At 42.3% G+C, this 250,262-nt stretch overlaps 3 protein-coding genes, 1 long non-coding RNA gene, 2 other non-coding genes and 1 pseudogene across 15 annotated transcripts; 4 read left to right on the top strand and 3 right to left on the bottom strand.

Annotated features, from left to right (window-relative positions):
• Nucleotides 1–54,168: 54,168 nt before the first annotated feature.
• On the top strand, nucleotides 54,169–76,853 carry SLC25A30 (solute carrier family 25 member 30). 3 transcript variants are annotated; one of them, XM_036456917.2, is made up of 10 exons: nucleotides 54,169–54,278; nucleotides 61,092–61,211; nucleotides 64,001–64,148; nucleotides 66,459–66,553; nucleotides 67,694–67,779; nucleotides 69,730–69,825; nucleotides 70,657–70,781; nucleotides 73,232–73,370; nucleotides 74,369–74,449; nucleotides 75,555–76,853. In XM_036456917.2, exons 2-10 carry the CDS (start codon nucleotides 61,148–61,150, stop codon nucleotides 75,594–75,596), a joined length of 876 nt encoding a protein of 291 aa, XP_036312810.1. In that variant the 5' UTR covers nucleotides 54,169–54,278; nucleotides 61,092–61,147; the 3' UTR covers nucleotides 75,597–76,853. The 3 variants fall into 3 exon arrangements, with proteins under 3 accessions (XP_036312810.1, XP_036312812.1, XP_036312813.1); XM_036456919.2 differs by lacking the exons at nucleotides 74,369–74,449; nucleotides 75,555–76,853 and adding an exon at nucleotides 74,616–74,676; XM_036456920.2 differs by lacking the exon at nucleotides 61,092–61,211 and having other exon boundaries at nucleotides 54,187–54,278.
• LOC118731023 lies at nucleotides 61,994–62,056 on the bottom strand. Its single transcript, XR_004991726.1, has one exon. It is a non-coding gene; the product is annotated as a U7 small nuclear RNA (small nuclear RNA).
• Nucleotides 64,263–64,393, top strand: LOC118731073. The gene has a single exon (XR_004991772.1). It is a non-coding gene; the product is annotated as a small nucleolar RNA SNORA38 (small nucleolar RNA).
• An 18,071-nt stretch (nucleotides 76,854–94,924) lies between the features above and the next one.
• COG3 (component of oligomeric golgi complex 3) lies at nucleotides 94,925–173,914 on the top strand. 8 transcript variants are annotated; one of them, XM_036456455.2, is made up of 23 exons: nucleotides 94,932–95,276; nucleotides 119,512–119,658; nucleotides 122,904–122,965; nucleotides 124,519–124,684; nucleotides 125,629–125,703; nucleotides 128,822–128,914; nucleotides 129,536–129,661; nucleotides 132,037–132,117; nucleotides 133,953–133,996; nucleotides 135,744–135,870; nucleotides 137,457–137,548; nucleotides 138,382–138,521; nucleotides 138,962–139,122; nucleotides 143,281–143,386; nucleotides 146,438–146,562; nucleotides 148,164–148,253; nucleotides 155,837–155,957; nucleotides 158,370–158,458; nucleotides 158,562–158,696; nucleotides 163,647–163,722; nucleotides 169,875–170,002; nucleotides 170,780–170,878; nucleotides 173,729–173,914. In XM_036456455.2, the coding sequence occupies exons 1-23, from the start codon at nucleotides 95,103–95,105 to the stop codon at nucleotides 173,756–173,758; spliced, it is 2,487 nt and encodes an 828-aa protein (XP_036312348.1). In that variant the 5' UTR covers nucleotides 94,932–95,102; the 3' UTR covers nucleotides 173,759–173,914. The 8 variants fall into 8 exon arrangements, with proteins under 8 accessions (XP_036312353.1, XP_036312350.1, XP_045444622.1 ...); XM_036456457.2 differs by lacking the exon at nucleotides 128,822–128,914 and having other exon boundaries at nucleotides 94,927–95,276; XM_045588666.1 differs by lacking the exon at nucleotides 132,037–132,117 and having other exon boundaries at nucleotides 94,928–95,276.
• LOC123653254 lies at nucleotides 95,544–99,797 on the top strand. The gene is made up of 3 exons (XR_006742944.1): nucleotides 95,544–95,554; nucleotides 95,642–95,647; nucleotides 99,666–99,797. It is a non-coding gene; the product is annotated as an uncharacterized LOC123653254 (long non-coding RNA).
• LOC118728495 lies at nucleotides 121,831–122,388 on the bottom strand (annotated as a pseudogene).
• Nucleotides 173,915–183,208: 9,294 nt separating the features above from the next.
• On the bottom strand, nucleotides 183,209–246,183 carry ERICH6B (glutamate rich 6B). Its single transcript, XM_036457788.1, has 13 exons — nucleotides 245,859–246,183; nucleotides 238,459–238,507; nucleotides 235,327–235,511; nucleotides 230,357–230,431; nucleotides 226,196–226,225; nucleotides 219,023–219,111; nucleotides 205,131–205,267; nucleotides 203,096–203,185; nucleotides 200,627–200,786; nucleotides 188,681–188,766; nucleotides 188,373–188,525; nucleotides 185,675–185,900; nucleotides 183,209–183,412 (listed from the first exon to the last, which is right to left on the bottom strand). The coding sequence occupies exons 1-13, from the start codon at nucleotides 246,181–246,183 to the stop codon at nucleotides 183,209–183,211; spliced, it is 1,809 nt and encodes a 602-aa protein (XP_036313681.1).
• Between the last annotated feature and the right edge of the window lie 4,079 nt (nucleotides 246,184–250,262).

The raw sequence follows: 250,262 nt of genomic DNA, 5'->3' as shown, positions 1-250,262 counted from the left end.
TTACTCTCCTATGTCAGGGATGTGCGTCCCTGTTCCCACATGGCCATAAGCCACTTGGGACCCCACACGTGGACTAACAGACTTTAATTAGCTTGGATGCTGAACTACACCCAGCTTCAACATGGAACGAAAGCTCTGGACACTGGCCAGCTTTTTATTCTCCTGGAACCCCAGCTGCACCTTTTTCATGACTGGCTTAAGGGGCATGGGACTTTAGAACCTGAGACAAAGAGTATTCACCAGTACCTGCTTTTGGCCCTCTTCTTGCTGCAACTTGCTACAGGGAGTCTATATCTCAATAAACTTTGCTTCTGTTAACCGTTTTTATTGGTGATTTCATTCTTCCATTTTGTGAGACAACAAACTTGGACCCAAACACAACATTTTGCTTTCAATATGACAGGAGTGGCTCAGTTGGTTTAGCATCTTCCCATGGACCAAAGGTTGCCCATTCAGTTCCAGGTTAGGGCACAAGCCAGGGCTGTGGGCTTGATCCCCATTTGGGGATGTGCAGAAAGCGACCAATTGATGTTTCTATTTCCCTCTCCTTTCCTCTCGCTAAAAAAATAAAATAAAAATAAATTAATATAAACACATTAAAGCTCAGATGATTTGGCTCAGTGGTTGAACATCCATCCACCTATGAACCAGGAGGCCAAGGTTTGATCCCCATTGGCACATTCAGGCTCCATCCCCACTAGGGGGCATGCAGTAGGCAACCGATCAATGATTTCTCATAATGTTTCTATCTCCCTCTCCCTCTCTGAAAGCAATAATAATATATCTTTATATATGTAAAAAATAGCCTCCTTCAATGTAGGCCTAATCTCGGTGTTAATAAGATCAGAGAGTTTAAGGGGAAATTCATTTAAGTGTTCCTTTTGATTTCCATTACATAAATGAAATAAAAAATAGTGTGATTTATGTTTTGTAGCAATATTGGAGTCTGTAGCTCAAGGATTATTATTTCAACAGACATGAGGTTGATACCTTTTATTTAGATTCTCTTCACTCTCCCCTCTTCTTCCTCTCTCCATTTCTTGTCAGAGTGGGCCACCTTAAATCCATACAACTCCCATCTTAGATCCATTCATTGGGAGCACACTCAGCGGTCAGCACTATGGCTATTCTTGGGTGCTGTGAGGTGGGCCAAGATGTGGGTATTGCTGAGCCACTGCCAGGCCCATCACATTGGAGATGTAGTCACCAGTCTCCCTCCTCCGGTCAAGAACAAGCAGGCTGACGAGTCAGGTCTCATGTCATTTCATGGATAATTAATGAGAGGAAAGGACTCTAATTCCAGTTCTATATGTCAGTACAAATTCTTATCATTCTAGCAGCCTAAATAAGGGTTATTTCCCTAAAGTAGAATCTGAAGAGCAGAGGGACTTTTAATTTTTTAGAAAAGGTTTTGTTGAAGTATAATATACACACTGAAAATACACATATTGTAAGTATTCAGCCCATTAATTTTTCACAAACTGAACACACTCATGCTACCAGCACTCCAGCAGCTCCTTTTTTGCTCCAGAAGGGCCTCTGAGAAGTTATTTTACACATTAACTTGTCTTCAGTTATTTATCTTTTAAAATCTCTATTGTTGCCTAAACCAGTTTGGCTCAGTGGATAGAGCATCAGTCTGCAAACTGAAAGGTCCCAGGTTCAGCCGAGACCGGTTTGGCTCAATGGATAGAGCGTCGGCTTGGGGACTGAAGGGTCCCGGGTTCGATTCTGGTCAAGGGCCTGTACCTTGGTCGTGGGCATATCCCCAGTGGGGGGGGGTGCAAGAGGCAGCTGATCGATGACTCTCTCACCGATGTTTCTAACTATCTCTCTCCCTTCTTCTCTGTACAAAATCAATAAAATATATTTAATAAAAAAAAAATGAAAGGTCCCAGGTTCAATTCCTGTCAGGGGCATGTATATTGGTTGTGGGCACATCCCCAGTAGGGGGTGTGCAGGAGGCAGCTGGTCTATATTTCTAGCTCTCTATCCCTCTCCCTTCCTCTCTGTAAAAAATCAATAAAATATTTTTTTAAAAACCTTTATTGTTGAAGACATTACATATACCCCCTTCCCCCGCCCCCTATTGACCTCTTCTAGCTTGCCTTTGCCCGCGCCCCCACCCCCACCCCAGGCCTTCACCACCCTATTGTTTATATCCATGGGTTATGCATACATGCATACAAATTCTTTGGTTGATCTCATCCCAGCCACCCCCATTCCCCTGCCTTTAAATACCATTCCCCTGCCTTTAAATACACCCGTGTCTAAACTGACCTATGTCTAAATCCACTTACAAAAATGGGCACTTTGCCTTTTAATTTAATTTATTTCTATGAATATAGAATCACAATTTTTTAAGGAAATGCATAAAGATTATATTATGTGTGCTTTTTTGTGGTAGCAGAAAACTTCTTTAACTTGTCTCTCCTCCTCCCCCTGCTTCCTGTAGTCTCACCCCTCTGCAAACACCCTTGTAATAATTTCTCAAACCTAGAAATGGAACAGGTTTGAGCAGTCCAAGACTGCCCCCGTGCCTCATCCCTATCAAGCATTTATCCTGCCTTTCCAAATAATAGATGTGGCAAACTGTCTTTTTATAAAAAGGGTTCCAATGAAGACATTTAAAAAAGATAGAGAATGTAAGGCCTGAAAGACCCCCGGTCCAAAGGATGAGCGGCGACCCCAAATCAAACGCAGAGCCCGAGTCTTGATGCAAAGAGCAGGAGGTTTATTCCAAGCGCTGCGCAGGGACCCACAAGCAGCAGTCCAGAAAAAGACTGCCGCTTGAGAGCCCTGAACAGAGGTTAGTTACAAGCTTTTATAGGCAGAAACCACACCCAGGTGGCCTGGGGAAATTGGCAAATTGGCCTGGGGAAATGCAAACATAAGGTTGAGATTGCAATCTCTTGGCCGTTTCCCGGGCAGTTAGAAACAGGCCTGACCTTACATTCCCTCCTCTTCTCAGGACTGAGTTTCAACCCTGGAACTCATATTCTGTTTCCCCTTGCCCAGTTACGATACAGGGCCCGAGGGTTAGAAGTAATCAAAGGCCCCATGAGGTGGAGATTAGGGTGGTGAGCCACGGGGAACGATTAAACCAATTTTCAAACCACCCCTGTTGAGCTTCTCTATCTCTTTGCCTCCTGTCTAGTCTCTCTCTCAGTTTGGCCATAGAGTCCTTCACCATGCCTGAATGATCTATAAAAACAACACTCCTCTTTCAAAGCTGCACACAGGCCACCGTCCTTACTACCTCAGACAGCGAGGTCAGGGATAGTGATGGATTGTTCAATGGCTCGTATTGCCACTCTGAGCCCTTCTATACTGTGGGGTTTGGATTAAAGCTGCTGTCCCAGTCCCCACCCCGGCGGTTACCCCTAGCCCCAGCAAGACAGCTAGGGTTATTGAAAGCAGCTCTTACAAAAGAAAACCTCAGCCCCTCCACACCGCCGGGCCTCACTCCTTGTTCTCCCATAAAAGGGGAACTGATTGGGCGGGGCATCATCAAGACCCGCCGCGAGTAGGAGTCAGTGGCAGCCACCATCCCCAAAGAGTGTCTATAAGCAGTCTCCACAGTCCATCCATCGTCAGGCGGTGGTGCAGGTTTGGCATGAGAGGCATGGATCCAGGAGGCGATGCCGTCTACCTTGATGGCGGTGGGTGTCCCTTCCACCGGGGTTCCAAGTTGGCTGTCCAGTGACGATGAACGTAGACAAAGTCCCCAACCTGGAACTGGTGTGGTCAGCCAAAGGGACCCACACGTCCTTTTGGACCGTCTCCAACGCCTTCAACCTAGCGAGCAGGGATTGAGGGGCGTGAGTTTCTGTCCACGGGTCAACAGTGAGTGGTGGTGGGGCCCCGAAAAGGATTTCAAAAGGGGTTACTCCCAGGGGCCCGGGCGTATTCCGGGCACGGAATAGGGCAAAGGGAAGGAGGACTGTCCAGTCTGTCACGCCAGTTTCTAAGGATAATTTAGTCATAGCCTCTTTTAACGTTCTATTCATCCTTTCTACCTGTCCTGAACTTTGGGGTCTACATGAACAATGCAATTTTCAATTAATCCCCAGCACCTTGGCAATTCCCTGACTTACCTGGGCGATGAATGCCAGCCCATTATCTGAACCAATTACCTCTGGAACTCCAAACCGGGGAAAGATGTCTTCAATCTTGGCTACTGTGGTTGCCGTTTCGCTAAAGACTACCGGGCCGGCTTGACTTCCTTCCGTAAAGTCAACTTCCCAATAGCTGCCCGGCCTATTTCCCCTTTCCCTTTCGAGGGGTGGGAATTTCATGCCTTGCAGCATGCCTTGCAGCTAGCGACAGTTCTCTCGGCTAGGGAGGTGAGCTTTCGGATTTTGGACCCAGATGGGTGAGGCGGTGTTGCCATTTCTTCAGGGACGATTATCTTCTCACCTGCCTTATCCTTTCAGACCCCGTACTTATCCTTGACGTATTTGCCAGGCTTTCTGGCCATCTCCCCCTCCTCTTCTGGGGAGTAAGAGAAGGACTTAGGAGGGTCCAAAGAGACTTTTGCTAGCGGCAGGATGTTTAGTCCCAAGGCAGCCTGTTTTGCTTCAACATCTGCCTTCCTGTTCCCTTCCGCCACCTCAGACGTCCCCTTTTGGTGCCCTGGGCAACTTCTTTGGGGGCATGTATGGCCTCTGCTGTCAGTGTAGATGTTGACTCTTCAGCCAACCTGAGGGCTTGTGTTCTGCCTTCTGTGCTGAGGTGCCTTCTGGCAGACTGCTAGACCAGATTACCTCATCCGTGCTGACTACCGCGGTTCCTGCCCTCCTCTTCCTGTCCGAGAGGTAGCTGCTGCCATATTGTGCTCCTGTGTCCACCAGAAATTCTACTGGTTTCCCCTCCACTTGGATGGTTACCCTGGGCTCAGGGAGGGGTTCCGAGCCCCGTCCCCCTCAGTCACTGTCCTCATGAAAGGCCAAAATGGTCTTGGCTTCCTTCTCCTTCCTCTGCCTTCTTGGGCATTCTCTCTTCCAGTGTCCTTTTTCTTTACAGTAGGCACATTGATCTCGGTCGAGTGGGAGGCGATCGCCCAGGTTCTACCCTTACCTCTCCCTTATCACCTACCACTGCTGCCAAGATGCGCGTGAGATTCTTCTCCTGTCTACACCTTCTCTGCCTCCTTAACTAAGTCCTGCAAAGTATAAAGCAGATTGGCCAATAAAGGCCATAGCCACCGAAGCCCGCTGCCCCTCGGTCGCAGGGTACCGCCTGAATGCTTCCATTAGTCGCTCAAGAAAGACCGAGGGAGGCTCCGTGGGTCCCTGAAGGACATCCCTTACCTTAGCCAAATTGGTGGGCCGACGCGCGGCTCCTCTGAGGCCGGCCACTAGAATCTGGAGATAGACTGTCAGTCGCTCCCTACCTTCTCATCACATGTACAACTTTTATAAAAACTTTCACTATTTTACATTAGCTCTTAAACCTTCTTCCTATGTCCTTCAAAAATCTATAACCATTATTTTAGAATATTTAGGAAAGGCAGAGGGAAGAGAGAGCAGGTCTAGCACTCTGTTCCCAATAGCCGCTTGAATTTTAAACTGCCACATTCTTCCTACAGATAAAGATCTCAGATTCTGATAAGACTGAAAAGGGGCACAGGAGAATTTTAACTGTGCCTTTAAATCCCCTAATAGAACACGGTGAAAAGTGTCCAAGCAGTTTCACATTGTTTTAACACAATTCTAAATAAATTATTGAAGTCTACTTAAATCTATAAAGTAGTCACACATGACTGAAACCAAAAATTATTCCCAAAGTTTAAACAAAATACAAGATGCAGGTACAAGCCCAAATTCAAGCTTACAATGCAATTAGAAATGATAACAATGGCATATGAGAAAAGCAAAACAAAACAAATTAATATGGCTATCACTTTTTCTACATTAAGAGAAAAATATATGACTTGGCCTACTTCTTCACAAGAGGCACACTATAAATTCCCAACAAATTTACTTAGGTCTGTATGAAACAACCTGGATAGGGCTCAAGCATCATATAGATTCCTCATCTGACAAATGAGAATAAACCAATCCTTGAGATCTTTGATCATTACTGCTTATTCTTATCACATGTAATACAATTTAGCCTGCCATATTCTAGGCATTTAGTTACTGCAATTAACTTTTCCTAATTCAATTTATACTTTGAACCTTTAAAGCTGGCAAGCAACATTACATTTCTCAATCACAATTCATACTTAAGTAGCTATATGACTCTGCTTAGCTGATACCAATGACAAAGACTAACCATTGTGGGCTGCTGGAGCAGCATTCAAATGCAAATGAACACATTCTTTACCTAAAGACTCCTGGCCATTCAGGGCCATTCACCACCATTCACATAAACTTGTTACCATTACCATCTAGTTTCCGCCTCATGGCGGGGAATTTCAAGAGCTGCTTACAATGACTTGGGAAACCAGTTTTTAATTTATCTGCTGCCTCCAGCTACTCAACTCCTGGAGGTGAATGGAGGCAGGGAGCAAACGGGTCCCAGGTGACGAAGGCGGTGCTGCCACCAGAGCACTCAGCTTTAAACAAATTAAAGGTTTCTTTCTTTCTCTCTGCTCGCCTGTGGCCGGGCGAGTAAGATGGACCTGGGAGGTCTCTTTCCCAATTTTCCTTTGTCAAGGAGACAACCACACTCCTTCAATCATTTGGGGTTATCAAAAAGAACATCAATCCAGATATCAGTGTATGGAATTTGGTCCGGATGCCCAGGGCTCCTATAGACTATCCGCCGGACTCCCGTGTAGGGCCCCATGTCTAGGGTCCCTGTTGAAGGCCAATCAACCCCAAATGTCGGCCACTCCAATTCACAGTCTCCGGAGAGTGAAGGCATCTACCGAAACACCATAGCCTTCACCTCGTTTTTTTGAAGTCCGGAAAATTTTTAACCATGCATTCAAGGGGACTTAGGTGACTCTCCTTTGAGTTTCCTTGCCCCATTTTTCTCTTTCTTCCCAATTTGTTAGGCAACAAATAATTCCAAAACAAATCCAAAAGAGTAAAAACAAAAACACTGCACTTTTACCAATTCCCACACACTCGATTGCGGCCGCACTCTCTCAACACTCACAAAACACTCACTCAGACCAGAACCAGGGAATCTCCAGACTCCAAACCCAGACAGAGCCAAGGAGTCTCCACTTGAATCTCTTCCACAAACACACGATTGGGGCAGACGGTCGCGGCTGCCTCACTGTCTCAGTAACCAAACCTATCCGATCTTCGCCGGGACTCGAACCCGACACCTGATTGCCGGGACTCGAACCCGACACCTGATTGCCGGGACTCGAACCCGACACCTGATAGGAGACCGCCAGGCGCCCCTGGCTCTCCTGCACCCTTGGGGCGTCCCCCAGGGTTGCAGCCTGTGGCCCTCCGACACGTCTACCGACCACTGTTCGGCCACTCTCACGAGTTGCCGAACGGCTGCGAACTCAGAACCAGATCAGATTACAGAAGTGCGCACACAGAACCAGATCAGATAACAGAACACAAGACAAAGACAGACAACTTCGGGGTACCCCTTCTTACCTCCAAGATCGGTTCTGGGCTTGAGGGGGGGGCCGCTCGGTCCCGGACGAGCCCCCAGAATGTAAGGCCTGAAAGACCCCCGGTCCAAAGGATGAGCGGCGACCCCAAATCAAACGCAGAGCCCGAGTCTTGATGCAAAGAGCAGGAGGTTTATTCCAAGCGCTGCGCAGGGACCCACAAGCAGCAGTCCAGAAAAAGACTGCCGCTTGAGAGCCCTGAACAGAGGTTAGTTACAAGCTTTTATAGGCAGAAACCACACCCAGGTGGCCTGGGGAAATTGGCAAATTGGCCTGGGGAAATGCAAACATAAGGTTGAGATTGCAATCTCTTGGCCGTTTCCCGGGCAGTTAGAAACAGGCCTGACCTTACAATAACAGACTTTCTCTCTGGGATGATACAAAAGCTCTGGAAATGAAAACCATATTTTTCACTTGAAGTGCTCGGTTTTTGTTTTTGGTGGTGGTGGTTGGTGGTGGCGCTGGTGGTGAGGAGGTAAAGAGGATGTGTACACCCTAGGGTGGAAAGTTCTAGGTACAGAGGATTGTAGTTTCTCACCCCTGAGTCCAGATCAGGGCTTTCCCTCATTGCTCTGTGGATAGGAGAGTTTTAGAAGGAGGCCTCGGAGGAAAGGGTGGAGAACTTAATACGTGGGTGCGGTCCGTCCTACCTGTTGAAACAGTTTTTCACCCACTCAGGCTCTAGCCCTGCATAGGTATGTTTCCCTCTTGAACTTGAGGATCCTTGCCTCTGACTCACCTATTGGGGAGGCAAAGCATCTGCTGTCTCAAGCAGCAGCAAGACAACAGTGCCCACCCTCTCCCACCTCCACTCACCATTCCAAACAGCCCCCAGCTGTTACAGAGATCCCGAACAATCAAACAATGCAGGGAGAGTTTGGAGAGACTCATTTTATTCACCTGGGTGGGCTTAGAGAAAATGAATTCAAATTATAAGCAAAGCAGAGCTTCCCTTTTTATTAAGGAGTCAGCTCTCTGTGCAATTAGTGGTTATCTCGCTGCTCTCTTGGAAAACAAACACAGCTAAATTTATGGGCATACCTAGTCTTGACCTGCTAGGTCAGACAGCTAATTTTATATCCTCATTTTACAAGCATGCTAAAGCAGGCTAGAAAGCAAACATTTTTTAAGAATAAGAGGCCATCTAAGAAAAACAAAATCCAAAACTGCAGGGGTTTTTTGTTTTTTATGTTTTTTTTTTTTTTTTTTTTTTTACAAAATAGGGGTTTTCCTTCTCGCCACCACCCCAGAGGCTCTGATAGCTTCACCTGGATCTGTTTCTTTTCTAGATTCTCTGGGTGCTGTTGGGGAGGAACCCAGGAGACCTGAATGTATGGAGGTATGAATGGGAAGCAGCATGTGCCATTTCAGCAGACAGATTCACAGTTGATTTGTGACATTCTAGTTATTTTTTGTTTATTAGCTTGCTAAAAACTATTTTTTTTAAATCCTCACCTGAGAATATTTTTTTCCATTGATTTTTAGGGAGAGTGGAAGAGAGAGGGAAAGACAGAAACATTGATGTGAGAGAAACACATTGATTGGTTGCCTCCTGCACAACCCCTGAGCCCTGATCAGGCTTTCGGGCCCTAGGAGGAGCCTGCAACCAAGATGCATGCCCTTGACTGGAATCAAACCCAGGATCCTTTGGTCCATAGGCCAACATTCTATCCACTGAGCCAAACAGGATAAAGCTAAAGTTTTGACACTCAAAATGTAGTCCATTCACCAGCAACCTCACCTGAGAGCTTGTTAAAAATACAGCATCTCCATCTACACCAAAGATTTCCTAAATTAGAAGATGCATTTCAACAAGATCCCAGATAACTGAGCTCAATTGAGAAGCCAATTCTACAGTAAAATATACTCTGGGATGTCCGCCTGGTCCACCTGCTACCACCGCAGCTGCACTCACCAGCCTTGAGCATCTGCCCCCTGGTCATAGCGCCTGGTGTTTCCACCATTTGGTTGATCTGCATATTAGTGTTTTATTATATAGGATAATTAAGAATATGATAGTTTTTTTCAATGGTAGACCTTCCCCAATGACTCATTCCTTTTTCTGGACTGTTGGGCCAGAAGCTGAAGAGCAGCTCCCTGTGTGGGTTGTGTCAGTGTAGGAGAGTTTTGGACTGGAACTCGTGGTGTTCCCTTGGGCAGAATGGCTTTTCCTGGGCTCCTTGTCTATCAAAGAATGAAGCCAGAGGCAGAAGATGATATAGTAACGGTGAAAATTTATTGAACAAGTACAGACTCTCACATAGGGAGGGAGAAAGAGTCCACCCCCCACTGGGGATGTGCCCGCAACCAACATACATGCCTCTGACCGGAATCGAACCCAGGACCTTCCAGTCCGCAGACCGACGCTCTACCACTGAGCCAAACCGGTTTGGGCTGAGTCCCTTTTTCCATGGTTTATAAAGGCTTCAGATCTGTGTGCCTTAATATCCCTGCTGATTGGTCACTACTCCCTTCTGATTTGGTCACTGTAGCAACTCCTGAGCTCAAAGGTCAAACCTCACATGGGACACTTGAGTCTCTCCTCTGTCCTTCCCTATTGTTTCCCTATTCCCTTTGGGATTTTGTCCTCCTTCCCTTTATTCTGTAAAGGTGTACCTTTTGCTACCCCAAAGCTCCCTTGTCTTATGGAAATGTACTCTTTTGTAACTCTGTAGCCCTGTGTGTTTTTCATGGACCCCTTAATTTTTAAAATTTCCTAAACCTTCCTATTTCATCCCCCAAAATTTCTATTTTACCAAAAAAAACTTCTTTCATTAGGGGTAGAAATAGAATATTGATTGGGGACTAACTATGGTTATGGGAAATATTAATCATGCTCTGTTAACCATGATGGCCTTGTGTTTGTTAAAGAAAGGACATTCTAACCTTGCTGGGTGTTATAGGCCTCTAGGACCTGGAAGTCAACCTTGAAATGTAGTCCATTCTCATTCAAGAACTGTCTATTTATCATGGAAAGATAACAACCTTGTTGCCTAAACAATGGAGTCCCACTCCACCCTGCATTGCCTACTTCTCCATTCCTATAATCCCAACTTCCCCATGTAATCTTTGTCCTACCCTATATAAACAATTGGCTTATGGGGGGCTGCAGAGCAGATTTTTGTGGATTACCTGGTGCTCTTCCATTCTGCTGGAATATTGGAATAAATGCTCATATATGATTCAACCCTATCTCTGCTCAATTGGCTCAAGAATTGACAAGCAGCCTGGACCCAATGGTTGTCTGTTTTCAGTTAGGTATTTGGATGAAGATTCATCTTTTCTTTCTCCCTGGTTTGGAGATAAAACCTCTTGAACAGCTGAAACTGGTTTGGCTCAGTGGATAGAGCGTCAGCCTGTGGACTGAAGGGTCCCGGGTTCGATTCCGGTCAAGGGCATGTACATTGGTTGCGGGCACATCCCTGGTAGGGGATGTGCAGGAGGCAGCTGGTCAATGTCTCTCTCTCATCGATGTTTCTAGCTATCTCTCTCCCTTCCTCTCTGTAAAAAATAAAAAAAATTAAATAACAAACAAACAAAAAAAACCCCTCTTGAACATTTATGGCAGTAATTCTCAAGCACCAAAAGGCATGTGAAAGAGAAAATTTAAATCACCATATCCTATATAAATCTTATATAATAAAAGCCTAATATGCAAATTGTCCCCTCAGGCAGTCATTCAACTGTGACCACTTGCTATAATGTGCACTAACCAGCAGGCGGTGACAAAGAACACAACGGGCATTGGTGACACACTGCGACCTCTTACTGGCTACCTGGGGGCAGGGGTAATGGGGATTGAGGTGTGGTGAGAATGCAGGGTGTCCACGGAGCTTGCTCTCACTCCCCCTACTACCTTCCCCCAGAATGCCAAGGCTTGCACATGCTGAGGAAGTCCCCGCACTCAGGTGCCAGGCGCCCATAGGAACTCATCCTGCACCCACATGGCATCTTCCAGGTGAGCCGGGCCACAGCCCCTGGGACTGCAGGGGCAAGTTGGGCTCCCCGTGAGTCTGTGCAGGAGCCAGTCTGTGAGGCCAGCTGGGAGAGAGTGTGCTGCCTGCCCACTTTTGAGTGGCACCACTGGGCATCCCAGAGGCCCATGCTGTGCCCTGGCCTGCAATGTCTAGCTGCACTCACCACATCTCCATTTGGGGACTTGGATGCCATGACTCAGGTGGAGGGAGACTTGTGGGGGCCAGGGGACCCAGGTACTGCCCAGGGCCCAGAGGTCAGTTGGGACCTGCCTTTCACACTAGATTCTCATGCTTTGATTGCTGGCCAGGCCTAGGGACCACACTTGTGCACAAATCCCATGCACCAGGCCTCTGGTCTATATATACATTGAGTGGCCAGATTATTATGATCTCTGAACACATAATAATCTGGCCACTCAGTGTATATCCTATATAATAAAAGGCTAATATGCAAATTGTCCCCTCGACCAGGAGTTTGACCAATAGGCAGGCCAGCCAACTGTCCATGTTCCCTCCCCCTGGCCAGGTTGGCTGGACCGCACCCGTGCACGAATTCACACACACACACACACACACACACACACACACACACACACACACAGTGGCCAGATTATTATGCGTTCAGAGATCATAATAATCTGGCCACTCTGTATAAAAGCCTAAGGGACCATTCAACCATTCAACTGTTTGACCAGTAGTTATGATACACACTGACCACCAAGGGGCAGGTTTGTGGAAACATGAAACAGACTGATGAATCTCAGAGGGAAGGGAGGAGGAGGGAGGATGGTAAGAGATTAACCAAAGATCTTACATGCATACTAGAGGCTCTGTGCACGGATTCATGTACTGATGGGGTTCCTCCGCCTGACCTTCGGGGATTGGACAGAAACGGGCTCTCTGACATCCCCCGAGGGATCCTGGATTGCAAGAGGGTACAGGCAAGGCCGAGGGATCCCACCAGTTCAAGAATCTGTGCACCAAGCCTCTAGTTAATAATAAAATTATTATCATGTGATTATGGGGACAAAGTGATTGCTAAAATCATAATGCTTTGTGGAGGAAGATAATAAAGTAGAAAGAGAAGTGGGTAAAATCAGAGGCTGTGGCAGGAAAAGATAAAAAAAAGAAAACCACCACAGGAAACAACAGCATAAAGATGACTAATAATGCCTTAGCTTCCCCTGCCCTCAGAGTAGAATTCTCTTACAGATTTGTGGACATCTGCACCGGTCCACTCCATGCATCCATGTGAGCCCAACAGGAGGCTGAGGAGTTACTGGGAGAGTGCTAAGACAGCTTTCTATTTGGGGTCTACCTACCACTTTCTACTGTGGTGTAATGGATAGACTGTTAGCAAGTGTGTGGGCTCCCTGCACACTGCCTAGACGTTGACACTGAATCTCTCTGAGTATGGGCCAATTCTTCCCCCTGTGCAATAAAATAAGAAGGAGATGTCCCTTTTGCAGAGGCTAATGAGAGCGCAGTCCTGTCATTTCTTCCTTATTGGCTCTCCTCAGGCTCTTGCTCCCTCTCCCTCCGCCTCCCCCTTCTCTTCCCAGATATCTGATTCCAAATGTAGGAGTTTCTCAGGGTTTGGTCCTCGGAACCCTTATCTCCTTAGGTAGCATTATCCATTTCTAAATAGCACCTATTATGCTTAAAACAATACATTTCCAGTTTTAGCCTAGATGTCTCCTCTGAATTTCAGAATGAGGAAATGAAGGGGTTACTTTTATACACATTGTGTTTGAGATATCTATAATTTTTCCAATAGCCTACTTGATTTTTCATTTAGATGTATCACTGGCATTTCAAACTTAATGTGTGCAAAATTAAACTCTACTTACTCTCCTAAAATTACCCCCACCTTCATCGCAGTCAATGGTACATAATCCAATTTCCAGAGCTTGGGTGCCATTTTTCTTTTTTTCTTTTTTTTTTCTTTTAATTGATTTCAGAGAGGAAGGGAGAGAGAGAGAAAGATAGAATCATCAATGATGAGAGAGAATCATTGATTGGCTGTCTCATGCATGCCTCCTACTGGGGAGGATCAAGCCTGCAATCTGGGCATGGGCCCTTGGCCAAAATTGAACTAGGACTCTTTAGTCCACAGGCTGATGCTCTATCCACTGAGCCAAACCAGCTAGGGCTTGGGTGCCATTTTTCACAATTTTCTCTCCCACATTCCGAATCTAATCTGTCACTTGTCCTGTCACTTATGTTTGAAATCCTTCCATTTCTCCCCCATTTCCACTGCTACCCCCTTGTCTAAGACACCTTCATCTCTCACCTGGACAACTGCACTTGCCTTCCATCTGTCTTTCTGCTCTTGCCTTCCTATGATCTATTACCCAGTTAGCACAATCTTGTTAAAATATAAGAGATTGCCAAGCTGGTGTGGCTCAGTGGCTAAATTAAATGTCAACCAATGAACCAGGAGATCATGGTTCAATTCCTGGTCGGGGCACATGCCCAGGTTATGGGCTCAATCCCCAGAAGGGGTGTATAGGAGCAGCTGCCAATTAATGATTCTTTCTCATCGTTGATTTTTCTCTCTCTCTCTCCCCGCCCTTTTTAAAATATATATATATATATATATATATTATTGAGTTTTTACAGAGAGGAAGAGAGAGGGATAGAGAGTTAGAAACATCGATGAGAGAGAAACATGGATCAGCTGCCTCTTGCACGCTCCCTACTGGGGATGTGCTGGCAACAAAGGTACATGCCCTTGACCAGAATTGAACCCGGGGCCTTTAAGTCTTCAGGCCAATGCTCTATCCACTGAGCCAAACCGGTTTTGGCTCTCTCTCTCCCTCCCTTTTTGATAACAATAAAAATATATTTTAAAAAAAGAAACCTGAAACAGTAAATTATATTTAGTTAAAAATATATGTGTGCTCAGTGGATGGAGCGTTGCTCTGCGGACTGAGGGATCCCAGGTTCAATTCCGGTCAAGGGCATGTACATTGGTTGCGGGCACATCCCCAGTGGGGGGTATGCAGGAGGCGGCTGGTCGGTGTTTCTCTCTCATTGATGTTTCTAGCTTTCTATCCCTCTCCCTTCCTCTCTGTAGAAAATCAAAAAAATATATATATATATATATATATATATATATATATATATATATTTTTTTTTTAAAGATGTCTTATTGCACTTAGATAAACTAAAGCTCCTTATCAATGCCTAGAAGGCAGCTTCAAGTACAGCAGTCCCCCATCCCTGTAAAATGGAGTACAATTTTATTTTCAATAGTTTCAGTTACCCCTGGTCCAGAAATATTAAAGGGGAAACTCCACCTCACTTCATCTTGTCATGTAAATATCCTATATAATAAAAGGCTAACATGCAATTGGACTGAACAGTGGAACAACCAGTTGCTATGATACACATTGAGCACCAGGGGGCAAACGCTCAATGCAGGAGCTGCCCCTGGTGGTCGGTGCATTCCTTCAGGGGGAGTGCCACTCAGCCAGAAGCAGGCTCATGTCTGGCGAGTGCAGCGGTGGTGGCAGGAGCCTCTCCTACCTTCACAGCAGCACTAAGGATGTCTGAATGACGGCTTAGGCCCGCTCTCCATAGGAGCGGGCCTAAGCCGTCAGTCAGACATCCCCCAAGGTCTCCCAAACTGTGAGAGGGTGCAGGCTGAGCTGAGGGATCACCCCTGAGTACACGGTTGTATTATATCACACCATCACAAGAAGGGTGAGTATACTACAGTAAGATGTTTGAGAAAGAGCATATTAAGACAACTTTTATTATAGTATTTATACTAATAAAAGGGTAACATGTTAATTAGGCCGGGTTGGCTGGACATCTTCCAGTTGTCGAGTCCTCCTTCCAGACAAAGCCACAGTGGCAGGGCCTGAGGCAGAGTGGTTAGAGGTGATCAGACCAGCAGGAGAGGGTAATTAGGGGTTATCATACCAGCAGGGGAAGGTGGTTAGGGGAGATCAAGCCGGCAGGGGAGAGTGGTCAGGGGTAATCAGGTCAGCTGGGGTGGGAAGTTATGGGGGATCAGGCCAGCAGGCAGAAACGGTTAGGGACAATTAGGCAGGCAGGCAGGAGAGAGGTTAGAAGCAGTGGTCCTGGATTATGAGGGATGTCCCAGATTGGAGAGGATGCAGGCTGAGGGACACCCCCTCCTATGCACTAATTTCATGCACCAGGCCTCTAGTATTGTCATAATTGTTCAATTTTATTAGTTTTTAATCTCTTACTATACCTAATTTATAACTTAAATTTCATCAAGGCACTTATTCATAGGGAAAAAACATAATGCATATAAGGTTTGGTACTCTTCATGATTTCAGGCATCCACTGGAAGTCTTGGAACATTTACCCCACTGATAGGGGGGACTGCTGTAATTGATAAGTATTGAGGCTGGGTTCTGAAGCTGGACTGCCTGTGTTTAGATCCTAGTTTTACTGCCTTACTATCTATAGAGCTTTGGGCAACATAATCTCTCTATTCCTTAATTCTCTACACAATTCAAAAGATGAGACTTCTATTTACTTCTTTTTAAAAAATATACTATATATTTTATTGATTTTTTTACAGAGAGGAAGGGAGAGGGATAGAGAGCTAGAAACATCGATGAGAGAGAAACATCGACCAGCTGCCTCCTGCACACCCCCTACCGGGGATGTGCCCGCCACCAAGGTACATGCCCTTCACCAGAATCAAACCTGGGACTTTTCAGTCCACAGGCCGATGCTCTATCCACTGGTTTTGGCTATTATTTACCTCTTAAGATTGATGGGGATAAAATGGGACAATGTGTATAAAGCAAGTGGAACAGTGCTTGTCACATAGTAGATGCTTATTGTTAACCTGACCTCTTGAATCTCATCTCAATTCACAACCCTTTTTTCAGGATGCTCCAGCCCCCTGGCTTCCTCATTAAGCCACCTGGAGCCCCCTCCCCGCTTTCCATGACTTATTCCATCTCAAATTTCAGATCTTAGCTTTAAGAGAGCTCCTGAGACAGGCCTTCTTTGACCATTCTTCCTAAAATATGGCTCTCAAAACCCATTTCCTTACCAAGCAAAATAGATACAGACTCATAGAGAGCAGACAGGCAGTTCAGGATGGGGGTAGGGGGTAGGGACGTGTTGGGGAGGTGGTGGAGGGTTGAGCAAAAAAGAAAAAAAAGGAGAACTTACAGAATGGAAAAGTGGGGTGATTGCAGGGGGGTGGGGTATGGAGGTGGAAGAGGGCATAGAGGGGATAAATGGTGATTGGAAAAAAAAAACTAAAAAAAAAAACAAACAGAACAAAACCCTAGTTCTTTCCTTCATAGCATTCATTATCATATGTAAGTATTATTTATTTAATACCTGTCTCCATCACTAGACTGTAAACACCAAGGGAGAGGTTTTTGCTGTTGTTGTTCTGCATATAAGATCGCTTGGTACTTACTAGGTATTCAATGCATACGTGTTGGGGAAAGAGGGGCGATAAGAGCCTTGCCACCGTGGCTCAGTTGGTTGAGTGTCATCTTGTGCACTGAAGGTTTGCCAGTTCGATTCCAGTCAGGGCACATACCTAGGTTTCAGAGTTTAATCCCTGATAGAAGCATGTGCAGAGGCAACTGGTGGATGCTTCTCTCTCTCCCCTTCTTCCTAAGCATGTCCATGGGTGAGGATTGAAAAAAAAAGAAGAAAAAAAAAGAAAGGAAGACTAGATGAACAAAGTCCTGGTAACTCCTAGGGAAGCAAGTCTACCCAGGTGCACCCCAAACTACTAAATAAACCATGTTGCGTTCCCCTCAACCCCCCTGTGTGTGGCTAGTACTGTTCTAAAAGCAAATTCTTAATTCATTTGCACATTAATAGAATATGATCACAATGCATTCTCTCAGTCATCCGGTATTGATAGTAGTCACCTCCACAGCACCGTGGCGTGTTTGCTGTATTACATTATATATATATATATATATATATATTTATATAATCTCACAAAGCGGCTGGGGATTGCAGCTTGATGCCCTTATACTTACAGGCTGAGGGAGCTGGTTGCAGTTAAGGCTTTACTGCATGCCCAGCAGAGTGCGCTGTTGAGACATGCTTCCCGCGGGCGCGGGCGCAGGCGCAGCCCCACGGGAGGGGAACAGGGAGAGTAGAATAACAAAAAGGAATTTGCACATTCCTAGAAACTTCCCACCTGCAAAAGTGGCTTCATAGCCCAGTGGTTTCTGAATCTGGCTGAGTATCACTAGCACTTGAAGAGCTTTGAAAAATACAGATATCTGGGTGGCCCTGGGTACTGGCTTGTCTTCAGGCTGTTCCTGCTGATTTAGATGATCAAGAGGTTTGGGATCCCTTGGTGAGAACTTGCACCCGTAAGTGGGAGAACAGAAGAGGTGAGTAGGAGACAAACCTGGTTTCCACTCCCAACCCTGTTGGTTTTTAGCTGTGTAACCTTTCTCACACCTCTCATCCCCTTATAAAATGGAGATAATAAAGATGGAACTATAATGCCTATCTTGTCCGGTTATTTTATTTTTAAAATATATTTTTTATTGATTTCAGAGAAGGAAGGAGAGGGAGAGAAAGATAGAAACATTAATGATGAGAGAGAATCATTGATCTGCCTCATACACAGCTCCTACTGGGATTGAACCCACAACCCGAGCATGTGCTCTTGACTGGAATCAAACCCAGGACCCTTCAGTCCCCAGGCCAATGCTCTGTCCACTGAGCCAAACTGGTTAGGGCTAAGGTTATGTTGAAGATGAAAGAATAGCCAGTGTAAAGCTGCCAATAGTAAGTATTCAAAGCAAAGTAGTCTGTGCTCTGCATCAAAGGCAGAGGAAGCGTTCTGAGACCTCTCCGGGGCCTCCTAATCCCAGGAAGGATACTGTTCCTCCCGTCACTGGGAACTCGCTATAATGTTTAGTTCTGGAACCTCCAGGCTGCCGCTGCCTCTGCCTACCTTCAGTTTATTTGCTTTCTTCCAGGAGGCAGTCAAGAATAGTATGAGGAGATGGGCACGTTTTATTAAAAGAAATCTTATACAGCATCTATCAGGTTCAGAGAGGTTGAGAGACTTACCCAAGATCACACAGCTAGTTATATAAAGCCATGGGCTTGTGCTGTCAGTACAACTCAGTGCTGCTCCTGGAAGTTGTGTGGCAAATCTCTTCAGGTCTTGCCTTTGTCCTCCAGAGAAGAGAAGACGGACTGTCTTGAAAAAAATCAGTGCTTCCTTCTCTCCCCAAAATAATTTCTCCTGCCTTACTCTACAGATCAGACTTGCGACATAAGAGGAATGATGGTAACAGTAATAATGATAAATGCCTTTATTAAGAGTGCCTGGCACTCTCCAAGTGTTTAAGCACATCATCTCATGTAATCCTTATTCATTTACTCATTTATTCATCAACAACTGAGTAATACTTCAAAGAGTTCCCAGCACTGGGGTTACTGCAATGAGCAAAGAAGCCCCCTGCGCTCATGCAGCCTGCATTCTGCTGAGAACTGAAACAGACTGACTAAACAATCACATTAGTAAATCAGATAGTTTCAGGCAGTGTTAAAAACGGAGGAAACGGACTGGCCTCTTCAAGGAGGTGCATCTGAGCAGAGACTTGGGCAACTAGACAGAGCCAACAAAAAAAAGTAAGTCAGCAGACCTATGAGTGAGTTTGGTGTTCAAAGATCTGGAAGGAAGCTGGTGGCAGGAACAAAATCTGAAAACGGAGATAAATCTAGAGAAAGCAGGAGGGCATATCTGAGCTTGTCCAGCCTGATATTCCAGCTCCTGCCCCAGGACTTACCTTAAAACAGGAAGCCACTTTTCCCTTCCCTTGAGAAAATGTCATTGAGGCAGAGAGGACTTTGGGTGAGGGGGAGGGTGACTTTTGGAAAAACAGTTGTATAACTTTAAGAAGTGGATATTATTTAACTCATTTTGCACATGAGGCACAAAGCCGGGGCAGGTTGAATGGTGGCTTCCATCTCATTGTCTTTCTTCCTTTCTTTCTTTCTTTCTTTCCTTCTTTCTTTCTTTCTTTCTTTCTTTTTAAATATATTTTATTGATTTTATACAGAGAGGAAGGGAGAGCGATAGAGAGTTAGAAACATCGATGAGAGTCATCGATCAGCTGCCTCTTGCACACCCCCTACTGGTGATATGCCCGCAACCAAGGTACATGCCCTTGACCGGAATCGAACCCGGGACCCTTCAGTCCCCAAGCCGACGCTCTATCCATTGAGCCAAACCGGTCCCGGCCCATCTCATTGTCTTTCAAGCCATACCTCTACTTTTCCTTTGTCCATGTCTTTATTTATACTTGAGGCTTCCCTTCCACTTAGCCCAATCCTTTCCTCCTCCCCAGGTGTGGTCCCACTTCCTTTCCCAGAAGCCTATATTGTAGTTTATGCCAAATCCCTTTCTCTTTCCTGTTTATTAAGTTACTAGAGGCCTGGTGCACGAAATTTGTGAACGGTGGTGGTGGGGTGTGTGTCCCTCAGCCTAGCCTGCACCCTCTCCAATCTGGGATGCCTCAAGGGATGTCCGACTGCCCTCTCACAATCCAAGACTGCTGGCTCCCAACTGCTCACCTGCCTGCCTTCCTGATTGCCCCTAACCACTTCTGCCTGCCAGCCTGATCACCCCCAAACCACTCCCTTGCCAGCCTGATTGATGCCTAACTGCTCCCCTGCCAGCCTGTTTGCCCCTAACTGCCCTCCCCTGCCAGCCTGGCTACCCCTAACTGCCCTCCCCTGCAAGGTTTGGTCCCTCCCAACTGCCCTTCTGTGCAGGCCTGGTTGATCCCAACTTCTCTCCTCTGCTGGCCTGGTCACCTCTAACTGCCCTCCCCTGCAGGCTTGATAGCCCACAACTACCCTTCCTTGCAGGCCTGGTTCCTCCCAACTGCCCTCCCCTGTTGGCCATCTTGTGGTGGCCATCTTGTGTCCACATGGGGGCAGCCATCTTTGACCACATGGGGCAGCCATCTTGTGTGTTGGAGTGATGGTTAATTAGCATATTACTCTTTTATTAGATAGGATAGAAGCCTGGTGCATGGGTGGGGGCCAGCTGGTTTGCCCTGAAGGGTGTCCTGGGTCAGGGTGGGGTTTCCCTTGGGGTGTAGGGTGGCCTGGGTGAGGGGCCTGTGGTGGTTTGCAGGCCAGCTATGCCCCCCAGCGACCCAAACAGAGGCCTTGGTATCTGGGATTTATTTATCCTCTATAATTGAAATTATGTAGCCTTGAGTGGAGGCCAAGGCAGGCCCGGGCTGTGGAAGCTTGGCTTCCTCCATCGCTGGAGCAACTCAAGCCTTCTGCTCTCTCTAGTTCTATGACTGCTGACATTTTTATTGGGATTTATTTATCTTCTATAATTGAAACTTTGTAGCCTTGAGTAGAGTCCAGAGCCAGCTGGGATGTGCAGGAAGCTTGGCTTCGTCTATTGCTGGGGAAACCCAAGCCTTCTGCTCTCTCCATGGCCACAGACATCTTGGTTGAATTAATTTGCATACTTGCTCCTGATTGGCTGGTGGGTGTGGCTGGTGGGTGTAGCAGAGGTATGGTCAATTTGAATATTACTCTTCTATTAGATAGGATACCATCTGGCTTCCTAGTTGGTGGGCTCATGAATCCTCTTAAAGGCTTCCTGAGGGGCTGCTGGTGGGAGGTGGTGGGCATTCTCAGCAATGTGTCTAGTGACACTAGTCAATTAGGATTACATTTCACTCTGGATATTACAAATATAATAAATGCCTTCAGCTTTAGGTTTCTAAAGGATAGAGAAGCAGACCCTCCTCCCTTTGGGATGTAGTTGTGTAGTCATGTCTCTTACAGAGCTCCCTAGACCTGTGGGAAGGGATGTGGTTAGATTTACTTCATTCAATCATACATTTATACAAGCCTCTACTGCATGTCAAGTCCCAGGGACTAGAATTCAGTCTTTGAACTTCAAGGCGTCACAGTAAAATAAAGTAATTCTATAACATGTTCCCATTTGTTATTTCATTTAATCTTCATAACTGACTTCTGAGACAGGTTGGGTGTGTGGGGTATGATGGTCTCCTAGCTTAGACAAGGTAACCGACTTGTTCAAGGTCCCACACCTGTCTTTCAGAAGAATTGGGCCTAACTCAGACCTTCCAACTCTATTTTTTTAAATATATTTTTATTGATTTCAAAGAAGAAGGAAAAGGGAGAGAGAGAGAGAAACATCCATAATGAGAGAAAAATCATAGATCGGTTGCCTCATGCAAGTCCCCCACTGGGGATCAAGCCCACAACTCAAAATGTGCCCTTGACTAGAATTGAACCTGGGACCTTTCAGTTCACAGGATGAAGCTTTATCCACTGAGCAAAACTGACTAGGGCTCAACTATATTTTTATTTCTCTAGAATCTTAATCCTTTTGACTTTAGAATGATGGATTCAGGACTGAGCTATTTTACATCACATTTATTACATCATATATACATGAGAGTAACATATTTATTATATCATATTTACCTGAGAATAACAGAAGGAATCTTTTTCTGCCTGATCACTTCTGGGATTAGGACTTTTTAGGAAGGGAAGTGATATTTTTACACAAACTGGATGAATTTCCTGGGAGGCCAGAAGGAAGTGAGGGGGAGAAAATAAGGGAGGGGATCAAATGGCTTCCTCTAAACATCCCAAACAGGGTTCATTTCTGGTAATAGCCAGATAGGTGACTTCCTATCAGATTGACCCTCTATGGACAATAGCTATAAATGCTGGGGAGTGGAAAAACTACCTGAAGGCACTGAGCTTGAACAAAAGCAGGAAGATGCTGAAAAGGAGTCAATATTCAGACAGGGACTGGCACTGGGTGGGATTCATTTTATCTTATATCCCGAGAACATGTGGCTGTCATATAGGTAATAGGAATCCCAGAAGGAGAGAAAATTGGTGAAAAATATTTGAAACAACCATGGCTGAAAATTTCCCAAATTTAGTGGAAAACATCTATAGATACCCAAAGATCAGCAAAACAGAAGATCAGTAAAAGTAAACTGTGCCTCGGCACAATATAGTCAAACTGCAATACATAAATAAATACATAGAAAATTTTTCAAATAGTTGCAGAAAAATGTCAGTTTACATAAAGGAGAACAATAATTCAAAACGTCTCTGACTTCTCATTAAAAATAATGGAGGCTAGACTATTATTAGTGGACTAACATCTTTAAGGTACTAAAAGAAGAAAAAACAACCCTGTCAACCCAGAATTCAGTATCTAGAGACACTAACATTCTCTCTGGGCACATGCCACCCTGGGCCAGTTTCCCTCCTGCGGGACATGCTCTTTCATTAAAATGATGTCCAGGTTGTTCTGAAATTCTGTTTTAATGCCCAGGAGCAGGCCTCAAACGACAGACAGCCCGGCGTATACCCCTAGGGGTAGGCTTTGCAGCACCTCCCACAGCTCTGTTCCACGCAGGACCTTTGATTGTGGTCCTGTGTGAGGCATGAACCTCAGGTCCTCTCTCCCATGCGGCTCGAGGCATCATCGGGGTGTCTCTTCCTCCAGTGCCCTCAGGTCTGCCTTCGCCCCAGGAATGTTTTTTGCCTTTATTTCTGGCTCTCCCCCGACCTCTCCATGCTCACATGTTCTTTCCCTCCCAGCACCTGTGTTTTGAGGAGTTCTAATTCTGAACAATGTTGCTCCCATCACTGTCCTAATGCTTTAGCCTCTGGTGTTCATGGGTTTGACGGGCAAGTCTGTCTGCATCGCGTGGTGGACTGTCCACCACCTCGGACCACCGCTGCATGTGGTTACTTAGGTCTGAATTAATTAAAGTGGAACAATCAGCCCTGCGGGTGTGGCTCAGTGGATAGAGTGTCGGCCTGCAGACCGAAGGGTCCCGGGTTTGATTCCAGGTCCATAGCTCCCCTCCCCCTGATTCCCCACCCCACCCCATGCCTTTACCCCCACTATTGTCTTTATCCATAGGTATGACTTTTGTCCAATATCTTCCCACACCCCTCAGACCCCCTCCCCCTGAGAACTGTCAGTCCATTCCCTTTCTATGTCCCTGATTCCATTATATTCACCAGTCAATTCTGTTCTTCAGACTTTTTATTCACTTGATTTTTAGATTCACTTGTTGGTAGGTATGTATTTGATGTCTTTGTTGTTCATAATATTTATCTTTACCTTTTTCTTCTTTCTCTTCTTAAAGAATATCCTTCAGCATTTCATGGAATGCTGGTTTGGTGGTGATGAACTCCTTTAGCTTTTTCTTGTCTGTGAAGCTTTTTATCTGATCTTCAATTCTGAATGATAACTTTGTTGGGTAGAGGAATCTTGGTTGTAGGTTCTTGCTGTTCATCACTTTGAATATTTTTTGCCACTCCCTTCTGGCCTACATAGTTTCTGTTGAGAAATCAGCTGACAGTCATATGGGTACTCCCTTGTAGGTAACTAACTGTTTTTCTCTTCCTGGTTTCAAGATTCTCTCTTTGACTTTTGCCCTTGGCATTTTAATTATGATGTGTCATAGTGTGGTCCTCTTTGTATTCTTCTTGTTTGAGGTTCTGTGCACTTCCTGAACTTGTAAGTCTATTTCTTTCACAAAGTAGGAAAAGTTTTTTGTAATTATTTCTTCTAATAGGTTTTCAATATTTTGCTCTCTCTCTTCTTCTGGCACCCCAAAAATTCAGATTTGATACACTTAAAGTTGTCCCAGAGGCTCCTTACACTATCCTCATACTTTTGGATTCTTCTTTCTTTCTGCCTCTCTGGTTGGGTGTTTTATGTTTCCTCATATTTCAGATATTTGGTTTGATTCTTGGGGTACATTGATCTACAATTGAGTTTCTGTATATTCTTTTTTTTTTAAAATATATTTTATTGATTTTTTACAGAGAGGAAGGGAGAGAAATAGAGAATTAGAAACATCGATGAGAGTCATCGATCAGCTGCCTCTTGCACGCCCCCTACTGGGGGATGTGCCCGCAACCAAGGTACATGCCCTTGACCGGAATCGAACCTGGGACCCTTTAGTCCACAGGCTGATGCTCTATCCACTGAGCCAAACCGGTTTCAGCTGTATATTCTTTATCTCAGACATTGTATTCTTAATTTCTGACTGGTCCTTTTCCATTTTTTTGGCATTCTCATTAAGGTTCTTAAAGGTCTCATCAAGTTTCTCAGCAGTTTTTAGAAGATTCTTGAGTAACTTTATAAATGTGGTCCTGGACTCCATGTCCTCCTATAGTTTGCTTTCCTCTGTTGCCCACTTTCGCGACATACCTCTGTGTCTCTGCATTTTGGCTGCTTCCCTGTGTTGATGGAGTGGCTTTGTGTGGTAGGTGACCTCCCCAATCACCCGAGGTGGACGGTCTTGGTACACCCCAAAGTTTTAGTGTAGTTAATCCTTGATTGCTATTAGTATCCTGGGAGGAATTGTCCTCCAGACCAACTGACTGTGGGGACCCACTGTGTTTATAATGGAAGAACTGCTTCACTGGAGACGCGCTTATGGTGCATGACTTGTTTCAGTGTGGCTTTGGTGCCTTTTGAGTGTGTCAATTATGGATGTAAGGGGTTGAAATCTGTGTCTCACACTGAATACTAGGTACCCTGGCTTCTGGATCTCCAATGGGGTGCAGGTCAGCTACTGTCTGAGGTCACCCTGCAGGAGCTACAGAAAGAGCTACAGTCCTCTCCTCCCTGCTTGGGATTTGTAGATTATGGAGCTGTCTGAACTGGTTTGCAAGTTAGCAGTGATAGTGAAGGCCATTCATATGCAAAAGCTGCTGCTTGGAGCTTGGATGTGTTTTAGGTTGTGCGGGGTAGAGTCTTAGGGCATCACTAGGCTAGGGCGTGGCAAACAGCAATGGCTGGCAGTGAGCCATCCCGTGCCTTCGACTGCATCCCTGCGTCTCGCACCCCAGCGCAGCAAACAATTATTTCTCTGCACAGCTCTGCAAGCCAGCCACCCAATGGCAGCCACTTTCTGACAACAGTCCAGCTTCTCCCTGTGGAGTTTGGGTCTTGCATGGCTCCCCTTAGGGTTGAAGAAAGCAACGCCTGTGGCCAGCTGGGATTCACCACTAGCCCATATCGCACGCCCCTGTACCTCAGTTTTTCAGCGTTTGTACACTGAATGCTCCCCTCTCTTTCTGTCTGGTTGTAGAACTTCCCCTCAGCCAGCCCTCCCATGGCTCTGGGTGATAGACGTTTTGTCTTTTAGTTGTAGTTTTGAAATTGTTGTGCACGGCCGCAGTTTAGATTTGTTTACCTACTCCACCATCTTGGGTTCTCCTAAAGGAAGTTCTTTAGGCTGAAGAAAAAATGATGTCAGATGGGAGCTTATATAGTCAGTATGGAATGAAGAACATCCAGGATGATGAATAATCAATAAGTAGAAAGCTCCCTGGCAGACTGCTGCAGGAAGCTTACCCAAAGGGCAGAGACTTGGGTGCCCTAATACAAACCAGCCCCTGGATGGATGTCAATTGGAAGTGGCAATTTTTAGTGTGTAGCTATGTTGTTTATATATTGACCTCTGCACCCCAAGCCCACTTTCTGGGTAGAAGTTGGAGGAGGTAGAAAATGATGTTTTATTCAAAAAGGAAAACAACAAAACTGCTTTATTATTATTATTATTATTATTTTAAGTATATTTTTATTGATTTCAGAAAGGAAGGGAGAGGGAGAAAGAGACAGAAACATCAATGATGAGAGAGAATCATTGATCGGCTGCCTCCTGCATGCCCCCTACTGGGGATCGGGCCTACAACCAGAGCATATGCTTTTGACTGGAATCAAACCTGGGACCCCTCAATCCCCAGGTCAACGCTCTATCCACTGAGCCAAACTGGCTAGGGCGAAATTGCTAAATTATTAAAGGAAAATAAAAGTTATCTGTTTGGGCTGTTTTAAAGAGGGAAGGAGAGGACTGTGTACATCTCAGTGACAACAACATGACAATAATTTTTTTACTTAAAAGAATTTTAAAACTAGAGGCCTGTTGCATGAAATTTGTGTGCTTACATTTCTTTTATCACACTCCACAACAACAGGACATGTGTAGGAACTGTGGTTGGTAATTAGTCACCATATGGTTTAGATTAGCTTTGGATCTACCTCCATTATCATGTGTTTCACTGTTTTGTGTTCTTTGTGCACTGCAGGTACATGTATGTGTGTCACTTCTGCTCAGTTGACCAAGACTGTGGGCTCCTTCTAGTAGGGTCATGTCCCCTATGTGTACATCCTCTACATGTGGCACCAGGCCTGTCTGTGCTAAGTATTCACAATATTGACCAACTAAAAGGAGAAAGAGGAGGAAACCAAAATGGCAGCATAGGTAAGCACCTGAACTGCTGCCTTGCACAACAATTTCAAAACTACAACTAAAAAACCCTTCATTCTGCAGGCCAACTCTCTATCCACTGAGCCAAACTGGCTAAGGCTGAAAGAATATATTTATTTAAAAAATACAACCACCCATAGACACAGACAGGGAGTGGTGAAGGCTGGGGGGTAGGGGAGTGGGCGAGGGCAAAAAAGGGACATATGTAATAAAAACAAAAAAAAAAATACAACTAAATAAATGCCTCGAAACTAGGCTGTCATCACCCCCCCCCCCATTCTATAACTTTATATTGGTTTAAATAAAGAATAAGATTTTATGAAATTAAAGCATTGAGGAAATGAGACCTAGATAATTGTGTAACATGCTTATTTGCATTCATTTCTTTTCTTAGTGCCTAGTGAATTTCCTGTAAGTCATAAAAGCAAATGATAAAGGAGATTAAGTGTGATATCAGTTGTGTGTATTAAGCTCCAATTTCTAATTAAAAATCTTGGAAAGTTATTGTTTCAGAATCAGTTGGCCTAGCTAGCACAAAAGGAAATAGAGATTGGGTAAAACAAACAGCCTATTCAAATAAAATCAGAGCATCTGACATAAAAAACCAGGGCTCGAATTATTTAGGTAATTGCCAAGTGTCTATTGCATATTGTGATGTCTAAAGAAAATTAAACTCTTAAGGCTTCATTTATTAAACAATGAGAGGATGGAATAGAATATCTGTTCAAGTTAACAATGAATTATGTTTTAAACATGGCCTTTCATTTTAAAATGAAATAGGGCCTGATACTGTGGTGGAAACTTACTGTTGAGAACTCTTAGAGGGGTAACTGCTTTGTCACACTTAGTATTATGTACTGTGGACAGCTGAATACTGGTCCCTCATAGATATCTAAGTCCTATTTCCTGGAACTTGTGATGTTAATTTACATAGCAAATGAGACTTTGCAGATATGATTAAGGATCCTGAAATGGGCAATATTCCTGTATTATCTAGATGGGCCCTAAATGTAATCACAAGGATTGGAAGGGACGAAAGGGAGATTTGAAGGCTATGTTGTGGAAGCAAAGATTGGAAGGACAAGTTTTTAAAAACACATATATTGTCGAAACCTGTTTGGCTCAGTGGATAGAGCATTGGCCTGTGGACTAAAAAGTCCCAGGTTCAATTCTGGTCAAGGATACGTACTTTGGTTGTGGGCACATCCCCAGTGGGAGATGTGCAAGAGGCAGCTGATCGATGTTTCTCTCTCATCAATGTTTCTAACTCTCTGTCCCTCTCCCTTCCTCTCTGTAAAAAATCAATAAAATATATTTTAAAAATTAAGTAATGAGATTTCATTTCATAAATCCCATACTCATCAGATTGACAAAATTCTTTTAAAAAATAAATAAAATACATATATTTTTATTGATTTCAAAGAGGAAGGGAGAGGAAGAGGTAGAAACATAAATGATGAGAGAGAATCATTGATTGGCTGCCTCCTGCAACCCCCACACTGGGGATCAATCCTGCAACCTGGGCGTGTGCCTTGATTGGGAATCGAATCACCATCTCCTGATTTATAGGTCAATGCTGGGCTCTCCACAGGTTTGTTTGTTTTTTTCTTGGGAATGTTTTCTTTTGTTCTGTTTCATTTTCTACTTTACTAAACACAAAAGGAATCAAGACTCAATATTCAAGATACATACTTGTGGCTGGAAATGAGATTTTACAGTAGTTTCTCAGACCAGAGAATTAAATGAATATGGATCTTCAAAGGAAGTTGAATTTGCAAACTGCAATCAGACAAAATTAGCAATCAGAAAATCCCATTGTCCTACCCGGGAGAGTCTTGTTACATCCTCCCATGGCAGGCTGTAGAAATAGCCCAGACAACTTACCTTCTTCTTATTCTTGCAGGAGAGTCAACTGTTATGGCTCATTTTAAAGTAAAGTGTTGTTAGTGGGTGACAGCAAGTAATAACTGCTCGCTTGGAGACATCCATCATGAACAACTCCTGGTGGCATTTCCATAGTACTTGCACAGAAAATGAAGGACAGAAAACAATCCCGAGCTGAATCCTATAAATCTCCAGCTTGGCTTTACGGATTAGAATTTGCCTAACATTTATTAAGCACTCACAGCTTGTTGTGCGTGATATGGTCACAACTAGAAAAGCCATCTGGCCATCCCACCAAGATTTTTCCTTTATATCACAAATAGAAAGAGGACAGTGGGCAATCCACACAAACCAATTTGTCAAGTCATTAGAGGTGTTTTTTTTTAAGTCCTTACTGGAGGATATGTTTTTATTGATTTTAGAGAGAGAGGAAGTGGGGAGAGAGAGAGAAAAATCAATATGAAAGAGAAACATCCATCAGTTGCCTTTCCAAAACCTAGGTATATGCTCTATCAGGAATCGAACCTGTAACATTTTGGTACAGGATGATGCTCCAACCAGCTAAGCCACCTGGCCTGGGCTCTAATCATTAGTTTTTATTTTTCCATGAATTCTGATTAAAGGAAACATATTTGGGGAAAGGGTCATCCTGTTTGTGTATGACTACTTTTTAAAAAAAACCTGGAAAAGAGACATGAAAAGCGTGGAGGGCATTCTCTTGAATAGACAGATCGATATGCCCAGCCAAGGTCTAGTTAACCTTTCCAAGGTAAGTAGGTGAAAGGGTGATGGTGAAATGTGGGTTCTTGTAGCTCTGGCTGAAAAATTTTCCCATGCTGCTGGAAAGTCCAAGTTAAGGCCCAGGGTTCCTGGTCATCTAGAGACCTCTATCACTTCAAAACCCTTCGCTGGTGCTAAGAGAACGGTTTGGCATTGATCCACTCCAAGAGGAACGCATGTTCATACGACTCAAACCATCAAGGAAGAACGGCCTTGACCTGTGGGAAGGACAGTGATGATGAGACAATTCCAGCACAACCTTGTTAGTAGTTCCAGCATGAGCAAGGGTTTGAAACGTGGCTGCTGTGGTTCTGCCGTGCCGTCTGCAGAAGAATTTGTTAGTTAACCAGTGTTTGCTGAGTATCTGACTTAGAGCTCATGCTCTATGGGCTAGCTAAGTATGCACTCTTTAGGTCATAAATATATAGAACACTTGGGGAAGACATTTAATATGCATTTGGCATATTGCTCTGAGAATAAGTCCCTGATAATTTTGTGTAGGGCTGCATTGATTCTAGAATAGTTCCCTTTGACATAGTAATGATTAAATATGCTTACTTATGAACAGAAAATTTTTTTTTCATATTGTTACTGTATGACACTATGTTTAAGAGGAGGCACATTCAAACATAAATTGTTCCTTTCAGGCACCTCTGTAGAGCCTGGGCACTGACCTGTGCAGAGGCTGGGTACACTGTGAGCTTCTTCTTAACAAAACCCAAAGTGATTTTTAAAACTATATAAGATGTATAAGATGCAGTTGGAATGATTGGATTCTACTGGGGAATGAATAGCAAGCATGTGATTTGCTAAGAAGTTAATTTCAGGAAATTAATAATCTATGATGACATATTTTGTATTAGTTTTACATATACAGTGTTATCAGTTGGTAGAACTGCAAGTAAAGATGCCTAGCTAAAGCGGTAATTTTCTAACAGAACAAGAAATCTGGAGGTAAGAAGCTGCTGGCAGTTTACTGCCCAGCAATGCCAGTAAGAACCCTGTGGCCTTCGCCGGCTTGGCTCCATGGATAGGGCGTCAGGCTGCAGACTGAAGGGTCCCAGGTTCAGTTCTGGCCAAGGGCACATACCCAGGTTGCAGCCTAGATCCCCAGTGTGGGGCATGCAGGAGGCAGCCGATCAATGATTCTCTCTCTCATCATTGATGTTTCTATCACTCTCTCCCTCTCCCTTCCTCTCTGAAATCAACCCTTGTGATTCTCTCTCTCTGTCCTGCCCTTCTTAGCATATGAGTCTTCTGTTGTTGTTGTTGTTGTTGTTGTTATTATTATTATTATTATTATTATGAGAGGCTTTGGGGATAGCTGTGCGAGTGAAGAAGAAAGGGGGGTGGGGAAGGGGAGGGACAGGGAGGCTTGGAAAGGGAGAGGTGTTAGAGATGAGAAATGCCTGGTTTGCCTGTTATTATTTTGTTCCACACTGCAGGTACTGTGTTTGTAAACTGGCAGGAGGATGGGGAGGGCAGTGCCAATGACCATTAATCCTGAACCTGATCCTTTTGTTATAGGCAGCGAGACAGACATGAGCAGAGTAAGGACAATGGACCAGGTACAGAAAGTCAACAGGCGGAAAGCCCTGGGGGCTTAGCAAGGGGCAAAACTGGAAAAACAAAGACCTTTCCTCCCCCAGCATATGGCTGGTTATGCTGGTCATGCGGTTTAGACCCCTGACCTTTTTCCCCTCAAGTTAACATGATAACATCTAGGCCTCCTTGTATTTCAGCTCCAGGCCCAGAAAAGCAGCAAAACCAGACAAGTGACACCTTGGTTGCCTCAGGACCAGCTGCACTGACTAATGATCCCCTGGTGCAGACCAATCAAGAGACTACAACCCTGAAAACACACACCTGGAAAGCTGATGAATATTCTATTGAGACCCATCCCGGGGAGCTCCCCTAGATTCCTGCTTGCGAGAGGAAGATAAATACCCATCAAAGGCTCTTCCCAGGGGAGCACACCTGCACCATTCCCTTTCCCCTTCTCCCCTCCAGGAGACCCCACAAGATTTACAACCAGGAGACCAATGGGCAGTGTGGCAGCTCGTCCGGGCTAACCCCCTGACCCTGTCTCCAAGGCCCCCTTTTCTCTGACTTCCCAGTGAGCCAAAGCGGCTTTTTCTATGCCCTTCCTTGTTTAACTGTCCTAAGTGTGTTTTTTGCTTCGGTCAATAAATTCTTGCTTTCTTTGCTGCATTTTGTTCTCTTGATTGAAATCTTTCCTTCAAGAAGACAAGAACCAAGGTCTTGTCAGCTCAACTGGTAACACTTCATATAGAAGTAAAAACTTCCTCAGACTCACTCCTAATTCCCCAAGAGTTCCATTTTGTCTCACTGGCCAGAACTTGACACGTGGCCACATTTAGCCCTAGGAGTTTGAGGAAGGAAGGCTTCACGTTTTTAGCTTCTGTAGTGGAGGCTGGCAAAGCAGAGCAGCTGAGGAATGTGCTGCCCTCGTGACTACATCAGGGAGAAGCCCTACCAGCCTTTGTCAGGGAAGCAGGGAGTAGCCCAGATCCTTTGGTCGAAGTGCTTCCTTTGATGGCACTTATATGTAAACCAAAGGCTCGGTGCACAAAAATTCATACACCAGTGTGGTGCCTCGGCCTGGCCTGCCCTGTCCTGTCCCCTCTCAGAGTCTAGGAGCTTTCAGGGGATGTCCCTCTGTGGGAGGCCACTGGGCCTATCAGGGGAAGGCACCACCCCCAACACCCTGCTGCTGCTGCTGCTGCCACTGCCAGCCCTCACAGCCACTGCAGCTTTGTCCTAAAGGATGTCCAGGAGATGTCTGGTCTATCCAGTATAATTAGCATATTACCTTTTTATTAGCATAGATTAGATACTTCCTGATTTCAAAGCACAGACACCTACTCCTCAGGTTACTTACAGGAGTTAGAAAGTTCTCTCAAGCTATAGGGTCAGACCTTGTAAGATGGTCCAGATGAGGTCGATATTACTTCAGTAGCAGCTCCGGTGTTGGCCACCAGGTCCCTGAACTGACTGATGTTGATTTACAGTCAAGGTCTCCAACCAGGCCATCGATGGCACTGTAGGGAGCTGTAGGTCCGGAGGTTCAGACTTCCCTCAGGAACTGGGGAGGGGAGAGGGAAAGGAACCTGTTACCAAGCCGAGGACCACGGTGGCACTCAGGCTGTGCTGACCTGGGGCTATGGGTTTGGGCATCCCTGCAGCTTCGCAGCTTCACTCAGTGCTCATTTCCTCCCAAATGTAGCACACAGAGCTGATTCTTTTCAGCCTTGAAGTTTATCCCGAAAGCTGCCTTTCTATTTTCAAAGTAACCCTAAAAATAATTGTCTGCTTTGATTATTCGGAGTGCCAGAAAACTAGAACAAATGGACCAACAAAAAACCTACTTACTTATTGCTCTGGGGATATAGTGTTCCTATGTGTCCTTTTCCTATTAAAAGAAAAAAATGAGGGGGGGCATTGGTATATGTACAAAAATAATAATTTAATAAAAAAAAAGAAAAGAAAAAAATGACATTCACCTATTTAGTGGCATTTAACACAGTGGCAATGTTGTATAATCATCACCTCCTTCCTGACCCAACAGATGTACTTTCCTGCTTTTGAAAAGCATTCGTGAATGCTGGGGGTGATCTGTCCCACGCGTTGACATAACTGTTGTGGCTCCTCCAGGCTCACTCAGGAGCCATGGGTTTAGGGACCTAAACATGCGTTATAGACTTTACATAACAAAAGGACATCTTCCTGGCTAATTGTTACCCCCATTCTCAAAACCCTCCACTTTTCTAATGCCCCTCAGCTGCAGAAGCTCAGGGGGAAGCTGCTTGTTTGCTGAAGCTTGTTTAACCGTGTTATGATGGTTTAGCAGTTAAATTCCCAGAAACAAATGATGACCAAACCGAGGCAGTGCAAAGTCACGAGTAGCTTTGGAAAATAGAAAATAGAATCTCTCTTCAGTTCACCCCTTGCTGCGAGAGGAATGTTCCAGGTTAAGGCCTCAAGAGTGATATTCAGAGGGCCAATCATTCTTCCACCTGAACAACTTTTACTTGCAAAGCCCTTCACCTGTCCTTGGCCCAGACACAGCTCACCGTGTCCTCACACAGCCCCATGGAGGCACAAGGCAGGTATTGCCATCTCATAAGAGACTCTGAGAGCAGTGCTGCAGTCAAACTGTGGCTGCCTCTCTGTTTATCACCCACCTTCTCTAACTCTAGAGATAAAAAAAAAAAAGAAAAAGAAAAAAAAAGGAGGGCCACTTAGGCCCCTCAAATGACAGAATAACTCAGAAAGGGTATGATTTGACTTGTCTTTTATAACCAGTATTTTTCAATGGGGGGTTTAGAACAGTTTGAACACAAAATGAAATAGAGCTCGGCCAGTGTGGCTCAGTGGTTGAACCAGGAGGTCATGGTTTGATTCCAGGTCAGCTGCTTCCTGTACGCCCCCCCCAGGGTTGTGGGTTGAATTCCCCTTGGGGGGCATACAGGAAGCAGCTGATTGATCAATGATTATCTCTTATCATTGATGTTTCTATCTATTTCTCCCTCTCCCTTCCTCTCTGTAAAAAAGTCAATAAAATATATATTTTTAAAATATATTTTAAAAAAATAGAATGGAATAATAAATATCAGAGTACATTGTAGTCATAGTAAGTACTTTTTTCTGAAGTGTTTGTGTTGGTAGTGTGTGTGTGGTAATGTTCCTTATTTATTTATTTGATATTTTATTTTATTTAAAAAATATATATTTTATTGATTTTTTTACAGAGAGGAAGGGAGAGAGTTAGAGCGTCAGAAACATTGATAGGAGAGAAACATCTATCAGCTGCTTCCTGCACACCTCCTACTACGGATGTGCCCGCAACCAAGTTACATGCCCTTGACCGGAATCGAACCTGAGACCTTTCAGTCCGCAGGCCTACACTCTATCCCGAGCCAAACCAGTGAGGGCTATTTGATATTTTAAAAATTGATTTTAAAGAGAGAGGAAGGGAGAGGGAGAGAGAGAGAGAGAACCATCGATCCATTGCGTCCCATAAACACTCCAATTGGGGATCAAGCGTGCAACCTGGATATGTGCCCTGACCACGAATCAATCTGTAACCCTCAGGTGCACGGTGTGCTCTAACAACTGAGCCACACATGCTGCTGCCGCTGCTGCTGCTGCTGCTGCTGCTGCTGCTTCTTTTTTTTTTTTTTTATAAATATATTTTATTGAGTTTTTACAGAGAGGGAGAGAGAGGGGTAGAAAGTTAGAAACATCGATGAGAAAGAAACATCCATCAGCTGCCTCTTGCACACCCCCTACTGGGGATGTGCCAGCAACCAAGGTACATTACCCTTGACCGGAATTGAATCTGGGACCTTTCAGTCCACAGGCTGACACTCTATCCACTGAGCCAAACCAGTTTCGGCCACACATGCTTCTTAATGTGGGTTACAGTTTAACAAAGTTTGAAAGCCATGGACATAAATAGCTATGGCCCTGTCAGAACTGCTCAGATTTGAATGTTGCCAGCCTGGGGCCTTGCTGCTGCCCTGCCCCCCTTCAAATGTTATCAGGATGGTAACATCATGGAAGTGCTCAGAGTCCCTTTGCCAATCTCATGCACTCTCTGACATGACAGTCTGCGCCTAGAACTGAGAACGGGCTTCATAGGGAAGGTTGTTACCAACAGTGAAACAGTGTCAGCCCAGCTTTGCGGTTCCAGCTCCTCTGAGTGTACCTGAACATTCTAGGGCGGGTCTACAGCCGCAGGCCAGGGCACTGCCCTCCTGTGCACTCCTCAGAAGCCTGCGCAGAGCTCTCCGCCTGCAGTTATCCCACAGAAGCCACCTGCTGTGCCTCTGAGCACGAGGCGTCCCAGATCACTTACAGTTCCCCAAATCCCTTTTCATAGAAAAAGCCACTCTGTCTGCTGGAGATCGCAATTTGCCTTTTTAATTTTGCTTCTGGTAAACTTTGGTCTGATGATTTTCTCAGGCAGTGTTTACATGAAGGCAACCCAGAAAATTAGTAAAATATTTAGTAAATTGATTGGCTGAAAAATGCAGACTACTGCAATCAAGGTTCAGATTGATTTTTTAAAAATCATGTTTTCTTAATGTCCCATAGAAATAACTAGATCTATCTAGCCATAGAGCAACTAATCAGCCTTTTTGGTCTGTTTGTATTGTATTTTTGAAACTGTATTATTCACTAAAAGTTAATTGAAAGTGCTGAGCCTAAACCTTAGGACAAAACTACTAAGAAATATTAAAATCTTTAATTTTAGATTCTTACCTATTCAGCAATACTGGTTTTACCTAAATGTAGCGAACCTTTTAAAAATTTATTAATTTCAGATAGGAAAAGAAAAGGAGAGAGATAGAAATATCAGTGATGAGAGAGAATAATTGATTGGCTGCCTCCTGCATGCCTCCACCTAGCATGCACCCTGACCGGGAACCGAACTATGACCTCCTGGTTCATAGATAGATGCTCAACCACTGAACCACACAGGCTAGGCAACATAGAGCATTTTAATTACTTGAACTTTGTGAATGTTACTTACAGCTGAGTGATGTAGTGTATTTCCTTTGGTTTATAACCTCTGGTTTTCCCTGGTATTAATTCTCTTCATTTAAAAAATTATTTTTGTCTTATTTTTCTGGGTACCTATTCCTTTTCTTCTTTTTAAAAATCTTTTTTATTTATTTATGTTATTGATTTTAGAGAGAGGAAGGTAGAGAGTGAGAGAGAAACATTGATGTGAGAGAGCAACATCGATTGGTTGCCTCCCACATGTGCCCTGACCAGGGATCAAACCCACAACCTGGGTATGTGCCCTCACTAGGAGTCAAACCTGCCATCTCTCAGTGCACAGGATGACGCTCAACAAGGGAGCCAGGCCAGTAGGGCTCATCACGTATTTCTAATTCACCCCCAAACTCTCTACTGGGAGGAGAAAGCCTCCTGTCAAGACTTTCATGAACATCAGGTGGTCTGCCAGTTTCATTCTTCCCAGGATCTCTTTGTACTTCTGCTCCAATCAAGGATAGTTCCTATTGTCCTGAGGTGTATTTTCACTGTCATCTTGGGAAGTCCTTTCCCCACCCTCCTGTGTTGGATCTCCTCTATTTCCTGCCATATTCTTTAGTTTTAAGAAAGTATATCCTCCATTAATTTTTCTAAGGATACTTCATTAGTAGCCAATTCTTTAAGATCAAGAATGTCTGTACCTTTGTTATTCCCTTGGTTAGATATGATATTACAGTTTGCCAAAAATGTCCCCTCAATTTAATCATTGCTCCATTATTTGCTAGCTTCCAGCATCGCTGTTGAAATGGTTGAAGTTATTATTATTCTCAGTCCTTTAAATGTGACTTGCTTCTCTCTCTCTCCATCTTAATCAGGCTATAAAAATTAAAACAAGACACAAGCAAGTTAGGTTTGTGGGATCAAAATGCCCAGGGATGAAGGTAGAGAAAATAAATTCCAAATAAAAGGCTTAGACTTTCATTGAGGTCCCTGCCACATATAAAGACACAACTGCACCATTAAAAGGGGCACATAACTAGAGTTAGCTCCCAAGGTGGGTCCCAGTCTCATACCTTTTCAAGATGAACAATCTCATCAATGTCCTGACTTTTTTCATTGTCCAATTATTCAGCTGACAACTCTGTTGTTGGTTGGGTATATTATTATATGATTATTAACTCCCCTAAGGTTTAGAATTAAATACAGATATGATGAGCTAAATCAAACCCATAGTACTAAATGTTTAGTATTAATCTTGAATTATAAGACAGTCTGTGTATGTTATGTAAAGTGTCTGTAATAAAAACATAAATTACACTCTTTAGAGATTCTGACAGATTACCTTGTGATTACAATTTGAAATGTGCAATTGATTTTATACTTGTGATTTTAAAGTGAAGGTGCAAGAGAATTAGGTTAAGTGTGTAAGTTGCGTGGTTTGTACTAAGAGAACTGTGGCAGAGTCTGCCCTGTCCGGCCGCCAGGAGGTCTATGTGAGTCTCATGACAGTTACCGTATTTTTCGGACCATAAGACGCACTTTTTTCCCCCCCAGAAGTGGGGGGAAAAAGTCCCTGCGTCTTATGGTCCAAATATAGCCTACACATATACTTTTAAAAAAAAGTTTTTTTACTTGCCCGGCTCTGTATGGTCTCTGTGTGCTTGCCCGGCTCTAAAATGGTTCTAAATGCTGCTGTTTACTTTACAGGGTTGATTACATGTGTTTATGACTGTGATGTTGGGTTTTAATGCACATAAAATATTTTAGGACACTATTTGTTTCAGAATCTTCTTTTCTTCATTTCCCTTCTCTAAAAACTGGTGCGTCTTATGGTCCGGAGCGTCTTATGGTCCGAAAAATACGGTACTTCTTACACCACAGGCTGTCATAAGGCAGTGCTGTTCCCCCTCACCAAATGAACCCCAACAGGCAGAGACCAGACTGGAATATTTATTTATTTTAAATAGTTTTATTTATTTGTTAATTTTAGAGAGAGGAAAGGGGGGAGAGAGAGAAAGAGAGAGAGAGAGAGAGAGAGAGAAACATTGCTGCACTTATTTATGCATTCATTGCTTAATTCTTATATGTGCCCTGATTGGGCATTTGAACATTATCAGGATGATGTTCAAACCAACTAGGCTACCTGGCCAAGGCCAGATTGGAATATTTAAACACAAATTATGCTAAAGGCTGGAGCAAGATCAGCAGACTTCTTCTGAAAAGGACCAAATTGTAATTTTTTTACTCTTTGCTGTAGAGTGTAGGTGTCTAAAGGAAAAGGGGAAATCCAGTGCCTTTGAATGCATGGCCTCATGGTCACGAGTCTAGAAAGGACCTGGTGAGAAGAGAGGGCGGGGAGGGGCGGAGGAAGAGGGGAGTGGGAAAAGTCATGTACTTCTTTCCCTGCGCTAGAAAGGAAAGCATTCCAATGACTTTCCTACATGCTGGGGATTGGACTTTTTTTTTATATGCACTTCTAAATATTTTTATTTTAAAGAGTAGAAGCACTGATTGTCAGTTTAACAACAACACACTTACATCATTCAGTTATCCAAATTTTGCCATTTAAATAAAAAGTCACCTTAGTTTTACAATTTCTTAAGTATATTTCATCTGAGGATATTTTTCCCAATGATTTTTCGAGAACGTGGAAGAAACAGAGGGAGGGAGGGAGGGAGGGAGGGAGGGAGGGAGGGAGGGAGAGAGAGAGAGAGAGAGAGAGAGAGAAGAGAGGGAGAAAAAGAGAGGTAGAGAGGAACATCAATGTGAGAGAGACACATCCATTGGTTGCCTCCTGAACAAGGCCCTACCAGAGCTGAGAATTGAACCTACAACCCTTCAGTGCATGGGTCATCACTCTAACCAATGAGCAACACTAGCCAGGGCTCTTAGCTACATTTAAAAAAGAACAAGCTCATTTCTGGGAAACTATAAGATATGAATACAAGCCTAATATAGACACACATACATATTTAAAATTTGATTAATCAATTAATTAAAATATTTTTAAAAATATATTTTATTGATTTTTTACAGAGAGGAAGAGAGAGGGATAGACAGTTAGAAACATTGATGAGAGAGAAACATCGATCAGCTGCCTCCTGCACACCCCCACCAGGGATGTGCCCACAACCACAGTACATGCCCTTGACCGAATCGAACCTGGGACCTTTCAGTCCGCAGGACGACACTCTATCCACTGAGCCAAACCTGTTTCGGCTAATTAAAATATTTTTATTGATTTCAGAGAAGAAGGGAGAGGGAGGGAGGGAGAGAGATAGAGAAAGAGAGAGGGAGAAAGAGAGAGAGAGAGAAACATCAATGGTGAGAGAGAATCATTGATTGACTGGCTCCTGCATGCCCCATATTGGGGACTGAGCCTGCAATCCATGTATGCACCCTTGACTGGAATTGAACCCAGGACCCTTCAGTCTGTAGGCCAACTCTCTATCCACTGAGCCAAACCAGCTAAAGCTAAATATTAATTTATTGAAAAATTTTTTTCTAGAGTGAGAGACATTAGTTTGTGTTCATTGATTGATTCTAGCATGTGCCCTTACTGGTGATTGAACATGGAACCTTGTCATGTGGGGATGACACTCTAACCAACTGAACTACTTGCCATGGTCATAGGCACATACCCGTATATATAAAAGCCTAAGTGACTGAAAGACCAAATGAGCAGTCAACAGGTCGCTATGATGCGCACTTACCACCAGGGGGCAGATGCTCAATGCAGGAGCTGCCCCTGGTGATCAGCTGACCAACCTGCCCCAGCTGCTGGGCCAATGGCTGGTGAATGCTGCTGCAGCGACATCAGCCTCTCCCGCCTCTGCAGCACACTACCGAGTGGCAATGGCAGCAGGCGCAGTGGGGCCAGGATGAGCGGAAGTGGCATGGCGCCTGGCATGGGCTCAGGCTTTTCCCCAGCAGCATGCCACTTTGCGCACTACCACATTCCTCAGGGGATATTGGACTGCTGGTTTCAGTGGGGATCAGGCTAAAACTGAGTCTGACATCCCCCAAGGGGTCCTGGATTGAGAGAGGGTGCAGGCCAGGCTGATGGTGCACGAATTGTGCAGTGGGCCTCTCGTATCTTAATAAATGCTAGAACTATGATAAAACAAGTTTAATTTCAAAGTAAAATTTAAAGAGTTACTTGTTCTTAATATGCTTAAAATTTTTTTTCAATCGCAGTTTACAATTAATATTATTTTGTATTAGTTTCAGGTGCTCTGCATAATGACTGAAATAAGGACTTCTTTTTATAGCAGGATTCAAGGGATACCTCAAATGGGTCCAAATTGTATTGGTTTCAAAACAGTGTGTGGACATAACTCCAGGGATGCAGAGTTCAAGTTGGAAAGTAGAAAAGTGGTTGTTTAAGCCCACACTGAGGCCTGAGCTGGAGAAACAGAAGGGAATGAGAGCGAGATGGGCCTGGGCTCTGTTTCTGGAATAGGCTAGTTAGCTCCTGGGATCTCAATTCCCTGTTCTGTCATATGGAAATAAGGCCTGTTTGGTTTGAATAAACCATTGCATAAAAGGATTGCCGGCGGAGCATTTTGCATCAAGAGATGCAGCTTTTGCCGAAACCGGTTTGGCTCAGTGGATAGAGCATGGGCCTGCAGACTGAAGGGTCCTGGGTTCAGTTCCGGTCAAGGGCATGTACCTTGGTTACAGCACATCCCCAGTGGGGGGTGTGCAGAGGAGGCAGCTGGTCGATGTTTCTCTCTCATCGACATTTCTGACTCTCTATCCCTCTCAACTCCTCTCTGTGTAAAATCAATAAAATATATTAAAAAAAAAAAAAGAGAGAGGAGAAACCAAGATGGCGGCATAGGGTAGACACCCGAATGCAGCCTACCACAACAAGTTTGAATTTAGAACTGAAAAACAGGGGAGGCATTGCCCTGAAGCGCCAGACGGCTGGCTGAGAGGAGGCTCTGCCATCTGGGAAGGAGAGAGAAGGCACACTGAACCTCAGGAACTGTGAAGGTACGGAGAACTGTGTGCGCGAAAAGGCGCTGGCTTAATCCCGGTGCGGAGAGGAAGGGCCGGACCAAGATTGCTGCTGGCTTACTCCCTGCACACAGAGAGGGCGGGCCGGGCTGAGTTCGCTACTGGCTTACTCCTGGCGCGGAGAGGGCGAACAGCTAACGCGGCTGGCTTTCTTGTCCGAGAGGAAAACAGAATCACCCTATTGCTCTGATAAACGGCCCCAGACAGGGCACTGTCTGGCACTGGGCAGAGATCTCTTGGAGGTGTGTGAAGCCAGAGGCCATTACTGCGGGACTTGGGGAGGAGCCAAAGCGAAAACAAAGTTTGTCTGCACCAACCTGAGACTCCGCCCTACCTGTGGCTGAGCACAGAAGCTCTCCCAGAGGCTGGCTTTCTCTAAGGAGGGACTTGCAGGAATCCAAAGCTTGTCTGCGCCTTTACCAAAGAGGTGCATGCACGCCTGCAACCAATCTTCCAAAACTCTCCATGAACAGGACTTTTCTAAGGCGAGACTGACAGGGAACCAAAGATTGTCTGCGTCGCCCCGAGACCCCGCCCTATTCAAGCAGAGTACGGAAACCCTCCTAGCTGAGACACTGCTGATCCTCACAGCCAATTGGCTTGGAGATCAACGCTTCCCAGTGATACCAACAATAAGCAAGGCTTAACAACAAGACTGCACACACAGCCCACAAAGGGCTACACCAAGACTGTCCACTGCAGGTAACTGGGAAGGCTGTGCTACTGGGCTCTACCAGAACACCTAGCACACAAAGCTATTCCATCAAATCAGGGAAACAACTAAAATGCAGACAAGAAGAAGGACACAAAGGAAGGAGATGGAGGAAAAGAAAAGATTGGACATTGAGTTCAAAACTACAATTATAAGGTTATTCAACAATATCCTAAAAAAGCCCGATAAAATAAATGAGACCTATGAGGATATGAAAAGGGAGCAACTAGAAATAATAAGGGATCAACAAGAAATGAAGAAAACATTGTCTGAAATAAAAAATATTATACAAAGTCCTAAAAACAGACTGGAAGATGGCAAGAATCAAGACAAAGATTTAGAACACAAAGAGCCAGAGGACACTCCTCTGCAGAAGGGAGAAGATAAGAGAATCCAGAAAGTTGAAGATAGTGTAAGAAACCTCTGGGACAATTTCAAGCGAACCAACATCAGAATTATGGGGATTCCAGAAGAGAGAGAGCAAGATACTGAAAGAGTACTAGAAGAAATAGTGACAGAAAACTTCCCCCACCTGGGGAAAGAAATAGACTTACAAGTCCAGGAAGCCCGCAGAACCCCAAACAAAAGGAATCCAAGGAGGACCACACCAAGACATATCATAATTAAAATTCCAAGAGCAAAAGACAAAGAGAGAATATTAAAAGAAGTAAGAGAAAAGCAGGTAGTGACCTATAAAGGAGCACCCATAAGATTGTCAGCTGATTTCTCAACAGAAACCATGCAGGCCAGACGGGAATGGCAAGAAATATTCAAGGTGATGAATAACAAGAACCTACCGCCAAAAATAATCTACCCAGCAAAGCTATCACTCAGAATCAAAGGACAGATAAAGAGCTTCACAAATAAAAAAAAGCTAAAAGAGTTCATCACCACCAAACCAGAATTATATGAATTGCTGAAGGAGGTTATTTAGGAAGAGGAAGAAGATAAAGATAAAAATTATGATCAACAAATACGTAGCTATCAACAAGTGAATCTAAAAACCAAGGGAATTTAAAAATCTGATGAACAATATTAACTGGTGAATATAATAGAATCAGAGGTATGGAAGGGGAGTGGACTGATGATTCTCAGGGAAAAGGGGAGTGGGGGTGCGGGAAGAGACTGAACAAAAACTGTGCACCTATGGATGAGGACAATGGGGGATGGGGAAAGGACAGAGGGTGGGGTGGGAACCTGGTGAAGGGGAGCAATTGAGGGGGGGAAGAGGATCACATTTGTAATAATCTGAACAATAAAGATTTATTTTAAAAAAAAAGATGCAGCTTTTATTCATATGCATTTACTCTTTGACCCAGCAATCCCACTTCTGGGAATTTACCCTGAAGCTACACCTCCTCCAATAAAAATATATGCAAAAACTTATTCATCATTTGTCATAGCAAAATATTGCAAACGACCTGTATGTGACATGTATTAGTTTTCTATTGCTGCATAATGCATCACCACAAGCTTAGAGCAACACCCATTTGTTAACTCACCGTTCTGTGGACCAGCAGTGAGCATGGTGTGGCTGTGTCCTCTGCTCCCGATATCACTAAGCTTAAGTCAAGTTTGTGGCCAGTGTTAGTTCTCATCCGGAGAACTCAGGCGAAGGCCTCTGCTTCTAAGCTCATCCTTATTGTTGGCAGAGTTTAGTTTCTTGTGGTGGCAGGACTGAGGATGTTCGCCTTAATGGGTGTCAGCCAGGGGCCACTCTCAGCTCCTGGAGGCCACCTGCCTTCTCTGCCAAGTAACTCCCGGTCTTCAAGCCAGTGCATCACAACCTTCCTGTGGTTGGAAGCTCTGATTTTTCTTCTGAGGCCAGCTAGAGAAAGCTCTCTGCTTTTAAAGGGCTTGTAACATTGGACCAGGCCCCCTGAACAATCTCCCTGTCAGAGGGTTAACATATGCAAAATTCTTTCACAGCCATACCTAGATTAGTATTTGACTGAATAACCGGGAGAAGGTGTGTGTACACCAGGGGCCAAGAATGAATCCCCAGAGTCCACCCGCATAGTGAACTATGCTGCAGGAATAAAGGGTGAGAAAGGCCTTGGCGAACTGCTCTTGAGTGATTTCCAGGATATGTTATATGCTGTGAAAAAAGCAAGGTGGAAAAAAAATGTGCTGCCTTCCATGTAAGAAAGAAGGGGAGGTAAGAAAAAAAGAAAAAAAGTCTATATTGTGGTAGGCAGCATCTAAATGGCCTTCTTGTTTTGTATGCCCTAATGTAATCTTTCCCCTTGAGTGTGGGCTGGACTTGTTTCTAGCAAACAGAATATAGCTGAAGTAGTGAGATGTCACTGGTAAATTAGGTTCCAGAAAGACTGTGGCTTTTCTCTTGGGATCTTGCTTTCTCTCTCTTTCCTTCTTCTTACTTGAGGGCAAAGCAAGCTGCCGTATTATGAGTAGTTTTATGAAAAGGTCACAATGCAAGAAACCAATATCCCCAGCTATTGTGTGTTGAATTGTGATGACCAAAGAGATATGTTGAAGTTCTAACCCACCCTGTACCTGTGGATGTGACCTTATTTTTGGAAATAGGATCATTGCAGATGTAATCAAGTTAAGATGAAGCCCAACTGGGTTGGACTGAGCCCTAGTCTAATGACTGTGGGCTGGACTAGAAGGAAATTTGGACACAGAGAGACATAGACACAGAGAGACACAGACACAGAGAGACACAGACACAGAGGGAAGGAAGCCATGGGAGTGCAGATGCAGAATTTGGAGTTGTGCTGTTGCAAGCCAAGAATGCCAAGGATAGCGAGCAACTGCTCAAAGCCAGGAGGACAGTAAGGAAGGATTTTCCTTCAGAGCCTTCAGAGGGAACATGGCCCTCCAGACATTCTGGTTTCAGACTTCTAGGCTTCCGAATTGTGAGAGAATAAATTCCTATTTTCCAAAGCCAGCCAGTTTGTGGTAATTTGTTACAGCAAATTACCAGGAAACTAAGACACTGGCTGACAGCCAGTAGGGACCTGAGGTCAGCCAACAGCCACGTGAGTGAGCTTGAAAGAGGATCTTCTGAGGCCTGCCAAGAGCCAGGCTGAGTGAGCATGGAAGCTGATCCTCCCCGAGTCAAGCCTTGAGATGACTGTATCCCCAAGTGCCACCTTGATTGCGTTCTGGCGACAGACCTGGAGCCAAAGATACCTACCTAAGGTCCTCTGGATTTCTAACCTACAGAAACTATGAGATAATAAGTGTTTGTTGTCCTAAACTGCTAAGCTTAGTTATACAGCAATAGATAATGAACACATATTTATTTATTTTTAGTTTTAATTTATTTTAACAAAATATATATTTTATTGATTTTTTACTGAGAGGAAGGGAGAGGGATAGAGAATCAGAAACATCGATGAGAGAGAAACATCCATCAGCCACCTCCTGCACACCCCCGACTGGGGATGTGCCCGCAACCAAGGCACATGTCCTTGACCTGAACCAAACCTGAGACCCTTCAGTCTGCAGGCTGACGCTCTATCCACTGAGCCAAACCGGCTCTGGCGATAATGAACACATATTTAGATAGATATCCTTAATTTGGGGAGGATGGAAGAATAGGAACTAATGATAATGGCTACTGATCAGAGGTGAGTAGGAACAGAGAACAAAGAATAGAAAGGGAGTGCTACATTAAAAATGGAATTTAATAAAAAAAAGAATGAAAAAGCAAACTCTAAAATTAATGCAAATAAAAATAAATTTAACAATATATCAAATTAATAATATAACCATATTAAAATGCAATTTAAGTAACTTTTGAACACAGTACTCTAATTGCATATCATTTAGAAGGATGCACCTAGGGGTTCAGAACAAGTTCCCTCAAGATGTGCTTCTGTGGTATGCAGACTGTTTTGAGCTAAAGGCAACCAACACCTTGCTGGCTCGAGAGTAACTTTTGCTTCCCACTCACCCTTAACTGCCAAGAAGAACTTGAGACAGGGGCCTTGCTCATAATAAGAGATTATCAGAGAACATTTTTGAGCTATCTATAGTGCAGGGCAAACTTCTAATTAATGAACTATTGTTGTTGCTTTTAAAGAATAGTTTACTGAGTTTTAGAGCACATGTGTCAAACACAAGGCCCGCGGGCCAAATCCGTCCCGCCAGGCCTTGCAATGTGGCCCGCACCGCACTGTCATCACTGCACTCCGCTGCGTTTCCATCACAATGACAGTTTATGACTGTTCAGTAAACCATTCGGCCCGCGATTTAGACTGGATTTTAGATTTTGGCCCCTTCTCTGATTGAGTTCGACACCCCTATTTTAGAGAGAGAGGAAGGGAGAGAAACATCAATGTGAGAGGCTAACATTGATCAGCTGCCTCCCTCCCAAGCTCCAAGGTCCCTCCTTTGCCTCTATAACTTGTTTCTTCAGCCTGTTTCTTCTATGAATTACAAATAAGTGTTTTTCCAAATAAGTGTTCTCTTATAGTTTGGGTCTTGGCTCTGAATTCTTTCCTAGCCAGAACTCAAGTACTGAGTTTGCTGAATCCAGATTTGGTCCAAAACCCACCGGTCTAACACCTGGTGCCATTCCCACTGCCTACGTGTGGTCAGTAAATGCAGCTCACGAGCCACATGCGGCTCTTTGGCCCCTTGAGTGAGGCTCTTCCACAAAATACCACGGCCTGGGCGAGTTATTTTGAAACAGTGGGGTTAGAAGTTTAAAAAATCTGGCTCTCAAAAGAATTTTCAATTGTTGTACTGTTGATATTTGGCTCTGTTGACTAATGAGTTTGCCAACCACTGGCCTACGTCCAGTGGTCGCTAACTGGTGGTCTGTGGACCACTGGTGGTCTGTGAGGTCCGAAAGGTTGGTGATCACTGGCCTAGGACATGACTACCACCCATGACTCTCTTTTAATTAGGCATTTTTATGTTCAGATCATCCTATTTGGTTCCTTTATATCTTTGAGTTTGGAAGGCCCACTATGCAGGCCTTCTCTGAGCTCGTTAAGTTTGGTATTGAAAGGGTTAACTGGAAGCACAGGCAGACAGGGCAGGGGACCAGCAGGAAACAAAGGCAGGTGGAAAGTAGGCAGGGGCAGACAGGCAGTGTGAGCAGCCTAATCACCAAAACCAACCAAGCAGAAATAGTCAAGTGTTTTTGGACTCGAAGCAGGAGGCCTAGGAAAACAAGGGAGGGCCGGCAGTCACAAGGTGCATGAGCTTAGAAACAGAGCAAGTTCGGCACAGGGACAGAGAAAGGACACAGAGACAGGGAAAGTCCAACACAGGGACAGAGAAAGGACACAGAGACAGGGAAAGTCCAGCACAGGGACAGAGAAAGGACACAGAGACAGGGAAAGTCCAACACAGGGACAGAGAAAGAACACAGAGACAGGGAAAGTTCAGGTCCCTTGCTGGGCAAGAACAATTGAGGGAATCAATCAGGTGATGACACAGGTAGACATAGAGCAGGCTTAAAGCAAATACTACATATCCCTGGACCACAAGACATTAGGGGGCAGCCCATTATTGGTCCCCCCACCCCATGCGAGGGGTCTGAATCTGCTTGTAATAAATTTTTCACGTTTGCTTAAATCTTCTGGTCCTTGGAGCTCATTCCTTGGCATTGTGAAACACTACCAGGGGGAAAAAAACTTAGCTCATTGTTCCAGTTATCGGTATGTGGCCCCCCCCTTTTTTTGTCCAGAACCTTATGGTATCGGATTTTAAACTGGAGGCATCAGTACAAACTCATGATTTAAAACTATATTCAGGTGAAAGGTACACTATTTACTGTTTCATATCTATATCTATATGAATATATATGAGGAACTAGGATGTCTCTCCCTGGGGCAGAGAAAACACAATGAGAGCCGGTAGATCTTGTGGAAGAAAACAATATTGTAGTCCACTGGCCAAACATGGGCAATTTGAACTGAATTAAAAAGAATCTAGGAGTCCATACTGTTATTCAAAGAGAAGGAAGAGGGGGAGGGAGTTGTGAAGGAGAGGAGAAGGGGGAAAAAGAGAGAAAAGGAGAAAAGGGGGGAAGGTAGACTTCTTTAGGGAGGAAAGACCGCTAATAAACGTAGAAGAAATAATAAAATTAGAAAATTACTTTATAACCAGTACCATGTGTTCACCAATGTGCGGTTACCGCCCCCTGGTTTCAGCCTATCACCTCAGATACTATCTGTTGCAGGGGGAAAGAGAAGTATCTTTGTGGAGAGTTATGCCAGACCAGACCTTGACCAAGTGATCAAACTTGGCATCATGGATAATGGGACAAAACGATGCTATGCTTCTTTATGAACATATACAACATCACCTTTAACTTTTATTATTGAAAAGTTTAACCTGATCCTAGCCAGTTTAGCTCAGTGGATAGGGCCTTGGTCTGGGGAGTGAAGAATCCTGGGTTCGATTCTGGTCAAGGGCATGTGCATGGTCGGGGCTCATGCAGGAGGCAACAATTGATGTGTTTCTCTCACACTGGTATTTCTCTCTGTCTTTCCCTCTCTCTAAAAATCAACGGAAAAATATCTTCCAATGAGGATTAAAAAAAAAAGTTTAACCTAAATCTAATAATGAAGAGCCAATTTGATATATACAAACTGACACAATTTATAAGACAATTATCCTGGACTTTTCAAATATGTCAGTTAGGAAAGATTTTTCTTTAAAAATGAGAATAATGGCACTAGGGTAGTAGATTAAAGGAGTTTAAACAGAGAGGCATGAAATCAAATGTAATAAGTGACTTGGGTAGATCCTAAATTGCAAAAAAGTGTGTGTTTATGACATTTTAGAACAGCAAAGGAAATTTCAATGTGGATGATATGACTGAAATGGTATCAAGTTTCTTGCACATGATAATGGTGAGGTGTTTAGGGGGGAAGCAGTGTTGTTCTCAGCTTCCCAATGGTTTAGGGAATAGAACATACATAGTGAGAGAGAACACGAATTTGTGACATGCTCGCATTTAGTGAAAGGTATACTGTTCATAGGACTGTGCTTTCAACACTTTAGTAGGTTTATAAATTTGGAAACTAAAAATCTGGGTTAAAAAAAGGGAAGTGCAAAAATTGGTGTAGCCATTAGGAAAAACACTATGAAGGCTTCTCAAAAAAATAAAAAAATAGAACCACTATATTAACCAGCAAGCTCACTTCTGGGTATTATCTGAAGAAATTAAAAAAAAAAAAATCACTTGCTGAAACCGGTTTGGCTCAGTGGATAGAGCGTTGGCCTGCGGACTGAAGGGTCTCGGGTTAGATTCTGGTCAAGGGCATGTACCTTGGTTGTGGGCCCATCCCCAGTAGGAGGTGTGCAGGAGGCAGCTGGTCTATGTTTCTTTCTCATCGATGTTTCTAACTCTCTATCCCTCTCCCTTCCTCTCTGTAAAAACTCAATAAAATATATATATATATATATATATATATATATATATATATATATATATATATATATTTTTTTTTTTTTAAGTTACTTTCCTTTTTTTAAAAAAAAAATTATTGATTTTTCACAGAGAGGAAAGGAGAGAGATAGAGAGCTAGAAACATCAATGAGAGAGAAACATTGATCAGCTGCCTCCTGCACACCTCCTACTGGGGATGTCCTCACAACCCAGGTACATGCCCTTGATGGGAATCGAACCCAGGACCCTTCAGTCCACAGGCCGATGCTCTATCCACTGAGCCAAACTGGTCAGGGAAAAAGCCACTTAATTTCAAAGGATATATGCATCTCTATGCTCTTTGCAGCATTATTTACAAAAGCCAAGATATGGAGACAACCTAAATGTCCATCAATATCAAATGGATAAAAAAGAAATGGTACATATACACAATGGCATGTTACTGGGCCATAAAAATAAATGAAAGTTTACAATTGGTGACAACATGGATGAACCTGGATGGTATTATGCTAAGTGAAATAAGTCAGAAAAAGAAAGACAAATACATATGATTTCACTTACATGTGTGCTGGGGCTGACCAGCAGACCCTGAACAATGGATGAATGGATTACTCTGACACACGTTTCTGTGAAAGAGAAGACAAAGGGCTTTGTTTGGCTGAAGAAACCAAAAACAGGCATGATTGCCTGCCTTGTTAGCTTTTTATTGCCACAACAGCTTGAACTAAAATTAACCTCTAAATACAATCAGCAGGGTAAGCATCTTTGAGAAAGTTCATGCTTCTACAAGGTCAGGTCTTAAAGACTAAACATAGAGATTCTAACAAAACACCTGGGGGACTGGACTTGTTTGTGAAAATCAAGGCAGGGGCTGCTGCCTTCAGCAAGGCCCCCCTAGCGGGCCCTGACCTTTCACAGAATCCTCGTTATAGACATTCCAACCAAGTCCCGTGCTTCCCCACACATGTGGCATCTAAAAAACAAAAGAAAGGAGCAAACAAACAGAAACAAACTCATAGATACAGAGAACTGAAGGTTGCTAGATGGGAGGGGATTAGAGAGGATGGTGAAGTAGGTGAAGGGACTGAGTACATATTGGGGAGAACCGAGATGTTGGTGCAGGTAAATGCTGAAACTGACAGCCTCTCACAACCACACCAAAATTATAAGTAAAATACAGAACAGCCATCATTCAGAACCTGGCTGGATGGAGGTTCTACAAATAGAGAAGTCAAAAAGAAAGTACATGGAGACTGGTAGGAGGGAGCAGAGGCTCAGAATGGGCTGGTCTGACTGTGGTGGTCTTTTAATTGGGAGGGATATCTCCAAGGCTGCTTGTGAGAAGCAGGGGTCCCAAGCCCCACATCAGACCCCCAGCCCAGGGTCTCAGAGCTTGGAAGAGAAGTCCTTGTAACATAGGGCTTTAGAAACTCGTGGGGATTGTGGCTGAGTCGCACAGAGGCTGCTGGAGATACAGGCAGTTCCTCTTAAAGGGCTGGCACACAAACTTACATAGTCCTGCTTCCTCAGAGCTCTAATGATGAGTGGGGGCTCTGGGGGATCCGGGACATATGGGGAGGAACTGGATAGGCTGGCATTGATGCAAGAACTCAGGATCAGCTTTTCCCCAGACCCGGGGGAGAGGAAGTGCTCATAGGGGTTATTGTTCCTGTGCTGGGACCCGCACCCTCCCCCACCCCCCCATTACAGAGCTGACTGGCAGCCATATATGAGTCTCCATAAATCTGGCCCACATTGTTCACTCCATCCTGTTGATTCCACCCCATCCAATTTGCAGTCCTACTCAAGCTGTTTGCAGCAACTTTTCCATGTGAATGACCTGTCCTGGCTCAGGTCTCAGACTTTGCTTAATCTCTCAAACAAGCAATAGCTGGCATCAGCGTGCCCCAAACATATTAATACAGGGCCTAAGACTTGACACTAGCACCAGCCTGCCTTGCTTCACAGCTGGGCTTTGCAATGGGCACTTCCTAGCCCAATACAAGTAGCAGCTATCTGCAGATCTCTGAATAGCTCCTTCCATGTGGCCCTACGTAGTGGCTGACTTTGCACCTCCCATGAGGCCCCTGAGCCAGTGAATCTGGTGGGCAGCTTCAGACCATGTCAGATTATAACTCTATACATTCAAAAATGACACACTCAAGGGACAGACTCAGTCAGCACCAAAGCCCCAAGAAGCAAGTCCTGCTCCATAGGGGCATCTCCTGTACAGCAGCTCTTCCACTGCAGTCACAGCTGGTTCTCACAGCCAGTTGGCTGGAGGTCAACTCCTCCCAGTGATGCCAACAGCAATCAAGGCTCAACTACAAGACTGTGCACACAGCCCACACAGGGGCACACCTAGAGTGTCCTGCTCAGGTGACTAGGGAGGTTGAGCTACTGGGCCTACAGGATACCTACTACACAAGGCTACTTTACCAATCCCAGTACACATAGCAATTCTACCTAATACGTAGAAACAAACACAGGAAAACAACAAAAATGTGTTGACAAAGAAATATGTCACAAATGAAAGAACTGGAAGCAAGTAAACTTCTACTGGATATAGAGTTCAAAATAATGGTTATAAGATTACTCAAGGATCTGAATAAAAGCTTCAAGGGACTTAGTGAGACTTTCAAGAATCTTAATGAGAATGTCAAAGACATGAAAAAGGACCAGTTATAAATTAACCATGCACCGGGGGAAGGGAGGGCATGTGCTGGGGGAAGGTCAGTGGGGAAAAAAGGGAGACATATGTACTACTATTTGTAATACTTTAAACAATAAAATAAAATTTAAAAGAAAAAGAATAAATTAACCATGCACTACCTGAAATAGAGAATAATTTACAGGGATTCAATAGTACAGTAGAGGAGTCCAAGAATCAAATCAACAATTGGAATATGAGGAAGCAAAAAATACCCATTCAGGAAAACAGAAAGAAAAAAAATAATCCAGAAATATGAAGATAGTGTAAAGCAAACATGTCAAATTCACGGCCCATGGGCTGCATGCAGCCCAGACAATATAACGGTATATAAGAAAAGTCCTAATAAAAATTTTGTAATTTGAAGAGAAACCAAGATGGCAGCATAAGTAAACACTTGAACTGCTGCCTCACACAACAATTTTAAAACTACAACTAAAAGACAAAACGGACATCATCCAGAACCACAGGAAGGCTGGCTGAGTGGAAATTCTACAACTAGAAGGAAAGAGAAAAGCACACTGAGACTCACAGGAGCTGTGGAAGGCAGAGGTACTGAGGCGTGCGCAGAGAAGGCTGGCAACTGACACGGCTGACTTTCTCAATCAGGAGGGAGGCAAAAGCTCCTGGCTGCTCTGAACTCCATTTCCGGGTGAGACTCTGGGGACCCAGACTCATATGGGGAGATTGGACTGTCTGGAAGTGGATGGAACTCCAGGGTGACTTTCTCTCCCTCACCCTATCTCTCTGTAAAAAATCAATAAAATATATTTCAAAAATAAAAATAAAAGTAAAGAACAAGAAATCTAATGAAAAAAATAAACTGATAACTAAAATGGAATCAGAAGTATGGAAACATGGAACAGACTGAGGAATCTCAGAGGGAAGGGTGGAGGGGGTTGCAGGAAAAGATTAACATCACCTATGGACACAGACCATAGGGTGTGAATGCCTGGTGTGGGGTGGGAACTAGGTGGAGGGGGGCAATGCGGGGACATGTGGAATATCTTCAACAATAAAGATTTTAAAAAGTACAGATTGGTAGTTAAAAAATATTTACGAGAATGTAAAGAATAGCATAAGGACTATAGTGAACAATATGGTAATAACTGCCCTGTGTCAGGTGGATACTAGACGTATGGGAGGGGGGTCATTTCATAAGTTATATACATGTCTAACCATCTGAAACTTGTTACAAAGCGAGTCCCCAAGAGATGGACCACCGGAGCCAATTTGATTAAGCATGCTAGAATTTATTACAGATTTGAATCTGGACTCAAACCATGGCTGATGCAGCAGCCGGTAAACACCCAGGTAAGAGCCCTGATGGAGGGGCAGTCCCTCCAGAGCGCTCACACAAAAACACAGACAAACACACACCTACCGCGGCCAGTCAGGCTCTTCGAAATGGGGGGGTCCCTCATGGTCCTGGCTGGGGATTCCAGTCATGATCCCCAAGGACCACCAGGGAGCCGAGTCCGATGCAGTAAACAAAAGAGCCATCTCCATGCTAGCATGGGCTGTCCCACTCATGCCGGCAGCATGGCGGAAGAGAGCGAATTTCGCCCAGTCCAGGGGTTTTACTCAGGTCGGTGATGTCACTGCCTCAGCTAACCCTGATTGACCCCTCAGTACTAAATTCTAAAGACTGGGGACAGCCAGCAGGGTTAGTTCCCAGTCACACCCTGCTTGACATTGGAATGTGGCCCTATTTTGCCCATAATACAAAAGCAGAACTAAAGGTTATCTACAGTTTCTACCCCTGAAGCTACTGAGTCAGTGGGAGTCAATCTCCTGCAACTACCCTATTGTTCAAGCAAGTAATCGAAGGTCGAAGTCAGATAGCAAGATTAAAATTCAAACAGCAGTTTTTACCCAAGTATGATTTCCACCATATTTCAAAACTAATTAATAAAAAAAAGCGAAAGATTTATGCGATCTGGAGAAACCAGATGGCAAAAAAAAAAGAAAAAGTGCAAGTTTACTACTTTCGATTGGGAGGTTCAGCGGACAGAAAGAATCAGCACTCCAGAAGGCTCCTTTTCCGGCTCTCCCCACATCCCCCAAGTTCCTCTTTCCATGCTAGCGGAGATCAGAGGGTGCAGGAGGCGCCCCAGTCTGGCCGCGCACGCAATTCTCACCACCGACGTTGCGGCGCCCTGCAGCCAGGGCTGGATCCGGTGGGCGGGGCTGGGCGGGGCACTGTCCAGAGCGGCCAATGGGAACCAAGAGGGGGGCTGTGGGCGGGGCCTGGAGGCTGCGCGCGGGCTTCTGGGCCGGCCCCTGTGCTCAGCGCATTCCCTCCAGCTTCCGGGCAGCCGCCGGCTCCTGCCACCCGGTGAGGCCAGGGGAGGCTGGTGCTCAGGGCCTCCGCCGCCGGTGAGTTCCTGGCCGCAGCGCGTGCTTGGTCTCCCCCCCCTCCCGCCCGGCCCTTGTCCCGCGGCGCCAGGCACCTGCCGGCGCTGCCCTTCCGGACGGCTGGGGCTCGGGGCCGGGGCTGGGACTGGGACTGCGGTTCCAGGAGCCGGCGCTGTCTGTGCCATGCGGTGCGCGTGCAGGTCCGGTTCGGTGGGGCGCGAGGTTCGGTGGGGCGCGAGGTTCGGGAGTCGGGCCCGCTGCTCTGGCTGCCCCGGAGTGCGGAGCGCCGGCTCCCCTCCTCGTCTCTGGGCGGTGGGGTGACTTCAGTGCGGCCCCGAGGTCCAGGTGTGCGGTCCGCAGGGTGACGCCTCCCGTGCGTCCCTCCCACTCGCGCCCCGTTCGGGTGCGCTGCCGGGCGGCCGGCGGCCTCCGCTCCGGGGAGGGGCGCGCTGCCCCGCGACAAGCCAGGCGGCTTATGTGCGCCAGGACCAGCCTAATTAATTTGCTTGGGAGGTTAACGTAGTTCTGGATTTTGGCGTCTTTCTAGGTGGAAGTAATTTAACGTAAAGCAGTTGCAATGATCAGTATTGTTGTTCCTGCGCAATAATAGCAAAACTATTGCGACTGCCAGCACGTTCTAGATCCATCCTCATTAAGTAGTGAGAAAAGTGGAAAGAAAAGTGGTCTTTGCTTTGTGGCTGCCAAGTCTTGTGGCCATGGGATCAGGTAACTCATGTGAAATGAGATATAGTTTTCTTTTTATTTATTGGGGTGACCTGAAACACATAGGTTGCAGGTGTGGGTGTCTATGTTACAAGATCTGTATATTGCACTGTGTGCCCATCACCCGAAGTCAAATGAGATAGTTTCTAACATTCCTTTCAAATCTCACATTTATAAGTCTGTGATGAGCTTATTTTTCATCCTATACCCTTAAAAAGAATGGGAAACAGGAAAAATTCATGCAAGATGGGGAATAAAGGTTTATAAACGCACCAAACTTTCAAGACTGTGATTACAATTTAGGACTGCAGAATGAAAAGGGAACACTAAAATAGAAAAAAACTTATACATAATTAATAATGTTAGAGAAACTTGGGAAGCTTTCAGAAGTCCCAGTAGCAATTACTGTATTTAATTACCTCTCTTTACAGCTGTACAATATGGTGAGGAGAAAAGTAAGTGCTAAGTAAGAAAAAAATATAACTCAGAGGATATGTAACAGCATATTTCTTAAGTGTGGGGAGAAACCTTTGGAATTCATAATTTGTATAGACTTTTGCACTCAGGAAACACTTTTTAAAAGAATTTTATATTCTTTATTTTAGAGAGGAAGGGAGAGGGAGAGAGAAATAGAAACATCAATGATAAGAGAGAATGAATCATTGATCCGCTGCCTCCTGCAAGTTCCCTATTGGGGATCGAGTCCTCCATCTGGGCATGTGCCCTTGGCAGGAATCGAACCAAGGACTCTTTAGTCCACAGGCTGAAGCTCTATCCACTGTGCAAACCAGCTAGAGCCAGGAAACACCTTTTTTTTTTTTTTTTAAATAGAGAGTTTTGTATTTCTCCTGCAAGAAAATATTATATTTATTCTGAATATTGAGAATTCCCTACCCTCTCACTGGCCAATATTTTTAAACAGCCTTTGGAAAATAGCATTGGCTTTGTAGTAAATAGAAGAAAGCTTATGCATTCTTTTGGAGACCTTAGTTTGAGGATTCGTAGTTGTGTGACTAGGGAAAGTTTCCTCTCGTGAGACTATTTCAATTGTGAAATGTGGCTAATTATATCTGTTTTATCCAGTTATGATAATTACATAAAATCCTTTAAGTGGGAAACGTACAGCAATGCCTGACATATCAAATAGTCAATGGCACCTATTGTTATTAATATTGTGTTCAGAAGGCAGTAAAGAGAAGTGGTCTCTGGCAGATAACTCTGGCTACTGGCTGGACCTAAAGAGAAATGCAAAGGGGAAAGGGACCGACAGTGACCTCTATCTGTACCTGACACTGGAATTTTCACCAAGTTGTAATCCCTTCCCTGAATCTCAGGCTGAGATGCGCCCAAACACTAGTGATTGCCAAGGACACTTCATTCTCTCTGATTGTGTTGGCCTGTCAGTCATGGCACTTGGGTAGGATTGTGATTTTCCCCAACAGTTATGCTAGGAAGTTCAGACATATGTGTGAGGAAGAAACCCTCCAAAGAGAACTCAAAGACAAAGAATTGGTTTTGTTTACTGAGCAGAGATTTCAGCCTAAGATAAGCCCTGTTGCAGCTGGCTGTGGTTAGTAGAGTTTATTAAATATTCCGGTCTTTGCTAGAACCTTTTCTTGTTTGGGTGTTTGACTAACTACAGATGTTCTCTGGTTGTTATTTAAGCCACATTCTTCTTAACAAACATTAACTTGGGAAAGCACAGTAGTCTTAACTGCTCATGGATCTAGTCTGTCTTAGCATTCAGAAAGGAAAGGAGAACCCCAAAGGTTTTCCCCCTTCCTAGTTAATTTTTAAAAACTAATTGAACGGGAAATATTTTCTTAATTTTAGCTGGGGATGCAGGAGTGGACATCGTTTGTGGTGATACATCTGAATAGGAGCTAATGGGTGGGTGCACCATCCCAGGTGATTTAAAAACATGGGGAGGCAGGTCCACAATAATTTGAGCTCTAATTGAGTATTTACAGATGAGAATAACTCAGAAACTCTGGGTTGTAATCTAACTAAAACTTAATATAAAAACCAACAGAAGCCAAATCTCATTAAAACTAAACTAGCAAAACAAAATGTAGTGGCGGGAAATGAGGAAATTAATCAGGTAGATGGCATGAGGTCATAGGACAAAGTCACCTTTAAAAATGTTTTTAAAGGTTAAGTTAGAAGTTAGTATAATCCCATTTCCCATACGTTTTTGGTGATATTTTAGAAGATATCTTTTATATATATATGTGTGTGTGTGTGTGTGTTTATGTCTGTATAAATGGCATAGTCACACATACTATGTTCATTGTAGAAAAAATTGTTAATAAGATGAATAAAAATAATGAACTAATTATACCCAATTTGGCTCAGCATCAGCCTGCTGACCGAAGGGTCCCGTGTTTGTTTTTGGTCAAGGGCACATGCTCAGGTTGCAGGCTCAATCCCTATTAGGGGCCTGTCAATGATTCTCATAATAAATTATGCCCTCCCCCTCCCCCCTTCTTTCTCTCCCTCCCTATTCCCTCTCCTCTCCCCCTTTTCCCCTTCCCCTCCTTCTCCCTCTCTGAAATCAATAAAAAAAATATATATATACACACATACACACACACACACACACACACACACTAGAGGCTCGGTGCACAACATTTGTGCACTCGGGGGGTCCCTCAGCCTGGCCTGCACCCTTCGCATTCCGGGAGCCTCAGTCGAACATCCTTAGCACTTGTGTGGAGGCTGGAGAGGCTCCCGCCACTGCCGCAGCTCTCGCCAGTCATGACCCTGGCTTCTGACTAAGTGGTGCTCCCCATGTGGGAGCGTACTGACCACCGGGGTCAGCTCCTGCATTGAGTGCCTGCCCCCTGGTGGTCAGTGCATGTCATAGTGACTGGTTGTTCTGCCATTTGGTCGATTTGCATATTAGCCTTTTATGCCTGTGGGAGCAGGCCGAAACTGGCTCTCTGACATCCTCCAAGGGGTGTTGGGTTGTGAGAGGGCACAGGCCAGGCTGAGGGACCCCACTAGTGCACAATCAGGGCCGGGGAAGGACCGCAGTAGAGCTCCAAGGCATCTGGCCTGTCTCGCTCAGTCCCAATTGGCTGGACCCCAGCAGCAAGCTAACCTACTTGTTGGAGCATCTGCCCCTGGTGGTCAATGCAGGTCATAGCAACTGGTTGACCGGTCGACTCTCTGCCCCCTGGTGGTCAGTGCACATCATAGTGAGTGGTTGAATGGCCATAGCATTCAACTGCTGCTGTAGAGTCTAAGATCAATCATGATAATATGCTCTATCATTAGCATATTATGCTTTGATTGGTTGAATGGACATCCGGACACTTAGCATATTAGGTTTTTAAAATATAGGATAGGATATAAAAAGAGAATAAACTGTATTGTTATCTTCGAGGATTAAATACTTAAAATAGGAATTTAAGTGATAAGTATTCCAGCATCTGGATTGGCCATAATAATTTAACCCACTGATTTTCAGTAACAATACAGATGCTTGGGATGTTTCTGAGATCCTCATTCTGTTGATGGGGTTCTGGTGTCTGTATTTTTAAGAAGCATTGAAACCAGGTTAGGAACTACTGACAAGGAATCCTCTGCTCCACACAGATCCTTGATGTGTATGCAGTATCACGCTAAGAAAATAATCTTATGGAGGTTAGGGAAGGGGATAATGGGGAGCAACTGCTCAATAGTTATCTTGTGGAGTGATGAAATTTTTTGGAACTGGATAAAGGTAGTGGTTGCACAACATTTTGAATAAGTTCCATTGAAGTGTTTGCAAAGGTGGTTTATTTTATAGTATGTGGCTTTCACCTCAGGAAAAGTACCCTGAAAAAAAGAATCATATGAACACTATCTTTGTTGTTGTGTTAGAAAATAAATTATCCCTGTTTAGATTGATTACCTTCTGTCTATTGTATTTTTTTTAGGCATTTCTCTTAAATTAAGGGCATTTGTGTTTATAAGATGCATCTTATCAGTAGTACCTTTTGAAGCCTAGTAATATTTTCTCCTTAATTAAAATGCCACCACTTTTTTATGATTGTATACAGCCTAAGGTGGCAGCAGTAAGAATCCTGCACTTGGAAGCAAAAGTCTTGGAATGGGAAGCCCAGCTCTGTCCCCGTCAGCTGAGACTTGCCTTCCTGATCTCTTTTTTGGTCCTCCTATCCCAAAATTTCACTGAAATTTATACTGAACTTCCATATGTCATTGTTATGGAGTTACTAGAAGCCCAATGCATGAAGATTCATGCTACAATGGCCTTTCCTTTGGCCTTTCCACTCCGGCCCTGCTCCTTTCCACTCAGCCCTGGAGCTGTTTCTTTCTGCTCTGGCCCTGCCTTCCCATGCTGCCCAGAGGCCTTGAGAGACCGGGGGAGGGGCAGAATGCCCCCGTCATTTGGTGTCTGTGTACACAAATGAACTGTCTTCTTTGTTGGGTTAATTTGCATATCTACTCCTGATTGGCTGGTGGCGTAGTGAAGGTACGGTCAATTTACATGTTTGTCTGTTATTAGGCAAGATAATTTTTAATTGATTTTTGAGAGAGAAACATCAATTGGTTATTCCACTTATTTATATATTCATTGGTTGTTTTTTGTATGTGTCCTGATAGAGGATTGAACCCACAATTTTGGAATATCAGGACAACCTGTAATCAACTGAGCTACCTGGCCAGGGCCTGTTGTTATCATTTGTTTTTTAACTTGGAGTCAGCAAAATCCAACAATGGGTTAAGGAAGGTACTACTGGATAGTAAATGAATTATTGGACAGTTTATAACTTACAATGTTAATCATTATATTAGTTATCAATTTATTAAGGCTAATTACAGATATTATTAAATGTTTTCAAGGATAATAGGGAGATGAACTTTCAAGGATGTGGCTTGTTCTTAGTACTGAAATACATAAAGCATATGATGCTTTTCTAGTTCCATGCATAGGAAGCCGTCTGCCTAATTCATTTGTAGCCATTCTGAATTTGCTTAATGTAACTATTCTGAATTTGCTTAATATCTATTGGTAGATCTATTTAGCATCCCCTTTGGGTTCCTTGTGTTTTCTTTTAGTTTAAGGAAGCTACTTGACTTTGTTGAGAACTGACAATCTTGTCAATAGTGACTAATGGTAGGCTTCTCCTGGGAAATGTGAACTTGGGAAATTTCTAAGACAATGATTTTCAATAGTATATACACAGAAGTGTGTTAACTGGCAAGTATTTCTGGTTAATAGACATGAGGCCATATTTACCAACTTCATTGTATAAAACTACAGAACATATAATGAATGTGACAGGCATGTGAATATATGTCTCAGAGCACCAGGACCTATTACAGGAAAGGAGGATGGAAGTCAGTGTTTGTTTAGTATCTTTTGTGCTTGCTTTCTTTCTTTTTTTATGTTAATCCCCACAATAGGTCTGAAAGCTAGATATTTACTTATCTTAGAGAATAAAAGTATGGGCTCTACCCCTAATAGGCTGCTGTGATGATGATGATGATACTGAAGAAAAAACAGAGGTTAACAGGAACTTTCCTTGAAAGGAAATGGTGAGGCTCTGACCCCAGACTGCCTTTTGCCTTCACACCAAGCTGCCTCCCATCTATTACATACTAAGGGTAAGGGAATAGAGCTGACAGTATAAACTAGAAGTATGTTTTGGAATTTTTAAGTAATTGTCATTTTACCTTGTGACAGTGAACTGCAGCACTTTTTTCTCCTCCAGTGCACCTGAGGGAGTTCTCACTAAGCCAGTGACAAATAGAAAATACTGAAGAACAGAAAATAGACCACCCAGAAAATAGCCTCCACTATACTACACTGACTACATATACACATTTCAAGATATCAGTATACTAGGTTACTTAAGGCCTGAATGAGAATTAGGCAACTGATAAAGTGAGAATAGTAGTTGCTGATTTGGAGTTTAGTATTGTAGATAGGGGTGCTTTGCCTTATTTCCTTGTATGCTTCCTATCACAGACTCGTTGGGAATTGTTGCAGGAGTTTCAGTGATAACATCTGAAAGCACTCTCCAAATCAAACACGAGTTTAAAGAAGAAACTGCCTATGTGAGAAATTCCAACTTTGAAACATCTTCCATTTGTTCCCAGGAAAGATCCTGCTGGAGGCTGTTCTGTGAGTCAGAGGAGAAGGGACAGGAGTGAGCATGTCGGCCCTCAATTGGAAGCCCTTTGTGTACGGAGGGTTGGCCTCCATCACGGCTGAATGTGGTAAGGAGCCCAGGGGCTGCAGTCGGTCTATTCCCCCGCTGTACGTGACGGTGATTTTAAAACCGAAGGTTGCAATTGGTGTTTGATGTGAATATAGTTCAAGCATAGAATGTGAGATTATGACTATTAATCTCAGAATTCAAAATTTCCTTTCCTACTTTTGGTATGCTTTTTTAGACAAATAGTCATTTTGACAACTTATTGCCAGTTTACAGTTCAAAGTTTAGTGGGGAGAAAGTTGAACCTGTTGAACAAACAGAAGTTTTATGAATCATTTTTTGAATTACATCAGTTCCTATTTTCCTTGTATGCTTCCTTACTTTGTCCCCACCCTTAACACATTTGGCTGTAAGGAAGTTTGAGGAGCGCCTGGCTGGTGTGGCTCAGTGGTTGAGTGTCGACCTATGAACCAGGAGATCACAGTTGGATTCCTGGTCATGCCACATGCCCAGGTTGCAGGATTGATCCCCTATGTGGTGTCTTTAGGAGGCAGCCGATTGGTGATTCTCTCTCATCATTGACCCCTCCCTCCCTACTTCCCTCCCTGGACTCTTCCTCCTTTTCTCCCTTTCTCCCTGAAATCAATAATAATTAAAAAAAAAAGGAGTTTGAGGAGCTCAAGGCTTTCCTGAGCTAGATTCCATTTTCTGTCATTATGCCACCACTTTCTGAATATGCACATGATCCAGATCCTATTTGTGACTTGTTCACATTAGTAGAGGTCCACATCAGGGTCTGTTTATTCCCTGGAATCATTCAATCAACAAAAATTTTTTTTTGGGGGGGGCCTTCTGTTAAAAGCCGAAAGACTTGCCGGACAAATTTAAAAAGAGCTGTAAGCATTCAATCAACAAATGTTGATTGAGCAGCTGCCGAGTGCCTGGTGCTGGGCTGGACACTTCATTTGCTTCCGGGCTCAGTCACTGCTGTTCTGGGACGAAGGCTGCCCCTGAGGGCCCAGTGAGGAGCAGTGCCAGGGGTTGAGCTGCTCGTGTGGGTGGGCTCTCCTGTTGACATAACACATCACATTTACTGAGTTTGAGTTTCACATGTTTGGGTGAACTATCTGTGAGGCACTATATTAAACTTTTTACTCTAACAGACTTACTTTTAGACTATAGAACATAGAGTGAGAACTGCTTTGAAAATGAATTTATCTCTTCCTTCATAATCCCAATTTTAGCCTTCACATATATAAAAAATAACTTTCGTTTTATTTTCCTTATTTGTATTATTTTAATCCTCACCCCAGGATGGATATGAAAACACACACACACACACACACACACAAATATATATATATGGTCTGGTGCATGAAATTTGTGCACAGGGTTGAGGGCACCCCAGCCTGCACCCTCTCCAATCTGGGACCCCTTGGGGGATATCTGACTGCCAGTTTACACACAATATAATATACAGATGATGTGTTATAAAATCGTACACCTTAAACTGTTATATTGTAAATCATCGAGCAGATTGAAAGACATTGATCACACCGGCAGTCGGACATCTCTCTCACAATCCGGGACCCCTGGCTCCTAACTGCTTGCCTGCCTGCCTGATTGCCCTTAACCACTTCTGCCTGCCAGCCTGATTGTCCCCTAACCACTCCCCTGTCCGTCTGATTGACACCCAACTACTCCTCTGCTGGCCCAATCGCCCCCAACTACCCTCCCCTGCCAGCCTGATCACCCACAACTGCCCTTCCTGGCCATGATCTGCCTCCTCCGCTAGGACCCACCTCCTCCGTGCGAGGTGGCAGAGACGCCTGGACCGGCTTCCTCTGCCGCACAGAGCCTCGGGACCCCCAGGCCTCACTGCACAGAACGGTCACCGGGCCCCGCCTCCACTGTGCATGCAGCCATCTTGTGGTGGCCAATTTGTAATGACATTGCAAGGGCACGAAGACCACCTAGGCTTTTATTAGTGTGTATATATATAAAAAAAATAATGTGTACACATACACACACACTCTCTATTTTTTTAAAATTGATTTGAGAGAGGGAAACAGAAACAAAAAGAAACATCAATTGGTTGTATCCAATTGTGTGTGTATATAAACACACACATACACTATTTTTTAAAAATTAATTTGAGATAGGGAAACAGAGAAACAGAAAGAAACATCAATTGGTTGCATCTCAACTGGGGATTGAACCTGAAACCTAGGTATATGCCCTCACTTGGAATCAAACCCTGCAGCTTTTTTAGTGTACAGAAGGGTGCTCAACCAACTGAGCCAGCCAGACAGCCAAAATGAGTTGTATATTTAAACATGGATTTTTTGATTATCTAAATAATTCCATCTGTCTACTTTTTTAGCAATGTGGTTTCCTTAAATCCTATGTAGAATAAGATAGAACATAAATAAAAATGTTAAAAAAGGAAAATACACCTATGCCTTTAAAAAAATCTTTTTGGCCAAAACGGGTTTGGCTCAGTGGATAGAGCGTCGGCCTATGGACTGAAAGGTCCCGGGTTCGATTCCGGTCAAGGGCAATGTACCTTGGTTGCGGGCACATCCCCAGTAGGGGGTGTGTAGGAGGCAGCTGATCGATGACTCTCTCTCATCAGTGTTTCTAACTATCTCTCCCTTCCTCTCTGTAAAAAATCAATAAAATATATATTTTAAAAATATATATTTTTCCCCCATTTTTTAATAGAAAATAAAAGATTGTTTCTTAGTTTACATTATAGTCTAAATGTCTCTTTAGTAATATGTCACTATGTATCCCTTACTTAGTGTACTTTCTTTTCATTAAGTGAAAGTATTTCTTTAAATTTTTAAGGTACATTTCCAATTGATTTAACTAAGACACGGCTCCAGATTCAAGGCCAGACGAATGATGCGAACTTTAAAGAAATTCGATATCGAGGAATGTTGCATGCATTAGTGAGGATAGGCAGAGAAGAAGGCCTGAAAGCTTTGTATTCTGGGTAAGTGACCTTTGTATATATTTTTGTTGACCTTTCAAATGAAAATCTTTCAGACTAAGACCTCATAGAGAAAAAGCAAAAGTTTGAGATTTATTTTTAAAAAACAAGTAACAACCCTCATACAAAGGCGTGTCTGTGGTTCCCTGTCTTTGGACACTTAAGAATTGGAGGCAAAGAACTGTGGACTTGAAGAAGTCTGGAGCCAGCTTGCTCCCTGCAGGCTCAAGATCAACCATCCCACACAGAAGAGATGAAAAGAGAAGAGAAGAGAAGAGGAGGGGAAGGAAGGGAGGGGAGGAGAGAGGAAGGGAGGAGTGGAAAGGGAGGGGAGGGGAGGAGGGGGTGGGGTAGGAAAGGAGAGGAAAAATAAATAAATAAATAGCAAGTAGCATGTTAGGTTTTTTTCTTTTTCTTTCTTTTTTTTTTTTTTAAATTTTTATTGATTTCAGAGAGGAAGGGAGAGGGAGAGATAGAAACATCAATGATGAGAATGATTGATCGGCTGTCTCCTGCTGGGGTTAGAGCTCACAATCCGAGCATGTACCCTTGACTGGAATCTAACCTGGGAACCTTCAGTCCACAGGCTGACACTCTGTCCACTGAGCCAAAGCAGCTAGGGCAGTACTTGAATTTTCTACACTTGTGGCAGAGAGGAGCACTGAAGGGTCTGAGTAGAGGGACTGCGGTGATTAAGTTTCATTGTTAAAAGAAATGCCTGCTTGCCGTGGGGAGGGAGAATTAGAGAATAGTAACACTGGCAGCAGGCAGTCACGGAGGAAGTCGAGACAAAAAGGATCTGACCTGGGGTGGTGGTTTTCGGGATGGAGTAAAGAAGACAGTTTAGAAAGCTAGTTGGGGCATAGGATTGACATATTGTTTGACATAATAATGAGGGGGTTTGGAGGAGGAGGAGTCAAAGCTAATATCTTGATTTCTGGTTTGGCCATTGTTCTAGGGTACAGAAGAGGAGAGGTGATCGTTTAGACAGGGAAGATAATGAGTGCAGTGTGGGTTACCAAATTATGGAGGTAGGTTAGGGTTGACAAATTAGGAAGAAGTTGTAAATGTATCTTTGGATCCATGTTGGAAACATGAATTTAGGAGTGGTCAGTTAAAGCATGGCAATAGCTGAGCTCACCCAGGCAGTGCGTGGAGCAAGGGGAAATGAAAGCATAGGACAGATTCGGGGAAACCTCAGAGGACAGAGGTAGGATGCTGTATACAGTGCACAGGAAAGAAAAGAAATGGGAGAGGGCGATGTGGCAACTCAAGGAGGAGACAGCTGCAGGAAAGACAGAGGACGGAGTAGCAAATACTGCAAGAAGTTATGTAAGATGCTGATTGAAAAGCATCATTTATTTAATTTAGCAACACAGATGTCAGTTGGCCACCTGTTTTGATGGAGAAGGTGGAAGGAAGCCAAATTGCAGTTGGAGAAGGAAGTGGAAATATCTGGGAAAGTGCTGGGAATATCAATGCACAGGTGGTTCTGGAGTCAGGGAGGGAAGTGGAGGGAGAGGAAAAGGCTGAAACAGGCCTCCCAAGGAGGCAGGAGGTGAGCTCCAGAGTGTCAGTGCAAGAACGATAGATGCTTCCAGAGGCCAGACTTCATTAGGTGCACTGGACTGAGAAAGCAAGGCCTCTTTTCATTTTAACATGAATGGGCAAACAGAACCACATATTCACTTACAGTCTCATTGAGAATAAATATGAGGGGCTGAGTTTTCACTTAGTGAGCTAATAATTTGCTCAGGTGTTTATAACCTTTTTGGATTATACCTACCCTGTTTCCCCGAAAATAAGACATGTCTTATATTAATTTTTTCTCCCAAAGTTGCGCTAGGTCTTATTTTCAGGGGATGTCTTATCTTTCCATGCACTAGGTCTTAATTTCAGAGGATGTCTTATTTTCGGGGAAACACGGTATATACTTTTTAAAACCATGTTGCCCAGCTAGTGTGGCTCAGTGGTTGAATGTTGACTCATGAACCAGGAGGTCATGGTTCGATTCCTGGTCAGGGCACAGGCCTGGGTTGGGGGCTTGATTCTAGAATGGGGGCATGTAGGAGGCAGCCAGTCAATAATTTTCTCTCATCATTGATGTTTCTATCTTTCCCTCTTTCTTTTTCTCTCTGAAATCAATAGAAAACAATTTTAAAAACAAGTTTTTGTTGGATTTTTAATTTTAAGACATCTGTTTTGTGTAGTTTGTAGAAGGCAAATGGGTGATTGATGGTATCTCTGCCTGTGGGTCTTGTAGAAGATTGTGATTTTTAGAATTTTTTTGTCCCTTTATACTTGGTTTGACAGGATTGCCCCTGCGATGTTACGCCAGGCTTCCTATGGCACCATCAAAATAGGCACCTACCAGAGCTTGAAGCGATTGTTTGTGGAGCGCCCTGAAGGTCAGTGGCAGGTCTTTTCCACTTGTAGGCAGGAGGTAGGTTGTCTTTTTATTCAAGTAATTTTATATCAGATTTTCTGTGATTCACTTGACTTTGCTGCCGAGGAGAGCTCTGGGTGTGAAGTCTAAATGAATTGTGCTTACAGCAAGTCAGTAATTAGCTGAATTTAGGAGAAAATTTCAGTTAAAAGGAGAAAATGCTTAGACTAGAGAATATGTTATTGTTCTAGCCCAGTGGATGGCAAACTCATTAGTCAACAGAGCCAAATAGCAACAGTACAACGATTGAGATTTCGAGAGCCAAATTTTTTAAACTTAAACTTCTAATGCCACTTATTCAAAATAGACTTGCCCAGGCCGTGGTATTTTGTGGAAGAGCCACACTCAAGGGGCCAAAGAACTGCATGTGTCTCGCGAGCCGCAGTTTGCCAACCACAGTTCTAACCAATGCAAAATTTCCTAAAATCATAGGAATTATCATCTGTATTTCATAAAAGCAATGAATACATTTCTTAGTATTAAGAACTGAGTTCTAATACTCCATTGCTGGTTGACTCTGTGACTGCTTTAATCCATAGAACCTTATCTGTTTTTACAAAGGAGCAAGCTCCAGCTAGCTGTTACATGAGAGTAGTGAACAGGAGCTAAGATGCCTTGAAAGTGCTTCATTATATTTTACGTTAAGTACGGTATATAAGATGTGATACCTTAATCAAAGAAATTTTTAAAAAATTAAAAAAAATAAAATTTGGGTTGGGGGGAAAAATAAATAAATGTATAAGATGTACTTTAAAACTTTGTCACCACATTATCTCATAGGAGTGTTCCTCTTTTGTTCTCCCTACCAGACATACCTCATTTACTATTATGATCTGCATTTACACACAAAAGTGAATTGGTAGATGATAATTTACTTTTGGAGATAATTCACATTCCTTTTCAGATTGCAAGAAACTTTGCTAAGTAAAATCTCTTGAGCCAGCAAAATTCCTAATCCTTTTGAAATTACTTGATTCGTAAGGTCTAAATTTCTTTATTCTCTTAAGGAACAAATGGTATGTAAATGAGTTACACCTGTATGTGAGGTGTTCACATGAAGAGCTCTGTATATATGAAAGTCATGTAATGTCTTTGTTTGCAGATGAAACCCTTCTGATAAATGTGGTCTGTGGAATTCTCTCTGGAGTCATGTCCTCAGCCATTGCCAATCCAACTGATGTTTTGAAAGTAAGCAGTGCTCTCTCTATCTATAGATACAATCTACATTTTCTTACTGAGAACAAGATTCAGATAATGAAAATCTGTGAATATAACATACACTCTGTGTATGTATGACTGTTTATAATTTAAGTATTGTGAAGACTAATGTATTTAAGTATTGTGAAGACTAGGTAGTTTTCCCATTGATATGAAAGTAGAGCCCATTTTAGAGATGAGTATTTTGAAGATTAAGCAGAAAAAAAATTTAGGTTTGGATTCATTTGAATTTTTCATTGAGAATCTCCTTTGTTTTATTGGTTCATTAAAAAGTACATGGGCTTCAAATTTTCAGAAGTCTGCTTATTAATAACCATTTCTAAATGTATTGTTAGGTTAATTCAATTTCAGGAAATACTAATGGAAATATTTACTTAAACCACAATTAGACACAACAGATGACCTTGTTGACAATCCTAGGGATTATGACAACCTTCTTAAATCCTATTTGGAATAAGGCAAGGGAATAAATTCATTAAAGAAAATAAAAATTAGTTGTGAGTTACTTTTTAAACCCTCTTATATACTCCTCTTTCTTCCTCCATTTCCTTTTCCCCCATATTATTTAACCAGAATTCACTATGCTTCTACCGTGGATCAGATGGAGTAATTTTAGTGTTTAGAATCCAGAAATGAGTAAGACAAAAAAACCCTTTCCCTGAGAGAGCCTTCAGTCTGATAGGATAGTGGTCAGCAAACTATGGCTCATGAGTCACACGTGGCTCTTTGGCTCCTTGAGTGTGGCTCTTCCATAAAATACCACGTGCGGGCGCACACATACAGTGCGATTGAAACTTCGTGGCCCATGCGCAGAAATCTGTTTTCGGCTCTCAAAAGAAATTTCAATCATTGTACTGTTGACATTTGGCTCTGTTGACTAATGAGTTTGCCGACCACTGTGATAGGAGATTCTGACAAGCATAAAAACTATGCAGCAGCATGTTGAGGACACTGGTTCTGTGCATGGTGAAGGTACAATGTGTGCAGGCACTCTGACCATAATTTTACCCAGTGTTGGTGCGAGATTGCTGGAGAAAAATTTCCATACTTCCTTTAATCTCTAAACCATATATCAGGGTTAAAAAAAGGCAGTTCCTGTATTTTGGTTTATTTTCACATGTTAGCATAGCAATAACAGTTCCTTTTAAGAAGTTAGAGGTAATATATTTGCTCCCTAAACCAAAATAAGGTACAAATTTTTTTTTTTTTTTTTTTTTTTTTTTTTTTTTTTTTTTTTTTTTTTTTTTTTTTTTTTAGTGAGAAATACCTTTTAATTCTTAAAAATGCAAAGAGGGAGAGGGAGCAAATATAGTACCTCTAACTGTTATGTTGGAATATTAGTCATGTGAGTACAATGGCCCTTGTAAAGTTAATTTGTAAGTTCAGGTGTAACCATGTATGGTGGACATCATGTGGCTCTCATGGGGCTAACTCGCCGGCTTATCTTTTGATTCAGCTGATTGGAAATAGCAGGGAGTTGGAGTGACTAAAGAAATATGCTTGTTCATGCTTAGTGCTGCCAGGTATAACTGGGTACTCTTACTACTAATGTTAAATTTTTAGAATTACCATCATATTCTCTCTTTCCTATTTATAACCTATAGGGAAAAATGCCATTTTCTTTCCTTTTCAAAGACTGTTTTAAAAATTAATTTCTTTTTGAAACTTAGTGTGCTATTATATGCAAGACGTTCTAGACTCTGTTAGATGCTTTTTGTTGAATCCAAAGTGCCCAAGAACTAATCCATATGTATTTTAGTTTCCTGAGGATATTTAAGCCAGCATTATAGTAATAGTTTAATTATAGTTTTTTTCTTGTAATGGTTACTAAACAACAGATTGAATAATTTTTCAGGGATCTGTATTTGGGGAGAAATGTGCTAGCTTCTTTCTCATGTTAGTCTTCAAAATAATTTCTAGATACGGATGCAAGCACAAAACAACACCATTCAAGGAGGAATGATAGGCAACTTTATTAACATTTACCAGCAAGAGGGAACGAGAGGACTATGGAAGGTAAGCTTAAATTGATTCAGCTGATTTAGTTCTTCACTTTTGCCCTTTTTGAATATATTTTTCCTATGTCCATCATTTTATTTAATCCAAATGGAATAGTGGAGTAAGGGAAGAACTGCCCCTGAGATATTTTATCTGTAAAATGGAAATATAAGAAATATGTCATCATTTGAAAAGCACCTTTTGAATAATTCATATGTAAGAAATTCTGTGAAGGTTGAGCACCTTTTTGTTTACTTTTTTAAAAGTTCTTATGTTTCTGGGTCCCAGTTATGTTGAATTTTTTAACTTATGTGGTTTCATGCCTTTTAAGTGAATATTGTTAACTAGTGCTTTTTAAAAAAATATATACTTTCATTGATTTCAGAGAGCAAGGGAAAGGGAGAGAAATAGAAACATCAATGATGAGAGAGAACTATTGATCGGCCTCCTGCATGCCTCCCACTGGGGACTGAGCCTACAACCTGGGCATGTGCCCCTGATCGGAATTGAACCTGGGACCCAACCCTTCAGTCTGCAGATCGATGCTCAATCCACTGAGCCAAACCGGCCAAGGCTCTAGTGCTTTCCTAAATATTCTAATGGCTTGCCAGTTAATAGAATAGACCCTAAGGTCACCAGTACTCTCCTCTCTGTATGTATAAGGAAACTGAAGGTTCTGAGAGGTTCCTGTCCTGGCCAAGGTCTGTCCAAGGTCATACAGTTAGTGACAAAATCAGAATTCAACGTTAGAGCCCCTGACTTTTTACACTCTGGTCTTTTCTACTCTGTATATTTCTCCCTCCCACCAGGAGAAATGTCTGAATCCCTATTATTAATGTTTTTACTCAGGGCGTGTCTCTTACTGCTCAGAGGGCTGCTATCGTTGTTGGTGTGGAGCTACCAGTCTATGACATCACCAAGAAGCATCTGATTCTGTCGGGCCTGATGGGAGACACTGTGTACACTCACTTCCTGTATGTTTATGGCTATTTAAATATTTTAGGTATACATGAGTTTAGGGTGAAAATTTGCTACAAATTTATAGAAATTTTAAAGCTATTATAAAAATATATCCTCATATTTGAAAAATTACAATACAGAAGTGAAGCAGGAAAAATTAACACTTATCCCTTTAAATAGATAGGAATTGTTAACAGTTTGACAAGTACCTTCCAGGTGTTTTCTATGCATATGCAAATATGACTACAAAAGTATATTACATGTACTTTATTATACAAATATCATGCTTTGTATTCCTTTCTTTACTTTTTATTATTTTTATTTTTCACCTATTAAGATACAATTGACAGGTAAAATTGAAAAGATATTTAAAGTGTACAACATGATGATTTAATATGTATACATTGTTAAAGGATTTTCCCCTGCAACTTAATTAACATACCTGACACCTCACATGTTTATCCTTTTGTGTGTGTGTGAAAACATTTAAGTTCTACTCTCTTAGCAGATTTCCATTATAAAATGCAGTATTATCAACTATAGTCACCATGTTATATGCTAGCTCCTCAGACCTTATTATCTTATAACTGAAAATTTGTACCCTTTTACTGTCTCCCTATTTTCCCCATCCCCTAGCCACTGGCAACTATTTTGTGCTCTTTGTTTCTATGAGTTATAGTAGTTTTTAAAAAAATATATTTTTATTGATTTCAGAGAGAAAGGGAGAGAGAGAGAAACATCAATGATGAAAGAGAATCATTGATCGGCTGCCTCCTGCACGCCCTCTACTGGGGACCAGACCTGCAAACCAGGCATGTGCCTTGATCAGAATTGAACCATGATCTCCTGGTTCATAGATCAATGCTCAACCGCTGAGCCATGCCAGCTGGGCAAATTAGAGTAGTTTTGTTTGTTTGTTTGTTTCTTTGTTTTTAGACTCCATGTACAAGTACTACTATGCCATATTTGTTTCTTACTTGCTTTTTAATCCTTACCTGAGGATGTTTATATAATATATGTATATATTTTTTAGAGAAACATAGATGTTAAAGAATCGATTGATTGCCTCTTGTACTCTCCCCAACCAAGGAACTAACCTGAAATCTGGGTGTGTGCCCTGCCTGGGAATTGAGCCGACAACCTTTTGGTGTGTGGGACAATGCTCCAACCGACTGGCCAGGGCTTTCTCATTTGCTTTTTAAAATATAATAATATATTCCAAATATCTTTCCGTAGCAGTACAAACAGACTTCATTTATTTTTAATAGCTGCAGATTAGTATTGGATATATCATAGTTTAATCCACTGAGGAGCGATTTAGCCCATTGGGGACATTTGGCTAGAGACTGTTTCTAAAGTTATGACTTGGGGAGTACTATTGGCATCTACTGGGTAGAGGCCAAGGAGCTTCTGAACATCTTACAACAGAACAGACCTACAAACAAAGAATTATTGGTTCAAAATCTTAGTGCTGAAGTTGAGAAGTGCTGCTCTGAGTTAAGTGACACTAAGTGTGGTCTGTGGTGGTCTTGTGAGACTGAAAGTTTAGTAGAACCTGAGCCCCTAGTGGACAAGCCATTGAGGAAATATTTTTCTCTGATCTTGAAGAAAAATATGGTTATGAGATGACTAAAGTTACTCTGATTTCTACTTTTAGGTGAATAGATGCAATAGATCAGCAATTTTCAATGGGTGTGCCACAGAATTTTTAAAACATGTAATAACTATGACTATTTGGTCAGGGTTACTGACTTCTTTCCTATTAGATTGTCAAATAAAAAAAATGACAACAGCCAGCACAACATTAGCTGTCAATGTGAGTGAATCAAAATTATACTTATTTTTTGTCAGATCAGCAAAAAAAAAAAAAAAGTTTTTGATGTGCCACAGAATTTTAGTAATTAGCTTATGTTTGCCATGAGATGAATAAAGTTAAAAATCACTGTAATAGCTGAGACGGGTTTGGCTCAGTGGATAGAGCATTGGCCTGCGGACTGAAAAGTCCCGGGTTCGATTCCGGGCAAGGGCATATACCTTGGTTGCGGGCACATCCCCAGTAGGGGTGGTGCAAGAGGCAGCTGATCCATGATTCTCTCTCATCGATGTTTCTAACTCCCTATCCCTCTCTCTTCCTCTCTGTAAAAAATCAATAAAACATATTTAAAAAAATAAAAATAAAATAAAATCACTGTAATAGATCATCCTTGGAGAATGTCCCTTCATGTTTCTATAATTCTTTGACATTCCACAACCTCCAGTATATTCTTAGCCAAAGTTGGAATTTATAAGCTAGTATAATCAGTGCTGGTGTTTAAGAAGTTTATACAGCTTTCTAGATAGGGTCCTTATGTTTGATACGCTTCACATTGTTACTGTTACTTTAACACAGCTTGGGAGGAGGCCGCTTCCTGTCTTTGATGCGGTGGTGGTAACCTTTTTGTTTTTCTAATGGTATCTTTCCTAGCTCAAGCTTCACCTGTGGTCTGGCTGGGGCTCTGGCCTCCAACCCTGTGGATGTTGTGAGGACACGTATGATGAATCAGAGAGTCCTTCGTGATGGCAGATGCTCTGGGTACACAGGTACCCTGGATTGCTTGTTACAGGTGAGAATGTCTTATCTCTGTAGGGTTGGCAATTCCTCTTTTAGCTCATTAACTTCCATATGATCCACTTATCACGAGTTTCTTATAATTTTAAAACACGGGGTTTATAGTAAGATAGACCTGTGGATCTGTCACTTGTAATTGTGTGACTTTGGTCAAGATAAAGACTCTATACTTCAGTTTCCTCATCAGTGAAATGGGACAATAATAGCATGTATATCATAGGATTATTGTAAAAATAATGCCTGCATAAAACAGCATAATGCCTGAAATAATTTGGTAAGTCTTATTAGTATAATTAATAATAATAATAAGGGATAGTATTGTGAAATGAGCAAATTTATCCTTCCTGTTGAGTCAAACTGTAATGAGTTCCCTTCATTCAGCCATCTCACAAAGGAGCAACATCAATCTTACCATAATACTTAGTTTAAATAATCGGGCCTATTGCTTACGAGTGTACAAAAGTTTGCCAGTGTCTCCCTTAATGGATTGCCAGCAGCCAAAGATTAGGGGGCACTTTTTTGGTTTTCATTTTCCAGCATGATGCTAGACCTTTTTTTTTTTTTTTAAGTAAATTTTTATTGTTCATATTAGATGCTAGACCTTTAAGTATTGCTTTACCAAAGCAAAGATACTTATTTATAATTCATCCAACAACATGAAATAGTGGTGCTCTGAATTATGTCTTTACCATCATGGCTTTGTTTCCTTATGTCTGAGTTTGTGGGCCCAAAGGGAAAAGAGGCAAAAGACTCTGGTTGGAATTATTAAATCTCATTTCTTGTTCATGTTTGCCTGCTTTGGGTGTGGAGCCTTAGTCGTCACCTCTGCAGAAGCCTTTAAATCCAAAAAGAGGCAGAGGACAATGATTTCTTAGTCCTTCCAAACAGGGTTTTATTTTTAAGGAAAATACATCTGTTAGTCGGGATACTATTGTTATTTCATTTGACATAACTGGAAAGTTGCAAATTAACTTTTTCTCCCCCTTACAACAGACATGGAAGAAAGAAGGATTTTTTGCTCTATATAAAGGGTTTTGGCCAAATTGGTTGAGACTTGGTCCTTGGAATATCATTGTATCCTTTTCTGTTGTAGTAGAAGTGAAAAAAGATAGTTAAAAATATTGTTTGTATAAACTATCATGTTATTATAATTTAGAAGTTGGTTTTTAGTCTTTTATGCTCCTCTGATTCAAGATGTAACTGTTTAGTTCTTTTAAAAATATGTTTTTATTGATCTCAGAGAGAAGAAGGGAGAGGGAAAGAGGGATAGAAACAATGATGAGAGAGGATCATTGATTGGCTGCCTCCTGCATAACCCCTACTGGGAATCAAGCCCAAAACCCAGGCATGTGCCCTTGACCAAGAAATGAACCATGACCTCCTGATTCATAGGTTGGCTCTCAACCACTGAGCAACACCAGCTGGGCTGTTCAGTTTCTTTTTCATGAGGTCTAAAATATCTGTGCTAGGCACTGTGAATCTTGGTTTAATGATGGTATTATTGAAAGGTAATGACGTTAATAAAAATTTTTATTTAGACTTTATTCTAAAAGCTTAGAGTATTTTAGATTTCAGAGAGAGGCCGGGTTGATTTTATTTTTAGGAAGGAAGTGGTTTGGTTGCAGTGTTCTAGCATATTTATTTTAGAGAGTACCTAAGGAAAAATAGTTATTAGCTCTAGAATTATTTGGTCTATCAATACTATTTCCTGTATGCCAAAGTGGGGGTAGGAAAGAAGTGACAGTTCATTAGACATGAAAGGGCAGAATTATAAGGTGGGAATGGCACCATCCTCTTGTTTCTCTTTATCTGTGCCTCTCCCCTTTTGGGGGCCTGCCTAGCAAAGATCCTTGGGGAGAGCTCCCAGGGTTTGCTGTGTTTCTCTTTCTGAGTCTTCCCGCCTCAGTAAACTCATCAAAGCGAGGCAGAAGAAGCTCTCGGAGCCAATGCTAAGGGATTTGTGTATCTCAGCTATGATCTTTCTGTTCCAAGCTGACCTTGGGAAGGCTAATGTGTAGGTCTTTCGGAATGATTAGGGTGGAGCCCTCGTATTTAACCATGTTCATAGCATGTGTCTTTTCAGATATATTTGTTTGTAGGTTTGCTATTTGAAGGTCTGTTTTTATGTTTTGGGGGTTCGGATGGCATTTTCTTTGAGAACCTTAACCAATAATTGTAGTTCTTTGTGACATATGAGCAGCTGAAGAAATTGGATTTATGACAAGTCAAGGCTGCATGAGACATCCCTCTGAAAACGCTAACTTCCAAAACAGTAAAGCTTCCTGTGTTTCCCACTGCTTCCCACTGCTTGGCTCATCACGGATTCTGAGGTGTGAGCAACAGATGAAGACTGGGTTAGTTCCAACTGCTGTGTGTTGGCATCAGCCACTCTGCATCGAACGTTTACTGGCATGAACTGCAACATTCAGACACTAGTTCTTACCATCAAAGTGCCCTTTGACATCAAATATAACATGAAATGCATGTTTTTTGTTAAAGAAAACTTGCAAGAAGATCAGGAACTGGTGCTGTTTCTTCAGGGAAGAGTAGCACCTGGAGCATCGCAGCTCATAGCTGAGAGTACGGACCGCCCTGAAGAAGCTCACTGGAACCGTGGAAGAGCCTCTAGGGGGCATTGTCGTTCCTGACCTTGGGGCTTTTGCTTCTTGTCAGCTGAAGAACTCTCACAGGTGGAGACCTGGGCTTTTCAACCCTAGGTACCAACTGTACAGGAAGTAGAGCCCTGGAATATTGCACTGCTTTATAATTTCCTATTTTGGCAGGATCTTTCACTTATAATAAGTGATTTTAAGCCTTTGAAGACTTGACCTTTGTAAGGAATTGTTACAAAGTATTAATATCTAAACTCACGGTGGTGTGATGTGTTGGCTATGAAGGTGGCAAGGTCTGGGTTGATGGAAGGTGTTTCAAACAACTTGGGTTCTGTCTTAGGTTATGTTAGTAATTTGTTCTTTGATTTTCAGCAAAGTTTATGTCCCATTCTGGAAATGGGGATAATAACATCTATGGAAATTGAGGGTCAAATGAAGAAAATATTAGTTACTACTATTTGACTGTTTGGTAAGGGTGTTTACATTATGCTGTCATACAGCTATAATTTGAGGATAAACAGACTGTGTGTATGGAACAGTCATTTTATCATGGACTACTCATCAAAATTCCGAGGGAAGCCCATTGTTAAAGAAAGAACACTGTATAAGTTAAGGTTTTATTATGTTTTCATTGCAAAGTGTTTAAAGTGAATTAAGAGTTGATTTTTCCAGATTTCCCAGTTTTTACTTTAGTTTGGGCCTTGTTTGTTTAAATATTTCCTATCTTGGACTTCCTAATTAGCTTGGATGGCAAATAATGCTTGAAATTTCAGTAACGATTTATTTGGCATTACACCTGCTTATCTAGTTTCTGACAAGAGGTATATATCTTCTTCTAAAGACAAGATAACTCATTCTTCCTCTTCTTTCTTGCCTTTATCTTACTCAGTTCAAAGTAAAATGTGACTCTGATAGCCCCAAGAACTTGGCAATAAAAGAAGACAGCCACAGGAAAGGGAATATGTATGTATATATATATATATATATATATATATATATATATATATATATATATATGTTGGAGGCCCAGTGCCCGGGGGCTCCCTCAGCCCGGCCTGCACCCTCTGCAATTCGGGACCCCTACACCTTTTTCTTATCTAGCTAACCTCTTCACATTTAAAAAAATTAACTGAAATACCAACTACTCTAGGAAATCCTCTTTGAACAAATCTCTTTACAGTCTGTATTAAGTATTTTCATAGTATACCATTCTTTTTCTTTAACAGCTACTTAGAGTGGATGCAGTGTGCTTCTCATTCTTGCGTCTGAATTTTTTCTTGTTGCTCATGTAATAGCGAAGCTTATCCAATTTACATTTGCCCTTCAAGGGCTTATATTTGGTTCAGTTTCTAGTTGGCTCCTTGCTTTTATTTTTAAGCAATAAATTTGGGTTGTTGTAGTAAGTCTCACTTGTAATCCAGCCTGTAGATCTCTCTGTTTGAAAACATATATTTTTTAATTTAATAAATCTTTATTGCTCAGATTATTACAAATGTTTCTCCTTTTTCCCCCATAGCTCCCTTCCACCTGGTTCCCACCCCACCATCTGCCTTTACCTGCCCCCACATTGTCCTCATCCATAGATGTACAATTTTAATCCAGTCTCTTCCTACAACTCCCACACCCTTCCCCCCTGATAATTATCAATCCACTCCCTTTCTTTGCCCCTGATTCCAATATATTCACCAGTTTATTTTGTTCCTCAGATTTTTAATTCACTTGACTTTTACATTCACTTGTAGATAGATATGTATTTGTTGATCATAATTTTTATCTTTTTTCTTCTTCTTATTCTTCTTAAAGAGTACCTTTCAGCATTTCATATAATACTGGTTTGGTGGTGATGAACTCCTTTAGCTTTTTCCTATCTGTGAAGCTCTTCATCTGCCCTTCAATTCTGAATGATAGCTTTGCTGGGTAGAGTAATCTTGGTTGTAGATTCTTGCTATTCAACACTTGGAATATTTCTTGCTACTCCTGTCTGGCTTGCATAGTTTCTGTTGAGAAATTTCTTGCTACTCCTGTCTGGCTTGCATAGTTTCTGTTGAGAAATCAGCTGATAATCATATGGGTGCTCCCTTATAGGTAACTTTTTTTCTTGCTGCTTTGTAAGATTCTCTCTTTCTCTTTGCCCTTGGCATTTTAATTATGATGTGTCTTGGTGTGGTCCTCTTTGGATTCCTTTTGTTTGGGGTTCTGTGCGCTTCCTGGACTTGTGAGTCTATTTCTTTTACCAGGTGGGGGAAGTTTTCTGACATTTCTTCAAATAGGTTTTCAGTATCTTGCACTCTCTCTTCTTCGGCACCCCTATAATTCTGATGTTGGTACACTTGAAGTTATCCCAGAGGCTTCTTATACTATCTTCAACTTTCTAGATTCTCTTCTCTTCTTGCTTCTCCAGAGGAGTGTCCTTTGCCTCTTTGTATTCCAAATCTTTAACTTGATTCTTGCATTTCTCTAGCCTGCTTCTGTGTCTCTGATAATATTTATTATTTCCGTCAGTATATGTTTAATTTCTAGTTGGTCCTTTTTCATATCCTCGAGGATCTCGTTAAATTTTTCGGCCTTTTCTAGGAAATTCTTGAAAAACCTTATAATCATGGTTTTGAACTCTATATCCAGTCTTTTGTTCTCCTCCATTTCTTTCGTTTGAGATCTATTTCCTTGTCTCCTCATTTTCTCTGCTTCCCTGAGTAGGTGGGGTGGCTTTGTGTGCTAGGTTTCCTATATGGCCCAGTGGGTCACCCTCCCCAGTTACCTGAGGTAGACACTCTTGGTGCTCCCCTTTGTGTTCTTTGTGTACAGCCTTGTTGTAGTTAAGTCCTGATTGTTGTTGGTATCACTGGGAGGAATTGACCTTCAGGCCAGTTGAATGTGAGTATCAGCTGTGTCTACACCAGGATACCTTCTGTATTGGAGATAGTCTTATAGGATCAGACTTGCAAAATTGTAAATGCCTCTGTGCTCAGCTTGGATGGGGCGGAGTTTCAGTGCAACAGTCTTGGCTTCCAGTCAGTCCTGCCCTTGTGCGCGTGCCTCAGACCTCTGCCTTCCGTGGCTCCCCTGAGTTTCCGCCTGACAGTCCAGATTCCCCTTGTAAGGGTGAGAATGCCCCAGGGGCTTGCCCGGAATTTGGTTGGGTCTCTGTATAATATTTTTAATCCCAGTGCAGTTGGAGCTGCGATTCTGTGCCGTCTGGAGCTTCCGACTCCTTCCACTATGGAGCGGTTGCGGCAACCTCCACAGTCAGACCTGTCTTCACGCACTCACTTGCACCACTCTAGACCCTGCCCGCTGTGGCTCCCGGCTCCCCTGAGTTTCTCAGTCTCTGATTCTCCGGATGTCTCTCTACAGTCCAGACTCCACCCGTATGAGCCTGGGTCCATGGGGTTTTGGCCGGGGTTGGGGTTCAGTGCAGTTGGAACTAGGGTTTAATGCAGTCGGGGGCTTCCTTTCCCCTCCCCCCAGCCAGGCACTTGGCCGCCCTTCCTCTCTGCACGCGCATCTCCCTACCTCAGCACTTTGTGGCTCCCCTGATCTGTGAGCCTCTCTCCTTCTTTCTAGTTCTAGAGTTTCCACTCAGCCAGCTTTCTTGTGGTTTTGGATGATGTCCATTCTGTCCTTTAGCTGTTGTTTTGAAATTGTTGTGTGAGGCGGCAGCTTAGGTGCTTACCTAGGCCGCCATCTTGGTTTCTCTGAATATTTCTATAACACCTATCACTTTAGCATACCAGAGATTGTGTTCATTTATAGAAAATAACAATAAATGTCACCTGGTCATTTGATCTAATAATATTTTATAGCAAGATATATTATTCTAGTAATTTATTACAAAACTGAGGCATATAGAAATAAATAACATAATATCTAATAAAAGTGATATGCAAATTAACCATCACCCCATAACAAAGATGACAGTGCCCAGTCCTCTCAGCCCCATCTCTGGAGTGTCCAGGCCTGTCAGCTGGGCCAGGGGCCTTGCTGCTCAGCCGCCTCTGGGGTGTCTGGCCTGTTAGCCAGGCCGGGGGGCGGGGTCCAGCCTTGCCGCTCCGCAGCCTCTGGATTATACTGGCTTCGTTCAGCCCGCAGGAAGCCCTATTTTTGCAGGAATCTTTCTGCACCGGGCCTCTAGTTGAACAATAAAGAATGACTCAAATATCAAAGCATAGTATACTTAGCGCCTCCCTTGTCCTGTGCCTCAGATATCATAGCATAGTACGTAGTTCACATGGAACTCAGCTTCCTTTAAAATGGAAGGGATGCCATACTCATGAAGCAACTACTTCCATACATTTTATTTTTATTTTTATTTAATTCACAGCACATACTCTTTGTACTAACTGTTGGAAAACCACCCTAGCAATTGCCTCTGTTCCTCTCTGTATTGTTGCCTTACATTCTGATGTCATTGCTGAACTTTTATCATCCACTTGCTCTAATAGGATAGTGAATTAATTAAGGGCAGATCATGACTTCAGCTTGTGATTCTCTGTCATGGTGCCTAGATAAATACTCAAATGCCATTCAGTCCAAGTGACTGTGATGAGAGAGGCCCACCATTGCTGGAGACCTCTGACTTTTATTTTAGGGGCCTCACTTGTTCTTCCCCTTTACAGTGGGGTGGGTAGGGACAGAGGGAATTTGGGGAAACCCAGACAATTCTCCTCCTGAAAGATTTTGCTAAGCTGGTGCCCAGGACCTCGGGCGGCTTTTTCACCCAAGACGGCCAGGCAGCTTCTTTCCTGGGACTGCCGGGCATTTGTCCAATTAAAACCCGGACACACAGCAATGACAAAGGCACTGGTCTCCTACTGCTAATGCGTGGGGACCAAACCCCAGCCTGCAGGAACTTACCCCCCCAGTCAGGACCAGGCCAATGGGTAGACTTGGGCTGGTGCTCCTAACTCCTAACTCCGGGAGGGGAAGACTTCCCGTGGCTACAGGGAAGACCCCGGGCTCCACGCCACGTGTGCAAACAGGCTGGTCGGTGGGGCGGCTTCTTCGCCCCGGACCGCGGGCAGCTTGGCCTCTTCGCTGCGGGACCGCTGGGCGTCTGGGCCTCTTAGCCACAGGACTACCGGGCAGCTTGGCTTGACTTCTTTGCCATGGGACTGCTGGCTGGCTTGCCTTGGCCTGGCCCCAGCAGCCCAGCACCGCGTCCATGGGGCTGCTGGGGACTGGCCCCCCTACAGGTTTGTGTCTCTGCTCCTGCCCCCCTGCGTATTGTTCTCTCAGGCTCCACCATGCCCAGCCCCTCCGGAGCTGGTCGTGACCATTATGACATCCCGCCTAATTTCCATATTACCTCTATTTATATATAGATGATAGCTAGCTAGCTAGCTAGATACTGGGTACCTTGGGTTCCACCCTTTGAGAACATTAAATAAATACTAGCGGGGGCTCCAGGGAGACACTTAACGCAGTGTCTATCCATCCCAGTTATCTGGCCCCTCGCTGCTTCCTCCCTTGAAGCACAGTAGAAGGAACAGAGGTTTTCCTTGTGGTTTGGGTAGTTTTCCTCCCAGTCACTTTCACCTTGCCTTCTTTATTAATGTTGATTTAAAAAAAGATTTTGTGAAACAAGTTTATTTCCTAAAGTAAGAGATAAGACAAAGTCATTAAAAAGAGGAGAAAGAAGGGTGGTGGAGTAGCAAGTAGGTGTGAATTGCATCAAGACTGAGATAAAAATCCGGATCTCCCTGGCACCCTCTAGTGGAGACTGGAGAGCTAAACTCATTCAGGCCTCTTTCATAGAGGAGGTTTTTTCCTCAAACATTCCATGATGCGGTAAGGGCTTTGTACAGAAAGGCTTTCAGTTTTGAGTTACTTCTTATGAAACACTCTTTTTTTAAGGCGTAGAAAACACTTTATTTTTTAACAATACATATCATTTCTAAGTAAATATGCAATATTCGTTATATCAATTTATTAAAATTATGTACATGTTCATATCAGATTGAAAAGAAATTCAAACCTCACTGTAAAAATTAAGTTTTAAAGAGAAAAACACAGTATTTCTTTAGTGTAGATTCATTAAACTCTTTATTAAACAAGATCTGAAGCTGCTTTGTTTTTTCTGCTTTCTGAAAGCGTTAATGTAATTATTGAAGCTTCTAACCAAGAAAGAACTTAAGACCCTGGGACACTTGCTCCCCTTGTTTTCAGGGATTGCCCGCCCCCTTGGCTATTGCTTATATGTGGCAAAAGGATTTTTAGCTTTTATAACCTAAAAGAAAAGAAAAAAAGGATTTTTTTGTTTGCTTGTGGGTTTGTGTAATAATTGAAGCTAAATGTTGCTGATTTGTGATATAAAAAATGCCTCCTGTTTTCCATATTTATTCTTGGGCTAGAAACATATCATATAAAGACACTAAAGTTTCATAAGTCTTTATATTTCAAGCTCTTTATTTAAACATTGTTGGATTATGTGGCATAAACCTTGTTTCATTATTTAATAAACTGGAGTAATATATAATTATAAAAATGATTTATGATTATTTCAGATAAATAGAAACATTTGAAATAAGACATTCTTCAAAGAGTCCAGAAGGCTGGAGTAGAAATAGCATTTGGGAAAGTGATTGCAGGCATTTTTCTCTGCCTAGAGACGTTATTGGGATCATCTTATTGCCTGGATACCCATTATCGGAAATATTCTGCGACTCAGTAGAGGCAAGTGAATTTGCCGCATGGGTTGGGTTGGCAAGGTACTGTGGAGATTAGGAACATTAATGTGGCCTGGCCAGTTGCTCAGTGGTTAGAGCATTGGCCCATGGACAGAAGGGTCTCAGGTTCAATTCCCGGTCAAGGGCACATACCTTGGTTTCAGGTTTGATCTCCAACTCTGCTCAATCCCTAGCCCTGGTCGGAGCGCTTTCAAGAAGCAACCAATTGCCCTGGCCAGTTTGGCTCAGTGGATAGAGCGTTGGCCTGCGGACTGAAGGGTCCTTGGTTCAATTCTGGCCAAGGGCGCATGCCTGGGTTGTGGGCTTGATCCCCAGTGGGGGGCATGCAGGAGGCAGCTGGTCAATGATTCTTTCTCATCATTGATGTTTCTATCTCTCTCCCTCTTCCTTCCTCTCTGAAATCAATAAAGAAATACATATATCAAAAATAAAGAATTTGATTAAAAAAGAAGCAACCAATTAATGTGTCACTCTCACATCAATGTTTTCTTCCCTCCCTCCCTTGATCCCTCCCTCCCTTCCTTTTCTCCCTCCCTTTCACTCTCTCTTTAAAGATCAATGGGACGCAGCCGGTGTGGCTCAGTGCTTTGACTGTGGACCTATGAGCCAGTAGGTCACAGTTCAATTCCTGGTCAGGGCACATGCCCGGGTTGTGTGCTCAATCCCCAGTGTGGGGCATGCAGGAGGCAGCCAGTCAATGATTCTCTCTTATCATTGATGTTTCTATCTCTCCCTATCCCTTCCTCTCTGAAATAAATAAAATATATTAAAAAAAGATTAATGGGGAAAAAATATCCTCTGGTGAGGATAAAAAAAAAAAGAAAAAGAGATACCAATATGATTACATCAGTGCCCTGAACTTTCAAGTTCCCTCTGTCCTCCTAGTATTTAAAGCTGGCTCGAGGCAAGGAGCTGGGGTGCTTGGTTAACTGTGGCCCAGGCAGAGATACCTCTGGTTGGCATTAACTAGCCAGTGGGTGAAATACAAACATGGTTCATTAATTTTTTTACTTAAAAGTATTTTCTAAGTGCCTGTTTTCTTAACATTTAACTTAAATATAGTAGTTTATTGAAAAAATGGAATTGGGAAAAAAGAGAGACGTTTTGTTTCAGTTCTCCTAAGAGATTAAATGACATCCCCATACATGACTGACTTTGTGGGAGGGTAGTGAGAACAGCTGGCAGCTGGTGTGTCCCCAATGCCTGAACAGAACTTCCACTCTGATCACTGCATCTGTTACACACATTTGGCTTTAAATCCAGGCTATGTGTTGTTATAGTGTTAGCTGGAGAAATCTACAGGGTACATTACCAGTAGATTATAAAGAAATCATTTGGAAGCAAGGCGTGGGCGTGTAAGACAAGGGTAGTATATAAATCTGTTTCTTGAAAGCTTGATGCAAATGATGGAACCAAAAGCACAAAGAGCAAAATATTGGAAACTATATCGATATGGATGGACTAGCTTAAATAAACTGGTCCATCCATGTAATGGCTTACTGTGTGGCACATGAGAAGAATGAGTTAGATCTCAGCTTGCTCACCTGGAAAGATGTTCATGATATGTTATTAAGCAGGAAAAAGTTGAGATGCAGACTCCTTTGTATACCATGATCTCATTTCTCAGGGAGAAAGCATAAAATTTATGTAAGTAGGGAGTGGATTTAAAGAGTGTGCATTTAGGTTCTCCAGAGAAATAGAACCAATAAGTGTGTGTGTGTGTTTGTGTGTGTGTGTGTATGTGTATGTGTGTGTGTGTGTGTGTGTGTGTGTGTGTGATTTATTTTAAGGATTAGGCTCATGTGATTGTGGAGGACTGGTAAGTATGAAACCTGTAGGTTAGCAGGTTAGCAGACTGGAAACTTAGGATTTCTATGTCACAGTCTTGAGTCAAAAGACCTTCTCTTGAGCCGAAGCCTGTTTGGCTCAGTGGTAGAGCGTCGGTCTACGGACTGAAAGGTCCCAGGTTCGATTCCAGTCAAGGGCATGTACGTTGGTTGCGGGCACATCCCCGGTAGGGGGTGTGCAAGAGGCAGCTGGTCGATGTTTCTCTCTCATCGACGTTTCTAGCTCTCCATCTCTCTCCCTTCCTCTCTGTAAAAAAATCAATAAAATATATTTTTTTAAAAATTAAAAAAAAAAAGACCTCTTGGAAACATTGTTTTTATTTCCCCTTAAGCTTCTTAACTGACTGAATGAGGCTCACTTATGTAATGGAGTATAAGTTTGGGTGTGGGGCGAGGCAGAGGCAGTTAGGGGCAATCAGGCCAGTAGGGGAGCAGTTAGGGGTAATCAGGCAGGCAGGCAGATGTAGTTAAGGGCAATCAGGCAGGAAGGCAGAGGGGTTAGGGGTGATCAGGTAGGCAGTCAGGGGCAATCAGGCAGGCAGGCCAGTGAGTGGTTAGGAGCCAGTGGTCCCAGACTGCGAAAGGGATGTCCGGTTTTGGCCCACTCCCGAAGGGGTCCCCAGTTGGAGAGGGTGCAGGCTCGGTCCTCTACAACTACCACCACCACCCATCTCCAGAACTTTTGAGATAAATTGTCTTGAGTGGATCTTGGTCCTTTAATTCATTAGCAGCGTTTATGTTTGTGGATTTTTGGCCTTGTTATAGGCCCAAGCTAGAAGATCCCAGAACTTACATCTGGATCCTTTTTTTTTTTTTTTTTTGCAGTGTAATACACTGCCCCTTTACCACAATCTGATCTTGCAAGACCTGTTACCTAAATGCTTATATTTTACAGAGGCCATAAACCATGAACAACACACAACCTCTGGAGGGGGTTATCAGAGTTGGCGCCAGGCCCTTAGATGTGGTGCCAAGGTCCCCATCCCATCCCACGGGGCTTTTTGCAAAACTCACAAAAGGTCCGGAAGCCTCATCCATATCTTTGGGACAAAGAAACCATGCACTTCATGCACGAATTTCGTGCACTGGGTCAGTAGTATTTTATAAGAAAATTTTTAATATATTTTTATTGATTTCAGAGAGGAAGAGAGAGAGAGAGAGAGAAACATCAATGATGAGAGAGAATCATTGATCAGCTTTCTCACACACACCTCTCACTGGGGAATGAGCCTGCAACCTGGATATGCACACCAACTGGGAATTAAACTGTGACCTCTTGGTTCAGAGATTGATGCTCAACCACTGAGCAACACTGGCTGGGCGATAATATAATTTAATATTTTTACAGTAAAAAAAAATTTTAAAAAACCTCCAAATAGAGTTCATCATGTGGACTATGTACCTATTCTGTAAACTCCTGAGGTGATTTTACATAATTCTTAGTCTTGTTCTGACCGTACTATTTTCAAATTATATTGTTTCATTGCATGAAATGGTCGCAAGAGCTGCATTTTCTTTTTTTGAGGTTTTACTTCATTAATTGTAATATTGTAAATATATTTCTGAAACATACCATAGTACTTTATGGAAAGAGAAGCTGACTAGATATAAGCTATTGCAGATTTTCACTGAATGTATGTGTGAGTTTTGACAATTCTAGACTTAAAAGGAATCCATATCTCAGAGCCAGGTTTACAAACATCCAAGAACTGCTTAAGGCCACTGGCAGACTTCATCCTGAATTGCAGCACTACTCTATATTTTGTGCTTTAAAAAAAAAACAACAACAAAAAAACACACAATAATTTGCCGAAACCAGTTTGGCTCAGTGGTGGAGCGTTGGTCTGCAGACTGAAACTTCCCGGATTTGATTCCGGTCAAGGGCATGTATCTTGGCTGCGGACACATCCCCAGTAGGGAGTGTGCAAGAGGCAGCTGGTTGATGTTTCTCTCTCATCGATGTTTCTAGCTCTCTCTCTCTCTCTCTTCCTCTCTGTAAGAAATCAATAAAAAAATATTTTAAAAAATAAAACAAAACAATAATTTTCACCTAGTAGATAGTGCAATAAATACTTCTTGCATTAAATGGGAGCAACCTACTAAGATTTGCTCATTACTTCTGGGATTCTTTTTTTATTTTTTTTTTAAATATATTTTATTGATTTTATACAGAGAGAAAGGGAGAGAGATAGAGAGCTAGAAACATCGATGAGAGAGAGTCATCGATCAGCTGCCTCTTGCACACCCCCTACTGGGGACATGCCCGAATCCAAGGTACATGCCCTTGACCGGAATCGAACCCGGGACCCTTTAGTCCCCAAGCCGACGCTCTATCCATTGAGCCAAACCGGTCCCAGCTACTTCTGGGATTCTTAATGTGCTGTGTTACCTCAGGATCACAAGGAGTCAGTGAGAATTGGGATGAGAGTGCTCCAGGTTGCATTTCCTACTGATTGCTTTATTAACCAAGTTACAGAGAAATCAGAACCTCTGTCAGCCTGTGTTCAGGCTAAGATTTATAAAAATTGAGGTAAAATATACATAAAATTTATAATTTAAGCCATATTTAAGTGTACAGTTCTGTGACATTAAGGATATTCACACTATAGTACTATGAAGGCTAAAAGGCTAATTCCAATGTAACCCTGATGTTTGGGGGGGTTGGGGGAGGCCTAGCAATCTGAATCTGTGCCCGTCACCTAATGTACATTCTTGATCATCTATAATTTAGTCAGTGCCCCTTTACCACAATCTGGTCTTGCAAGACTTGTCACCTAAATGTTCACATTTTACAAAGGCCATAAACCATGGACAACACACAACCCCTGGAGGGGTTATCAGAGTTGGCACCAGGTCAGGCCCTTAGATATGGCGCCAAGGTCCCCATCCCAATCCACGGGGCTTTTTGCAAAGCCCACAAAAGGTCCGGAAGCCCCATCCATATTTGCGGGACAAAGAAACCAAAAGGGGATAAAAGAAGGGCTTCCACCATATTGGTTTGCTCAGACTCTGGAGGCAACTCCTCTGAGACCAGCAGCGTAATGAAGCTGTGTAACTTCTTTAAGCATCGCTTGGGTTTCTTCGGTCCTCTACAACAGTACAACTACCACCACCACCCATCTCCAGAACTTTTGAGATAAATTGTCTTGAGTGGATCTTGGTCCTTTAATTTATTAGCAGTGTTTATATTTGTGGCCTTGTTATAGGCCGAAGCTAGAAGATAAGATCCCAGAACTTACATCTGGATCTTTTTTTTTTTTTTTTTTTTTTGCAGTGTAATACACATTACATAAATTTTATTGTCTTAACCATTATTTTAAATATATTTTATTGATTTTTTACAGAGAGGAAGAGAGAGGGATAGAGGGTTAGAAACATCGATGAGAGAGAATCATTGATTCTCTTACTGGGGATGTGCCTGCAACCATGGTACATGCCCTTGACCGGAATCGAACCCAGGACCCTTCAGTCCGCAGGCCAACGCTCTATCCACTAAGCCAAACCGGTTTCGACTTAACCATTTTTAAGTATACAGTTTAGTGGTCTTAAATACATTTACATTGTTGTGCAACTGTCACCACTGTAACTTCATCTTGTAGAACTGACACTCCATACCCAGTAAACAACTCCTTATTCTCTCCTCCCAATAGCTCCTGGCAACTACCCTTACACTCTCTGTTTTTATGATTTTTGACTAATTTATGTACCTCAATATGTAGACTCATTCAGTATTCATCCTTCTGTTACTAGCTTATTTGACTTAGCATAATGCCCTCAAGATTCATCCGTATTGTAGTATATTACAGTTTCCTGCCCTTTTTAGGCTGAATAATATTCCATTATTTGTGTAGACCACATTTTGCTTATCCACCCATTGTTGATGAATACTTGGTTACTTACACATTTTAGCTACAGTGAACGGTTATGAACATAGGTGTACTCTCTTTGAGTCACTGCTTTCACTATTTTGTATATATTTACAGAAAGAATTCCTGGGTCATATGGTAATTTAAAAAATATATATATTTTATTGATTTTTTTACAGAGAGAAAGGAAGAGGGATAGAGGGCTAGAAACGTCGATGAGAAAAAAAACATCAACCAGCTGCCTCTTTCACACCCCCTACTGGGGATGTGCCTGCAGCCAAGGTTCATGCCCTTGACCGGAATCGAACCTGGGACCCTTCAGTCCGCAGGCTGACGCTCTATCCACTGAGCTAAATTGGTTTTGGCAGTAATTTTTAATTTTTTGAGGAACTGCATACTGCTCCACCATGACTGTACCATTATACAATTTCATCAACAAGTGAATTTGAAATTGGCAAGTGTGAATCCTCCAATTTTGTTCTTTATTAAAGATTGTTTTGGCTATTTGGGATTCCTTTGAGATTCCATATGAATTTTAAGGTGAGTCTATTTCTTCACAAACTGTCATTGGGATTTGGATAGGAATTACACTGATTCTATAGCTTGCTTTGGGTAGTATTGATATTTTAACAATATTAAACTTTTTAATTCATGAACATGAGATGTGTTTCCATTTATTTATATCTCAATTTCTTTTAGCAATGCTTTCTAGGTTTCATTGTACATGTGTTTCACTTCCTTGGCTAAGTTAATTCCTAAGTATTTTATGCTTTTTAATGCTATTGTAAATAAAATTTGTTTTCATAATTTCCTTTTCAGATTGTTCATTTTTGTGTGTTGACTTAGTATCCTGCTACTTTGCTGAATTTATTTATTAGTTCTAATAGGTTTTTTTTGTGTGGAATATTTAGGGTGTCTACATGTAAGATCATATCATCTTCAAGCAGAGTACTATTATCTTTTTTCCAGTTTGGATGCTTTTTATTTCTTTTTTTGCCTAATCACTCCATTTAGAACTTCCAATACTATGTAAAATAGAAGTGGTGAAAGTGGACATCCATGCTTTGTTCCTGATCCTATAGGAAAGGCTTTCAATCTTTCACACTGAGTATGATGTTCATTGTGGGCTTTTTTTCTTCTTTCTGCTGATGTGGTGTATTACAATGATTATTTTCATTCATTGAACCATCCTTGCATTCCAGAAATAATTCCAAGTTGGTCATAATGTATAATCATTTTAATATGCTGTTGAATTGTGTTTGCTATTTTGTTCTTTGCTCCTCCTTCCACTGAGAATTGGAGTCAATTTCCCTCCATTTGGGTCTGGCTTGCCCATAGTGACTTGCTTTGCAGAGAATGCAACAGAAGTGATCTCCTGTGACTTCTGAGGCTAGTTCTACATTAGCCTTGGGGAACTATCTCTAAGCCATAAGCCCCTGAGAGACCATGTGAATGACCAACAGAGAAGCACTGAGACTACAGGAGGATGTAGAGATGTGCAGTCAGTCTCCAGCTGTCCAGACTGTGGGTATTTGTGTCACCCCAGCTATGATTTTAGACATGATGAACAGAGACGATTTTTTGTTGTTGTTAAAAGTTCCTTTAAAAAAAAATATATATATATATGTATATATGTGTGTGTGTATATATATATATATATTATATATATATATATATGTATGTATATATATAGATTTTAGAGAGTAAGAGAGAGGGTGAAAGAGATAGAAAGATCAATTATGAGAGATTGAGCCTACAGCCCGGGCATGTGTCCTTGACCAGACTGGAACCTGGGACCCTTCAGTCCACAAGTGACAATTTATCTACTGAGCCAAATCAGCTAGGGTGATGATTCTTATGTTCCCTGAAGAAACTCCTGACCCACAGAATTATGAAAGATAACATCAAAATGGTGGTTCTTTTAGGGCACAATTTGTTAGGTAGCAATATATAACAGGAACTAAACTATTCCCCTATTGAAAAATATTTAGATTGTGTCCATTTTTCTTCATTATGAACTATATTTTACATGTACTTTTTGAATATTCAAGGATTTCTCTAGTGTAAATTCTCAGAGACATAATTGCTGAATAATAGGGCTATCTTTTTCCTTGTTTCTCTACCCTCTGTTTTGATAAGTGTTGGGCAAATTTCCCTCTTCAAAGAGCATATAAAGGTTACCTTTTTCCTTCATTCTCCCAAATATCTTTGATGACTAACTTCATATTCTGTGTTTTGTTTACTTTTGTCTACATGAAAGAGAATAACTCCTACCCTATCAATAGGACTGCAATTTAGTGATTAAAAGTGAAATCTGGATAACATAAACAAAATGTTATCTACTGTAATATGGGGACCTTGATCTTTAGGGATGAGACAACTTTGACCTCATCTTTGTCCTTTTGACAAGATAGCCTGTGTCTTCTCATTGCCTTTCCCATCCCCACTTGCATACATACAATATGAATATGTGTGTGTATCTTACTATGTACATACACACAGATACATGCAATATGAGTATTTACTATATCAATTTGAATTAATTTATGGGAACAGTTATCAAAACTTGAGTTAAATAAATATATTGTAAGAATTATAGTAGAAAATGAAAACTGCAACTTATTTGTCATGTCCTTCAGTGCTTCTGGGAATAAGCTAATCATCAGCTGGAAACAGGAAGAAATTTGACTTGTAATACAGAGTATAAACATGGATTCATTGTAGGAAATTTGTACTTCTTTGGTTAATGAGGGGTTACTATTGGTTAATATAGATAATATTTGTCTATACCGAAACGAACACTAGAGTCTGAAGCAGAAAATTCAGTTTCTACTATATTTTGAGCAACCACTATATTGTTTAAATGTATATAACTTTTGCCTAGCCGGAGTGGCTCAGTGGTTAAGCATTGACCAAGGAACCAGAAGGTCACAGTTCAATCCTCAATCATGGGCTTGATCTCTATTGTGGGGTGTGCAAGAGGCAGCTGATCAATGATTCTCTCTCACCATTGATGTTTTCATCTTTCTCACCCTCTCCCTTCCTCTCTGAAATCAGTTATATATATACAATGAATATAACTTCTATGCTAATATTCTGCAAAATTAAAAAAAAAACATAAAAACTGCTATTACTCCGTTTAACTGTTCTTGTTGCTTCCCCACCCCTTCAGAGCCAGCTGGTGACTAGGCACATCTGTTCTTCCTTAGCTCCCTCAATTCTTCAAATCAAGAATAATCCAGGCATTCTTGTGCTGCATTATCCACCTTTCTCTTCCCTCATTTGATAAGTGTAGGGGTTTATAATCTGGTAGGTAAAGTGCCTGAATTAATCTGAAAGATAATCATGTCAGTTTGAAATTATAGAGTACATATACTTATGGGAATAGAGGGTTACGTTTTTCCGAGTTTCATTTCTTAGGCCGGTGCACCTGCATACTTCCGTAGATCCCAAGTGAAGTGATAGAGGATGTGATTCAGCTGCGGACAATGTACACTGTACCCAGCAAGCAAGCAGGGCCACTCAGCATGGCCAGGCCAACCCCACCAGGAGCCAAGACATCATCTCATTGCTTAACAACCAAGAACAATAGTTGAATTCTGTGGCCCCCAGGATTGAATGCAATTGCATTCTGTTCTCAACTTCACCCTAGTCCATTCTCCCAGTATAATCATATCCCTTGCACCTTGCTATAAGACAGGTTTTGGATGCTCCTTGTCTTCTTGGTTGTCTGGCCTTCTCAATAATCACCTTATATGAATCAACCCTGCCTTCGTTATTGGACAGTGCAACAGGCAGCCCAAGCCCACTGGGGGTTTCCTGGTAACAATTTCACCTCACAATAGCTCATTAAACATTCAGCGTTGGCACAAATCTTTTTCAGCGATACCATAACCTGAATTGCTAACTTCTAGCATCATGAACCACCAGTTGGTAAAAATATTTTAAGGAATTAGACAATTATTTATTTATTTATTTATTTATTTATTTATTTTTAAATATATTTTATTGATTTTTTACAGAGAGGAAGAGAGAGAGATAGAGAGTTAGAAACATCGATGAGAGAGAGTCATCGATCAGCTGCTTCTTGCACACCCCCTACTGGGATCTGCCCACAACCAAGGTACATGCCCTTGACTGGAATCGAACCTGAGACCCTTCAGTCCCCAAGCCGACGCTCTATCCATTGAGCCAAACCGGTCCCGGCTGGAATTAGACAATTTTAGAAGAGAATAGATTGATCATGAATTTGGAAAAATCTGCAATGGAAATGCATTTGGGAGAGAGAGAGAGTTCATATTTGGCTGTTGAATATATATTTATATTTTGTGGTGTTTGTCATCACAAAACTCAAGAGGATTAACTTCATGTCTGAGATTTTGGGAACTAGAGGTCAGTCTGATCTGAAGAGAATGTTTTAGCTACTTAAACAGGTAGATGTACATATCTGTACATATCTACAAGATGACTTTCTTTAGGAAATAGTGGTGGATTGATGTGATGGAGAAACAATACTCTGAAGCTGGGTTGAACAATTAAAACAAAAACTTTGCTCTTTAGTGCAGAATTCATTGTAAAATGAGGAGGAGGAGGAGACAGAGGAAGATGAAAATAAGAAAATTATTTATTAGTAATCCCAACCATCTGTCAATGTTTTGGGAGTGTTTCTTTTGGGCAATAGAATCATAGACTATCTTTTCTAAAATTATAATATATCAATATTTTTTCCAAGCAGATAAGTATTTTCTACAACATTAGAGTTTTAACTCTTGACTTTGAGAGATAATTTTTGACTTCAGAAAAGTTGCAAAAGTAGTACAGAGTTCGGGTGTACCCTTCATTCAGCTTAGATAACTGTGTGCAATAATCAAAACTGGAAATTAACATTGGCATAATACTGTTACCTAAGCTACAGACCTTGTTGGAATATCTGTATTTTATTTTGTAGTTTTCCCTTTTTCTATTTCAGGATCCAATCCAGGTTCCAACATTGCATCTAATTGTCATATTTCATCTTCAGTATGTAACAGTTCCTCAATCTTCCCTAATTTTTTTTTATGACCTTGACACTTTTGAAGAATACTGGTGAATTTTGTAGGACATCCCTCAATTTGAATTTGCCTGATGTTTTCTCATATTTAGAATGTGGTTTTGCATTTTTTGCAAGAATACCACTGAAGTGATATTGTGTCCTTGATCTATCATGTTAGGAGTTTTATGATGATGCTTTGATTACTTGGTTAAGGTAATGTATGCCAGGCATTTCCACTGTAAAGCTAATAGCTCCCCTTGCTATTAATACATACCTTGGGGAGATTATTTTTCCAATGCAAATTTCTGTTTCTCCTCCAACTTTCACCCACTAATTTTAGCACCCATCTTTACATATTGCCTGCTACAATTGTTATTATTTTCCTCATTCATTCCATATTTTTTGTTTTGGGATTTTTCTGTAAGGTAGATTGTCTCTTCTCCCCAGTTTACTAATTCAATTATTTATATTAGTATGGACTCACGAGTATATTATTATAAACTAGAGGCCTGGTGCATGAAATTTGTGTATTGGGGGGGGGGGGTGTCTTCAGCCTGGCCTGCACCCTCTCCAATCAGGCATTGGGCCTAAACCAACAGTTGGACATCCCTCTCGCAATCTGGACCACTGGGTTCTAACTGCTCACCTGCCAGCCTGCTTGGCTGCCTCCCAACTGCTCCCCAACTACCCCCCTGCTGGCCTGCCTGGTTGCCTTCCAACTGCTCCCTTGCTGGCCTGCCTGGTTGCCCCCCCCAACTACCCCCCTGCCGGCCTGGTTGCCCCATGTCTGGAAGATATCTGGTCACCCGGTCTAATTAGCATATTACCTTTTTATTAGTAAAGATTATGATCCAATACTATTGTATTTTTGTTGTTCAAGTCTACAACATGATTTAAAAAAATAATTATTTATTCTTGAAAGTATTGCATATGCCCCTTTTTCTCCCATTGATCCCCTCCAGCCCACCCCCTACCCCCTTGCCCCTGGCCTTCTACAACATGATTTAAGTGGCAGAATAATATTCCAGTTACATGTCTGTGCCATGGATTATTGACCGAATTCTTCAATGTTGAATATTTAGATTGTTTCTGATTATTTGATAGTGCTAGTAATGATATTCGCTGCACACATATCTTTGAATTTTTATGTTTTCATAAATTAGTTTTCTAACAGCGGAGTTATTGGATGTTGGAAATGTTTGTATTCGTGGTTTTGTTCCAGGTAACCGAAACTATCAACAGGTCACCAAGGCAATCACACAGTACACACACTCCACCCAGACTACCCAGCTGTGAGCTGAGGCAGTAGTAGATCTGGAGCGAGCCCCTGCCTGCAGAGTAACTTAGTACAACTGTCATGAGCAACACGTAACAATAAAGTTATGGATGTTGAGGAAAAGACTTCCGGTAGGGGCATTTCTATTTCCGTCAGGGTCTTTTAGGCTTCTCCCTCCACGTCTACAGCGCAACCGGAAGTATTTGTACCGGTTTAAAGCCACGTCTGTCCTGACCTCAGTCCCGCCCACACACTGTGGAAGCGCTTCCGGGTTCAGGTGATTCCTCCCGGTACGCCCAGCCCTGCTGCCGGTGCTTAGCTGGAAGCCCGTCTTTCCCGGAAGTGGCCCGGGCCAGTCCTTCGGGGTCCCCAGTGCCCGCTGCTGCTGAGGCCCCGGGGGCGGCGGCGATGGCGGAGGCGGCGCTGCTGCTGCTGCCCGAGGCGGCGGCGGAGTCGGACGCCCGGGAGAGGCTGGCTCTCTGGGATCGGAGACCCGACACCACGGCGCCGCTGACCGACCGGCAGACGGACTCGGTGCTGGAGCTGAAGGCGGCGGCGGAGAACCTGCCCGTGCCGGCCGAGGTGAGGTGCCGGAGCGGACCGGGTTGGGGTGTTCCTCCGGCGCGCGGTGGACTTTGGCCCGGCCGACCCCCGCCCCCTGGCCCCGGCGGCGGCTCCGGGGGGAGAGGCCCCCACAGTCCGGGCTGTCGGCCTCCCTCTCCTTCCCGCGCGGGGACGGCTGCCCCGGCGCCCGCCCTCCCCTGGCGGCATGGCTTGGGCGTTTGGCCAGGAGCCTTGCCCCGGGCTTATTGCCCCGGTGTCCCTGGTGTCCGCGGGCATAATTAATGCTGCTGCCCACCGTCTCCAGAAGGAAAGGGCGCCGAACTCGAAATGCTTTGCTTCAGAACAGCCTCCTGTTGGCATTCGTTTACCACCTTCGTGAGTAGCGCAGCGTCCTTTTCCCACGGGGCAGACCGAACCCTGACCCCGAGGGGCAGTTCATTCATCGCACTTTGAAGAGTGCAGGTCAGGGGAGGTCGATTTATTGTACCTATTGGAAGGCAATGAAAATGAATTTTCTCTGAAAGCTGGGTCATTACATTATTCGATAAGGCTGGATTTTGGTTTTAGCGTCAACGTTTTTAATCCTAATTACCTTTGGGATAGTATGCGTGTTACTATCAATTCGGTTCAATTCGGTTCGTTATATTAGCGTTTTATGAATTGTCAGATGTTTGACAACCCTTTTCTAGTTCTGAGGCCAGGTTTAGGAGGATTATTTTATTAGGAATGATAGTTGCTTTTGATGTTGGAAGCATTCTTTTTAATTTTAAGAAAATTGTTATTACACAAAGGTTGTCACATAATTGGATATTTCCCTACTTTGTACACAGTTATTCTTACTCCACAGAAAGGCTGCATAACTTTTCCCTGGATGATGGCAAACATGAAAATCCTCATTTTTACAGAATAGTAGTAAAAATGCCTCTATTTAAATTGAAAGATGTATTGTATATTGGTGCATGGCTGTTACACTTATCTGGAATGTACAAATATCTTTATAAAAAATACAAAACAATTTATGTGTAAGCATGGATAATGACAGCAGTAAATCTTTATGTATGTTGTCAACTAAAACCAGTAACTGATGGTTATAGTGGTTTTCTTTAACATTAGCCATCCTTTTCTTCAGTCATTTTCTTCAAGTGACTTCTCTGAAGCACCACCTTGAGCGCCCTCTCAGAGTTCTCACCGATAATGGTAAAGCACTGGTCTAGGATGCAGGCGTCTTCAAACTACGGTCCTCGGGCCACATGCGGCCCGCAGAGGAGTCTGATCCGGCCCGCCAGGTTTTTTGGGCAGTGAGCGCAGCCGAGGTGTTACAGTAGGAATTAGTAGTTCATATAGTCCGGCCCTCCAGCTCTCTGAGGGACCGTGATCTGGCCCCCACTTTAAAAAGGTTGAGGACCCCTGGTAGAACATGCCACCTCCCATACCACCTCCCATTCCACCCATTTCACCCATTGCAGGGTCTTTCTCTTCTGTAGGAATTTCTGTGACTACAACTTCTGCCGTGATTACCAGAGAGGCCATTCTAGTACCATCCAATAAAGCAGTTCTTACAATCTTAGTTTGATCAATGATTCCTTTTATACCATATTCGCAGAATCTCCAAGCATAGTGTCATAACCAACTTCTGAGGTCAGCTATCAACGATCCCTCAACACCTGCATTCTTAGCAATGTTTATTGCAGGAATGTTGAGTGCTTTTTAAAAAATAATTTCTATACCAATTTTTTAAATTTATTTTCATGGATTTAATGAGTCCAAGGCTGTAATGCATTGAAGCAGGGCACAACCCCTCCCCAGAGCAGTGTCTTCTTCAACTGCAGCTTGTGTAGTAGTGAGGGCATGTTACGCTCTTTTCATTCATTTCCATGTCACTTGTGCCAGCAAACTTCAGCACGGCTACTCCATCTGAGAGTTTTGCCAGACATTCATTGAGTTTTTCCTTTTCGTATTCCTTTTTGGCTATCTAACTGTTGGATGATTTCTTGAATATGTTTTTAAATTTGAGCCATGGCACCTTTTCCTTTCAAGAGCATCTCCAATCTTTCCTAACATGAGGCTGAACATTTTCAAAATTTAGGGTTAATTCTTCTCTAAACACTGTACCACCAGTAGCAATAGCCATGTCTTTAAGCTGGTTCTTTCTCTTGTCACCAAACCCTGGAGCTTTGACTGCTACAACCAGAAGACCCAACTTTTAGCCTAGTCACAAGTGTACTTAGAATTTCTCCATCAGCATCTTCAGCAGTTATGACCAGAGCTTATGGTGAGCATTGGCAGTTTCAAGAGCAGGTACAATGGACTGAACTCTGCAAATTTTCTTTCCACTCAGTTGAACATAGGCATCTTGGAATTCACATTTCTGACCTTTTGATGTATTAATGAAGTATGGAGAAATATAACCTCGATCAAATTTCCATGCGTTCAGTAATTTCTTTTTTTTTTTTTTTTAAATATATTTTATTGATTTTTTACAGAGAGGAGGAGAGAGGGATAGAGAGCTAGAAACATCGATGAGAGAGAAACATCGACCAGCTGCCTCTTGCACACCCCCTATCAGGGATGTGCCTGCAACCAATGTACATGCCCTTGACCGGAATCGAACCCGGGACCCTTCAGTCCGCAGACCGACGCTCTACCACTGAGCCAAACCGGTTTCAGTACGTTCAGTAATTTCTAATTCATCATTCAGTATTTTTCCATCCTTTACTGTGATGATGCTGTTTCTTTCAACCTTTTTCTTTCTTTTTTTTTTTAAAAAAAAAAAAAAATATATATTTTATTGATTTTCCACAGAGAGGAAGAGAGAGGGATAGAGAGCTAGAAATGATGAGAGAGAAACATCGACCAGCTGCCTCCTGCACATCCACCACGGGGATGTGCCTGCAGCCAATGTATATGCCCTTGACCGGAATCAAACCTGGGACCTTTCAGTCCGCAGGCCAATGCGCTATCCACTGAGCCAACCTGGTTTCGGCTCTTTCAACCTTTTTCATTGCATCAGGAAAAATGTTCCCAATTTCTTTGTTTCCGTTTGCAGAAATCATAGCAACCTGAGCAATTTCTTCAGGGGTTGTCACAGGTTTAGACTGTTTTGTAAGTTCAGCAATTATAGCATTAACAGCTAACATCACACCTGATTTCCTCTGGATTAGCACCTTTGCTAATTTTCTCAAAGTCTTCCTTGGCAGCAGAATGTACCAGTACAGTAGCAACAGTGGTGCCATCCCCAGCCCCTTCATTTGTATTATTGGCAACATCTTGGACAAATTTAGTGCTAATATTTTTGTATTTATCTTTTAAGTCAATGGACTTCAGCAATGATCACACCATCTTAAATATATATATATATATATATATATATATATATATATATATATATGTATGTATATATATTTTCTTACAGAGAGGAAAGGAGAGAGATAGAAAGCTAGAAACATCCATGAGAGAGAAACGTCGATATGCTGCCTCTTGCACACCCCCTCCTGGGGATGTGCCTGCAACCAAGGTACATGCCCTTGACTAGAATTGAACCTAGGACCCTTGAGTCCATAGGCTGACGCTCTATCTACTGAGCCAAACCAGTTAGGGCGTGATGACACTATCTTTTGTTACTTTGGGACTTTCCTAATTCTGTCCAGTAATCATTGTTCTTCCCTTTGGCTCCATAGTAACAGCTACAGCATCAACTAAAAGGTCTACACTTTACAGCCGGGAAGCGGGGGGAGGGATCCTTTTTTCTGCGAAGGACTAATTGTATACTTATAACATCACTGAGGGCCATACAGAATTATCAGTTTTGAAAATTAACATGCTATATTTGGTTAGACATTTGGTTAACTAACCCCTAAAGCCTTTGCAGGGCCAGACCAAATGATTTTGGCCCAGGGGCCTGACATTCCTCACCCCTACCTTAAAGTATTAAGACTAAAAGCATCTGTACCAATTTTTATATGTTTGGCATAAGTCTGAGTGTGATAAGGAGCCAGTGCTCTGGACACTGGCCTAATCTGGTGAAGGACTTCATGTAATCAAAGCATTTCTGTGGGGTTAGCAGGGCATGTGAGCAGTAAGGCAGGCTGTGGCAAGTGAGGATGAAAGCATTATTTTTATATGATTTGGAATTTTGTCCAAAGGCAGATTAAATTTCTAGAGACTTCTAACTTTTTTTCTGCCTTCAAACTTTAGAGGTTAAGAACTCTGATTTGAAAGTTGCTTCACTTTTATTATTTCACTAGTAGCCCTGCACACAAATCCTTGTGCCAGTAGCTCTCTGTGGGGCCTGGCCACTCCATGCCCGCTGCCCCGGGTGTGGCCCAGAAGCCCGTCCCCGCTGGGCGTGGAACACCTGCCTCATTGCCGGGGCAGTGAAGCAAGCATTCCACCAGGTCACTCAGTGAGAGCCACCCCCCTGAGACTGGGGCACTCTGGCGGGCCTGAGAGGACTGGGCGCTGCTATCTTGTGGCTATGGGTGTTGCCATATTTGTGACAGAGTGACAGTTAATTTGCATATTACCCTTTTATTAGATAGGATGCTTTGCCATAAAATTGAGGTGTTCTTTCTTGGTTTTCTCTGTCCACCTCTAGGATGCTATGCTAGAAGTGAATTTTAAATAAATGAGGAAGTAGGTGGAAATTTCTTTGGTTTGATCAAAGTCTTTTATGATCTGGACAATGGAAGTTATTTGCTCTGTAAATATTCTAGTCGGTTTGATTTGGCCTATACTGAAGCAGGATGCACATCACAGCAGTGGTGAGGGTATTTCACAAGAAATATAACCCAATTTTTTTTTTTAAACTTGATACAAATAAATGCTGAGAGTTTTATTTTATTTTATTTATTTTTTAAATATATTTTATTGATTTTTTACAGAGAGGAAGGGAGAGAGATAGAGAGATAGAAATGTCAATGAGAGAGAAACATCGATCAGCTGCCTCTTGCACACCCCCTACCGGGGATGTGCCTGCAACCAATGTACATGCCCTTGACCGGAATCGAACCTGGGACCTTTCAGTCCGCAGACCGATGCTCTACCACTGAGCCAAACCGGTTTTGGCCCCAATTTGTTTTTATTGTCATGGGTCATAAACTTTTATTTCTTACTCTCATTGAACTTAAAGGCAAGGGTTTTGAGTGAAGTAAATGGAATCTTCATTTTCACCCCATTCTTTCACATTTATGCAATATAATACCAATAATTAGCCTTAATGCAGTCATTGAACATATATACTGTGGGCTAAGAATTGAGGATAGAAAGATAAGTAAGTCAAGGTCTTTTGCCCTAACTGGTTTGGCTCAATGGATAGAGTGTAAGCCTGTGGACTGAAGGGTCCCAGATTCGATTCCAGTTAAGGGCATGTACCTTAGTTGCAGGCACATCCCTAATAGGGAGTGTAAAGGAGGCAGCTGATTGATTTTCTCTCTCATCGATGTTTCTAACTCTCTATCCCTCTCCCTTCCTCTCTGTAAAAAATCAATAAAATAAATTTTTTAAAAAAGATCCCTGACCTCATGTTGCTGACATAATTGTGATTATCATGAGCATGTATAAAAGAGTAAGAAAGGTAATTTCAGATGGTGATCCATGACATAAGAAAAAAAAAAAACAGGCTGGTATGACATTAAGGGATGAGGTGTGCCTTCAGGCAAGCAGAAAGTCTTTCTAAGAGAGGAACAGTCTAAGATGAGAACTCATGATGGAAAACAAGAAGTTAGTCTTGCAAAGACAAGTATTAAATATTTAAGTTGGAGGGAAAAGTAATGCAGTCATGGATAGGGGATGAGCTTGATAAATTCAAGCATTCAGTGAGGGTCTTCTGGTACATGCAAAATGAAATAACCTGTTATTTACCCAACCTGGAATCTTTAAGGGAAAGTTCTCATTGCTCTTCAGCTCTCCATAGCCCTCATTTCCCTTTTCTAAATGTTTATATGTCTGGTGGGAAGACTTAGAATTGATTTTTTCCCCTCCCTTCTCCTCCATTACCACTCATTTTAACAGTGCTGCTGAAAAAAGAATGCCTAAATTTTTACTTTGTCCAAGCAGTCTATCTCTAAAGGATTTTCCATAGTGTTTCGCAATTTTCATGAAATAAATTACATCCTGAACAGCTGGAACTAGGCAAGTTAGTTGAATAGCAAGAGTTAGGCCAACTCTGCAAATATCATAAAGCCATTAACTTCTTCAGAAAATAGCTTTCTCTTTTATGGAGGAGAACTAATCTTATCTTGGAAAGGAGTTATACCTTTTTATTTAGTGTTAGGTAAGGGAATTTGTGGTGGAAAATTTTCAGTAGAATATTAGGTAGACTGGTTTTCTGTAGCCAGGGCTTTTTTTTCTTTCAGTAGTGAGGGCCATTTTCTTTTCTGCTAGACTTAGTAATCCTTTTTCTTTTTAAAATACATTTTTATTGATTTCTGAGAGAGGAAAGGGGAGGGAGAGAGAGCTAGAAACATCAATGACGAGAGAAACATTGATTGGTTGCCTCCTGCACACTGTACACTGGGGGTTGGGCCCACAACCCAGGCTTGTGTCCTGACGGGGAATGGAACTGTGATCTCTTGTTCATGAGTTGATGCTCAGCCACTGAGCCATACGGGCCAGACTGGCCTTAGTAATTCTTGATAAAAGACTAAAATAATTTGTCCTGAAATTTACTTGTAATTTACCGTTACAATTGTTTTCCTAAAGCCTGTGCAACCTTAGACATGATGTTTAACTTTTCTGAGCATGTTTTATTCTTTTTTCTTTTTTTTAAAGTAAGTTGCCCTTTAAAAAATATATATTTATTTTATTGATTTCAAAGAAGAAGGGAGAGGGGGAGAGAGAGAGAGAGAACATCAGTGATAGTAAGAATCACCAATTGGCTCCCTCCTGCACACTCCACACTGAGGATCGAGCCCACAGCCTGGGCATGTGCCATGACTGGGAATCAAACTTACCTTCTAGTTCATAGGTCAACGCTCAGCCATGGAGCCATGCCGGCCGGGCTGTTTTGTTCTTTATGATAATTCTTACCTCATGAGTTGTAAGAAGGAAATGAAATCATGTAAGTAAAGTGCACATGGCAAGCTACCTGCTAGTATTTTTTCATGTGCTTTTCCTCCTCCAAATGTTTAACGACTAAAAAATAGATTAGAATCTTATGATCCTGAGCTGGTACAAGTGCCACTCAGACCAAAGGTAAGAAAACAAGAGATTAGTACCTCAAAGAAAGTTCTAAGACTCAGTGTTTACCTTTTCAATGATTTGTTGCAAATAGAGACAGAAACGTCAGGTTTCATTTAAGGAATAAATTGATTAGAGTGTTTATAAAAGTGATATTCTCTAACCCAGTGCAAGAAGTCAAGATGTATTTGCTTACTCTTTCCTGGACCTGTTCAGCTGGTCAGGCAAGGCCAGATAGCTTATTGTAATTAGTATTTAATATGTTAGTGTGTCTGTTTGCATAAACTAGACAATAGTATTCTATGACTGCCAATCAAAAAGCTAGATTTGTGCTCTTCTCTCTCTGGTGTTAAGTGTCTGCTCCTTTTGGAATCCAGGACAGGGCAGATAAGTCAGAGACACCCAGTCATCTCCACTTCAGGAGTGAGTGAGAGGTCAGACAGGAAAATTTGTGACACCACCACCCTACTTCCTGATTTGCCATTCTATTCCAGGTACTTTGAGAAAAGAAAATAGCTTGTGCCTAATAGGAGATTTTCTCATATGCTATTTTCCCTTTTTACTGAATTTATCGGAGTAACACTGGTTAACAAAATTAAGCAGTGTTCAGGTACACAATTCCACAACACATCACCTGTACACTATATTGTGTGTTCACCACGCCAAGACAAGTCCCCTTCCATCACCATTAATCCTCCCTAAAGTCTCCTCCACTTCCCCCCACACCCTCCTCACCCCGGCAGTCACCACACTGTTCTTTGTGTCCATGAGCTTTTTCTTTTTTCTTTATTGCTCAAACCCCTCCAGTTCCCACCCCTTGCCCCCTAACGGCTGTCAGCCTGCTTTCTATCTATGAGTCTGTCTCTATTTTGCTTGGGAGTTCAGTTTGTTAGATTCCAAATATGAGTGAAATCATATGGTACATGTCTTTCTCTGACCAGCTCATTTCACTCAGTGTAATGCTCTACAGGTCAATCATTGTTGTCACAAAGGGTAAGATTTCCTTCCTTTTATGGCCGAGTAGTATTCCATAGTGTAAACCTACCTTCTTTATCCACTCATCTACTTGACACTTGGGCTGCTTCCAAATCTTGGCTATTCTATATAATAAAAGAGTAATATGCAGAACAACTGAACAACCAATCAAAGTGTATTATGCTAATGATATCATAAGGTTGATCAGCCACTCACTATGACATGCACTGACCACCAGGGGGCAGATGCTCCAACCATTAGGGAGGGGTCCAGCCGATGGGCACTGAGGGAGATGGGCTGGACACGCCCTAGAGCCCTCCACCTTCCCTCCCCAGCCCAATTGTGTACTGGTAGGGTCCCTTAGCCTGGCCTGTGTCCTCTTGCAATTTGGGACTCCCTCAGAGATGTTGGAGAGCCAGTTTCAGCCCAATCCTGCAGGTCACTCCCCTTGAGAGGGCGACAGATGCAGAGCTCACGGCTGGTGAGCGCCGCTGTGGCAGCACCAGCCTCTCTCAGTCGGGACTGATTGGGCATGAGTCCCCGGCAGGCACAGTGGGCCGGGCTGAGTGGGAACGGCATGTAGGAACTGCAGGCGGCATTGGACTGTGGGTTTCAGCCTGATCCCTGAAGGCCACCCAGAGGGACCCCACCTGTGCACTAATTTATGCACCGGGCCTCCAGTTATAAATAATGCTGCAGTGATCATAGGGGTGCATATGTTCTTTGGAATTTGTGTTTGGGGTTTCTTTGGATTATATTCCTAGATGTGGAATTGCAGGTTATAAGGCAGTACCAATTAAAATTCTTTTTATTGTCTGAAGTTTTATATTTGTCGCCTTTTTACCCGATTGATACCCCCCTGCCCCCCCTCCCCCCCCAATTTAAATTTTTTGATGTAACTCCATACTACTTTGACAGTGGCTGCACCAGTCTGCATTCTACCAATAGTGCACAAGGTGTTCGTTTTTCTCCACATCCTTGCCAACACTTGTTTGTTGATTTATTAATGAGCCATTCTTACAGGTGTGAGGTGATACCACATTGTGGTTAATTTGCATTTCTCTGATGATTAGTGACATTGAGCCTCTTTGTTTTAAATTTCTTTATTGATTAAGGTATCACATACCTCAACCCCCTAATCCAATCCCCCACCCCATGCGCCTCTTTTCATATGTCTATTAGCCATCTATCTGAATGTCCTCTTTGGAGAAGTGTCTCTTCAGGTTCTTTTTTTATTTTTTATTTTATTTTATTTTATTTATTTATTTTACCATTTTTTAAATTAAATTATTATCTGTGTACATATCTTACCATTGGTCCCCCCTCGACAACCCCCCCCCCCCCCCCCACACACACACTCTTCAGGTTCTTTGCTCACTTTTTAATTGTATTGTTTGTTCTCTTGGTGTTGAGTTTTATAAATTCTTTATAAATTTTGCATATTAACTCCTTATTAGATGTATTGTCGGTGAATATGTTCTCCCATTCTGTGGTTTGTCTTTTCATTTTGTTGATGTTTTCTTTCACTGTGCAAGAAATTTTTAGTTTGAAGTAGTAATAATCCCCTTTCTTTTTTCTTTTGTTTTCCCTTGCTTGAGGAGATATGCCAGGAAAAGTATTGCTATGAGAAATGTCTGAAATTTTACTGCCTATGTTTTTTTCTAGGGTATTTATGGTTTCGAGCCTAACATTAAGTCTTTAATCCATTTTTTTTTTTTACAAAGAAGTCTTTTTAAATTTTTTATTGATTTCAGAGAGGAAGAGAGGGTGAGAGATAGAATCATCAACGATGAGAGAGAGAGTAATTGATTGGCTGCCTCCTGCACACTCCCCATTGGAGATTGAGCCTGTAACCTGGGCATGTGCCCTTGACCAGAATCGAACCTGGGACCCTTCAGTCCCCAGGCTCTGTCCTCTGAGCCAAAACAGCTAGGGCAGTCTTCAATCCATTCTAAGTTTATTCCTGTGTATGGTGTAAGAAGGTGGTCTAGTTTCATTTGTTTTTTTGCATTCTCCCCAGCACCATTTATAGAGAAGACTGTCTTTATCTCACTGTATGTTTTTGCCTCTTTTGTCAAATATTTGACTAGAAAGGTGTGAGTTTATTTCTGGACTCCCTATTCTGTTCCATTGATCTATAAGTCTGTTTTTATGCCACTACCGTGCTGTTTTTATTGCTATGGTCTGTAGCATAGTTTGATTTAGGATAGCATGATTCTTTCCACTTTATTGTTCTTTCTCAAGATTGCTGTGGCTATTTGATATCTTTTGAGGTCTTATATAAATTTTTGGAATATAGATTGTTTGGGGGGTATGGACATTTTAATGATGTTAAGTTTTCCTATCCATGAACATGGTATATTCTTGCACATATTTGTATCTTCTTTAGTTTCTTTCTTTGGTCTTATAATTTTCAAGTATAGGTCTTTTACATCCTAGATTAAATTTATTTCTAGGTATTTTATTTTTTTAAAGCAATTGTGAATTGGATTTGTTTTTAGTTTTCCTTTCTGAAAGTTCTTTATTAGTGTATAAAATTGCATGGATTTCTGGGTATTTGTTTTGTATCTTGCTACTTTACTAAATTCATTTATCAGATCTAGTAGTTTTTTTGGTGGAATCTTTAGAGTTTTTATATACAATATCATGTCTTCTGCAAATAATGACATTTTTACTTCTTTCTTTCCAATTTGATGTTCTTTATTTCTTCTTTTTGTCTGATTGGCTACGACTTCCAGTACTATGTTGACTAAGAGTGATCATAGTGTTTTGTTCCTAATCTTAAAGGATTTTTGCCTTTTGAGTATGATGTTGGCTGAGATTTTATCATACCTGGGCTTTATTATGTTGAGGTAAGTTTCCTTTGTTTCCACTTCGCTGAGTTTTTTTTTTTTTTTTTTAATAATCATAAATGGGTGCTAGTTTTTCATATGCTTTTAAAAACAACTTGTTACTTTAAAAAATCATTTGTTAGAAGTGATTGCATTGTGGCTTCTCTCTTGCTTGGTTTGAGAGAAAATGTTTTGTGTTAGTGATAACAAGGGAACTGGACAGGAAGTTTCCTTCTGTTTCCGGTGTTTAAAAGTCCTTATGATTGAATAGTAGTTAGTATTTGTGCATAAAGTAATAAAATAGAATGCTCTTTCATACATTTAATCTATTATATTTACTCACAACATCTGGGTTACAGATTATAACTGGAACTTGGATAGTACCTTCTCAAGTGTCCAGAGTTTTCATGTGATCTTATTTTTAAAGTAAATTAGAGGATAAATATTTTTTGGTTCAAATGACAGACTGAGCACATGTGTATGATACCCTTGGATCCTTTTGACATGATAGTAAATAAATGTGTTGCACACCAAAAACAAAGATGGTATAAAAAACATTAATACAGTTAAATTGATTAAAAGTCTGGTGGGTATGGGGAAGGATTTTACTTTTTATGTGAGCTTTTCTCATGACTTAGAATAAAAAATACTATGTGTGTTTTAGAAAATTTCTATTAAAGAAGGAAACAATTGCAAGTTATCTCATTACTTCATTTTACTTTTAAAGTTCTTCATTCTACCCTCAAATTCCTTAGAAATATTTCTTAAGTTGTAAAATTGGTATTGCTTCAGAGAAGAATTGGAAGGACAGAGAAGATGGGAAAGAAGGGAGATTTGTTTTCACTTAATTATTTTGTACTCCTGGGCTTTTAAAATAATGGGCCTATTATAGTTTAACTAGAGGCCCGGTGCATGGATTTGTGCATGAGGGAGGGGGGTGTCCCTCAGCTTGGCCTGCACCATCTTGCTATCTGGGATCCTGCAGGATATTGGCAGTTGGACATCCCCTGAGAGATGTGGCAGTGTTCCAAGTGGCAGGCATCCAGGGAGGAGCCCGAGTCAGGGTGGGTGCCATGCTGCTGGTGCTCATCCCTGCCCGGCCCGCAATGCCTGCCGCTGCTGCTGCTCGGTAGCACTCCTGCGGAGTCAGGAGAGGCTCCTGCTGCTGCAGCTGTGCTTGCCAGCTGTGAGCCCAGCTTCTGGCTGAGCAGTGCTCCCTTGTGGGAGCTCACTGACCACCAGGGGCAGCTCCTGCATTGAGCGTTTGCCCCTTGGTGGTCAGTACATGTCATAGCGACCGGTCGACCAGTCGTTCTAGTCATTTGGTCATAATGGACGCTTAAGCTTTTATACATGTAGATGACAGAGAGTTATGAATTTAAAGTAAGTAAATTCCATTTTTTCCTTATACCTTGTTGAAAGACAATGGAAAATGCTACATATTAAATGCAAAAGGCAAGGTGTGTATAGTATACTGTTATTTGGTTTTTAAAAAGATACACTTCCTTTGTATATGCATAGACTATCTTAGGAAAGATTCATGAGAAACTAATAACATTGGTAGCCTCTGAGAAGGAAACTGCATGGTTGGGAAATAGGGTCAATCCAAAGGAGACTTTTCACTGAATAGTCTTTGAATTTTGTGCCATGTGAATTTACTACCTATTTAAATAAATATGTTTTATAAAAAATATGTTTTTACTGACTTTTTTAGAGAAAGGGAGAGAAAGTTAGAAACATCAATTAGAGAGGAACATCGATCAGCTGCATGTATCCTACCAGGGATTGAGCCCTAAACCTGGGCATGTGCCCTAATCAGAAATTGAACTGGGGATCTCTTTAGTTCATAGGTCGAGGCTCACCCACTGAACAACACAGGCTGGGCTAAAGAAGTATTTTTAAAATGGCTGTTCTGTATATTAAAAATTACTTTGAAGTGAGAACTTTATTTTCTATCTGAAATTTGTTATGTATTATTATTTTTAAGAGTTTAAATCTTAATTTATATTTTATTATTTTTAATCATCTGAGGATATTTCTCCATTTATTTATTTTTATTTTTAAATTTTTTTAGAGAGGGGGAGAGACAGAACTATCAATGTGAGAGAAACACGTCAATTGGTTGCCTTCTGCATGCACCCTGACCTGGGCTAGGGAGAAGCCTGCCACAGAGGTACATGTCTTTGACTGGAATTGAACCCAGGACCTTTCAGTCCACAGGCTGATGCTCTTTCCACTAAGCCAAACCGTCTGGAGCTGGATTTTGTTATATATTATTAGGTAATACCAGAATTACTAGTATGTGCTGTAAGGTCTCATGAACTATGATAGAATACTAGAGGCCTGGTGTACAAATTTGTGCATGGGTGGGGTCTGGTCGCCCCCCCTGATTGGGGCCAATCAGGCCAGGCTGGTTGGCGGGAGGGGCCATGAGCGGTTGGCTGGCCAGCCCCGCCCCCTGGTCAAACTCACAGTTGAACTCCCACTTGAACTCCTGGTTGAGGGGACAATTTGCATATTAGCCTTTTATTTTATAGGATGATTGTAACATTACTTCTTCATTTTGTAAAACTGTGATAACACAAACAGAGTTTTGAAACTTACCTACAATACATTACTTTTTTTTAAAAAAATATATTTTATTGATTTTCCACAGAGAGTAAAGGAGAGGGATAGAGAGCCAGAAATATCAATGAGAGAGAAACATAGACCAGCTGCCTCCTGCACACCCCCATTGGGGATGTACCCGCAACCAATGCACATGCCCTTGATCGGAATCGAATCTGGGACCCCTCAGTTCGCAGACCGATGCTCTATCCATTGAGCCAAATTGGTTTTGGCGTTCCCTACATTACTTTTAAGATATAATATTTTTTTTTCTCAAAGGAAATTGAATTAAAAGATAGTTATGGGTCTGGATGGTATTGTAGGACTGGATTTTACAAAGTCCTTTGAATGTTTTCAGTGATTTCCCTAGGTTTATAACATTTATTTAATTAGACAAAGTTTACCTTTAAATATTATGCTACATGTATAATGTAAGAACCTTATAATAGTATGCTCCTATTTCTCTCTCTTTCATGTGCTGTTTATGTCATACATATGCTATAAAATCATAATAACACATTGCTATTATTTTTGCTTTTAACATTTATCTTTCTGAATGATTAAAAGTAAAAAAAGATGATTATATTTACCTCTATTTTAACTATTTCTGGAGCTTCTCAGGTTTTTCTTTTGGTAGATCCAAGTTTCCATCTCATATATTCCATCCGTCTGTAGAACTTCCTTTAACATTTCTTCTAGTACAGGTCTGCAGGAAATGCACTTTCTGAGGATTGTTTAAACATTTTATTTCTCTTTCCTGTGAAAAAGACCTTCTCAGTAGAATTATAAATAAAATTATGATTTACCTTTTTTTTGGCTTTGTCTCTTAAAAGATGTTGCTTCATTGTTTTTTGACAGATCTGCTGTAATTTTTATTTTCATTCTTCTATATATAATGTGTCTTTATCGTGACTGCCTTAAGGATTTTCTCTTTAACTTTGGTTTTCAGGAGTTTGAATATGATGTGTCTAGATGTATGTATATGTATTCTGCTTGGAATTCTCTGAGCTTCTCAGAGCTGTAGTTTGTTGTCTTTCATTTATGGAAAATTCTCAACTATATATATATATATATTTTACCCTATTCTCTCCTTATTTTGGGATCCAAGTTCCATATACATTAGTTGACTTGACATCATCCACAATTCTTAGATCACAGTTTTTGTTTTTCTACTGTTTCCTCTTTATGGGTTATTTTAACGATCTATCATCTAGTTCACTGATTGTTTAACTGTGTTGAGTATATTGATGAGTCCATTGCAGGTATTTAAAACAATTTTTAAAATTGATTTTTAGAGAGGAAGAGAGAAATAGAAATATCAGTGATGAGAATCATTGATTAGCTGCCCCCTACATGCCCTCTCCTGGGGATTGAGCCCAAGACCCAGGCATGTGCCCTTGACCAGAATCAAACTTGGAACCCTTCAGTCTAACTACTGAGCCAAGTCAGCTAGGGTACAGTATTTTTTTTTTTTTATCTGTTATGATTTTTATTTTGACACTTAAGTTTTCATTTTTCTGCTGAAATTCCTCATCTGTTCATTTATTTTTTAATTTAATTTTATTTTTTTGAGCTTTTTATTTTTTAAAATTATTTTTTAATAAATCTTTATTGTTCATATTATTACAAATATTCCTCATTTTTCCCCCCCTCCATTGCTCCTCTCCACCAGGTTCCCACCCCACCCTCTGCCCTTTCCCCACCCCCCATTGTCCTCATCCATAGGTGCATAGTTTATGTTCAGTCCCTTCCCACATCCCTCACTCCCCTTTTCCCTGAGAATCGTCAATCCACTCCCCTTCCATACTTCTGATTCTATTATATTCACTAGTTAATATTGTTCATAAGATTTTTGTAATTCCCTTGGTTTTTATTATAGATTCACTTGTTGATAGTTACGTATTTGTTGTTCATAATTTTTATCTCTATTTTCTTCCTCTTCCTAAAGAAAAGCAATTCATATATTTCTGGTTTGGCGGTGATGAACTCCTTTAGTGTTTTTTTTTTTATTTGTGAAGCTCTTTATCTGACCTTCGATTCTGAGAGATAGCTTTGCTGGGTAGATTATTTTTGGCTGTAGGTTCTTGCTATTCATCACCTTGAATATTTCTTGCCATTCCCATCTAACCTGCATGGTTTCTGTTGAGAAATCAGCTGACAGTTGTATGGGTGCTCCTTTATAGGTAACTACCTGCTTTGCTCTTGCTGCTTTTACTATTCTCTCTTTATCTTTTGCTCTTGGAATTTTAATTATGATGTGTCTTAGTGTGGTCTTCTTTGGATTCCTTTTGTTTGGAGTTCTGTGCGCTTCCTGGACTTATAAGTCTAATTCTTTCACCAGGTGGGGGAAGCTTTCTGTCACTATTTCTTTCAGTATGTTTTCGGTATCTTGCTCTCTCTCTCTTCTTCTGGGACCCCCATAATTCTGATGTTGGTTTGCTTGAAGTTATCACAGAGTTTTCTTACATTATCTTCAACTTTCTGGATTCTCTTGTCTTCTTGCTTCTGCAGAGGAGTGTCTTCTGGCTCTTTATGTTCCAAATCTTTGACTTGATTCTTGTGATCTTCCATTGTGTTTTTAGGACTCTGTATAATATTTTTTATTTCAGACAACCTATTCTTTATTTCTTGTTGATCCTTCATATTTCTTGTTGATTCCTTATTATTTCTTGTTGACCCCTTTTCATATCTTCATAGGTCTTGTTTATTTTATCAGCCTTTTCTAGGAGAATCTTGAAAAACCTTATAAGCGTGGTTTTGAACTCTATATCAAGTCGCTTTTTGTCCTCCATTTCTTTCGTTTGTGATCCGTTTCCTTGTCTGGGCATTTTTGCAGCTTCCCTGAGTTGGTAGCCTTAAAAGTCTCTGGGTTCAGCTTGGATGGGGCGGAGTTTCAGGGTGGAGCCTACAGCCTTGGCTTCTGTCAGCCCTGCCCTAAGAGGCTCCTGAGTCTCAGTGTTCCTCAGTGTCCTTCGGTACTGGCTGCAAGCACCTCTGAGAGAAAGGTGCCCATGAGTTTTGCCCGCTACCAAACAGTCTAGGCTCTTGGAACTGGAGTTCAGTTCAGTTGGAAGTGGGGTTGGAAGTGGGGTTCAGAGCAGTCTGGAGCTTTTGTCTCCTTCCTGCTAGGGCAATCCAGCGGCACAGTCAACCATCCTTTCTCTGCGCACAATGTGCGTGCCTCTGGGACTTCCTTTCTTTTTTTCTTCTTCTTTTTTTTTTAAATAAATTTTTATTGTTCATATTATTACAAATGTTTCTTCCCCCCCCCCTTCTCACCCCACCCTCTGCCCTTTCCCCACCCCCCATTGTCCTCATCCATAGGTGCACAGTTTATGTTCAGTCTCTTCCCACATCCCCCTCTCCCCTTTTCCCCAAGAATAAACAGTTCACTCCCCTTCCATACCTCTGATTCTATTATATTCAACAGTTAATATTGTTCCTCAGATTTTTTTTTTTTTAGTTTCCTTGGTTTTTAGATTCACTTGTTGATAGTTACGTATTTGTTGTTCATAATTTTTATCTTTATTTACTTTCTCTTCTGAAAGAACCCCCTTCAGCAATTCATATAATTCTGGTTTGGTGGTGATGAACTCCTTTAGCTTTTTTTTTATTAGTGAAGCTCTTTATCTGACCTTCGAATCTGAGTGATAGCTTTGCTGGATAGATTATCTTTGGCTGTAGGTTCTTGCTATTCATCACCTTGAATATTTCTTGCCATTCCCGTCTGGCCTGCATGGTTACTGTTGAGAAATCAGCTGACAATCGTATAGGTGCTCCTTTATAGGTAACTACCTTCTTTGCTCTTGCTTCTTTTAATAGTCTCTCTTTGTCTTTTGCTCTTGGAATCTTAATTATGATTTGTCTTGGTGTGGTCCTCTTAGGATTCCTTTTGTTTGGAGTTCTGTGCGCTTCCTGGACTTGTAAGTCTAATTCTTTCACCAGGTGGGGAAAGTTTTCTGTCACTATTTCTTTCAGTATGTTTTCCATATCTTGCTCTCTCTCATCTTCTGGGACCCCCATAATTCTGATGTTGGTTTGCTTGAAGTTGTCCCAGAGGTTTCTTACATTATCTTCAATTTTCTGGATTCTTTGGCCTTCTTGCGTCTGCGGAGGAGTGTCTTCTGGCTCTTTATGTTCCAAATCTTTGACTTGATTCTTGCGATCTTCCATTCTGTTTTTAGGACTCCATAAAATATTTTTTATTTCAGACAATGTATTCTTTATTTCTTGTTGATCCCTTATTATTTCTAGTTGATCCCTTTTCATATCCTCATAGGTCTTGTTTATTTTATCGGCCTTTTCTAGGAGATTCTTGAACAACAACCTTATAAGTGTGGTTTTGAACTCTATATCCAGTCGCTTTTTGTCTTCAATTTCTTTCGTTTGTGATCTATTTGGTTTAGGCATTTTCGCAGGCAGCTTTCCTGATGGGGCGGGGTTTCAGGGTGGAGCCTACAGCCTTGGCTTCCGGCAGCCCCGCCCTATGCGACTCCTGAGACTCTGGGTCCTTCAGTACTTGTTGAGAGCGCCTCTGAGAGAAAGGTGTCCTCGATTTTCGCCTGCTGCCAAACTGTCTATGCTCTCCCCCAATGAGTCCGGTATTGGGGTTCAGTTCAGTTGGTAGTGGGATTGGAGGTGGCGTTCAGAGCAGTCTGGGGCCCCTGTCTCCTTTCCGTCAGGGCAATCCCGCAGCACAGCCGGCCGGCCCTTCTCTGCGCACAGTGTGCGCGCCTCCGGGACCTCCTTTCGCCGCTTCCCTGGAGTCCCGCCTTACAGCCCGGCTCCCTATGGATGAGCCTGGGTCCCCGGGGTCTGGCCTAGAATTGGGGTTCAGAGCAGTTGGAGCTGGGCCCAGCACAGTCGGAGCTTTTCTCTCCTTCCTGCTTGGGACCGCCAGCCAGGCACGCGGGCTCCCTCCTCTCCGGCTCTGTCCTCTCCGTGCGCGCCGCGTGTCTCCATACCTTGGGCTTTTACAGCTCCTCCGCGCTTCCTTCTGGTTTTCTCCTTGCTTCTCGTTGTAGAATTTCCAGTCAGTCGACTTTTCTGTAGTTCTGGGTAATGTCCATTTTATATTTTAGTTGTATTTTGTTGAAATTGTTGTGTGCGGCTGCAGCTAGTTGCCTACCCGAGCATCCATCTTGGATTCTCTCTGGGACTTCCTTTCACCTCTCCCCTGAGTTTCCGCCTTACAGCCCAGGTTCCCTCTGTATGATCCTGGGTCCCCAGGGTCTGGCCTAGAACTGGGGTTCAGAGCAGTCAGAACTGGGGCTCAGCACAGTCCGGAGCTTTTGTCTCCTTCCCGCTAGGGCAATCTAGCAGCAGAGTCAACAGTCCATCCTCTGCGCACAATGTGCGCACCTCCAGGGCACTGCCTTTTAGCCACTCCCCTGAGGTTCCGCCTTACAGCTCAGACTCCCTCCTTATGTGTCTGGGTCCTCAGGGTCTTGCCCAGAACTGGGTTTAGTGCTGTCGGAACTGGGGTTCAGTGCTGTCGGAGCTTTTATCTCCTTTCCGCTAGGGAACGCCAGCCAGGCACTCAGCACCCCCCTCCTCTTCGGCTCCGTCCTCTCCTTGTGCGCAGCGTGTCTCCGTACCTTAGGCTTTTCCAGCTCCTCTGATTTTCCTTCTGGTTTTCTCTTTTCTTCTCGTTGTAGAATTTCCAGTCAGTCGACTTTCCTGTAGTTCTGGGTAATGTCCATTTTGTATTTTAATGAAATTGTTGTGTGAGGCTGCAGTTAGGTCTTTACCTATGCCGCCATCTTGGTTTCTCCTTTAAAAGGTGTTCATTTATTTTAAATCTATCGTATACTAGAGCCTTTATAACTAACCTATTAGTTACATATTAGTAATATAATTACAGTTATTTAAATTCATTATCTGATAGTTGGAGTATCCAGGTCATTTCTGATTCTGGCTCTGTTGAGTGCTTTGTCTCTTGGCAATGAGTTGTTTCCCCACTCCCCTTCCTTGCTTTATTATTATTACTAGAGGCCTGATACTTGAAATTTGTGCAAGGGGCTTGGCCCTCACTGAAGCCATCTGGAAGGTCATTCAGCTGTCTGGTCTAATTTGCATATTACCCTTTTGTTATCGATTTTTTTGTTAATCCCCATTTGAGGATATTTTCCATTGATTTTTATTATTTTTCTTCTGTATTTTAAATACATGTTATTTTTATTTTATTTATTTATTTTTAAAATATATTTTATTGTTTTTTTTTTTATAGAGAGGAAGGTAGAGAAGAGAGATAGAGAGTTAGAAATATCGATGAGAGAGTGTCATCGATCAGCTGCCTCTTGCACGCCCCCTACCGGGATGTGCCCGCAACCAAGGTACATGCCCTTGACAGGAATCGAACCCGGGACCCTTCAGTCCGCAGACTGACTGATGCTCTATCCACTGAGCTAAACCGGTTTCGGCTATTTTATTTATTTTTTTAAATATATTTTTATTGATTTCAGAGAGGAAGGGAGGAGAGAAAGATAGAAACATCAATGAGAGAGAATCATTGATTGGCTGCCTCCTGCATGCCCCCTACTGGGGATCTAACTTGCAACCCAGGCATGTGCCCTTGACCAGAATTGAACTCAGAATCCTTCAGTCTGCAGACCTACACCTGAGCCAAACTGCTACGGCTAAAATATGTTTTTATTCATTTTTTTTCTTTTAGAGAGAGAGGAAGAGGGAGGGATAGAGCGATAGAAACATCGATGACAGAGAAATATAATTGATTGGCTGCCTCCTGCACACCCTCTACTGGGGATTGAACCCGCAACCCACTTACACGCCCGGAATAGAACCTCTGACCCTTTGGTGGGTGGGCCAACACTTTAATCGCTAAGCCGCACACCCAAGACTTCCCTTGCTTTTTAATGTAATTTTGAGTAAATACTGGACATTGTGTTCAGGACAGTTCAGAATGAGGAAAATAGTATTTGTGTGTTGAAATAAGAACACCTCTTCAGTTAGATTCTTATTGTGGGGAGTTGAATCAGTCTAGTCAGGAGTTGAGCTAGGTTCAGTTTTGTTATTGCTCTGGTTATCTTCTAGTTCACTGATTCTTGAGCTGTGTTGAGTGTACTGATAAGTCCACTGTGGATATTTAAAAAAATATTTTTATTGATTTCAGAGAGGAAGGGAGAGGGAGAGAAAAACATCAGTGATGAGAGAGAATTCGGTTTCAAATTTCTCTAGTGTTACCTTTTGCATAGCATTGGGGCTGGGTTTCTGCAGGGTTTTCTTAACATTTCTCCTCTGCCCTCAGCTTTTGGTAAGCTGTGTGCCTATGTCTCAGAGAGTGTCTGTGCTTTGCCCCTCTCATAAGCAGTAGATGCAGGTGCTTTCTAGCCTGGCAGTGAGGGTAGGTGTGAGTTTTCTGTCATCCCAGCCTCAGTCTGATGCAGGCGCTTTGCTTGTGGGTCTTGGAGATGGAGCTTTCGCATTGATTCTGCTCTCCTCTGGAGGTAGCAGACTTCTATTGTTCTAGGTCTTGGATTGTGTCTTGTCTCTCTTGTAGGGTTAGTGGTGTTTTCTCTTCTCTTTCTCCAGCCTTAGGGGGTCTTCCTCTGTGTTCTAGGGATAATAGGGTGCTTTTTTTTTTTCTTTTTTTTTTTTTTTTCCAGTTTCTTAGAGTTTGGTTCCACTGGGAAGAAGGGTCTGGATGAGGCTTTATGCTGTGCTCTCCCACAGCCATCTCCTTTTTGAGGCCTGCACCACTTATTCTTTCTCGGGAGCATGGAGGTCTGTGAAGAAAACCATGTGTGGGTGCTAAATCCTTTTGTGTTTGTAGCTTCCAGGCATTTTGTACTTACACCCCAGCCTTTTACAATTTGTAAGAATTCTTACCTTCTTCTATGCTGCTTGTTATTTCTTTTTCCATGATCATGCTAACATTCTGTCTCTCTCTGGAGGTGCCCATCTCACATGGATTTTAAGCTACTTGGATACTCTGTAATCTCAGCCCTCTGATGGATTCAAGAATAGTTATGCTTTTGTAGATTATTTATCTTTTTCTTACTAGGGTGCAAGGAACACTGTCCAGCTTTTTTGATTTTAGCTTAGTCTCCATGTGTTTTCTGTTATGTTTTTCAAATCTGAGCCTAATCAATGTGTCTTCATTGTTGCCCGTAGTGTTGTGTAAACAGTGCCAATAGAATTTTGTCATGATCTGTTCAGAGATAAACTTTACCATTAGTAAAATGTAATTTATAAGATAGCTTATGCTCAAGAAGCAGTATAAATTCTGATTTATGAAATTACTCTTGCTGCTACTAAATAGGAATACTAAAATATGATAAACAGCAATAGCTCAAATTTATTGTGTTCACTATGTGACAGGCATTATGTTACGTACATGTAGCACAGTCTCTGATGTGTTTTCCTCCCCCTCTTCAAGGAGGCAGCCTGTTGTTGGTAATGGGGTGGTTGTACAGAGTATGAGCAGGTGCCACTCAGCTCAGCACAGCTTCATTTGTCCTCCACAGTTCTTTTTTTGTTTTTTTAAAGTATATTTTATTGATTTTTTACAGAGAGAAAGGGAGAGGGATAGAGAGCTAGAAGCATCGATGAGAGAAACATCGATCAGCTGCCTCCCGCACACCCCCTACCTGGGATGTGCCCGCAAACAACGTACATGCCCTTGACTGGAATTGAACCCAGGACCCTGCAGTCCCCAGGCCGAGGCTCTATCCACTGAGCCAAACCAGTTTCAGCTGTCCTCCACAATTGCTAGTGACACTTTAAACTCAAGATAGAGTCTCACTGGATTTGAGAAACTTAATTCTTACTGCGCCACAGCTTTTATACTCAAAGGTTATGTTACAGTTCAGGAAGCGCTTATATGAACAAGAAATGCCTTTAATCTGACATACATCTAGCCCAGCGGTCATCCACCTTTCAGACCTCACAGACCACCAGTTGGGGACCACTGATCTAGCCCCTCTTGGCTCTTGAGTCAGAAAGCAGAACCAGAACCTTCCCCGACCCCCCCCCCCCTTTTTTTTTTTTTGGTCTGCAGCTTCTTAGCAGTCTTAGAAGACTGCTTTCTGTGGAACCTCTGTTTACTTCTTTTCACAATGGCCTTTTGATACAAATAATGTAGATCCTATTTTACAGCGAAGAATTTGAGTAATTTGCCCATTATCATGTAGCTTGTAAAGGAGCAGGAGCAAGGTTCAAACCAGGCTGCACTGTAATGTTATTTTCTGTGCAAGAAAGAAGGTATTACTGCCCCCCCCTCCCCTTGAACCTAGGTGCAAAACCCCCTATATTTAAAGAGTAGTATTTTTTGTTACGAGAGAGAGAGAGAGAGAGAGAGAGAGAGAGAGAGAGAGAGAGAGAGAGAGAAACATTGATGTGAAAGCAAACCTCAATTGGTTTCCTCCTGAACATGCCTGACTGTGAATTGAACCCACAACCAGAGTATGTGTCCTGACTGAGAATCAAACCCACTGCCTCTCGGTGTACAGGACAATGCTCCAACCAACTGAGCCACATCAGCTAGGGCTAAAGGGCTGTATTTTTAAATTAGTGATGGTGTAATTTGCGTCTAGTTTATTTTAGCTTTAAAGAGAAAATAAACTGTCTTCAGATGAAATTTTTATATCTAGAAAAATAGACAGGGAGGCAGTTTTTTAAGACATTGGATCAATATTTTATATTGCTGAACCTTAAATGTCAGGCCCTAAGAGCTGAAAACTGGAATTGAAACAAAACAATTAGGCCCTTTTACAACTTTCCCAGCATCTTCAGTCCCTTTCTTTTAGGTCTAAAAAACAGTGTGTGTATTCCACCACAGGTAAGTTAGCACTGGACTGCCTTTAGTAGTAGTGGAGAACTAGAAAGTATTGTAGGTCTGATGGCATCAAAATGAGGCCTTGTATGTGGGACTCTTCTGAAACAGTTGGGAAACTGAAATTCTATGTAGTTGTAATTTCAACATTTGTCAGCAAGAAGGTGTGGGTAAAGTGTGCCAGTGGTGGAAATGGAAGGAGTTAATGTTTATTGGTACTTAATTCTTTTTTTTTTTTTTTTTAATATATTTTATTGATATTTTACAGAGAGGAAGGGAGAGAGATAGAGAGCTAGGAACGTCGATGAGAGAGAAGCATCGACCAGCTGCCTCTTGCACATCCCCTACTGGGGATATGCCCGCAACCAAGGTACATGCCCTTGACCGGAATCGAACCCGGGACCTTTCAGTCCCCAAGCCGACGCTCTATCCATTGAGCCAAACCGGTTTCGGCATATTGGTACTTAATTCTTGAGTGTGATTTGTTTTCCGTTGGTTGGTGTTAATGAGGTCAGGCTTTTGTGTTAGATAATGCGGAGGGCAACCTACTTTCAGCAGCACACAGGCTTTGCCTTTGGTGCTAGTTGAAAGCTGTTCAAGTAAGAAGATGTGTGTGTATTAGCATAGAATCATCGCCAGTAAAAAACCATATTTTACTAATGGTGGGGTATCAGTGTCATGTTGACATTTTGAGACTAGCATTAATATAGAGAGAGCCTAGTTATAAATGTTAGCATTACATGGCATTAACCTCAAATGATTTAATAGAAAACTTTCATTTACCTTTCAAAACAACTGAGTTGTAATACCAATCTTGAGTTCAGGGAATTTTCAAGTTACTTAAATATCTTTGTGGCTCTTCTTTTTCAAGCTCCCAATTGAAGACCTATGCAACTTAACGTCCCAGTCGCTGCCCATCGCACAGACTTCAATAGTTCCTGAGTCCACAGAAGACATTCTCCTGAATGGTTTTATTTCATTAGAAATGGAAAAAGAAAAAATAGAAACGGCACAGCAGGTGAATGGCAATATTGTTTCTAAGGATTTTGATTATTTTAAATTAAATGTTTTGACACAGGGCTAATAAGATCCTAATTAAAAGTTCTGAACTTTTGAAACTATACAGGGTGGGACAAAAATAGGTTTAGAGTTGTTTGTGTGGAAAGTAATACAATAATAACACAAGAATAAGGTGTTTCGTGTACTCACAATTGTAAACCTACTTTTGCCCCACTCTGTAGTTAAAATTTTTTAGAACATTCTTGATTTTGTGTTAGTTGTGGCTATTAAGTATTTCAAATGAACCTTTTGCCAAATTATATTTAGAATACAGAAAAAATATATTTCAAGTTTAATTAAGGTTTTAGTATTTTATGTACTTTTGACTTCACCCAGTGTATGTCTATGTTATGTTCCCCTCCAGCATGCAGTGTGTGTGTACATACACACACAGACACAGGCACATACCATTCTATTTTTAGGTAAATTTATTTTATAATTTATCTTTATTGTTGAAAGTATTACAGATGTCCCCTTCCCGTGTACCTCCCATTGACCCTTCTTCTCCTGCCGCCTCCCCAGGCCTTCATACACTATTGTCTATGTCCATGGGTTATGGCTAGGTAATTAAAAACAAAACAAAACTAAATATTCTCTTAGATGAATGCTTATAGCTACTTTTAGTAATGTAGCCTGTGTAATCTCCTTTTTCTTTTTTGCTTATTCCTGATTGAAAATCTACTATATGTTAATAGTTTCTTCTGCCACTTCCTCTGCTCCTCTTTCTGTTTTGTGAAGAATCAAAGCTGAGGCATTTACTGAGTAAAACATAAAGCACATGTGCTGACCTGCATGTACAGTAAGCTGAGGGAAGAGATGCAGTGAAGTGATTAAGAGCTCTAGCTCGAGTCAGGCCCTGGATCTGAAAGTCACCTGTGTTGCTTACCATCTTTGTGAGCTTAGGGAAATTACTTCTTATTCTTAGGTCTTCAGTTTCCTTATGAGTAAATAATAATTATATACCTATATCATAGGATTTTTGTGAAAATTAAGTAAGATAATGCATGTAAATGCAGTATGTGGCAGGCACATAATCAGGTTTCAGTAAATGATAGCTACCGTACTTGTCAAGCTTAGTATCTTGAGAGAATAAAGCATATTTTGACTTTAACCCCACTTGAGAATTATAGAAGATAACTTGTACCAGGTTGGTGAACTACTTGGACTGTTAAAAAAGTCATCTGGATTAAATTTGCACTTGCATATCTCTTTTTAAATTTAGAAAAATCTAATATATTGAGTTATAATTTATGTACAATAAAATGTAATCATTCTAGGTGTACACCTTGGTGAGTTTTGACTTGTGTAAGATATAGACAAGATATAAAACATTTCCATTGGCCCAGAAAGTTCCCTTATACTTGTCATGGTCATGGTCAACCTCTCCCATCTCTTTTTAATAATAGATATTTTCATAATATAGGGCCAGAATTCAAATTTAGAATATAAGAGCCATGTTCTTAAACCAGTCTGTTATATTATTTACTGGAGGCCCGGTGCACGTAATTTGTGCACGGTACTGTGTGTCTCTCAGTTCAGCTTGCACCCTTTCCAAACTGGGACCCCTTAAGGGATGTCTGATTGCTAGTTTAGGCCTGATCCTAGTAGGATTGGGCCTATATGTGCAGCAGGACATCCCTCTCTTAATCCAGGACCACTGGCTCCCAACTGCTCGCCTGCCTGCCTTCCTGATTGCCCCTAACCGCTTCTGCCTGCCAGCCTGATCACCCCCTAACCACTCCCCTGCCAGCCTGATTGATGCCTAACTGTTCCCCTGCCAGCCCGATTGCTCCTAATTGCCCTCCCTTGCAGGCCTGGTCCCTCCCAACTGCCCTCCCATCCTGGCCTGATCACCCACAACTGCCCTCCCTTGCAGGCTTGGTTCCTCCCAACTGCCTTCCCCTTGGACCATCTTTTGGCAGCCGTCTTGTGTCTACATGGGGGCAGCTTGGGTCTTGGAGTGACAGTCAATTTGCATATTACTCTTTTATTAGATAGGATGAATTTATATTTTCACAATTTTTACTAAATAATACTAATATTTACTCCAAGCCCAATGTTACATACTCAGAATTGGCAAACTAGCAAATAGGCTTCAGCCTCTTAGGAAGAAATATATATATATTTTGTCTTTACTTTTATTGGTAATTTATTTTATGCCGAATTTACTCCCAGGCCATAGTTTTTGTTTCTTCAGTTTCTTCTGGGACATCCCTATCTTCTGTGCCACCTCCTCTCTGGTTTAGAAACAATCTGCTCTTTTTCAGCAAGTCCTTTCTCTGTGGCAGGGAGAACTCATGTCTGGGCTCTGTAAGTTCTACACTGCATCTCGGGAGCTCTGTTCACCTAGATGTGCTCAGTGACCAGAGAACCTACATCTAAAGCTTAAGTTCAGCAGTGCTCTCTGCGTTTTTAAGCATGTGCAGCAAGAAGTCAGCATTCTTTTTCGGCCACTGACCCTGTGTCCGGCCCCACTGTTTTGCCTGGGCACATCTACCAACTCCACCATTCTCACGATGGAATGGCACACATTGCTTCTGTAAAGGGACAGCCTTCAGATACCTGGTGGCTTTTTGAATATGCATACCATGGTGGCTTGGGCAGTTTCATGTGTGTTCATAAAGTGAACATGAAGATTTGAGCCTCTTGATTTTGTGCGGTTTTCTGGGTCTAGTGAATAGTGAACCATTTTCAGAGGTCACCTCTGGCCGCTTTGGAGAAGAACAGAAATATTTCTTGTGTATTATATCTTTAATACTCTTTTTAAATCAACCCTGAAAATGACCCATTTTTTCCTCTTTTATTGAATTTACTGGGGTGATACTGGTTAAGAAAATTATATAGGTTTCAGGTGCACAATTCCACAACACATTATCTGTACCCTGCGTGTTCACCACCCCAAGTGTAGTCCCTGTCCATCACCATTTGTCCCCCCATACCTTTCTCCACTTTCTCCTCTCCTCCCTCTCCTGGCAATCACAACACTGATGTCTGGGGCATTGTTTTTAATATCCCTTGCTTTTTCTAGCATGTAGATTTGACTATACAATTAAATTGGCCCTGTGTTTAAAACCCATTATTAATGTCTGATCCCCAAACAATAAGAATTAGTGTTATTCTTTTGGCTTGCTGTTTAGCATGTAGCCACTTTTCATTTTGTCTGTTTTAGTTTTGTTGACCATATAATATTCTTTATTTTTCCAGTTTTTCTCATGGTTTGCAAAGCTACAAACTCAGATGGATCAGGATGAAGAAACTAAATATAGGTATGTGGCTCTTGAATTTGTTGGCTGTCCTAATTTTTAGATCACAGTCATCTGAAACATTTTGTAACCTGTGTCTCTAAATAAAATTAATGTACAAAGAAAAATCCAACAGCAATATCTTCTTTAAAAATAGCCAGGAGAGAATTTAGTTTAACTGATATTAAAGCTGTGTAATTGAAAAAAAAAAATTGCATTGTAATTAATAAGTTGGGGGGGCTTTAGATAATTCTAGAAAGGTTTGGGTTCAAGTGGTAATTGTACAGGAACTCTAAGAGGTGTTTGTTGCCTTTCTTTAGAAGGGGAGACCTAAGAGATTTTATGGATGGCCACCTATATACATGTAACTAAATGTGTGTATGTGTGTGTGTGTGTGTGTGTATGTATATATATATTTTATTTTATTTTATTTTATTTTAATTTTTTAAATTGATTTTAGAGAGAGAGAAAGAGGGAAAGATAGAAACAACGATGAGAGAGAATCATTGATCAGCTGCCTCCTGCACACCCCCTACTGGGGATGTGCCCGCAACCAAGGTACATGCCTTTGACCGGAATCGAACCGGTGACCTTCCAGTCCGCAGGCCGATGCTCTATCTACTGAGCCATACCGGTTTCGGCTAAATGTATATATTGGTAACATGGGAGAAATGGTGGTGTACATTTTCTGGCGAATTTGGGGACTATGGCTTGCATTCAGTGAACATTTATTGAGTGATAGTAATTGCTAAGCATTTGATGTATGATTCCATTTAATCTTTATAGCAGCTCTGTGAGAAAAGATAATATTATTCCCATTTTACAAATGAGCAAACTGAGGCCTAGAGATATCAAGGAGACTTGGGCAGAGCTGGGATTTAGACTTAGGTCTTCTAATTTTGAGTCCAAATTCTTCCCATGACATCACACTACCTAAGGTGGAAGTGAACTGAAGGATTGACCTACTTGCTGCCTTGGGATGGGTGGTCCTTGTGTCCCAGACTTTGAAAGTTGAGCTGGTGATTTATTGCCTTACATGTGAAAAGCCAGTTTATGGCTTCAAAGCTGATTCCTTTTGTTGCTCCTTTTAAAAATTAAAAAAAAAAAAAAAGTATTTATTGATTTCCGAGAGGAAGTAAAAGGGAGAGAGACTGATAGAAACATTATTCATGAGAGAGAATCATTGATTGGCTGCCACCTGCATGTCCCACGCTGAGGATGGAGCCTGTAATCCAGGCATGTATTCTGACTGGGAATCAAATCATGACCTCCTGGTTTATAGATCGACACTCAACTACTGAGCCATACCGGCTGGGCTTTTTTTTTTTTTTTTTTTTTTTTAATTGTTTTTATTGTTGTTGTTGCTCCTTTTAGTTTCAATAATTTTCCTTCTTAAGTTTGAAACAGTCTGTAACATAGCTTTTGATAGATTTCTGAATATAATGAACTGTAGTGAATAGGCCTGACTCCTCCTGAAATTCAAGTGTTTTGAGGCGGAAATGAGACTTTGTTGTTTATTTTCTATGTTTATTGGGGGAAAATATTATTGCCAATCCCCTTTTGGTTCTGTTTTCTAGACAGATGAGGGATTACTTGTCTGGGTTTCAGGAGCAGTGTGATGCTATATTGAATGATGTAAACAATGCTCTTCAGCATCTGGAATCATTGCAGAAACAGTATCTTTTTGTGTCCAACAAGACAGGAACACTACACGAAGCCTGTGAACAGCTCCTAAAAGAACAGGTAATTTGGAGTAAGAGAGAGAGTCAGTAATTATACTGTTTTATTTTAAAATAGATGAATACTGTTTAATTCTAGTTTCCTTATTTCTCCAACTTATATATTGAACAGAGCTCTATATAAGGTCCTGTGCTAATAAGAGTGCAAAATATATGGATAGTCGTCTTTTCATTCTAAATAAGCTTATCTGAACAGGGGCAAGGATAAGTTTTCCTATGTTTTGAGCTACTAGGTCTCAGTACACTTTCAGAGTGAAGAATATATATTAATTTGTTCTGTCTGCTCTTTATCATTGATACTTTTGAAACAGGCATGGCGATTATGCATAATGACGGGGTTTAAGAAAAGATGAAGTGATGTTGGTAGTGTTTAAATTGTGACTTAAAGATAGACAATTTTTGTTACTATGTTTATCTCAGAGTTTTCTTTATGTGTGTTCTGTTTTTTAAAAGGCATATATATATATAATTTACTGTGATAATCATTGCTGATTTTAGTCCATGATTTCAAAAATCTTTGAGCATTATCCTGAAATCTTACGTCTTATTAGAGAAGCCTGGTGCACAGCATTTGTGCACTGGTTGGGTAGGGGTTCCCTCAGCCTGAGACCCCTTGGTGGACATTCTCTGAGGGGTCCCTAGTGCTGCCTCAGAGGTGGGAGAGGCTCCCACCACCGCCCCTGCACTGGCCAGCCATGATCTGGCTTCTGGCTGAGTGGTGCTCCCTCTGTGGGAGCACACTGACCACCAGGGGGTAGCTCCTGCATTGAGCGTCTGCCCCCTGGTGGTCAGTGCATGTCATAGTGACCAGTCGTTCTGCTGTTGGGTCAATTTGCATATTAGCCTTTTATTATATAAGATGTATATCAATTCAGATTATTTTTGAGACTAGAGTGTTGATTTTTATGTTCTTGTAATAACTGATTTTTCTCTTTTAAAAAATGCAAGTCGGAACTTGTTGATCTGGCTGAAAACATTCAACAAAAGCTTTCCTATTTCAATGAATTGGAAACTATTAACACAGTAAGCATGTTTTTTATTTTTTGTAAAGTTAGTGACTTTATTTTGTATTTCCCTTTTTGAGTATAATCTTGAAACCTGTAAATTGGCTTGAGTGATATTTTAACTTAATAGTTTGCTTGCTAAAAGTATTCCTCTTTGTGGCTGATGGACATACCATTACCATTTCAAACTTTTTTTAAATATGATTTAAGTAATAGTTCTGTTTAAATTGTATTTCTGTTACAAAAAATCTTTTTGTTGTCTGGCTGGTGTGACTCAGTGGTTGAGTGTCGATCTAGGAACCAGGAGGTCATGGTTCCATTCCTGGTCAGGGTACATGCCTGGGCTGTGTGCCTGGTCCCTGGGGTGTGTGGGAGGCAGCTGATCAATGATTCTCTCATTCTCTCTCTCTCTTTCTCCCTCCTTCCCTTCGTTCCTCCCTCCCTCCCTCTCTGAAATAAAAAAAAATATGTTTAAAAATATTAAAAAAATCTTTGTTGGTTACCTCTTATAGTATCTTATTTATAAGCTGTGAGGAAAATTATAAGAAATATCAAAATTTTAAAATCTTGTTATGGCTGAACTACTATATATATAAAAGGCTAAGTGACCATCTGACCATCCTACCTGTAGTGATGACATGTCTGACCACCAGGGGGCAGACGCTCAATGCAGGAGCTGCCGAGCTGCAGTGACTTGGCAGTGGCGGTTCTTGGGTGACACACCCCGGAACTAGAGAGATGGGAGCCTGATTCTGGGATGCGTCACCTGAGAACTACCCTCTCATAATCTGGCACCCTCAGGGGATATTGGAGAGCCAGTTTTGGCCAATCCCCACAGGCCAGGCCGAGGAACCCCACCTGCTAGAGGGACCCTGCTCACTCTGCAGACACCCTTCGAGCCTCAGTGTCACCCCAGGTGCAGCTGGCTGGGAAGGGACCACAGGAGGTTGGATTCAGGGTGTGTTCAGCCTGTCTCGCCCAGTCCTGACCTGCTGTCTACCTTCTAATTAATTTCCTTTGAATATACATGAATCCGTGCATGGGGCAGTAGTAATAATAATAAAAACATGTTTTATACTAATCTTATACGTATCAATAGTATGAGGAAAAGTATAATCCTCATAACATATTCTTTAAACAAATATATTTTACTGATTTTTTTACAGAGAGGAAGGGAGAGGGATAGAGATTTAGAAACATCAGTGAGAGAGAAACAAATGGCAGAATAACCAGAACGAGGCACTCCATGGAGGGCTGGGACCCGAGCCTGACCTGTGTAGCGCCAGCTGCTGTGTTGTGTCCCCTGAGGTGGGGGCAGGCACTCCTGTGTGTTGTGTCTCTGCTCCGGCCCGCCCCCAGCTCCAGCCTTCCATGTGTTGTGTCTCTACTCTGGCCTTCTGCCAGCCCCAGCCTCCCCACGGCCACTGGGGCTGGGGGCAGCATGCATTCCTTTCCTGCCCATCTGTGTGTGCAACTCCTCCTGAGTGGTCGTGATGCCTGGCTAATTATCATATTCCCTGTTTCTTATATATATTTATATTATTACATATTGTATGTTATATTGTTTTATGTTTTAATATATAATTATATATTAAGTGTTAAATTTCACACATATATATTACCTATACTAATATTGTTTTTTTTTTTTTTTAACAATTTTTAATAGATTTTATTGATTTTACACAGAGAGGAATTGAGAGGGACAGAGAGTTAGAAATGTTGATGAGAGAGAAACATCTTCCAGCTGCCTCTTGCACCCCCCCAACTGGGGATGTGCCCGCAACCAAGGTACATGCCCTTGACCGTAATCGAACCCGGGACCTTTCAGTCCGCAGGTCGACGCTCTATCCACTGAGCCAAACCGGTCCCAGCACCTATACTAATATTGTTAATATTATTACTTATATGCTTACTTATATTTTACTTTCATAGTATGACTGACTGCTACTTAATCCTTTAACCTTGGGAAAATAGCTAGTGTTTGAAATTAGGAAATTTATGTATGTTTTTTACTTTTTGTAAAGTACTAGTAAATGGGAAGTTTAGCTACTTGATGTGTTGTTATTATTATTATTATTTTAAATAGGAACTTAAAAAAATATATTTGATTTTTTTTTTTTTTTTTTTTTTTTTTCTTACAGAGAGGAAGGGAAAGGGATCGAGAGTTAGAAACATCAATGAGAGAGAAACATTAATCAGCTGCCTCCTGCACACCTCCTACTGGGGATGTGCCCACAACCAAGGTATATGCCCTTGACTGGAATCGAACCTGGGACCTTTCATTCCACAGGCCAACTTTCTATTTATTGAGCCAAACAAGTTAGGGCTTGATGTGTTATTTTAATATAACATTGTACAATCGAGTAATAGAAAATATTTGCCAATTCATCAAGAGCCCCATTAAAACTTACTAAGAATAAACTGAATCAAATCAATATTCTTTTTGTTGTTGTTTTGTTAATCTTCACCTGAGGTGAGAGCTAAAGAGAAAGGGAGGGAAACATCTGTGTGAGAGAGACACATTGATTGGTTGCCTGTCACACCTCTGAGTACAACCAGGGCCGGGAGTTGAACCTGCAACCCAAGTATGTGCCATTGACTGGGAATCGAACTCATGACCCTTTGGTGCGAGGGCTCTAACCACTGAGCATACTGGTCAGGGCAATATTCTTTTTTAGATGTTCTTTATTGTTACACATGGGCTACACTTGAGAATATTTTGGTCACTCAAAATGTAAAGACATTATGCTTGGCCGGTATGGTTCAGTGGTTGAGCATTGATCTATGAATCAGAAGGTCATTGTTTGATTTTTGGTCAGGGCATATGCTTGGGTTGCAGGCTTGATCCCTGGTGTGGGGCATACAGGAGGGAGCTGATCAATGATTTTCTGTCACCATTGATGTTTCTCTCTCTCTCTCTCTCTCTCTCTCTCTCCCTCCCTCCCTCCCTCCCTCCCTCCCTCCCTCCCTTCCTCTCTGAAGGAATAAAATATAATACTAAAAAATATACTAAAAAAAAAAAAAAGCAAAGACATAAGTATAACTATATTATATCCTAAAAGGATATATGCTAATTCATATATTTTTGCCTACATATATATTTTAATGAATTAAGGTCTTTTCTTTTTTCCTTAAAGAAATTGAATTCTCCTACATTGTCTGTGAATAGTGAAGGATTTATACCTATGCTGGCCAAGTTAGATGACTGTATAACATATATCTCATGTCATGTAAGTTATGTTATTTCTGTATATATTTTTAAGAAACTTTAGCAACCCTATTAATTTGCTTCTTAGGCTATAAAGTGATTATTTCTTCTGAAGAAAAAAAAATATCTCTAATGTTCTTGAAGAAAAACTGGTAAATTCTTAGTCATTATTAATGAGAGTGATGTAAGAAGTATATTCAGCTGCCGAGGCAGCCCCTGGAGTAGAATGAGGTTCTGACTGACAGAGTTTTCCCATCTGAAAGAGTGAGCACTTTTCAGGCTGTTGAATTACTGTTGTGCTAGATATTATTCTCCAAGGATTTATTTATAGCTGTATTTATTTCCTCCAACTCATATTCTTTTCTAGTTGAGTCTGACATATTAGCTTTGAAATCTATGGAGTACTGAAAATATCTTTTGCTAAAAACTACAAGTATTTATTGAGCCCCTATTTTGTGCCAGGCACAGGGGACTTGGCTGTGACCAAGGCAGTCACAGTATTTGTCTTCATGAAACTTTTAATCTGCGTAAGCCCTTTTTTAGAGTTTCATGTATAGCTTTACTAAAATAAAGGATGTTTTGGTTTTCATTGAAAGTTTGCTTTGTCAATATTTGTTTCCTTTTGTAAATCTTTTCTTTACAGCCGAATTTTAAAGATTATCCTGTTTATTTACTGAAGTTTAAGCAATGTCTTTCTAAAGCTTTGCACCTCATGAAGACATACACTGTGAACACTCTACAGAACCTCACAAATCAGTTATTAAAAAGGGTGAGTTAACTGGTGGGGTTTTTGATTCATTTATCTTCTATAATTTTAGTCTGAGAGTAGTACTTAGTAAATCCAAAACATTGTTTACTGTTTGTTAAATAAGAATATGCATTGGCATTCGTAGATGACCTGCTTCTGGGTCGGGGTCTCGTACGTGGCAGAGCAGCTCCCTCGCTGTGATCTATTGAAAGTCAGCCCTCGACACAAGGGTTTGAAAAAAAAAAAAATGCAAATAGAGAAAAAGAGAAAGAATATGCATTGAAGTTGTGTGTGTGTGTGTGTGTGTGTTTTTAATATTTTTACTAATTTCAGAGAGGAAGGGAGAGGGAAAGAGAGATAGAAATATCACTGATGACTGATCTGCTGCCTCCTGCATGCCCATTTCTGGGGATCGAGCCAGCAACCTGGGCATGTGTTCCTGATCAGAATAGAACTAGGAACCCTTCAGTCCACAGGCCTACACTCTACCCACTGAGCCAACCGGCTAGGGCAGCATTGCAGTTTTATTTATAATAGGAAAAGTGGTTGTATTGTATCTTTCTAGCAGAGTCTTACTTTTAAAGAATATATAACAGTGTGGTAACCATTCAGTACTAATGATAAGTAATAAAGTTTCAAACTATTTGTTACTTAAAACATTTTCATGAAAATATTGGAAGGAAATATACCAAAATATAAAAGATTCTATCTGAGTGGTGGGATTACACATGATGGATACTTTGAAATTTTTTTCTTTATGTGATAATTAAATTTTCTATGGTTAGCAAATTTTTTTTTTTTTTTTTTTTAGTATCTCCAAAAGGTTTTGCATTGTTCCAGGAATTATACAGTAGTGAAAAAGGAGCTAACAAGGTCCCTGCACTCATGGAACTTATTTCAGGAGATATAATCAGTAAAGAAGGAAACACAAATTAATCATTTGCAGATTGTAGTAGATGTTAGGTTAGAAAATAAGAATGGAGCTATCTAGGATGGTCAATTGTTTGCTAAGAAAACCTGAAAGATTATGCATTTTATTTTATTTAATTTATTTATTTTCTAAAGAACATTGAATATCTCTGACCTTTGAGTTCAAAGCCACTGATTTTTGGGTTCCATTTTTACTCTTCATATTGATCTTGGCTAACATAACAGCCAGACTATATAATTTTTCTATTTTGTAAATTTATTTATTTATCTATTTAAAATACATTTTATTGATTTTGTACAGAGAAGAAGGGAGAGAGAGAGAGAGTTAGAAACATCGATGAGGGAGAGTCATCGATCAGCCGCCTCCTGCACACCCCCTACTGGGGATGTGCCGGCAACCAAGGTACATGCCCCTGACCGGAATTGAACCCGGGACCCTTCAGTTCCCAAGCCGATGCTCTATCCACTGAGTCAAACTGGTTTCGGCTTGTAAATTTATTTTTTATTTTCTAAAATTTAAATTAAAAATTTTTAAATCTTTATTGTTGAAAGTATTATATATGTCTCCATTTTCCCCCATTGATCTCTGCTAGTCCACCCCTTCCCCCCACCCCAGGCCTTCACCACCCTATTGTCTGTGTTCCTGGGTTATGCATATATGCAAACAAGTTCATTAGTTGATCTCTTCTCACCCATGCCACCCTCCCCTGCCTTCCCTCTGAGGTTTGACAGTCTGTTCATGCTTCTATGTCTTTGGATCTATTTTTGTTCATCAGTTTATGTTGTTCTATTTTGTAAAATTTTTAATAAGTTTTGGAAACTAATACCTAATAAGTACTGCTACCTGCTATGTATAGTGCTTTACTATTGAGCTGCATAACGACTTTATGAGTATAGGTCAGTGTCGGCAAACTCATTAGTCAACAGAGCCAAATATCAACAGTACAACGATTGAAATTTCTTTTGAGAGCCAAATTTTTAAAACTTAAACTTCTTCTAAAGCCACTTTTTCAAAATAGACTTGCCCAGGCCGTGGTATTTTGTGGAAGAGCCACACTTAAGGGGCCAAAGAGCCACATGTGGCTTGTAAGCCACTGTTTGCTGACCATGGTATAGGTTATCACCATTTAATGGATGCTTTGAATCTGAGAGAGGTTAAGTAATTTGGCTAATGTCCTAGCCTCAGTAAATGACTGAGTATGAAGCTGAATTCAGATCTCTTTACTGCCAAAAATTCATGTAACATGGGTAAGTTTTAGTTATAAAAGAGAGATGATGGTTCCTCATAATTATTTCTCATTTGTAGTAATAATAATATTAATCTCTCTCTGAGATTTTTCTCTCTAAACTTTCGGTTGGTGTATAAGCCAAGAAGTAGCTATTTGAAATGATGTGCATCACATTTTCTGAATACTTATTTGTTTGCTAATTATCTTCCTTTCTTATCCTCCCCCATGTTTCTTTAGGATCCTTCATCTGTACCTAATGCAGACAATGCTTTCACACTATTTTATGTGAAATTTCGAACGGCTGCTCCCAAAGTCAGAGTAAGTCTGTTGTTATAAATAGAATAGTGGTATGAAGTTTATTTAGCCATCCCTTTGGAAGTACTATTGTATGTTAGGCCCTCTGCTTATACCAGAAAAATGAACATAAGTGAAAGAAAGGTAGGCATTGCCCTTTCACATTACATTGCATTATCTGAGAGTGCCTTCAGACCACGGAGCAGCAAACAGCTTCTAAGATGCTTAGGAATGCTTCTAGATGAAGGAGATATTTGAGCTTAAACTACTCAGATTTATAGTGGATTGGAGGGGATTGATTACTTATAGAAAATAAAAATGATTAATAAATATGAGCTCGTGCTTAGCTTCAGGGGAGAATACATTCAATTTAAGGTTAGGTGGATTTTTTTTTTTTTTTTTTTTTTTTTGTCAGAAAATGGGAGGATTTAATGAGATAGGCAATACTGCTAATAAGGGATGTAAAGCAATTTCTCAAAAATATTTTGGGCCTATAAAAATATTTATCTCTTATAACCCAGTATTGGGAGTTCCCCACTGGATAGCAGGTAACTATTATTATATCAGCTTTATGTGGTAGGAAGTGGAATCTCAGAGAAGTGAGCTAGCTCTCCTAGGCTCAAAACAGCTACTGGGAAGGTGGCACTCAGACCCTTCAGTTTTTCTCTAGACCCAGATCACTGGCCAAGATGTCTAACAGTAAAGAATGGTTGCTTTATGGTACATCTACCCTAGGGGATATTATGTAGTCATTAAACAAATGGTTTTTGTTTTTCATTAAAAATATATTTTTATTGATTTCAGAGAGGGAGGGAGAGAAATAACAATGATGAGAGAGAATCATTGATCAGCTGCCTCCTGCACACCTCATAACCTAGGAATCCAACCCGTAACCTGGGGATTGTGCCCGTAACCCGGATAAATGCCCTTGACCGAAATTGAACCTGGGACCCTTCAGTCTGCAAGCTGACGCTCTATCCACTGAACCAAACTGGCTAGGACTAAACAAATGTTTTAAATAATATTTATAATGATGATTCACTGAGTTTCCTAGATACCCAGTCATTATGCTAAGATTCTCTATGTACATTTTCATCTGATAATGAAAATTTAATAATAGGAAAATGTTTTGAAATACAGTTAAATAAAATATATATTTTATTGATTTTTTTACAGAGAGGAAGAGAGAGGGATAGAGTTAGAAACATCAGTGAGAGAGAATCATTGATCAGCTGCCTCTTGCACACCCCTACTGGGGATGTGCCCGCAACCAAGGTATATGCCCTTGACCGGAATTGAACCTGGGACCTTTCAGTCTGCAGGCCGACGCTCTATCCACTGAGCCAAACTGGTTTTGGCTGAAATACAGTTAATTTTTTAAAAGCAGATTATAAAGCTGGATATGTAGTATAATTCCAATTTTGTTTAAAAAAAGAAAAATATAGTCTTGGCCATTGTGGGTCAGTGGTTGGAGTGTCAACCAAAGGGTCCTAGGTTTGATTCCCTGTCAAAGGCATGTACCTGGGTTGTAGGTTTGATCCCGTGCGAGAGGGAACCAGCTGATGTTTCTCTCCCCTGCCCCTTTCCCTGCTCCCTCCCTTCTACTCTCTCTAAAAATCAACAGAAAAACATCCTCAGTGAAGATTTAAAAAAAGAAAAATATAGTAACTATAGTGTGTGTATACAAAAAACTGGAAAGATTATTCTAAAATATTAACTGATTATTTTGTGGTATTACATGTGATATTTATGTTTCAACTTCTTTGAATTTACTAATAGCATGTGCTATAATCAGAAAGTAGTGAATAGTCCATAACTAAAACAGATAGATTTTTAATGTGTTTTTCTTTATTCTGCAGACTCTTATTGAACAAATTGAACAGCGATCTGAAAAAATACCTGAGTGAGTACCTAAATGTTCTTCAGTTTCCAAATTACATTCCTCTTGAAGTACTATTTTTCCCCAGTCTATTATGTAATTTTCTGAGCAATTACCTTGCATACTACATAAGCTGCTGCTTGTAGCACATCCTTATTGTGGGGAGTGGTTGGAGACCTGATATAGTGAGTGTGCAAGGCACACTCTATTTATTTATTTACTTATTTTTATTGAGGAATAATGATACACAACTTACTATTCAATATTTCATTGCTATGAATCTAGATAACATCCATTACCATGCATAGTTACAAATTTTTTTTCTTGTGATTATAACTTTCAAGATTTACTCTCTTAGCAACTTTTACATATGCAGTGTAATATGATTCTATGCTAATTGACCCTCATGTCGTCGCAAAGATGGTGACAGCCAATAAGGAGGGAATATGCTAATTGAATGCCACCCCCCCCCAAGATAATGGTGCCCACAGCCAATAAGGAGGGAATATACTAATTGACTGCCCTTCCCTCAAATATGACCATGCCCACAGCCAGTAAGGAGGGAATATTCTAATTGCCACACCCGCAAAGATGGTGGTGCCCACAGCCAATAAGGAGGGAATATGTTAATTGAATGCCATGCCTTCAAAGATGGCAGCACCCACAGCCAATAAGAAGGGAATATGCTAATTGACTGCCATGCCCTCAAAGATGGCAGCCACACGATGGTGGTGCCCAGTCCCCTCAGCCCCACGGGGGTGTCAGGCACACGGCAAGGCTGGGCCGACCCCCAGCCCGCCCAGGGCCGGCCCAAGGCACAGGCAACCAGGGATGGCCAAGGCTTGCACTGCCGGCATTGGCAACAGCAGCCTTCCCTCCCTCAGTTCCAGTGCATGAATTTTCATGCACCAGGCCTCTAGTTAACTATAATTGCTATGCTCTACATTTCAGCAAGGCATCTCTTTTTCCCCATAGCAGGATTTTCTTTTCATTTGGATAGATGTAAGATGTCTATTCTTGGAAGAGAAATCTTTCATTAAAAAATAAAGGTTTAAACTCCAAAGTTAGAGATTTTAATTTATAAAATGAATACACACTCATATTTAGTTTAAAAAAACAAAAATATAAAGGTCATGACACCATAGTTTATTATGTGTATCTTTTTTAAATTTTTATATTTTATTGATATTTTACAGAGAGGAAGAGAGAGGGATAGAGAGTTAGAAACATTGATGAGAGAGAATCATCGATCAGCTGCCTCTTGCACATCCCCTACTGGGGATATGCCTGCAACCAAGGTACATGCCCTTGACCGGAATCGAACCTAGGACCTTTCAGTCTGCAGGCTGACGCTCTATCCACTGAGCCAAACCGGTTTTGGCTATGTGTATCTTTTTATTTGTTTATTTTTAATTAAAAAAATTTTTATTGATTTTTTACAGAGAGGAAGGGAGAGGGATAGAGTGTTAGAAACATCAATGAGAAAGAAACATCCATCAGCTGCCTCCTCACACCCCCTACTGGGGATGTGCCTTGACCAGAATTGAACCGGGGACCCATCAGTACACGCTGTCGCTCTATCCACTGAGTCAAACTGGTTAGGGCTATGTGTGTCTTTTTATATACATAAATATTTCTAGTATTTAATGTGGGCAAATGAGAGGTGACCTTATAGCATTAGAGGTTTGGCAACCTAATCTGGGACTTAAGATCAGATTTAATTTATATATCTGAAATAAAAGTTATACCCATCTCATTTATTTTTCATCAGATACCAACAAGTGCTAAATGACATCCATCAATGTTACCTTGATCAGCGGGAGCTCCTTTTGGGGCCTAGTATTACTTGTACTGTAACAGAGCTAACCAGCCAGAACAATAGAGATCATTGTGCCTTGGTAAGTTTCTGCTTGTCTTGTTTTAACCCTTCCTCTGAAATATTTTGAAACCCTAGAAGCTATATTTGGTTAAATAAGTTTGTTTTCCAAATATACAAACTTAGAGAATTTTTCTTTCAGTTATGACAAATCTTGTTTAGTAATTAGCATTCAACTTGGCAAAATATTCTCGTTTTGATCTTCTTTTTGATGTATGAAAATTCACAAACAAGTATTGTTCCTTGAAAGATGAAGTTTCAAGTTTGTGGATTTCTCTTAGCTTTTGCTGCACGAGTGTTCTTGTTTAGTGTGATTTTAGTTCATATTATTAAAGTACATAAAGATTCTTTTTAAGTACCCCCTATTCAACTAGAAAAATAATTTATTTTCATTGTCAAAAGTTTGGAAAATGCATAAAGAAGAAAATAAAAATCACCCATATTCATATTATGCAGTCAGCTATTGAAAACCAATAATTTTCTGTGCTTAAGTATGTTATTTTATGTATATACTAGAGGCCTGGTACACAAAATTTGTGCACAGAGGCCGGGGGGTGGTGGCCCTCAGCCCAGCTTGTACCCTCTCCAATCTGGCACCCCTTGAGGGATGTCCGACTGCCCGTTTAGGGGCCTAAACGGGCAGTCGGACATCCCTCTCACAATCCAAGACTGCTGGCTTCCAACTGCTCACCTGCCTGTCTTCCTGATTGCCCCTAACCGCTACTGCCTGCCAGCCTGATCACCTCCTAACCACTCCCATGCCAGTCTGATTGATTTCCAACTTCTCTCTTGCCAACCTTTTTGCCCCCAACTTCCTCTGCCGACTTGGTCACCCCTAACTGCTCTCCCCTGCAGGGTTGATCACCTCCAACTGTCCTCCCTTGCAGGCATGTCCCCTCCTAACTGTTCTCCCCTGCTGGCCATCTTGTGGTGGCCATCTTGTGTCCACATGGGGGCAGGATCTTTGACCACATGGGGACAGCTATCTTGATCTTGTGTATTGGAGTGATGGTCAATTTGAATATTACTCTTTCTTTAGTTAGGAAATAGAGGCCTGGTGCACGGGTAGGGGCTGGCTGGTTTGCCCTGAAGGGTATCTCGGATCAGGATGGGGGTTCCCTTGGGGTATGGGGCAGCCTGAGGGAGGGGCCTGTGGTGGTTTGCAGGCCAGCCACGCCCCCTGGCGACCCAGGCAGAGGCCCTGGTATCTGGAATTTATTTACCTTCTAAAATTAAAACTTTGTAGCCTGGAGCAGAGCCAAGCCTCCTGCTCCATCCTTGGCTGTGGCTATTTCTATTATTGAAACTTTGTATCCTTGAATGGAGGCCTGGGGCTGCCAGAGTGTGCAGAAAGCTTGGCTGCTTCTGTTGCCAGGGAAACCCAAGCCTCCCTTCTAGTAGCCATCTTGGTTGGGTTTATTTGCATACTTGCTCTGATTGACTAGTGGGCATGGCTTTTGGATATAGCAGATTGATGGTTAATTTGCATATTATTTTTTTATTAGGTAGGATGTGCATAATCTCTTTATCAATAAAATACTTGCTTTATTTCATGAACACTAGAATTGTTGTGTGTCTTTAACTGTAGGTGGTGTTTCTTTCTTGCAGATTCGCAGTGGCTGTGCCTTTATGGTCCATGTGTGCCAGGATGAGCACCAACTTTACAATGAATTTTTCACAAAACCAACATCAAAATTAGAGTAGGTAGTACACAGAGTGTAACTCTTGTTTTTAAGATTTAATTTACTAATGATTATAATGGCTTATTATGACATGGGAGTATTCTTTTTTTTAATTAAATATATTTTATTGATTTTTTACAGAGAGGAAGAGAGAGGGATAGAGAGTTAGAAACATCGATGAGAGAGAATCATCGATCAGCTGCCTCTTGTACATCCCCTACTGGGAATGTGCCCACAACCAACGTACATTCCCTTGACTAGAATTGAACCTGGGACCTTTCAGTCTGCAGGCTGACGCTCTCTCCACTGAGCCAAATCGGTTTCGGCAACATGGGAGTATTCTTAAATTACTGCAGAGTGTTTTAACTTTTGTGGGTGTGTGAACAGAATACTTTTGAGTGGGATAGTGTTTGTTTATTTTAAGATGAATGTGTAATTTAAAGGCCAACATGCTTTTATATTGTTATAATCATGGAGATAATATGGTATGATAGTAAGAATCCTAAATAGAGAAGTAAGTCTTTGGATCCCTTTATCTCCATCAAGTAAATAAATCCTTCTAGTTAAAAAATTCTGCGTTTCTAACTAACGAAAGACACCTAAAAATATAGACATTATTTAATAACCTTTAAAAAATTTTCCCCCAAAATGCCTTTCTGATCTACTATTATTAACTTTTGGTTTCTTCTTATTGGCAACTTAGACTGCTATAAAAATTCATCTTCATTATATAATGTTCCCTATACTATTTCCTAGTAGATTTTTTTACTATGGTTATTGGCTGGAAATAAAAAAATGTCTTTTAAACTGGAAAGATTGCTACTAAACCATCTTTTATTTCTTTATTTTAGTGAACTTTTGGAGAAATTGTGTGTGTCATTGTATGATGTCTTCAGGCCATTGATCATTCATGTTATTCACTTAGAGACACTTTCAGAACTTTGTGGGATTCTTAAAAATGAGGTGCTGGAAGATCATGTACAGAACAATGGTAAATGATAAGTACAAGTCATTTAATATCTGTGGGATTCAATTTATTTATAAAATGGGGATGATAACCCAATTAATAAGCTGGCTTAGCTATCTCTCAGGATTGGTCTGAAGCTATATAAGATAACTTAAAAAGGGCCAAATACTTTAAAAGTCAAATTTGATTATTCATACATATTAATAATAGAAATAATTCCACAGAGTCCCAGGAAGAAGATGCAAGGGCAGAGTTATTTTCCAATTGTAAATTTGAGGAAATTGAAAGACATTTATTAAATTTTTTAAGGTCATTGAGTCACACTGAAATAGAACTGTACAACCTCAGGCCATGAAGCAAAAATGGCTCATACTGTTACTAGACAATTTAGTAATATATTTGCTTTTAAAGAAAGTATTTTTCTAAATCTGAAAGAATGAATGATTGTACTTTTTAAAAATCAGCTGAACAACTCGGAGCCTTTGCAGCGGGAGTAAAGCAGATGCTGGAAGATGTACAAGAGCGGCTCGTCTACAGAACCCACATCTACATCCAGACAGACATCACTGGCTACAAGCCGGCGCCTGGGGATCTGGCATATCCTGATAAGTTAGTGATGATGGAGGTGGGTTCTCCTTACTGATCTCATCCCTCCCCCTTCACTATTTTCAGGATTTTTCTTTTTAATTCTCACTCAAAATGTAAAATCAAGATAAACCTGCCACAAAATCATAGGAAATAAAATGTGAAAAAATTGAACAAATAATTTGGTAGGTTATCTCTCTTTCAAGTTGTATTTGATAAACATTCTGTTCACTTTTTCCCCCATTTCTAGGAAATATGCATTCTCAATTTTTAAATTGATTTAGTGCTTCCTGTGATTTTTCTTTTTTCTTTATAAGTATGTTGATAACATGGAAGCCACCACAGTTAATGGTTATGTAGTAACCCCATGTCATTGTCCCAAAGAACCCTGGGAGATTGTCTCCTCAAAATTATACAGTACTGATATTCAATTTATGGTTTGAAGACTTAAGTTTTATCTCACTAATGTTCCTTTGAGTGCTAGACAGAATTTAAATAATGCTTAGGATATTAGTGTTAAGCTGGAATTAGAACCTAGAACTTCTTAAGTGGAATTTTCAAATGTAAGCAAAAGTAGAATAGCATAATCAACTCCTGCATATCTTTACCCCAGCTTCAACATGGCCAGTCTTGTTTCACTTAGACCTTTCTTGCTTCCCCTCCTCACCATTAGCTATTTTGGAGCAAATTCTAAACATCATTTCATTATTTTAGTAGGTAACTATATGGTAGGGCACTTTTTTTATTTTCAACACAACCATAATACAATGATCACATCTAAAATATTATTTTTTATTTATTTATTTTTATTTTTTTAAAAATAAATCTTTATTGTTCATATTGTTACAAAAGTTCCTCATTTTTCCCCCCCCTCCACCAGGTTCCCACCCCACCCTCTGCCCTTTCCCCACCCCCCATTGTCCTCATTCATAGGTGCACAGTTTATGTTCAGTCTCTTCTGGCACCCCCCACTTCCCTTTCCCCAAGAATTATCAGTCCACTCCCCTTCCATACTTCTGATTCTATTTTATTCACCATAAAATATTATTTATAATTCCTTCATATCATTAAATATTCAGTTGAATCTAGAATTTATTCAGATTCACCAATTGTTGAAGTCTTGTCACATTTACTTAATTTTTGTGTGTGTGTTTTATTGCTCAACTATTTGAAAATAAGTTATAGACATCATGATACTTTACTCCTGAGTATTTCAGTTCTTATTTTCATAAGAATAAAAACATTCTCCACATAATCACAATTCAGTTTTTATAGCTAAGAAAATTAACATGAATTCAACAGTATTATTTATGTACAGTCCATATTCACATTTCCCCAGTTGTCCTTCTAATTGGATCAGAAACTTAAAAATTTAGCATCCAGTCAAGGTTTTTGTGTTGCCTTTGTGTGTTTTTTTAAATTAAATTTACATTAAAAAAATTCTTTATTAAGGTACATTTGGTTTTTATGTCTCTTTAAATCAAACCCAGACTCTTTGCCCTACCTTTTTTCCCCTCCCCAATGACACTGACATTTTTGAAGAGAGGAAGCTAGTTTTATTGTAGAATGTACCACATTCTAGCTTTGCCTGTTTTCCTTATGTTTAGAGTCAAGGTTAAACACTATTTGTTTGTTTGTTTATTCATTTAAAGAATACTGCATAGTTGATGTTGTGTACTTCTGACTTTATTGCATTAATGGCACATAATGTCAGTTTTTATACTATTGTTTAAGATAGTGATAATTCTCTCCACTATGAAATTATGTGAGTTCCCCAACATCTTTTCACCCAGTAGTTTTTGCAACTATTAATGATTTTTTCCTGAACCAGTTATTATTGGGTCGGCAGCTAAGTAATTGCGGATTTTTAAAAGAAAAAGACAATTTTTTCATGGAACTAAATAACTTTATTCTGTAATGTATTGCCCATTTTGATCAATGACCTATTGCCATCTTTCAGGCAGCATCATAATCCCACGTTCAAAAAACTTCTGGTTTTTATTAGCAAAAAACTGAATCAGGTACGATTTGACATCATCATCATTATTGAAATTTTTACCATTCAAGGAGTTTTGTAAAGATCGAAACAAAAAGTAATCAGATGGTGCAAGGTCAGGACTATATGGTGGATGTGGCAAAACATCCCAACCAAGCTCCGTTAATTTTTGCCGAGTGACCAAAGATGTGTGTGGCCTTGCATTGTCATGATGGAATACAACACCTTTTCGATTTGTCAATTCGGGCCGCTTTTCTTCAACTGCATTGTTTAATTTCGTTAGTTGTTCAATGTAGACATCAGAATTGATCGTTCGGTTGGGTGGTAAGAGTTCAAAGTAGACAATTCCTTTGTAATCCCACCAAACTGATAACAAAACCTTCTTTTGATGAATATCAGCTTTTGATGTTGTTTGAGTTGGTTCACCTGGCCTGCTCCACGATCTTTTCCGCTTGATATTGTTGTAAACAACCCATTTTTCATCGCCAGTTATCAGTCGTTTTAAAAATGGATCATTTTCATTACGTTTCTTTAGCAAATCACAGCTGCTAATGCGTTGCGTTAACTGTGATTCTTTCTGTTCGTGAGGAACCCATGTATCGAGTTTTTGAACATAGCCAAGTTGTTTTAAGTGATTTTCAATGCATGTATGTGATACATGAAGCTTCTCTGCAATCTCACGTGTTGTACTGTGACAGTCCGAATTGATTATTGCTTTGATTAGGGCGTCATCAACTTCAACTGGATGACCAGAGCGTTTTTCATCTTTGAGTGAAAAATCACCAGAACGAAATTTGGCAAACCAATTTTGACACTGCCGTTCTTTTAAGGCTTCGTCACCATAAACAGCAGATAACTTTTTATGAGCTTGGGATGCGTTTTTCCCTTTGCGGAAATAAAAAAGCAAAATATGACCAAAATGTTCCTTTTGATTTTCCATTTTTCAACGAACGCCAAACGAAAACTACAAAACAGATCAAAAAACTTTTTTTACTGATTAACAGCTGAATAGCCAACTATCAAATAACAAAATATGTTTTACATTTGTACTACGTCTGCAAACCTAAAAATTCAACTGAAGCCATATATGTGTGAAACCCGCAATTACTTAGCTGCCGACCCAATATGTTTATGGTAGCAAATGGTGATTAAAAAATATTGATTCCAGAGAGGAAGGGAAAGAGAGAAACATCAGTGGTGAGAGATTGATCAGTTGTCTCCTACATGCCCCGCACTGGGGGCCCAGCTCACAGCCCAGGCATTTGCCCTGATTGGGAATGGAACCATATCCTCCTGGTTCATAGGTTGACACTTAACAACTGAGCCACACTAGCCAGGCAAATGGAGATTTTTATATCTGCCATTTCTTCTACATTTATTAGTTGGCCTTCTTTTGTAAAGAATCAATTTCTCCATACCTATCTCTTCCTTTCCGTCTTCATCTGTACACTAGTGGATTTTTAAGAAACATTATAAATCATTGCCAATATAATTCTTTTTTATGCTTAAAATTGTCCCAAATTTGATGAGTGGAAGCCCCTTTAAATTGGCTTCTATGACCTTTTAACATGTCCTGCTATCTTTTTAAAATTTTTTATTTTGGTTGATTTTAGAGAGAAAAGGAGAAGGAGAGATAGAAACAGCTTTTATTATTCTGCAGGCTCGTAGTAGAAATTATCTTTTGGTGTCTGGGGATTGCTAATAGTAACTCCAGAGAGCAGATGGACAGACCATTTATTTGCAGGAGTTACCTTGATTCTTAAGGCCACAAAGTGGAAATGATGAGCACTATGTCTGTTTCTCAGCCTGATCTGTGCTCTCTCTCATTCCTCCCTCCCTCCCTTGTTTTCTTTTATGATATTTGAAATTTGAATACTTTGTTTCTGAACTTAAAGTTGAAAATTGTGTTTTTTATATGAATCTTATATATTGGAGCTCTTACTGGGTAGTAGTTCTGAAATTAGTGGTTCAGAAAAGGCTATGTATGCACTTATGAGAACAGAGACACTCTATATACTAATTTAAAATTTTTTTAATTTTCTAAAAAATTAAATTAGTATATAACTTTTGTTTTGGCATAGTTCTCTTACTTAAAAGTAAAAAAAAATTATTAGTATTTTTTACTTTATAGAAATAGTTATGTTCATATTGCCAAGCAGCTGAAAACTATACTTTAATGTTTCTTCTGATCTCCCTTTGTAGCAAATTGCACAGAGTTTAAAAGATGAACAGAAGAAGGTACTTTCAGAAGCTTCATTTTCAGATGTTCGGTTAGAAGAAACAGAGTCTAATAATCTGACAAAATCTGGTATGTTGTAATATTTTAACTTCCAACTTTTATGTATTCATTTGGAAAGCTTTGATTGAAGACTTGTCATATCTCAGGCATGAAAAACAGCTTGTGCTTTTGTGGAGCCCACTCTTTAGTGGGGAGAGATTGACAACCCATAGACATACCAGTAATTCAGTGGTGACATGCTAAAGGTATGCACAGGCCACTTTTAGACCATGTAAAAGGGCCGTCAGAATTATGAAGGGGAAGAAAATTATGAGGGGAGATGAAATTTGAGTGCAGAAAGGTTGGTTCGGTGAGAGGTGTGGTGTCTGAAAGCTATAGTGTTTATAAAGGTGAGTGTGAGAAAGCCAGAAGTAAGGTTAAGATGGAATAGGATGGAGGGTGGCATGTGGGAGTGGAAGACTGTGGCTGCTCTGGGAAGTCGGTGCCTGGGACTGGGGTAGAAAAAATTAACAGAAATGTAGGGGATAACTTGGACTCGAGTTACGCAAGGAGCACACTTGTCCAATAGTAATTCTGGGTACTCATGAGTTACCTAGACAACAAGCTAGATGGGAAGTAAGGCATCCTTTCTCCCCACCCCTAGATGTAAAGGTAACACTAAAGCTCAGCTCTCAATTGTACTGGCTGTGAGTGGGGGACACTGAAACTTCATGTTCTTAAAAGAGCCAAGCCTCCCAAACCCCCCAGGTTTAGGGCATTATGAACACATTGCGGATGGATCATGAGAATTCTCACTTCATATTACACAGTGTTTTAGAAAGTATCCTACTTTAAAGATAATTAGCTTGTTAGAACATGTAATTAATAACTTCAAAATGCAATGGGTATTTAATTTTAAAGCATGTCTTTAACATTTATGTAAAACGTTTTTTGTACTTGTTCAATAGAAACTTTTCTGGCCACTGGGTAAAGCTAGCAATAAAACTACTGGTCCACAATGTGTTAAGTATTCTGAGTCAACCCCATACCCAGATTGCTGAGCAGCCTGGGTATTCCCCAAACCAGTGGTTGCCAACCTTTTGGACCTCATGGACCACCCCAAACTATTTTATTATGCTTACTTGGAAGAGAGACCCACAGGGGTTGGAATTTTGTCCTCTGAAATAGAGTCTATGGCACATCCTAGTGTACCTCTCTTGGTGCTAGTATATATCTTAGTCCTAGTAAATTTCTTCAAGAGTTATTGGAGACTAGAGTACATTTTTGTCTTACCACCCCTGGCCTTGTATGTTTTCCCTTGCCCCCACGAAGCCTATTCTTTAACTGAACTGATGCCTAGCTTTATCATCAGGTATTGTTGGCAGAACTGTAGAGACTGGTTTGGAGGTTGTTTCTTTTGAAAGAAAGGTGGTTTGAACCAGGGTGTGACAGGGGGATGAAGAGAAATGTATAGAATCTATAGATAAAAGATATGGTTGAGGTTTGAATCAAGAGAATTTGATGACACTATAGGTGTGGGGCTAAGAAGATTGAGTAAGGTCCATATGAACAACACAGAGCATCTGTGCTATATGGATCTAGGACTGTTGTCCAGTATGGCAGCCACCTGGCATTGAATATGTGAAATATAGCTAGTCTGAGTGTGCACAGGCACGTAAAATACACACCAGATTTCAAAGACTTAGTATAAAATAAAGGAAAATATATTATTAGTAATTTCTTCATTGATTACATGTTACAATGATTATATTTTAGATATATTGGATTAAGTAGAATGTATTAAAATTGCATTTACTTCTTTTTACTTTTTTTAATGTAGCATTTTAATGTCACATTTATGGCTCACATTATATTTCTGTTGGAAAGACTACTCTGGAGCTATAAAGTGGGTGACTGGTTTAGAGATTAAGATTGAGGTAGTTGATTACCCTGGGACGGAGAGTAGAGTAATAATAGCAGAACTGGGGAGAGTGTCTCAGCAGATGCTGACATTAAGGAGCAAATGGAGGTAGAGGAATGCTTAGGGTTCACTGACACAGAGTAGCCAGAGAGGTTAGAAGCAGGCAAGAGTCCAGGGTGTGATGTGAAGCCAAAGGAGGAGGAGTCGACAGTATGTTTTAGTAAACAGGTGAGAAATAGAAAATCATGGAGATGTTGTGGTCAGAGAGTAGGACTCTGAGATTTAACAATCAAGAGGTGCGGTATTTTGGAGTATAATAAAGTCTGTAGAAAGTAATTTTGAAACAAAGTCAAGAAAATCTGTCCATATGGTAGGTGGTGAGGGATGGAAGTGTAAATCTTTGGAGTTGGGAAGGTCTATAAATGATACTGCTTACAGCATGGAAGACAAGCTGTTAGACAAACCAGCTTTGACTAGTATTCCTGTTTAACACTGCTTTGCTTGTCACTCCCTGACCTCCATGGATTCCCACTTGCTTCCATGTGACTATATATATATTTAATAGATCTACCTTCTTTTTAATGGCTGCATGGTATTCTGTAACATGTATATACTGTTCACGTCATAAAGATTATTGATCACAGTTTGGGAAAAGCAATTAGGTTGAGTATGAGAGCACATGTGAATACATACATCCTATATAATAAAAGCCTAATATGCTAAAGGTTCAACTATTCATTCTACCAGTCACTATGACACACACTGACCACCAGGGAGCAGAGCTCCAACTGGTAGGTTAGCTTGCTGCTGGGGTCCGGCCAATCAGGACTGGGTGAAACAGGCCAGACATGTTCTGGAGCCCTCTCATGGTCCCTCCCTGGCCCCATTGGCCCCATTGGGACTGGATGAGATGGGCTAGACATGTCCTGTATGAATCCATGCTCCCAGCGGTTTGGGCCCAATTCCTGCAGGCCAGGTCGAGGGACCTCACTGGTGCACAAATCCGTGAACTGGGCCTCTAGTACTAGTCTATACATACTATGTTAAATTTCACCTGCCCCTGTTTTAGGTTTCTTATGGCATTCTTGATTGAAGGTGGGGTTAGAGAAAGTGGATGCTCTAACTAACGGTAGCTAATGAGAACAGTTTATAGTTGCTGTGTAAATAAGACAAATCTACATGTGAGTAAAATGTGATTTCTTTTCCATTTGGGTTTTTAGGTTCAACAGAATCTCTCAATCCTAGACCACAGACCACAATTTCTCCAGCAGATCTTCATGGAATGTGGTATCCTACAGTTCGACGCACTCTTGTCTGTCTCTCTAAATTGTACAGATGCATAGATGTATGTGTAAATTGCGTTATCCTTATCTGTACAGTAAATTGTTTTTATACATGTATCTGTATATATTATTATTTTTTGGTTAATCTTCACCCGAGGAAATTTTTTCATTTATTTTTAGGGAGAATGGAAGAGAGAGGGAAAGACAGAAACATCGATGTGAGAGAAACACATTGATTAGTTGCCTCCTGCACAAACCCTGACCTGGTTCTGGGCCAGGGAGGAACATGCAACCACAGTATGTGCCCCTGACTGGAATTGAACCTGGGACTCTGCTCCGCAGGTCGATACTCTGTCTATGGAGCCAAACTGGCTAGGGCTAGAAATATTTTTTAAAAATATATTTTTATTGACTTCAGAGAGGAAGGGAGAGGGAGAGAGACAGAAACATCAGTGATGAGAGAGAATCATGGATCAACTGCCTTGAGCACACCCCACTCTGCGGATGCAGGCGTGTGCCCTGACTGGGAATTGAACCTTGTGGTTCAAAGGTCGGCACTCAGCCACTGAGCCATGCCAGCTGGGCTCATTAGAAATATTTTATTTTATTTTATTTTAAAATATATTTTATTGATTTTTTACAGAGAGGAAGGGAGAGAGATAGAGAGCTAGAAATGTCCATGAGAGAGAAACATCGACCAGCTGCCTCTTGCACACCCCCTGCCAGGGATGTGCCCGCAACCAATGTACATGCCCTTGATCGGAATCGAACCTGGGACCTTTCAGTCCACAGGCTGATGCTCTATCCACTGAGCCAAACCAGCCAGGGCTAGCATTTTTTGATTTCATGCACAGTGTTCTATAATTTAAATTTGTATTTTATTTGTCAGCCCCTTCATTATTGAACATTTAAGTTATTTCAGTATTTTTATTTTATTTTAAATAATATTGTGATGAAGAGTTACATACATGACTCTTAAAATACACTACTCATTAATTACTTGAGATAACTTTTTAGAAGTAGATTTACTGAGGGTTTGTTTTAAAGTTGGCTTTATATGTTTTTTAAAAATTTATATTTTATTGATTTCAGAGAGGGGGAAAGAGATGGAAACATCAATGATGAGAGAGAATCATTGGCTACCTTCTGCATGCCCCCCACTGGGGATCAAGCCTGCAACCTAGGCATGTGCCTCCACCAGGAATCGAACCGTGACCTCCTGGTTCACAGGTTGACACTCAACCACTGAACCACACCAGCTGGCTTGGCTTTATATGTTTATAAAAACCGCCTACAACATGAGATCATATTGGAGTGAGAACTCTATGAGGTCAGAACCACGTCAGCCTTGTCTCCCCACCACTGGAGAGTATGTAATAAAACATAAGTATGTAGTGAAAACATTTTTTTCATTACAGTTGTACTTCTAGCAACTAGCACAAAGTTTGGCATGAAATAGGTGCTCAGGAAATATCAGTAAAGGGTCACATGAGTGTTTTGAGAAATGCAAATCACGAAACTTTGTGTTGGTCTAGAAAGGTTGCATGGGAATAGGAAATTCCAGGAGGAATGTTGCCAGTAATATAAATGATTCCAATCCCTCAACCTATGATCTTTTTTGTTTGTGAAGTGCTACAGTGTGATGTTTCTTTTATTTCACCAGAGGGCAGTGTTCCAAGGATTATCACAGGAAGCCTTGTCTGCCTGCATTCAGTCGCTACTTGGAGCATCAGAATCTATCAGCAAAAACAAGGTTTGATGAAGTGTTAGGTGAAACCTTGTTACCTATAATAATATTGGGGAATTCAGCATTTATGTATAGGCACATATTAGGTCTAGTAATAATTAATGTCGTTTTCTAATACTTTTTTAAATTGAATTTATTTAAACAATACAACAAAATTTAATTAACAATATAGTTGCCGTAGTTTTCTACTACTTGTGCCCAACGCTCAGGAAGCATTTTAATCCCTCTGTTGTAAAATTCTTGTGATTTTGATGCGAAAAATTCGGTCAATGCATTTTTGAGGCATTCTTCATTATTAAATTTTTTTCCAAGAAGAAAGTTTTGCAAAGAACGAAACAAATGGTAATCGGAAGGGGCAATATCAGGAGAATATGCAGGTTGAGGGAGAACTTCCCATTCCAACTGGCGCAGTTTTTCAGCAGTGATTCTTGCAGTATGCGGTCGTGCGTTATCGTGGTGAAGAATTACGCCCTTCCGATTAATCAGCGCCGGTTCTTTTTCTCTTAAAGCTTGGGCTAACCTTTCCAATTGGGCACTATACACTGCACTTGTAATGGTTTGGTTAGATGGTAAAAGTTCATAATGAAGAATTCCTTTAAAATTCCACCAAACACACATCATCACTTTTTTCGTATGCAAGTCAGGTTTTGGCGTGGGCTGCGGAGCCTCATTTTTGTCCAACCATTGAGGCCGCCTTTTCAAATTAGCATACAGCACCCATTCTTCATCTCTGGTAACAATGTGCTCTAAAAACGGCAAACGGTTTTGACGAGAGAGGAGCGAACTGCAAATTGTGACTCTTTGATTACGGTTGTTGTCGGTCAACTCATGAGGAACCCATTTTCCAAACTTTTGGATTTTGCCAAGTGTACGCAATTGATTGGAAATTGTTTTTTGTGAACAATTTAAAGTTGTCGCAAGCTCTTGTTGGGTAATTTGAGGATTTTGCACCAAAAGAGCTTGAAGAGCTTCTTGATCAAAATTGGACACACGGCCTCGACCACTCTTGTCATCTAACGAAAAATTTCCCTTGCGAAATTTCTCAAACCAACGCTGGCATTTTCTGGCGCTAACTGCATCTTGACCAAGAGCACTACAGATGTTTTTTGCAGCCTCACTTGCTTTTCTTCCTAATTGGAACTCGTAAAGCATGCAGTGCCGAATATGCTCTTCATCCGCCATCTTCTTAGCCCTAGTTTTGCAACAAAAACCAAACCAAACAAACTTTTTCAAGCAAAACTTGTTAATTGCACTTCACACGTTCTGTAGATACCACGTGTTTGAAGGTTATGTCAATACAAGTCAACGCCAAGCAAGATTTTAAACAAATGTTTAAAAACGACATTAATTATTACTAGACCCAATACATTTAAAGGCATTTTGGCAGGAGGATTTCTTTGATTAATGACTTAATTTTGAGAGAAGCTAGTATTTCATTATAGTGGTAAATAAAGATGATACTGTGTAAGAGAACTCTTAAGTTTGCTAAAGCATCAAAAATAATAATATAGGTTATAAATTCTGTAGTATAAAAGATTCTTTTTAAAGCCTTAGTAACTGGGGAGGTGCTGGATTGCTGTTTTCCTTAGAATACCAAAATGGGGTTTTCAAGTAAATATAGCAAATTACTAGTATAATAATACCTACGATGATGTTTTATTTTACACTGGTGTTTTAAATACAATAGTTTAAATAGCCTCACTTGGAGGAAATCAGCCAGTTACTTTGGAAGACAGGCTTTTGTGGCTTATGGGCTATTGGATAGAATTCATTGCTGTGACTTTATGGCTTATAGTTTTAATCAGTAAGGGATCTGGGGCTGAAAACGGCTGCCATGTGCCTCATCCACGGCCCCTGCGATTTTTCCCCAGAAGTACAGCATGGCTGAAAGTGTTGTTCTGCTAACTCTTCACCTAAAATGCCGCTGCCTACGGGAGGGAGCTGTGGGGCTGTTTCCAGCTAAGATTTCTGCTTGGAGTGTTCAAACCTTGTTAACCTTTCTGGTCTTTCAGATTTATAGACTTGATTTCTAATTTCAAGGCTTTAGACAAATTTAAAAAAGTATCTTCTCACAAAAGAGATTGGGACCTAGTAGTTAGACAAGTTCTATCTTTGTTTGTGACCACTATGTTCTCCCATTTGTGGAATGGAGAAGGACATGGCATGTTGATATGGGCACTACAGGAGGATGGAAAATTAAGTTATAGACAGGCAGGTTTAAGTTTTTAAAAGTATTTCCAAGTCTGATTTTGTTAATCCTCACCAGAATATATTTCCCATAGATTTTAGAGAGAGTGGAAGGGACAGGGGAAGAAGGAGGGAGACACATTGATTGGTTGCCTCTTGCACATACCCCAACCACAGCCAGGGATTAAACCTGCAACCCAGGGATGTGCCCTTGTCTGGGAATTGAACTGTGACCCTTCGGTATGCTGACCAATACTCTAACCACTTAACAACCCTGGCCAGGGCCATATTTTTTTATAATAGGTGAAATATACATAAATATGTAATGAAAACATACATTAGAAAAATGTAACATTGAAAGCTTGTGAATGACTGAATTTTTCCTCCCTTCCCCTACACTTTTATTTAACTTTTCAAATTTTCTACAATGAGCATGCATTTATTGGATCAGTAGGGGAAAAAGTCCTAATTTTAAAAAAGTTCATATGCTTATGTCCTTTTGTACCTTTTTTTTTAAGGGAGGCTAAGAGCCTTTCGATTAGTCAGTCTTTGCCCTCATTGCCAGTAATATCTCATTCTGTTTTCTACGTATAATAAAGAGTGTAAGTATGTATGAGGGAGCCCTCAGTTTGGTAAGCATTAGCTAATTTATTTTCATGGCTGAGTTTGTATACTTTTGCCTTTCAGCTTTTTAAAAAATGAGTTTATTTGAGCCAAACAGATGATATAAGTCAGGGAGTAAGTTCTCAAATGCTCTGAAAAATAACAGTTTTGCATTCAAAATTAAGGAAGGTATGTCAGGGAAGATTACATGGAGGTGGGAGGAAGCAAGGTTAGGTTTGGATTATAGGACAGAAGATTATTTGCTCTCTTGAGGGTGGTTACATCTTAGAAAGAGGGGTCTGGAAAGAGGCATTGTAAAGTATGTTCATCTGGATTCACAGAAACAAGGGACAGGACTTTAAGGCAAAATAAGCCTTTTAGTAAAGAAGTTGTATTCCTGGGGCATAACTACCCATTATGACCTTCCTGGATAGGATTTTAAGATCAGATTTCCATTGAACCCCCCTTTTTTGTCCACAGTTCCCCCTTTTGGTTATAAATCAATCCGAAAGTTGTATTGATGACCAACCTTTTGGTTGGATAGTGTAGTCTCACAGTGCTAGGAAGGGTCATTCCTAAGAAGGCTCAGTATCGATGTGCTCTTATTGACTATTGGGGATGAGGCAATACCATAATCATGGGCCGAATTTTTCACACAAAAGGGAAGGACAGTTAAATGGAAAGTAGTTAGGTCATATGAGCTTCATTGTGAATAAAACGCTGGGTCATTTCTATTCTGTGAACTCTCATGTTTGAGTTTTGCCTAATTGCCAAGTTCTGTCTATATTTCTGTATTAGGCATCTATTGTAGTATAACATTTACATAAGCCATGAAAAGAGTATAACAGTGATTTTTTAAAGTTACTTTAATATCTAAATATTTTTTAAATTGTTATCAGAGAGAAGAAGGGAGAGGGAAGAGAGATAGAAGCATTAATGATAAGAGAGAATCATCAATCGGCTACCCCCTGCACGTCCCTTACTGGAGATTGAGCCTGCAACTCAGGCACATGCCCTGACTGGGATTTGAACTGTGACCTTCTGGTTCATAGGTCCATGCTTAACCACTGAGCCATATCGGCTGAGCTTAACAGTGATCTTATTATACACGTTCAGTCATCATAACAGTTTAACTACATATACAAAAACACAAAGAACAAGTATAACTTATTATTATTACTTTAAGTTCTTACCTGAGGATATTTTTCCATTGAATTTTAGAGAGAGTGGAGGAGAGAGGGAAAGACAGATAGAAATATTTATGTGAGAGAAGCACATCGATTGATTGCCTCCTGCACAAGCCCCGACCGGGGCCCCAGGCCAGGGAGGAGCCTGTGACCGAGTTACGTGCCCTTGACCAGAATCGAACTTGGGACCCTTTGGTCCACAGACCAACACTCTATCTATCCACTGAGCCAAACCAGCTAGGGCAAGTATACCAGTAACTGTTATTATGACTAATATCATTAGCATACAAGTAGATACAATGAAGCAAAATGGATCCTGAGTTCAATATCAATCAGTAGGTGTACAGGTCTTGTTGATGTCTTGGGATAGCTGTCTATCTCTGATGTTAGTGGCTTCTCATCCTTGAGGATTCTTTGATGTGCGTTGTAGGTGGAGGCGAATGTCAGAGATGGGATAAATTCTCTTCCAGCGAGATTGAAGAGTGTCTTTTATTTGATGTTCTTTCAAAAAAACAATATCTAAATCTTTGTCTCCTGGAAGCTCACTGTGAAAGGAAGCCATTATTAAGTTGACATTTTCTTTAAGTGACTCTATCAAACCTTGGCAATAGCGTAAAATGTCTCCTTTCAGTGTCAGCTCATAGGTTCCTTCATTTGAGTTCAGCTTAAATGCACAATGATGCATAAAGGATTATAAAAAACAAATAATGGGGTTTCCCTGGGAGCTGGGAAAAACCAACCAGCTCTGTGGGTTTCCTATATTCTCAACTACTATTTAATTTATAATCATTGTTTACCTATACAATATGCCCTAGGGGTTTTTCATCAGCTATTTTACAATGTTTCTCATACAATTTAACTTAAAAAAACAAACCCTTTGAGGTGTTCCAGGGGCCCTTCTGGTACACTGCAAAATTATTCCTATGTATATTGAGATTTTAACCCTTAAAACCTCAATTTCTAATGAAAATTAAGAAGTAAACAATTTGCATTCTTTAACTTAGCAGATTTATGAGGACATTTTATAACCTCTAGAAACATATTTCATAAATATCAGTGTCAGTTATTAACATGGACTTAATTTTGTAAAGCCCAGGTAAAATAAAGACATGTCTGTTTTACTTAAACCAACAAACTTAAACTGGCTTTTATTTACTAAGAATTAATTTTAGATATTAATTTCTAAATGCATTTTCCCTTGAAAAGCATTTGAATTATTTTCTGTATTTCTGAGAATTTTAGAATACCCAATCCCTACAAGCACTTGCTTTTAAGTCGATTTTAACAGTACCATTTGGAGGTAGAAAATTATTTCACATTTACTACATATATAGACATACATAGACAGACACAGACAGAGAACAGTTGGACCCAAGTTTTGTTTTGGAGAAACTTAACATTTCTATCTGCCCTTAACAAGTCAAGTTCCAAATGACCTTTCCTCCCCTTTTGAAAAATATGTTTTTATTGACTTAGAAAGGGAGAGAGAGAGAAACATTGATGAGAAAGAAATATCAACATCTATTAGCTGCCTCCTGCATGGCCCCCATAGGGACTGAGCTTCCACCTGGGATGTGCCCTGATAGGAAATCGAACCAGCAACCTCTTGGTTCATGGGTCGATGCTCAACCACTGAGCCACACTGGCTGGGTCCCCTTTTAAAACAGCACAGGCATTTTAATACCTCAAAGGAATGGGTTGACACCTAAATGACATCACAGGTTGAGTCATTTATGTAAATCCTCTTTTTGATGCTTTGAGAGACCAATTTAATGTGCTATTCTTTCTACACATTAAAGAGACCATTCTTTCTGCCTAGTTTCCTAGCCAGCGTTTTCTAACAGTGAGTGCGAAGGATTAGAAGTATCAGAGGATCCTCTTGATGTCTTAGTATTAACAGGAGGCTGACTGTTGTGGGACTTGGCCTCAGAGGCACGATTTCTCCTGTTAATTTTTGTTGTGTTTTGTTTGTTTTGTTTTTATTAATCCTCACTTGAGATTTTTCCATTGATTCTTAGAGAGAGTGGAGGGAGGTGGGGAGAGAGAGACATTCATGTATTGCCACATTGACTGGTTGCCTCCTAAACAGATTGAATCTGCAACCCAGCTTGACTGGGAATGGAACCTTTGACACTTGGACCAATGCTCTAACCACTTAGAAACACCTGCCAGAGCTGGTTTATTTTTTTTTCTTTTTTCAAAAATATGTTTTTATTGATCTTTTAGAAAGAGAGGAAGGGTGAAGGATAGAGATAGAAACATTGATGGCAGAGAAACATCCATTAGCTGCATTCTGCATGCCTCCTACTGGGGATTGAGCCTGCAACTTGGGCATGTGCCCTGTATACCTCTTGATTCATGGGTTGACCCTCAACCACTGAACCATTCTGGCTGGGCTTTAAGGTTTTTTAAATCTTCACCCTAGGATATGTTTTTATTGATTTTAGAAATATAAGGAGGAAGGGAGGGAGGAAGGAAGGAAGGGAAAGAGATAGAGTAACACCAATCAGTTGCCTCCTGTATGTGTTCTTACTGGGGATTGAACCTGCAATCCAGGTATGTGCCCTTACTGGGAATCGAACCTGTAACCTTTTGGTGTATAGGATGGTGCTCCAACCAGCTGACCCACCCAGCCAGGGCTCCTCTGTTAATTTTGAGATCTGTAAAGTCTGAACACACATCTATGAAAAATGCCCTTATGTGCACAAGTACAGGGAATATCGCTGTAGGGGGTACTTTACACTCTAGAGGAAAATTTTCTCACGCAGCACCACAAAGTTTATTACTCACCTAAGAATACCCAAGCAAAGGCCAGAGAGAGGTTAACAGATGCTGCGAGAAGCACGGCTCTTTCCAAGGCACAGGGCCTTGTATTTGAGGAGGAGCAACCAGCCTTGCTCTTGTTTTATAGTGACTCTTTTCTGAAGTGAGAGCTATGATTATTCACTCTTTGGGTCAAGCTTTGAGAACTAAGGGTGAGTCACAGACTCTTGTGGATGGATCCAGAGAGGACAAAAGGAGATGCAGAGACTTTCTGGGGTTTGGGTAGCCAGTGCTCTGTTGGTGGCAGGATAATCTGAAATGGCAAGCCCAAATCATTGTACGTTTGGAGGCTCCTTTTGTACTTTTGTATAAATATGATTATTTCTGATGTTCTAGATTTTGAAACCACTTTGACCAAATAGTGAAAGCAGTGTTACTGAAGAGAAGCTAGAAAGGCACAAGAGGACAGAATTGTGCTCACACTTAGAACTTTTATTTTACTTCCTGCTCTGTGCTGTTAGGCTGCGTGTTCTCTTCTGCATTTGCACCAAGTTAAAATAGGTTTGGCTGCTCTTTCTGTGTTGCTTTACAACCTTCTTTCAGATTTACTTCCTAGAGCTGGTAACAGTGTTAGTAACAGTTTGCAGCAAGATATTTCCAGATAATTTTAATCTGGATAATATGGGGAGAATTCATTGCACAACAAAGGAGTGTTGGCGCCATTAAGTTATGTTAAGAGTAAAAAGGTTAGGGCCCATAAACTTAGGTTAATATGAATTAACAACGTATGTATTTTATGTTCATATTTTTATTTAATCTGTGATAATATCCATTTTCTGTCTTATTTAGACTCAGATTGATGGACAACTTTTTTTAATAAAGCATCTTTTGATTCTTCGTGAACAAATTGCTCCATTTCACACTGAATTCACCATTAAGGAAATTTCCCTGGACCTCAAGAAAACTAGAGGTACTTTATTGTCCTGGCTGGCACAGTTGGGTGTGTTCAACCTGTCCAAATGTATCAGCACAGGTTATAGGTTTATTTTATGTTCATCTGCAATTTTTTTGCATGCTGTGCTTGCTAAGCATGTCACTTGTTTATACTAAACTGAGCATCCTAATTACATCTAACTTGCTGTATTTCCTTTATGAAGGGAACTATATCTGAGCATTTCCATTTGTAATATATCATTACCTCTCTTAGACTCTGCCACGTACTACCATAACCAGTTAAAAAATGGAAGGTCAATATAACAGCTACCTACAGTGTCAGCTAATTGGGATGGCTTTAAACATTGAGTTTGTCAGTCCATTAAAATTCAGAAAGCAGCTGGGTAAAAGGGAAGAATATTTATCTGAGTCTGAAAGAGTCAGGTTCTGTTCCTGGCTCATCATTTCCTGGCTCTTGCGTGATCTTGAATAGGTGTCTTAGCTTTCCTATGCCAGGTAAATTGAGCATAATCCACATATCATACCTTTACCAGGTTACCAAATCAATTAAGATCATTAAGAATGAATGGGCTTTGTAAGCTTAAGGCGTTTAATGTAAGTGGTGTTATTGTTAAATCGGTTGGTTGTTAAGTAATGCAGATAGGGTCTTTGAGTTGCTAATATAGGATCATATTGGGAAAGATGCCTCATCTATCCTAATCATTTGTCTCTGAATTAACAAGTGATGATTTCTAAAAGATCAAAGTAGTTATTTTCTAAGATGTTGATCTTAAGCAGTGAAGAGTATACCACACGTATCCTTCATTTTTCTTAATTACTTACAAAATTATCTAATCATTATCTTTTCTTAATAATTTTCAAGAGAATTCAACTCTAATGACTTAAGCCATTCATTTATGCAATGATGAACTTCTCTCTTATGTCTTGGGGGAATTGAGAAAATTCAGCCACTCAAATTATTTTCTGTATTCTATGGTTCAGTGGAACTTCAAATATACGATTTCCAAGGGTCGTAGTAGGACGTTCCCTAATGACTGTTTATAAATTAGTAGACTGTATTTAACTCACCTGGGAACCAACGTGGTCTTACCATGATTCATATTAAAACAGTTGGTTCTTTTTCTTAATGCTGTCTTCTTTCCACCACAAAGAATGCTCTTTGGTTCTGCTGGAATTTGGATAGTAAACTTGCATTTTATTTATATATTTGGTCTTTTTTTTTTTAAACAGAAGCCCAATTTTCTGGTTTTTATCCTCAGAGAATGCATAAATTTTCTAGAGCTTATTCTCATCAGAAGCTTCTGTCTCTCAACCATTCTAGTGGATTTTCTTCTTTTCAGTGTGAGATGTGGGAATAGTGCTCTTAACCTTGAAGAATGCCAGGCGCTGAGTCCTTACTTTATTTTAGTGGTGGGCTAAAGCAGGGCTGACCTACTTTCTTGCACTTTTTAAAATTCATGATTTGTTGCTGCTGGGTTCTAGTATAGATCCACTGAGGTGTGAGAAAATGAAATATCCTAAAATTTTGGCAAATATTGATTTAAAGTATGTTTTCTCTACAGTATATGTAATTCTACCATATGCTGATTTGATTCTGTTTATTGCAGACACTCGGTCAGGTGTCTTGTAGGAAAGAGAGCAGACACAAAGAGGCATTTACTAAATAAAGCCTTACTCTGAACACTGGATCTGATAGCGAGGTTCTTTCTCAGTAAGATCAGGGTCAGGGCAGTAAAACCACAGTTGGAAGCATTGCATGCTTTGCTTTCTCCAGTCTGGCAAAGCAAAGCAAAGCAAAGCAAAGCAAAAAAATGGTCTTTTCTGACTATCCCTTAATAATACTTGCTCTCTTTATTTTTAAGCCTCTAACCTTTCACGACTAATGTTATATCTTATTGCATTTGAACATCAATGAGACCTCGATTAATAATTCATATAGATCTAGTTTGCCTAGAGGTTAAGGGGTAAATATGTCCTTTTGGTGTTTTCTTTCTGGCTGACACATTAATTTATTCACTCTGCTTCAAATGAATAAATTTCTGTGCCAGCCAGGATCTTACAAAAGAAGTCGGGTAAGTATATGAATATTTAAAAAACAAACAAACTATTAATCATTGTAAGAGTAAAGCAGCGAAATTTTCAGATATCGATTACCATTTATCATTTTTATTTTTTTCAATTAGTGAATAATTAAGTTTAATAGTCATTTTGCACTTCTGACTTCTAGAAAGTTACGATATGTGGGTACCGTGGCCATCTTGGCACCAATCTCAATGTCATAGTGGAGATGAATTGGTGAAAACAAAACTGTTCTTGCTTTGTGGTAATAGAGAACTAGTGTGTATCATTAACACTGAAACAGTAACTCAGTAACAGTTTTTCTTTTGAAATTGTACATATTCACTGGATGAGTAATTTTGTTTCATAGATGCAGCATTTAAAATCCTGAACCCTATGACTGTTCCAAGATTTTTTAGGCTGAATAGCAACAATGCCTTGATAGAGTTCTTGTTGGAGGTAAGAAGGAATCTGTCTCATTTGTGGTGGGAGATAAGTGGCATTCTTTACATATCTGGTAATTTTTAAGTGTGTAAAAGCAGGAGGGAATTGTCTCTTTTAGGGCACTCCTGAGATAAGAGAACATTATCTTGACTCTAAAAAAGATGTAGATCGTCATCTGAAATCGGCCTGTGAACAGTTCATTCAACAGCAGACCAAGCAGTTTGTAGAGCAGCTGGAGGAGTTCATGACAAAGGTATAGACCTTGGTGCATATTTAATAAAGTAATTTTGAATTCTTTCCTAGATTTCCTTTTCGATTAATCACTCTCTTGTGAAACTCTGGCAGAAAGAGATAGTAAGCCCAAGTCTTAATGATTTCATCTAGGACATCACCTTGTTTCTTTCTTTTTAAATGTATTTTATTGATTTTTTTACAGAGAGGAAGGGAGAGAGATAGAGAGCTAGAAACATCAATGAGAGAGAAACATCGACCAGCTGCCTCTTGTACACCCCCTACCGGGGATGTGCCCGCAACCAATGTACATACCCTTGACCAGAATCGAACCTGGGACCCTTCAGTCCTCAGACCGACGCTCTACCGCTGAGCCAAACCGGTTTTGGCACCTTGTTTCTTTTTATACAAGCTTTTTGCTTTGAACTTTTAACTAAGAACTGCTTCTAGCAGACCTGCCTATGTTCTGTTGTCCACATTGAGAGCATCTGCATGTGGTCTGGGACTCACTTTTCCTAGACGAGGACCTCATGGCAGTCCTGCTGATCAGGGTTTCCTATTAAGTGGGTGAACTATTTTCCTCTGTCTTACATGCTATTTCTCCCTTCCCTTTGCACGGATAACTGAAAATTGATTTTGTATCATTGCATTGTCTTTTTTGTTGTTGTTAATTCTCACTGGAGGATATTTTTTCCATTGATTTTTAGAGAGTGGAAGTGGGATGGGGAAGAGGGAGGGAGGGAGAGAGAGGGAGAGGGAGAGGGAGAGGGAGAGGGAGAGGGAGAGGGAGAGAGAGAGAGAGGGAGGGACATCGTTGTGAGGGAGACACATTGATTGGTTGCCTTCCTCTTGAGTCCTGACTGGGGTTGAGGGTTGGGGATCACACCTGCAACCCAGGTACATGCCCTTGATCAGGAATTGAACCCGAGACCGTTTAGTGTACAGGCAGATACTCTAACCACTTAGCAGCATCGGTCAGGGCGCATGCATTGTTAATCACCAGATATATGAGTTTATAATCATCTGTTTATCTCTCTGTCTCCTAGTTAAAATACATTATCTAATGCCAGCCACTAAAAATTCAGATCATGACTATTTTGACTTTCCTGCTCCAGTCTAATCACTAAAAAAATTTAAGTGTTACCAAAGACTTTCCTCATAAAAATGTTTAAAAAGTCTTGAAATTAACAGTAATTTATTGAGCCTTTGCTGCTTGTCCAGACTTTTATTAGAAAACATCATAAAAAGAATAGAAGTATCAAAGACTTTTCTCTCAAATTTACTTAACTAAGTCTTAACTGGGAGACAAGATGTATCTATGAAATGACCAGAAGATAGCAGAGCAAATTGTTCATTACTTACTTGTTGCAAGCATCAACACTAATACCTGAGCCTGTGATAAAAACAGAATAGATTAGTTTTAAAAAACAATAATTACCAAAAAAGCAAATACAGAAATGTTAAACCAGTCAAACTACTCTATTTATCGTTGGGGTATGTTACTGTTTAGTGGATTTTAGTCTAATCATGTTAAGTATTTGGAGAAAGAGAGAGTTTTCTACCCTGTAAATTTAAAAAGAGATGGTGGAAATGTTTTTCCCCTAGGTTTCAACTTTTAAAAAGTGGTACAAGTATTGATACTTCGTAATTTATTCATAAGTCGTCATAGTTTTTATTAATATAAAACCAGCTTGTAGATTATAGTTTGTACAGGAGGGGGCAAAAGTAGGTTTATAGTTGTTTGTATGGAAAATAATACAATAATTAACAAATAATAATACAAAAATAACCTATTTTGTGTACTCACAGCTATAAACCTACTTTTGTCCCACCCTGTATTTTTGGGAGAAGATCCCACATTAATACTGGTGGGAAATATTGTAGATGAATATTTTGCAATAATAGCAGCAGAGTGAAACTTCCCATAGAAAGAAGTTGATTATGATGAAATCTAGGGTTAAAGGGTTTTTTCTAGAAAAGTACAGTTTCCTTGAAATAAAGAGAATGAAAATTGACTGATGTGATCCTCCAAGCTGACATTAGTATAAGTTTGATAAATCTGGTAGAACTACACAGTTGTACATTTTAAAAGACTCTGGACATGATGAACATTTTTTAAACATTAGAGGCTTATGTAGAAACTAGAGGCCCAAAGCATGAACATTCGTGCAAGAATAGGCCTACCTTCCCCTGGCAGCACCAGCTTCCCTCCCGCACCCAGGACCTGGGCTGCTTCACTCCTGCTACTGCCAGGCACCCGGGACCCACGCTGCTTTGCTCCGGCTGCCACCGCCACCTACCAGGGGTGTGCTCCGAGCTGTGCTGTGGCCACTCAGAGCACGCCCCCACCCCTGGTGTGTGTCTGCTGGGGCTGGGGTGGCATGCAGACCCCTCCCCCCCCATCTGTGCGTGCAGCTCCTCCTGAGCCGTTGTGAGGCAGCCTCCTCTGAGCTGGTCATGAACGTTATGGCATCCTGGCCTAATTTGCATATATATATATATATATATATATATATGTATGTATGTATGTATGTATGTATGTATTTCAAGTCTGAATTATATAATGGTTCTCCATGGACATACTGCGTGTTTATAGTTGGGGCCTAAATACAGCTATGCTGGTCATGCATCTCCTTTTTAAAAATTTTTTTTATTGATTTTAAGAGAGAGAGGAAAAACAAGGGAGAGAGAGAAACATTGATATGAGAGTGAAACATCGACCAACTGCCTCTTGCACGCCCCCTACTGGGTATCAAGTCTTAAACCCAGGCATGTGCCCTGAGTAGACATACAACCAACTGAGCCAGACCAATAAGGGCTCATGTAATATTCTTTTTAAATTCTCCTCACTGTGGGATTTGTGAGTGAAAGGCCCTCCTCTAATTGTCACTGAGAAGACAATTCATCCCCTCTTCTCATTCTATGATGCCTAATTTTTCCTTTTCCAACCCTGGCCCTTCACTGCTCCTTAATGAGTTTCCAGTCAACATATTTAGTATAGGACTGAGCATCCCTTTTATGTTATCTTACTCCAAATTTAGGTCCCTTTCTCTGTCCTGTTGGCATAGAGTGAGTCAGAGGTAAAGATATACACTATATATACAGGCATGTCCGCATATGCATACACATACACATAAGCATAAAATGTAAGCACTGGAGTTCACACAGATATATGTGATCATTTAAGATGTGGCTTCTTAGAATTTGTGGAGCAAATGGTTACTTTTTCCTAGTGAGTGTTGTATTAAAAAACTTTAAAATAATTTTTAATTTTTTATTAAAAATTTATTTTTATTGATTTCAGAAAGTAAGAGAGAGGGAGAGAGATAGAAATATCAGTGATTAGAGAGAATCATTGGTTGGCTTCTTCCTGTACGCCCACATTGGGAATTGAGCCCACAAACCAGGCATGTGACCTGACTAGGAATTGAATCGACTTCCTGGTTTGTAGGTCAATGCTCAACACTCCTGCCATGCTGGCTGGGCTAAAATGATTTTTAAAAGCAAATCTGTAAGTGAAATTTTTTGTGCCTTTTTAATTATAGTTGGCATTTTATAAGGCAACCATTGCTTGTACCTTGATAAATGATTATAAGAAAAACAGCATCCATAGGTAAAGAAAGGAAACAGTATTTCATCTTTCATTTGGATGTATGCTTGTGGGTCTCAGATTAACCATTTGGATTTAAGTCTCATCAACAAAATGTCCTCAGCTTGTTTTAAGCATGGACAGATTTTATAAATATACTAGAGGCCTGGTGCACGAGTTCATGTTCCAGTGGGGTCCCTTGTCCTGGCCTGCGGGATCGGGTTGAAACTGGCTCTCAGATATTCCCCAAGGGGTCCTGGATTGTGAGAGGGCTGAGGTCAGGCCGAGGGACCCCAGTGATGCATGATCAGGGCTAGGAAGAGATGTGGGAGGTGGGCCAGCTGGGGAGAGACCGCAGGAGGGCTCCAGGACATGTCTGGCCCCGTCTTGCTCAGTCTTGATCGGCTGGACCCCAGCAGCAAGTAACTTACCAGTTAGAGCGTCTGCCCCTTGGTGGTCAGTGCATTATCATAGCGACTGGTTGACTGCCCCTTGGTGGTCAGTGCACATCATAGCTAGTGGTTGAGTGACCTTAGCATATCATTAGCATATTACACTTTGATCGTTTGAACACCGGACAACCAGGCATTTAACGTATTAGGCTTTTATTACATAGGATTTGGGCTTGCATAGTAAAATAAAATGTGTAAGTGTGTAGAATACATTTTTAGGTTGTCAGAAGACTTATTTAAAAAAAAAAAAAAAAATATATATATATATATATATATATATATTATTTCAGAGAGAAAGGAAGAGGGAGAGAGGGATACAAACATCAGTGATGAGGGAGAATCAGTGATTGCCTCCTGCACTTGCCCCCACTGGGGATCAAGCCTGCCACCTGGGCATGTGCCCTGACCTGAAATCAAACCATGGCCTCCTGGTTCATAGGTCAACACTCAGCCATGAATAACACTGGCCAGACTCATTATATTTTAACTGAGAGGCTTAGTGCACGAATTCATGCATGGGTGGAGTTCCTAGACCTGGCTGGTGATCAGGGCTGATGGGGGCTCTCTCGCCCTATCTGGGTCATGGGTGTGGGTGAACTGGATTCGGGGCTGTCAGAGCCTCAGTAGCATGCTAACCAACGGCCAATTCTGCGAGGAATCAGGCTCCTTCCTTTCTCCTGTCTGGGTCCAGGTTGCAGGTGAACTGGATTCAGGGCTGTCAGGGCCCTAGCAGCAAGGTCTGGGTCAGTGTGCTTCATAGCTACCTGGTCGTCAGGTTGTTCTGGTCGTTCAGTCATAACAGTAGTTTAGGCTTTTATATATATAGAATATATATAGTTAGGTTCGAATAGTGGTATGTATCTTTTGAGAGAAGTACTAGTTTAATTTGTCATCAATGAAATGAAACTTTTTTTTTGGTCTCTTTTACTAGGTTTCAGCATTAAAAACAATGGCCAGTCAGGGAGGACCCAAGTACACTCTCTCACAGCAACCGTGGGCACAACCAGGTATTCACATTTTGCTATCTGGGATTTCTTTTTTTTTCTTTTTTTTTGGATATTGATTAATTTCCATTTATATAGTCCTTGCACTGACAGCTTGGAGTAGGTTTCCTACTCTTACTGTAGTTTGGCTTAATACAATATGTAGTTTCAAGCTGACAGGTCTTTTTTTTGGCCACCACTATCTGCATTTCAACAAGCATTTCAAGGAAGGAAGGAAAGATTTTACACACATACACACACACACACACACACACACACACACACACACAGTTAAAAGTAAAATGTGGCTTAGATGGAGTCACTGAGGCTGCTGGTTTCTATGCAACCACTTTTCATTGTGTTACACAGTTTTGAAGTTTTGATGAAAATACTGAAGATGACAGTATAAAATTATAGAATGATTTTCAAGTATTATAAAGGAATGTGGTACATTATTTTGTTCATCATTTTATGCAAACCACTTCTGTTCAGTGTTTTAGAGTTTGAGAAAAATGGTAAAAATTGTAGTGTCAGTTGGAAGTGGGCAGATATGATTGAAATGTTCTCAATCTTACTCTTAAATGTACATTTTTATGTGTGCTAGAAGATTATTTTTGTTGTTTTTTATCTTTAGCATTAGATATTACACATTTAAAATCATGACTAACTTTGTGAGTTATTTTAGGTACATTTTGTGATATTTTAAGTTGCCATTAAACCTGAATAAATATTTTTGTTAGATGATATATTTGGCTGTCCCTTGGCTTATACCGTGATAGTGATTCTCTGAAACTAAAAAGGCAAAATGGCAAAAATGGCAAAAAAAAAAAATCAGTGTTTTAATTGGGGATAATCTGTGTCCAAATTGGTAGGGAAGCTTTTTGCTCAATGTGAGGGAGATCCGAAGAATGATTCTGGTTTAACATCTATAGAGAATTGGCTGTTCATAAGCATATAATCTAGAATTAGGTTTTTAATATGATTGATTTTCCACATAAATGAATGTTGTGTCTGTCATGTGTTTTTTTGGGGAAAAAGAATTGATGCCATTCTAAAATTTTCATAATTAATTAACTAGAGGCCCGGTGCACAGATTCATTCACCAGTGGGGTCCCTGAGCCTGGCCTGTGCCCTCTCGCAATCCGGACCCCTCTGGGGACGTCAGACTGCTGGTTTCGGCTCAATCCAGGGCCTGCCCTGCAGGGATTGAGCCAAAACCAGCAGTCTGACATCCCCTGAGGGATATAGCGGGCGAAGCAGCAGGCAGCCAGGGTGGAGCCTGAGCCTGGGCTGGGCCTCACGCCACTCCTGCTCATCCTGGCCCCACTGTTCCCACCACCACGGCCACACTGTAGTGCTGCTGCGGAGGCAGTAGAGGCTCGTGCCGCCACAGTTGCACTTGCCAGCCGTGAGCCTGGCATCTGGTGCCCATCAGTTAGCTGAATGGTGCTTCCACTGTGGAAGCACACTGACCACCGGGGGGCAGCTCCTGCATTGAGCGTCTGCCCCTTGGTGGCCAGTGTGTGTCATAGTGACTGGTTGACCAGTTGTTCAGTCGTTCAGTCGCTTAGGCTTTTAAATATGTAGACTAGAGGCCTGGTGCATGAAATTTGTGCATTGAGGGGGTTGTCCCTCAGGCCAGCCTACACCATCTCCAATCTTGGACCCCTCAAGGAATTGCCTGTTTAGGCCAATTGAGGGGGACCACGCCTGCAAGGGAGGGCAATTAGGGGCAATCAGGCCACTAGGATTGGGCCTAAACAGGCAGTCAGACATCCCTCTCACAATCCAGACTTTTGGCTTCCAACTGCTTGCCTGCCTGTCTGCCTGCCTGATTGCCCCTAACTGCTTCTGCCTGCCAGCCTGATCACCTCCTATCCACTCCCCTGCCAGCCTCATTGATGCCTAACTGCTCCTCTGCCAGTCCGATTGCCCATAACTGCCTCCCCTGCCGGCCTGGTCATCCCCAATGGCCCTCCTCTGCAGGCATGGTCTCCCCCAACTGCCCTCCCCTGCCAGCCATGTCACCCCCAACAGCCCTCCCCTGTAGGCCTGGGCCCCCCCACGGCCCTCCCCTGCAGGCTGGGTCTCCCCAACTGCCCTTCCTTGAAGGCCTGGTCCCCTTCCAACTGCCCTCCCCTAGAGGCCTGGTCACCCCCAACTGCCCTCCTCTGCTAGCCTGATCACCCCTAACTGCCCTCTCCTGCTGGCCTGATTGTCCCCAAATGCCCTCCTCTGAAGACATAGTCCCCCCCTTACTGCCCTCCCCTAGAGGCCTGATCACCCCCAACTGCCCTCCTCTGTCAGCCAGGTCACCTCTAATTGCCCTCCCTTACAGGTGTGGTCCCCCTCAATTGTCCTCCCCTAGAGGCCTGGTCCTTCCACCTGCCCTCTCCTGCTGGCCATCTTTTAGTGGCCATCTTGTGTCCACATGGGGGCAGGATCTTTGACCACATGGGGGGTGGCCTTCTTGTGTGTTGGAGTGATGGTCAATTTGCATATTACCCTTTTATTAGATAGGATGCCTCATGCTAATTAACTAATTAATTAAAATATATTTTCATTAATTTCAGGAAGGAAGAGGGAGAGAGATAGAAATATCATTGATGCGAGAGAGTCATTGATCAGCTGCCTCCTGCATGCCCCCACACTGGAGATCTAGCCCACCACCCCGGGGCATGTGTCCCAATGGGGAATCGAACCATGACCTCCTAGTTCATAGGCCTCTGCTCAACTACTGAGTTCATTCCAGTTGCGCTGCCTCATGTTAATTTAAAGTTGAATTAGAACTAAGAAGTTGAAACAAGTAGCTCTATATCTCTTAGGAAGATTTGTAAATGTAGAGAATTATCAATTGTACAGAAAGGAAGACAGGGTATTATTTAAAAAATTTGCAGTGTGAATTTTGTTGATGTCAATATAAGTTTGCATTGATTTGCTTCATTGCAAGTGGACTTTGTGACATGCTTTCGGCCTTCCATTTATTGTATGAGCTTGGGGTTTTTGCCACCTTACTGAAGGACAGAGAGCATACTTGGTGCCGCAGTACATTTTGTCAGAAGAGAATACTGGAAATTCTAACCATGGTTGACTTGGTGGCGACCACTTGTTTGACCCCTCACAGTCAGGAGCAGACTTGTTAGTGCATTATTCAGCATTGTTCTAGAAAGAGTTCTAATCATTTTTGGATTAATTGGGCGAAGGTTCAGTCACTTACAGAGCTTATCTCAAAATAGGAGCTGATTTTATTTTGCGTGTTTAAGTAAATGAAACTCGTGGGTGTAATCTTTCTTCAGATAGATAGAAACCAACAGTAGGCCCTGGCATATTTATGTTTAGTGTAGCCATGCCCGGGGGCTTGATGCATAGTGCCCTTTGGAAAGGTCCTTTCCTCAAGTGGAATCTGAATAGAACCCCCCAGTGTTGGGGTGTTGTGCTCTTCAGCATCAATAGAGTTGTCACTGAAAGACAGAAAAACAGATCAAATAGGGCTTGCTGCTTTGTTATTAACCCATTTTGTTTTTTTCTAAGTGAGGAGATCTTGGCAAATGATAGGACTTCAGTTTACCTACTTGTATCTTCTGACAAGCCACTGGGGCTGGCGGTGGAGTTGCTTTTCCTTGCTCTGTAATACAAGAAGCCCACACTTAAATATCAAAGATGGGTTTTGTAGCTTTTGAGATGAGAGCATCAAAAACAATTGAGGGGGTTGTTCTGAGCCTCTAGGAACCCAGCGTTACTGGCTCATGCAGATCGATCAGGTTACAGAATTCATTTCATGATAAACTCCCAGGAGATCCAGTTATAAATTAGGATGTCATTTTGTTAATTTACTCTGGGAAATACGTCTTGTTAGGAATTGGAGGATACAGTAGTCCCCTTTATCCACCAGGGATACAGTCCAAGACCCCCCAGTAGATGCCTGAAACCATGGATAGTATAGAACCCTGTAAATTCTGTGATTTTTCCTACACATACATGCACTTCATGGCTTCTTTTTGGCATATCCAAATTAGCAGCATCACTGCAGGTAAAATAAGGGTTACTTGAACACAAGTGTTGCCATACTGCAAAAGTCAGTCTGATAACGGAGACAGCTACTGACTAGCAAGCAAATACAGCACAGATATATTGGACAAAGGGGTGATTCATGTCCTGGCTAGCATGGCGAGAGTTTGTCACATTTGGTGTGCAATTTAAAACTTATGAATTATTTATTTCTGGAATTTTCCATTTAATGTTTTTGGACCAAGGTGGACTGAGGGTAACTGAAATGTGGAAAGTGAAACCTCAGATAAGGGAGGATTACTGTACTTTATTTACTAGTGGATGACGGTGTCTGTTTCCCAGACACACCTTTTGGTGATCAAGGGCTCTGAAAGCTGCCTTAGTGAACCTTGAAGTGTGTTAGTAATGACAGAACCGGAGCCTGTGGAATTAAAGGTCTTAAAGGAGCTTTCATGTATTTTATAAAAAATAACCCTTTTCTGGATTATTTGTTCTTCTTGAGTGCATTGGCACTTTCCTATCCTGCTCTACCACAACCGTCCTCAATTAAAAAAAATAAAGTTTTTTTTTATATGATATAAAATTTGAATTGTGAGAAAGTATAAAATGAAGAGTAATTCTATTCTTCACCTCCAAACTAATCTCAGAAGTAACCATGAGTAATGATTTCCTCCCATTATTATTATTTAAATATATTGATTTCAGAGAAGAAGGGACCGGGAGATAAAAACATCCTCTATAATAAAAGCCTAATATGCAAATCGACCGAATAGCAGAATGACTGGGGGAACAACTGGTCGCTTATGACACACACTGATCACTAGAGGGCAGATGCTCAACACAAGAGCTGCCCCCAGCCTGCAGGCCCCAGGCCAGCCAAGGTGGGTGCCCAAGGGGGCAGGGCTGGCAAGCGGGCAGGGCCAGGCTGGCCAAGGCAGGTGCCAGCAGGGGCCCCTCGATCGCCCACCGGTTATCTCACAGATCGGCCCTGGCCAGGCCTAGGGACCTACCCGCATATGGATTTTGTTCACCAGGCCTGTAGCCATGATAAGAGAATCATTGATTGGCTGCCTCCTGCACGCCTCATGCTAGGGATTGAGCCCACAACCTGGGCATGTGCCCTGATTGGGAATGGAAACATGACCTCCTGATTCATAGGTTAATTTCAACCACTGAGCCACACCAGCTGGGCCTCCCCATATTATTTATGTATATGTTAACTTATATGGACCTAAAACATGTTGTATAAATAAGATTATATTTATTCTTTGCATTTTTAACTTACTCTGTAGCTTGGGTCCTTTCTGCACCAACCTGTCCAGCTATATCCATTCAGTTTAATGGATGCACAGAATATATCCCTGTAGCACAATTTCTTTTAATACTTTTATTAATGGTACTTAAGTTATTTTTAGTATTTTTATTTTTCCATACACTCTTTAAAAAATGTCCCTGTTCACACATATTTTATTTTGTGAGTACATCCGGGATAAATTTCTATCAGTAGAAAGGTTAAGTGAGAGAGTATGTGTATTTTTTATTTTGCTAGACATTGCTCAGTATCCCCCCAAAGAGATTAAACCAATTTGTACGGCCATCATCAGTGGATGATGGTGTCTGTTTCCCCATACCCCTGTCAAATGTGGATATTCACAATCTTAATTTTTGCTAATCTGAAAATATATTAATATGCATTTCTTTAATTATGAGTGAGGTTGAGCATCTTTGAATTATAAATCAGTTTTTTTCCTTTGTAGCTTTCTGAATTTTTAGTTCCCATTCAGTGTATGTGTATATTTTCTGAATGATCTTGTAAGGCAGAGAGCATCTCTTACTGTGAGTCAGTTCTGCAGATGAATAAATTCATTTACCTTAGCGCTTAATCTCCAAGTTCCAAAGGCACCCACCACATTACAGCCCCAGTGAATTCCTGAAGCGTGCCAAGGAATTCTTTTTGCTACCTTAGCCTTAGGATTTTGTATTTAGAAGATTATTAATGTTTATAGAGTTTGAGATTAAATTTGATAAACAAACAAGAAAAGTGAAAGAATTCTTTGGGGAATTTAAGAGTCTTTTCTTTTGTTATTTTTCTCTTCCTATATTCCCCTCTGAATTAAAATGGAAATGTTTCTTCTTTTGTGACACAAATGAGGTTAATTTCTTTCCAGCAAAGGTCAGTGACCTTGTGGCAAGTGTCTACAAGACCATAAAAGCAAAGCTGCCTCAGACCTTGAGAAGTATGTCATTGTACCTATCCAATAAAGATACCGAGTTCATCTTGTTTAAACCTGTTAGGGTGAGTATCATGATAATTTATTTGAATGTTGGCCAGTCTCTTCAAGTGTTCTGGCCTTGTCTACCATTTTCTTCTTCTGTAGATACTTAAAAATAGTATAACTTCCTGTTGGCATACTATTCTGGTGAAGTTAACTAATAATCCCTGTGATTCTTGAAAGGTTTACAAGTGGCATTTGTCTGATTATACCTCCCATCCCCCTCACGTTGTCACTGAAGTACTTTCTCCCTAAAAGTAGAAGTTAGTAAATAAATACATAAATAAATAATTAGACCTTCACATTGGATGTGTAGCCCAACACTTGAAAGAACAGCCTTTAAGGGATCACACCTGTGTTACTGATGAGTAATGGAAATAAATGGCTTGTAGCAGCCACTAAGGTATTAAATGTCAGAGCAAATTTAGAACTCAGAACTTCTAGCTCTACTTTGGGCTCACATCCTTACCCAATGCGTGGGCTGATTTTTAAAGTACAGTTTGTGTCTAGGAACTTGATTGTCTTTTGTTAAGAAATTGTTGCTGAAGGTTCTCTGGGGGCAGGACTTGCTATGGTTTGGTTTTTCCAGGAAACATTCTATGACAAGTCTTACTTGGGTTGTGCTAGCATGTGAAATATTAAGTGCAAATTATGCCTTTGGTAATCCCATAAAAAATACATTTCCTCCACTTGTTTTGGCAATTATCATTACGATTTAACTTCCTTAGTACTGCATGTTTAAGACTGCTGTACATGTTTTTAGTGACTCGCTTAATATGATTGCTTTTTCTCTTTCTCAGAATAATGTTCAGCAAGCCTTCCAGAAGCTCCATGTTTTGTTAAAGGAAGAGTTCAGTCCTGAAGATATCCACATCATTGCTTGTCCTACTATGGAACAGGTAATCCATAGTCTGAAGATTCTTGTTATTTAGTTGTTTGAGTTAATATTGTACAATATTTTATTCTGATGAGCAAGAGTTTAAACTTTGTCAAATATTTGGTGATGGTTTTGTAACCAGACAAATAATGGATCAATGCTGCCTGTCACTACTCAGCTGATTAAGCAGAGACAGGGTTGAGTCATAATGAGTGTCTATTCCAATATTGCCGGCAGCATGGGAGAGTAGCAGGTTATCAACAAAAATCGGCTCTGCAGCTCACCATAGGCCAGCTGCTTATATTGATGGAAGTACAAAGGAAAGTAGGCAAAAGGGCAAATTGGCAGTTTACAGATATGCAAAAGGACAGGGGATCTTCAAAGGGCCTCATATATGCAAGGGCTGGGGTTACATGGGAAAATAGCCGAATGAGCAGTTAATAGGTAAGTAGCCTGGAGATTTGCAAAAGCATGCAGGTATGCAAAAGGTCTGGGGATCTTCAAAGGGCTGGTGATTTTGGTTTCTGGCTCTGGTTTTTACAATACCGTATTTTTCGGACCATAAGATGCTCCGGACCATAAGACGCACCAGTTTTTAGAGAAGGGAAATGAAGAAAAAAAGATTCTGAAACAAATAGTGTCCGAAAATATTTTATGTGCATTAAAACCCAACGTTACAGTCATAAACACATGTAATCAACCCTGTAAAGTAAACAGCAGCATTTAGAACCATTTTAGAGCCGGGCAAGCACACAGAGACCACACAGAGCCGGGCAAGTAAAAAAACTTTTTTTTAAAGTATATGTGTAGGCTATATTTGGACCATAAGACGCAGGGACTTTTCCCCCCCACTTCTGGGGGGGGGGAAAAGTGCGTCTTATGGTCCGAAAAATACAGTAGTTGTTAATCTTTCCATAATAATGGGCAGCTCCAAATGGGGTGGGGGCGTGGGCTGCATTGCCAGGTGAGCTCCCAGGTCCTGTGTGCAGCTGCCAGCCAGGTTAGAACGTGCCTTCTTTAATCAGAAGCCCTAGTGTATGGCAGTAGAGACAGTTCCTGGCTTATGATAGTTCAATTTATGATTTTTTGACTTTACGATGATGTGAAAGTGATATGCATTCAGTAAAAACTGTACTTGGAATTTTGAATTTTATTTTTTCCTGAGCTAGTGTTATGTAGCACGATACTTTCTCATGTTAATGGTCAGGGGCAGAGGGCCACAGCTCCGAGGTCATGAGGGTAAGCAGCCGATGTTGTACCGCAGGCACTGTGTTAAATGCGTTTGCTCAGCGTGGGCTAATGTAAGAATTCTGAGCGCGATGTAAGAATTCTGAGCGCGTTGAAGGTAGGCGAGGCTAAGCTGTGATGTTTGGTAGATGAGGCTTACCAAATGCATTTTCAACTTAATGATATTTTCACCTTCAGTGGGCTTATCAAGACATAACCCCATTGTAAGTAGAGGAGCATCTGTACAAAATACTTTTGCAACTTTATTTTATAATTTCAAACCTGCAGGAAAATGCAAGAATGGTAGAATGGTAATAAGGAATTTAACTCAGCTGTTCAGTTTCCCCCGTTTGCTTTATCATTGTTGCTTTCCTCTCCCTTGCCCCTCTTTTTAAGTCATTTGAGAGGAAGTTGGGAGACACTGTGCTCCTTTATTTGGAAATATTTCAGTGAATGTCTTAAAAAACGAGGAATTCTCTTACTCTGCCCTCCCACAATGCTCAAAACAGGAAATGTAACATTGATACTGTCATCTAATCCATATTCAGGGATCCAGCCCAGTTGCTGCTGCTTATCACAGCTCTTTAGTTTCTCTTAATTTGGAGCAGTTCTGTAGCCTTTTTGGCTTTCTTTGCCTTGACAGGCCAGTTGTTTTGTAGAATGTCCCTCAATTTGAAGTTGTCTTTTTTCTCATGGTTAAATCCAGGTTTTATATGTTGGTCAGGAAAAACAAAGAGGTGATTTTGTGTTCCTTGCACTGAATTATGGGGTTATTTTATTTTATTTTTTTAAATATTGATTTTAGAGAAAGGAAGGAAGAGGGAAAGAGAGAAACATCACGTGAGAATGAAACATGGATTGGTTGCCTCCTGTACGCGCCCCACTGGGGATTAAACCTGCAACGTAGGTTTGTGTCCTGACCAGGAATCAAACCCACGCCCTTTAGTGCACAGACAACGCTCCAACAAATTGAGCCGCACTGGCCGGGAAGCATGATTATTTTGATTATCAAAACAGTTTATACTTTATGGAAGGGTTCACTGCTCTGTTCATTTAATTGCAAGTCTTGCTAGGGCCTGGGTGACAACTTGCCATGTGCAGCCTGTCATTTCCCCTTTGTCACCAGGAGGATTTCTCTGGCTTTTTGGCAGGCTCTTGTGTCACAACACCCTTACTGAGTGGTCAGGGCGCTCCTGGGTTCAGTAAGATGAGCGTGTAAGCGGCAATTCACTTGTCATGCCTATTCTTATGCTTTTGAGAGTCATTCAAAAATTTGTCATTCATACAACTCTTCTGAAAGCACACTCTGCATAGAAAAAGGTAGAGTTGATTATTTAGGTGTATTTCTGTCCCTTGTTAGTGTTGGTCTGTAGTTTTTTCTGTCGTCCTCGTTGGATTCTGAATGAGTTGAGGGTGTGGATTAGGTGATGTGTGTGACTCCCCATAGGCCTCCATCAAACCCAGTGCCCAATGGCAGCTCCAGCAATCAGATCAGCATCGCAGGTCCCGTTCATACCTTACAGCCATGGTACCTGGTCTCTCAAAAATCTTAGACTTTTCCTCTCATTCTGTTTTTGGGGCTCTAAACAACGTTTCCGTGGTATTCCACAGCAGAACTAATGTTGCCTTTCACTTTGCTTTTCAGCTGAACCTCTTACTATCAGTTTCTAAATAACCAGACCGGTCCGGCGGTGCTTGTAGACGGTCTGTCCAGGAGCGGCTGAGAGCCAGGCTGCAGGACACTTGAGGAACTGTACGTGGGCCTGTCCCCAAGAACCACTCCAGCGTGCTACTTACCGCTGACTGCAGGATGAAATACAAGCAGAGGGTTCAAAATCTGTTTCCCTTGTAAAAGCATCAAAATGCCAAAGATTAATCTGTGAGCAGCAGCACTTGCCTCATTAAATGGCCTCAAGAAATGTAAGTTTTTAAGAGGTAACCATGATGAGCACACGGTGAAATGGTTCTTAACAAAAGATGTGCAATGAAAATAGGTTGCAATAGATAGTGTAGAGAAGAACTTTATGGAAATACTGCTAATTAGGAAGCTTCTAAGAGTAAGGTTTCTTAAAGCGTGAAACACTGCAACACTTTTAACCACTGAGCATTCCACAGTGATTATTATTTTTTTACTTCTGGAAATGTTATTTCTACATTCAATATAATGTTTCTCCTGTCACTTTGAAATTTAGTTTGGAGTAGATTGGATGCTTATGAGAACACATGCTGCTTTTCTGGGAGTTCAGGGTGTTATCTCCTGTGTTTAAAAAAATACATTATTACTGGAGACCCAATTCGTGTACGGGTGGGGTCCGGCCGCCCACCCTGATCGGGGCGTTTGGGGCTGGGCTGGCCAGGAGAAGGGGCTGTGGGAGGTTGGCTGCTGGCCCTGTCCAATCAGGGCTGGGCTAGAAAGGGATAGAAGGGGGCTGCCTGGGGGGAGGGGCCACGGGAGGTTGGCTGGCCGGCCCCGCCCCTGATCGGGCCAGATGGCTGGCTGCAGTGCACATCATAGCTACTGGTCATTCTGGTCGTTCCAGTCACTGAGCGTTTATATATATAGTTATTTTGTTAATCCTCACCAGAGGATATTTTTTCCATTGATATTTTTTTTTAGAGAGTGAAATGGAGTGAGAGGGGGAGGCAGATAGGGGGAGAGGAACATTGATGTGAGAAAGATATGTTATTCGTTTGCCTCCTACATGCTCCTGAAATGGGGCTGGGGAACAAACCTGCAACCCAGGTACATGCCTTTGACCAGGAATTGAATGCATGACCCTGTGGTGCACGACTGATGCTCTATTACTGAGCCACACCAATAGGGCTCTATTTTGGGAAGGTAAAATATCATCATTATTATTGAATTTATTGGGTTGACATTGATTAACAAAATCATACAGTTTTCAAGTGTACAACTCTGTCATGTCATCTGCACACTGCATCGTGTGCTCACCACCAAAATCAAGTCTCTTTCTGCCACCCTTTGCCCTCCCTTTGCCCTCTTCTACCTCCTCCCTCCCCTTTTCCTGTGTTTTTGATGTGTTAGTTTCAGAGTCAGGGACCTCAGGGAAGGTCCCAGTGTCTGTCTTCCTTGAATTGCAGAGGGTTGCTGCCTGCACATGTGCATTATCTAGTGCGAACTTTTATGGCACAACAGCCAGTGTTTGTGCCTGGGAGTACCATCATGTGTGCTAACCGTACACACAGGAGATGAATAGCATATCTCTTGCATGCAGGTCGAGGTTACCAGCCTTCTGTACACTGCCTTCAGGTTTAGTAGTGCTTTTATTCAGTGGTTGTGCCTGTACCTGCTGCAGCAAATACATTTTACTAACAAAGACAGGGAGGATGAAGATGGCCCACCCTTAGCATCTAACACACTATATCAGGGATCGTCAAATACATTATGCACTTCTATGAATTTTCCTACAAATACCTATTTCCTGAGTGGGTTGGTTTTGCCTCTGATAGTCAGTGCAGCCTGCTTTTTAGATTGAAAGGGATTTTGAGCGTTCACACACTAGCCTAGAGAGGGTGTTCTGGAATGTGGCCAGCAGACCTCATTCTGCATGGCTGGCAGGCTTTCTCATCCCCTTAAAGCCCACCGTGTGTAGGTTGGTTACATGTCTGTCATTTTAAACAGGTCACTCGTTTTTCAACTCAGTTTAGGTTAGTGATGTATGTTGCTTGATAGGGCTGTATTTTGGGAAGGTAAAGAAGATCCATATTCATTCTTTGACATGAAATGAATGAAACAGGAAGATTGAATCTATTGTACTTCCATTTACTATTTAAAATACATGTTTAATGAAATATACTGTAAAATACCCAGTTTTGTGTATTATGTTGTATATATGATTTTTAAAAAGCCTTTCCAAAGAAATAAGGGCATGATTAATGTACTATACTATGACTGATGTAATTTGATGTACAGAGCAGTATGTGTTATTAAGGATCAAAATATTTGGCAGCACTTGATCTTGTGTTGAATCTTTTATTTCTGAAACAAACACCTTACAAAGTGCTGAGTAGGTGGTAGTGGTCCAACTTGTTTGCTAAATGATTATTTGTTTAAACCTGTACAGTTTCAAGAGTTTACTTATACAAAGAATGTACATACTTTCAAACAATTAATTTAAAAGGCTTTATATTATTTGGCTAGAAATTGCTGTTTTTAAGAAATGTGAATTTTTAAAAAAACAAAAGATTTTTGCTTCCTAACGTGTGTGTTGTGTGTGGATTCTTTAAAAAAAATTTTAATTGAAGTTTCTATTGCACTAACTTGTGGATTCATGTGCAATTGTAAGAAATAATTCAGACAGATCCCAATGGTAACATCTTGTAAAACTATAACACTTTATATCACAAGCAGGATATCGACATTGGTGTGCTCCGCCAATCTTACTCCGACTCCCCGTTTTACTTGCAGTGTGTGAGTTCTTTTGGCAGGATGAATAGTATGGAAAGAAATTTCTAAAGCATCATAATGCTTCATTAGTTGAAGGAATTTAAATTTTTCTTTGTTTACAAAACTGCCAGTTTCCCGAGTACTGTCAGCACAAATGGTTGTGTTGAAATTTAGCATTATTGAAGTAGCAATAAAAATGAATGTGTATTTCCCCCTGGTTTAACAACTCCATATCTTAAGTTCTCTTCTTTCACTGCCTTATAAGTGAGAGAGAATAGTGTCAGCGCAGTTTGTCACAGCGGCCGTTCATACAGCAGCCGGGATGCTGGTGAGAGACGTTACTCAGAGGCACTGGCTTCCTCGCCTCCTTTCTGGGCGCTCCTTCCACTAACCAGCTCGCCCGCCCCCTCGCCCTCCGCAGCGGCCGGCAGCTGCTGGGAACTTGAATAGGGGCACCCGTTAAGTAGTGACCCAATAAATACATTTTTTTCTTTTTTGAAATAGTTTTTAAAACTATTTTCGATTTAAAAAATGTTCAGTATTAGACATTTCTGTAGTGTTTGAATTTTAACATAAACTGTGAAAGTCTTTAATAAATAAACCCTGAAAGGCAAATTGCTATGAAATGTTTGGCATATATAGCATCTGGGTTTGTCTTTGTATACTCTGGAAACTTCTCTTACAAGATTGAATTCTTTCACACATTTTAACCAAATGGATTTTAGTTATCAGTGTATACACATGCACATGGAAATGATTTGAAAGTAGGTTGAAGACATTTTTTCCTAAAATACATCAACATCTCCAAACACTAAGGACATTCTCTTACATAACATGAATACCGTCACTATCCCTAAAACTATGCAGTGATCTCTAATAGTCTGTATTTTAGTTTCAGTTGTCCCCCAAAATGTGTCATAGCTTTTTATCTATGCTCTTATATTTTATTTGGTGGTTGTGTCTCTAGTGTTTTTTAATTTATACAACTCCTCTTTAGGTTTTGCTTGTTTTCATGGCGTTTTTTATAAAGCGCAGCCTAGTTATAGAAAGATGTGCCTGTGTTTCCTCATTAACTTCAGAATATCTAACATAGCAGAATACGTTCTTCTCAAGTACGTGGAATGTTTGCCAAGACAGACATATGCTGCACCACAAAACATACCCCAACTGATCTACCGCAGTGGTTCTCCACAAGGGGTGACCTTCCCTCGCCCCGGCCGGGACACTTGGCAATGACTGAAGACGTTTCTGGTTGTCCTGCCTGGTGTATGGGGGATATTATTGGTTCCTCGTTGGTAGCAGTAACTGGAACTGCTGAATGTCTTATGATGCACAGGACAGCCTCTCACAACAAATACAATACTTTGCCAGCGCAAACCCTGCTGTACATAAACTTCAGGGACCTCCAATCTCTAGACTTTATTTCCCTCACCTGGCTTACTTGTTTTCATACGGCACATGAGATATTTAGCTTATTTGTGTGTGTGGTTTTGTTTTTTTTTTTTCTGTTTCCTCAACCCATTGCAAACTGCATGGAGGGGAGCTTGGTTTTGTTTATTTCTGTAACCTAGCCCCCGGGACAGTGCCTGCGGTAGGCGAATGGATGAAAGAATCCACTGCTGCCAGTCACGTGGCCTCCCCTCCCCACCCCAGGTGACTGTTTCCTATCTCATGTAGCTCTTTCTTTATCTTCTCCCCTTCTCTGTGTTTCTACTGCCGTTGCCCATGTCAAGGCTCTCGGTTTGAATATCCTTGTTTGGAATATTGAAGTATCTTTACTACAAGAGCCCAGGGTTATTAACATCTTCCCTCCCCTTCCTCCAGAATATAAAACTTGCACTCCTGGGGCACACAAGGCTGTCTCAGCCCCTGCCCATCCCCCCGGCCTCATGCCCTCACTACCCTGTTTCCCCGAAAACAAGACGGTGTCTTATGTTAATTTTTGCTCCCAAAGATGCGCTAGGTCTTATTTTCAGGGGATGTCTTATTTTTCCATGAAGAAGAATACGATACATATTTATTGTTAAATGAAAATAAAGGAAATTTATTACCTCTATATGGTATGGTAGTACGGTAGTTGTCAACACAAACCAGACAAACTGTGAATCCTACAGTATCAAGAATTTACTCATTTATTCAATGACAATCATCTTCTGGAACATCATCATAACAATCCAATTCCTGAATTTCCTGGCGAATTTCTTGTGACTCCATTTCTTTCAGAATCAGTGGACCAAATCTCTCATGTTTAGCCTGGGGGAGGCCTTATTTTTGGGGAGATGCCTTATATTTCACTCAGAAGGAAACGTGTAAGTAGGTCTTATTTTTGGAGGATGTCTTATTTTCGGGGAAACACGGTAGTCATCTGTCAGGGTTCCTGAGTGCAGGCCACCAAGGACATCATTGTCTAACTCGAGCAGGATGACTTTCCTGGAAGGCAGTGGGGGCGTGGGGACAGACTGGGGAGCAAAGGGATAAGAACAGGGAGCATCACAGATGCATTTACCCCCAAAGCAGGAAGAGTTGACCCGGTCTCCCCTTCTGTGGCAGAGCCCCGGATTGGGTGGGCATCACTCAGGTGCTTTCGTCTTGGCCAAGCTCACTCCCTGTGAGGTACCCGTGTGTGTGTGTGTGTGTGTGTGTGTGTGTGTGTGTGGTAGTCCATGCTTCAGTACATTGTTGGAAGATGGCCTCTGAGCTAGTTACTAGTTTATTGCTATCAGCTCCAAACCCACCCCTTTTGCCCGGCTTTGAGATTCCCAGCCTGGCCCTGAGAACATGCCTCCTGTGCCCGCGGCTGCAGTAGCAGGCTTTGCGGCACTGGAGGTGCACGTGAGGCCCGGGGTGGGGCTCTGTTGTGTCCATTTCCTTTTTTGGGGGGGTGTTCACTGCCTGGGAGGCCTGGCGCACCCCTCCCGGTGAGTTGTCCTGGCACTTGGCAGAAAGTTTTGTGAAGCAGCTTCTGCAACCTGGAGGCCACAGCCTGTGCAGCAGCTCCGGGCCCAGAACCTCCCCACAGCCAGGGCTGCAGTCACATCTGCCCCGCCAGGTCTGTGTTCCCTTCCTGGGCACATTCTAAAGAGAGGAGACGGGGAGAGGAGGGAGGGAGAACACTGTGCCTTACATTTGCTGTTCTTGGGTTTCCAGAGTTCTCTTTCAGGTCCCTTTCAGTATTAGCTTGCTAGATTTTGTTACACTTTCCCTGTTGGAATTACTGATGTGGCTTCTGGGTCCTCACTGGCCCCTGACTCATAACACCTTTTTAGTTTCTGTCCCTGCAAGCAGGGCATGGCTGCCCACACACACACTCAGAAGAGTGTTCTCCCCATAAAGGAAGGGACTGGAAGTTGTGCAGCCAGAAGAAGATACTCTCCAGCGTGTCTCCCTCTCTGTGCTTTTTGTCTGTCCTGGGTGCTCACTCTGTCTCTGCCGGGATGCGTGCGCCCCTGGGGACTCCCAGCCCGCCCCACCCGCTCCTGGTCCCTCAGCCCTGGCTCGGAGAGCTCCCTGCCAGCCCTCCCGCCTCCCCAGGGGCCGCCTTTGCCTCCTCTGTGCTCCTTCACAAAGCAACGCTCGCATCCTTTTGCTGTTGCTGTGTCTCTGATCCCCGAGGCAGACAACCTGTTCTCTCTGGACCGTCAGCACATGGTAGGCGCCCAGTGCACACTTACTACGTGGTGTAATTGTTACTGAATTAATCAGTAATTTCTGTAGGCACTGGATGAGCATCCGTGTGCCTTGGGGCATTCACTGACAGGGATACCCATCAGGAAACCCTTGTGTGTCACTGAACAGTTACCCTGTTGCCCCGAAAATAAGACAGTGTCTTATATTACTTTTTTCTCCCAAAGTTGTGCTAGGTCTTATTTTCAGGGATGTCTTATCTTTCCATGCGCTAGGTCTTATTTTTGGAAGATGTTTTATTTTTCGGGGAAACACGGTAGTATTGATAAACAGCCCAACTGAGTTCATTTTTGTTTGTAGGGGAAGCACCATTTCCTGCCAAGTCCCTGAAGATAAGATGATAATGAGCAAGAGGCCTCGTCTCCTCAGAAAGTGCAGGGCCTGAGCGGGGGTGGGGTGTGAGGCAGACATGGTGTTAGGTTTGAACTGTGTCCCCCCAATTCATATGTTGAAGTCCTGATGCCACAGACCTTATTTGGAGAAAAGGCTGTTGCAGATGTAATTACTAGTGAATTGAGGCACATTGGAGCAGACGGGGGGGGGGGGGGGGGGGGGGGGGGGGGGGGGGGGGGGGGGGGGGGGGGGGGGGGGATGGAATCTGGACTGGAGTAGGCTGGGCCTCTGACGCATTATGAGTGGTGTCCACATAGAAAGGGAAAATTTTACCGGGAGAGTTCCATGCGAAGACTGGAGTGATGCTGCCACAAGCCAAGGAGCTCCCTGGAGCTGGAGAGAGGCCCGGCTCCACGTCCGCCCCGCACCTGCTCAGCGAAGCCCTGCACGTCCAGCTTCCCGAGCTGAGAGCATCGTCTCCGTGGCTCCAGCAGTCGGAGCAGATGGACAGGGGTGGGCTTTTCCAGGCCTGGCCCACTGGTTGGCTGCTGTCAGTATCTACTGCCCAGCCTGTGAGGTGATTCCTGATGGAAACGATCCTGAGTTCCGTATTCTGCCCAGGCTTTGACACCCTGGCACAGAGCAGCTGTTACAGGAGCAGCTGGAAATCTGCCATCTATTAAATGTTGGCCGCCCTGGCCGGTTTGGCTCTGTGGATAGAGCGTACACCTGCAGACTGAAGGGTCCCGGTTCAGTTCCGGTCAAGGGCACATGCCTGGGTTGCGGGCTCCATCCCCAGTGGGGGATGTGCAGGAGGCAGCCAATCCATGATTCTCATCATTGATGTTTCTCTCTCTCTCTCTCTTTCTCTCTCTCTCTCCCTGTCTCTCTCTCTCTCTCTCCCTCCTTCCCTCCCTTCCTCCCTCCCTCCCTTCCTCTCTGAAATCAATAAAAATATATTTTTTAAAAATGTTGTCAACAACATAGTTTAAAATGGGACTGACGAGACAAAATGCCTCTGCAAGGCCTGTTGACAGCTTCTGTGCCAGTGGAAGCCTGTGCTCAGGTTTGGTGAGAGGAGGAAGACCAGGGAAAAGGAACTGGCTGACAGCAGTAAGAGCCGCATCTGTGAGCACCACGCCCAGTGCTTTACCGATGCCACCTCCCTTCGCTTCACTGTACTTCCTGCCACAGGTGCGGAACGGAGGCAGCGGGGCTCCCTGCCTTGCCCAGGGCCCCACAGCTGTCAAACGGTGCTGCCCAGACGGCCATCCAGGCCTGTCTGACTCCAGGGCACACCCGCCCTCCGGTCCGAGGCCTTCAGTCCTGGGAGAAACGTCTGGAGACCCGGCTGCAAGCCTGGAAGGACTTGCTCGTTGCCACGTGCAACGCAGGAGCTTAGTCTCTAGTGCCGTGAGGAGAGGGGCTTCTCCGCCTACTGAACGCAGGTGCCCAGCCAACAAGGGGCACGGGCACGTGGGGGTGGCCTGCAAAGCTACACCTCTACAGCGGCTTCCGTGCCACGGATGGTAGTCACTGTAGTTTTAGCTGCTGGTACTGTTCACCAGCAAGAGTGAGTCAAACAGTGGAAGCGACCGTAACGAATGCCCTGCTGGCCTCAGCACCCTCGTCCCCGCCCAGCGGTGCAGGAGAGCAGGCACCCAGGCTCAGGGCAGGGAAGGGCTAATCACCAGAAGGGGTCTCTGTCTTGGTTTAGGCTGCAGTTGAGATCACCCTGGGAAACGTGCTGTGTCCCGGGGATTTAAAAGGCACACAGCCCAGCTCCTGAGCCCCCTGTTCTAGAAGCTCCTACCCCTCCCCATGCTCAGGCATCAACTAGGAAGCATGTTTATGAGACATAACCCACCCTCCCTTAGCGCCCTGGATTGCACCAGATCAGCCAGCCACGGGGGCGTTTTGCGAGAGATCAGGAAACAAAGTCACGTGAACTGAGGTGCATAGAGAATGTGCCTTCAGAACCAGCTGCCTTCCATGCCCCTGTCCTTTCTGAGACCCGTTGTGTCTCCCATCCAGATCATCCACCTCCCGTTTTGCTTTACCTACTCCAGCTGGCAGCTATTACCGGTGACCAGGAGGGTCCCAGCTACCGGAGGTGGTGAGTGTGGGTCCTTTCGGGCTTAGCTGGCTCCTGGCTTGGGGACCTGCTGCAGGATGGTATGGTTTGCTGTCTGGGTTTCCCTCTGCCCCACTGGGGCTGGGAGAGGGGGTGCTTGAGATGAGGTCAGGGTTAGTGAGAGCTACTATTTCTAGACCCAGTGCATAGACGACGAAACGGAGGCGTAAAGCTACTTGCCACACAGCCAACCCTCGGCAGAGCTAGACTTTGAGACGGTCTGTGTCCTGAGTCCACCCAGGTACATAGCAAGGTGGCAAATGAGCAGTGGAAGCAAGCAGGACAGGTGTGGCCCTCCCCGGCCCCTGAGACGGCCTGCCTCTACGCTGTCGGGTCAGGGCCAGCTCCTAAGCCTTTTCTGTCCCCCGCCACGGAGTCTGTCAGAACCCCAAAGACTTTTCTTGTCAAACCAAGCTACTGTGACAGGCCCCGCATCACAAAACAACTCTCAAGAGACAAAAATAAGACTTTGGGGTTTTCCTTGGTGCTCCTGACCGTGGCCTCCCAGAGCCGGTCAGCAGGTGCTGGGAGGCCCGGGGCAGCGTGGCGGCTGCGCTCGCCTGGACCTAAAACCACCTCCTCCTCCTCCTGTAGGCCAGCAGGAAGCTTGTGGAGCTCTCTATGAAGATTTCCAGATCACGGATGGTCAGGAAATTCAGGATCCTACTCATTTTCCCCAGAAGGACCTGAATCTTCCGAGCTGTTGAATCAAATTCCACCTCCAGAATTGCTTTCATCTTCATTTCACTCAGCTTCTCTGGGTTGATGAACTGTGGGAATTCACGGAAGGCTAGGTGAGGGTACATGCTGCAGACCCCTGTGGCCAGGATGGAGTCTTCCCTGGAAAGGCCACTCTCCAGGGCAAATCTCTGCTCCCAGCCCAGCCACCAGCACCCTTTCTGCTGCTTCCCGAGGACTCGCGCTGGGCCGGCGCCCCCGGCCACCCCCAGCCTGAACCCAAGCCAAAGGGCGCCAGCTCCTGAGACCTGGTGTGGGCTGCCACCCAAATGCAGCGCCCCCTGGGGGCACCCGCTCTTCCCCATGGGTCCCCTCCCCCGGAGGCCCTGCCACAGCTGGGAGCCTGTCCGGTGTCTGCTGAGAGCCGCACTCCCGCTGCGGGCTCACTGGAGCGTCTGGGTTTTGCTGGGACAAGGCCCTGCCCCGGAGGCCACTTCTACTCCAATTCCGCCTTGGTTTTAGCTACGGAAGGCCGAGCAAAGGGTCTCCCAGAAGAATGCTTAAGAATACCAATATGTCCTATCTCTATGAAGTATCCCACTTATGAAATGTTTTCACACAAAGCGTCTTATGGAAGCCGTACAGCGACACTGTCATTTTATAAACGCCAACAGTCTCAGATAGAGCAAGAGGCTGCCTGTGTCACATGGGATGTGGAGGGGCTGGCGTGTCCTCAGGACTCCCTGCTGCCTGGCCTGGGAGGACCCGCACATCTGTGCTGACTCAGTTCCTTTGGGGTTACCCCCCTCCGCTGGCACAGGACTCTGACCATGTCAGCCACTCACCTGCCTTTTGGGCATTGGTTTCCTTTGCTGACCCCGACCCTCCTCAGTGGCACCCAGGTCCTCGCGCCCTCTCCATTCTAGCTGCCCCCTCTTAGCGCCTCTCCATTGTGCAGGGACACTCGGAGAGACCTAAGTTTGCATCATCTCTTTACTGAGGCGGCTGTCTGGGAGGCCCAGGTAGGTGAGAAGGTTGGGACTTCATTCTTTAGCTTGTAAACCAGCCGCCTTCCTGGGCAAATGGGCCGGGGTGGCCAGCTGTCTGGATCTGCGGGCACTGTCCCAGCTTTAGCTCTCCAAGTCTCCTGTCCCGGAAAACGCCCCCATCCTGGGCAAACTGGGGCAGCTGGTCACCCCAACCTGCCACATTCTCTCCTCTCCTTTCAAATGTCAGTCACACAGCGTAATTGTGCTTGAGTCTGCTTTCTCCACCAGCCTGCTTCTCCGTCTGGCCCACTTCCCACAAGACACGTCCGTCTGTCTGTCTCCCCCGGCAGCCCTACTGTGAGAGGCTGGAATGGTGGGTCTGTGAACAGAGCCCTCTGCGGAGTGGGGCGGGGAGCTGGCGCAGGAGCAGGATCGTATGTGTGTCTCAGAGGGCAGCTAAGGAGGTAGACTGGGCAGGGGCCGTGCGGATGGAGAGGTTCAGATCCCAGAGTCCCAGGCCTCCGAGGTTTGCCCGGTTCCCGCCTTCACTCTGGCCCTCAGGAAGGGTCTCCATAGCCCACCGTCTTGCCTGTCACAGTGAGAACTCGGGTCCAGACTCACCATTCGGAATGGGTTGAACAGTGGCCCCCAAAAGACATGGCCGGTAACCTGGAATGTTACCGTATTTGGAAATAGGATCTTTGCTGGTGTAATTAAGTGAAGGACCGCGGATGAGGACTTGGGGGGGGCCCTAACCCCAATGTCTGGTGTCCTTATAAGAGAAAGGAGAGGGCGGTTGATGTGCAGAGAGAGGAGAGAGAGGAGAGAGTGAGGACAGACGCAGGGACTGGGGTGTGGCTGCCCCAGGCCAAGGAATGCGAGAACCAAGAAGCTGGGACCAAGAAGCTGGGAGAGACAAGGAAGGATTCTCCCTTAGAGCCTTTGGGGGTAGCTGCCACCTCGATTTTAACCCTTTAGCTCCCAGAACTGTGAGAAAATAAACTTCTGTTGCTTTAAATCCCGCAGCTGTGGTCATTTGTTACAGCAGCCGAGAAAACCAACACTCCTTTGGGACTTGCTGCCGGACTGGGCAGGGGCCTGGGAAATCCGGGCAGTCATTTCTTTGGAAATGAGTGTGTATGGGGAGGAGGGAAGGGCTGAGGACACACATTCCTGCTTTATTTCTGGCCCTGCTGGGTGACAGGGCTGGGTGAGTGTCAGACAAGGCGAGGCAGGTTGATACTGTGGCCTATTTTTTCCATGGGTCGGAGTCACACAGAACAGCGCCCGGGCCCATGGCATGGCCAGTCCGAGCCGGGGGGCCCGGGTGCAGGTGGGCAGAGGTGAGGGGAGGGGAGACCTTACCCCGTACTTGGTGCCCAGGTTTAAGGAAATGCGTCTTGTCTTGTGGGCGAAGCAGAAGATGACCTCATCTTGGCTCTTGACGTGCACCTTGATGTGCCGGTTGATGTCTAAGGAGATGGACTGGAGGGGGGGCGCGTGCACGTGCAGGTCCAGGTTCCACCAGTTCCAGGCCTTCTGGTGCTTGTCTTTGGCAAAGTAGTAGCCCAGGTTTTGGCTCAGGCTCAACCTAGATTGAGAAGTCCCATCAGGCAGCTGGCATTGGGCCATGGGGCAAGGGGCGAGGCAGGCCTGCTCCCTCCCCCCACCCCCCCTTTCTGGCTTTAACCTTTGCCCACAGACAGCCCCCAGGCGCCCGCAGGTCTTGGCAGGTGGGAGAAGTTCCAACCAGGAAGGCAAGCCCAAGCCGAGGTGCAGCCCTGAAGCCCTCCTGGGCCAGGCTCTTGTCTTGCCTTGTGCCCGGGCCCCACCCCCATGCTCTCCTCTCAGTGCCAGGGGCTGCCCAGTGTCTCCATGCTCTTTCCCTCCTCAGGGCTTCACCACGTTCTTTTCTCTGCCTGGAACCGACTTCCCTCCCTGCGTGGCACAGCTGGCTCCTGCTTAAGAATCATTTTCTCAGAGGCCCTTCCTGACCAGCCCCTCTGGTTCCCTATGTCACTCTCCATCTGCTACTAGGGCCAGTCGTGACTCCCAATGCCTCAGTTTCAACTGCGGAAGTACTTCACTCAGAGGGTTGCTGTGAGGATCAAGGGCCTGTACATAGCGATAACTTGGTCAACATCAGAACATCCTTACAACCATGGCGGAGAAAGGGGCAGCGCGTGGGGAGCAGATCCTGCTGGCTCTGCCCTGTGATGGCTCCTATCCCAGTTCTCTCACTAGGCCTTCCCTGCCCTGGGAACCCAGCTCTGGGCTGAGCCTTCCTCAGGGAAATGGGCTCTAGAACCCCCAGATATCTAAATCTGGAGGTTCCTCCTCAGGGGCTGGAACGAGCCCAAGCTGTGGAGTGTGTAGACCCACGCACAGGGACCCTGAGTTCAGGCAGGTCGTGGGCCCTCACTGCGGGGGACCCTGAAGCCTGGCAGGAGGTCTGGTCTGAGATTCCTCAAGTCCAGGGCCTGGAGGTTGGGCCCAATGCTGGGGTTTAGTTTCCAAACACTCAGTTTACCTTTCCCGAGGAGACGGGAATAAAAAATGACCCAAGAAATAGTCAGTCCTTAAACAGCTTGGCTCTAAATCCTTTCCAGCGCCTGGGGTGCAGCGGGGGAGCTGGGCACACCCTGAGGGTGAGGAAGTGGGCTGGGACCTTGGAGCAGCTGTGGACACTTCTAGCATTGATTAGGCTGGGACGGGGTAGGGGTGGGGGTGGGGCCTGGCTGAGCAGCTTTGTGTTCCCAAATGACTTCGCGGTTCTTTGCCACAAAACCGATCTCCCTGTGACGAAGGGACTGCAGTGCTCACGATGAATTAATTCCCTCAGGGATCTTTCCCTCACAGGACTGCATTTTCCTTTGGTATGGCTGCCCCTGGGAGGGAAGCAGCTTGGGGATGGGGAGCTCATTCTGCCCTGTGCAGTGACATTTTGGGGGTGATGGGTGTGTGAAACTCAAGCAAGTTTCTTGCCCCTGTACTTGGTGCTTCTTGTATCTAGTACCTTCTTCCACCTTTCAGATATCATTATTATACTAAGGGACCTTCAGAGAACAAAGTACACGGTCAGTATAGAAAAAAACCCACACAGAGAAAATATTCTTAAAAACCAAGGCTTGGAATGTGAAAATCCTTGGGTCTTTTTTTTGGGGGGGGTGGGGGTGGGGGTGGGGGGGTGGGGTGGGGCAGTGGGAGGGGTTCAGAATTAATAAGAAAAAAGTTTGGCTTTGACTATCAGTAACAAAGAAAGTATAAGCCCTAGCCAGTTTGGTCTAGTGGATAGAGCATCAGCCCGTGGACTGAAGGGTCCTGGGTTCAGTTCCAGTCAAGGGCACCAACCTTGGTTGCAGGTTCCTGGGCCCTGGTTGGGTGCATGCAGGAGGCAACCAATCAATATCTCTCACATCGATGTTTCTTTCTGTCTCTCCCTCTCCCTTCTGCTTTTTCTAAAAAAAAAAAAAAAAAAAAAAAAAGAGAGAGAGAGAGAAAAGAAAAAAATCTCCTCAGATGAGGATTAACAAAATAACAACAACAACAAAAAAGAAAGAAAAAAAAGAAAGAAAAGATAGAAAGAAAATAAAATACTAATCCAAGATAATATGCACTTCCCTCTACATGTCCACCTAGAACGCAGTGGGAACAGGAAACCTGAAAAGGTACCTCACAGAGATGGGCAAAAATCTTGAAGTGACTGACTACCTTGAGTTGGTAAGGTGAAGTATTCCACCATTATCAGAAATGGTAACTTAGGAACTAAGTTCAGTTACCATGAAATATTTAGAATTATATTTTTGAATATAATACATGGGCTTCCAGAGCACTCACCACACCCTCCTCTCTGAGGCCCCCAGAATAGAGGGGTCCTGGGTCTTTCTAAGATCATTCTATGATGTTTGACTCTCAAGAGGTGTAAAGGAGATGATGCAATAGAGGTGGTTTCCCTGAGTCTGTGACTGCTATTTCACCCCTGGGGAGAGCATTGGGGGGAGGACAGTATGCCTTGTCTGAGGTCAGGGACCTGTATTACTTCAGACTCATGGCCTAAGCTTACCAGATCTCTCTGTTTTCATCATAGATGGTGACATGGCCGGAGTTGTTGATAAGGGCCCGAACAAAAGCCTCCTCACTGTTGTCCAGGATGATATATGTGGTCTGGCCCGGTTTTGTATGGAAGAAAAGCATAGCCAGCCGTCCTGATGGGTAACTGGAAGATGGTTAAGGCACAAGCAGTCCCTTGGGATCCCCTTGCAGAGCCCTGCAGAGAGTGCAGGCCTTAGTAAAACCATGTCCCGCCCCCAATCCTACACTTTTTAGGTGCCATAGATGTCAATATAGGTGTCCTTGTGCTCCAGTGGATACTATATCTGGCCTGATTCATCAGAAAAGAGAATTCGAAAGACATTCTCATTGGGGTGGATAATTAAATTTTTGTCATCTTGATCCATCTGGAAAGAAAAAACAAGCCTGTGACAGGTGTCCAGGGGTTGATTGTCCCAATTCAGAGTACAGGGTTGTCACTATTGGACCTATCACTGCCAGCAACCTGTTAGGTAATCTGTACAGGAAACCTCTTGGGGCCTCAGATTACCTGTCCATGTGATGAGGAGGCGGAAATGGATCACTCTGTGTGTGTGTGTGTATGTGTGTGTGTATATATGTGTGTCTATGTGCGTATGTACGCATGTATGCATACATACATGTATGTGCGTAGGTGTGTATGTGTGTCTATGTGCATATGCGTGTATGTATGTGTGTATATATATGTGTATGTGTGTGTCTGTGTGTCTGTGTGTGTGTGTGTGTGTGTGTGTGTGTGTGTGTGTGTGTGTTGGGGGGTTTATACCCACTCACGCAGAATTTAAACCATCATTTCAATCACTGTAGTAGTTATTGGTTGTTTGTTTCCTAGGGCTGCCATAACAAAGAACTACAATCAGGGCAGTTAGAATCTCTAGAAATGTATTCTCTCACAGCTGTGGAGATGAGAAGCCTGAAACCAAGGTGGCAGCAGGGTGGCTTCCTCCTGGAGGCTCCGAGGAGGAATTTATCCCATGGCTCTCTCCACGCTTCTGGTGATGGCTAGAGATCCCTTTTTTTCTTGACTTGTACTGCATCGCTCTAGTCTCTGCCTCCACATTCACATGGCCTTCTCCCCCAGTGTCTCTGTTTCTCACGTGTCTGTTTTCCTGTAAGGATACCAGTCATATTGAAGTAGGGGCCTACCCTTCTCCTATATGACTTCATCTTAAATAATTACATCCTCAAAGACCAATTTTCCAAATAAGGCCACATTCTGAGGCACTGGGGGTTAGGACTTAAACATGTCTTTTTTTTGGGGGGGGGGGACTATTCGAAGTTTTATTTTTTTCTTGAATCTGAATGAATTATATATATTTTTGAAATTGTTCATTTTATGTAAATTTTCAAATGTGTTATTATAAACATTTTTCTTATACGTTATACCGTTTTAAAAAACTTCTACTGCCTCTGTTATATCCTTGTCTCTATTCTTTATATTATTAATATCTTCTCTTTTTTTCCCCTGAGTCAACCTTGACCTAACATTTGCCCATTTTACTAGTCTGTTCAGAGAACCAGCTTTTGGTTTGTGTATTTTATTATTTATTTGGTTTCTATGGTATCAACTTCTGCTCTTATCATGACCACTTGTATGTATCTACTTCTATGGGTTTATATATTAGTTTATTTAATTTTAAAAAATTTAATAAATCTTTATTGTTCAGATTATTACAATTGTTCTTCCTTTCCCCTCCCCCAACAGCTCCCGTCCACCAGGTTTCTACCCCATCCTCTGCCCTTACCTCCTCTGCACTGTCCTCATCCATAGGTGTACGTTTTTTGTCCAGTCTCTTCCCAAACCCCCGACTCTCCTTTTCCCCTGAGAATTGTCAGTCCACTCCCTTTCTATGCCCCTGATTCTATTATATTCTCCAGTTAATACTATTCATCAGATTTTTTATTCCCTTGGTTTTTAGATTCACTTGTTGATAATTACATATTTGTTGTTCATAATTTTTATCTTTACTTTTTTCTTCTTCCTCTTTTTAAAAGAATATCTTTCAGCATTTCATGTAATTCTGGTTTGGTGGTGATGAACTCCTTTAGCTTTTTCGTATCTGTGAAACTCTTTATCTGACATTCCATTCTGAATAATAGCTTTGCTGGGTAGAATAATCTTGGCTGTAGTTTCTTGCTATTCATTATTTTGAATATTTCTTGCCATTTCTGTTTGGCCTGCATAGTTTCTATTGAGAAATCAGCTGACAATCATATGGTGCTCACTTGTAGGTAACTAACTGCTTTTCTCTTGCTGCTTTTAATATTCTATCTTTGTCTTTTGCTCTTGGAATTTTAATTATGATGTGTCTTGGAGTGGTCCTCTTTGGATTTCTTTTGTTTGGGGTTCTGTGCGCTTCCTGGACCTGTAAGTCTATTTCTTTTCCCAGGTGGGGGAAGTTTTCTGTCACTACCTTGTTTCCCTGAAAATAAGATATCCTCCAAAAATAAGACCTTCTTACAGGTTTCCTTCTGAGTGAAATATAAGGTATCCCCCCAAAAAATAAGGCCCCCCCCTAGGCTAAACATGAGAGATTTGGTCCACTGATTCTGAAAGAAATGGAGTCACAAGAAATTCACCAGGAAATTCAGGAATTGGATTGTTATGATGATGTTCCAGAGATGATGACATGATTGTCATTGAATAAATGAGTAAATTCTTGATACTGTAGGATTCACAGTTTGTCTGGTTTGTGTTGACAACTACTGTACTACCGTACTGTATAGAGGTAATAAATTTCCTTTATTTTCATTTAACAATAAATGTGTACCATATTCTTCTTCATGGAAAAATAAGACATCCCCTGAAAATAAGACCTAGCACATCTTTGGGAATAAAAATTAATATAAGACACTGTCTTATTTTCGGGGAAACAGGGTATTACTTCAAATGGATTTTTAGCATCTTGCTCTCTCTCTTCTTCTGGGACCACCATAATTCTGATGTTGGTACACTTGAAGTTTTCCCAGAGGCTCCTTACACTATCTTCACATTTTTGGATTCTTTTTTCTTTTTGTTTTTTTATATTCTAAATTTTTGACTAGATTCTTGTGATCCTCTAGTCTACTTTTAGGTATGTGTATAATTTTTTTAAATTTCAGTCAGTGTATGCTTAATTTCTAGTTGATCCTTTTTCATATCCTTGAGGATCTCATTAAATTTATTGGCCTTTTCTAGAAAATTCTTGAAAAACCTCATAACTGTGGTTTTGAACTCTGTATCTAGTCTTTTGTTTTCCTCCATTTCCTTCATTTGTGACTTGCGTCTTTGTATCCACATTTTAGCTGCTTCCCTGAGTTGATGGAGTGGCTTTGTATACTAGGTGTCCTAGCAGGTCCTAGTGGCTCAGCCTCCCCAGTTACCTGATGTGTGCCCCTTTGTGTACTGTTTGTGCAGTCTTGTTGTATTTAAGCCTAGATTGTTGTTTGTATCACTTGTGGAAATTGACCTCCAGGCTAATTGGCTCTGAGGATCAGCTGTTCTCCACTGGGAGAGCTTCTGTGCTTAGCTTGGATGGGGTAGAGTCTCAGGGTGGAGCAGACAGCCTTGGTTTCCCATCAGCCCTGCCTAAGAGGCCCCTGTGGCTCATTGTCCCTCAGCAATGGCTGCATGCACCTCTGAGAGAAGGCTGCTCTCAAGTTTCGCCTGCTGCCAGTCAGTCCAGTTTCTCCACGAATGAGTCTGGGTATCCAAAGTCACCCAGAACTGGATTTCAGTGCAGTTGGGAGATTTTGGTTCCCTCCTGAAAGAGAAAGCTAGCTGTTTGCATGCTGCCTGGTCTCTCCGTGTGCCATGAGAAGCCAGCCACGTATTCAGCCACCTGTCCTTTCCACAGGCGTGGGTCTGTGCATCTTTGTCCCCCACAGCTTCTCTGAGTCTCAGTGTCTTTTTCTCTTTTCTTCTAGTTGTAGAGTTTCCACTCAGGCAGCTTCCCAGTGGTTCTGGACGATGTCCACTCTGTCTTCCAGTTGCAGTTTTGAAATTGTTGTGCGAGGCAGCAGTATAGGTGTTTACCTATGCCTCCATCTTAGTTTCTCCTATTTAATTTTTCTAATCCTTTGAATTGAATGTTGAACTCATTGTTTTTCATTTCTTCTTCTTCTCTGTCTTCTTCTTCCTCCTCCTTTTTTTTAAATATAAACATGTAAAGCTATGTTTCTCTCAAAATACTGTTTTAGCTCTTTCACATGAGTATATTTACATCTCATTCCATTCTAAATATTTTCAAAATTACCAATATTATTTCTTCTTTAACACAAAAGTTATTTCCCAGTGGGTGTGGCTCAGTGGTTTAGTGTTGCCTCAAGAATCAAGAGGTTACTGCACAAGTTGCATGTTGTGGTCTTGATCACAAGAAGGAGGCATCCAGGGGAGGCAAACGATCAATGTTTCTCTCTCATCAATGTTTCTATCTCTCTCTCTCTATTCCTTCTTGCCTCTCTAAAATCAATAAAAACATAATTTTAAAATGTTATTTACAAGTGTGTTTTTAAATTTAATACATACCAGTTGCTTTTAGTTATGTTATTATTATCACTAATTGAAATGCATTGGGGTAAGAGACATAGCCTATATATCAAGTGTTTAGTATTTGCTGGGGTTTGCTTTGTGGCTTAGTGTGTGATCAATCATTGTAGCTCTTTCATGTCTGCTTGAAAAGGATGCCCTCCTTATGCTCTGGATTATCAGAACACATTGGTCACTTGATCTTCCCCCTCCCTTTTCCATTATACAACCCACCTCAACCACACTCATTCACACGCTCACTCTTCTGCTTTTTTTGGTTTTCTCTATTTCTGGTATTATTTTGGGTTTTCTCTATTTCTGGTATTATTTTGGGTTTTCTCTATTTCTGGTATTATTTTGGGTTTTCTCTATTTCTGGTATTATTTCTTACACATGCTACTCTGTATTTAAAGGAATGCTTTCTTACATTTTCTCTAAATTTCCCAGGTGTTTGGAGCCAGCTTTTTATGTCCTCTGGCCTTCCACATTACTTTAACTAGAAGCCAAACCAGTGATATACAAGATACTGTTTAAAAACGTTAAAAAATCCTTTATTCAGGAAAGCTTGCAGCAGGATTACTGATAGTTCTAATAGGTTGTCCAGGGCCAGCCACAGACAAATGTCTGACATTGGCCTACATCAGAGTCCCTCTGAAGAGGCTCATAACCAGTACACCCAGTGGCCAGCTTCAGAGAACAACAGGGCAGGATCTAATAAGCTTCACAAGCAGCATATCCACAAAGAGATCTCAGGAGGCACCAAAACCCACTGAGGCAAATTCTGCTTTGTGTGAAAAACACCTGCACAACAACTTGCATACTGTGTTGGATCAAGTTCATGCATAAATGAGCCTATAGCAATCAAGACTCAATGACAACAGGAAGGCCCACATATGTGCACAAGGGACTTTCTTTGGGCACCAGCTCAGGTGATCAGGGAGACTGTGCCACTGGGTCCCACAGGTCACCTACTACATAAGGCCACTTTATCAGGACTGGGAGTTGTAGAAAGTATACCTAATACATAGAAAAAAACAACAACACAAAGAACTAGCCAAAATGAGTAGACAAAGAAATAGGCCCCAAGTGAAAGAACAAGAGAATGAGTGGAGGTAAGCAATATGTCAGATATAGAGAGCAGAGTAAAGATTATAAGGATGCTCAACAGCATTGAAAAGGACATAGAAAGTATAAAAAAAGACCAGTCATAAATGAAGAATAACATATGTGAAATAAAGAATACACTGAAGGGAATAAACAGTAGACTTAATGAAGCAGAGACTTGAATCAGTAATTTAGACAAGCTAGAAATAAACATCTGATCAGAGCAGAAAAAAGAGAATTTAAAAAAATGAAGATAGTTTAAGGGATTTTTAAAAAAAATACATTTTATTGATATCTTACAGAGAGGAAGAGAGAGGAATAGAGAGCTAGAAACATCAATGAGAGAGAGACATCGATTAGCTGCCTCCTGCACACCCCCCACTGGGGATGTGCCTGCAACCAAGGTACATGCCCTTGACTGGAATTGAACCCAGGACCTTTCAGTCTGCAGGCCGATGCTCTATCCACTGAGCCAAACTGGTTTTGGCAGTTTAAGAAACTTTTTAAAAAAAAATATATTTTATTGATTTCTTACAGAGAGGAAGGGAGAGAGAGATAGAGAACCAAAAATGTTGATGAGAGAGAAACATTGACCAGCCACCTCCTGCACATCCCCACCAGGGATGTGCCCACAGCCAACGTACATGCCCTTGATCAGAATCGAACCCGGGATCTTTCAGTCCGCAGACCAATGCTCTACCACTGAGCCAAACCAGTTTCGGCAGTTTAAGGAACTTTTAAGACAACATGATGCATAATAAAATCCATGTCATAGGAGTACCAGAAGAAGAAGAGAGAGCAAAAAATAAGAATGCATTGAAGAAATAGTGATTTATTACCTACAAAGGAGCTCCCCTAAGACTGTCAGCTGATTTCTCAACAGAAACATTTCAGGTCAGAAGGCATTGACATGAAATATTTAAGGTGATAAAAAGCAAGGACCTATCATCAAGACTACTTTACCCAGAAAAACTATCATTTAAAATTGAAAGAGAAATAGCTTTACAGACAAGGAAAAGCTAAAGGAGTTTTCATTCACTAAACCAGTATAATAAGAAATGTTAAAGGGCTTACTCTAAGAAGAAGAAGGAGGGAGAGGAGGGAGAAGAGGAGGAGGAGGAGAAAAAGAAAAAACCCCCACATAGGACTATATCTAAAATTATAAAATAACAATATAAACATACCTATCAATAATCATATATTATTTTTTAAATAATACATAATGATAAAGAGAGCAACCCAACTAGAGGACATAACCCTTGTAACCTTTTATGCACCCAACAAATAATAAGGATTAGAGCAGAAACATAGAAATTAAAAAACAGTACAAAAGGTCAATGAAACCAAGAGCTGGTTCTTTGAAAAGATAAATAAGATTGATGAACCCCTAGTAAGACTCATCAAGAAACAAAGAGAGAAGATTCATATAAATAAAATCAGAAGTGAAAGAGGTGAAATAATAACTGACACCACAGAAATACAAAGGATTGTAAGAAAATACTAAGAACTGTAAGAAAAAGAATTGTAAGAAAATAATATGCCCACAATATGGATGAAATGGAAATATTCCTAGAAAAATATAATCTTCCTAAACAGAATAGGGAAGAATCATAAAACAGGCCAATAATAACTGATGAAATTGAAGCAGCAATAAAAAACTCCCAACAAACAAAAACTATAGTCTGGACAGTTTCACTGGGGAGTTTTATAAACTTTCAAAGAAGAATTGTGGAAACTAGTATGGAGAGACCTCAAAAAATTAAAAATACAACTGCCTTATGAATCAGAAATTCCACTTCTGGGAATTTATCCAAAAAAACCCGAAACACTAATTTGAAAGAATAGATGTACCTCTATGTTCATTGCAGCATTATCTACAATAGCCAAGATTTGGATCCAACAGTAGATGAGCGGGTAAAACAGCTATGGTACATTTACCATACACAATGGAACGCTACTTGGGAATATAAAGGAAGAAAATTTTATTCTTTGCGACAGCATTGATGGACCTGGAGAACATCATGCTAAGTGAAATAAGCCAATCAGAGAAGGACAAGTATCATGTGGTTTCACTCATAATGTGAAATTTAATGAACAAACTGAACTACCAAGCAAAATAGAGACAGACTCATAGGTAGCCGGCAGACAGCGCTGGTGGGGGTGGTGTTGGGGCTGGTGGTGGAGGGATTGAGGCAAAAAAGAAAAAAAAAAAAATAGAGGAAGAACTCCTGGAGAAGGACATCAGTGTGGTGATTGTAGGGGTGAGAGGGATGGGTGGAGATGAAGATAAAATAAAATAAAGAAGGAAAATAAGAAAGCTTGCAGCAGAATGCCCAACATCTAAGACAAGAAAAGAAAGAAAGGCAGCTATTTGGGGGTGGCTGTAAGCGTTCTCTCTGTGGCTCAGACCCTGGGCATCTGGGCAAAGAGCACTCCGGGAGGCTAGAAGGTCCTGGAACGGACTCTGTCCCCACACCTGGCGCTGCAGTAAACACTTCACGTCCACAACACAGCGACCCCACACAACTGGCACTGTCATTGCTCCGGAAGGCTGACGACTTCCTCTGAGTTACCGGTGGGAGGAGAGAGGAGAGCCCCTCCCGCTAACCTGCAGGCTCCTTAGTGCAAACAGGCTGCCTCTGACCCCGAGGCTCCCAGGCACCTCTCACATTTAGTTTATAAATTAATGCTCTCTCTCTTTTTTTTTTAACCTAAAAATTGCCTTACAACAATACCTATGGTTTGTTGCTGATGGTCTGTAAAAAGCTTCTATTAATAGATTGCTCATGGGAGAGAATATTTGTATTTTAGGTCTTATTTTCAAAAGCCACCTGAAAGCCAGATTTCCTCAAGATGCTTTTTGCTTGTCAAACTCACTTGTCATGTAATGACACTTTCCTGACAGTGAGGACCCCATGGACAAAGCAAAATCTCTGACACAGAGGTAAAGTCCTTCCATTTTCTCTCACCAGGAGATCATCATGTGTCACTTAACGACAGGCACATGTTCTGAGAAACAGCATCTTTTGGTGCTTGCATCGTTGTGGAAACGTCTCAGAGTGCACACACACAGCCAGAAGTGGTTTAGCCTATTTCTATAACTGAATGTGCTGTACTTTTATATGACTGGCTGTGCAGTATGTTTGCTTACCTTGGCATCACCACAAACATGTTGCATTGTTGTACAGTGCATCTCTGTGAAGTAAGTGGCATATCTAAAAGCCTACATCCCATCACTATTTTCTTGGGAACAGAGTATGAGGCTAAGAGCTAAAAGGTAAGATACCACACCTCTGGACCTTCCTATAGTTCTTCCAGAGAAAAAAAACGGTGCCTCAGAGGCAGGCGTCTGTGCTGTGAGCAGCTGCTGTCTGTGAGCTTGCTCTGCTGCTCTCTGTCCATGACCTCTCCCTGACTGCCTTGGAGACCCTGGCTCCGGGCTGGCCGGGCTGGTTCTGCTGGAACCCCAGTGCACACATAAGCAGTGCTCTGCCTGACTCAGCAGACTCCTCCAAACGTACTGCCATTTGTAAAACAAAAACAACCAAATGTCCCCCTCCTCATGGCCAGTTTGGGCAGTCTGATGTGAATGATAAATGAGGTAGGATCCTCTGCTGAGAGATCTTGGTGAGGACCTTCCTCTTGGCTACAGGGAGCACGTTTAAGTTTACTTGGGGGACAGACACTGCAGGACCCAAAGCTCCAAGACAGGACAGGGCAGGAGTTCACTAGCCTGGCTGGAGCAAGACACCAAGGAAGGTTTCATTAATGGATTGGAGGTGAGGCCAGGGAAATGTGAAAACTGAGGCTTCTCTTAGGGCCTCCAACCTGAAGAGTCCCCTGCTCTCCCTTAATTTCTCTGTCTGTAGAGGTTCTGACTGTTCCACCGACCTCCTTTCTACCTGTGGGCCCAAGAGATGAAGGGAGGCCAGGAGTGTCCACACCTGGGCCGACAGGGTCAGTTTCTGGCTCTTACGATTTTACCCTCATTACTTGAGGATGTTATTATTTTTCCTTTTAGTAAAAAGCGTTTTCATTTTCTGCTGGACGCACAGCAGTATTATTTCCCAGCCTTCTTGCATCTAGGTGAGGTCATGTGACTCACTTTGGTTAATGAAATTTAAGCCTGGACCTTGGCTCACTTCCTGTCCATGCAACTGGACACAAAGAACTCCAGCATGGTGGAGACCCATGAAGAAAGGATGCAGGTCCCCCAGAGCCAGCCTCTCGGAGGGCTGCTCAGAGAGCTGGGGGACTCAGATGAGATGTGACATGAGTGAGAACCTTGGGAATCAATCATATGTTTCAGCAGCTAATGAGCATTGCCTTGACCAACATGGGCTCAGTGTCCTGAGACAGTCATGTATGTTCCTCTGGGCCTCACTTTCTTCAACTGTAAAGTGAGGATGATAATAACACACACCACACAGGAATTGTTGGGAAAAGCTACATTTACATTATATGTGGAAGTGCTTTATAACCTGCATGGTGTTACATAAAGGTTAGTTTCTGTTATGCTCTCCAATTTAGTAAGTGATAAAATAACATTTACTGAGTTGCTCTTGCCAAAATTCTTAGATTCATTTTTTTGTCTTCTCTTTCTCTCACACCTCACTTCCAATTCAGCAGGAAGATCTCTTGGTTCTCCCTTCAAAAAATATCCCAAATCAGACTACTTTCCACCATCCTTACTGCCACCGCTTAGTAGAGATGCCCATCACCTCTCACCCGAGCTTATGCCCTGCCTCACAATTGGACTTCCTGCTTTTATTCTTGTCCCTTAAATGTATTCTCCACACAACTGCCAGAAAGATTCTTCTAGAGACTAAGTCAGGTGATGTTTGTCCTTTGCTCGAGTCTTCCCAATGGTTTCACCTCATTCCAGGATAAAATCCAGAGTCTTACTATGACCCACATGGCTCTACCTGATCTGGGCACTCAGGCTCATTCCCTATTCCTCTCTCACAGCTGTCTTTGCTTGCTCTGGTTAGCATGCCATTCCGCCAGGTATTTTCACGCTCACTCCGTCATTTCATGCATGCCTAGGCTCAAAGGGCATTTCTGAGATTGTCCTGCAGGTATTAGAGCAACTCCTCTCTCAGTTCAAGAGGCCCTTATGCTGCCCTACTTTTCCCCGCCTCCATGGCACCTACCAACACCTGGCATCGCACTGAACAGTATTTTTTATATTGGTTTGTCTCCTCAACTGAATGGAAGTTCTATGGGCACAAGGGCGATGTGTTGCTTACCCCTGTATCTCCAACACCCAGAAGAGGGCCTGACATAGTAGATTCTCAGTAGATATTTACAGAAGACATAACGTCTATCACATCTTTCTATTCCCACGTCAATGCCTCCTTCTTGAGCTTCAGACCTGATTATTAACTCACTTTAAATGACCAATATTTTGAGGCTAGTTTTCACTTATAACTTCATAGTATCCATTTTCATAAATACTGGTATGTGATTGATTTTTTTTTCTTTTAAGGCTTCATTTTTAGAGTGGATCACAGCAAAACTGAGCAGAAAGTACAGAGATTTCCTGTATCTCCTGCCCCATCACACACACACACACACACACACACACACACACACACACACACACACAGTCTCCACCACTGTTACCAATCTGCACCTCAGGGTCTATTCATATAGTCAATGAACCTGCTTTGGTATGTCATTATCATGTGAAGTCTATAGTTTACATTGGGGTTTACTCTTGATGTTGGACCTTCAATGGATTTAGACAAATGTCTAATGACATATATTCACTTATGGCATCATTCAGAGTATTTTCACTGCCTAAAACTCCTCTGTGCTGCCTTTATTCATTCCTGTCTTCTCCCAAGCCCCTGGCAACCACTGATCTTTTTATTGTCCCCATGGTTGTGCCTTTTCCAGATGTCATACAGCTGACCCTTGAACAACATGGGTTTGAACTGTGAAGACCCTCTCATTATATCTAAGTAGACCCATGCAGTGCAAACTTATGTTGTTCAAGGGTCAGCTGTATTTTTGGCCTTCAGTTAAGAATCGTGTATGCAGAGGGCTGATTCAAGTTATACTTGATTTTCAACTGCACAGCACATCGGTGCCTCTAATCCCCACCATGTTCAAAGATAAAATGATACTGTATGTAGTTGAAATTATACAGTATTTAGTCTTTTCAGATTGGCTTCCTTAACACAGTAATATGAATTTAGGACTCCTTCATGTCTTTCTATGGCTTGATAGTTCATTTCTTTTATAACTGAATTATATTTCATTATTTGGATGTACTACAGTTTATCCATTTACTATGTAATTACTTTTTTTTAACATGGATTTAAACTTTATTAGGAGAGAGACCTATATATTATAACATATATTTTCTTTACTCCTTCCCCAACCTCATCTAACTGCCAAATATCAGTCCCTTAGGGAGAAGAGTCTCAATAAGTCTCCTAGTAAAAGTCCTAGTCAATTTGTGATAACCCACAATGTGCCTCCATATGTTGAACACATATTTCTTGTTGGTATTCACATTGTGTATTGGTTTTGACAGCTCCCAGATGATGTGAGTATCCCACCTGAGCCTTAAAACCTGAACAAAGTAAAAATACCACTGCCATACTTACCTTAGGTTTGCTCTTTACACTCTCTATATGTATTTTTGTATCAAATTCCTTTTTACGACGAGTAACAAAAAGGGGTTTTCTTCCTTCTATATTGGGCTCCTCAGTTGGTGGTGCGTGGCTCAATAAATGAAACGTGTGAGTAACCGCATCTGAATGTCTGCTGGGGGGTATGTCTTTGGTAGAAAAGAGAAAGAAAACATAGATCTATTTCTCAAGAGAATTTGGGGGTTTGGGCCATGAGCCATATTCTCCCATGTTAGAAAGGCTACAAGAAAGAGCAAGAAGAGAGAGCTGGGTTGAATTTTGAACTTTCATTTATTTATTTATTCATTTAACACCTGTCTACCAAAGGCCTGCAATGTGCCAGCCCAGTGCTAGATGCCAGACACCATCTGAAGCCCATCCAGCCCAGACTGAGGAAGTGAGAGGTGACACACCAGCCCCAGGACAATAACAAGCATGGCTGCTAACTCAATTAATTAAAAAATAGGCTAAAGTGGAGAGTCATTACAAAAGAAAACATAACTTAAACATATTATTTGAACTTAAAAAATAAATATATATTAACACTCTAATGTAGGGCAAAATCTTTACTTGGTGTGTGGGTCTCATGTTGGATTCTGTGACCATTTTTGCTCAAACCACACTCATAATTGATTACATTTAATTTTCAATTTTGGAAAATTCTAAATAGTCTAAGCACAGAATTACAGAGTTTTAAAAACATTTCTATGTATTATCCAATCTTTTATATATGGTGCATATCTAGTTCCAAGCACTTTTTTTTTTTTTAAAGCTATTTTTTTATTGGGCCCTCTCGAAGCATTCAAAGCACAATTTAAATTCTTAAAGCATTAGTTTTCTTAGCAACAAGAAGTTACTTTTTATTTTCATTTTGTCCATTTTTCCCCCCCAACTGAAAAAATGGAACCAAACTAGTAAGGACAGCTGAACAATCCCTGTTCCAAGTGACAGCTGGTGAGCACAGCTTTGGCTGGAGCAGTGGGGAGGAGCTTCTCCCCCACTATCAGCTGGGAAGCTCTTCACTGGTTTCCCTCCACAACTAGGTTAGGGGTGGTTGGTTAAGAGAGCTTAGTTATCCCTTGTCATCAACACAATGTTGGAGGAGGTCATTGAGAGGCTGTTACTGCTGATTGACCTGGGAGCTGCACCTGGACCACCAAAGGTCGCCCCCACCAAAGTTCCTCCCCCCCCCCCCCCCCCCCCCCCCCCCCCCGTCCTTAGAATGAGATCTCTGCCCACCGTTCTCACAGCTGGAGCTGCATCTCAAGGATCTGAATCCGTGGCCGACCCAGGTAAGGCCGCTTTTTACAATTCAATCTTCGGATATGGAGATCAGATTGTCTTACTGCCTGACTAATATAAGACTTGCATGTTAAACCTGCCCTGCGTGGGGCTAACCCATTGTGTAAGTCTTGGTGGCAGACAGGGTCCTTCCACTATAGAGACTGAAGGTGCCAATTCCTCCTTCTCCCTACCCCAGATTTCCCATGCTGGGGTTCAGTCACTCCACATGAAACCTAGACTTAGAAGGCCCCCACTTTTCTGCTCTAGACACATTGAGCATGCCAACAGGATGAGCCTTGAATGTGGCCTGAGAGCTTTTGGACACGAGTGTGGCTCATGTTCACACAATGACTGGGTGATCTTAGGCCAGTCCCTTAGCCTCTCTGAGCTTTACTTTCTTCAAGATACTTCACATGACTATGAAAAGTAATTTGAACAGGTAACATATGTGACAGTGCCTAGCCCATAGCAGTTATTTTGTACGAGTTAGGTCAGGGGCTAAACAGGTATTGGGGAACGGGAGCACTGCCTGAAGAGAGAATGTGAGGCTGTGTCCTGGCTCAGTGAGAAAAAGACCACGCTTGATTCCTTTGTTTGACATTGTTATCATTGCCATTTCTATGTTAGTTGGATCTGGTAATTTGAAAGATATTCCATATGGTGGTTTTGAGTTTCTGAATTAGATAATTGCCTTGGAGCTTAAGCTCTTGGCTCAAGCTTTCCATGATTAGACTACAAAAACTGGCAAGCTCTGTGATTGTTAAATCTTAAATGCTGGGCCACACATGCCTTCAGTATATGGTAAAAGGGCTGTTTCTTTCCCAAAGTTTATGTTAATAATGACTTATTGGACCTTCCCAAATCTAGGTTATATCCATTTCTGTGTGGTCTCATAGCACCCCTCCCCACCATATCACTTAACCAGCTACATGTGAATTTCCTGCTTGCTCATCTATCTTCACCACCCCCGCCAACCCGCTCCCCACCACCAAAGCATAACCCCACTGAGATCCCAGACTGTGCCCATCTTTCTCCATATGTTATCCCTGGCAGCGAGGACCTCAATAGACCAGTAGGTGCTCAAATGAGGGAATGAGCAACTTCTGCCTCCTTGTGGCAGAAGGTGAGAGGCAGTGAAATGCACATAGGAGAGCCAGTCACAAATGGAAAATGGTAGAGAATTCCTTACATCCACGTTTCTCCATAATCCAGTGAATTACTTCCTTGTACTTTTCAATGTTGGTCTTCATCCTGAAAGGAATGTGAATTATCTTTAAAAAATGGGGACTAAATTCCTGTCTATATGTCACACTACACAATGAGCCAGTGCCAGGACCTCCCAAGTCCTTTTCATCGGTGGAATGTGGGGCTGATGGCTCCTTCGGACCCAGCTATTCTTCCAATCAGAGCCGAGGAATAAAGGGACCACACATGGCATGGGCTTGGTGCTTCTTTCCTTGCCTCTATTTGGCCTTCAACCTGGGTGCCTGGGCTGACCCTCAAACTTTAAAAAATAAATTTAATGAGGATCAGCTTGGGGGCAGGGACAGAGCAGAAATGCCAGGCTGACTCTGTAAGTTAAGCATATAGAAATCAAGCTCAATCAGCTTGATTTTTCCGTATTTTGTACATATCCCAGTGAACGTTACAGTTGGAAACAGCATGGGAAAACAGCATTGTTTGTGCCATTGGTAACTCTTCGCATTTAGTAGTAAGATTTTTCAGTAATCCCTTCAGAATGACTGGCTGGGAAAGCCACACCAAGGCACAGCTTTTCAAAATACTCAAGCCCTAAGGCCCTCTCCTGTCAATACACAAGCCATCCTGGCATGTCAATGGCTTGGGCTATTGTCCTTCCAAGTAAATGGACCTCCAGGGGTAGCTGTGTTTCCTTGTTCTCAGATCAGAATATTTTTGAAAGGGAATGTGTCAGGAGTGAGTGTCCCAGTTTAATTAGACCTGGAAGAAGGCCTTTGACACGACAGATGTTAAGTTTTTAGTTTAGATTCCTTAAAGATTGCATGATAATTCAACCCAGGAAGCAAATTGCTGGGAAGGGCTGGATGAGTTCACGTGGCAGATAGCTAAGGTTTACCACTTGTGCTTTAAAAGCAATAACGGAACTTGAGGATGAGCTCTTCATGGCCATTTATACCAAATGTTTTATTTGCTAGCACTTTGAATGGAAGCAGTTACCTAGCCTACCCTTACCTATGAGAGGTTGAGGACCGAGGGGTGGGTGGGGTGAGACCTATTTCACAGGCCACAAGAGGATGCCAAATACAAGTTAGTATATGCAAGAGTTAAAACTCCAGCGAGGGGTCCAGATAGAGGCACCCAATGCCCTTCTTTGTTCACCTTTGCAAGCTAGTGGAATCTTACCAGGTAGCTCCTCAATGGCAGAGGCTCTCGGGTACACATTACTGTAAAGATCAACACACAGATCAGCACAGAATAGGTGCTCAGGAAATATTTGTTGAGTGCAATCAGATTAGAATGAGCACCGGCAATAAGCTTAAGTGGGGAGGAATGGGGGTAGAATGTCATATATGAGGCAGAATAACTTTTGGGATGTTTTCTGGCATTTGTTTGTGCAGTTGTATAAGTTAAGTTGAAAGTTTGGATGTTTGCTTTTCTCCTTTCCTAGAGAAACCTCAGAGGTCTCTGGTCCTAAGACACTACTGAATCCAAAGCTGAAGTTGCTGGAAATCTCTCTTCCTGATTTTTGTTAAAAAAAAAAAAAAAAAAGGAAAAAAAAAAATCTCCTCCGACTCGCGAAGGAGATCATACAGGACACCCCAACCCTCACAGCCTGTTCCTTGGTGCCACTGCCAGAGAGTTTGTGACAGACGCACGGGAGGCCTAAAGACAACGTGCTCACCAAGGTTTGTGACAGCCGGGTGCGTGGAAGTGCAGCACGGGGTGGATGTACAGTGGGGACCTGGAACATTTTGTGCCTGGGGTCATGCCAATTAGAAAGGCTTGGTGCCAGCCACATCTTCGTCATTCTCCACTCTAAAGAGAGGGCTGGCCATTGCTTGTCGATTTCCTTGTCCTTGTGCCTGTCGAGTGCCTGCTTTTTGAAGAGGCACTGGCCTTGCTCTTTTCTCTGGAGGGCCCAATTTACATTTCCCTACTGCTACCTTTAGCCTTCCTGAACCCACTGACCAATACCTCGATCTCTCCAGCCACTTACAGACTTCTCAGTTTCTTTCTGGTTTCACTCTCCAGTTGGCCGGTCAGGGGGATCTCAACATCCTCTTGCGGTCCGTGGTGCACAGCCTGCTCTTTCATCATGGTCAGAAACACTGCGTGGTAGGAGCTCTTAAAAAGCTAAAAAAGGGTCAGAGAGTAAGATATCCGGCCAGCAAGGTTTGTTTTAAAGGATATTGCATTATTACCATACCCTCTACTCACTTCCCAGCTTCCTCAAGATTTTGTTTTTTAGCAGCAGCATACCAAAAACTCATTTGAGAGAAGAAAATTACACTCATTTAAAAAAAATTATGGATTTTTATAGAAAGAAAGGGAGAGATAGGTGGGTAGGTAGGTAGGTAGGTAGGGGTAGGTAGGTAGGTAGGTAGGTAGGGGTAGGTAGGTAGGTAGGTAGGTAGGGGTAGGTAGGTAGGTAGGTAGGTAGGGGTAGGTAGGTAGGTAGGGGTAGGTAGGTAGGTAGGTAGGGGTAGGTAGGTAGGTAGGTAGGGGTAGGTAGGTAGGTAGGGGTAGGTAGGTAGGGGTAGGTAGGTAGGTAGGTAGAGAAACATCTGACTAGCAAAAACTGCAACTTTGGCTTATTGGGATGATGCTCTAACCAACTGACCTACCTGGCCAGGGGCAAAATTATGCTCTTTTGCCAAATGTGGAGATGGCTTTAGAAAGTAAAAATTCTTTCATCCTTTCATCCTTTAAGGGCTTAACAGGCTTTCTGAGTTCTAGGAATGACCAACTTTCTAGCGGTTGCTTATTTATTCAATGTGAAGAATGACTGTCTTCAGAAAGCAGTGTGGCACCTGGCATGTTACTATAGTGGACAATTCTGTGTTTAAAGATTCTTCCAAAGTAATGACATTGCAAGCTGCCTTTTTATTTTGTAAACTTGATTGTTCTATCCCAAGTCCATGATGTTAACTAGGACTGACCCATAGATGGGTTTTCACAAGAGTTTCTTTTTTTGGATCCCTTTTGCTAGGAGATGGAAGTTGGCTTGCTGTTTAAGAAACCCATGGATCTGCCATGATGCCCTGCACACCTAGAAACTGAGGTGGTCATTATTGTTGTTCAACATCTGATAATATATAGTATACCATTAACTGATTGGTTTTTAATAATAAGCAGAAGGCCAATGTACTTTGAGTTGCATGTGATCTGGGACAGATTTAAGATAAAACTTGTGTTTGGCCAGTTTTTATAAACTGTGGGGAAAGCTGGGGTGCCTCAGATCTCGCTTGTCTGATTCCCAGCCTTTGCCCATTGCTGGTATTAAATCAATTAAACAAGGCAGCCATTAGCCTGGAGTAGCTCTAAGGCTGTGGTGGCCTACATAAACCACCAAAATCTAAGCCTGTCGGAGCCTTAAGGTTACAAAATCAAAACCTAAGGACAACCAACCACAAGCAGCCAGCTAGCTTTAAGTTATGGACAATCAATAATTTCCTTGCCTGATTCTACTTTTCTCTATAAAAGCCTCTCCCCAGCTCTGGTCAATGAAGCATTTCAACCACTTCTATCTGGTTTGATGATGACAATTCCAATTGATGTATGCTCAAATAAACTTTTTTTTTTTTGAGAGAGCGCATTTATTTTATTTATTTATTTTATTATTATTTTTTAATATATTTTATTGATTTTTTTTGCCCTCTTCCCTTCCTCCCACACATCCCCTCCCTCCCCAGAGTTTTGTGTCCATTGGTTGTACTTATATGCATGTATAAAAGTCCTTCGGTTGATCTATTATCTCCCCCAGATCTTCCTCCCCTCCCCACTGTAATTTGACAGTCTACTTGTTGATATACTGTCTCTATATCTATCTTTTGGTTCATCAGTTTATAATGCTCTTTATTATCCACAAATGAGTGAGGTCAAGTGGTGTTTCTCTTTCATTGATTGGCTTATTTCACTCAGCATGATGTTCTCCAATTCCATCCAGGTTGCTGCAAATGATGAGAATTCCTTCTTTTTTATGGCAGCATAGTATTCCATTGTGTAGATGTACCATAGTTTTTGGATCCAATCATCTGCTGACGGACACTTAGGCTGTTTCCAAATTCTGGCTATTGTAGATTGTGCTGCTAAGAACATAGGGGTGCATATATCCTTTCTGATTGGTGTTTCTAGTTTCTTGGGATATATTCCTAGAAGTGGGATTACTGGGTCAAATGGGAGTTCCATTTTCAGTTTTTTGAGGAAACTCCACACTGTTCTCCACAGTGGTTGCACCAGTCTGCATTCCCACCAGCAGAGCACGAGGGTTCCTTTTTCTCCGCAACCTCGCCAACACTTGTCGTTTGTTGACTTGTTGATGTTGGCCATTCTGACAGGTGTGAGATGGTACCGCATTGTTGTTTTGATTTGCATCTCTTGGACAATTAGTGACTTTGAGCATGTTTTCATGTGCCTTTTGGCCTTCCTTCTGTCTTCTTTTGAAAATGTTCTATTTAGGTCCATTGCCCATTTTTTAATTGGATTATTTATCTTCCTTTTATTTAGTTGTATAAGCTGTTTGTAGATGTTGGAGATTAAACCTTTATCAGTGGTATCGTTTGCAAATATGTTCTCCCACAATATGGGCTTTCTGGTTGTTTTGTTGATGGTTTCTTTTGCTGTAAAAAAGCTTTTTATTTTGATGTAGTCCCATTTGTTTATTTTCTCTTTAGCTTCCATTGCCCTAGGGGTACTATCAGTGAAGAAGTTCTTTTGGCATACGTCTGAGATTTTGCTGCCTGTGGATGCTTCTAGTATTTTTATGGTTTCCCGTCTGATGTTTAAGTCCTGTATCCATTTTGAGTTTATTTTTGTGAATGGTGTAAGTTGATGATCTAGTTTCATTCTTTTGCATGTGTCTGTCCAATATTCCCAACACCATTTATTGAAGAAACTATCTTGACTCCATTGTATATTCGTGCCTCCTTTGTCAAATATTAATTGAGCATAGTGATTTGGGTTGATATCTGGGTTCTCGATTCGATTCCATTGATCTATATGTCTGTTCTTGTGCTAGTACCAGGCTGTTTTGAGAACAGTGGCTTTGTAATATAGTTTGAAGTCTGGTATTGAGATCCCTCCTACTTTACTCTTCTTTCTCAGGATTGCTGTGGCTATTCGGGGTCTTTTATTGTTCCAAATGAACTTTTGGAGAGTTCTTTCTAGGTCGGTGAAATATGTCATTGGTATTTTAATGGGGAGTGCGTTGAACCTATAGATTGCTTTAGGAAGTATGGACATTTTGATGATGTTGATCCTACCAATCCATGAACATGGCATGTTCTTCCATCTCCTTACATCTTCCTCTATCTCTTTTTTCAGTGTCGTGTAGTTTTCCGCATATAGGTCCTTTACTTCCTTAGTTAAATTTATTCCTAGGTATCTTAATTTTTTTGGTGCAATGGTAAATGGAATTGCTTTTTTAGTCTCTGTTTCTGCAGTTTCTCTGTTGGTGTATAGAAAAGCCATGGATTTCTTGGCATTAATTTTGTATCCTGCTACATTGCCAAATTCATTTATTAAGTCAATTAGTTTTTTAATGGAGTCTTTTGGGTTTTTCTGTACAATATCATGTCATCTGCAAATAAGGATAACTTTACTTCTTCTTTTCCAATTTGGATGCCTTTTATTTCCTCCTCTTGTCTAATTGCAATGGCTAGTACTTCCAGTACTATGTCAAACAGGAGTGGCGAGAGTGGGCATCCCTGTCTTGTTCCTGTTCTTAGAGGGAATGGTTTTAGTTTTTGCCCATTGAGTATAATGTTGGCTGTGGGTTTATCATATATAGCTTCTATTATGTTGAGGTATGATCCTTGTACTCCCACCTTGTTAAGAGTTTTTATCAGAAAAGGGTGTTGGATTTTATCGAATGCTTTTTCTGCATCAATTGATATGACTATATGATTTTTATCTTTCAATTTGTTTATGTGATGTATCACGTTTATTGATTTGTGGATATTGTACCATCCTTGCATTCCTGGAATAAATCTTACTTGGTCGTGGTGTATGATCTTTGTGATGTTCTTCTGGAGTCGATTTGCTAGGATTTTGTTGAGGATTTTGGCATCTATGTTCATGAGGGATATTGGCCTGTAATTCTCTTTCATTGAGTTGTCTTTATCTGGTTTTGGTATTAGGGTGATGCTGGCTTCATAGAAGGAATTTGGAAGTGTTCCTTCCTCTTGGATTTTTTGGAATAGTCTGAGGAGGATAGTTTTTAGTTCTTCCTTGAATGTTTGGTAAAACTCTCCTGTGAAGCCATCTGGCCCTGGGCTTTTGTTTGCTGGAAGCTTTTGGATGACTGTTTCAATTTCTTCCCAAGTCACTGGTTTATTGAGATTTTTAGATTCTTCCTGATTGAGTTTTGGAAGATTATATTTTTCTAGGAATATGTCCATTTCCTCCAGGTTGTTCAGTTTGTTGGAGTAGAGTTGTTCATAGTATTTTGTAACAATCCGTTGTATTTCGGTGGGGTCTGTTGTTATTTCACCTCTTTCATTTCTGATTTTGTTTATTTGGGTCCTCTCTCTTTGTTTCTTGGTTAGTCTGGCTAGAGGTCCATCTATCTTGTTTATCCTTTCAACAAACCAGCTCTTGGTTTTGTTGATCTTATGTATTGTTTCTTTGGTCTCTATGTTGTTTATCTGTGCTCTGATTTTTGTTATTTCCTTCCTTCTACTTACACTGGGCTTTTCTTGTTGCTCTTTTTCTAACTCTTTGAGTTGTAGAGTTAGATCATTTGTTACACTTTTTTCTAGTTTTTTTTTGCAATAGGCTTGTAAGGATATGAACTTCCCTCTCAAAACTGCTTTTGCTGTGTCCCATAGATTTTGGATTGTTGTGTTTTCATTGTCATTTGTTTCCAGGATGTTTTTAATTTCTTCCTTGATTTCTCTGGTAACCCAGTCCTTGTTTAATAGCATGCTGTTTAGTCTCCATGTGTTTGATTTCTTTGGATTATTTTTATTGTAGTTAATTTCCAGTTTTATGCCATTATGGTTTGAGAAGATGCTTGATATGATTTCTATCTTCTTGAATTTGAAGAGACTTTGCCTATGTCCCAAAATGTGGTCTATCTTTGAGAATGTCCCATGTGCATTTGAGAAGAATATATATTCTGTGGCTTTGGGGTGGAATGTTCTGAAGATGTCAATTAATTCCATCTGGTCTAGTGAGTCATTTAGGATTGATATTTCTTTGCTGATTTTTTGTTTAGATGATTTGTCGAAGGGTGACAGTGGGGTATTAAAATCTCCTACTATGATTGTATTGCTGTTAATTTCTCCCTTACTGTCCTCCAGCAGTTTTTTTTTTTTATGTATTTGGGTGCTCCCGTATTGGGTGCATATATATTTACCAGGGTTATTTCTTCTTGTTTGATTGCTCCCTTTAGTATTATGAAGTGGCCTTCATTGTCTCTTGTTATGTCCTTCACTCTGAGATCTAATTTTTCAGATATAACTATTGCTACCCCAGCTTTCTTTTCATTTCCATTTGCCTGGAAAACCTTTTTTCATCCATTCACCCTCAGTCTGTGTGCATCTCTTTTTCTGAGGTGGGTTTCTTGTAGACAACAGATGTATGGGTCTTGTTTTCTTATCCAATCTGTTACCCTATGTCTTTTGATTGGAGCATTTAAACCATTTACATTTAATGTTATTAATGATAGGTACGCATTTGATGCCATTTTTATTCTATACCCCTGTGTTCCTTCTTCGCTTCCTATTTCTTTATTTTTACAGTAGACCCTTTAGCATTTCTTGCATTGCTGGTTTGGTGGAGATAAATTCTTTTAGTCTTTTTTTTGTCAGTGAAGCTCCTGATTTCCCTTTCAATTTTGATTGATAGTCTTGCTGGGTACAGTATTCTTGGATTCAGACCCTTCCTTTGCATGACTTTGTATATTTCATCCCATTCCCTTCTGGCCTGATAAGTTTCTGTTGAGAAATCAGTTGTTAGTCTGATGGGGGTTCCTTTATATCTAACTTTCTGTCTCTCTCTGGCTGCTTTTAAGATTCTAACTTTGTCATTGGTGTTTGCCAATTTAATTATAATATGTCTTGGCGTCGGTCTTCTGGGATCCATTTTGCTTGGGACTCTGCGAGCATCTTAGATTTGTGTGGGTTTTTTCTTCTGTATCTCAGGAAAATTTTCTGTCATTATTTCTTGAAATACGTTTTCCATATCTACCTCGGTTTTCTTTCCTTCCGGAACCCCTATTATTCGATTATTGTTTTGTTTTGCATTGTCCCAAAGCTCCCGTAGGCTCTCCTCCTGCTTTTTAATTTTTTTTTCTAGAAGCTGCTTTAATTGGGTATTTTTTTCCATCTTGTCTTCTAGCTCACTGATGCAATCCTCTGCTTCTTCTAGTCTGCTCTTGATGCTTTCTATTGAGTTCTTCATAGTAGCGATGTCATTTTTCATTTCATCTTGAGTCATCTTCATTTCCTCTTGGGTTTTTTTCATTTCCTCTTGGGTCTTACTCATATTGTCAAATTTGTCTTCCATTCTTTTTAGCCATCTTAAGATCGTTACTCTGAGTTCTTGCTCTGGTAGGTTGCTTGCCTCTATATCGTTTACTTCCTTTTCTGGTGAAGCCTGCTTTTCTTTCATATGCGGGCTGTTTTTTGGTCTCCCCATGATCTAGGATGTCTGGCTGTGTAGTTCTCTTTCTCCTGCTTTGATTTAAAGGCACAAAATACAACACAACCAGGTACAACACACAAGGCACTGAATAGAAATGTGTTTGCGATATCAATAACCACCAATAAGGGTGACTAGAACCCAGCTAACAAAAACATACAATCAAACAAAAAGCATAGGCAAATCAATCTTATATAAGAAAAGCATACAACTTCAGTAAAGTTAACATTCAACATACAACTTCAAAGAGTTAGAGAGAAAGACTGTTTTGTTTTTTTTTTTTTGTTTTGTTTTTAGAACAACTGTGAGGGAGGTGTGAATGTGTTTGGAGCAGGTAGTTGGAAATTAGATATATACAAGTAGGGTGAAATTTTAGGAGGGGGTAGACAGAAGGAATGGGGGAAATCTAGAGCAGGAAAGGGTTAAGATAAACAGGGTATCAAAGGAAAAGATTGGAAAGAGGGTGAAGGCATAAAGGTAGGGTTGAGATAGAATAAAGCGTTGGAGAAAGAAGGATAGATAAAGACTGTAGAACAGTAATCCTGAAATTAAAAAAAAATATATATATCAAATGAAATAAAAATAATAAAAATAAACAAAAGAAAATAAGATGAAAAAGGTAAATTAGTAGTAGTAATAATGTTGATTACATATACAATGTAATAATTATCAAGATAAAATCAAGTGAGGAAAAAGGAAAAAAAATAGTTTCTTGAGTAAACGTTGCAAATAATGAAAACAAAAATAAAAAACAAAAATTAAAAAATTAAAAAAAATAATAATAAAATTTAAAAAATTTAATTAAAATTTGCAGTAATGAAGGTCATTCGCTTCCTCTATTGTTATGATCCAGTCCTGATTTTTAGGCAGGTTTTGCTTTGTTTTTATTACACTAAAGTCAATTTGTGAATTAGCCTCTCGGGGCAGTGTTTCTAGGTTGACTTCCAGACTCTAGAGCAGGGGTGTCGAACTCAATCAGAGAAGGGGCCAAAATCTAAAATCCAGCCTAAATCGCGGGCCAAATGGTTTACTGAACAGTCATAAACTGACAATGTTAACCAGAAATGTGAATTTAAAATGAGTGGAACAATCTTTTCCTTAACAGTGCTGTTAACCAACTCACATGCTATCAAGCAAAACAGTAATATTGGAATGTACCTAAAATGCTCTTTGTTTTGTTTTCTGGCTAGATGTCTGACACCGTTTTCCCCGGATCAATGAGTCAATGTTCGGTTTTATTTCTTGGGCTGTAGCAACCCGCAAAACAGCATGGAGGTTGTCATCGGTAATGCGTGATCTGTGCTTGTTTTTGTTCAGATTCATATTTGAAAACATCTGTTCACAAAGATAGGTGCTCCCGAACATGGATAGAATACGGGCAGCATGAAGTCGGAGCTCTGGCATTGAGTCAGGGGGCAGTAGAGGGTAGAAGTCCTCAATTTCAACATCCTGAAACCTTGATTTCAGGCCACTGTCAGACTGAAGCTCGATTATCTCCATCTGAAGGTGATGGGGCACATTGTTGACATCAACTGTAAAAGGATTGGCAAAGATGTCAAAGCCTGAGTGCTGTGTTCTAAAGTCAGAGAAGCGCTGCTCAAATTCACTTAGTAAACGGCTAACTTTGGTAGCCAGCCGACTACAAGGAAAAGTACCAGAAATAGTGGTTGAGATACTCAAACAAACGGGAAAGTGGGCAAGATTGTCCTGTTCCAGTTGGGACTTCCATAGTTGAAGTTTACGCTGGAATGCTGTGATCATGTCAGACATCTTCGTGATGACTTGTTTGCGTCCCTGCAGCTTCAGATTCAGTTGGGCGAGATGCTCGCATATGTCACACATCATAGCAAAATCACATAGCCAGGCGGGATCCGACAGTTCAGGCAAGGGCTTTCCTTTACTTTCCATGAAAAGAGCAATTTGTTCTCTGAGCTCAAAAAATCTTTTGAGGACTGCGCTCTTGCTCAGCCATCTTATTTCTGTGTGGTATGGCACGTCTCCATGCTCTGCACCCACCTCCTATAAAAACTGCTGGAACTGGCGATGATTCAGGCCACGTGCCCGTATAAAGTTAATAGTTTTAATGACTGTGGTCATTATGTCATTCATGTCTAGAACTTTTCCACACATAGCCTCTTGGTGGATATTGCAATGATAAGTAATCAAGGGTGTGTGGCAGTGACTTTTTTGCATTCTTTCCTTCATTAGTCCAACCAAGCCTTTCTTTTCTCCGCACATTGAAGGTGTACCATCGGTAGTTAGCCCCACCAACTTTTCCCAGGGTAATTTAAAATTATTTATAGATTTCTCCACAGCCTCAAATATATCTCTACCAGTCGTCGTCCCATGCATGGCAGCTACATCCAAAAATTCCTCAGTGACAGAGAGGTCGGTCTTCGTAGCACGTATAAAGATGGACAGCTGCGCTGTATCAGTGTTGTCTGTGCTTTCATTGATAGCAAGTGAAAAAGCGAGATAACTGCATGCCTGTTCGGCCAGCTGTGATGATAGATTTCCTGAGAGTTCTTGAACTCTATCTGCAATGGTGTTTCTTGACAAATTGACATTTTGAAAACTCTGTATCTGGTCTGGGCATACTTGCTCACACACTTTTAGCATGCATTGCTTCAAAAAGGCACCCTCTGAAAAACACCTTGAAGTACGGGCAATTTCTTCAGCCACTATAAAGCTTGCTTTCACTGCAGCATCATTTTTCGCTGTAGCCTTTGTAAACATTTGATGCTGTGATTGTAGTTTGCCTTTTAGTTCTTTAACAATTTTATGCTTTTCTTCCAAAGTATATTTGCCATACTTAACATTATGTTTGGTGTCAAAATGACGACGTATATTGTACTCTTTCATCACCGACACTGTCTCATAACACAATATACACACTGGTTTGCCCTCTCTAAGCACAAACATGTATTCATTTTCCCATTTGTCATTAAATTGTCTGCCTTCACCGTCAACTTTTCTTTTCCTGGACATTTTGGGATCAATATTGGCAGTAAAAGATGTAGTTTATTGGAAATCTGCGTTAGAAGGAAAAAGTTGAAAACTGCACAGGGATAGCTTGATTTGGCAGATAGAGTGGAGAAAAAAAAAAGTCAGTCAATAAATGCCTGGCTGGGTACAGATAGCAGATTCTGTTGCGATTTTTATGCCTGCACTTTATGCCAGGAACTGGCAGCTTCTGCTGTGTATTTTTTATGCCCGCACACTCACTCTCTCCTCTGCTCTGCCACCCGCACAACCACATCGGATGCCGGACTATAGGCCACATTGCAAGGCCTGGCGGGCCGGATTTGGCCTGCGGGCCTTGTGTTTGACATGTGTGCTCTAGAGCCTCTCCAGCTTTTTTTTTTTTTTTTTTCTTCCTCTCTGAAGCTGGAACTACGGAGGGGGGGAGGGGGCAGGTCCGAGCAACTGGAATCTCCCGCAACTCTCCGATATCCCTCCGAGCCGGATCCAAATGTGTTGCTCTTTAGATATCTCCCCTGTTAGGAGCCCCGTCCACTTTCAAGGGTGACAACAGCCCAACAGCGGGGGCTTCTACTTGTAATCACCGCCCTTGTCCTCCAGCTTCCGCAAGTGCGCTCTGTTCACGCAGGCTTTTCGTTTTCACTGCGAGCGCTCTCCACCCTCTCCCCGCGAAATCTGACCTTTTCGCTGAGCAGTGGGGCAATCCTGTGAGGGCAGGTGTTTGCCCCCCCTGGGATCCGCGTTCTGGGGGTCACAGATGCTTGGTCTCAAATAAACTCTTAACATGTTTACCTTTTAATGCTGGAATCGGTGTTTCTGGCCAGGTTGAGGTTAAGGCCTGTAGTGTCTTGCCTCTAAATTCCTCATTATTGACAATCCCACTCTTGGGTAGAGCAATTTCCTATTAGGCCAGTGATCTCTCAGCATCTTCTTTGCATTCTGTGCTTTGTTCACCAGAAAATACGGTGCTCACTGTATCCACTAGACCAGTGTTTTCCAAACTTTTGACATATGTATACCCCTTCTATAATTTTCATAACGCTGAGTGCCCCTTGTACTCATGAGAACGTAGAATTAGGCGCAGCTAAGCATGGTGCAGTGCATATCCCCACCAAACTCCGGTGCAATGCATACCCCCACCAAACTCTTCCCGTACCCCTGGGGGTACGCGTACCACACTTTGGGAAACACTGCTAGACAACAGACCCACTGGGTGGGCCTAGCTGAAGTTCTCACCCCACCTAGGCTGTGCCAGCCCATTCGGTTTAGCCAGCACGTGACACCTTGTGACGTTGGTCGCATTTGTTTCCCCAGCCTAGTAGAACTATCCTCATCATCAGGGTAGGCGTATTGGGCACTCCAGTGATGAGTTCTCTCATGCCCGGAGATGAATCCTGGGTGAATCTCTGGTTCTTGCAGCTAAAAGAGTTTGCTTAGCAGGGTTTGTGATTCATGGGCATGCCATAGAAATAAAAACAAGCAAAGTGAATCAAGAATAGCAAAGTAATTGAACTGTCAAACTAACCAAAATATTGATTGATAACCCCGATCCAAATGGGAAGACTTCAACTCCTCCCTAGTTTGTACCCCAGTGGCTTCTGGAATCCCCCCATAGGGGCTTCAAAAGTCTTTCAGCTGTAGGTCTCCTGTGACATTCATTCCATTCTTCCTGTCCTGCTCTGGCCCCACCTGTCCGCATCTGCTGATGACATGGTTTGGAGACGTACCACTTCACCTAGCTATATAGCCGCCTATCACGAGAGTGCCGGTATCTGGGACACTGGTGTTACCTCAGCATCCTCCTAAGCTTCCGATCCTCGGGGACAGAGTGGTATAGACAGCAGGGGAATGTATCTCCCAACTCTAGGCCATACTTTGTCACTAGGACAAAGCCCCTGAGATGACGAGGCGAGGTGCTTGTGATTGGAGCTTGCCTGCACAGCCCCCCCATCACACGGAACCCTCCCAAAGTGCCATGCTCACGCAGGAGCCCGCACAGTGACACGGGAGACATCCCCTCTGCCTGTGACCGCAGCTCTGCCCAGACAGTCAAACCTCAATGCACAGGCATGCTGAAGGTTTCAGAATGATTGCAGTTTCTAAACCAAACAATTCCTTTAGATTTTCATTCTTGTTGGAGAATGTTTCTATTGTAAAATGCCAGTGTTACTTTCCTGTCTTAGTAAATGCTATGCAGTGAATCTAAGCTCTTGAGCAATCTCTTTTCTCCCTTGGATGTGATATTTTGGTACTTGAAAAGCAATTCTTATTAATATACAGAGTGGGGGAAAAGTAGATTTACAGTTGTGCGTATGCAAAACACAGAGTTTATTCTTGTATGACTATTAATTATTGTATTATTTTTCATATGAACAATTATAAACCTACTTTTGTCCTACCCTGTAATATTTACAGAAGCAAGGATGAAATTTAAGGCTAACTATGAATTGAGACCAGAAAATTTCCCAATTAAAACAAACAACTTAGTTTTTTTTCTTTTTTTGCCTTTTCTTTTGTAAGTTTAGAAAAACACATCTGCTTAATATTGAGTTCCAGGCATACACGATTTCAGTCTTGTGATTTCAGTTACCATATTTTCCGGCATATAAAACTACCGGGCGTATAAGACGACCCCCTAATTTTACAGTTAAAACATAGGTTTAGGCCTATATTCGCTGTATAAGACTACCCCCCACTTCCGAGGCAACACCAGTTCTTTTTTTAATAGACCGCCTCTCTGACTCTGGCCAATCTGAGCAGCTTTTTACTAGAACACAGTGTTCTCAGATTGGCCAGAGTCAGAGAGGCGGTCTATTAAAAAAAGAACTGGTGTTGCCTCGGAAGTGGGGGGTAGTCTTATACAGCGAATATAGGCCTAAACCTATGTTTTAACTGTAAAATTAGGGGGTCGTCTTATACACCGGAAAATACGGTAGTACCCACAATCCCAAGAAGTTTCTCAGCCATAGCGGAGAGGATGCATCATAGCGCTTCCGCCTGAGTCAACCTGTGTGGTGAGTCTTGGAGGTTTGACACAGGGAATTAGAGCCACTAGGCTGTGCCGGCAGTGAAGAAATGGGTGCAATAAAGACAGTACCACATACCTGCTCACGCTGTCACGACGTCCATCTCATCTTGGTTACTGGGTACAGCTGGGGAAAGGACGCCTGCTGACCCTCCGGGGCTGGCTCTGTGTCCCTCCGAGGGCGGTGTTAGCAGGACTGCAGACCCCCAGGTGGTTCACTACTGTTTGCTGCGGTGTTTGCTTGCAGAGGGTGCCGTTTGAGGTTTAGCTTGCTAGGCTGCCCCATTCCTACCTTTTGGTTAGAAGCACCAGGCTTTCCTTAGGATATGTCACGTTGCCCTGCACACCTTGGGGGTTTTTCTGTCCGTGTTTATTCAGTTGTCGGTTGCTGTCTTTGCTAACACCCAGCCAGGGACACGTGAAGCAAAAAGAAAACTCAGGAAACTCGCTGCCATGTCATTCATGAAGTCCTCAGGTCCATAGTCAGTTGGCCTTCTCTCTGCCTTCAGAAGTTTCTTATGCTTGTTTTATATGCAATGTCTAGGGTTTTATGCTGTACTTAGTGGGAAAAGTACATCTACATCCTCTTTCCAGAATCTAACTTAATTTTTACAAAGGGTTTCTACACAGAATGATTTGCCTTGAGATGTGGATGACTTAGGCTTTGTTTGGGCTTTCCTGATTTCTAAAGCAATCTTTTTTTTTTTTTTAAATCCTTGCCCAAATATATATTTTTATTGATTTTAGAGAGTGAAGAAGGTGTGTGTGTGTGTGTGGGTGGGGGGGAGAGATAGATAGAGAGAGAGATGGAGAGAGAGGGAGAGATGAAAGAGAAACACCAATCCGTTGCCTCTGTTACCCACTATGGACTGAACCTGAAACCTTGCTATGTGCTCTGACTGGGAATGAAACCCACAACCTTTAGGTATATAGGACAATGCTCCCATAAACTGAGCCACCTGGCTACACTCAAAAGCAATCTTGAGAATATTTGTTTATATTACCAGCAGGGCACTCTGAAACTCAGGCCCTGGAGCAACACATTTGGCTTTCTATGACCCTCTTTGATTGAACGCGTGTCATTGAAATGTAGGTCTGTTATAAGGAAGGCCCATTTGGGCTGTGCTAACAACAGAGTGAAGCGAAGAATACCAGGGCTCCTGAGGCAGAGCCAGCTGACCTGGGGCTTCCCGTCCCAACATGGAAGCAAGGTGGTCTCAGGTTTTTCTCCGACTTACAGTGTCCTCGAGGTCCACGTCACTCAGTTTGTCAAGGTTCTCAGTTAACACAGTATTATACACGCTAGTCGGAGGGGCGGACGTCGTGGCTCCTAATTGGAAGGCAAAGCAAAGGAAAGACATTTGGAAGAGGAACGAAAACGAAAACCAAAATAAAATAGATTTTCAGCATGTACTCTTGTCCCTTTAAATAAAAATGCACACATCATCGATAAGGCTTTAAGTGAATCCATCAAATTTCCCAACATTCAACCTGAAGATATTAATAAAATAGGAACAAAAGGGTAAGCTTCAGTGGCTGACTTAGGAAAGTGAGTGTGCGCTCCGGTGTCTGGTGAAGGTTTATCTGACCAAAGGACATTGGAGTGAGTCCTGCATGAAGCAGGCAGGTCGCCTGGGAAGAGCAGTACAGCCAGGAGGCCAGAGGGCAAAGGCCGTGAGGCGAGAGTGAGTGGGAGCGCGGTTGACCCATTTCACAAACCACAAGAGGAACCATATGACTGGGAGGAGTGAGCGTGAAGGAGGGTGGCTGGAGGGGAGAGAGGGGGCAGGGCCAGCTCACCTACGACCTTGTAGGCTGAAGGAAGTACTTTAGATTTCATTCTGAGAGAGATTTTTTTTCTGAGTGTGATTTTCTCTTGGAAATCCTGAAAAATATTACTACCTCCTGCCAGTTTTGTCAAAATTTGCCAGTTTCTGGAATTGCATATGGTTCATAATTGCAAATTGAAAACAGGCCTATTGGAGATAATGAATGCCTTTGTTCTCAAGGGCAGCCACAGCCTGGTGACTCTCTGGCCAGGAAAGGGCCTTCAAGCCTCCAGTGTCGAAGGGGTGCAAACTGAATCAAGGAACTGATAATTACAGCTTGGGTCTTGCTTTCCTGCACCTGGGAAGGTGCATCCGGAGGCAGAACTGGCAGGAAGGGCTCTCTTATAATTGGGTCCCCGGGGAGATTGCTGGGCTTCAGAGTGGCACCGCTCTCATCCAGAGAGGCCTGAGCACCCTCCAGGCCGGCACAGGGCTGACTTGTGTTGTCTGATTTTGTGTCCCTGTTGGGCCCTTAGGAATGGAGAAGGGACATCTTTTGTGATCTCCACACATGTTATTTTTGTACTTCTTCCCAATTTTGGTTCAGAATAAAAGCTCTGACTCTGTCAGGATCCTAGTGGATGGAGAATCCCACCCAGTTGGGACTGCCTGTACACACACCAGACTCAGTGCCTACAGACCTCCTGCACAGCTTTGGTTTACTCCTGGCAGAAACCTGCCCATATGCAGTGGATTCCGGGCTAGAGAGCTCCCCCCCCCCCCCCCCCCCCGGCAGTTCTTTTCTGGAGTTTCCACAGGCACACATCATCCCACTGCGGAACTGACAACTGGCAAAAGCTAGGGCCTCTTTCAGCTCGGTCCCCAAAACACTGGATGTCCCTCAACTGGACACCGCTAAGAGAAGTTTTAAAAAAGCCATCCAGGAAAACCCAGCAAGAACTCAAGGGAATGCAAGTCAGGGAGCTCCTTTGAGTTGTCACAGGAGAGGAGTCGTGAGGAGCAGCCGGGACGGAGGGGCAGTGCCCCCAGGAAAGACTCTGAGCATTGCTGCCCTAGACTGAGAACGAGAGTCTGGCGCTGGCCCTGAGAGTGTAGCCAGTCCCCATTGTTTGCGATCGCACTACTTGAACAGGCTTTATGGAACAGTACACAGTTAACTTGAGGGGGAAAGGAGGTGTTTATCAGGGGAAGAAGGTGACTTGGCAGTCTTGAATATGGAATCACAAGTGTCTGATTGGACATAATTAACCTTACTAACATCAATGACACTGTCTACTTGTCAAGACAAGCACAGTAAATACACAACAACAGGCATTTCTGGGCCTGAATGAGAAGGAAAAGCTTATTCCTCATTAACTTTCCCTTTGAGGATTTCCATCAACCTCTGTCTTTGTTGGAGCGAGATCATTATTTTCTCCAGAAATTGCTCTCTGGGAGGCTTGGTGAGGTGGGGGAGGGGAGTGTCAGCTTGTCACACAGGATATGGCCACTCCCACAGGCCATGCAGCTCTTTCCCTCTATTCCCCTCATCTGTGTGATGGGGACAAGAAGCCTCCTCTTCAGGGTGGCTCAGAGGAGCAGTGCCAATGTAGGTAGGTGCCTGGCATACAGGATTTCCTAAAGTGGAGTGTGTCTTTCCCATGGCTGATTAAGAACAAATCTTGGGGTAGCTGGCAGCGCATGCCCATGCGACATCAATACAGCCCACTAAGCCTGCTAAGTGTGCTGGGCTGGCCCCAGCTGAGTCCTCTGAGGGGCCCAGGTTGAGTGGTTTGCTGGGTACCTTTGTGGCCTCTATGGATATAACCAGACACCCAGAGAGGAAATGCAACCCACAAATGGGTCAATAATACTCCAGACCCAACTACAGAGGCAGGAAGATGGAGGCAGTGAGGGACAGAGCGTGAGTGAGGGAGCAAAATAGGAGTGTGTGGACACGAGAGGTATGTGTGTGTGTGTGTGTACATGAGTGAGGGACAGTTAGATCCTGCAGTACCTTTGGGGGCAGGAAGACTGGGCTTGTCTAGCCAGGCAACCTCTGCACCATTGCAAACAGCCCCAGGGTGGCCAGCTCCTCTTCTTGAAGGAGAGAGCTAATGTGATTGGGAGCCCAGTCTCAGCTCCACCAGAATGCCCTCAGATACTACCTAGGACTCTACAGCCATCCCTGCCAGGCACTTTCCACCTTGGCTGTGATTCCACAGTCACTGAGACTCCAGCCACCCCAGCCACAGGCTCCTATGAGTGCTGAAGCACTGTACCCTCTGGCTGGCCCAATGCTTTAGCCCAGGGAGTCATGATCATGAGAATAGCAGCCGTGCAAGCAGCCCGCTTCCATCTGAGAAACAGCAGCCTCATGCAGCCTGCCCCCATCAAAGGAGCAGCAACCCCATGCAGCTTGCCCCTGCCCAGTTGCTCACACTCTGCAGTTGCTCACAGCCCACCCCTGTCTGAGGAGCAGCATGCCCCTGCCAGCCAAAGGAGCCACCACTGCTGTGAGCAGCCACACAAGCAATGCCAAGCAGAGGAGCCACAGCCAACTGAGGAGCACCTGTTGCCATGATTGCCCGAGGAGCAACTCCCATATAATTCGACACCTAGATCCTTCAGTGAGAGCAAAAATGGGAAGACAAAGAAATCCTCAAAGGAAAGAAAAGGAGGAATTGCCAGAAAAGGAGCTAAGTGAAATGGAGGCATACAATATGTCAGAAAAAGAATTCAGAATAAGAGTCATACAGTTCATAAACCAGATGGATGAAAAAACTAACAACATATATAAGGATCCAAAAGAAATAGAGTTATATATTGTAGCTGCAATAAAAAAACACCATGGAAAGTTTCAACAGTAGATTAGGAGAAGTGGAGGATCAAATTAGTGAATTAGAAGGCAGTAAAGCAAAACTCACCCAAACTGAACTGCAAGTGGAGAAAAATATTGAAAGACAGAAGGAGAGCCTAAGAAAGCTTTGGAACAACATGAAACAAAGCAACATACAAATAATAGGGATGCTAGAATGATAGGAAGAGGAACAAGGGTTAAAAAACTTATTTGAAGAAATAATGTCAGAAAATTTCCCTGATGTGGAGAAGAAAAAAGTCACACAAACTCAGAGAGTCCCAAACAAGATGAATCTGAAAAGACCCACACCAAGATACATTGTAATTACAATGGCAAACGTTCAGGACAAAGAGAAAATCTTAAAGGCTGCAAGAGAGAGACAAAAAGTCACTTACAAAGGATACCTAATGAGATTATCAAATGATTTCTCAGCAGAAACACATCAGACCAGAAAGGAATGGAAGGAAGTTTACAAAGTGATGCAAAGCAAGAGACTGAATCCAAGAATACTATATCCAGCAAGGCTATCATTCAAAATTGAAGGGGAAATAAGGAGCTTCACAGACAATAAAAAGCTAAGTGAGTTTATCACCACCAAGTCAGCAAGGCAAGAAATGCTAAAGGAACTGGTGTAAAAAAAAGAAATAAAAAGGGAAGAAGGAACACAGGCACACAGGCACACAGGCACACATGCACACACACACACACACACACACACACACACACACACACAAAGGCTATAAAGAGGTACCTATCAATAATAACTTTAAATGGACTAAATGCTCCATCAAAAGACATTGAGTGGCTGAATGGATAAAAAAAATGACCCTTATATATGCTATTTTCAAGAGACCCACCTCAGAACAAGGGACTCACACAGACTGAAAGTGAAGGGTTAGAAAAATATCTTTTAGACAAATGGAAATGAAAAAAATAAAATAAAGCTGGGGTAGCAATACTTATATCTGACAAATTAGACCTCAAAGTGAAGGCCATAATAAGAGATAAGGAAGACCACTTCATATACTAAAGGGATCAATAAAACAAGAGGATATAACCCTGGTGCATAAACATATATACACCCAATGCAGCCAAGTACATAACAAAAAACTCCTAGAAGATATAAAGAGAGAGATCAGCAACAATACAGTCATAGTAGGGGACTTTAATACTCCACTGACATTACTGGATAAATTCTCTAAACAAAAAATAAGCAAAGAAACAGCAATCCTAAATGACTCATTAGATCAGATGAACTTAATTAACATCTTCAGAACATTTCACTCCAAAGCCATGGAATATATTTTCTTCTCAAGTGCACATGGGACATTTTCAAAGATAGACCACATATTGGGTCACAGTCAAACTTTCTCCAAATTCAAGAAGATTGAAATCATATCAAGCATCTTCTCAGACCACAGTGGCATAATATTAGAAATAAACTATAATAAAAAGAATTAAAAAAAAATCTAAACACTTGGAAGCTGAACAGCATGCTATTAAACAATGATTGGGTTACCAAATAGATCAAAGAAGAAATTAATGTAATGAATGTAATTACAGTCAGACATCCCTCTCACAATCTGGGATTACTGGTTCCTAACTGCTTGCTGGCCTGATTGACCCTAACTGCCTCTGCCTCAGCGGGCTTTGTCTGGAAGGATGTCCAGAAGGTGTCCAGTTTAATTAGCATATTACCCTTTTATTAGTATAGATGCTCAAAGTCACTAATCATCTGAGAGATGCAAATCAAAACAACAATGAGGTACCATCTCACACCTTTCAGAATGGCTACCATCACCAAATCAACAAATGACAAGTGCTGGTGAGGATGCGAAGAAAAGGAACTCTTTTGCACTGCTCGTGGGAATGCAGACTGGTGCAACCATTGTGGAGAACAGTATGGAGTTTTCTCAAAAAATTAAAAATGGAACTCTTATTTGACCCAGTGATCCCACTTCTAGGAATATATCATAAGAAATCAGAAACACCAGTCAGAAAGGATATATGTACCCCTATGTTCATAGCAGCACAATTTACCAGAGCTAAGATTTATAAACAGCCTTAGTGCCCATCAGCAGATGAGTGGATTAAAAAAATGGTGGTACATCTACGCAATGGAATACTACACTACAGTAGAAAAGAAGGGATTCTTAGCATTTGCAACAGCATGGATAGACCTGGAGAGCATTATGCTAAGCAAAATAAGTCAGCCAGAGAAAGATAAATATCACATGATCTCATTCATTTGTGGAATGTACTGAACAACCTAAACTGATGAATAAAAACATATCCAGAGACAGTGACACATAGATCAGACTGTCAAACCTCAGAGAGAAGGTAGGGGAGAGTGGGGGTAAGGGGAAAAGATCAACCAAAGGACTTGTGTGCATGCATATAAGCATAACCAATGGACACAGACAACAGGGGGTTGAGGGCATGGTGGAGAGTGGGTGGAGGGATAAAAGGGGGATAAGGAAACATATGTAATAACTTAATCAATAAAGAAAAAAAAAGAACAAATCTTAATTTCCCCCCATCCAATCAATGCCTGTCTTCTAATGTTTTTCTTGACAGAACTACAGTCCCTGAACCTGGGAGAGCTGTTGGAGCCGTGAGTGATTGCCTTGCAAGATAGATCCCCTGATAGAGATGAGATGAGGGTGGGGATTGGCAACAAATAACCAGCCGGGTGCCCACTCCAAGGAATGAGCAGCCCAGCTCTGCAACTCAGTGCTCTTTTCACCTCCTCCACCCTTCATGCAGTGGATTCCTTTCTACCAGACAGGTGAGCCATGGGCTGGGCTGGTGATTCCTAAAGGCACAAATCCATAAGCTGATCTGGAACCTTGTGTGGTCCTTGGAGCAGCAGCAGCAGCTGCTGGTGGTGTTTGAGAGAAATGCAGGACCTCAGACCTACTGAGTCAGAATCTGCATTTTAACAAGACTCCTGGTTCTTTCTCTACACATTAAAGTCTGAGCAGCACAGCTCCTAACACTTTCCCTTACCAGAAATGGAATAAAATAAATTCAATTGATCTATACCCTTCTGGGGGAGGGGTGGTGGAGGTGGTGGTGGTGGTGGGGTGGCTGGAATGCAGAGTCTAGAGTCTGAAAAAATTTGTTTGATAAGCCACTTGTGTATTAGGATCAAAGCTCTGATCCACCCCACCTCCCCTCACACCCACCGTACTGCGAGATAACAGAACACTGTGCCTAAATTATTGTCTAATAAGATGGCCTGGCTAATTGCAGGGCTTTTGTTTTGTGAAGTGATGTATGCAAGGGATTCTACTGCCGTAAGGATTCTCCCCTGTCCTTCTCCCTCACGAGATTCAATGAACCTCTCCTTAAAAAAATGCAATAAGTCTTTAAGGGCCCCTGGTGTAAAGGCTAACTTATTCCTTACCAAGATGTCATCAGTGATCTCTTGCATTCCAGCCCAGTCCTGCTTCCCAGACCTCAGGGAACTCAGCCACCAACTAGACATTCTTTAAATGTGGGAGTCCCTGTACCAAAGATTGAGTAGAGAGATGGACTTTTGATTCTATGCCAGGTCACTCTGTGTTGCTCCAGAGACCCTCTCTGTTTTGTTATCTATCTCCCTTCTTTAGGAAGGATAGGGAGGCAGCACACCCAGATTCCAGGCTGTGTACCCAGCATGTCCCTAGGTCCTCTCTAGGGCTTGGTCCAGCCTGGACCCACCTCCCGGGGCAGCATGCCCAGCCCAGGACTCTCTGCGGGAAGCAGGGAGCTTTGGGTATATCACATGGGACTCTCACCATTTTCTTCCTCCTGTGGCACTTCATATACTAAAAAGGAGTGAATTAGTCAAGACCTTGAGGGAATCAATTTAAAATCATCTCCTAAATGGCTGGGAAGACCAAGATGGAGATCATATATTTTGGGATAAGAAGCTTCCATGATCTTTAGCAGTTTGAGGTCTGTAGCTTATGCTCAATACATATTGATTCCTTTCTTTTTTGTTTATATTTTACTTTACCCACTATAATTTAAGTTCTGAGAGGGTATGCTGGAGTTATTCATCTTTATATCCTGCCCAATATACAGAAGGTGTATAATAAGTGCCAGTAGGCATACAGTAAATGTCATGGAATGAACTGAGTATGAATACCCCATTATGCTGCCTCCTAACCCCACTGGAAAATACTGTTTTCTCCCCTTTCAAAATTCAATTTTAATTCAAATTTAAATTTGGCTCAGTTTCTTTTGATGTAGTCCCATTTGTTTATTTTCTCTTTAGCTTCCATTGCCCTAGGGGTACTATCAGTGAAGAAGTTCTTTTGGCATACGTCTGAGATTTTTCTGCCTGTGGATGCTTCTAGTATTTTTATGGTTTCCTGTCTGATGTTTAAGCCCTGTATCCATTTTGAGTTTATTTTTGTGAATGGTGTAAGTTGATGATCTAGTTTCATTCTTTTGCATGTGTCTGTCCAATTTTCCCAACACCACTTATTGAAGAAACTGTCTTGACTCCATTGTATATTCGTGCCTCCTTTGTCAAATATTAATTGAGCATAGTGATTTGGGTTGATATCTGGGTTCTCGATTCAATTCCATTGATCTATATATCTGTTCTTGTGCCAGTACCAGGCTGTTTTGAGAACAGTGGCTTTGTAATATAGTTTGAAGTCTGGTATTGAGATCCCTCCTACTTTACTCTTCTTTCTCAGGATTGCTGTGGCTATTCGGGGTCTTTTATTGTTCCAAATGAACTTTTGGAGAGTTCTTTCTAGGTCGGTGAAATATGTTGTTGGTATTTTAATGGGGAGTGCGTTGAACCTATAGATTGCTTTAGGAAGTATGGACATTTTGATGATGTTGATCCTACCAATCCATGAACATGGCATGTTCTTCCATCTCCTTACATCTTCCTCTATCTCTTTTTTCAGTGTCGTGTAGTTTTCCGCATATAGGTCCTTTACTTCCTTAGTTAAGTTTATTCCTAGGTATCTTAATTTTTTTGGTGCGATGGTAAATGGAATTGCTTTTTTAGTCTCTGTTTCTGCAGTTTCTCTGTTGGTGTAATAGAAAAGCCATGGATTTCTTGGCATTAATTTTGTATCCTGCTACATTGCCAAATTCATTTATTAAGTCAATTAGTTTTTTAATGGAGTCTTTTGGGTTTTTATGTACAATATCATGTCATCTGCAAATAAGGATAACTTTACTTCTTCTTTTCCAATTTGGATGCCTTTTATTTCCTCCTCTTGTCTAATTGCAATGGCTAGTACTTCCAGTACTATGTCAAACAGGAGTGGCGAGAGTGGGCATCCCTGTCTTGTTCCTGTTCTTAGAGGGAATGGTTTTAGTTTTTGCCCATTGAGTATAATGTTGGCTGTGGGTTTATCATATATAGCTTCTATTATGTTGAGGTATGATCCTTGTACTCCCATCTTGTTAAGAGTTTTTATCAGAAAAGGGTGTTGGATTTTATCGAATGCTTTTTCTGCATCAATTGATATGACTATATGATTTTTATCTTTCAATTTGTTTATGTGATGTATCACGTTTATTGATTTGTGGATATTGTACCATCCTTGCATTCCTGGAATAAATCCTACTTGGTCATGGTGTATGATCTTTGTGATGTTCTTCTGGAGTCGATTTGCTAGGATTTTGTTGAGGATTTTGGCATCTATGTTCATGAGGGATATTGGCCTGTAATTCTCTTTCATTGAGTTGTCTTTATCTGGTTTTGGTATTAGGGTGATGCTGGCTTCATAGAAGGAATTTGGAAGTGTTCCTTCCTCTTGGATTTTTTGGAATAGTCTGAGGAGGATAGTTTTTAGTTCTTCCTTGAATGTTTGGTAAAACTCTCCTGTGAAGCCATCTGGCCCTGGGCTTTTGTTTGCTGGAAGCTTTTTGATGACTGTTTTAATTTCTTCCCAAGTCACTGGTTTATTGAGATTTTTAGATTCTTCCTGATTGAGTTTTGGAAGATTATATTTTTCTAGAAATATGTCCATTTCCTTCAGGTTGTTCAGTTTGTTGGAGTAGAGTTGTTCATAGTATTTTGTAACAATCTGTTGTATTTCGGTGGGGTCTGTTGTTATTTCACCTCTTTCATTTCTGATTTTGTTAAATTTGGCTCAGTTTCTTACATGATTCTTGAGCTTTGACACTAAGCCCTAGAAATAATGCTTTGGTATCTGGCTTTAATTATTCTTAGTCTAAAATAGGGGTGTCTAACTCAATCAGAGAAGGGGACAAAATCTAAAATCCAGCCTAAATCGAGGGCCGAATGGTTTACTGAACAGTCATAAACTGTCATTGTGATGGAAACGCAGCGGAGTGCAGTGATGACAGCTCGGTGTGGGCCACATTGCAAGGCCTGGCGGGACGGATTTGGCCCGCGGGCCTTGTGTTTGACACATGTGGTCTAAAACGTCCTAGTCTAAAAAGGTCAAAAGAGGACTCTCTTTGGCTGGGGCCTGATAATTCTGTGCTTATTTTCTTGTGGATGGATTTGTAACTTCCACAAATCATTTAAAATCATCAAATTATGGAAGGAAATAAAACCCCCAGCCTGGGCTAAACCCCCGAACCGGCAGTGCTGAGCCCCAGTTATGAGCCAGACCCTGGGGACCCAGGCTCTGGCGGGGGAGACGGGGCTGTGAGGCGGAATCCCAAGCGAGCAGAGAAAAGCAGGGCCCCCGGAGTCGCGCGCACATTGCGCGCAGAGGACTGAATGTTGTCTCTGATGCTGGATTACCCTAGCGGGAAGAAACAAAGCCTCCGGCGGTGCTGAGCCTCAGTCCAGACTGCTCTGAACCCAGTCCTGGACCAGACCCTGGGGACCCAGGCTCGGGCAGGGGGAGACGGGCCTGTGAGGCAGAATCCCAGGGGAGTGGCGAAAAGCAGAGCCCCCAGAGTCGCGCGCACTGAGAACTGGAGCAGCCAGGCCTGAGGCGGAGGCAGCCAAGCCCAGGGTGGCCAGTCCAGGAACACCCAGACCCGGAGTGGCCGGGCCCGGAGAAGCCGGGCCCAGAGCAGCCGGGTTGGGAGCAGCCTGGCCCAGAACAGCAGTAGCCAAGCCCGTAGCATCCAGGCTGGGAGCGGCCAGACTCTGAGCAGCCGGGCCTGGTGCGGCCAGGCCCGGAGCAGCAGCTGCCAGGCTGGGAGCGGCCATGCCCGGAGCAGCCAGGTCTGGTGTGGCCAGGACCAAAGCAGCGGTTGCCAGGCTGGGAGCGGCCAGGCCCAGAGCAGCAGCTGCCAGGCTGGGAGCGGCCAGGCCCGGAGCGGTTGGGCCCGGAGCAACCGGGCCCAGAGCAGCCAGGTCGGGTGTGGCCAGGCCCGGAGCAGCAGCAGCCAGGTCCAGAGCAACTAGGTCGGGAGCAGCGGTGACCAGACCCGGAGCAGCTGGTTGTGGAACGAACCAGAGCAACAGAGGCCGGGTCCGGAGCAGCCAGGCCCGGAACAGCTCGCTCCTCGCCTGCCCCTGCCCCACGGCTGCCTCTCAGACATGGCTGGAAACTTTTGCGGGAACTTGAGGGTCTGCTGAATCAAGTGATGAAGGCTTAGATCTGGATGTGTTGAGTTAGTATAGGGCTGGGGTGTTGATCTGTGAGTGCCTTGGGTGGGGCCTGGATGAGGCTGGTTGACCTATTTGGAAATGTCTTTTGTGTGAAATGTATCATTGGGCATGTGGTAGTATTATTGATATGAGAAAATGCTAAGTAACTGATTTACTATCTGAAAAGGGGTTTACTATTGGGGAAAGGGAGGGAGGAAGAGACTAAACATAAACTGCACCTATGGATGAGGACAATGGGGGATGGGGAGGGGGCAGAGGGTGGGGTGGGAACCTGGTGGAGGGGGGAAGAAATGAGGAACCTTTGTAACAATATGAACAATAAAGATTGATTAAAAATAAATAAATAAATAAATAAAATAATCAAATTATAAGATTAAAATGATACCTTCTGAATCCAACTTTGGAATCTGTAGTATTGTTAGGGCTTCTTGCTCTAATTTTTGTTTTGATGTTGAAGGTTCTGTTAAAAGACAGAAGAGTGTGGCTGGGATGGTATGGTTCATAGTTGAGCATTGACCCATGAACCAGGAGGTTCGGTTCGATTCCCAATCAGGGAATATGTCCGGGTTGCAAGTCCGATCTTTAGTAGCGGACGTGCAAGAGTCAGCCAATCAATGATTCTCTCTTATTAGTGATGTTTCTATTGTTTTTTCTCTCTCCCTTTCTCTCGCAGAAATCAATAAAAACATATTTTAAAAAAAGACAGAAGAGGATGACCATTAATGATTTTAACCTCACACTTCCCAGTGGGTGTATATTGGATATTTAGGGTCTAAGGTTCCTTCTTGACCTAAGGCTGACCAAGAGAGGGGAGAAATGGGTTGGAAGGGACTGCTGGTATATACTGGATGTTCCCTCTCCCCTCCTCCACTTTTCTAGGACTGCAATGAACCAATGGTTAGGAAATGTAGCCCCTTTGTGGTTTTCTCCTCTGGTCACCAGAGGTCCATTTAAGGTTCCAGGATAGCTAGCATGACGGGTTGAACATGCACCTTGTAGCTTTAGAACAATAGAGCCAAGTGGCTCCAAGACCATGTAGATAAACAAGGGTATGGCTGATACAGAAGGAAGTGGTGTTTCTTGTCTTCTTGCTCCCCAAAGGTGCATACTGGGGGCTGAATGGGAAACACAGGAAGTTCCTGTAGATTTTTGAGAACTTTTAAAAGTTCTTGGTGAGGCTGACTTTATGTCTTCTGGAATTTTGCAATTCTCAATCCTTTGCCTCCCCATCCTCATCTCTCCCTCTTCTAACTGTGAAACATATGCGCGCACACATGTGCATGCACACACCCTAGGTTCTATGCTTCATAGTGGAGAGGGGCAGGCCTATGAAGGGAAAGGAAAGCCAAACTGCACCACCTGCTTGCAGGAGGGTCAGGCTTTGACCTGGTCTGTGGTGCCTGGACGCCTCTGCACATGTGCGAGTCATTGCCTGAGATGGAGCCCTCCAAAGACCAAGAACTCCCCAACTCATTCCGCTGTGGCATGGCTCTCACTGTTAGGAAGAATTTCTTAATATGTTTCCCAAAGCCAGTCCTACGCTAGGCCTTCAATGCAGATGGAGAAGTCAGGTCTTGGTTTTGCATGGCTGATCATCGGATACTTGTAAGGCAGTTACACTGTCTCAAAGATGTGTGCCTTCCAGACTCAACACCTCCTTTGCTTCAACAGTTCTTTGAGTGGTATAGTCTCTGGTCTGCCTACCACCATCCTCTCCTCCAAGTCCCACTGGTCTGCTTCAAGACCTCATACAGTGTGACAGCTCTTGGAGAGAACAGCTGTGCAGGCTAAAGTAGGACTACTCCCTTCTTATAGAATCTTTTAATGATATTTGGCTATTTTAACTTTTCTGGCACTCACATCAGTCATGTCATTGACTTATTGCACTTGTAGTTGACTAACTCTACAACAAACAGGGCCTCCCTACTTTACATTTTATCCCGTTGTTTTTGTCGATCTAACAGCAGTATCTAATATAAATTACCATTATCTTCTATCTAACTAGTTCTGGCCCCACGTTTCTGTTTGTCAAGAATCTGATTACATTATTCCCATCACTCAGCAGATTCAGATTATCTACAAACACAAATCTCCCTTCTATATCCCTACCCAAGTCTATGATAAAATGTGTGTGTCTCCCTGCTGAAAACTAGGTTGACTCTGATCCTTAACTAGTACCTCCAGTGGTTATTCAACAGTTACCACTGCATCATCTTACATTGGCATCCCCGATATTTCTCTATCTTGTCCACAGGAACATCAGGAAGGCTTTGAAAATGAAACACATCGTATAATTTGGGTCTACTGGATTTCCATTCCCTGAGCTTACTGTCAAAAAGTGACCTAAGCCCTAACCAATTTGGCTCGGTGGATAGAGCATCAGTCTGTGGACCAAAGGGTCCGATTCCGGTCAAGGGTCTGTACCTTGGTTGCAGATCTCCTGACACTCTGCTTAAAGCTTGAGCCATTTTCCTACATTTATTGTACATAACATTCTTATTTTTTAAATCCCTGTGTGTGATTTTTCAAAACACGAGTCCACTGAAGGAACCGCCTGCAAACGCTGGTTTGTACTTTTGAAGACAGCTTTTCCAACTGTCTTCTCTGTCTGGCCAGGTGGCGTGAAGTAAATTACTTTACTGATAGCACTTCCCTTCTTTCTGTTTGTCTCCCCCACACACATTTTTTTTTTTAGACCCAGTTCCCTTCCTAGCAATGCTGTGTTTTGAAAGTAGCATACACCCTGTAATCACCGTATCTGCTCTGAATCAGATATGGTGTCAACAACAATTTCACAAGGATTTTACAACTATGTATAGGTGCTCACTCTGTGCCAGGCACCAAGTCTTGAGGGTTGCTACCAGCAAGGAGGCACTGCTCTGTGTCAGAGCTTTGGGGGTGCTTTGCTTCTGACCCTGCTGTGTGCCTGGACAGGGGGACACCCTAGGCCACCAACAGCCTTTCTGGTCCTCCTTCAGCACACGCCTCACATGGGCGGCAAGGTGTTTCTGGTACCCTTAGCGTTCCTTCCACTCGCTGTCCTAAAGTTTCAAGAATTTACCTGTTTTTCCTCCACATTGTGTTCAAAGTCTGATTTCAGTTTCCTTGACAGCGAAGCTAAAATTAACTAGCAATAGAAGGACACGACTAACTAACTTTACAACCCAACGTGTACAGGGCTTTGCCAATGTAAATTGCTGTTTCTGGCCCACTGGGTTTAAACAGTCTATAAAAAAAGTTTTAAAAGTAGGAACCTTGAACCCATTATATGAATCCTACGCTTGAGGTGCGTGGTTCTCCAACCTTCCTGTACCTGGAATCCTCTGGGGATCTTGTTAAGGATGTGAGGGGGGATCCTGATTAAAAAAAAAAAAAAAAGCCTGGGAATGTGCCTCTGTGCCAGCTCCCAGCAGCAGGACGCACAGTCTTGGACCTGGTGGGCCAGCAGTGCTGACACCTGCTATCATCTCTGTGTGCTTCTGTTGGCCCTTGGCCTCAAACTTCCGGCTCATTGGATTGCTGTTGTCTTGACTGTCCATGTTTCTCTGACAGGTGGCTGGGTGGTGTCTGCCATGGGCTGAAAGTAGAGTATTTTTTGCATCTGCCTCGCTGGGGAAGCCTTCCTGCTCTGTTCTCCAGCAGAGGAGGGCTGGCTTTCCTTCTTGGCAGGGTCCACACCTTCATCATTCACAGATCGTTTGCCCTGTGTCACCTTCCCTTCCTCCTCTTGCCTGGTTTTGATCTCTTCTGGCTTCCAGGGCCTCCACATTTCCTGGTTTCTACCTTCACACTTCTCTCTCTTTCTGTGTAACTAATCTCTCAGAGAAGCCTTTTTGTTACATTTTTGCTCCCTTTCATTGGCCAGATATAATCATGCGCCTATTTCTGGCAAGTTTTTCCCAATTATTGCCAGTGCTTTCCAGAAAATTATATTGTAAACTCTAGGCAGAAGGAAAAAGAAAACCCTTCACATAACCCTTCATATAACTGTTTTCCGATGGTCTTAGGCTCTACAGCAGCGGTCGCGATCCACTAGCAGGATCACCTAAGACCATCGGAAAACACAGATATTTACATTACGATTCCTAACAATAGCAAAATTACAGTTATGAAGTAGCAACAAAAATAATTTTATGGTTGGGGATCACCACAACATGAGGAACTGTATTAAAGGGTCGCAGCATTAGAAAGGTTGAGAACCACTGATTTAGAGAAATGCTCAGATTTTCCCCAGCTGTCATGCTTACTGACTTGGAAATGGTTCCAGTTCTTGGGGCCCCATCAGAACACAGATGATGACAAAGGTCTGACATGACTCGACTTTGCCTGTAAAACACTCCTCATCAAGTGCTGCCTGTACCCCGGATCTCTGGCTGTGTGGGCTGCCCCTTCTCTCTCCATACTTCTTATGGGGTTTCTGGTTTCTAATTTCATCTAATCACATTTGAGCTATAAAATTTAGCAGCACAGCCGAAACCAGTTTGGCTCAGTGGATACAGCGTCGGCCTGCGGACTGAAAGGTCTCAGGTTCGATTCCGGTCAAGGGCATGTACCTTGGTTGCGGGCACATCCCCAGAAGGGGGTGTGCAAGAGGCAGCTGATCGATGTCTCTCTCTCATTGATGTTTCTCTCTCTCTGTCTCTCTCTGTTCCTCTCTGTGAAAAATCAATAAAATATATTTTTAAAAAAGTTAGCAGCACAGATAGGGGCATGGAGTTGAGGTGATGGGGAAATTTAATTTATCGCTGCCATGACTACAGATGTGAAATGGATCTGTGAATCCGTGATGGCTCAATCTCCCCAAGGCTGGATTTAATTATTAATAATGGTGACAAATGCTGTTGAGCCTCCCATGCCAGGATCCTAGAGCGAGAGGCCTTTTTGTTGCCCACTGGAACCTTGCGGAACTTTCCCTTGAGTCTCCCAGTTGTGGCCACAAACCTCACGGGGCTGGCTCTGACTGCTCAATGGGCAGGGAGTCTGGGGCAGCCTGTCACCTCGGGAACCGTTCTGTGATCTGGGAAGGAAATGGTCCCTGAGGGAAACCGGCTCTGTGCTCATGCAGAATAAGAACAAGAAGACGAACGAAGAGACAGGGAAAGCCTGAAGAAGGAAACTGCCTTGGTACTTTCCCCGAGGAAGGCCTGGAACGGAGGAAGGCTGTGATAGGACTAGCAGAGGAATTTAACTTCTTATCCAAAATACAACTTCAAATGGCGTAGGAAGCAGTATATATCATCAGCCTGAGAGAGTCCTTAGCCCTGATGTTTCACAGGCCTGGAATGCACTGCCCCCCACCCCCCTGCCGCCCCCAGAGAGCCCTGCTGGGCTGGGTAGCAGGTGCCATTCCCTTACTCTGGCTGTCATAGGCGCTTTCTGTCTGCGTGCCCCGGTCTTGCCAGGGCATGGATCTTCTGCTATCCTTCTTGGAGGCCGCAGAAGGCTCCGTGGAAGGCTGAGGAGACTTGCTGGCAAATTCAGAGGTGGGAGAAGTGACGGTGAAGAAGATGTTCGTCTGAGAGACGCCAGCAGTTGGGCTTCTGTCAGAGGGGAGCACAGGGTTCAGTCAACCTCCCAGCAGGGGCCAGGTAGGAACCCATGCTCGGCCTGCTGGGAAGTTGGGGTGGTGGTGGCTGCTCTCCAGCCTGCTGACTTCTGCCCATGCCCGATGGTGGATTCACAGAGTAGAAGGGACCAGGTGAGGGCAAAATGAGGTGGGGGCAATGCTAGCTGCTGTTATTCTCATAGGGGAAGTACGAAGCTCAGCAGCCCTTCTGAGACAGGCCCTCTCTGCCTGGGTCAGGGCTCCCGAGGCAGGAACAGGGCAGGGAAGGGGCTGCTGGTGAAGAGGCTGAGGGAGAGAGGAGAAGGCTGCTCTTCCCACCCAGGAGACACCATAGAAGGCTGTTCTCTTTCAGCGTCTGTGGGCATTCCAGGCAGGCCTTGTGCCACTTTGTGGGTGAGCCTGGGTCTGAGCAGGCCAGTGGGCTGGGGCAGAGTGGCTGTTCCCAGGATGGACCATTGAAAGGGGCCCCGGGTCACCTGGCAAGATGCTTGGGTCCTGGCCAGGTGACTGCAGGGCTTAAGAACTAGTGGACACAAGTGTCAACTCTTGCCCTGCTCCAGGCCTCAAGACCAGGCCAGGAGCCCCTTCTGAGCTCTGTCCTTCCAGTGGGATAATGTCTGTCCTACTTCACTCCTCAGATGCCCACTGAGAGGCAAGGAGATAATGGGAACCCTCATGAAAGGACCTTGAGAGCCACAGCCACCAAACAGCATAGGAAATGCACTTAAGGCAATGGTGGGCCGTGCTGGTCATCTCCATCTCTGTGTACGTCTGCTTAGCACCCTCCCTGCCGTGACTGCCCCAGGCTGGGACATCGCAGGGCCTTCGGGGCACCTGCCAGGGCTCGCTGTGGCCTCAGCACCCACCAAATGGGAGCAAACACTTGCTCCCTGGCCCATCCAATGGGGAGAGTTTGAAGGGGACCCACTGGATCCTGGATCCCAGGGGGCATTGGTTCCAGGCGGTCTTCTGCAGCCTCTTCAGAGAGGGGATGGGGCCTTTGTGCTTGGGGGCCTTTGGGGTGTGGTTGTGGAGGGGGAGAGGAAGCCTTCCTATTTATAAGGGTCCCAGGAAACACTTGACTTGAATCTGTTCGCTTTTCTCACTCCTGGCCTTAACAAACACGAGTGTGACATCTCTTGCCTAAAGGGGTTTGTGGAGGGTTCGTTCTCTCAGCAACCTAATGTGAGGAAAATCCGGGGCCTGTCTGAGCACCCAAGGTTCAGACCTGGACTCTGGGGACCCAAGCCACAGAGCACATGGACAGACCTCTCTGGTCGCCATGTTTTCCTCAGGACCCCGGGAACAGAAAACCCACTCAGCTAACCTCTGGAGAAAGGATGAGCTTGACGTAAAGCTGGCCAGGAACCACGATCCTCATCCTGGGCACCCTAAGTTCCCATGTGGACTCGAGGGCGCAGAACAGAGAACAACAAAGGGCCTCAGCACCCTCTGGCGTGCCCTGCACACTGGCCACTGTTCTCAGTGGCCCCACGAGCTCATACTCATTTATTCTCACCACAGCCTATGAGGCCTAAACCCACTGCCGATATTTCAGATTAGAAAAGCGAGGCAGAGGGCTAGTAAGTGGTTGACCTATGGCACACAGCTGGAGGAGCTGCGATGCAAACCCAGGCTCCAGAGTTCCCGTTCTCAAGCACAGCCTTTCCCCCACGGTCATAGCACGTCGGGCCCTTCGCTGCCGCATTGCTTAATGGTCTTGGTGTGTCCGTAACAGAAGCAAGGGAGGGTCTTTGAAAAGTCATTCTTATACATTGCCCTGGTGGGTGATCCTGTCAGATCCACGTTTTTGGCCTCTGGGAGTGTGAAGCGTGGAATGAAAGGACAAGTGGAGAGCAGGAGTGGGAGCCAGCCTTGTCAGGCCGAGGGGTACCCCTGCATGGAGCCCGGGGCCCTCAAGCTGTAATCTGTTGCTTCCCAATGCCTCAGCACTGGGATTTTGTTCCTGCCTCTCACCATAACCAAACGGGCCTTGTGCTTTCTTTTTATCTAGTGTCAACCCATCTCCCCGTGGAGAGGAATAATCATGCTTTGGGAAGTGATTGTAGGGGCCCAGACTCAAAGACTAGGACTGTGAATCATAAGTCTTGTGTACCTCCCCCCTCCCCACATGTTTTCACAGAGCTGAGCACATTTAAGGCATTTCAATCATTTATCCCATAAGTATGTTATTGACTGTCTAGTGCACATGTGTCAAACACAAGGCCTGCGGGCCAAATCCGTCCCGCCAGGCCTTGCAATGTGGCCCGCACGGCGCTGTCATCACTGCACTCCGCTGCGTTTCCATCACAATGACAGTTTATGACTGTTCAGTAAACCATTCGGCCCGCAATTTAGGCTGGATTTTAGATTTTGGCCCCTTCTCTGATTGAGTTCGACACCCCTAGTCTAGTGTGTGCCAAGCCCTGTGGCAGTTTAATGAATCCTCATTGAATGATCATTTAGACTTTGGAAGTATGCCCGAGCAAGGAAGATTGCAACTTCCTTTTGGGCATTCATTCATCTGCTCATCCTGGACACTGCCCAAGGGCCCTTTGCGCGCGCTCTCTCTCTCTCTCTCTCTCTCTCTCTCTCTCTCTCTCTCTCTCTCTCTCTCTCTCTCTCCAGGTCAAACTCAGTCCCCCTGCCCTTTCACTTCTGTAGTTCTGGCTGCCAGGACTCTGTGAGTGACTGAGCGGCAGAGGAGGGCAGTACTGGTAGGTGATCCTGTGTGTGTGTGACTTCCAAGAGCCCTCATCCTGATCGAACGAACCCCTCCTTCCTCAGGGGACCTACTCCCTGCATCCCACTTCTCCGCGCCCCCCCCCCCCTCTCCCCAATCTTTGGAAAGCTAAGGGCTCCTGAAAGATTATCCCTGAGCATGAATTTCCACCCGATTTACCAAAAAAGAAAATGATTACCTCTCATTAAGATTAGGCAGGGTGAACGATGTATAAATCACATTGAGTCCTATTGGGAAAAAGAAGAGAAAGACAATATTGGGGAAAAAAAGAAACGAACTTTCTTTCTGTTTAAAAATGTGTTGCTAAGTATATGATGCTGGGGTTGGAGAGGCCCAAATTTTTATTTTATTTTTACTTTTCCTTAGTGTTGTCTCTCTAAATTGTTTCCTTCAGAAGTTCTAAGGTTGAAATTTTATATTACCAAAGAAAATACTTTTCATGAAATCATGGTTTTGGAAATTCAAATTTGCTGTGTTAATCTTTTGAGTTATCACAGGGGCTCCCTTTGTCATGGGATGGAGAATAACTGTACAGAAAAGGTGACTGAGGTTCAGAGAATATAAAAATCATAAACATTATGTTTTGACTTAGAAGAACCTGTTTGTCATTTAACCACCTGTTTGCCTTGAATGATAAAACATCAAGAATTTCATGTACAATTGGGATAAAATATGCCACCAATTCTAGTAACACAGCATGGTACAGTGGAAACAGTAAAGAAATGATAATCAGAAAATTTGAACTTGAAACTTACATGTTCAATGCTTATACTTACTCACAGTTTACCCATGTGACAGGACATTATTGAGGAATATTACTTGGCAATTAAAATGAAGTCTCCAAAAATTAAGCAATAGAGGTATATATTGAAGTTAAAAAAGTAAAATACAAACCTGTATATATAGTATGTTTAAAACAGGAAAAACAAAACAACAAAACCAGGAACCACAACCATTGGGTATGCAAAAACTAAGGGTGGGAGGACAGAATAGAAATCACTAAAATGTGAATCAGTTTTATTTATATTTTGATGTTGGTAGGTTGGGTGATGTTTTTCTAGTTTTTAAAATTTCCATTAAAAATTAAAAAAATAGATTTTATTTCTCTTTATGTCCCTGTCCTAAAGTTAAAGTATGCATACAATTTACTAAAAAGCATAAACAAAGGATGAAAGGGGAAAGGAAAGGAGAGAAGAAAAGGAAGTGATCGGAAGAAAAAGAAGAGAAGTCTTAGGAGCCTGTCCTGGCTCTTCTAATTATGCTCCGCGACCTTGGAATGTTCCACATCCCTTTCTCTTGCTAGCTCCAGGTTCCTTGTTTGTGAAGGGAGGGTTAACTAATGGCTGGGCGAATGAAAGGAGACAAAGGCTGTGAAATACACAGTATACACCCGATGCCATTGGACTGTGCTCCCGACCTTCTTTAGGGCAAGCACAGAAAACGATGCTGTTAGTACAGGAGCAGAGCGGAGGCGGGGTAACTGGTCGTGGGACTCAGCATCTTCCTCCACAATGAACTGTACACTGTGGGAGAGCTTTCACTGCATTCCCAGATATGTACTTTCATTTAAGTAGTAGTGTTCTTGCTTCACACTGTGTAGAAAGGCATGTTTGCACATGGAGAAACTGAACCTCAGGGAATGTAATGACATACATGCCAAGGTCAAAGGCCCTACCATGTGCTGGTTCTTCTGACTTTGAACCCACAGCGTTTATTCACATTCTTTTTATTTTTATTTATTTATTTAAAAAAATATATATTTTACTGATTTTTTTTACAGAGAGGAAGGGAGAGGAATAGAGAGAAACACTGATGAGAGAAAAACACCAATCAGCTGTCTTCTGCACACTTCCTACTGGGGATGTGCCCACAACCAAGGTACATGCCCTTGACCGGAATCGGACCTGGGGCCTTTCAGTCCACAGGCCGACACTCTATCCATTGACCCAAACCAATTAGAGCTATTCACATTTTACAAAAACTATTTGCAACGTCCTGGGGAGACCAGTCATATATGGTTATTGATTATTCAGTGGCGAATGATGCTGCATTTATATTCAGGTTGCTCATCTAATTTTGTCTTTCCCCACAAACCAGGGGGAAAATCACCCCTGTAAAGGAGAGAGGGGGAGGCAGTAGTTAGTCTGACCCCACCCTGACTTGTCCAGTGCAGATGGAAGCTCTGACATTCACCTGCCTATAGGTCATTGGGTGGTCGGCACAGATTCCTCCCAAATTCTAGTTCATTTCATCTTTTCTTGTCTTTTTGTTATGTCCACTTCACAAAGTGGGCAAGTGTGGCCAGGAAGGAGTGTAAAGGACCCTTCACAAGTCAATGGTAGGGGAGTATAAACTACAATAATAATAACAATACTATAATAAACGGCTTACAATTAAGAGGCTTTAAAGCTACGTGCCTGGCATAGCTCATAATGTTTTACACAATTTATCTCCGTTCATTCTCACAAACACCGGGTAAGGTAGGTCAACTGTTTTTCCTAATTATAGTTAAGAAGACCAAAACAGAGAGGTTAAGTGACTTGTCCAACCTTGTGCAATTACTAAGTGGAGGAGAGCTGGCATTCAAATCTGGACAGGCAAGTCCCGAAGAGAGGAAGAAAACAGCTCTTTGTGTCAGACTTACTAATATCTGTCACCAAATGACAAATAAATGACGCTTACCCTCCTTCCCTCGCACCTGATCCTTTGGTTAGTTGATCATGGCCCTCTTTCCTGCCGAATCTAAATGGAGACTCAGAATCCTCCTTAACATAGTGCTCTACTACGTTAAACCCCAAGGAACTAATCCATCAGCACGAGAGATGGAAGCCTATTTGTCATCTCTAGGGCTCATTTTATAGGCTCTAATTAATTCACAAAGTTGTTTAAAAAATAAATGTGTGTGTGTATACATATGCTTGACTTTATGAAATGAATGAAATTGAACTTGATTCAATTTGCATTTACCGAACATCTGCTATCTGGATCAGGAAGGCACTCTTGTTATGCACCGAGGCTTAAAACAAAGGATAAACGAAGTTATGTCTTAATGAGGACACTATTCCTCATAACTTTTGATGTAAATCCTTTTGAAAAGTTAAGACTCTTTTTGTAAACCTCTTATACAGAGTCTTCATAGATCAAGACATCCTGCCATGTGCCTTTAAAGGCATTTTAGCATTCCCCTACAGTAGGGGTGTCGAACTCAATCAGAGAAGGGGCCAAAATCTAAAATCCAGCCTAAATCGCGGGCCGAATGGTTTACTGAACAGTCATAAACTGTCATTGTGATGGAAACGCAGCGGAGTGCAGTGATGACAGCGCGGTGCGGGCCACATTGCAAGGCCTGGCGGGACGGATTTGGCCCGCGGGCCTTGTGTTTGACACATGTGCCCTACAGGGTTTTAGGTGCCTCTCCCATTTTTTTTTAAATTTTTATTTATTTATTTATTTATTTATTTATTTATTTATTTATTCATTAATTCATTCATTTGTTTATTTATCTATTTATTTATTTATTTATTTATTTATTTTTAGCAAGGCATTTATTTTTCATTTTTCTTTCTTCCTTTAACTTGAATTTGGGGTGACATTGGTTTGCAAAACCACACAGGTTTCAAGTGTACAACTCAGTAAAACATCATCTGCACACGGCACCGTGCGCCCACCGCTCAGTGCTGTGCTTTACAGCATTGTGTTTCTCCTACTCTAGTGAGTAGGTATTGGCAAAGGTCCAGTGCACGGAGGAGACTTATTAAGGTCCAGTGCACGGAGGAGACTTATTAAGAATAGTTGGTTTATACTGTGCAAAAGAAAGGCCTTGAATGCTATTTTTCAGTACTAAAACTATACTTACTTGCTACTTGAATAGCGGGGATATTAGGATTCTGAGAAGGAGCTTAATGGTTGCCTCACAGAAAAAAGGGCTTCCCAGCAATAGAGAAATTACCTCTTTGATGTCCCAACTAAGCATCCATAAAGGTAGTAGGAACCAAGGCTAATACATTTGATTTAATCAACAGGGACCTAAAGGTGAAATGCCTATTGGCTGCTGAGAACACCCGGTCTTCAGATGGAGATTTAAAATTCAAGCTGCCTGCCCATGGCGTCCTGGCTTCGGGAAGTTGGGGGAGAGAGGCCTGTCTTTGGGAACTCCAGGGTCTTTTCTTCCCCAGTATACCTTGTTTTTTGTTCTCCTTTTATTAGGAATTTCCAAGTGAATTTTATTAATGTGGGAGTGGAACATATGCTAAAAGCTACCTGGGATATTGTTTTTAATTTTATGGTTTCTCCCCTCCCCACTTCCATGCATAAAACATTCTGTGTAACCTCCATTAAATTTGGTACAAAACCACTCATCGGAGCTGTGGTGTCAGAAAATAAATATATTGTTTTTTACAATAAATAAATAAAAAAAAAAAATTCAAGCTGCCTGAGATACTTGTGGTTGGTAGTAGAACTGGATCCAGGAAAATAGTTTAGTTTACTTCTAGGTCAACGTTAAGATGCTGCACATGACATGGATTTTTAAACTTCATGTACCCAGTTGGAGATGGCCACGCAGTCATAATATCAAGGGAAGATACCCTGTGGGCCTATGGGTGAATGCATATCAACCACTTCTAACAACAGCACAAGGAGACCACTGCCAAATAACAAAACCCCACTTAAGCAAAAGTTGCCAATTACAGATACAGCATTGGAGAAACGCCAGCCCTAGTCTGAGAAAAATAACTCCAAAGTTAAGTACTCACCAGCAGGGTAAGATGACACCTTCCCACAGCCCAATAGGCACCCTAAGAAGCATACTAGTGTCTGTTGACTTAGCAACAGATTGTGGGAATGCATTCTTGGAAATAATTGGAGGTCATTGATAAAATTAAGCATCAAAGTTCTGTTTAAAAAAGTAGCAAAAAGTCAGAAGCAATGAATAATCAATAATAGAGGATCAATTAAAAACATTATGGTTTGCCCTGATTGGTGTAGCTCATTTGGTTGGAGCGTTGTCCCAAAAGATCATGGGTTCGATTCTGGCCGGGGCACGTGCCCAGGTTGTGGCACATGTGGAGAAACAGAATGATGTTTCACACTCATATTGATGTTTCTCTTTCTCTCCTTCTCCCTTCTTCTCTCTCAAAAAAAAATCAATAAAATATTTTTAAAAATTATAGTTTGTATTATGCAGTTGTAATATATAATACAATTCAATGAGGCAATTACAACAATTTTTAGATAATCTAATAAATGAAATGATATTCATATAAGTATGTAATATTTATTTACAATTATAATATACTAGAAGCCCAGTGCACAAAATTCATGCATGGGGGAGAGGGGTGTCCCTCAGCCCAGCCTGCATCCTCTCCAATCTGGGACCCCTCAAGGGATGTCTGACTTCCCATTTAGGCCTGGTCCCATTTAGGCCTAAATGGGCAGTCAGACATCCCTCTCACAATCCAGGACTGCTGGCTCCAAACTGCTGGCCTGCCTGCCTTCCTGATTGCCCCTGGCTGCCAGCATGATCATCCTCTAACCACTCCCCTTCCAGCCTGATTGATGCCTAACTGCTCCCCTGCCAGCCTGTTTGTCCTTAACTGCCCTCCTCTGTAGGTCTGGTCACCCACAACTGCTCTTCCCTGCAGGCCTGAGTTCCTCCCTAACTTCCCTCTTCTGTGGGCTTGGTCACCCCTAACTGCCCTCCCCTGCAGGCTTGATCACTCCCAATTGCCCTCCCTTGCAGGCCTGGTCCTTTCAACAGCCCTCCCTGCTGGCCTGATAGCCCACAACTGCCCTCCCTTTGCAGGCCTGGTCCCTCCCCTGCTGGCCATCTTGTGGTGGCCATCTTGTGTCCACATGGGGGCAGGATCTTTGACTACAAGGGGACAGCCATCTTGTGTGTTGGAGTGATGGTTAATCTGCATATAACTCTCTTATTAGATAGGATAGATGCCTGGTGCATGGGTGGGGACAGCTGGTTTGTCCTGAAGGGTGTCCCAGAGCAGGGTGGGGGTTCCCTTGGGGCATGGGAGGACTTGGGCAAGGGGCCTGTGATGGTTTGCAGGCCAGCCACGCCCCCTGGCGACACAAGCAGAGGCCCTGGAATCTGAGGTTTATTTATCTTCTATAATTGAAACTTTGTAGTCTGGAGTGGAGCCAAGCCTTCTACTCACTCTGTGGTGGCAGCCATTTCTGTTTGGATTTGTTTACCTTCTATCATTGAAAATTTGTAGCCTTGAGTGGAGGCCTAGGCTGGCAAGGGCAGGTGGAAAGCTTGGCTTCCTCCATTGCCCAAGTGTCCCTCCTGCTCTCTATGGCCATAGCCATCTTGGTTGGGTTTACTTGCATATTCACTCCCATATTGGCTTGTGGGTGTAGCGGAGTGATGGTTAATTTGCATATTACTCTTTTATTAGATAGGACTAGGTGTTCAATGCATGAAATTCATGCACTGGGGAGGGGTCCCTCAGCCCAGCCTGCCCCCTCTCACATACTGGGAGCCCTCAGGGGATGTCCTATGGATGGTTTAAGTCCGCTCCCTATTGGGAGAGCAGACCTAAGCCACAGTCTGGCCTCTCACAAAGAGAGGCCACTGGGCTGATCAGGGGAAGGTGCCAGCCCTGTCACCCCACTGCTGCAGCCACTGCCAGTCACCACAGTCGCCAAGGTATTTTCATCAACATGGACTCCAGTTCTTTCACCATGAAAACATGACAACTTTCTTTAGGCATTTTCAGGATGTCTTTCATAGGATATGACATTTCTTTCTTTATTTTTCTTTTTATCCTCACCTGAGGATATGTTTCCATTGATATTTTACCCTTCCCTCCGATCCCAGGCTTGGCCCCTGCCCAAGTCTAAAGCCTCCACCCCAGGCTTTAGGCTTGGGAAGCAGTGTTCCTTCCCCCTCCCCCACACCTCCCATCACAGGCTCCGCCCCTTCCCAGCCTAAAGTCTCTGCCAGATGGTGGCTGGGAGTGACCTGGGTGCCAAGGAGGTTCCCTGGAACCAGGTATGTATGCAAATCAACTGCCATCTTTGTTGGGTTAATTTGCATACTCTCTCTGATTGGCTATGGGTATAGTGAAGCTACAGTCAATTTACATGTTTCTCTACTATTAGGTAAGATAAGTACATTAGTAATGTACCTTAAAAGCCAATTTACAAACACTATATAAAGTCTGGGGAGGATATAAGCAAAGTGCAAAAGAAATTATCATCTCTGATGGTAGAGATCTTTGCTATTTTTTGCTTATATATAATTTCTTGAACATCCACAATGAACATATATTACTTGTGCAATAAGGTAAAAATCATGCTTTTTTTTTTTTTTTTTTTTTTTTTAATGAACAGGTGCTTTACATTCACCAAGTCTCCCTGTCTACTCTGTTGACATGGTACTCTGGGGCATGGCTAGTGAAGCTGTGAATAGAACTTAGTCATGAGTCTTCCTACCTGTTCACACCATGGGTTGTTTGATAATTTGAGCTTTGGCTAGATCTTAAATTTCTTGTTTTTTTTCTGAGCACTGTAGACACCTAAAGCTACCATCTTTTGGGAGTCCCTCTTCCAGATACTTACCCTTTTCCAGATGGTCTTCTTCATCCCAATGCTCTTTTTCCTTCTGTAGATACTTCTTCTCCTTCAGAGACTCCTGTTCCTTCAGAGATGCTCGTTCCTTCAGAGACTCCTTTCCTTTCTGATACATTTTCTCAAGATAGTCATCTTCCTCTAGATACTTTACCTTCTCCAGATAGTCATCTTCATCTAGATACCTTTTCTCTTTCAGAGAGTCATCTTCTCCCTCAGTGTACTCTTCCTCTGAAGAGATCTGTGTGGGTTGTTGAGAAGTGGTTGGAAGGAGAAGTGATGACTTTTCTGATGGCCGACTTCTTTTAGTAGACATACTGGGGAAGCAGGAAGCAGATGAAACCCTTCAGCAGCAGGTAAAGTCACTTCATCCTGGTAACCAACAAAGGAATAAATGTTCACTAGTTAGTAATTGACTACTGCATGTGGTTAAAATACTCATTTCAGACAGCAATCTTTGGATGACCCTTTGAGTATTTAGATCCATACAAGACCCATAAAAAGGCACAAAAGGAGGGAACAGGAGCTTTACCCTTAAGAACATAGTGGAGTGAGTACACCTGAAGGCAGCACCTTTGAAATTATGGCACAATGTGAAGGAAATGAAAAGGGCTAGAACATGAAGACATGATCAGTGGTACTATTATTAGAGAAAACTTTTACTCATCAAAAAATATAGCCACAGTAAGCAATACAGAAACTGTCTTCCAGGAGATTAAAATCCAGGGAGAAAAACTGTCATGCAAACAGATTTCTAAATAAAAAGTGACGAACACAGTGGAAGAGGTACAGACAGGATGGGATAGACATCCTACTTGGTCCTTCGTCAGTGAAGGCCTCTGCAGGTGGAGGTCTGTGGGCACGTAATCATGGCCACCGCACCCACGGCCACCTCTGCTGGAAGGAGCACCAGCACTTTCCTAATGTTTGAGCACCTTGGCTCCCCAGGAGGTCTTCCATGCTTTGTGCTAAGCTCTATCTGTTCCATTTTTTCATTTTCATCAAAGTAACTATTTGCTATATTATCTATTTGCAGGTCTGTCTTCCCAACAGAGGGTGAACTTCTTGAGGGCAGAAAGGATTGAGTGTTGTTTAAAAATATGTTATGAATCCTTTCACTCTTCTCCATCTCCACTGTGAGCATCCACAGAGAACTACATCACTTCTAGTCTGGATTGCTGCAGTGCACTCTTCAATGGCCTTCCTGCCACCATTGCTGCCACCCTGCTAGTGTTTTTGTGAAAATATAAATCAAATCATGATATGCATTGCTTAAAAATATTCCAGTGGTTTTCCCGTGCACTTAGAATAAAATGTAAACACCATTCCATACCTCCCAGGACCCTGCGAGATCTGCTGCCTGCCAGTCTCCCTGGCTTTTCTTGCCATACCTTCCCTATTCTCTTACCCTGTTATTCTTTCCTATAACACCACTGTTTCCTTTGTAAACAGTGACTTTAGAAAGAGAGGAAGGGAGAGAAGGAAACATCAATGTGAAAGCATAACATTGATTGACTGCTCCTCTCTTCCTACTGTGGATGGAGCCCACAACCCTGGCATGTGCCCTGACCCGGAATCAAACTGGTGACCTCTCGATGTGTGGGATGATGCTCAATCATCTAAGCCACACCTTCCAGGGCCTACTATTTCTAATTATGTTCCTGCCTTTACTTATTCAATCTTTTCCCCCCACTAGCTTGTGTGTCAATGACAGTGACCTTATGTGACCTGTTTCCCATTCTATCTTCAATGGTTAGCTTAGTGTCTGATGCAGAATAGATATCCAATAAGTATCTGATCAGTGACTGAATGAAAGGCCAAGATTAATGATTCTAAAGCATTGCACTCCTAAGTATTAAATATTATAATATTTATTCTGCACCATAGGATAAGTTGAAGAGGCTGCTCATTGCGGAGGCCATCTGTCTGGAATCCTTCTGTTTGCTCTGAGGCCTTAAGAAATCTTAGTCTAACCTTTCCTGGATCTCTGCTTGGGAACTATGTTCTAGAGACCCAGGCAGATAAAGTAATTAGGATCACTTTCTAGCATATGTGCAATATGATGCTCGAGATGAGAGAAGTGATGTGTGAGGGCATTCATAATGGATCAGTTGCTTATTTTGTCCACCTACAGCATTGCTAGAGCCTTTGGACTCTTGGGTTTTAATAGGATTAGCCTGGGGCAGTGTGGTGAACATAGAGCTGTGCTGCCCAAAACTCTTTCCAAGAAGGACTAGGGAATGTGGTCAACAGACAGCCACAAGCCACCAGCTTTGCTAGGATCTGCCTCAGCTGCAGAAGTCATGCCCTTCTCAGGGCAGTCTGCATCTAAGACTAAGCAAGGTGAGGGTATAAAAATCCAGCTGAGCCATGGCCGTTTTGGCTCAGTGGATAGAGTATTGGCCTGCAAACTAAGGGTCCTGGGTTCGATTTCAGTCAAGGGCATGTACTTTGGTTGCAGATTCCTCCCTGGCCCAGACCCTGGTCAGGGCTCTTGTGGGAGACAACCAATCAATGCGTTTCTCTCACATCGATGTTTCTGTCTTCTTCTCTCTCTTCCACCTTCCCTAAAAATCAATGGGAAAATATCCTCTGGTGAAGATTAACAAAACAAACAAACAAATCCAGCCAGTCCCAAGTGGGACACCTCAGCGGTGATGTTTGCCCAGAGATTTGCACCAGGCTGGCCAAGCTAGCTGACTTCCACAGCACAGGCTTCCTGTCAGGCTTGTGTCCTTGCCTTTCCTTTCTCAGGTGTTGGTCTGAAATGAACATTTTTCATCTCAACAGGTTACATTACAATAGTTTGTACCTTAGAGTCTATTTTCAGAGAACCCATCCTGTGACAGGAGGCCTCCTAACATGTCAATCTGGAAAAGAATTGATTGCAAGTTTGGGGAAAGGCCTCATGGATAGTTTGATACTTTTCAGGGGTGGGGAATGTCCAGGTCGGGGGCTGTATAAGGTTGCATTATGTGTGAGTTAATTAAATATTTGACAAATATAGCAGGCTCATTTTTAAGTTAATAATTTTGTATGGCCCACCAATGATGTTATAAATATCCAAATGGCCCTTGGCAGAAAAAAGGTTCCCCACCCCTGCTAAAAGGTTGGGAAGGTGAGGAGTAGTCAGACCTGCCCGTGGCAGGGAAAACTGTCCTAGCAAAGAGTTGACAAGGTGGAGAAGTAAAGACAGAGGCGTGGCAGAATTTAAAAAACCAGTATTAAGCATCTTGTGTTGGGTGGTGATTGGAAAAGTATTAGGATTAAAGCAACTCTGGAGCAAGAGGATCCTTGGGCTATTCACCAAGTAGCTGGAACCTAGCAGAGACTGGGCTCTGTCTGCGGTCGACTCACTCTTCTCAGTCACCTTACTGCTCTGTGGTGTGTGCATGCCTTTGCCTATAGGCTGCCTTCGATGGTTTTTGGAGGAGGTGAGGAACATGAGATGAGGATGGAGGGTAGTGTCTTTGCATCAAAGGGTGAGCTGCGAGAAAGTATACCTCACTGCTCTGTGGTGTGAGCATCCACATACCTATGTCTACCCATACCTATGTCTACCAGAGCCTCGTCTGTTGTAAGGAAGCCCTCTAACCTTATTTTGACTTAAAATCTAAACACACAACTAAAGCTGTCCTCTTCTGATCCCACTTGCTTCTGATGTCATCCCTGTAAGCAGAGCAAGGAGGGAGGGGCTGGGTGGAGAGAACAGTTGAGAAATCATCTGTCCAGCCCCAGTCTGGAAGCAGGGAAGGAGCATATTCAGGCACCAGCCACCCCATCAGACATGTGTTCACCCTTCAGGGATCCCAGATTAAAAAAATAAAATAAAAAATCATCCGGTCCCCTGGACAGCCCAGAATGCATTTGTCAACAGCATGTTGTCACTCAGGGTTAAGAATCTTTTCTTTTCACTTTCTCATTGGACCTTGTAAAAAGTCTCCAGTTAGTTGCATTCTCATGTCAAAGATTAGAAAAGAAACTGTATTGTAGACACTCTCCCTTTAATTATCCTAGACATTTATTTTAAAAAGCCGTTAGGTAGAAATAAGTAGTAATGGCAAACGTCTTCGTGTGGGCTTGTGATTCAGATCTTGACTCACTCTGACCCTCATTTCTGACAGACCGCAGGCTAATTTTTGCAGTCACAATGGGAAACATCAACTTCATAAAAGCTGGTTGTAACCAGCTGATTGCATCTCATTAACCTCTAGACTAGCTTCACAAAATGGCTGCTTCAGTCAAAGCAGCTGGCAAACATTTTATTCAGCATAAATAATTTTAAAAAATTAAGAGTGAATATTTAGGATTGGCAGAATTCACACACAAAACATCAAGGCTTCTGACTTCTCTTGGAAATAGGAGTCTCAGGCAACTGCTGGCTGGCTTTCCCAG

This window comes from Pipistrellus kuhlii, unplaced genomic scaffold (assembly GCF_014108245.1).
Source record: "Pipistrellus kuhlii isolate mPipKuh1 unplaced genomic scaffold, mPipKuh1.p scaffold_m20_p_3, whole genome shotgun sequence".
Taxonomy (NCBI): Eukaryota; Metazoa; Chordata; class Mammalia; order Chiroptera; family Vespertilionidae; genus Pipistrellus; species Pipistrellus kuhlii.
The sequence above is the reverse complement of the archived record's forward strand: the minus strand, read 5'-3'. Positions and strand labels throughout refer to the sequence as shown.

What these genes read in the sequence shown, in the direction of transcription:
- SLC25A30 (XM_036456917.2), top strand. Translation starts at nt 61,148, where the DNA reads ATGTCGGCCCTCAATTGGAAGCCCTTTGTGTACGGAGGGTTGGCCTCC. An exon ending in GTTTGTGGAGCGCCCTGAAG is followed by an intron (nt 66,554 to 67,693) that starts GTCAGTGGCAGG and finishes CTTTGTTTGCAG; the next exon opens with ATGAAACCCTTCTGATAAAT. An exon ending in CCCTGGATTGCTTGTTACAG is followed by an intron (nt 73,371 to 74,368) that starts GTGAGAATGTCT and finishes CCCTTACAACAG; the next exon opens with ACATGGAAGAAAGAAGGATT.
- COG3 (XM_036456455.2), top strand. Translation starts at nt 95,103, where the DNA reads ATGGCGGAGGCGGCGCTGCTGCTGCTGCCCGAGGCGGCGGCGGAGTCG. An exon ending in AAATAGAAACGGCACAGCAG is followed by an intron (nt 119,659 to 122,903) that starts GTGAATGGCAAT and finishes TTATTTTTCCAG; the next exon opens with TTTTTCTCATGGTTTGCAAA. An exon ending in AATCTATCAGCAAAAACAAG is followed by an intron (nt 148,254 to 155,836) that starts GTTTGATGAAGT and finishes TGTCTTATTTAG; the next exon opens with ACTCAGATTGATGGACAACT.
- ERICH6B (XM_036457788.1), bottom strand. Translation starts at nt 246,183, where the DNA reads ATGTCTACTAAAAGAAGTCGGCCATCAGAAAAGTCATCACTTCTCCTT. An exon ending in AGAAGACCATCTGGAAAAGG is followed by an intron (nt 238,508 to 245,858) that starts GTAAGTATCTGG and finishes TTTTCCCAATAG; the next exon opens with GACTCAATGTGATTTATACA. An exon ending in CTGCCTAATCTTAATGAGAG is followed by an intron (nt 235,512 to 238,458) that starts GTAATCATTTTC and finishes CCCCTCTGACAG; the next exon opens with AAGCCCAACTGCTGGCGTCT.